Here is a 286541-nt window from a genome sequence, read left to right as displayed (position 1 = left end):
AGACTTTCTCTACTATTTTACCTGTAGCAGATCCTTTCTGACCTTCAGATTTTGCAATGGTAAGACCCAGACAATTTAAAGGCTTCTTACTGGAATTACAGTCTTCCAGCCAAACACAGCTGACAAAGATGTTGTGTGAAGAATCTAGCCTAGGCTTTTCTCTATCTAGTTTTTTCTGCAGTCATTCTCACTTCTTGTCCCAATGCCTGACACTTTAAATCCATCTACTCCTACAGATTTTACGAATGTAGGAAGGTGGCAGCTGTTTACCAGCAGCAGAATAATACAAGCAGAGCAAAAAAAAAAAAAAATTCTTACTTGTTCTGTTGATATGATACTTTACCCTCCTGAAGACAAAACTCATAAGTAAGTTGAACAAAGAGGAGGTAAGAAGACTATATCCAGCAATTATTTTCTAAAACCACTTTTTTTTTTTTTTTTTTGCCAAAAAATGAAAGCTAGAATTTCTCAGATTTACTTCCCTATCAATGGGAATTAGATAGAAGTAGGACAAATTTCTGACAGAGATTCAATGGAACAGGTTGCCCAGAGAGGTTGTGAACACCCCCACGCTGGAGGCCTTCAAGGCTAGTCTGGATAGGGCTTTGAGAAATCTGGTCTAGCAGAAGGTGTCCCCTACCTACACTAGAGGGATTGGAACTAGATGATTAGTGTCTCCTAAGTATCAATTCACACGTGGAGAAGTTACAAGATTTGGCAGACTAGATGGAAAATGGTCAGGTCTACACCAGTCATAAAAAGAACTTAGAAATAATATCTAAACTTTCTCATTCCTGGATCTGTTAAAAAAGAACATGTTTGATAAAGCACCCCACTGATTTCAGAGATTTGGAGAAATAGACCATTATACGCTATGAACTGAATAAACTCCTTTCTAACCTGGTCATGTTTTAGCAGGAAACCTGGGAGGAATCTGCAGCCTCAGAGAATAGCTGTCAGACTTGTAGCCAATATTTTCAACAGCTCCTGCATTGTTTACGTATTAAGAATGTTTTTAAGTCAAGTAATGTGTTTCATTTTTTCCTCTCTGTAATGTTTTAAACCTTTTCATTTTCTTTTATTCCCAAGGGTTTATGCCTGGAGCTGCCTTGAATTCAGGGAGGTAATTAAATCACAATTTAACCTCCTCTAAGCCAAACAGATCTGAGATGGAGAAATTCCTAGATTTTTTAGAGCATATATTCACCATACAATCTTATTGGGTACTACAATACAGTACAACCCAAGTATCAGATATCCTTGAGAATAATGCTTCGCAGCTCCATGACCCTACACACACACACTGGCCCTGGTCAGCACATTGGGGGTGCACACTCATGTGGCAGCACAGGTTGGATGAGACACTCTTGGGTGCCAGGGAAAAACAATAAAAAAAATGCATCATGTTGGCAGTTTTCTATAGCACTCACCTGCCTAACAATGGAATACTTGGCATTTAAAAACTAACTCTGGATTGGTGAACAAACCACACTGTGAAATAGCTAGCCCACAAAACTGTCTTTGCTTAGCTGTAAGCTAGTGCACCTGTGTGAGGGTAGGCAGTAGCAGCTTTAAACCCACAAAAGATAGCAGTCACAAACCAGTAATAAAGAAGGACCCTTTCTAACCCCTTTCTAATGATCAGGGCTCACCAAACACTCCAAAGGAGGTGATCTTCAAGCAGAGAGGTTTCCCTTGCAGCTACCAGCACTTAAATGAGGCTAGTGAGCAGTGGACCCTGGATCCACCCCTTCCAGTCCCTCAGGTGAATTGCTTGCACCTGTGCTCCCAAGGCTGGTTACACCCCTTCACCAGGTGCTCAATCACTGTTTCAGGCCATGATCTAACAATTCCCATACAATCTGCAAACTCATAATCCTGTTCATGGACATGCTTCTTAATAGGATTTCTCCATCTTTAAGAGACTAGAATACAGTCATATTGCTGCAGAAAGACAAAGTTGAGCTTGTTTTCCCAGGCTGAGGAAAGAGTGACCAAAACTTTTTTCCTCATCACATGGAAATTTTAATGTCACTTATCAAGATCCTTCTGATGCAATTTTTGAGATATCTTAAATATGTTTGCATTAGGAAGACAAACAGCTCTGCATACAAAAAACATTCAACTGTTTAAGGAATAGTTTTCTTCTAGTCATTTAATTTCACCACTGGTTTCAGGGAAATCAGTTAACTTTTCCAACCATACTTATATACAAGAATTTCTTCAAGTCTGGTTGTATCTTTGATATGCCCAATGTGTTCCCAGTGTGTTTTCCTGATATAGGATCTTTCTTCACCAAGGTGTCAATGTAAGGATTCTGTATGGCTTCTTCTTACATATTTGGAAAGCAGAATAGGAGAAGAATCATTATTTTATAGAATGGACACAGTATTAACTAGTTATCCTGGAGTCATACATCAATTTTTTGTGTAATAAGCAGTCATCAGGGAAAATCTATGCTCTGCATAGGACCTTAATTTCTGAATTCAGAGTGTTGACATCACACAATAGAAGTACTGTGATAGCTGGTGCACCCACATTTCAGCATTCACAATCTTAGACAAATAATGGAGTCTTTTGCCCTAAAATACCCTTTAAAGAAAAATCTCAACACAGTTATATCAGTCAATTCTTTGATTGACAAAACCCATTCTTTTTGAGAATAAATAATAAGCTGGAGTATTTTGATTTTGTGAATTTATGATACATAATAGCAATTCAATTACTAATCTAAAACTGCACATTCAGCTACTAAAAAACCTAAGTGATGCTATCCAGAAGTTCTGTAATAACAAATAATGTCTGCTGCTTCATCAAGAGCAATTTCAATCTAGTTGAGTATTGTAAGATTAAATCTAAAAAGATGGGTGCTATTGTCTCAATACTAAATAAATACACGTATGTTTCTTATGTAAATGTCACCCTTCCATCTGTAGTGATTCTAAAAATAAACATACAGTTTTAGATCCATCTATTTTCAGATGGATCACTTGTTACTACTTGTCCATTCATCAGAACCAAAAAATCTTGTTGTGGCAAAGTATAGAGACAAAATATCTAGTGTTTTTAAGACAAACAAATAAATCAACATGCATTTAAAGGAACATATTGACTAGCTAAACAACCATAGGTGTTTTTAAAGATTAAAAGCCACATCAAAAATATAATATGCCTCTTGGGAAAGGGCCTCTTTGCTTCAGGCTAAATTTTACTTTCGAGTCTAGTCTCTTCTTCCTTAGACATGGTTTGGGTAAGAATAGACTCAAGGCTTTTCTCTTACATTTACTGGCTTTGTTTCACAAATCTTCTCCTCTTTGATACTGTTTACAGCATTTTATATATATTATATCAAATACATTGGAATAATTAAATGATACGTATATTATTCTGCATTGTAGTGATGGATTAACCAATAAAGAGTGGGGAAAATACTTATCCTGGAATTTCAAAATCATGTTTTACAGATGATTTCATAGTATTAAGAGTAATTACCACAAATAAGTCCATTGGCTCAGAAGAGAGAGAGCACAATATTCTGTTGTGAAACAGCAGCATAACTTCTACCAAGGAAGGAAACTGAAATAACAGGAGAGAAGAAAAAAAGGAAAGAAAATAGATGTTCTGTTTTGTAGGGCATTTAAAGGTTTCAACATTTTGCTTTCTTTTTGGAAACAAACACGCAAATTCCAAAAAAGACATGAACTATTTACAAGTAGAATCACTTTAGTATTTCCACCTTTGAAATACAATCTGACATATAAAAATATACCTTGCTTTGGTACAGTACCGAAGGCTCTCTCCCCACTACTTCACCAGACTACAAGCTGATCAATAGCTGCAGTACAAACAGCTGAAACTCTGTACACCTATATTTGCCAGGAGCTTCAGGCAATGGATATGGCTGAATAAAGCTTTTCAGAATCAAGAGACAAGAGCAGGGACAGGAATCAGCAACAGCTTCCTTGGAATATGAATTTTCAGGAAAGCCTGGGAGAATATAGGAATGAGATCACAGTCCTATAGTGGTTTTGTTTGGTTTGGCTTTTTTCCCTTCAGGGTTTTTTTATTTGTTTGTTTTTGTTGTTGTTGGTTTTTTTTTGTTTTGTTTTGAGGTTCTTGTTGAGAGAAAACCCAGCAGTTTGTAGAAGAATGAGAACAGAACATCCGAGAGGCTTGATCAGGAACAAAAGCTACTTGGTAGGCCATGAGGACAGAGACTGCTTGGTCAGTGTTCCCATACAGACCAGAGTAACTAGTAACTGGTTGGTGCTAATCCAGCTTCTTTTTTTCCACTAGCACCTTTCTTTTTCAACAGCAGGTTTAAAAATTATGAGAACTGAGTGTTTTGTTAAGCCATTTAATAAAAACCCTAATTTATTAAACACCAGTCTTTTTTAAGTGTCAAACCTTGCTTTAAAGAAAAATAAGAACCAGCAAAGGCTGAATGAAGCCCTGGTAGCCTTCACTTGTTTAAAAAAATAAAATAACAATAAAAATTACAGTTCCGACAATTAAAAAGTAGTATTATTTTTTATTAAAAGTGATCACTTCTTAAAGAATAATTGAAAGACTTGAAAAGAAACTATTCATGAATTAGCTAATGGAAATGCCTTTTTTAAGTTACCCTCAAAACAGTTAAGCAGCTGGGAAATCAACCATTTTATATAGTTTTTAATAGCAAAGAGTTCTCTTTAAAATAACTTTTGCTTCTAAAACTAACAAATGGTTTTATTGTTTGAGAGGGAAAATATGAACAAAGAGATTTCAATCTGCTTTTATTAGAGAACTTCAAAACTTATGTGATATTGATAAGGATGCCTGAGCAATAAAGTGAAGGTGAGAAGCATACCAGAAAGTGCTCATTAGGGTAAGAGTTCTCTGAAGCAGAGGAAACCTGTTTTTGTATACCTAGGGCCTAAGTTCACATTCCTGCCAGGCTGAACATAAATGCTTAAAATATCACTTTTAAGATGTCATTCCAGCACCTCTGGAAAGCCTATCACAGAATGGCCAGGGTTAGAAGGGACCTCAAGGATCACGAATCTCCAACTCCCCTGCCACATGCAGGGCCACCAACCTCCCCATTTAATACTAGACCAGGCTGCCAGGGCCCCATCCAATCTGGCCTTGAACACCTCCAGGGACAGGGCATCCACAACCTCTCTGGGCAGCCTGTTCCAGCAATTAAACAGGAAATTAAACAGCAAATTTGTGTGTTTTTAGACAGCCTTTTTTCTGATCTGTTTTGTGTACATACATAAATCCAGAGGGATGAAGTAGAGTAAGATGCATGCTATGAATGCTACCAAATTTCAGAAATGATTAACATGCAACACAAGACATAATGACAGTAGTATCACAGCAGCTAAAGTAGGAAAGAGAAAAAAATTACATTTCTCAAAGATTCTTTAAGAGTCTGAGGCTTCATTTTCTTATTGACCATAGAATGGCGTAGGTTGGAAGAATCTTAAAGATAATCTAAACCCAATTCCCCTGCAGTAGGCTAGATGCCACCCATCAACCAGGCTGACCAAGGCCTTGGTTGGCCATTCAGCCTGGCCTTGAGTGCCTCCAGGGATGGGACACCCACAGCCCCTCTGGGCACCATGTCATTGGACTCACCACCCTGTGTATAATTTCCAGCTGAAAAGTCTGCTTCATTTCAAATACACATGAATAACCAAGTATAATGAAATGTAAAATAAAGCAAGGACACTTAAGTTTACATTAAACCATTAAAAAGAAGTAGAAGTACACTGTAGAAACTCATTTTAACAGGAATGCACAAGCCAAAGAGGAAATGAATCAGACTAATTTGAGTTAAAGCATATCTTGTGTCCAGGGATATCTTCTTTTCACTACCTATATTGTAACTGATGGCAGCTGCTCAGAAACCTTTGGTTTTCTGTGACCACTTCAAAAGGGAGGCTTGCTGTGTTTAAAAGTGGCACACCAGGGGTAGTTTTAGCCAGGACAGAGAGCAATGAGGCTGCAGTTCTGCCAATTTCAGAAATCCCAGTTGAGAGCATGCTCCCTCTCATGTGCCAGACTCAGCATCCATTTCCCCTCACCAACACATTCTCTGAAGGCACATGGTGGTCTCCACACCTCTCCTTTGGAGAGCAGCTACTAGAAAGGGATGTACAAAAAATGTATCAAGCTAGATAGCTTTAGAACCTTGGTAGACAGTATAATTAGAGAAAAAAACACAGCTTGTTAAATTTAGATTTAATTTGGAAAATAATAATGAGGTTCTGAAACAAATATGAGGTTTTTAGGTTCTGGTTTGCTCTCATAAGATGAGAGCTCTTAAAATTAATTCCATCACTAATGCCAGAACCAGACAAGCACTGGTTACAGAAAACCTCCACTGTTTTTGTAATACTGGCTTCCATTTAGTAAGAAATACTTGTTTTTTAATTAAATTTCCCATGAAAAACAGTGGTGTATATTGAGGGAAACCGTGCCTCACAAAATCTCAGTAACATTGTTGAAACCAAGAGCTTATTTAAGAAGACAGGGTTTTTCATAAAAATCCTAAACGCATTCATTTCTCCATTTCTGAAAGTACATAAATCAGTCATAAATCCTACACTAATTCTTCCTCAGGCTTACACACTTGGATTTTACAGAGTAAAGGATCAGGAAGAACAAACGATACTACACAGAGTTCCATGAATGCTTCCTGCACCTGTATACCCAGTGGCACTGAGGCAGTCCAGGGAGGCACATGTCATGGAATCATAGAGTGGTTTAGGTTGGAAGAAAACTTAAAGCCCACCCAGTCCCAAACCTTCTGCCACAGGCAGAGCTGCCACCCACTGGATCAGGCTACCCAGGGCACCATCCAGCCTGGCCTTTGAACACCTCCAGGGTTGGGGCATCTACAGCCTCTCTGGGTAGTCTGTGCCAGTGCCTCACTACTATCTGAGCAAAAAGTTTTTCATAAAATCTCACCTACATTTCCCCTGCTCTGCAGCAGGCCCTATAGCCCTGTTACTTCCAGGTGCCTCTCCCAGCACCCCAGCCCCCAGATCAGGGTGGGCCTGGCCTTACCTCCCTCCAACCGTTTCTGCCACAAACAGGCTGTACACTTTGCCATTTGCCCTGATAGAAGACCTGGGGAAGACCACCTGCAACACTCAAATCACCTAGCACAGGCTCTGGAGTACAGACTGCCCACAGCTGTTCAACACAAATACACTCAGTGAAGCTTCTGTCAGGAAAAAATAACCATGTCTACCACCAACTCAATCAGTTGTGGCAGTACAAGTCTCTGGGTTGCAGCATGCTTAACAGGTTTCATCACATACTTATGCATGATCAAGTTTAAACCTCCATAGCTACATGCTGGGTTAGGGTTTAGGCTTCAAAACAGCTCAAAGTCATGCCAGATCAACATTTACACAAAACAACCATGGGGACATGCAAGCCATTTGTTGACTCAAAATGCATGTGGCTTTCCACCATCACAGTCTGGAAGTCACGTGGATAACTTGGCAAGAGATTGAACAGACCCAGTAGGGCTAACTACCTCCTTCCTCAGGTTACCACATCTAATACAGCTCCACAGAATAATCCAGAATAATCATAGCCTAATTAATAAGCACAGGCTTTTTTTTTTTTCTCTCCAATGTTTTGGAGAAAATTGCTTTTAACCTTCACTTTTGTTGCATATGACAAGTACCTGTAGAGGGCTCAAAATACAAGCACTAAGTATGGAATGCTGTTAGTGCTATTTATGCAAAAAGGGAGAGAAATCTGTTTTCCAAGTTGCTTTCTTTTATTTATGTTGTTTTCTTTATGTTATGGTAACAGTTGCAGAATTCATATTTGGAAGAGGGTGGGAAATTAGTTTACTACTGCAGGAAAATTGTTTCATTATCCTCAAATCCAAGAGACAACAGCACAGCCAAAACTGTCAGCTCATGTTCCAGAATAGCAAATGGTAGATTAGATATGGAATGGATGAGGGTGGAAAGAAAATTGAATTGTTCAGTCCCTTATGGCTTTAATTGAATAACAATAACAAAAAAAAAAATCAAGTACAGTAGGAAAAAAATAATCTTGGCTTCCTCCTGCTACAGCCCTAGGTTTTGGACAGAAGCAATGTTATAACGTATAATTATATAACTTACTTGAACAGTTGCTTTCCATATGAGAAGTAACAGATTTGCCCAGCTGCATTTTGGCAAAGCTTGAATCTACCATTATTCAGAGCATAACAATTTTAGTGAAATTTGGAAGTCTTACAAATTTATCTATACATTTCAATGACAGACTGTGACATTGCTTCTCTTCCTAAGACAAATATACTGCTTCAATGCCTTACAAGAGGTCTTGAGCCATATTTATTGCACAGGATTGTCAGTATAATTAAGACTGCGTTCTTCCTGTGATGAAAGGACAAGAGCTTCAGGAAGCACAGAAAGGATGCTTCTGAAAGGCTCATTTAAACATTTTTATATTCTATAATTCTTTGAATAAACTGATTCAATTCAGCTGCTTCATGACCTCCATCCCAGGTTATCCTGCGCCTTCTGCATCAGTAACTAAAGTTAAAAAAACAATCTTCAGTTGCCTCAAAGCAGCAAAGAGTACTTGCCTTCATATAGTTGCTTATTTCATTAACTCTGCTATAATCATGAAGCTGACTACACTCAGGTTTTAAGGAATAATCTATTTCAATATTTGTGGGCTAGAAATGGTCAGGGCTGTGTGTTAAGAGTCTTCATTCAGTATAAGAATTCTAAATTATCTCACCAGAATCCCTGCTGCCATACCACTGTAAAGAACTGTGAGATTTTCAAAATACAAAAGAAGTAATTGGCATGGATATTTAGCATGGACATACAGGATATAAGCTGAATGCAAGACTGAACAGAGAAGCCACAAAAACTGCCACAATTTCAGAAGATTGACACTAGAGTGACCTCGTTACCAAGATGTCAAGTCCTCAAGTGTGAGTCAAGTGGGTATCGACTGGAATTTTTCCCACATTCAACCTTACAAACATTACACAGGCCATTAGTCTTCCAAGAATACTTTATTTTACTGAGTGTCAGAGATGAAAGAAAACACCAAAGACGACAATGCAGCGTGAACAGAGCACCAAGAAGTGGTTCCACAAATGTCATCACAGCCTCTTGGGGAAAGCTGCAGCCCCACAGCCCATAACATTTTCAGGATCCCAAAGGGAAATTACCTCAGATTTCCTGTGTTCTCATTTGTCTAACATATGTTTTTATTACATTTTCTATCTCTAAGTATTCCATAGTCCATGAAATCGCTCCAAAAAGCAATTTACCACATAATATTACTTTCTGCTATCTTTATGTATCATCAGAATTTTGAGAACTTAAACTACTGTGGTTTGGAGAATCCATGGAAGGCATCTGGCACAACTAGCAGAGTTCAATAAGAAACTGCATTTGTTGCCAGATAGTCTTCTGTATTTTCCACAAAATAGCCCTTGGATAAAACACAGGAACAGGACTAGGGCAGGGAAAGGAACAGAGGCATGAGTGAGAAGTCTGAATCCTCACATGCAGACAAAGGAACTGAACCAGGCTTCTCACATCCTGGCCATGTGCTTCAGGCACTGCAACAGCTCAGATGTCAACCCTGAAGACAGCAGTCCAGAATGAAGGTCTCAAATGGGCAGAGAAACCTCCTTGAAACTCACATTGAACCAAGCGATGGTCCAAATTTAAGATTCAACCTTTCTCTATCGTTTCCTCTTACTAGCAGCAGGCAGTTCTGTGCTTTACCACAGTGACTCTTTAGAATCTTATTTTGTGGTTCGGATACAATTTAGATGCCAGCTCTTAGGCTGGCTTTTATCTTTAATTTGAGGTGAATTGTGCATTTAAGTCTTCACTGTGACTCCTAGCTGCCAGTGAATACTGAGGAAAAAGCTGCATTTGAGAAGGTGGAATGATTATTTCCCAGTGGTAAAAACACAGCATTGCCCTATTAAATACGCTTCCCCATAATATATACAGATCAGCTGTGACAATAAGGAGAACAGCTCAGAACATTGGCTCCTCTATGAGTAAGGAGCAGAAAGTGAGGAAATACACCACAATTCATGCCTTAAGGGTTACCACCAAAGCAACTAAATCATAGAACACATTGTCTTATTGAGGCACAAAATACTTCCTCTACAGGGGGTCCCCCTGTACAATCGGTTTCTAAAGCACAGGATTTTGCTGACTTTACATTCCAGCCAATGATCTGGAGTAGCTTACAAATGTTGCCATATTTATGCAGAAGGAATTACTTCAAACTGCCAGTCTTCCACAGACCACAAAAACACTCCTCTCCCCAGCCCCCTTAAAGTCCCACAGTTCCTACTCAGTGTTTTTATGAACTTAAGGCACTGACAAACTTTTTTTAACCAGTTCCTCAATCCAGGAGTGCTCCTCTAACTTTCTGCTGCTGCCAGAAACAGCAATTGTGTGCTTTCAAAACTAGGTAAAGAAAGTTTGCTGTTATTTGGCTGTATACATTTACTGCCTGTGAAGATATAGGTGTGCATGCTCCTAATCACAAACTCCGAAAGAAAACAAATGAAAGAGCTTGGAGTATTCAAACCATACTCTGGCAAGGACGGGTTAATGAAGTGCTCTGGGCTCTGCCCCCCTACACTAGTAATAAGAATCAGGCTTGTTGGGAAGGATTTCTTGGGTACTAGCCAGGAAGAGAGCCTATAATCTGCAAAAGATGGGATTCAGGGCTGAGTCAGAAACTGCCTGAAAGTCTTCTGCATGTCAGATCCTCACTAAGAGAAGCTAAGCCTGCATGCAGCAACTGGAGATTTGTTACAGAGCCCTTTGTCATGTAGGCATCACTCTGCTTCAAGGGAGCAACAGACATAAAAATGTGTCATCTACTTCAACTACGCAAACTCTGTCAATAAGACTGTAGTGACCCCATTTCAGTCACTTCTTAAGTCACAAATTGGGAAGTTGCAAATTGGGAACATTCCTTTATCATTTAATCAACTCCAAGCAATCTACTGCCTTCACTTAAGTGACGGAGCAGTACTGAAATTGCAGAACAGTAGGGGGAAAAAGTCAAGTTTTATTACTGCAGAATCTGGTAAGGCTTAACTCATAGAAAGAAAAGACCAGAGCACTGTGAGAAGAATCTCTTAAGGCTCCATACCACCTCTGAAAATAGATGAAAAACTGGCTGAGATAAACTAACAAAGTCTAGAAAAGATTCATTACTACATTAACATTACAAAGAAAAAGAAAGCCGTGATCAGTGTTTAGCACGTGACTAATTCAGATAAAAAAGTCCTACGCAAAGAAGAACATAAGAACAATTTTTTTATTCATATCTGAGCTCTGTTATTATACTCATAAAAATGATAAATGGCTGAATATGGATAGAGGCAAATACAAGCACTCTTCCCTTTGCACTGACATGGGCTGCTTTTGAAGTGAGACAGTCGTGAGGGCTTACTGGAAGATACATTGAAATATCAAGAACAACAAAATTATTTGTATTTTACCTCGTACATTTACCAGGCTTACAATGTAAGGGAAAAATTCCAAAAATACTGAAAAAGTTCTTTACTTTCAAATCACCTTGAAGATCAAATTATGTTAGGAAAGATGCATGGTGCGCGTTTCCATTTTAAAAGTCAAGTCCCTAAAAGCAAATGCCGAAAAAGATGCAATCAAAGGGTCAGAGCACCCTCTGGTGGCAACATGTTGTTAGCACTCATTTTAGAACGTTCCTAATAAGTTTTCTCAGTTGCACTGTAAAGAAATCTTAAAACATTGAGGTAACAATCCTAAGAATATCTATTCATAAGAGAATCTTGAAGAGCTAGACAGTTAAGCACGTGGATTCAGACTGCCAGAGGCCACCCATGTATAAAGAAGTCCAGAAAAGTAAAGCCTATGCTTTCTCACCACCAACTCCAGACACCATAAAGCCATGAAATGCAAAACCATATCTGGGATAAACTTGTCAGTTGTTAAATTGATTTGATAACCTAAGCACCACATTGGCACAACAAGGGAATTTATTGAGGAGTGTAACTATATGGGAAAGGACAGCGAAGGGAAAGTCCCCAATTAAATCTGCAGTGGCCACAGAGAACTAACTACTCCTTCCATGAGCCTACCTCCAAAGTCATCACACATTTATCTCCAGGGACTCCCTCAAACAGGGAGGGCCTAAATTTCCATCCCACATCATTTCCACAGCTCCTTACGGGTCGACACTAGTTTTCACTCAAGGATGGCAGCTTCCCCTAGGATTGAAAGGACAGTTCAAAACAAGGAGATATTACTGCCCAGTTCACCCTGCAAACAATCAAAACCAGCTATTTTAACACCCTGCTCTAGTGAGATACCAGTCACATCACAGGCAGAATAGCAAAAAGCTCTGATAAGACTGTGCCTACATGCAGAGACACTGCTATTCAGTCACTAGTGGCACACAAATTATACAAGAAGGAAATCCAAGCTTGCACAACTGACAGAAAGATAAGCAGGCAATAACATCAATGTCAACTAATTTTATGCCCACTCCTAGAAACAGAGCAATAGAAATATTTATTGGAAATCAAATCTTTCCTCAAGATCTCAAATGTCTTATACTGAAGTGCCTTTAAATGTTGAACTCAGCTTTTCTAATATGCTTAAAAAGAACAAAACTAACACTGACATTCATTGCTAAGTGAGATTCAGTAAGGAACTAATTTTAAAACTAAGCATAACTAGAGTTGAGCATACACATTTTCTGAGTATCAGACCTTTCAGCTCCAGACTTACATCCTCAAAAAAAAAAAAAAAAAACCAATTATTTAATATATTATCTACTGCCAAGTTCCCCAAAGAAGGTAAAAATAGCCTTTCTGGGCAATCTGCATGCAAACTGAACAGTTTATTAAGGATTCCTTAATTGAAAGCATGTAAACAAGGGCTTTAGCCACATCGAAACAATCTCTTGAGGCAAACTTCATGGTCTTATTTCCCAGAAACACTCTGGAAAATTAGCAAAAGAGAATGGCTCTCCCCTGCTTTGCTTTAAGCCATGGAGAACAATGCTGACCACACCCAAAGGGTCAGCTTCAACAGGCAATACCACATCTGCAGCAAATAACACGGCTGGGAAGGGGGGGGAAAAAAAAAAATCAGGCAAAAATATCTACACAGCAGATAATCCAGACCATAATAAAGGAGAGAGGCATCAGTTCTATTTTCTATCCCAAAAGCCTCAAGGTGGTTTTCACATTCTTCATTGTTGTTGTTGAATATCAGCATCATAATTAACCAAAATTTCCTGTTCCTCAGCTGAAAATCATTATCTTAATGGTGACTGATTAGCACAGCTCAGCCAATACATCCAGCCACATGTGCCAACATCAACTGAAGCAAAAACATGTATTGCTAAATCAAATGAAGTATGGTTCCTCTCTAAAAAAATGATGCTGTAAAATACATAATTGTTTCTTGCTTAGTAGGAACCTCTTTGCTGCTGAAGTTGGATCTAATCACCTTACCAGCATATTTACTGTTTTTCTCCTCTCCCTTTACTAGAGTAGATCTGTAAACTGTATGTGGTAAGGTGCAGAGTAACAATGCTTCTGCAATTGCTAATTTCAAATATTCATTTAGGATTGTTGGGAGCATTAAATACCATATTCCATACCCCTTACACACATTGCCTTAATGAAAGGCTTTTCTGGTAGCACCACAGCATACCGCTTCTACTTAGCTAACCTTTGCTTTAGAAAGAAGAGGCAGAACACAACTTATTCAGAGTTAACTCCAAAATGTTTTCTAACTGGAATCCTTAAATTGGCAAACTCTGATTCTAGTTGTAGACATTAGGAGTTGCTCATTAAAAGGCACAGTGCAACAGCTCCACCTCTTCTCTCTGCCTTGGAAAAGTAGCTTGATTGCTAGTGGCCCAATGGAGCACTGAATGCAAGTATACTGACGTCCATAATGCAAAAAGGAGGCATCTGAAAAGCATCCCAATTTTGCTTGCTCTGACAGGACAGAGATTAAGATGACTGATTGATACAAAAAACACAGATTACACTCTCAGATTTAATTTTCCAGAAGGAAGTATTCAAATAGCAGAGAACTTGCATTTCTATAGCGTGGAAGGGATTAAAGGTCCATACTGTTGCTTCATAAAAGGACACCAAAATCCAAAGCGAAACCAACCAAAAAACAACAAAAATTAAAAGAATCATCCTTTTTCAGTTAGTTCAGCTTTACTCCAAAAAAAAAAAAAAAAAAAAATGTTACCTGCTAATTAGAAGAGGAAAAGCTCTTCAGATCTGAAGGATAGTTAGAGAAAGTGACAAATTTTTATAGATGGGTATTCTTGTACAAAAAGGTGCAAGATGAACTAGATGTTCACCTGTGACATGAAAATCCTTGAAGCAATCTAGAACTTTCACACATCAGAAATACTTGTGGCTTGTCACACACGTATACAGGAGAATAAAAGAAAAGGTGTGCGTCTTCGGGGAAGTCTCCAGTCATGGCAAAAAAAAAAAAAGTGTTAGTAGCAAAGTAGTAATTTCTTATGTTATGCTTACTCAAAACATTTTAATTTTGAGTAGTTCCACTTAAGTCACAAATATTGTGTACAGATTGGATATAAAATTTTAGTTATTATGAGAAATATGTTCAGAGGTAGGCTCCTGGTTAATTTTCTTCTCTGCAGAAGACAGGAAGATATCAATGCAATTAATTCCATTTGGAGAGCTACAGCAGGACAGATGTTTTTAAATCTGCTTTGGCAAACAACAAAAGATAATTCACAGAGTAATTAAGGACATAATTTCGTAGTTAGCTTAGTGCTTTCCAACCATCTAGTTTCTCTTTTCCTAAAGCAAGCTCAATTTTGAGCATTTTTAAAAGTTCAGACTAAATAAGAAATAAGACATCCACTAAGACATTCACTTGGACTAGGTACTGCTTACTCCATAAATCCAAAAACATACTTCCAAAACAAACCCAATCAACACCTAGGAGTTTAGCTGCTTTCATTTGCTTAGATTATCAGTTGCATCTCAAACTCTGAGAATTTCTTTACCTCTTTATAGAATCACAGAAAGGCACGGGTTAGAAAGGAACACAATGATTATCTAGTTTCAACCCTCCTGCTGTGGACAGGTCACCAACCACCAGACCAGGCTGCCCAGAGCCACATCCAGCCTGGCCCTGAACGCCTCCAGGGATGTAGCATCCACAACCTCCTTGGGCAACCTGTCCCAGTGCTTCACCACCCTTTGTGTGAAGATTCCTCCTGATATCTAACCTAAACCTCCCCGTCTCAGTTTAAAACTATTCCCCCCTGACCTATTACTGAGCACCCTTGTAAACAGCTGTTTTCCTCCTGTTTATGTGCTCCCTTCAAGTACTGGAAGGCCAAAATGAGGTCTCCCTGGAGCCTTCTCTTCTCCAAGCTAAATAATCCCAGTTCCCTCAACCTTTCTTCATAGGAGAGGTGCTCCAGCCCTCTGATCATCTTAGTGGCCCTCCTCTGGCCTAGAGACTTCAGATTATAGAAGGATAGTAAAGGGCTAGTCTTCAACTCACATCCTCAGTTCCTTTTCATAAGGGTGCTTCTAGGCTTGTTTGTCTCCTAGTACTTCAGTACTACTGAAGTGTATTACGTAGCCCACATGAGGAGTTTTAACTTCCTGGCAGCCTTACCAAGATATTTTCCACAATTTAGACCATAATCAGCATTGTGTACTTCAGAACTCTGAATGTTAAAGATTAGTAAGTCACTAACAATCAATTCTGGGCCAGCACTCCAAAGGTTGGGAGGGGGTTTTGCTTGAATCATATTTTACTGAAAAAAGTAAAAGCATTTGATGTACTACCTTTTTTCATGGGATATCTCTAAACATTTCTGAATCACTGGTAAACTTTCTCACATCAAGTTATTTCAACTACCTAAGCCTAGTAAAACGAACTAGAAAGTTGTGTAAAAGTGTGAGTTCAGGCTAAGCATATTGCAAAAGCAGCAAAAATACAGCAGCAGTGAAAAGGCAGCCCCATGCTGTGCTACTCTTGGGAGGCCCAAAGTGCAAAGAGTGCAGCTGGATACATGATTTTTGGTGTCAGACAGATGGAAATTCCTGAGTGCATGGCAAGGTCAGAAAAAACTACAGCAGGAGAGGCCCATTTTCCTCTAGCAGTTCTGAATCTAATCTCAAGGCTGAAGTTACTTGCAAAATAGCTTCAGGTAGAAAACTCAAACCTTTGCTTTTATGTTCCAAAGATCAGATATGGTTTACAAAACAAGCTTCAAAATTACTTCATATGTAGGATGTCCCAGTGCATTTTTGATTGGTTCAGAGAATTTCTAAATTATATACATTTCTTTGCATTACACACATTCAGTTTAAATTTATGGAGATGAACATCCTGTTTTGGCTGTGTATCACAGGATACTTAACCCCATTCATTTTTCCAGACTTCTAGAAACATGGTACAAGACTTTTAGGGAATGCTATCTCTTCTGAACACACTGAACATGAACAAGAATGCACAAATGTGTACATGTGGAAAAAAGGGTAATTACCCCTCCGATACAAGTAAAACAGCCTCAAAAACTCAGCATTCAGAAACCATTTCTCTGCTAGACAAGGCTCCTAAGGCTGCAGTAGTGGCTTCATGACTTTTACATTCTGCTGCTGAGTCAGGAGATCAGAACCATGTGGTGTCAGAACAGACACCTGATCCCTATCAGTTCTGTCTCAGAAATTCAGCCTCAGAAGGCAAATGAATCCTCAGCTGCCTGAAATTCAGGCAAACAAGAAGTGAATTTTTTATGTCAAGATCTTTACAGCCCAGCTATCATAAGTCATAGAAATTATTTAAGTAGTTTCACATTATAGATGCTGCACAACAATATTTTGCTATACCTATACCCTTCTGCCTTTAAAAGGCAAAAGCAATAAACCAGACACGCAATGGTGTAGCTTTCCTTTTAGTAATAACTTAAACTCAAACAGAAGAATTTTCCTTACAGAATAATAAAAATTGTATCAATTCAACTCCTGTTATTATGAGACATTGACTCTTCTTTCAGAACTTCAGCAATCTGTTTACGTAACAAGAAATGCATCTTTCTGTCTGCACTCCAGACAAGTGCTTTCCAGGCACTCTCTCACATCGCTCCTTTAGTCTGGCACACACCAACTGCCTGCACTTTCTGGTCTTCTGTTGAGCACAAATTAGAATGAGCTTTCTTATGAGGCACAGTCCAATTCCTTTAATTGCTCATCAACAGAATAGTACCTCTCAGAGTTTTCTGCAGGCATACCTTCATGCTTCTCCCCAGCTGCATTCCAACACAAAGTGAAACAGATGATCTTAAACCATGTGCTTTAATACAACATATCTAAGATGACTTCTTCCTGGAGGTGCTCAAGAAATGTTTAGATGTAGTACCGAGGGACATGGTTTAGTGGGCAATATTGGTGGTATATGGACAGTTGGTCTGGATGATCTTAGAGGTCTTTTTCAACCTGAATGATTCTAAGAAAGAACCAGGCATCGCTCTCCTACATTTGTCCAGCTCACAGTTACAGTGCACGTAGAATTGGTCTGGCTTTGCCAAGACTGCTGCTCTAACATGCCCCTTATGCGTTGATGCACAAAGCCAAGGAGTGTGCCTGAATGATACATGAATTGAAACTCAAGCTTGAGCCTATTACCACTGAATTCAAGAGAAGCATATTGGCCCTAGAGGACAAGAGTATTGGTAGTAATTCCATTGGTTTAGTCTTTATTCTAAAGATTTCCTTTTAAAGTGTTTCAAAGTAGCTGATGGACAAATTTCACTTTTTTTTTTTTAAAGTAGTTTTGAATTTATTCCACACTTAGTTTCTTCTACTTGCAGTACAAAGAGGAGGTGAGACATATCAAATTTAACAGGGCCACATTCTAGTTCTGGATAAGCACATGCAACTTCTATTTCTTAAAATAATCATTTAGCAAAATTAATTATTTTCATGAGTAAAAACTAAGGAATCAGTCCACAAAATAATTTTTGCATCTCAAAAACTTCATTTTTTGAGCTTTTGGTAAGTTCCTCAGGATTAAAAACTTAAAAGAATTTAAAATCCCTCAGGATGTCAGTATTTTCCTATTATAAAGACTTTTTCATCTGCTTTCTGAATAGGGTCAGATGAATGGGCTGGATCAGTGGTGTGCCCATATAGAGAAAAATAGCAGAGACTCTGCAATAGACAAGCTTCACCCACAGAAGCTCTGCAGAGCCGCAGTGAGGAAAACCCATATTTTTCCAGTCACAAAGTATGTAAGAGATACCATACTTACTGATACCAGTAAGTAAAAGAGTGAGCTAGCATGTGCAACCTACCCTTCAGTGAGACATGAAGCTTCTGTTCAAACAGCTCCATGTCATTACTAGTCCTTTTGAGTACGAGTAATTATGAGTGCTTTGTTTCAGGAAGTACACAGAAGTCTCTAGAAAATTTCACAGGTGCTTCTAAAACACTGGTGTCTTCCAGTAGAGATATCACCCTGGTTTCATCCTTCAGCTTCCTTTCCTTTCAAAAGAACAATGTAAATATGATGCTTTTCATGCTGATGATCAGGAAAAGTATCACAATGGTACAGAGACAACTTTTGTTGTCTTTGTCTGCAGTATCAGACTATAACTTCCTCACAAATACTTCTTAACTACAATCCAGCATACAACTGACCATTCTGAAACATTATAGCAAGTCTGTTGGTGCAGCAGCAGGTAGCAAAGATCATCATACAGTCCAGCCACCATCCCATCACCACCATGCCTGCTAATTAACGTCCCTCATTTGTCTGAGGTTAAAACACACCAAACTTACCTGTTGAGAATCTCCTTCTCAACTAAAAAAAAAAAAAAAAAAAAAAAAAAAAAAAAAAAAAAAAACACCTCAAGTCAAATTTCAGTGTTCTCATGCATGGCTTAAGATTGAGGATACTTTAACCATCCATTTTTTTTTCCCCCTGGTCAGTCAGTCATTATTGGAAATTGTATCTATGGAAGTTTCTTTTAGTGACTTGAGTGGGGGAAAAGGCACACCTTGAAAACATCCAGACACAGCACAAGCTTTTCATTGTCAGTGGCTCACAGGTGTGCTATTGTTGAGATTGTTGTTCTTACCTAACAGATGCTAAGAAAGAAAGCCTTAATAAATTAGTCGATATGACATAATTGAAGTGAAGAAATGAACTGGCAAAGCCTCTTACTGACATATGATTCTGAGCATAATGTAATTTATTTTTACTTTAACTATTCCAATGTATTCAATTTATGTTATGTGCCTCTGCTGTATATTTCTGAAGAGAAATATTTGCTTTTTTTTTTTTTTTAAAAAAAAGACATCTTTGAAATTAATTGCTTTGATTCCTAAGCCCTATTTCAATGCTGGTGATACAATATTTATGAATTTTTAGAAGTACAATGAATGCATAATGATATGCATTGCATGATATGAGCAAAAAGAAAAGAGGAATTTCTAAAGGTCAGATGCATGAAAGCTTGAGAGGAGATTAAAGTCATGCTGCTGGTATTTTGCTGGTTCTTGATCTGTATCCTCCACAAACATTTAATTAATAAAGCTTTCAACATGCTGAGAGGATGCTGCACATACATTCTGGGGGAAATGACTATTTAAAACAGGAGAGTTGAAATAAAAGAAATGTGGATACTCCCATTAGGGTTGTTTTCCTTGAAATTCAAGGCACTATTTTTAGTGTCTCAGAATGACTTGGGGAATATACTTTGATTTTCTTAGAATTCAACAGAAAGAGCTGTAGTATAAATGAATATTAATTCAATTAATGCCATTATAATCTAATAATAATGTTTAGATACTACTTGTACATTTACAGTAGCCTACCTAAAGCAAAATGACTGACATGGCTAAAGTTTCAGCTGAGCAGATCCTTAGAATCACAGCTACCTACTGTCTACTGAAATTCCCTGTAGAACTCTAAGCTGTGTAGACCTCAAGCAGTAACATTAGCAAACTGTGAACCTGTGGCATGAGAACATGTTAGGTATAGTGGAGGGCCACAGCTTTCTTTGCTAGACTATTGAGGAGCATGCCTTAAAGGAGCTCTCTCCTAGTTCTAAAGAACAAACTGAAAAATTATCTCCATGAATGGTAACTTGTATTGTTTTGGTGAACAGCCATCAAAATTTCACTGAGATATATCATCCCATAGCAGTAATTACTTCCATCACTTGGTCTTAGCTTAATGTTTTCTGTCGTGTTCATCCACATCCTTTAATATCCAAACATTTGCCTCTCAGGTGGTTACTGAAAATAGTCCCTCATCAAGACCAGACAGACAGATCTTGGACAAATTACTCTTTCATACACTTGATAAAAAGCACTCAGTTTTTTTTTGAAATTACATTACAGCATTTTTTAACATTTAATTTTCTGTTCTGTGTTCAGTAGAATGCATTATCAGGAAAGAGAGCCTGTGACATATATCTACAACTTCCAGAGTGTTCCAGAGACTTCAGATAGTTCTTAGAGTAGAGCTCTCATTTATTGCAGGTGTACCAGTGCCTGAACAGTAGCACTCATGGCTGGGTTCTTTTGCTCTTTGGGATATCTTTTCTGCTACAGACATTTCACAGTCCTCTATTTCATACAAAAATACAGTGAACATCTCTGTCAACAAGCAGTTCTGTTTAATACAAATAGAATAATGCAGACAGGGAGGAAAGAATGAGACTATAAATTTAGAGGCAATCTCAGAAAAGTACTTATAAATAAATGACATTCAGCCCAGTATGCGTGGTTATAGGCCTATACTTACAACTTCAATGTAAAACTGAATGCAAACATAGGTTCTCTGGTTGCACTTCCTAAACTTATTTACTTACACTCTCAGCTGCTTCATTTCTGTCTGAAGATGTCTTCCACAGAGACAGCTTAAGTAGCAAAAAAAAAAAAAAAAAAAAAAAAAAAAAAAGAGATGTGAACACTACTGTGTTGCATCATTTATCTGCACTGCCTATCCATTTTGTGCAATTTAGCTGGTCTGAAGTGCACAAAAAGCATCAAAAAAAAGACCTCTGATATAAAAGAATCTTCAAGAGAAAGATGGAGTTCCTACCTCTGGTTTCATACCAGTTAAAGCACATCACAGAAGGGGAATGGAAACTGTTGATATCTGGAAAAAAAATCACAACCACAGTTCAAGGACATAAAAGAAACAATTATAAATGACAACATTAAATAAAGAGGTTAAAAAAAGGTAAGAAGGAAACAATAAGTGTACAGAAATAACAGAATACACTGCTTTCCAGTGTCAGCCTAATTAAAAAACAATCCAACACACTATCACAACTCGCTAATGGTTCACAGGGCCTGGCATTTCTTTACTTCTCTCACAAAGTAGAGAAAAACAATAAGAAAAACAGAAGTACACATTGACATTTACATTTCCATTCAAAAATACTGTCTATTTTTCTATATGAATATAACCTACTTACTAATTCCCCCCTTACAAATACTGAAGCTTTAGAAGGCCAGATGTGCCACCATCAGTGCTCTTCCAGCAGGGGTCTGCCTCTCCCAGCAGTAACCTTTCCATTCCCCTTTCCTCATCCCAGGGTAGTAGAATTAACTGTGGCTCCCTGGCCTTCCCTCATCCTCACAGGCACGTGACACTTCATAGGAGATTCATAGTTAGGAAGAAGAAAGGAGTACCATAGAGTTTTGGAGAAGGACAGAATACTGGTATGGAACCCCCCAAAAAAGAGCATGGAGGCAAGGCTGCACACTTTCAGGTCAGATTACATGAAAGTAGGAGAGCATCTCCAGTAACACAGCTTTCCACAACACCTTGGAGCAGCCTCTGCTTCTTTGCTCTTTCTGTGAATTCTTCACCAGTCTGGATTCACTCTAGACACACATGGATCATTTCTTAGCCTTCCTGTTCACTTCCACTTACACCCTCCTCTTACACTCTCCTCTTGTTCTCCTACTTACATCAACCCCACCCAGATCCTTTCATCCAACTGCTTTCCACCACTCTTGTCAGAAACACAGCACCACAAAACTAAGCTTTGCCTGCACTACTGAGGAGTCCTGATCCAGCTCTCAGTTTCCCAAACTTGGAAGCATGTAGTTGGCCATCAGTGTTGCAAAGCCTAGACTAGAATCTCTCCACCCATGAAGTATAAATCCAGGCATTAGAATAGAAATTCACTCTAACAGGAAGCAGGTGATGTTGTAGATACCAGCTGGCTCTAACTCTTGCATTCCTTTCTTCTGTTTTTAAATTTTAACTTTGACCCCATTTCTTTCTCACACATACACGTCATTAGCCAAACAACTCTGTGTTTCACAATTAAATTTAAGAAATGATAATAAATTGCCTTTAGTCTAAACAAAATGCAGAAAGCTGACACAAGTTACCTTTCCTCAATAACAATTGAAGTTACGTGCTTTCCACTTTCCCCAGTGACAATAATGGAAACAATTTGCATTATTGTTTCAATGAATACACAACGTAGATAAGTAGACATTGATCATACCTAGTGCTGTACAACAGATGTTGCAAAGAATGAAAGCCAAAACACTGAAAATGTTGCATTCCTAATAAACAAGCTGTTCCTTTTTTATTGCCTTAGTTACGGTATACTGGTAGATTCAGATAGCTCTGATAAATGTAACAACACAGATCTGCTTAATAGTCAAACACTGTGCAGGTGCGCTTCATTAATGTCAGACATGGAAGGATTGTTCCCTAGAGACTACAGATTTATACAGTTGAATGCTTTACATACTCCACACACTGCAACAAGCTGGATGCCATGACTCTAGGCCAAAGCAGAGCCAAAGTTCGCAGCTAGACTCTGCAACATAACTACCAATCAACTACCTTGCAACGCAGAACAGAATTTTTCCTTTAAAACTACCATGGGACATAAGCTTATATTTAGTTTTAAGTTCTTTTGAAGCTCAAGTCAGAATCCTCTTTTTTCCTCAATCAAGTTTCTCACAGAAAAAGGTAATAATATTCTTGAAAAAGGAAAAAAAACTCTCAGAGACAGTCATGCTTGCTGCCCTGAGGTTCATCTGGACACCAGCTTGTTGGGTGAGGCCAATAGGAGCTTTCATCTCCCATCAGTGCTAACAGACATAGCCTGTGATGCCACATTATGTAGTAGTCAGAACTCCATGACCATATAATTTGCCACATCAGACATGAGGACTGTGGGCTTTGTGTATCTGTATTTGTCTCTTCTAGTTTCTACTTAAGTGGTAAAAGAAAGAGTTGTGGTTTTGAACCCATCCAACACAACCATTCCTCCCACTGTGAGCCTGAATTTGTTGGTCTTACTCCTGAACTTCTTCCTATGCTTCAGTAGGACAACTTGTGCATGAAGCAAATAGAACTGATAATGTTTTAACAAAAGCTTCCTTCATCAGCTCAATTTCAATAGCTTTCTCATATTAAATGCTCTTACCTTTCCCAAAAGGAAAAACTAGCCAGCTTTACCTTAAAAAAAAAAAAAAAAAAAAACTAACATTTCCAGAGATTATTTCAGCTACAGCAAATAATTAAATTTGATTCTTGTGTTAAAAATATTCCTGATTTATTTTTGCTTCAAGTTTTTCCCACTTTTTATTGAACTTCCACTTCTACTTCTGAACTGGCAGCCTAACTCCCTTTGGATTGAATGTTTTAGCAAGATCTAAGTCATGAAACTTTCACAGCCTGTCAGAGCACTGAAATATCAGCATACATCTATGTATTCTTCACTGAAGCATGTCAGCCACAAGCAGGTGCTGTGTAGCATTTAATATTATACTACTGCTAAGGAACCTGTGAGAAGGTGGGATTCATCTGCAGCTGCTGATGAATCACTTGTCTCATGCAAAGAAGAGAACAGAGGGTTATGAAGTACTTCTGTGTACTTCTCCCCTTCCCAGCCACAGGATGTGACTTTTGACATAATCTAGCAGTTAGTATGAACAGAATTAGTACTGCTTGTACTTTAACACAAGCATCTGTAAGTAGTCCTGTAAATATCAGAAACTTCACTGCACATATGCTCTAAATCCTCTTCAAGAAGGAAAAAGGGGAGGTTAGATTCCAAATATAGAAGGTGTTTGTCTTATAAATTCTTAACAGCAAAGGCTGCATTCAGGGTTTTCATCTGAATGCATATGCATCCAGTATGGCTTATTTCAAGACGCACAGCAACGTGAATCACATGTCCAACTTCAGAAGGGGACTACAGGAGTGAAATGCAATTGGTAATACACCATGGATCTTCCCCACTTAGAGAATGAAGCCCAGAAATTTTCTGTGTGTTTCCAAGAGGCAAATTCGCACTAAGTAAACCAACTTAGGAAAGATGCCAGAGCCACCTCTAAATAGGGGATAACTGGAGTCCTGTCCCAGCCGTTCCCCATCTGCTTTGCTGTGTCTGCGTGAGCTGCTAATACAAAAAAAAAAAATACCCTCTATGTTCACAATGACTCTAGAACTATCTGACAACTTAAATTTATAATTATTTTCTGAGAGCGTTTTTTAGAGCAGCCAATCCTCTTCACATTAAAAAAAAGAGGTTTGAAGTGAGAAGGAATGGGAAGCAGTTCAGTTCACAGAAAGAAACAACAGCAGAAGAAAGCAAAAGAGAAAGAGGGAACAAGGAAAAGCAAAGAGTAGGAGAAGTGACAGGCAAAAGGGAATGAGACAGATATGTTGTTCAGATCCCTCTGGCTTTGAGTCCTGCCAGTTATACCACAGAAGTATGAACAATAATGGACACAAACCCTCAATACTTACGCTATGACTTACCAGCAAATTATGTATTCACATGGTAGTAGCTTCATCTACACTGTCTTGCACCCATTTGCTTAACAGAATATCATTTTAGTGTCAAAAGCTTTATTAAGGTGTGTGTGACATTTGCTGCTAATCTATCTATCCATGGAATCCCACTAGAGACAAGCACAGGTTGAATTAGCATGTTTAAAATATTTGTTCTTTCTAGTCCCATAAAAGCAAACTTCAAATGAAAACACAAACTCATATGTGGGCTATACCTGCAATGCTGGGTTTGGGCACACAAGATATTTCTGTGCCACTTCACCAACCCAGGCCTCCTTATCACACAGAATATTTGTTACAGCAAGGGCTTGTGCCAGACAGCCTCCTTTTATTTTATATCTTTCTGTACTTTTTACTAGACAAAAAAATTTGCCTAAGCCTTGAAAAAAAAAAAAAAAAAACACCATGTTTTTTTCCTATCCCTTGGCTGGTGGATAGAATTCTGAAATTAAGAGTACCGCAATTTCAATTAAACAATAGTAACAGCTGTGACTGCCATTATTGCATAAGGTTATCTGCCACAATCTTTTGTGGGAACACAAAGGAGAGTAGGTAATATCTCTCAATGCAATAACTTTGATCAATAATCTAAAATTATTTTGTAATTGCAAAGTTCTGTGTATTTTATAACCTAATCTTGAATAAAGAAAGGGGATATGGACAATGAAGCTAAACATGCTACAGAATAACTTGTCATTCTCAAAATCCATGTGTGTGTGGAAAGCCCGAGTAAAATTGCATCTCCTAGCTAAAAGGCAGTCCATCAAAGGAATCTTATAAAGCATATTAGAAAAGACCACAGGAAATCAGAAGGACCCAGACTCTCATAGTGCAAGAATAACCAGATCTATTTTTTCCACACATTGAGAAACTGATGTGAAAACAAGGTGGAGACTGGGTGAATACCAGATTTTAAAAATGCCCCTCCTGGCAATTACTAAGAGCATATCAAAAAGATGAAATACGAAGTATTATACCAGTAGAATCATAGAATTATTCAAGTTGGAAAAGACCTCTAAGATTATCCAGCCCAACCATCCACCAACCATCAATATTGCCCACTACATCTTTAAGTACCACATCTTCACAATTCTTGAGCACCTCCAGGGACAGTGACTCCCCTACCTCCATGGGCAGCCTATGCCAGCGCCCAACAACCCTTTCTGAGAAGAAATTTCCCTAATACCCAATCAGCAGTTTCATATCAAACCACAGGGCACATTTCCAATATTATATGACCTAAGTCCATCACAAGAAGACACCATGATGACAAAGGCCTTGTCTTTTTTCCCAAGGAGGTATCTCATGCATTAATTACAGCTGCCTCCCAGAAGAACAAGCCTACAGACCAGCTATGAGGGTCTGTGTTAAAGAAAGGATACATGCCAAAGAAAGCATGAATGTTTCAAAAACACTTTTGGAGATGGCTTTTTTCCTAGATAAAAAGCAGAAAAAACCCTCTTTTAAAAAACAAAGGAGAGAACAGTTAAAAAAAATAGAGGCAGAAAGGCAAGAGGAAGTATTCAGATAATACTGCCAAAGAAATTGAAGTGGTTGCTGAAAGAAGCAATAGTAAGTCATTTTATCAGCTCAACAGAAATGCCAGATAGCCTGTTTACATTATCTGGAAAGGTTGTCAAGAATAAACAAAAAATACTTGAACACATAGGGGGAAAAAAAAACCCAACAAGAGAAGTATCACTTTTCAATGACAGACTCAAGTAGCACCCAGAGACATTTCCACAAAGAAATCACATTCCTAGAACTACGCATTAAACATATCACATTACAAAGTGAAGACTAGAAGACCCACAGAAAGTTGAAAATAGGAGAAGTGAATGCAGCAGAGGAACAATACGGGACCAAGAAATGCCTTTAAAATAACACCACATGAAGCAGAGGTAACAGTTGTCTTACTGAGTGTGACTCAGTGCAACCATCATTGAGGTGAGCAAAACTATAGACATAAGTCATCTGCAATGTTACTTTAATCATTTTTTTCTTTAGCTAAAGCAAGCAAGAATAAGCTGCATTTCATGTGTTAGCCAGATTTTCACCCAAAGTATAATCAAAGGAGCATCAGATACCATTTAGTCAGCACACTTCTTAGATTCTCCCAGCACATGGAGAGTTGCTATCACAAACCATTGCAAAGTGTCTTGAATTGTTATTATACCCTAACAAAACTAATTGCCATCATTACAATAGAGTTTACATGGTAAAAACATGGACTCAAAAAGTGGCTCATATAGATTGTTATTTAATAACAAAGTACTCTCCAAGCTATCTTGTTTGGCATTGCCATTAACTTTGGTATAAGAAAACACGACATAGAAGATATGCATTTCTTTCCACAGAAACAACATAATCTGAAGATCTAGGCCCTGTGAATGAGAAAGCTTTAAGTGCTAGCTCAACAAAAAGATAAAAACAAGAACAGTGTAATAGTATTAAAAAGATATGTTATGCAAAAAAAAATCTAAAAGTTCCATACTAGACTGTAAATCAATCAGTTCATTAGAAATTCAAAGTACAACACAAGTCGTTCTGCATGCACAAGCAGTGAATAAGAAAATCTTGAGGATTTTCAGTTAAATAGTTTATGAATGGGGAAGGAGGCAGGAGTATTTCCTTGTTTAGCTGAGACTTGATTATGAAAAAGCAATTCCCAGACCAAAAGACAATTCCAACCTGCAAACCCACAGCACACATCACACCTGATGGATCCAACAGTTAGAAAACAACCAGAGGTAAAGACTCGCACACCTCATCGTAAAGGTTATCAAAAAATTAACTAGAAATACTCAGGACATAAAAGATGGTCAATTAAATTTATCACAATTACTTCTTCAAACTTGTTGGAAGAAATACTGCCTGGGAACTAGGCCTCTCCTTACATTTTAAGATAAAATAGCAGAATTCTCTGATACCCTTACAAAACTGTGGTGTTATAAAAAACATTCAGACTTCAAATAATCTAAACCTGGTATGAAACAGCTTTATTTCAACAATAATTGTTAATATTACATGCTATTTTTAGTTCTTGCAGCAAAACAAAACAATAATAAAGTAGAACCAGATTTTTATTCTTATCATTAGTTCAGCTAACTCAGTTTGTACTATAAACGATAGTCCTTATCTGATATCCAATATGAAAGCTAAGTAAGTTTCAAAGAACAAGCTGAAAGGTACAAGTCTGAAGTTCACTCCATCATCACATTGTGATATCAATCCCTCTTAGCCAATTTAATGTAATTTTCATATGAAAAATATAGCCCTTACATACCAGCCTTCCTCCATGAGGTACAAAAACAGTATGGAATAAAATCAAGAGCGGGCATCAGTCACAAATGAGTAGTAACTGGGATGTTTACATATGGTATTTGTGGATGCTATTGCTACACAAAGAAAAGGGAGGCAAAATAACCATGCGGTATGATTACACAAGTTGGATGATGCTTTGTATTGCGCACTAGATTATCTTCAGTACCACGTGATTCAAGCTTTCTCTTCCTTAGGAGGACAGTAGCAAGAAAGCCACATAAAAAACAGCATCACTCAATTTTCTAATTACCTTAGTCTAAACTTCAGTTTTTAACTCCTAAATATGATGATCTGAGAGAGGAAAGTACATCAATTGTCCCCTTTATTATCATAAAATCCTCACTGGAAACCATGCCACAAACTAAGTGCAAGGAATATGGAGGATAAGGAAAGATACGAACAGTACTGAAAAATAAAAATTGTTGATAATAACTGTTTGTGCTCTGACTGCCTCTGAAATGGCCATACATTAGTTCTTCCAGCAGCTTGCTGGAGATGCTGCTGCTCTTGTCACACATATGTGAGAACAGTGTGGACTTGTGGATGCCACACAGCTGCCACACAAGCTGAATAAAACCAGCACCCCAGTGTCACTCCTGTGTTCTGTCAAACAGACTGAGATACAGGACCAACAAATGCTTTATTACAGGAGGTTAGACTAAAAAAAGGATGATGCTATATGACAGCAGACCCACAAAGAGACAGTCACATGTCACAGAACAATTCTTGAAAAGATGTAGCCTCCAAGACCATTTTTCTTTTTATCTTAATGACAAAAGATCAGCTTCCTCTCTCAGTTACACACATGCAGTCCCTCGCTTGTGTTAAAAAAAGGCAAGCCTTTGACTCAGTCAACTGAAATAGCAAGCATGACTGTTCAGAGAGCAAAGGAACAAGACTAAGGTGAGAAATGGGAAAGCAGAAATATTGAGCACTGGAATGTGCAGAGGGGGAGGCAGTGACAGAGGCAAACCAGCTGTGCTGTCACACTGAAAGAGAATATTACAACAGGCGCTCTGTGTCAGAGTCAGAGACACTCCAGACACACAGACAAGAGTGTTTTAAGATGCAGTATTAATGTATGATAACAATATGTGTGCTAATATGGCAACTTCTATTGAAAACATGGTAAATTTGCATTTTTATAATTATTTCCATAGCTGCATGAAGATTTCTCTTCGAAAAAAATATCAAGCAAGGGTTGCCACTTTCACACATAATTCAGATCAAACAGGCAGTTACTGACTTTCCTTTTTTTCTTTTCTTTTGTATAGAAGAGACTCACCTCTACCATTTTTTTTTTTTGTTATTAGAAGGTATTTCACCATCAACGCCATTAAAAAATATTTTTCACTGCTTCTACAATTCGATGAGTTATAAAACCTGGTAAAGACAATGCCTTTGCGCTTCTCAATTTGTCTCAATCTGAAACAGGATTGCTGATTTTTAAATAGTTGCTTTTCAGCTTCTTGTTCAGGATTCCTCATAGAACTGGTATCTCAGCTTGTCTCCTACTAACTAGCAGATTGCTGCATTTCCACAACAAACACATGAACAAAAAATACTCCAGATATAACCAATCTGATGTTTCTGAACTATGAAGGGAAATGCAATATTATTCACTGTACACAGGTCACTCCTATTTACTTCTATGGAAACTACAACTGCTAGAAAGAGCACAATAACACTACTTGATAAAGTTCTCAGCCACAACATGCTATTTTTCAGCAGTTAACACTGTTAGCTGATTGGCACAGACGAGGTGATCAAGATGCTCTTCATTTTGTAGTGTGACATCTGTGTGGCCATGTAGAACACAGCTTGCCTTTCACTCTCATCACTGTGAAAATACACCATCCACTGTATCACTGTGCCCCACATCCACTAATCGGTCTCTAGAAACATTCAGCAAGCATCAGTGGCGCCATTTCCTTCACATGGGGGAATCTGATGACACACCTCTGCTTCATACATACTTCCACATCAGAAACCACTTTGTCAGACTGTTTCTCTGCTGCCGTGTGTTGCACAGCAACAAAATGCAACGGGATGCTGGTGTGAAGGTTCAACCTCTACTGCCATAATACAAGCATCTGTCTCTGACATCATGGGCCAACATCATAAAAAAGGAAGCACTACTTCCGGAGCAGCCCTGTTTACAAAACAGAATTTTGAAGGAGCATTTGACAAAACAAGTCTGTGGCTGAAGTGATTTTACTTTTGTATGCAGATTTATCTATCGGTGAAGGGTGTATCTTAAGAAAGGGGAAATATGTAATATTGATTTTTTTCCCCTTTCCCAGTACTTGAGCTCTTGCCTATTAACCATTTTTAGTTTCATTTTCTTCTGAAAAGTAGCAAAAAAAAAAAAAAACCCTCAATTTACACACATTAATATGGATATAATTAACTTCTTTTTTCCTGCTCAAATTTTATGTGATATTTGATACGGCACTAATAATAGGGAAATTTGGAGGTCACAAAATTAGTGCTGTGTCTTCCTCTTCACTAGTAATTATAGACAGCTCAGTGACTATTCCTGTGAATATTCATCAAAAGAAAAGCTCTAGTCACCTTCAATTTACCTGTTGCCTGCCTCTGTGATAACTCACCTGTAAGCTCTTCACAGGTAGACTAACCAAATGAAGAAGGTTGTGAAGGCCCCTTAAACACAAGAGACCACAACAGAGTATTTTTTACCTTGCACTCTTTTCCAAACAATCACAACTTTTTCTTGACTCACATCCAAAATATTCTTTTTGAACTCTCTCAGTAACAGACCCTCCTCTGCACAGTTTTGTATTATGTGCTCAGTTTTTCTTGTTTTCTTTGACATTCAGCAATCAGCAGGCCTGGCATGTGATCAAATACATTTTAGAGCTGAGTACCCCCTAACATATGGAATGGCTGCTGACATCATAGGGTCAACTGCAGGATAGATTTTCCTGCAGTCTTTGGCATAGCACATAAAACAGACTGTTAATTGCTGCTGTTCTGGTAAGCTATATCCATTTTTTCTCCTCAGTAAGTTCTCAGAAGGCTGAGGAATCTTTGCAGTCTGAAATTGATGGATCTAATAAATGCATTATTAGGAACTGGATATGCAGTTCCTATATATGCAACTGGAAGAAGTTGCATTGCTGAAGATTTTAATTCACTCTTTATTTCTGGCTAGCTGGCAGTGCATTAAAACTAGTCACAGTACAGAGTCTTGACCCTCAACCCTCCACACTCACACAGTTTTATTCTTTATTTTGTAAATCTAATGTTCACATTTCCTCTGAAGACTATCTGAAGGACCAGAAAGTACAATCGCTTCTAATTAAGAATAACTTGCTTTTTAGAGTTATTTAATGTCTTATTACTATCTGTACACAATCAACAGTTCTCTGTGGTCAGCTTAGGAACATCCAGAAAGACATCCAACCCAAACAGAGAGAGCCTAAAAATTTGTGAGCCCCTTTATTTATAAGGAAATTAGGTTTATTTATATAATTTAAATTCAGGCCTGATCAGCCTTTCTGTATCCATGAAGAACAAGATCTGATACCCCAGCAGAGCCACGAGATTACATACACTTCTGAAAATAAATACACAACCTCTACATTTCCCTAGTACAATCATGGTAAGATCTTCCTTTTACATAGACAATAACTGTACTTTGCAGTATTCCTTTCTTGACAGTTGCACCAAAAAAAAAAAAAAAAAAAAAAAGCAGCCTGACAAAATGAGAACTAAGGATATTGTCATATAAGGGACATTACTGGCATTACTGGGAGAGATTTTTTAAAGGTATTAGGATTAGTGTTTATAGTCTGAACATATGTCTAGCCAACTATATTGGATATTGTAAGCATTGAAGAGGAATAGGAATAGTTTAGCTTAATACAATGTATTTCATTTCAGGGCAATGGGATTTAATTCTTTGTTTTAAGTAGCACCCACTACCCTGAACTATAGGAAGCTGAATTGCTCCATACTAACCAAACACAGCAGGTTCTTGCTCCCTTCAATCAGATTGGAAGATGAAGAGAAGACATAACAAGCAGGAATAGCATGTGGTGTGTTGTTAAAGGAAGGCTCATACAAATAGCACAGCAATATGCCTTGTTATTATCTATGATTCCAAATGACAGTTTGTGAAATAGGCCCTTTTGTTCACAAATATGGATATCCAAATCATAGAATCTTTTGATTTAGAAGGGATCCTTGAGGGCCATCTAATCCAGAACCCCAACAAGGAACAGGGACACCTACAGCTACATCAGGTAGCTCAGAGCCCCATCCTGTCTGACCTTGGATGCCCCCAAGGACAGGGCTTCCACCACCACTCTGGGCAACACATTCCAGTGCCTCACAACTCTTAGTGTAAAAAAGCTTCTTTCCTCATATCCAGCCTAAATCTTCTCACTTACACTTTGAAAACATTTCCCCTTGTCCAACAACAACAGGCCCTGCTGAAGAGTCTGTCCCCCAACCAACACCACTTCCTGCACCATAAAACATATATCAAATAATAGAAATATGAATGGGATATAGGAAATTCTTTCCAACTGAGAGTTGCATTAGATGATCAAATTTTCAAGCAAAGCCAAGATTTTTATTCCTCTAGTCACTTTAAAAGAAATTTGGTAAAATACAAAGTAGCAGACTGTGGAGAAGAACACATTTAATAGGACATGTTAATAGGCTGAATATTCCAAGAGTCCTCCTGATGTGCAAGAAAGGGGGGTTCTAATAAAAAAAAAAAAACAGATAAGAAATAGGAAAAGCAAATGCTGAGTTAAAGAGCAACACTGGGAAATGAGCATGTGCCAGTACAAAAAGGGAAGGGAGAGAGAAAAGCTGATAAAAACATGGCAAAAACAAAAAGTGAGGAAAAATATGGCATTAACAGCATGCCCAGAAGAATGCTCAAAAGGGAAAAAAAGAAAAATAGTTTACTTTTTTGTATGAATATTTGAAGTTTGAGGAGGAGGGAATAATCAAGAATAGAAAGCCATGAAGTTATGAGTTATAGCCTGGAATTTCCTCTGAAGTTCTGCGACTTGAGTTTCACTGTTAATAAATTATCTTCAGAGACCCACCCACTATTCTGATAGAAAAATGGCCCCTCAGAGTGTGCTGTACTGTTTATTCTAATTTAATGCTCCCCATAGGTGACAGAACACTTGAGACTGCCAACTGTCAACACATTTGACTGATATTTAGTATTAATGAGTCAATAAATATGCCCCTTTTGTTGTGTATAAAGAGGCAAGATGTTCTTTCCTCTTTGATTTCTCTTACTCATTAAAAATATACAGCCTTTCAAAGCATTCCCTGTCAAACAGAGATAATGGAGATTTCATTGGCCACAGACTTGCACATGCTGATCTATCTCCTAAACAAAAGTGTCAGCATGCTTACACAGGAGGAATCTGGCCAGCTGGAGGGCTTTATTGAATACTTAAATATAAAATTAAACCATTTGTAACTATTGCATTTACTGTAAAAATCAGCAGAAGGTAATGACTGAATGGGTAATTTAAAACAAAAGCACCAGCAGAGAAATATAACTGAAAGTCAGCCTTGGGAAATCCTGTTCCAGATCTCTGCAAAGCATAGTTGGAAAAGAGCTTGCATTTTTTTTTCCCCAATACAAAGCAATTACAGGCATTTCCAAATAATAAAAATCCATGAAGTGTTCAGGCATTCTAGTTTTTTTTCTGCACTAGGTCATGTTGATAAGTTCCAGGATCCCATTGCCTGTTGACAGCTCTCCACATTTGACAGAACACTACAAAGACAAATGCTTATGTAATCAAACACTGTATATTTGTTTTTAAATGTACCCACTATTTTTAGTATAGTATCATGAAAACGAATATAGGAACTCATTGAAATTGAGAATTTTATTTTCCCTTAAAGAATCAAACTCAGTGCCTGCAGTCTGAGTGCAACCAGTACAGGACATAAAATGTCACAATATAAAATGCGGCTTGTACTAAATCATCTAAATCAACTTCTGCAACCTACTGCTGATTATAACATCACCTACTGTGCCAGTTTCAGCAAATTTTGCATTCTGATGACAGTTTTAATATCCAGAAGCAAGCAGGATTCCCAGTTATTTTGAAAACCAGAGTGTCCCACTTCCAGACTCAAACTAAATAAAATCATAGAACTGGCTACTTCAAATTTTAAAGATTTTCTTGTAGTTGAAGTTCACCAAGAAGTGCTAAGATGTTCCTATATTGTTTTGTTACTAATGCAATGAAATTTCATATTCTCTTCAAATGAATACTCAGTGAAGTCAACATAAGCTTTTAATATTAAAATGCTCTGAGATGCCAATATTGACATCTATATACAGAAGAAAGTGTTCTCTGAAACATTCTCTCTTTAGAAAGATTCTCAAAATTCATCAGTAAGAACGAGCAACATTAACTCAAAACACCTGAAGATGCTCTACAGAACACTGACCTCACAGAAACTTGAGGTTAACATCTCTTTCATAATGATAATTTTGCATAAATATTTCAATACTGGAAACACTCTAGGAGACTGTAGGAGAACTACCACTCTGCCACTGAGGCAAGCAGTTCAACCGAAAAAAAAAAAAACAGACAAACTAAAAATTTATATCACAGAATCACAGAATTGTAGCAGTTGGAATGGACCTCTAGAGATCATTGAGACCAACCCCATCTGCCAAAGCAGTTCCCTACACCAGGTTGCACAGGTAGGCTTGAACATCTCCAGAGAAGGAGACTCCACAACCTCCCTGAGCAGCCTGTTCCAGTGCTCCATCACCCTCACCGTAAAGAAGTTCTTGCTCACATTCATTCGAGACTTCCTATGCTGCAGCTTGTGTCCGTTTCTTCTTGTCCTGTCTCCACGTACCACTGAAAAGAGACTGGCCTCACCACTATGGCCCCCATATCTCAGATATTCATAAACCTGGATTAGAAGCCCCTCTCAGTCATCTTTTCTCAAGGCTAAATAGACCCAGTTCACTCAGCCTTTCTTCATATCTGATTCAATTAAATAAAAAAAAAAAATCAAGTAATACGGAATAGTATAATAAAGCTCTCATTTTACATTTAGCCTCGTTTAAATCACATAATACATTTAACGGAAATCTGTTCAGATTTCTCAATTGTAACTAAAAAATGGTCCATTAAATATGAGTAAAGCACGTGTAAAACAGCTCAGAAATCAGTTTATTTATAGACAGCCACTAGAAATCATCATTCAGTACAGCTGCATCTACTAGGGTTTTTCTGGCATCAGTACTAAGTTTACCGGTATTCAACCCTATTAATCAACAATTAGAAAAGAAATATGAAATTACAGCTCTGTTCGGCAAGCTTGGATGTTAAAAATGTATTTTACCACAGCCAAACCCAGAATTATATCCAGGAATAGAAAATACAGGTATTATTTATAGATTGGACACCGCATCCTTCAGAGTAATTAAGGAAAAAGACAGAGTCAAAAAGGAGGAAACACTCACTCTCCTTCCACTGTCAGGCTATGGCTAACAGGTTGAATTTTATCTTTAGAGCTGTGAATGGGAGAGAACTGAATAGAAGAAAAAGAATGCTATTATTTAGTGTAACATTAATGAGATCAATCCTGCAATACTACACCCAACTCTCATGCCAGTTTTTTCATTACATCTACAGAGCTAGAAAAGGTACAGCAATAGGCATTAAAATGACACAAGAAAAGAAGAACACAGCTTAGAGCAAGATTTTAAGTAGGTTAATCTACCTAAAAAAGACTAAAAAGTTGATACCTTCAGCAAAAATAAGAGATACAAAATAAAAGCTGTATAACTAAAAGACAAGGCAAGGGCAATGGTTGAAGTCAAATGAAAACAAGTTTAAACAAGAAATAGAGCACAAACATTTAACTCTGATTAACTGCTTAAACTGATTATCTAGGGAAATGCAGAATTCACATGATGTCTAGAAGTGATACATTGCACAAACCACCTATGGGGCTTCACACAGCAGTTAAGAGGGAAATGGAAAGGCCAACACTTCATAGAACAAGCTAGACAATACAGAGATTCCTTCCAGAAATTAAAAAACAATTCTATTAACTTGTCCATACTACTGTGAATGACTAAACCAAAGAAACATCATTATCAGGATAGCACACTACGTCCAGAGCCACCATTACACGCCTCAGGCTGTCCCAGGTTCTTCAGGGTCTCAACAGGCATGGAGCCAAAGCTCAGGATGCACTCATTTCATCCCTAGAACACCTGTCATGAGACACCTTTGCTGAAAACTCTCAAAGCTTCTGGAATCCCTAACTGCCTAAACATAAGGGAACTGCTGCTCCAAGGGCAACATGCAATCAGACTACCATAGAGACTGCAGTGCCATATATAACTGTTTGAAGTGAACTTGGAGCATGGATACAACCACTTACCCCTCTCTGAAGATCAAAGCTTGCCAAGCACTCCACAGGACAGAATCTCCAAGTGCAAACCCTTCCCTGGTGCTGGCCAGCCCTTAAATGCAGTCAGGCTGGCCACGAGTGAATTGCTCACACCTGCGCTCCCAGAGCTGGCTCTGCCCCTTCACCAGGTGCTCAATCACTGGTTCAGGCCGAGCCTTAATGGTTCCCATAGAATTATATACAGGTGAATATGTACAATTTGCTTTTGTTGATCTGCCACCCATGGATCTAAGACCTCAGCTTGGTACAATGCTAGATTCAAGGAGTGGTGACAAGTCTCCCTCTTGATCTGTTTTTACTCTTTAGTAGCTATTGCCTAAATTTACCTCAAAGTAGCTGTTAAGGGAATAACACCTGTGCTAAAGTAACCCAACCAGGTGGGACAAGACACTTCTCTGTTCCTTTAGCTGTAGGAATCACATTAGATATGTGATATTCTTCTTCTCTTCGGTTGCTCCATGTCCTGCCATGGGAGGAGATGGCTTTGCTTGCTCGTCCTTAAAAACAAAACTATCTGACCATCTGCCTTTCATCAGTTCTACTTCAGGGGTTTCATTTGTAATGGCTTTGGTAGAAAGTGTGTAATTATCAGTCTTTACTGCCTATCTTTGATCGGAAAAATATCCATACCAGGAGAAGCAGAACTTTCACAATTCCCTAGAAAATAATTAGGGGAAAGGTTGGACTTTCCCCTTTAAAATACTTTTATACTTTCTCCTTTACTTTAAAATAGCCACAAAATCCTCTCTGCGGGGAGGAATCAAAACAAGCGGCATAAGAGATTGTCATTCTATCTCATTGCTGTCTTTTTAAATTTTGCTTCTTTTGCTGGCTAACAGTACTTTACATCTTAATTGCAATATTTTGATTCTAATGGTTAGAAGAAATATTTTAGTACAGTCATATGATACCAACTGACCTAAACATAAAGAATGTCTGGAATCAGATGCTATTCCTTGAATTACTTGCTACATGAGATGAAGTTGGCCTTTCAGCTGTAAAGCTTGTGAGATTTGTTCTGCCTCAGTCAGCTCATTAATTCAAAGAACTTGAATTCAACTCTTAATACATCTTAATCTTTTAGTGGCATAAAATGTCACGCTTTGTATTTCCTTTAGAGAAGGTAATACAGACTTTTTTTATATATGCACATGAGCGCCTATGCAATTATTTCATAGTTACTTGATAGTACCTCTGCAACTTTCCAGTTTAAGATAAGGTATGAATATTATTTCAGATACCTGAAAAGAGAAGTATGAAAACAAATTATCTTTAATGGAAGCACCATCACACAGATAAAATTCCCAAATTAACTGGAACTCAAAGCACCCTGATATCCAAAATACACCCTATATAATTACCACAATTTAAAAAAAAATGCATATTATATTCATTTTCTATATATGCTTCATAGTTTCAACAGCTACAGACCCATAAGTTAGAAAACACACTGAAATGTACTGAGTTTATTAATCATGTAAAGACAGTACAATAGAAGTATTATTAAATTTAACTTCTTAGTTCTGAAACTGCTTGTTTCGGAACACATTAAGAGGAGGTCAACACAGGCACTGCAGTCTGCAATTCATGTATTAGATCGCCAATTTCACGAGGCCGGGAACCGCACAGGCCCCGGCATCCGCTACCACAGCGCCCTCTCGCGGGCGCGGCGCAGCGCACACGGTCGCCTATCGCTGCAGGGCGGCGCGAGTGGGCGGTTCACACTCGGCCGTTGTTAAACGGGGCGGTGCACGTTCGGGTTCTGGCAGGCCGAACCAGCGAAGGGGATGGGGGACGACATGTTCCCCTTCCCCTCCCCCCAACCCCCCCAACCCCCCTCTCTCCCCTTCCCCCACCCCCTTGGGTTTTGCTGGGCTCAGGCATTCCCTGCCCTTGCCGAGCAGTATTTCACTATTCTGCTGGCACTTAAGAGAAACCATCCAACAGCAAAACTGTGTCGTGGGGCTGCTGTAGGAGCAGGAGGAACTCTTGTCCTGCTTGAGCATGTCTCATTCCAAAAGGACCGACTGCTTTTTCAGTAGAAAAAAGCTCAGTGGGGCCAGGCAAGGAGGCTCTCACTGCCCTTTAAGGCCACACGTGATATGGGATGGACTTTGCCCTTCCCTTGGGCTCAGGCACAGACAGTGTGTGGGCACCGGCTGCCAGCATGGGAAAGGATGAGGTGCTCAGGCAAGAGCTGGGCCACCTTCATGACATCCCACTCTACAAATCCTTTGTGGCAGGCTGGCCGCAGGTGGAGGCCTTCCAAGCCCAGCACGATGACCTGCTCATCGCTACCTACCCCAAGTCTGGTAAGTGGCTCTAGGGGAGATGGGGAGGAGAAAGATGGGGCACAGCTGGGTAGTTCACAGCTCCTACACTGCTGGCCCCTGTAATGCTTACCCATGGGCTGCAGGCACAACATGGCTGAGTGAGATCCTGGATGCAATCTACCATGATGGCAACTTGGAGAAATGTCGGCGGGATGCGATCTATAACAGGGTGCCCTTCCTGGAGATGAAGGTCCCTGGGATACTGAATGGTGAGCATCTGAGGGCTGTGCAGGGAAGGAGCAGTGCTGGAGCGGGTGTGGGGTCAGGGCACTGAGCCTCCATCCTGCAGGTGTTGAACAGCTGGAGAAAACCCCATCCCCACGGTTGGTGAAGACCCACCTGCCAGTTCACCTCCTCCCGGCCTCCTTCCAGGAGAAGGACTGCAAGGTAATGTATTGAAGCAGCTCCCAGTCTCTCTCCCTTTGGGGCACTAGTGAGGGGACACCACTGCTGCCCCCCCCAGTCACAGCCTTGGCTCCTTCCAGGTGATCTATATGGCTCGCAATGCCAAGGACGTCGTAGTCTCCTACTACTACTTCTACCAGATGGCCAAGATCCACCCTGATCCTGGCACACTGAGCGAGTTCCTGCAGGCATTCATGGATGGGAAAGGTAGGGGCTGAATTCCCAGACTCCCCTGATAAATGCCAGTGAGGAGGGCATCCTTTGCTGTGCCATTTTTCAGCTAACCCTACCCACATCCTGCAGTGGCCTATGGGTCCTGGTACAAGCATGTGAAGGGCTGGTGGGAGAAGAGGCACGAGAAGCGGCTTCTCTACCTCTTCTATGAGGATATGAAGAAGGTGAGGATAATCTGGAGGGAGGGTCTGGAGCCTACCCCTGCTGCCCCAAGCGATTTCTGAGGGAGTGCCAGCAGCAAGCATCCCCACTCCTGCTGCTCCTCAGGACCCATGGGGAGAGGTTCAGAAAATCCTGCAGTTCCTGGACAAGGAGGTGGCAGAGGAGATGGTGACAAGGATCCTCCATCACACCTCCTTCAAGGAGATGAAGAAGAACCCTACCGCCAACTATGAGACAATGCCCACTACACTGATGGACCACAGCCTCTCCCCATTCATGCGGAAAGGTGGGTTTTGGCTTGCGGTGCCTGGTGAGTGGAATCCCCAGGCCACACTGCAGCCCTCATCTGTGGACGCAGATATTTGGAGGGGCAGGTTTTGCCTCACATGCTTTCCTACCCCCTCAGGCATCTGCGGCGACTGGGCGAATCACTTCACTGTGGCTCAGAATGAGTGCTTTGACCGGCACTACCAGCAGCACATGGCAGGCTCGGATCTCTGCTTCCAGATGGAGGCATGAGGGCTGCACATCGTGGGGGCTCGGCACCCAGTGGGGAGCAGGCACTGGATTCCTGCTGCAGCAGTGCCAGACTGGGGCATGCTACCATTCGTTTTTATTCCTGTAATAAATTGCAATAAACAGAATATTGCCAAGAAGCTCAACAATTGCTCTGTGAGTGGAAAAACCCCAAAGCAGCCAGAAGGTACCCACTGCCCCACAGTACCTCTTTGCCTAGGCATGTTTATGCCTCTGAATTGCTGCAGATTGCTTTGCAGAGTGGGCAGTAGCAGGGCAGAAATATCCATTGCTATTGTACCAGCCCCAGGTTGGCAGGGCAAAGGCAAGAGGAAACACCTCATGCCCCATTCAACTCCAGCACCCATTCACTAGCATAGTGACATGGGATCATCCCTGCTAACCCACAGGTGCAATGCTTCTGCTTAGGCATCAGTGGGGTAACCTGCTCTCCATCCCTTTGGCATCAAGGATTTTGCTCTGGAGCCTCAAATCTCACACCTATGCCATTTCCAGCTTTGGTCTTTTGAGTTTCCAAAATAGTGAATTTCGGTACTGAGGAACATCTCCACGTGTCTCCAGCTGCTGGCTTTGCCAGATATGCAACCTCCCTCCCAGCACAGCGCGTCTCCCTTAAATTCTTTTCCCAGCAGTGCTCTGGCTGCTGCTGGCACTGCTCTTTTGCAATTGTGTAAACTTTAGACCCTCCTTCTGGGCACGAGCCTAAGTGCTGTGTCATAGCAGTGAGCCCCATGCAAGTGACACCCTTCCCCAGCTCCATTTAGGATTGGGTGCTGAGCTCGGCTCATCATAGGTGCTGGACTCACCCCTCAACCCGCCTTTGGCTCCAGACCCTGCACGCCCTTTCCCTCCCCCAATGACGTCCCCATTCCCAAGCACCTCCCCGTGCCTCCATCTTCTGTGTGGGGAAAGGAAAACAAAGCCCCCCGTGTCTGCTGGCAGAGAATCCCTACTCTTCGCGTCACACAGCAGCAGGTAATGAGCAGCCCCCAACCAGCCTCTGAAACACTAAACCTCAAGACCGGAGGGGCTCAGGAGGGGGGAATCTGATTTCCCTGCGAGCTGCAGAGTGTTGGCTAGCCACTCGCTGGTCGATCTCTGCAAAGCCAGCTTTGTAGGGTGGTGCAGGCCCTAAGAAATAGGTTTGGGAATCTCTACGATCACAAAAGGGGTCTAGAGACAGGTCCAGGTCTTTGGTTTGCCAGATGCATTGGTGTGTCATGTTGGTGTGTCATGCCATCCACACCAACACAAGGAAAAGGACAAGTTATCCTTCAGGACCTGCCCTTTGCCCAAGGGGCAGCACTCACTTTTCTCAAAACTCTTCTGCTGCTGCCCCAAAGGCTGATGCCAGGCAGGATAATGGGCTTTTTCCCCTCTTGGCACCCTCTTTTTTCCCACCTTTGGCACCAAAATTCAGGGGTTCCCAATATACCTCACAGGAGGCAGGCGCCACTTCCCAGGACACCAGCACACCAGACAGGGTTTCCTCCCATGGCCACTGAGCTCAGCAGGAATTTCAGGGCCTGAACAGGGATGAGGTGGCCCTGTGATGACCACACTGCTATCCTGTGTCCCTTGTCCCCATCAGAACAATGGATGCCTATCTGCGCCAGCCCTGGAGCACTGTGCATGCCATCCCCATGGTTACTGCCTTTGCTCAGAACTGGGAGAGAGTAGATAACTTCCAGAGCCGCCCTGATGACATCGTGGTGGCCACCTTCCCCAAGTCTGGTGAGCAGCCTCAGCATGGTAGAGGGGCCATGCATGGGAAGATTCAAGGTGCATTTGGGTGCCTGTGATGAGTTAGGCAGGAACAGCACCAGCCAGAACCTTGTCCCTTCCATCCCAGGCACCACATGGATCTGCGAGATCGTGGACATGATCCTTCAAGGTGGTGACCCCAAGAAGTGCAAGCGGGATGCCATTGTCAACCGGGTGCCCATGCTGGAGTTTGTTGCCCCCGGGCAGATGCCAGCAGGTAGTGGGCTTTGGGCAAAGGTTACCCCCAGGTTGGAGGGGCCACACTGGCTAAAAAGAGTGGGAGCAGGTTGTAGTTTTCAGGTGTATCCTGCTAGTAGTAGGAGTGCTTTTTGTAGGCACAGAGCAGCTGGAGGACATGCCATCCCCTCGTATCATCAAGACTCATATCCCAGCTGCCATATTACCCCAAACCTTCTGGGACAAAGGCTGCAAGGTAACAAAGTTGGAGAGGACATAACAGGAGGGACTCTGCAAACTAAGGGTATGACCAGCCCTACTAGCACCTTGCAAATCCCCATGTGCCACCAACACCAGCTCCTCTGCAGATGATCTATGTGGGCCGCAATGCCAAGGACGTGGCTGTCTCCTACTACTACTTTGACCTGATGAACCAGCTGCACCCTCACCCAGGGACATGGGACCAGTACCTGGAGGCTTTCATGGCCGGCAAAGGTGGAGGGGGACCCATGGGAGCATATGGGGATGCTGAGGGTGCTGCCATGTGGTGACGTCCATGGCCACTCTCCCCATACAGTGGCCTATGGTTCTTGGTTTGACCACGTGCGGGGCTACTGGGAGCGCCGGCAGGAGCACCCCATCCTCTACCTCTTCTATGAGGACATGCAGGAGGTGAGGGGCTGGGGCTGATGGTGGCTGGGGCTGATGGTGGCTGAGGCTTGGTGGTACTGGGGTTGAACACCAGCCCTTGCCTCAGGATCTCTGCCGGGAGATTGCCAAGGTGGCCCAGTTCCTGGGGCAGGAGCTGACGGAGGTGGCACTGGAGGCCATTGCCCGTCACACATCCTTTGAGGCCATGCGGGACAATCCCAGCACCAACTACAGCGCTGTGCCCTCCCGCATCATGGACCAGGGGGTCTCCCCCTTCATGCGCAAAGGTGAGCAGCCACAGAGGGCTCCCAGGCCCCTCATCTCCTCTGGCCCTGCTCACTCCCTTCTCACCCTCCCAGGCATCACCGGTGACTGGAAGAACCACTTCACCGTGGCCCAGAGTGCGCACTTTGACCAGTACTATGCGCAGAAGATGGCGGGCACCGACCTGTGCTTCCGCACACACATCTGAGATTCCTTCTCCTGTCTTAATTCCACAGCCCTGTACTGCCCACCCACGCCCACGGGACCACCTGAGCAACACCGTGTGTTCTTTCCTCTTTCTTGGTGCTGCTAGAGAGAAATAAAGTGTCCTTGCTGAGCCCACTCTGTGTGCTGGCTGCTGCATCCCTGTGCTTGCCTCATCCCTGTGCTTGCCTCATCCCTGACACACCTATCATCATTCCCCAGACTGGGGCCACCGAGTTCAGTACCCATGAACTCCGAACTTCCCCGGCACTTGCTCCTCCTTCCTTGTATGTAGACTGCTGACAAGCATTTCCTCCCACACACACTCCGTCCTCCTCACTTCTATTCCAGAGCTTCTGCTGGACCTGAGCCTCCCTGTCCTCTGCTGCTACCTTGCCTGTGCCACACTCCCGGTGTCACCATCCTGTTGCTCTCCTGCTGTCACCATCCTTGTGCAGAGCGCACACTGCCAGGTGAGGCCTCCTGCCTATACTCAGCCCCTTGGAACTGTAGGTGCCTCATGGGACCAAGTGGGCAGGGCTGCTCAAAGACTTGTGGGACCCAGCCCCTGGCATGACAAGGCATGGGGGTTGGGTTCTGCAAGGGTGCATACAGCACCCCAAAGCCTCCTCCATGGATGGGAGCTGCTGCAGGATGTCCTTGTCTCCATGCTTCCCTCCCTAGATAGCAGGAGAGGAGTGGTGCTCGGGGTGGTGCTTCTACTACCCAGGACAACTTTGGGGCTCCACTCACTGTTCTAGAGGCTGCAACTCTCCAGCTGTGCATGCAGACTGGTACCCACAGGCCAGGAGGACAAGGGGGTCCTAGGCTGCTCCCCCAAGCCTCCCATGAGTCCTCCATTGTCCCCATCAGGATGGCTACGGTGGACAGATACCTGCGCCAGCCCTGGAGCATGGTGCATGGCATCCCCATGGTCTGCGCCTTTGCCCCAAACTGGGAACGGGTGGACAACTTCCAGAGCCGCCCTGAAGACATTGTGGTGGCCACCTTCCCCAAGTCTGGTGAGCAGACCAAATCCCAGCAGTGTGGTGGTCCTGGGGTCAAACATGTGGCACGGCCAGGACCTGCTATCTTGGGAAGGCGCATGTGGACTTTCCTTTCATCCCACAGTACTCATTTGGAGTCTGGGGACTTTGGTGGTGCTAAGAGTCTCTTCAATACCTTCCCCAATGGGCCAATTTCCCCAGGCACCACCTGGGTCAGTGAGATTGTGGACATGATCCTGCAAGGTGGCGATCCTGAGAAGTGCAAACGGGATGCAATCACCAAACGGGTACCTATGTTGGAATTTGCTGCCCCTGGGGAGATGCCAGCAGGTAGGGGGGAAGGGCTCATCTGGGGGCACCCCACCAGGGGCTGTGCCCAGAGGCACACAGGAAAATCCTTTGTGGTCCCCAGGAACAGAGGTGCTAGCTACCATGCACTCACCCCGTGTGGTCAAGAGCCACCTGCCTGCACATATCCTGCCCAAATCCTTCTGGGACAATGGTTGCAAGGTAGCCCTCAACTTCGGTCTTCTCAGCACTGTATGTGGTGTTCAGAGCCTCACCACTGGAGAACCAGGTGCTGTCACCAGCCTCTTCCACAGATAATCTACATGGGTCGCAATGCCAAGGACGTGGCCGTCTCCTTCTACTACTTTGACCTGATGAACAAGTTGGACCAACACCCAGGAACATGGGACCAGTACCTGGAGGCGTTCATGGCCGGCAAAGGTGAGGGGAACCCATGGGACCACACGGGGACACTGAGGGTGCTGCCATGCACCCTCATGGTTGCATTCCCCACACAGTGGCCTATGGTTCTTGGTTCGACCACGTGCGGGGCTACTGGGAGCGCCGGCAGGAGCACCCCATCCTCTACCTCTTCTATGAGGACATGAAGGAGGTGAGGGGCTGGGGCTGATGGTGGGGCTGAGGCTTGGTGGTACTGGGGCTGAGCACCAGCCCTTGCCTCAGGATCTCTGCCGGGAGATTGCCAAGGTGGCCCAGTTCCTGGGGCGGGAGCTGACGGAGGTGGCACTGGAGGCCATTGCCCGTCACACATCCTTTGAGGCCATGCGGGACAATCCCAGCACCAACTACAGCACTGTGCCCTCCCACCTCATGGACCATAGCATCTCTCCCTTCATGCGCAAAGGTAAGCAACCTTAGTGGGTTCCCAGACTCCCTGGATCCTCTGGCCCCACTCATTCCCTTCTCATCCCCCCAGGCATCACCGGTGACTGGAAGAACCATTTCACCATGGCCCAGAATGCGCACTTTGACCAGTACTATGCACAGAAGATGGCGGGCACCGACCTGTGCTTCCGCACAGAAATCTGAGTCTCACACACCTTCAGATTTCTGTTTTTGCAAAAATAAAAGAGTTTTACTTCTGCCTTCCCACTGTCTCCCCAGCATCATTTCACGCTCATTTGATACCAGCTGCATCACTATGTTGAGCATCATCCACTAGGACACACATCTAGCTGTGCACACACACAGCTTTTTGGGGGGAGGAATAAATAAGTCAGAGATGTGCTTCCAACACATGGGAAACAAATATGTTTTCTGTCTCCTGTGCACATCTCTGCTGCCACCCTGCACACAGTGGTCCAGTGTCCACCATCTCCATCCTCATATATCCATCAGCAGGTGCTGATGACAAGCTCCCACTGAGGTCACACAGCAGCTGAGCCATGGGAAAGAAGCATGGTAAGTGGAATGGGGCCAAAAGCATCCTTGGCACTGCCGAGAGAGAGCTGTAGTCCTGTTTGCTGTCGGAGACCTGGAACATCCACTACTGCTGTCTCTGAAGGAATCTCTCTGAAGGTGTGATTTCTTTCCCAGATGCAGGTGAAGTGATCCAAGGCATTCAATAATGACATTCTGGTTTTGCTGGGTGTTGCTTGTTTTGTTCTTACACCCCTTATTTCTTGCACCAACACAACCACCAGTCTTTCATTCACATTCATCTCACCCCATTCTCTGGCATTCCATGGGTGTTCCTCAGGCCATCACCCCCTGGCCATGTATTTCTATGCTGAAGAAATCTGTATGAACGCTGGATTGCTCCTGGCAGTCCCTCTCGCAGCCCCTCAGCACCACAACATGACAACTAGCTGCAGGAATTTCCTTTCACTTCTGCTCCTGCTGCTTCCAGAAAGCACCACTGCTTTTGCCAGACTGCTCCAACACGCATGCAAATGACTTAGTTTTGATTTGTTCCAGGCACTTCCTGTCCTCTACAAAGCCTTTGCATGCCTGTGTTGATACAAAGCCAGGTCTTGCAACATTCTCTCCTCTTTCCTTCCTCTTGCTTCTCAAGTGGCACTGCACTCACATCAGCAAAAAAAAAAAAAAAATATTATCCCTTTTGTAATTCCCCCTATACAGAGGTGGGCTCTGCTCTGCCTCCAGATTGCTTTCTTAGACTACAAAGCCTGCAGGTGGATAAAGCATGGAATCAAAGATAGGTACAATTGGTGAATTCGGTCAAAATTTAGCAGAGATCTCATTTGTTTTTCATTCTCTGTGGAGCTACTAAAATATAAATGCATTATGAAATGTAAGTAAATTCCTGCATAGCTCAAAGCAATGGCTGCTGCACACTCGTTGCCAGAGCCCATGACAGCCTGGTCTTTTCCTGATAGCTCGGTGGGACAACACCCTGCTGAGTCCAAACTTCATGCACTAAAATCAATCACCTCTGAGCTGACCTTGCTCAGGGAAAACCCTGACACAGACAGGGCTGAAAAGGCACTGGATTGCTTCCACCATACCTACACTCTCCCATTTGCAGATCTGATGGTGCCCGTGGAGCATAACAGTCCTGCAGGAGGGCTGACATCAGTCTCTCCTGACAAGATGAAGCACTGACTGTACACAAAGCTTGGCCTGGATCCTTTCTCATTTTGTTGTGTTGGTTGTTTTTTTTTCCCTTGGAGAGTGGAAAGGCCCAAGCGTGAGCTATCCCACTGTCTGTATACTTACATGCAAAGGTGTCCATGCAGCATCCGAGCAGCAGTGGAGAGAATTAAAAATCTGAAACTGAACAAGGAAATACTGTAAGCAGAGGTACATTTTGTTCTCTTGCAATGCTGAGATAAAGTCACAAGCTGGCTGAGAAATGGCATTATGGCACAGGTCTCAGCTCATCACCTGTTGCTGGAGTTTCCCTCTTACACGTGGGGATTGCAAGGGCATCAGTTTTCTACTGTGGACAGCATGTGTTCCTCCATCTAACTTGCCATCTCAACCCACACTTGGGGATGAAACAACCTCCAAACAACCTCAGTCTTCTCCACCCACACATTGCCCTCCCTTTGAAATACTTGTCTTTTACCAATTCAAGACTTCCAAGCTTCTTTTTAGCTCCAAGACTGCTTTCTGGAAATAACACATAGGAAACATGATGTGATTCGGTGCTTCTCAGGACAAATGCCTCCCTTCTCAGCTCTGGTGCTGAATTTTTGAGGTGCCGGTGGTCATCGAGGCTTACTTGCTGTCACATTTGGGAAGATGTGTAAGATGTTTTTGTACCTGTGTGTGAAAAACATGAGGCTGGATGCCCTAACCTTTATGTCATTAAACTTGAGTAACCTACAGCTAGCCATCAGAGATCAGAAGTTGCATCAGTTTCTGCAGCCATTATGCTGAGTAATGCTAGATATGTAAAAGTGCAGGCACGTAACACCATTCATTTTCTTCAGCTTACTTTTCTTTTGTTTGCTGGATTTCATCCTCAAATCCTCTTAAGGCTTATCTTTTCTGCTTTAAGAGTAATGTGAGCACCATCTTTAAAACATGTCCTCTCAAATCCTACCCTTAAAGGAAGGCTTTAACCGTCTGGTTCCTCTGGCAATAGCTCTTGGCTCCTACAGAGGAATTTGTTACTGGGGGTTTAGAAGATGGTAAAGGTATAGAGTGCAAGACATATGAGGAGTGGATGAGGTCCCTGGGTTTGCTCAGCCCAGAGCAGAGGAAGCTGAGGGGAGACTTCATGGCAGCTACAGCTCCTCACAGGGAGTGGAGGGGCAGCGCTGAGCTCTGCTCTCTGTGACAGCGACAGGACCTGAGGGAACAGCATGGAGCTGTGTCAGGGGAGGGCCACGAGAGTGTTTAGGGAAAGGCTCTGCACCAGTGGACATGGAACAGGCTGCCCAGGGAGCGGGCACAGCCCCAGGCTGCTGGAGTTCAGGGAATATTTGGGCAACATTCTCAGACATAGGGTTTGGGTTTTGGGTGGTCCTGTGTGGAGCCAGGGGTTTGACTCAGCGAGCCTTGCAGACCACTTCCAACTCAGGATATTGTATGATTCTATGATTCTCAACTGAGTTTGCAACTCCAAGCATCAGTACAGATGAGGAATGAGTGGATTGAGAGCAGCCCTGTGTGCACTTGCAGCCTGGAAAACCAACCACATGCTGGGCTGCATCAGAAGAAGTATGGCCAGCAGAGCGAGGAAGGCTATTGTTATCTTCTGCTCCACTCACAAGATTCCACCTGCAAGGAGTAATGGTTTTAAACTAAAGGATGGTAGATAGAGATCAGATGTAAGGAAAAAACTCTTCACTGTGAGGGTGTTGAGGCACTGACACAGAGAGCCTGTGGATGTCCATCCCTGGGCCAGGCTGAATGGGGCCCTGGGCAGCCTGATCTGGTGGATAGCAACCAGCCCACAGCAGAGAGTTGGGACTGGATGGGCTTTAAGGTCCCTTCTGACCCAAGCCATTATCTGATTCTACAATTGCATAAAAACTGCTGGAGGTGAAGCCAATTACTGTCACAACATGCTGCATGCTGGTATAATTGCCCCAAACAGAGGGTTTAGAAAGTTTATGTATTACAGCCAAAATTTAAGATAAATATAGAGACGTATCTTCAGATTTGTATAGTTACCAGTTAGTAACATTTACCTCAACTTTTGGAACCAAATGCCACTCGCAGTACTTAACAGCAAGGCTAACATGCAACTCTTGAATAGCTTTGCAAACAAAGTACAAGGTACTCTTTGTTCCAGTTTGTAAGTGAGTCTATTATATAACAACCAATTTTTTTTTATAACAGCTAGGACCTTAATGGGAGCAAAAAATATTTTTAGCCTCAGAAACCGTATCTCTGAGCTACAGGATGCAAATCCTTCTGAGAATCTGGCTCTGTATCAACATCACAATATTCCCTAGCACAGAGAAGACCATCCAAACTATTAGATTACCAAAGCACAACAAAGCAATGAATAATCCTGGAAGACATGCCTCCTTATGATCATCCCATATTGTATTACTCCCTCCTATTGAAAATACATGTTCAGGGTGAAACTTATTTAAAGTCCTGCCCAGTGCCAAGCCTTGCCAGAGCTGCCCAGGCTCAGAGCAGGTGAGCTGCAACACACAGAAGCAAACCAGCACAGCACATTGCATCGTATGAACCAGAGCACAATGATGATTTTGCACCTTGGAAGGCTCTTCTAGGTAAGAGATTTGCTGCATGGCATTGCTTCTTTCAACTTGCTGAACCATGTTAGATTGAGCATACCATGTTCTGTCCCATTTTGTTTCCTAGTGATTAAAAGCTCTTTTCAAGACATAGTGCTTACATTTGCAAAAGAGAGACAGCCCAGAAGATGCTCAGGTTCCAACTCAAGAAGCACTTCTGGCAGCTAGGAGGTAGTCAGACCCATCGTTAGATATCCAAACCAAGCCTACAATATTACCAATGTCATAGTGCTGATGTGCCCCAGACAGCAGCAGTGGCTGTTCAGCACCAGAACTGCCATGATTTGTATTACTTAAACAGTGTAAAAGGGTTGAGATGGCTTACTGATGCCTGGAACATCACTTTTTTCCTGTTAGTCCCATCACAGGTGTCCATCTGGCTTGTGTAGCCCCGGGCTCTTGCCCCAGGTCTGGACACACCTTCATGCGCACAGTTCCTGCAGCACAGCTGGTGTTGGCTCAGCAGAACCCTGTGCATATTCTGAGAATAAAGAGTAAAAAAATATATTTTGCATACGTAATTTGTACCATAAAAGGTAGAAACATTAAAGTATGCAGGCATCATGGCTTTTGCAACTGAAAACAGGCCTCAAGTCAGATATGGCTGTGCATTCTTCAGCAAATTTCAATATTCCTTCAGTGTTTACAGAGATACCACTTATTTTGTCATAGTTACATATTTACCAGCAGATACTGACTAATATAGCACCTATATAGTGGAAGAAAATCCCTATTATTTGCTTTCATGTCCTCAGTAAGGATTTTATCTCTTTAGGGAGAAACTAAAAAAGTACAATAAACAAAGAATTAAATTATTGTGCAAATGGACAGGTCTGAGGGAAGCAGGGACTTCTGACAGCGCTGGGACTGCTGCCACCCCTATCTAGGGAAAGGAGTACCGTCAGGGGGAGGTTAATGGTAGAAAACAGAAACAGAAAAGCAAATCACCAAGCATCCTTTCCTGTCTTTGGTTCAGAGACCACATAGGTTTGAAAGGCCCTGTTCAAGAAGCAGCAGACTCTCACAGACAACGCAGAGGTGGAGTGCTCCCAGCTGGAAGAGAAAGCTGCCAGGCTATCTAGTCCTCAATTCTGTCATGGCCACAAAAGCCACCAGCTCCAAGAAATGCCTCCAGCTTCTTGCTTTCTATGTGGCTCTGGTAGCACCTGTCTTCTGTGGGAATGTGCTGGTCTGGCCAACGGAGGGCAGCCACTGGCTAAACGTGAAGATGGTTATTCGGGAGCTCATCCGCCGTGGGCACAGTGTCACCATCCTGGTGTCCAATGCTTCCCTCTTCATTCAGCCAAAGGCTGAAACCACTGAGAAATTTGAGGTTTTTAACGTGCCCTTCAAGAAAGACACCATTGCAAACCTGATTGAGGAGATTGTGGCACTGTGGCTGAACAACAGGCCAACAGCCTCGACCTTCTGGCAGTTTTACAGAGAGCTGGGGAAAGTGTCTAAAAGCTGGCACCGGGTCAACCGGCAGATGTGCGATGCAGTGCTGACTAACCGGGAGCTGATGGCTCATCTACAGGACTCTGACTATGACCTGCTACTGTCAGACCCAGTTACTCTCTGCGGGGACCTCGTAGCTCTCAAGCTGGCACTGCCCTTCGTGTACTCCCTGCGCTTCTCTCCAGCCTCAACTGTTGAGAGGCACTGTGGCAAAATCCCAGCCCCACCATCCTACACACCTGCGGCCCTGTCTGAACTCACTGACCACATGTCCTTTGGCGAGAGAATTAAAAATATCCTGTCTTATCACTTGCAAGACTACATTTTCCAGAGCTACTGGGGAGAATGGGACATCTACTACAGCAAGATCTTAGGTAAGCTGTTGCTACATAGCTTCTTATTACTCAGCTTCCCATACTGTGAGCTACAGAGCTGGGAGCATAGAGGGTGGCAAAGGGAAGGCCTGGAGGGGGAAGCAATCAACACACGGCCACCAACAAATTTTTCATTGTTGTCAATATGTGGAAAAGTGGGTAAGCCACCAGTGAAAAGAGTCAGGCAGTTGAGGTTCAGGTTGGATATTGGGAAAAATTTCTTATTAGAAAGAGTGGTGAGACATGGGCACAGGCTGCCCAGGGAGGTGGTACAGTCATTGATCCTGGAGGTATTCAAGAAACACAGAGATGTGGCACTGAGGGACATGGTTAGTGGGCATGGTGGGGGTGGGCTGGAGGTTGGACTGCATGATTTAGAAGTCTTTTGCAACCTTAATGATTCTGTGATTCTTTGACCTCTTATATACAGCATGTAATGGCCGTCTGAAACAGTAGGCCAGAGTAATTTCTGAGACCAAAATAATTAATATCATCTACAAAACAGAAGCCACATTTCTCTGAAGATCCTGCTTCAAACTATCCAGGCAATCCTTACAGTCTTAAGTCAACATTTGCCAAACTGACCAAGCCAAGTACGTTTGTATCAACTGCAGCCCCCCTTGTCAGGATGCTGTGCTGGCATGGTACTGTGTGAAGACAGGAATCTGCAGGCATTCCAACTGAGGGATTTGCCATAATTAATTCTAGTGTAGAGTCTTAAGAAATTTTCCCAGCACAGTGCACTGTCAGCATGGAGAGCTCAGCTCATACTTCTTCCCCTCCCACGCTCACACTGAAAGCACACAACAGAACTGCTTTCCTGGGGCAAAGCTTCACAACTAGGTGAGCTTCAAGCCTGCCTTGACCCTCAATAACGACTGAGGTGCACTGTGCTTTTGCAATAGACTTCACTTACATCACTGGTAAAGAAAACCAATCCTTTCTAAATACAGCTTGTTTTGTGCAAACGGACCTTCTACCTACAAGGGAACAGTAAAAATAACAAGCCTTCCTCAAAGGCTTTTGTTTTGAACTCTTCTGAGCAAATATATAGAAAAATGTGCTTGGGTAAGTATGCAGTCAACATGACATGTTTACTGAGCTCACACCAGCCCTGTGTAACAGGGCACCTCCAAGTCTCACAGGACGCAATATGCCTGTATGCTGCAGGACTCCACAAGCACAGAAAGCTCTTGTCATGTGTGCAGTAGACAGGAGCCTCAGCTCAGCTTCTCAGGGCCTGACCACCACTTTCACTTCCCCTGCATGCTGGAAAGGGTGCTCTTGACAGCACAGGATGCACAGAAAATGCTCTGCCCAATGACATGATTGGGAAAACAAAATTTGGTAGGACCACAATGATTATTTCTGGCACAGTGAAGAAGTCACACATCATTTCTTACCTGGAAATCAGAAGTACTGCTGTAAATAAAGCAGCTTAGCAGAGCTTCTGGTTCTACTTACAGCATAATACTGGGACCTGCTGGCAGACAGGACAGCCCCATGGCCATCAACTTGCAGCTCCAGTCTCCTTTCAGGACACCTGTGGAGGAGGAAAGTTCATGTGAGGACAGCCTTATTCTGACACAGAAGTTGCTTGCTTTACCACGTCATCTCATCTACATGGAGATCAGCTTGCCAGCTGCAACCCTGGATCACCATGCTAAGCGTACTGCAAACAGATGCTCAGTGGCTTCACAAGGCAAAAAGATGCACAAGTGGGTGAACATTTGTCTGAACATCATTTGCCACTGGAGCTGCCAGAGGAATGACAAAGTCACCTCTTGTACCAAAAATAACACAGATGATAGCTAGATAGGCATAAAAGCCAGGACAGCTCAGAAAGCCAACCCCCACAGGGCTGAGTTCGCAGTTCTCTGCATTGCTTCAGAGGAAACCTCTTCCAGCTTCATCAGGTCACTGGCCGCCAGATGGAGCCAACTGGTTCCAGTCATGTTTTCCCTGGGAAAACATGTTATTATCCACGACGGGATTTTGCACCAGCTACCTTGGCTCTTTGCCTTGCCCTGTCATGCAGGCCCAGCCCATTTCAGTGTGCTCTGCTGCTCCCGAGGAAGCAAGGCCACTGAGGCACTGAGAAGCACTGAGGCACTGTAAATCATGTCAGGAAAGAAGGCGGCTGTGCTGTGGCTGCTGGCTGTGCTGGGCTCCGTGTCTGGTGGGAAGGTGTTGGTCTGGCCAGTTGACAACAGCCACTGGCTCAACGTGGAATTTATCCTGCGTGAACTTGTAGTCCGGGGCCATGAGGTGACTGTGCTGCTGCCTTCGTGCTTCCTTATCCTCAATGGCACCGAGCCCTCACCTTTCCATTTTGAGATGGTCGAGGTGCCAATCAGCAAAAGTGAGATGGCTGCCACAATGGAGGAAGGTTTCTATTTTTGGTTCTACGAGGAGAGAAGGTTACCTTTCTGGCAAAGTGCTTACAGGATGATTGACGTGCTACGCAAGTTAGAGAATGTAACCAGAATCATTTGTGATGGAGTTGTGAAGAACAAGGTGCTTATGGAAAAGCTGAGGGCATCTGCCTTTGATGTCCTCCTGGCAGACCCACTGATGCCCAGCGGGGAGCTGTTTGCAGAGAAGCTGGGTATCCCTTTGATATACACCATCCGGTTCTCCATGGGCAACACACTGGAGCGGCTCTGCGGGCAGCTCCCATCTCCTCCTTCCTACGTGCCAGCCAGCCTAAGCTCCCTAACAGACAGGATGACCTACACACAGAGGATAAAAAACACGTTCTCCTATGCTCTGCAGGACCTCGCATACCATTACATTCTCTGGAGACACTGGAATCAATACTACAGTGATATTTTAGGTAAGGCTGCTCTTACTTGCAGAGATTACACATGCTTTACACATTGGTATGCAAACCCAGAGCCTTGGTGCCAAGGTACAAGTTAGGACCAAGGCAGTCCTGAATTTCTTTCCTCCAAAATATTTGTGTCACAGCAAACAAGCCAGGCAAGAACAAACATTACCTGTTTCTACCTACAGCTACAACCATACAGGTACTTTTAACATAGGCAAGCCTATCAAATGCTAATACCCCTTGAAACAGCCTGTCAGTCAAATGCAACAGACACAAAGAAGAGAAGAATACCACTGCATTTCTACCAAATGTTACTACTGAGCTAAAATTTCTTAAGAAGAAAGCTATACATTTTTTAGAAGGCTATCTACCAAAGTTACCTCATTTTCCTTTAGTAACACGCTCACTCCTTAGCTCTCCTCATAATGAAGATAAAACAGGCTCCCTAGGTCTTTATGGATTTGGAAGAGCAGCTGTCCCTGCAGTCTAAGAAGAGTGCAATGCACTGAGTCTCAATGGGCGGTGATACAATTCCCCCCGCAGCAAGGAAAAAAAGTATTCGGCTTTTTTGAAGGTATCGTAAAGAAGTATTTGGAGTTGCTTACTTGTTTATCTAATAACAACTGCAGAACTAATTTTTAAATTTTATTTTAAAGAGTTCTTGTCATGATTAGGATGAAACAGGATAATCTTCATTCATTAATTAAGAAATTTATTTATTTATTTTGTGGTGGGGGAGAAGGAATTAAAAGGTTGTTATTTCCATGTGAAGATTTAAGTGCCTTTATTTTTCAGATCTGTAGTAGTGTGTGGTTTTGTTGAGAGAGCAAAGTTGGCAGGAAGTCTTACTACTGGAGTACTAGCTACATATTTATTTGTGTTGCTTATCAAGTTTGGCAGCAGCTAGACAGCCTTGTGCTGGAAGCAATGCATTTTGCTGAACCTAGGCTGTGTCAGCTTCAGGCTGCCTTAAATGAGTGATGTATTGGGTTTTCTACTAGTCATAATACGTGTGCATTAGCACTTAAGGTTATACGTACAAACTCTATGTAAGCCTACTTCTCACTGACTGCAGTCTGCTGTATCTCCTGTCTGAGCTGTATCAGTCCAGTGAGGGTCCCATGTAGTGGTGCTGGGCTCCTGGAGGAGTACCCAGGCCCTACTTCAACTCAGCATAAGCCTCATCCTTCTGCTCAGGAAAGAGCAGATGCCTGTTCTCTTCCATTTACACATCAGTGGCACAAGGCATCTTTGATCTATCTGTGGGATTGCCTTCAGGAGGGGAAATTAGGATTCTTGTGTTGGACTGCCCTGAACAGCGAGGGGCAAAGAAGGTGGGCAAAACCCAAGCTCTCCCTTTCCTCCTCTTTCTTCCATGGAATGGCCTTGATGCTGTGATGACCTCTGCCAGGACTGTCCCCTTCCAGTAATGAGCCCACAGCATCTGGTAATGATGAATACAGGATGAGAGAACACTGCAGATTTGTTGTGAATCACAACATGATGTTGTGTCTGCACGTAGTAAATCAGGAGATTAAAACCGTAACCAGACATACAGGTAGTTTGGTTCTTAAAGGGCAAAGAAGCAAATGTGGGCTGTAATCAAGTGAAAAGACTGAGCTCCTTGGGCTCTCCTAGCCTGAACTGCTGTGCACAGGGATGTGTACCTTGAAGATCTGGCAGCAGGGTTAGGGCTTCTGGGCCTCGCATGCTGCAGGCTGCACTTTCTGGTGAGCAGAAACAGGATTTGCTTTCATTTTCAGAGGTTGGCTGCAAATTTGCAGGAGATTCCAGAACGGGATTTAGTGCTTGCCCAGCTCTCCTTCAGGTGGTGTTAACTGTACTGATGCAATCTCTTGACAAGGCTGGCACCAAGTGAATCTCATTTTTACTGGCTGTTTCCAAAGTTGATTGCACACTAAAGTAGTGTAACTGTTTCAAGCATGCTCAGACTGGAGTTGTGTGTGGACTGTTGAGATGATGAGGCAAAAATTCTCCTGGCTACTCTGGACATTTGCATGCTGCTGGAGTGTTGGCTTTTGTGGGAAGGTGGTGGTCTGGCCCACCGATGCCAGTCACTGGATCAACATGAAAGTGTTGTTGGAAGAGCTCATTCTCCGGGGTCATGAAGTAACTGTGCTGGTACCATCAGTAAATCTGCTCATTGACTACCAAGACACGTCATCTCCTTTCACCTTTGAGGTCCTGAAAGTGAACATCACCCAAGAGACCCTGGATACTCTCTTGGAGAACTTCCTCAATCTCTGGATAAATGACCTCCCTAATCTGTTCCCCTGGACAACTATGTGGAAGATGAAAGAAGCCATATACTCCTTTTCCAACTTGTCAAAGCACTCCTGTGATGCCTTGGTGTCAAATCCTGAGCTGATAGCAAGGCTGCATCAGGCCAAGTTTGATATTCTAATAGCTGACCCTCTAGTTGTATGTGGTGAGCTTGCAGCAGAACTCCTGGCAATCCCTTTTGTCTACAGTTTCCGTTTTTCTGAGGGGAATGTGGTAGAGCGGCTGTGTGGTGGACTCCCATCTCCACCTTCTTATGTGCCTGCTAGCACAACAGGGTTGACAGACCAGATGTCCTTTGTGGAGAGACTGCAGAATTTCTTCTTTTACTTTGCCATGGATTTATTTTTCTTAAAGTTTTGGCAAGATGAATGGGATGGATACTACAGTAATGTCTTGGGTAAGGCAGCTGTTGAATAGTCTCTCGTGCATAAATTGTGCTTTTTGAATGTTTGGAGAGCTTAGTGCTATAGTCACAGAATATTTCCTTAAAATGTCTCAGTGTTGTAGATGACCTCCCTGAAGATGTAGTCCTGTGTTAGAAGAGAGCACACTGAGCTCCTTCCATCAATGATAGACGGGAGGGAAAGCTCTCTGAAGGAGGCTGTAGATTACTACAGTAGTTGAAGACACTAGTCTCTGCTGTGTCACAGACACAACTCCATTCCGCTTCTATACTTTAGTTCTCTTTAACATCTGCTGCATTCATTTGATGTAGAAGTTTGCAGACGACACCAAGTTGGGAAGGAGTGTTGATCTCCCTGAGGGGAGAAGGGCTCTACAGAGGGACCTGGATAGACTGGATCGATGGGCCAAGTTTAACTGTATGGGTCCCAATATGGCCAAGTGTCAGGTCTTGCATTTTGTCACAACAACCCCAGGCAATCCTACAGGCTTGGGGAGGAGTGGCTGGAAAGCTGCATTACAGAAAGGGACCTTGGTGTACAGTCAAATGAATACGAGCCAGCAGTATGCCCAGGTGGCCAAGAAGGCCAATGGCATCCTGGCTTGTATCAGGAATGGTGTAAGCAGGAGTAGCAAAGTAATCCTGCCCCTGTACTCAGCATTGGTCAGGCCTCACCTCAAGTACTGTGTTCAGTTTTGGGTACCTCAGTACAGAAAGGACATTGCAGTAGACAATTGTAGTAGTTTCGATACACAGTAATGCACAATTTACCTTATTTCTTAGGAGAGCAGAGATGATAATTGTGTTAGTCTGACAGAGGTTGTGCTTTATCTTTTAAGGCTTGTATAGCTTAACAGATACCAGTGCAGTCCTGTTACATTTCCATTTAAGGATGTTTAGAGCATTTAGTTGCAATTTTTGTCAATAAAGGTACTGCTGGTCAGTTCTTCTTGTGAGCTGCATGCCTGTTGTAGTTCCTATAGAGGAATTCAGAGGATAACTGTTGTTTCTTAATTTTGAGGACAGGCACTTCTACAGCTAAGGTGGTAGTGGATAAAGACTGGAGGGTAAAATCATTGTTTCACTAAGTGCCAGCTTCTGGAAATGGCTCCATTAGTAACATGGAACCAAGATTGAAATTGAGCCAGTCTTGTTCTAACTAGGAACACTGGCTGTCATTGGATGAAAAGGGCAAAGTTGCATGCATTCATGTTGCATGCATCATCTGGAGGTGCTATCTGGCAGCCCTGATTGGGATGGATGCTAAATGTGGGTTCGTCTTCTCCAAGAAGACCTTTCTGTCATCATACAGAGTTTGAAATACAGTTTCCTTAATCTATATACTCAAAACTTCTGTTCTAGCCTATTACAGCACATGGCGTGACTCAAAGTCTATAAAAGAGACCTTTCAGTTAAATGGACATTGAACCTTGTCTAGAATATCCACGTTCAAACAGATAACAAATGAACAGCAGGCACAAGGGCATCTAGTCTATTGCCCTCCAATCTCTTTCTCTGTTTTCAGCGAACACCTCTACTTTTCAGACTAGCCCTTTTTCCATGAGCTGAACTTTTCTACCATTAAGACTTCACAGTTGCACAATACAACTTAGCGACACTTTTATATCACTCCAGTAGTAATGCAGGTGTCATTTTCATCCCTGTCATTTTATAGCTGGGTCACTGCCCTTTACTTTGGAAAAAAAATAATAGTAACATAGAAAAAAAAAACCACCACCACCATTTTATTTCTTTTTAATGCTGATCAAGTAGTTTAAGTTGCTCTATGGGCAACTTTCCTCCTACTGTTTATTTTGCTTGGATACTATTTGCATTAGATTGGCCTTGGAAGATCATTTAACACTTTTAACCCTTTTCCACTCTGTAGGGAAAATACCACAGAGAACTTGCAAGATGTGCCTAAGAATATGTATTTTCCAAATGGGAAGCTATAAAAGAGCTTCCCCCCCCCCTCTTTTTTTTTTCCCTGCAGATGAATTTCTAAAGACATTTTGCCTACATTTTGGGCCAATTTTTCTTTATACATTTCAGCAGTTTTCCCAGTCCCCAGCAGAACTCGGGCTAACTGTACCTGTTTTTTTCACTGTAGTCTGAGCAGCCACAGACTGAGACATCATTTGAAAAACACAAAAGAACTTGGTTAAAAACTTTCTTCTTCCCTGACTTCTGATCATCACTGAAATCACTTTGTGATTTAATGTCATGTGGCTGTAAGTTTTCTGTGACCATTTTCTTCCTCCAAATTTTTTTTTATTACAAGCATAGGTAATTACACTTTCCAGCAGTACAGAAAATGCACAGAAATTAAATGCTTCCCAACTTGTTCATATACTTTTATCCTGAAGGTTCAGAATGGTTTTAAAGATACTTTTGCTTTGTTTGCGGCAACTTCAGAAGACTGAAGAGGGACGGGACAAGGAATAGGTCTAGATTTGCCCAGGTTTTCTCTTCCTGCTCACTTTGTCAGAGTACACTGACTGGGAGTACCAAAATGCAAAGGTGGGGCTAGTATTTTGCAATCTACTGCAAACAAGATTATACTCACGATTGCTGTAAACGCTTTGTACCTTGCCCACAGGAAGGCCCACAACCCTGTGTGACACAATGGGGAAAGCAGAGATATGGCTAATCAGAACATACTGGGATTTTGAATTTCCTCGCCCTTTCCTGCCCAACTTTGAGTTCGTTGGAGGACTTCACTGCCAGCCTGCAAAGCCACTGCCAAAGGTATTCTGACTTTGTTCTGCCATTGGCTGGTTATCTACAAAATCCGTTTTCATCCCTGATAAGACATGTCATGAGAAAGCTCATTCTCAAAACAGATGTTCTGCTGCTGGTGGGAGCAGGAGGGAGCTAGTTAGCAATCTGCCCAGGCTTGTACAAACTAGGGCTGGGTTTACAGCTTGCTGTCAAAAGACAATAGGTGAGTCAGCAAGATGGTATTTGTTTTAGGAGAAGCAGGTGTTACTCAGAGCAGTGAAGTGTAAAATTTAATTCTAAGACACAGAAATAAAACTGGTGCAGCAGGACACTTTGACAAGAAACACTCTTTAGACAAAACGGAGCCAAGACTTGCAGAAAGAGATCAGTGTTGAACACTTTTTCTATTGGTGCTCATCTTAAGGCATCTTTAAGGGAGTAAAATACTCTGCATTTCCAGGCTGCTATGACTGGCAATTTTCAGGTGGAATTTGAAACTCCTGGATATTGATGATGATGAAGACATAACAAGCTCTGGTCTAGATTATTACCCCTGTGGAGCCTTTTAGGAGGCAGGATATTTTGCAGTATAAATTGCTTACTGAAAAGGAAGGAAAAAAAAAAAAAAAGTAAGTTTTCTTGATTCTTAACTGTTACAACTCTTAACTGCTACAAGGGTTGAGTTGAGAGAGAGGTATAGCCATTCCCCTTTGGATACTATTACTTCATTTCACATGACGCTAACTCAAAGAAGGAACAGGAAGATCATAGAATCATAGAATAGCAGAGGTTAAGTCTGGTTAGCAATACATGCTATACTACAGGAAATGCAGAACTGGCTATCAAAGTGACAGCAGTGACTTGACTACTCAGGATGCTGCAACAACCTGTCAGTTTTCAGCAATGTATCCCCCTGAAGGTCTGCATACCATGACAAACTATGCCAGGGAGGATGCCCGAGTATGCCTTCTTACTCCAGTGCCAGGATCCATTCCTGCTGGTTATGCTCTCAAAGAAACGTTTCCTGAAACTTCCTGACTTGCATTCAAAGAGATAAAGCTTCTTCTGCTTGCTTTGACGCTTGTCTTGCCCCTTCTTGGGGAGAAGTTGCCTGTTCTGCCGAGGGCAATGTATATCTTTGCAATAGCATTCTGTCAGCAGAGGTGCTTTTAACACCACGATCATCTTCTTAATAAACTAAATAAATTATACTCTCTCTTCACATAATCCATGTAATATGCATTGTGTGATTACTGTTCGTATGCCTTCTACCCCCTAGGAAATTGAAGAATTTGTTCAGAGTTCAGGGGAACATGGCGTTGTGATATTTTCTCTCGGGTCAATGGTCTACAACCTAACCAAGGAAAAAAGTGATGTGATTGCCAAAGCGCTCAGCCAGCTTCCACAAAAAGTGAGTTTACTTTCAAGTATAAAACAACCTGCCTTTTTTTTTTTTGTCACTAACACTTCCTTTAGCAAACCTACATTTGATTGGTCTGATTTTTATCTGCATCTCTGCTGGAAATCCCATGGCCAGAAGCTGGGCTTCGCAGAAACAGACTACTGAGTCATCTCAGGTAGAAATAAGGTATTCCTCCTCCTCATTCCCAACCCAAATGGTGCGGAGGTATGTCATGGGCCAAAATAACTAACCAAAGATCTAACTTAGAGCCAAAGCTGTTTGAATTACTGACAAACAATATGTGAGTCAATATGTTGAGATAATGCTCTGCTTTACACGTAGTAACACAGAAGATAATGCTGCAGTCATAGTGTTTATCTCAGTGTGCCTTTCTTCAAGGTTCTCTGGCGATACAAAGGTAAAAAACCAGACGCCCTGGGCTCCAACACCAAGATTTATGACTGGATACCCCAAAATGACCTGCTCGGTGAGACTGACTTTATCTGGGATGAATTACACCCTTGGAAAAGCTACTTCCTTTATTTTTCTGCTAAAATGGCTTATTTGGGTGAAAGAACCCCAACACTTGATGGCTACAGTTACTTCTGTACCTCAAGCAGCAGAGATTAGCTCTTGAAGCCATAATTTCATAGTTTGTTTTTGACTTTATGGTGAGTGGGCTATACAAGAACCATGGAAGATACAACCATACCCTAAAGGGGTAGGGATCAGTGGCTCAGGAAGGCAGCAATTTGAGCTTAGCTATACAGATGGATCTCTTAAGGAAAAGTCCTAGTCTTACAGAGCCTAGTGACATCAGTCTGCAAGGACTAAGAACCACATAAGAATAATATTTCAATAAGAAAGAAATAAGAAATTTCAATAAGAAAGGATGTGCTCTGGACTTCATCCCCTGCAGTTTATTTCCGGGGCACATTCTTCAAAATACATCAGGCATCTTAGGTCAACAAGAAGGCTGCAGAAGAGGCTATTATGAACCTGAGCCAGTGTGAAAACTATAACAGCATGACTACAGAAAGGCTGAGATATTACGATAGTCTAGAGGGATATACCAGTTCACATACTGCATTCAAACACAAATGTGCGAGTTAAGCTAAGAGAGCCTGCTCTGGTGCCCATCCGGAAGTCAGGGTGCATTTGCTCCTGTAGTTGATAGCTCTGATACTCCTGTGAATGTGGCCTGCTGCTGCTACACGTCTCACCTTCCCTGTTGCAGGCCATCCCTTGACAAAGGCCTTCATTACTCATGGTGGGACCAATGGAATCTATGAAGCTATTTACCATGGAATCCCAATGGTTGGGATTCCCATGTTTGCTGACCAGCATGACAACATTGCTCACATGAGGGCAAAAGGAGCTGCAGTTGAGCTGGATTTCGGCACACTGACAACGCAGGATCTAGTCGATGCAGTGAATACAGTCATTAACAATTCTACGTGAGTTTTATTCTTCCACCAGAGTAATGTTATTTAAACTTTGGGTTGCTGATGACGTGCTGAGACATGTTGGCTCTTCTGGGAACTCAGAATATTGTGTAGCTGGCACTTGGGTCTTAGAGAAAAAAACCAAACCTTTTCTAAGAATCAGCATCTTCTCAGAAAAGAGAGACCAGCAATTCTACTTTGTATTGAATTTTAAGATTCCGTTGAGAAAGATAGCTTCAGAGCAATCCTGAATCATCCTGAGATGATTCTCTGTTCACTGCTAGCATAAATTCTTTGGATACACTTCATGAAAATGCAAAGTTGTTCTACCTATTCTCTGTATGGAGCTGTAGCAGTTCTCTTATCTGAGTCTCCAGTATCCTTAGGTTATTGTAGCAACATACCTGAACAGATGTAATAAAGTTTACATTGCTTTTTTACAGAGTAACCGGAATCATTTGGCATAATTTTTCTTTGCAGAAGATTGACTTTCTCTATTAAAGTTTGTATCTCAAGTTCTGTGCAGATAGGAATAAACAGGGCTGGTTTCAAATATTTTTATATAATGTTGATGAAAGTAAAAGCAGAATTTCCTACCTTCCTCAAGACAACAGCCAGTGGTGGAACGGGGTTGTTTTCAGAAAACAGTGACAAATCTCCTGTCTGTTTTTTTCAGCTACAAGGAAAGTATTTTAAAGTTATCCAAGATACATCATGACCAGCCAATTAAGCCTCTGGAGAGAGCTGTCTTCTGGATTGAATTTGTCATGCGTCACAAAGGAGCAAAGCACTTGAGACCAGCTGCTCACCATCTTACCTGGTACCAGTACCACTGCCTGGATGTTCTGGCATTCTTGTTCACCTGTGCAGCCATTGCTGGCTTCATTCTTGTCAAGTGCTGCATGTTTTGCTGTAGAAAATGTAGTAGGGTCACCAAAAAAAAGAAAGAATAGATATGTTGATCCCATCAGCAGTCTTTCTTCTCATACACTGCTTCAGTAAAGCATTTCTGCATATTCCTTGGTAAATACAATTATTAAGATATGCTTTAAGTTACGCATATCATGAAGCACCTCATTCAACTGGGTTGTACTAAAAAAGCAGTTAGAGAGCTGCTTGCTAAGCCAGCAAATCACTTTTGGCCTCTATAACATTGAATTATAGCTGTCTAATCCCTTGGGAAGCTGTTAGCTGATCACACAGTACTCCTAAAATGATAATTGCTGCTCTAACTTCTCAAATTTAGTTTGGCAATCTTTTTAAATTCAGCCCTTCTGTGGTCCTGCAATTGGTTTTCTTAGCCTCTGTCCTCCCCCATAAAGACACCTATGCTTGGTGATTCAAAACCGAAACACCTCTCCTGCCTATATACCTTTCCAGATTGAACAGTGAAGCTCTTAAAAAAACACCCAACTGAAAGGCTAACATCATAAAAGACAGGGAGCTGCCAAAGTCTAAAGAAGATTATCTCATCCCTTTCTACAAATGCACTACTTAGTGTTATATGGGAGATCAGAGTTCATCTGAGTCCTGAAACCAGTAGAGAAACTGCTTCCTTTCCTCAGGGAACCACTCCTTTTTCCCATCCAGTAGGCTTGGATTCCTACTGCACACATCATCGTTCCAATTACACCACCACAAGTGTGTGAAAATAACCTATACGTAACATGCTTGTGTTAACCACAAATCCTCTGAGCCATAGTAACTGACAAATCAGAAAAACCTTGAGGTAGAACAAAGTAGTCATGTCACACATGGGAACAATGCAATAGTTACTTCTCTTGTCTGAAAATACTGGTGGGAAAATAATGCTGCCTATGGCTCAGACAGTGATGTTAAATCACTGTTGCACTACTGAAACTATTTAAGGATACCTTACTGATGAAAACTGATGCTATTCAGGCCTCCTGCTGAAGGCGAGGCTATTCGACTGTTATGCCAGCATACTTAGAATATGCCTTGATTTTAACTGATGTTTGTTGTATTCTGGATGTTGCAGATTTGTTTTCAATCAGACTAAGAAAAATTACCTTTGTTTACATAATAAAGTTCCCCTCAATATATTAACTTTTTAATCGTCTCCTTTGTTAGCAGCTTCAGTTCCACTGAAATATCTTCATACAAAAACCTCCACAAAACTGTAAGTGAATGGTTTCCAATCTAGAGTGATTAGAACAAGCTTACTAGTGTTTCACATGGTAACTAGGAATCCAACATGGTCATAACAGGATGTGCAGAAGCATGTTAACAGTGAACACACAACAATCGGGTCGTAGAGCAGAAAGGTTTCACAAAACCTCTTCGTACAGCTGACTCTTGAAGCTCAGCTTCACCATACTTCATCACCGAGTCCTCATCATCCAGCTTTGAAAGCAGAAAACTGGCTGAGAATACTAGTTCTGCTGATGATAAGGACAGTAAGATTTCTAACATATATTTGGTACATTTTGGCATTGGTCAGACAGAGCAAACAAAGGATACAGGAAATGATACAGGAAATACAGTGTTCTGCACTTTGAAGATTTGAGAAGGTACTTCAATTCACACAATCACAAGGGTTGGAAGGGACCTCAAGAGATTGAGTCCAACCCTCCTGCTAAAGCATGTTCCCTACAGTAAGTCACATAGGTACGCACCTAGATGTGTCTTGAATATCTTCATAGCAGGAGATTCTGCAACCGCTCTGGGCAACCTCTACAGGAAGCTGACAGAGCACAGGAAAAGTTCTTCTGCATGTTTGTATGGAACTCCCTACATTCAAGTTTTAAGCCATTGCTCCTTGTTCTATCGCTACACAACACTGAGAATAGCCTGACCTCATCAGTTTGCCTCTCCCCTCTTTTTAGATATTTATAAACATCAATCAGATCCCCCTTCAGTTTTCCCCAAGCTGAGCAGATGACTCAGCCTTTCCTCATATGGGAGATGCTCCAGACTCCTTATCTTTGCAGCCCTCTGCCAGACTCCTACTTACTCAGAGTAATTTGGCTTATCAAGCACTGAATTTAAGTCAAGCTTAAAAACAAACAAAAAAAACCAACAAAACCTGCAGCAGCCATTATTTCCAAATGAAGCAATGAAATATCTCAGAGAATGTAGGTGGTCTGTGGTGCTTATCTCAAACTGGCCACAATAAGCACACTCAATTTGACAGCCCAATCTAATTCTACTGCACATCTCTCAGTTCACAGTTTTGAGGGAGTTTAACATGTTAAACTTCTTGAGGCATTTAAAGAACATTTCTACATGGAGGTCACACTTTTTACTCATGTTTACTATACAAGCATAGACTGAAATACACAAAGCCTAAAACACTGTCAGTTCTAAAAAAGCATCTGTTTCCACAATCTCGACACTGGCAAATCCTATATTGCAGTTCTGTTAAAACAGCTCAAGTATACTGTGCTGCAGAGCTGGAGGACTACAAAGAGTGTGCTGTAACTTGACAATTAAATCAGAAGACAAAACATAAAGGTTATTAGTAAGTCCACAAAGGCAGTGCTACAGATGCAGGTTTTGAGAACTAGAAAACTGCTACAGAAACTGAGAAATGTCCTCTATAACTTTTACCTTTCTTCGCAGTTCTATACCGTTAGCATTTAGATTGAAATAGTTTCTATTTACAAGAAATAACAAGTGATGCAGTAATCTGTACAAGGAAGATACAGGAGAGATACGGTTGCGGCTGAGAACAGCCTGTTAATAGCACGGAGATCATTTTAAGTTAGAAGTGTCGGACCTTAACTTTGATTAGCTGCATGAGTTGCGTTAATCAACTACCTCATTGAGGAAACAGAAAACACAGTTACCTTTTTGCTTCATGTTTCTTGCTCAATTTCACTTAATGCATTTACCTTCAAACAATTTTCTCAATACTTTCCTGGAACAGCCACATTCTAGGAAAGCAGGCAAGCTTAGAAGATCAAGAAACTCAGTCTGGAGCATCAACCATTTCAACAGTTACCAATTTATTTTTATATAAAAAAAGAAATGGTAGCAATGTAGAGTACAGCAATATTTCCTGTTCCACACACGCAGGTTGTGAACATTCCAAGCAATGTGTACATTTTGGAAGGAGACTAGACAAGATAATTGACCAAAATGTTACTGAACACGGGCAGATTTTTTTTTTAAAAAAAGGTTAAAAATTAGATATCAATATTGTCTTTTTAATATTGCTTTCATTACTGAAGACTGAAAAAACACTTGACTTTACAGACAGTTAAAAACAAGAAAAGAAGAAAGCTGCTATGGCACCGCCAGTCAGTCAAAAATCATTCTTAATATTTGCATACTTGATAGCAGCATTCTCCCACAGAACCATGTGAAACTACAGGAAGAAAACATCAAAGCAAAAAAAAAATATATATATATATGGCAGTTTTCCATCAGTATTCAAAAACCTAGAATGAAGTTACTAAGTAGATGAACACTCACTGAGAATCAGTATGTACATTCTTGACTGTTTTCCATTCTGCTCCAATAGAATTGTCAAGTGTCAGCTTTGCGTATTTAGTTTTGGCCAAACTGAGTTTTTCCAGTTCACAGTTCACTGCATGCTTGGAATAAAGAGGGTCATTATAAATCTTTCTACACAATGAACTTTAAGTAGAGAGCTGAAAATAAAATGTACTACTTGTAAACACACAAAAAAATACAAGCTCTTTTTGTTTCAAGTGAGCACTGGTTCTAAACAGATTATCTTCGGTATCTACCTCTTTCTCCTCTGTCTCTGTCCCGGTCACAAATCCTCTCTCTCTCCCTTTCCCTATCACGGCCTCTGTCACGTTCTCTGTCTCTTCTATTATCTCTAGGCCGGTCCCGTTCCCGCTCTCGATCCCTCTCTCGAGGCCTGCTTCTCCGACCGCTGACAACTGCTTGTGTGCGGCGAAGAAAGTCGTCTACCCTCATGTCATAGTCGTGCTGTGATGAAAGGACAGCTGTTTATTTTCTTTGCCAGATGAAAATTCCCTCCCTGTCCTTATCCACAGGACTGGCTGTAACTCTTCGGAAAGCCCAATATGAAAGTAATAATTGAAAACAAAACAACCACCAAAAAAAAAAATCAACTGAAAACATGCATCCATCAGTACAAGTTTCTTCTGTCATCTTCAGGGCAGCACCATACGTCTGTGTTTCTAGTGTGCATGGAGTAAAATGAGGTTCAAATGTCAGATACCAGCAGGAGATCTGAAAGCTAAACAGCTTTTGAGGACAGCTCAACAATCAGAAGTTTTCAACAATCTACTCTAGTTTTTGATGTGCCTTTAAGAGTTATAGAACTCTCCATTAACAGAAAAGTTTCTTTTTGTGCATGACTGCATGCAATTATAGAAGGGTACATCCTTATTCAAACTGAGCTTCAACAAGGAGTTCACAACTCGACAACTGTATGCCAATTTTAAGCAGACATGTCAGTTTAATGCCACATTCTGGTAATGTTTCACTTCTACATGACCTGGAAGAGAAGCTTTTCAACAGTACTGAAAATAACTCATATAGTTTGACTAAGTATCTTTCAAAAGAAAACTGCATTTTTAAGATCTGTATTGTCCAAGTCAACATGTTTCAGGGTAGGCTACCTACATCTGTACCCCAAATTCCTCCCATTTCTAACCTAAACTGCAGACTTGCCTTCCCTTGTCTTTTTGGACACTTACTACTCGTTTGTCTCTATATCTTGCTTCATGTGGTACAGGATGATGTCCTGAGTATGGAGGGTGAGCTTGAGGTGGAGGTGCATGGTGCTGATAGTAAGGATGGTGTGGTGGCTGCTCCATACCTGGATACGGTGGCTACAAGAAAGTTAAAGGCAGTCTGTTTAATGTTCCAAAACAAAGGTATGTACACAAAATGTAGCACAGGGAATACACAGCAGAGGTTACTTTCATTCAGGAGGAAATACAAACATCCAAATACACAATTATTAGGCTGTGATCAGATGTAATAGGTTATTTCTCATGAAGCATGCGTGCTTTATCATTGCTCTACCACTGATTTTTCAGAAGTTCAGGGAACATCCTGCCCAGATCCAAAATATAACCTCTTCCCATATCTACCTTAAGATGATACTGTAAGTAAACTTTTGTTACTTAGTTCTGTTAACTATAATTTTTTTTTTTTTTTAATAACAATCCATAAATCTTTTGTCCAAACTAGTAAATTATTCTCAGATTCTTTTCAGTGCCATGGCTACACATACATACTGTTTTACATGAATAAGCTTACTCTGCAAGGCAAACTATTCAACAAAATGCTAGTTGATTATATTATTAATATTTAAAACAAGGCATCTATTTGCTGTTTTACTCCACTTCTTTAAGTGATCAAATCATTTCTTTCAGATATTACTGAAGCATCTTGGCTTGCACTCCTGTTCACAAAACAAATACGTGGAAGCACTGGCTTTCACAATATTTATGCAGCATGCTTAATGGAAAGGGAAAAATGACAGGAAAATCTGGAGGTTTAGCTGCGCTTGATAAACCACACCAAGTCTAACAACTTTGTTCATTTCTTTCAGTTGTAAGAAGTCAGAGCTGTGCCTCAGACGAGCAAAAATGAGAGGTATCTCCACATACCACAAATCCTTTTGCTTCCACAATATACACAAGAGCCAGAAGACTTGTTACAGCTACACAAAATCATGACCCTCACTCTAGGTCATAACAAAGTAACTAGTTAAAATGACTTTTTCCTCACTGGATGAAGAAACCAAAGCTGAATTTAAGTACTTAAGTAATTAATTTCAATGTACGTAACTGCAAGTACATGTATTCACATATATGCTCACCTGGACAGGGAAAGAAATGCATTTTAGTGCAGTATGTTTTATTTTCATCATGCTGTTCAGTGTGCTCAGCTATTTTTCCACATGCTTCACTGCCCTAACCGAAAGCAAGCCACTGTGTAACACCTCAACATGCCATGATCCTATGCAGCAAGTCCAGTTCTGAAACACCTACTGTCTGAAAGAAAACCCATTACTACAAATCTTTAGTTGAACATAAAATTTTGTTGCACCCTCTTGTGTGGGCTAAAAGAAGGGGCTGTTGTCTCCTCTGAGCTTAGAGCTCCCTGCAGGTTCAAGATTAGTCATGTTCTCACTGCTGTACTACTGACTAGAATGACAGACTACTAGTGAGAGTAAAGTAAAAATACAAATAGCTGATATAAATTACAGCATTTACAGCAGAGCTACATTTTAGAAAAAGGGAAGGGTTGAGCACAGATTGGATGCACTAGGCTTCTATAGCAGGGTACAGAAAAGCCATGCTTTGCAGAAAAAGGCAAAGTTGAATAAGACACAAACCATTCCTTGCCATGGTGGTGGTGGTCCCATGTTGTGGAATTCCCTCACGTAATCATTGTAGGACTAAAATGAAAGATAGGGATATTAATATTTGTGACAGGAGTTCTTCAGAACTGCCGAAAGCTGAATATAGGAACTTCCCCTGACATCAGCATGCACAAACTTACCCCATTTAAAAACACATCTCGTCGAACTCCTGAAAATCGTCTGTTGGGAATAAAAATTTGCAGAACTAAATTCACGTTATCCATTCGGACAAGTTACCAGGACATAAGAATAGCATGAACACACCTTACCTGTCTACTTCAGGATACCTGGGATCCTTTATATACCCTGTTCAAACATCAAGCAGTATTAATTTATTTCAAGACATTAATCTTTAAATACATAATTAGAATCTATTCTCCAGCTATCAAATTTTAAATTATAGAGTAACACCCATTGTATTCAGCTTCAACATAGCTATAGAAAACTTACAATTTCTTGTAGACAATACAAAGTAGCATAACATAGTAACAAAAATTGTATTTTACATATATAATATATATATACACGCATAGGAACTTGCACACAGTACAACCTATGCAAACAAAGACATGGAATTTTATTCAAATAAACTGGGAATGCCCACAAGCTTGAGGAGGACTGTGCCCAGACAATCACCACATGGCCACAGCTACTTAACAACTACGCAATCAGTAGAATCCTACTATTCCCAGCAATTTGTAAGACCAATCTCCTAATAGGTCTTGAACAAACAGTTCTACAGAAAATTAAAAAACAAACAAGGTAAAACCACCTGGAAAAGCCTCACAGAATAAAGAACAGTTTAGAATGGGGACTTTTTACAGCTACACAAAATAGTGCAAAACACCAGGCATGCTTATATTGCTAATTAAATAATGCCTTTGAGTTTCATTAGATTTTACATTTTTGTTCTGAACCCTAAATAATGGTGTTGAAAAGCCAGGAAGCAACAACACTTTTTTTTTTTTTTTTTCCTCCAAAGAATACTAAACTTGCAGTCAAACTGGACAGATAAAAGCAGATTCTCAGGAAAGATTTAGAGATCTACTACTGAAATAGTGGGATATATATTCCCAATAGCAGTGAAGCAAGATTATGCAATTACAACTGACCATTTTTTAATATTTGCTTTCAGAAAAATAAAAATCTGCAATATTACCATTGCATAATTATACTATTGTTCTACTACCATTGCAAACACTTTTCCGGAAAGTAACAAAATTGCTTTCCCACATTCATGATTTGACCCTCTCATAAAAGGCAGTAAAAGTTTATCTTCCCTTCCTCACGTCAAGCTCGTAAAAGAAAAAAAAAAAATTATCTGAAAATACAATTGAACATGTAATCTAATAAACCTGCTACTCAGGCAACCTCAGCTCACTTTTTCAGCTGGAAATTTCTGATAAACATTTTAATTTGACAATTACTGCATTGACAAGTAGCTTAAACTATTTCTAGTGATGGGTAGGCATTTCAACTAACCACATTTAAAAGAGAATCGTGCATAAAAATTTACACAGTTGTGAGATTCTTAAAAGGGCACAGTACAGAACAACTTATTTCTCACTCAAACCAGTAAAGTTAGTGCCACAGGAATTCTGCAAGAGGTGGGTTAAACCCAAAAGCAGCACTTAAGACAAATCCTTTGCTGTTTTTGGTTTTTTTTTTTTTTTTTTAATCCCAGCCACATTAGAAGGACACATTTAGAATTTATAAGGATGCACTAGAAACACTTGTGAACTGGCGCACAGAAATCTTCACAGTAAGATATTAACCTGGTCTTTGGTGAAACTCAGGGGGATAGTCAATCCTTGGTTTCTTCCTGCTGTTATGAATATCATAATCTTCTGGTCGACGCCTACATAAATTAGATATCAGAGATTAAACAAGGTTGTTTGGAGCATTCAGAACAGCAGAATACCTCAAAGGAATATCTTGAGCTGCCCAGAATCTCCGTTTAACCATTCTGAATTCCATTGATTCAAAACATTCCACAGCTTAAGTATGATCTCAAGTAATCAAGAACTACAATCAAATTAAATACCCCTTCCTATTTTACTTTCTGGCTACACGTGCTTCAGTAGTTAGGAAAGGAACTCTACCCACTGGTACCTCTGTAACAAACAAAAGGTAACAATTTCATCTGAAAACAGAACTTAGACTCGTGCTTGAACATACGTTCCATTCTATATTCTGAACTAGTCTGTTGGACAACAGAATTTACACTTCTAAGTCCAGTTAAAATAAATGGTAAAGCATATAATTACAGTCAAAAGGCACTAATATTACTATATTTGCCAGCTATGGTGTGAGAGGGCTTATTTTTGTACATTTTAAATAAAACCATACATTATTTGTGAAATGGCTTCCTTCACTGTAGCTTGTTTAGCTAGGCAGGCCAATAATATTTCTAATGACTTCTGATCTAACCAATTTACCAGTAATGCATCAATGCCATTGGAACAGGAAGCTCAAGAACACTTAAGCTCCCTAATTAAAATAATTAGGGCTCTCTTCTACACAAGCCACCTTTTCTGTAAGAGAACTGTTACCTGAGAATCTTATTCTCAGGGAGGAAGCTTCTTCATGAAACAGTTAGATCCCAGTCACTGTTTAATACAGAACCAAAAACTGGCTGCTAATGCTGTTTTGTCAAGGAACATAAACACTAATGGGAGACTCCAATGCTAACACAGAAGCGTTTCTATACAAATCAGCTACATACCCCTCTCTCCCCTCCCCCAATGAGCAATAAAATCACTTACAACAAAGACAGGAAATTGATAGTTTCTTGTAATGCTTAATTACTGTGCAACTTGCTCGCTGGGCAACAAGCTTCCTTTTTATGAAGAGCCATTTTTCCTCCCCCTTCCCAATTTCAGTTTTTAAAGCCCACTATACCCAGTTACTAAGCTTCTCCTCTACGAGCAAAAAGCCCAAAAACCAAAACAGTTGCATCTACAGTAAAATCAGATCAAGAAAAACAAAAGCTGGTGTAAAGAATAAACATACCGCTTTCTTGTAGTTTTGAGAGTGCATTTACGACCGGTATAAAATATGATAGAAACAGTTCATATAGTAGTCCAACTACTGACTTTTAGCTGTAAGCCACATACATAAATGGAGGCCCTGGCAGGCATGAGAAGGTGTGCTGCTGTTATATGTATAGTTTGCAGTCCATTGCAAAACCTTCACTTGTATATACTTTATTGCACTGGAAACCTCTTAGCTTAACTTCACAAGCCATCTTGGTGTTCAGTCCTTTAAAGCCAAAAATAAGGGGACGCTGCCAGGTTTCCTCCTACCTACTCGTTACAGTGTCCTTTTTTTTTTTTTTTATTTTTTAAGATCAAGGAAATGGGGACTCTTGTTAGGTATCTGTACCTACCACAGGATGTTTCCACAAGAGGAAACGTAACCAAAGGTTTCAGCCCAAATCATACATCAGTCTGTATGCAAAGTGGCTACACAGGGAAAAGGTGTTTGGCAGAAGGGCTAATATCAGTTCTTTGCAAAGACTTCTCCAATTCTGTAACAAGTTACACCCCCTTTTATCCTGGAAAATGATGTTAAGTTCATATAGCAGTGATCAATAACCATGTCGATCCTCTAAAAATACTTTAAGTCCACAGGTACTGCCAGCATCTGGAAAGGTTGTATATACAGACACAGCAACAGCCTGTTGGTTTGTTGCCGGGTCTCCAAGGGCCACTCGATCCCTTTTGGAAAGAACCTATTGTTTTCAGAAGCTCAGCAAGATGTGTGAATTCAGTGGTTACATGTTAGAGAATATCTGGCAATGGGGTTAACACAGCACGGTGACACAATTTGAAACAGTCCCAATAATGCTCCTCCTCTTGAATATCAAAATAAATTAAATATTTTATCCTCAAAATGAGGCGGCATCTTCTGAAAAATTATCAGTGATCCTTATAAAAGTCCCATAATTGATAAGGCTTATCCAGAGACACACCTGAAAGAAAAGGCTTTTACAAGATATTAACACATTTTTGGCATATAAATATATCCTTCTCTCCATCTACCCTCCTCATAATAATGCCAAGCTTACCTACAGCTAGTGTTACACATTGCATTATCTCAATAAATTATCTGGTCTAAACTAGACGGCACTTTAAGAGCTTTCTTTTTTTCTGCAAAAACAAAGATCCCCATTTTCCTCTTGAATAATGACAGACCGGGAAATCATGTGAAATCCTCAATGAAGCCACAAACTTGTCCATGCAGCTTGATTTGAGGATTTTCTCTCTTCTTTATCGCAGGGAAAGCTTTGACGAATCACATTCCTCCATCACGTTATTCTGATACATGTGCCTATTATCAGTCCAAAGAACGTTTCTAACCTTCCCACGTCCCGAACGGGGTCGCGACGAGATGGTCGTCCTCTTGACCGGGGCTGTGAGTGCATTCTTCTCTTGTGCCTCATTTTATGAATGAGTTGATACAAGTCAATACTTTCATCAGGAGGGAACAGAAGACAAAGCTGGGTTCCGCATTCCGGCTCAATTTCCTACAATTAGTTAGAAGTTCAGTAGCGATTTATAAACCAAGAAAAACTCTCCTCAATTACATAAACAATACATATTTAAAACAAAAATATCCCCTAAGAACAAAACAAGCTCAGACCTCAGCATCACCAAAGACAAAGCAACATTCACTTACATTACCTTCCACTCTTAAACTAAAAATTTTTATTAAAAAAGTCCAACTCCCAGGGCAACCTTATCTCCCCATTAGGCATTCAGGCCACACCACTGTTTTACTACAATATCAGAGGACTGTATTTCACCATAAAGAAAATGATCACCTATTACAGTCAGAAAAGCAACACATGTAGAAGGAGAAAAATCCATCCTAGCTTCACATAAAAATCCACGGCCTGATAGAATTGAGTATTACCACTCAAAAAAGAGTTAGTCAGTGATCGACAGATCCATGAAAAGTACTAGATCAACACCTGGCAGCAGTCAGAACAAGCAAATCACACGTCAGGATTATTAGGAAAAGAAGAGAGAATAAGAAAATCATTAAAATCATTATACCAGACTGAAAGTTCATGTTCCACCTACTCCTGGGGTGTAGTTCTGATCCCTTCATCTTTACAAAAAGAAAAATAAAGGCAGTGGTACAGGGACAGAAGAGCTGGAAAAACTTCAAAGAATGTGATGTGGATAACTGCAGAAGCAGAACAATCCTTATACTGAATGACTGAACAGGTTGTGACTGTTCAGACTAAGAAAAAAGGAGAAATCTTTGGGGTATGGAGGACAATAGCTACAAGAGGAGAGTGACACTGAGTTGCTTGGAGGAGAGGGACAGAAACTTGTTGACCACTTCTTCTGGTATAAAAACCTGGGGCTATTAAATGAAGATAGCAGGAAACAACTGCAAAACAATTGAAGAAAGCGTTTTCTTCAGCCTGGTGACTAGCAGGCCTGAGGAGCGTCCTGGGAAGTATGCTGTAGATATAAAAATCTCACATGAGTTCTAAGGGTAAGAGTACACATCCTCAGAATAGAGATCCACTGGGGGTTACACAAAACGTAGACGGATAAATGACAACAACTTCAAGAAATAACCCAAGTTGAAAAGCTAGAAAAGCAAACATCAGACATTTGTTCAGTACCTAACAGTACAGCAGTATTATGAAAAATTAAAAACTCACATCTAGATTGCAACTCTGTAGCAAAGTGCATAAAACATTAAACAGATACACGTATTTTACCTTGATCATTTAAGAAAAACGTTAATGGAAATATATATATTTTTTAAAACCCACTAAATTTGAACAAGACAGAAGATACTATTTTACTTCTACTACCTAACAAAGTAAATGCGTCTATGAGGAAAAAAACAAAAACAAAAAACCCAACAACACACGAAGTACACATTTTCCCACTCAGTATGGGTGAGTACACAACTCCCATCTTGCCTCTGGAAAGCAGAACTCATTATTTTAAAATCAAGGTTACTCAATTCCAGCAGCAACATGCCTGCACTCTATTATGTCTGACAAGACAAAAAACCCAACTCACTACCATTTACTAGCATATGCTTTACTACGCTAGAGACTATGCCCTAAGATAAACAGGAGAAAGGAAAAACACAATGAAGAATGCAGCTGGAAATATCAGAACTGGTTCTTAAAAAAACTGATGCTATACAGGTTTACACACCATACAATTCATGACATATTACATTTCAGTCTCAAAAATATCACTTCTGTAGCATCAAACATGTTTATCACAAAGAAGAACATCAGCATGCTTTGGACTTCTTCTTCCCTAACAGCATTAGAAATGACATGAATGCCTTTGTCACAGTACTCTAACGACGAGTAAGTGATCTAAAGAGATTCCAAATCTTCTATACGTACAAACTAAGCAAGCACTAGAAGAGGCAAATTATTAAACAAAAAACGAACCAAAACAAAAAACAGCATTAACAAACCTGTCCATCACGTCCAATCTTGACCGGCTTATGTTCGTTCCAAGGATTGGTCAGATGAGCAGACTTAGTGAACGGCAGTTCACGCCTAAATATGCAAGTGGTATTATTTACAGTTTTGCCCTCATATTTTTACTTTTAAATAATAACTCGTACAATAAAACATAGCATAATGAACAATTCTGTTAACCTTCATAGTGGCATGTCTCTGAATGAATGTATTAGTACCAGAAGAATTCAAGATTTCACATAGTATAGTCCATCCCATGACAGCCTATTTAATACTGGAATAAGTCCATTTCATTAAAGAAATGCTCGTCTTTATAAAATATTGAGATCGTGCAATAATAGACAAGTACAATCTGAATATGCTGACCAGTCTGTACGAGACACAGTATCTTCATATAACAATGTCACTGAAATAAAATCCAGGACGCCCCATCCCTGGAGGCATTCAAGGCCAGGCTGGGTGGTGGCTCTGGGCAGCCTGGTCTGGTGGTTGGCGACCCTGCACATAGCAGGGGGTTGAAATTAGGTGATCACTGTGGTCCTTTTCAATCCAGGCATTCTATGATTCTACAATCTTACTCTCAAGCTAAAATATCTTTGACATTAGAGTAGGTAACTTCCCAAGGTTCTTTCCAACCTTGATTTTCCCATAATTACAAGTGAAAATTCCTCCACGTTTTTTTCTTTCTGCCAGCACCAGAGCTCATGCAACTGTGCATTAAGACTTATGGGACCAATACAGCTTGTTTTCTTCAGACTTGTAACATTTTCTGTTTTACTCGATTATAGGAATGAACATATTGCTCACACCCTATATGTAATGCAAGCATCTCAACTTATTTTTGAACACTAGCATTTCCCTTCTTCAGCCAGATGACATACATGAGATGAACACAGGAAAAAGCATTCTGCAAGGATGGCTGTTTGTCACAGCTGTCTATCAAGCGATCAGTTGCTTCTCATCAAGAACTTCACAATATACTTTCCTAGTTCCAGGGCTAGAGTTTAGTAAAAGAAAATACTCAAGTATTAAAAATCTCTAAGCTAATTAATGGACAACAAAAAATATTTGTACATCAGGTACAGATCTGAGTACCACACTCAACAACATAGGGCATGGGTACATGAAGGATGGAAAATACATCTATTTATTATCATAAATAAATGATAATAACAGCATATTATTAATAAACAGAAACATAAATAAACAATTATTTACCTACAAATCCAGTCAATTTTAAAGACACCTCCCAACATTTTTGCATTCATTCCTGCAGGCAACACCCAGTGTATAGGTGATCCTCCATGATGGGATTCTGAAGACAGTCTTGCAAATCCTAGGGATTTCACATCAATTTTAATAACAGAAAAGCTACCACACAAAACATCACTTTCACTTACCTTACTAAAAGCTCATCTCCCTTACCTTGGAATTTGCCACTCTCTCTTACAGAAAATATCAAAATGACACTCCTCGCTGATCTAAATGCAGCATTAAGTTTCTTTTCATTCACTGGAAGGGTTGACCATACTCCCTAAAACAGAACAATCCCCAACCCACCACCAGAAGAGTTAATGTCAAGTGGTTCAGCTGACAGAAGATTTCAAGTACATAGCTTAGGTGAAGAAAACAAGACCAAGCTAGTGTTCAGAGATAAAAAAAAAATAATAAAAAAAAGAATAGTATTTTTAACATTACTTCTTTCAGAAAACACTTTTAGCCTGTCTCATGATAAAACCTTCGGAAAAAAGTTGCCTCATCTTTTTTGAACAATGTAGATGCATTGACCACTTATAAGGTTTCATTTGTAATTACAACAGTTGATGATTACGTCTGCCTTCAGGATTTTTAAGCTGTGTTTTAAAACTTTGGGAGTTCATGTTTTTTGCCTTTTTTTTTTTTCTCAAGGAAACATATACTAGGGGGAAAAAAGCAGCATCTATGAAGAATGCTTCAAAAGCAATGCCTCCTATCTTATGATACTGACCCACAACATCAGCGGTGGATGATGGTGTTACGGCAGTGAACATTCCCACCACATTTTGCTGCTGTGCAACATATGGCAGCAAAGGGACAGTCTGACAAAATAGTGTCTAACACAGAAGAGTATAGGAAGCTAAGGTTTGTTATAAATTTCTCCATGCACAAAAAATGATGCTCTTTGACATTCATCAATGCTTGCTGAACATTGATAGAGACCAAACAGTGGCCATGAGCACACTGAGGTGGTGGGGGATGCATTTCAGCAGTGGCAACAGCAGGTCACCTCTGCTGGCACAGACCTGGATGAGAACAGCATGCAGGCTCCTGTTCATTGGTGGTGAAAATGCATAGCTAATGGCTGTGACTGTGCTGAAAAAACAAGATTTTTCAGCTGAGCATTTGCTCTATCAAATAGCACTGCTGTGCTCAGAGGTTGTTTCCATGGAAATAAACGGGAGGCACTAGATTCAGAAAGACTTCTATAAACAAAAGGTGGACAGGCAGACTTGAATGACCCTGTTGGCATGATAGATTAGCAGAGATCTTGCAGGCTTTGAAGTTCCTTTAGCAAATGCACAGATATCAAAGACACCACACCAACACAACTCGAAATAGTTTGTTCAGCATCCAACATCTTCACTGGCTAATTCCTACCTTTTACCTTCCACCAGACATTTGTGCAGCCATGTGCAGAAAAGCCCTCAACCTGCTTTTAGGCAACTGAGCTTTAAAATAGCCATTTTGCTGCACTAATGTTCCGCAACATCAGCTCTCCATTTGATTTCTCAGAACAAGTTCAGAAGAGAAGCTTATGCTTGCTTAATATGCTCAAGCTTCAGCCTCAGAATATTTTCTGTAGATAAAGAAACTGGTCTTCAACAAAAAGAAAGGACAGAGTAACATGTTTTTATGTCCTACACTATGGTCAATTACTGCTCATCTCACTTTATGACAAGCCAATTCATTGGAATAGTCACCAGAAAACTATTGATTTTCTTACCCACTTTTAGTCAGATGCTCATTGTTTTAGGTTTGTTTGTGAAATCACACTGTGAGACAGAGCAATTTCTTACATTGGCTACACAAAAGTCAACTTAAAAATGCTGTGAATCACACAACATTAAATACTTACACATCCTTTCTGCTCTGCCTTTACAGCAGCTGATGGATACAGACAGAACAGCAGGTAATATCACATCGCCAAGATTTCATGGAGGAAACCCATAGAAACAAGGAGCCCTATGATCCAATAAGGAACACGTGTACAATTCCACTCAATGAACTTCCACCCTTAAGGAAGCAGCAGCCAGGGTGGCAGCTCACCCCTCCAAACTATTTCTATCAGCAACTTCTCAACAGTGCTGTGCCCAGACAAAAAAAAAAAAAATCTATCTGCACACTACAGATTCCAAAAGCTCAGCGTCACCAGAGATCCCACGTTCTCACAGACTATCCTGTACCATGTACAAAACTTATTTGATCACAGAGAAAGATCTAACACAAAGTGAAAACTGCAAAGTACCATAGCACTGAAAATGGAAAGCTCCCTCAAAATTAACAGAACCAGGAGACCCACAGAGCTGGATTTGTTCAAGAACCACTTGCCCTAAACCATATTCTGGTAACAATTACTACAATAGCTTTTTTCCTTTTTTCCTTTTTTTTTTTTTTTTTTTTTTTTTTTTTCCTTTTTTTAAATAAAAACAGCTTTTCAAAAAAGACAAAATCATTTTCCAGAACATATGAAACAAATTCAATGCACTAATTACGAGTATTCTAAGTTCTTTTCAATAGCTAGAACTTAATGTCTTGCATGGAAAAATGACAACACTGTATATATCCACTGTATTTCACAACTGGTCACAACTTAAAGCGATCGGATTTACAGAAGAATATTGTAGATTCACTCAGAAAATACCATAAGGCTAAAGTACCTCAGAGAAGCACCAAACAAAGGAGAAAAAGCTTTCAAAAATTTCCTGAACCAGCTATCCAGTGGTTGCTGATCCCTCAACATTTTCAGAATCAGATTAAACTCCAGCCTTCATTCACTCATGGCTTAAGGCCCCTTTTTAATTTTATCAAGAACAGTAACGGATGGCCTAAAAACTTCTCTGGGTTACAGTGGAAGCAGATTTGCTAACCCTGAAGAATCAGGGAGCATTAGCTTTCATCATCACCTCTACTAAGATCTGAGTAATGAAAAAAAGCATGCATGTACCAGTGTATAATCAAAGAATATTAGGATGGTATAATCACAAAATAAACAAGAGAGTTAGGCAAAGAAGACTATGATAACAAAAGAGAATAAATGGAAAGCTTACCCCTATCCTGGACTCACCCACAAAACACCAGCAGAGCAGATCTCTGGAAGAGATCCTTCCCCACTGGTAGCCAGCTCTTAAACAGGTCTAGGAGGGGTGCAGCCTGGCTCCACCCCTTCTGGCAGCACAGGTGAATTGCCTTCACCTGTGCTCCTCTGGCTGGCTCATGGCTTGCCTCAGGTGATCAATCGGAGGTTCAGGCCGTGACTCAGCAGTTCCCACACAACCAGTATGCTTTTTTACAGTAAGCTGTGTCTGAATATACTCAAAGTGATCAGTTTCAAGAAAAATTAACATACCTTAGCTTTAGCAAGTGAAACATTTTCATGGTTATTACTCTTGATGAGAAAAAATCTTGCATCTTGGAGAATGTATTTAAGTTTACTTGTTTGGTCTGAAAAAAAAAGTGTAAAGTAAGTTCAACTGTAACAATTCAGTTTTCAAAAATGTTGCTGTAAGTATAGATAGTTATTTGCCTCCTTCGAAATAGACTGTATCCCACCCAATTCCTACCTATGTATCAAAACAGTCAACCACCCAACTTCAAATTTGAAATCTAAGCTGTATAGTACAAAATGCCAAGGGAAATCAAACTAAAACTTAAGATATTCAAATAAAGAAAAAACTAAAATTAGCAGGATTCAGTGATGTTCCGATATATAGGACTTATTTCCTTCCTTGAGACTCCCTGAATGAATATCAGGAAACATACATAACAACATTAATCCTCCAACAGATATTACTGATACAGTCCTCTTCTTACATGGAAGCACTTTTTTCTGCTTTGATGCTTCTGTGAGGAGGAAAAAAGGCTGAAATTTTTGCATTACATTCTCAACACATGCAAAATTAGCTCAAGATTTACTCACTATGCTCACCGTTACGGGCTCAAAATGCTTTATATCGGAACATTACTCTTTACACATAATTTAATGAACAGAGACAATGGCTTGCTGTGGAGCATGCATTAAGAATTCAAATTTAAATGATACCTTTTTGGACAGCACGAACGGAAGATGATAATTTCTCATGCTTCTTTTCTGAACCTGTGTTTAGCCAAAGTACATTTTGTTCAGATTGAGCCTTAATAGAGATAATAAACAATTTCTACAGCCTTGTCACATACAATTTTCATTCATGACAAATTACGCTTTCTGGCGCGCACCCACACACACAAAAAGATACTGTTCCATGTGCACGAGTGTTTGTTTGTTTTAATTGTTTGGTTGGTTTTGGGTTGTTTGGTTTGGGTTTGTTTTTTAAAATAGTATTTGAACAGTTTCCTACTCAGAAAACTAGTCACTGAATCATCATCTTCCAAGTTTTAAAAAAAAGTGAAAATTCCACTTAAGCAACAGAATAGCATTAAAGTAACAAGAAAGCCCACATCCTCCCCCCACCTCCCCGAAAGGTACCCACACACAACATGCTAGAAGTCAATATTAAATTATACAAAGCTACATACCCCATAAATCTCTACAGCCAGTTACATTTATTTCAGACTACTCATTAAGACTTGATGCAAGTCAGGACAACAAGCAATAAAAGGAAAGAATACCTGCATAGGATTCGGATGCAGAACTTCCACTTCTATCAAAAACAATTGGAGAGATACCTCTAGCTCTCTTCCTTTCCTTCTTTTTCTCATCTAAAGAAAAAGATACCAAAGAATAGCAACATTTTAATCATTATGCAACAAGCAAAATTTAGATGCAAAGTATCAAAACAGGCAAATATTCATAATGGTGAAGTTAACACTTAGCTTACACATTAAAATCCTAGTTGCTGCTTCCAAAGCAGCATTTGCTTCTTTTGCATATGCAAAAGCTTTACATTCACAAAAAAAGACAAATGCCACAAACCCAGAAATTGCATGCAAAGTTGAAAGACAGAATTAATCTCCTAGGTGTTCTAGTAAGGGTTGTTTAGTTCTTCTCTTCAGCCTTCAGCAAAATTTACAGAGCACAAACTCTTGACAGTGACATGGACTTGCTTGCTCAAAGCTTAACAAAACGTCAGGAAGTATGAAAACAAAACACTGTAGCACACAGTTAGTTGCACTCTAAAAAAAGGGTATACTACAGACCTTTTCAGAGTAACTATTACATATTTACTTGTCTTTAGGTTATACTCCTCTGTTCGATAATTCCAAATAACAAAGCTGAATCAAAACACAGATGTTAAGCAGGACTGCCTATGAAGACTTTAGATCAAGAAGCTAAACAAGAGGAAATTCAACAATGCAGTAAGCTTCTTCTAAGAAAAATTTACACTGTACTGAAGTTTCTCCACTGTACAGCAATTACAATAGAGATGACCTTTCTCAAGGCTTACTTGATCCAAATCCTTTGTCTGCATATATAGAAACAACTAGGGGAGAATGTTCAGAGAATACTCAGAAAGCAGGTTTGTGTGAACCTGAAATCCTCCAAACAATGCAGTACTTATGTCGTTAACATTTCCTATCTGTAACTCAGCACCAGTTACACTAAACAACTGAGAAGCATTTGTTTCTAGTTTTTGCTCAAAACTTCTCTTATTCCAAGTTTGTCTTAATAGCTAATAATTTCAACTTACGCTCAAACTTGCTGTATAGAAGGCAGACATTGCTCAACTACCCAACATCATCTTTTCTCTGATGAAGACAGTGCTTTGACTGCACCAGTTTACCTGGTCACTCATCTACATGAATATATAATAGCTTATCTCCAGTAAGATGAATTGCATGGGAAATTAAGCCATGAGAAAATGTTAACTAAGAAACTACTAACTACGAAAAACACTAACATCTCAAAGCACTGAGCAACAAGGTCCAAGCAATCAAGAATATGAATCTTCAGCATAGAAGTCCTGGTACCTGCAAGTGCTAGTATAATGAGAAATCACTTCCCAGTAGGATTCTTCTTTCTCTACAATATTTCAATATTAATATCTTATTGACTCGTGTTGCTGAAGATTACACACGTTCATTAAACCGTATCCTACAGTTAGCTAAACTCTCAATGGCAAGGTGTTTCAGATCAGGATGTTAAATGCCACCTACCTGATTCATCTGAACCAGAAGCAGATCTGACTGACCCGTCTGTGAAAGAGGCAGATTCAGAATCAGAATCGCTGGCTTCACTTCGTGTGTCATAGTCATTTCCTTCCTTCTGATCTCTCTCATCCTGTTCATACTCTTCTTCATCCTCTTCCCCATCTTCTTCCACCTCTTCATCCTCCTCCCCTTCATCATCATCTTCTTCTTCCATTCCTTCCTCCTCATTTTCTGTATTGCCTTGTTCAGAAGAACCACTGCTACCAGTCTCGTGGTCTGAACAATATTCCTCAGAGTTAACCTCTTCTTTAGAAGAATGGCTGGATCTGCTTGGTCTTCTATCCACATCATGTCTCATTCTCTGATGTTTAAAGAAAAAGTGAATCAGTGGTCACATAACATTGTTAGGATGCACACACAGTCCTAAGAGAACGTGCCTTATAAAAGTCTCAGTCATTTTATTTATAAGGCAGCAAGAACATTTAATACCTCTGAACCATCTGGTGTGGAAGACTTTGCCCTTCTGTCAATATCCCTCTTCCTCAGACAAGTCTTTTCTGGTTGTCCTTTATAAGGATCCCTGGAACTGCTTGACACGCGTGTTTTTCGATCACCATCTGGGCGTCTGTTTCTATCAGACCTCTGGTACTCCTCATTCTTGTATTCTGATACTGGCTTTCCTTTTGTAGTCACTATTCTCTTGTTATTGCTAACTGATGAACTAGGAGGCTTTGGCATCATCTGCCTCGATGAATGCACAGAAGGCTTTTGTCTCTTGCTTTCAACGTTTTCCAACCTGTCACTTTTTCTTTTTGATCCTTAAATAAGAAGAGATATCAAGCTCAAAGTTATTTTGTATAGCAAACCTGAACCTCTACAGAGACTCCTGCTTTCTGTACTTTTGGTAAATGCCCTGTTGCACTCAGTTGTAAGTTCAGTAACAACATTTAGAAAGGCTTGTTTGGAACAGCTGATGCTGTAAAGTTTGCATAACACTTTAAAAGAGCAACTAATCCCTTAGGTTTCGATAGGTGTTTTCCAAACATCATACATAGGAACATTAAGCAAATGCTTATGATATTGGCCTAAAGCATATTAACTGAGCTAGAACAAGACTTGTGGACCCCCTGGCTCCATTTCACTTCATTAAAGCAAACAGTACAGACTTTTCCAACAGCAAATACACTCATGACAATGCAGCCTCCACAATTACTTCTAAGGCAAAAAGTAACCAAGTTAAAGCTTGTTTGGAAGGTCAGGTGAAAGAGTAGACCCCCTTGGAAGACATTTACTCCTTAATTCTTTGAATCAGGCTCTAAAACCTGTTACAAAGACTTAACCCTAGTAATACAGACAATTTTTTTTTTTTTCCTTTTTACACCTTTTTACGTAAGACATCCACTACACAAGTCACCTACCCTTTTTCTCACTTTTATCTTGCTCACTGTCCGGGTTATATAACTCATCATCTTGGTCAGGAGCATCAGTTAAAATGTCATCCAGAACATTTAGTTCACCATCTGAAAACAAAAAAGAACAATTATAGTCTGAAGACACAAACTACAGTAAAACTGCTATTTAGAAAACAGAACATTTCCTTTACAAATCTACCACACAGCATTTTGTTCTTTCCAAAATTTTGCTTAGATGCACGGATTGAGTAAAACCAATAGAAGAATTAAAACATGCCACGGGATGCATTTAAATCCCTGAATAAGGTCCAGCTTGGCTCCTCACACTATACTTTGCAGGAAAGTTGACCTATAAATGGAAGCTTAATAAATAAGCCAGTACAAACTTTGAAAAATTAAAAAAAAAAAAACAACAAAACAGCAAGAGACTGGGATATAGTCTGAGTGCCATCAGCGAAGTGGAGGGACCTTTCTGCTCCAAATTCTGAAGATCTTGCAGCTTAAATTATTCCCACACTTCTGTACTAATATTATTGTTCTCATTGCCATGTTAGGAAGGGAATTTTGTGATATACCTCTAAGGAAGAAGCCAAAAAAGGGCAAGATAAATCAACAGAAAGAACGTAAGCTAGGTCATCCCACTGAAGAAGTGGAAAGACAAATTTGCCGTAAAATTAATTCTGAGTTGCTCTAAAACAACTCTACAACTAATTCACTTTGATCAACAGGGAAAGAAAAAAAAAGAAAATCCATGCTAGAAGCAGTAAATGACCACACTTGTCACACAACTTTTAAAACTTGTCACTGCTTCCAGCTGTTTCACTTTGAGTGAAACCAGAGGGGATACGTGGTGATTCCGGTAAAAGGATTCCTGGGATGGGAGACAGCAAATCATTACTCTAATCACATTCAAAATAAGACTGGACTAAGCCCTAGCACATGTAAGGAAAATAACAGAGAAAGTATTAACTTTGCAGTCTCATATTACTTCTCCTACTTTCTAAAATTTTGAGCTCTTTAACTCTTCATTGCTGCCAGTGACTTTATTTTCTGCTTTAGAAAACAAAAGCGGACAGACAGCCAGGATTCTTGTGCAGGACTGAACTGGAATAAAGCAGTAAAGAAAGTCACTCCAAGTTGGACTTCTTTACACCAAAACCTGGAGCTGTAACACAAGATAAGTTTTACAGCTCAGTATTAGAAAAAAGATAACCCACATCAGAAAGGAAATTGAGCTCCTCTCTTCTATATACACCGGAATCACCATATGCTAGCTTCCCTCCTAGCACTTCTGTGACAAGGGAATGTAGAAGTGGTCACTGAACTGCACAGCTGCTGTTGATGATGCAAAGGAAGTGGTGCACAGAGAAGGTTAAGTTTTTCAGCATCAGCATGAAAAGGACATTCAAAGGTAATGCAAAGTTACATTATAATTCTCTCAGGAGCAGACCTTTATGCTTGCAGATAGTATACATCCACATACAATATTCTTGCCATTAATGATCAGAAATTTAAGGGACAGGCTGATAGCTGTGCAACTGCTAAACAAGGTTTGCAATTTCCTGGATTGCATCACATTCCCCACAGAAGACCAGGCAAGTTCACAACATATGATTTTATTACTGGAGACTAGTGAAAAATAGGTGTACTAGAATTAAATGTATCACCCATCGCAGATCACAAATACTGAAACTCAGCCTCATTTCTGTTTTAGGGAGGCAACAGCATACTTGTGTAAAAGATAATTAACCTAGCTACTGAAGTTGCATGCAGAAGTGTTAAAAAATTTGCCTATCAGCTGCTTCCAAAACAAGTGAAAAAATAATAAAAATGTAATGGAATAAGCAAGTCTGATGCAGACTCTCTGATAAGTGCTTTCAGGATTAGGTAGGCTTGATTTATAGTCAGAACCCTAAAGAAGTACCCCAAGGAGAGAAGGAAAGGTTTCCCCACCCTTTCTGTGATGCGTTTGACTCCTAAGAAATTTCCAGATGTATTTAGCAGCCTGCTGACGCAAAAAGGGCAGTGCGACCACACAGCTCCTACCCGTCACCTGCATCAGGTATACTGCCCAAATGCCTTTCATAACATGATTCCACTCACTCCACTGTCACTGTCAGCGTTCAATCAGATAGCTAAATTATCTCAGAGAGATCAAGATAAGCATCAGGAAAAGCACAAAAAAAGAAACAGAAAAACAATAGAGGGACAGATTTCTTACAGTTCATCTCTGCTGAAGGGGGAAGGTCCACATGGGTCCATTTCACTACAGACACTCCCAACTGGGCTCTCCTGCAACTCATCTTATGTTGACTCCGGGATGTGTTGGATCCCTCCATGAACAAATTTAACTCACCTGAAACAGCAGGAAAGTAACCTGGGGAGAGTGTTTTTCCTCTGCTGGCCAAAAGAGTTAGATCTATTCAAGGAAGGGTCCAAACAAGAATCTGAATTGGCAAACAGAGGGGATAAGACCAGGCAATTTAAAACTGAAAGGGTCAGTGATGTTTATTTTCACTTTCCCTAAGCAGTGAAATAGCATTTCTCTCTTGAAAAGAGTATAAAAATAATATCACATTTACAGCAGAAACAAATTCAGTTACAAACAAATGTGCATTAATATTTACTACTAAATTAGAATCAGTCCTTTCTGAGGGTAGAAAACTGAAAAGCAAATTAAAACACAAAACTAAAAAGCTTCTTGTCTGTTACTCATGATTTTATCACTATCACTGATTAAAAAAATAAAGAAAGAAAAAACATCCTAACAACAAAAAAGGGCAAGCCTAGCTGGAAAACATGGTTATAGAAGTTGAAATTTAGAAAGTCAATAGTAAATACTTCAATTTCACTGCTTTACTACAATGGCAGCTCAAGTCTGTTTCAAAACGGTCAATTATATCTAACCTCTCTAGTTTTAAAATAATAAAGGTAAGAATCAAACATCAGAAATACTTTTAGTTGTCAGCTCTAAGAAAATCTAGTAGGAATTTTGAACATGATCTGGTTTCACAGTAAGTGTTAAATGTAGCAAACTTTCACCATTCTGAGATATGGCCAAAGACATTTGACAGCCTGCAAGAAAGTTTATGGGAAATGTATATTCCACAGAAATACAAAATGATGCAAACCACCCCACACCCCGTGTGATCCTTTTTCAGAAAACTGCCTATAATCTGCGCTAGCCACCAGCCAGCAATCTCCTACATCTGAATTATGCTTTAACTTCTTTAAGGCCAATTTAGTGAGGAACGATGTAGGTAACAGATAATATTTCAGGCACCGTGCAGATCACTTAAGCTTCTGCACAGGAAGTTTTAAACGTTCAGAATATACATTGCCCTGGAAAAAAAACTGATTTCAAGTATATTTACCCACAGGGCCTAGTAACCTTCAGCAGCTCCATAAAGCAGTAAAACCATTGGAAAGTATCAAAGGAATGCAATTAAAAGCACCTAATGTCAGTTTCTGCTTACTGAAATGACCGCAGCCCTTGACAGAAAACCCCCCAGAAAAGAAATATGGCCGTGGTTCCCAGTATAACTGCAGCAAACCGGACGCCTCCGGAAGCGCCCACCCCAGTGAGCAAGGCTCAGCTCTCTGCCCTGTGCCCCACTCCCCCCCCAGTCACCTCGCCCCAGTTGGGCCCCGTCACCTCCAGCACCTCGCTGCCCCCTAAAGTGCCTGCCCACACAGAGGGCCCGTGCCACATCCTCGAGCCGGCCCCAGCGAGCACCTCCTGCCCCCCCTCTCTTCTCATGGACGCTCCCAGGGCGAAGGCCCAACGCCACCAACCGAGCAGGCCCCGCGAAGGGCGGATGGCTCAGGCAAAGGACAAGCTCCCGAACCGCTCCCCTAAACCCAGCGCCCAGCCGCCACCCGAAGCTCCGGGTACCTTTCTCTTCCCTGCTGTCCGCCGCCATCCCGCTGCCGCCGCCACCGCGACGCGCTCAGCGCTTAAGATGGAGGCACCTTCTCCCAGCGCGTAACAATTCCCGCCCCCCAGCATGCACCGCTTTGTTTACGCACTGAGCTGCGGCCGCCGCAGGTGGGCGGGAAGAAAGCGGCGCTCGGTTGCGCATGCGCTGTGGGAGAAAGGCAGTGTGCGCATGCGTAGTCCTGACGTTTTTAGGGGAGTTCGAGAGGATGGGTGCTTCTAGTTTGTTCTGCTTTAGTTGGGTTTGTGGATTTAGCGTTTTGTTTTTTTTTCTGTTAGCAAGCGAGCTGTAAAGAAGGAAAGAAGAGTAGAAGAGGGAAGAAACAGCCTTGCTTTCTTAGTTTTGGGGGAGGCCCGTGTCTGGTGTTTTTGCATTTCTGTGGTGGGTGCCTGAAGCGGTGGAGCTCTTGTGGCCCCTTAGTAGGATATAGCAGTTGTGGCTTTCTCTACTGCTGGGAATTGGGCTTCCCCAGATTTTTCTCAGACGTGTAAATGGCTTGTGGGTCTGAGGGAAGTCTGTTTGTGGCTTTGTATTTTATTTTTTTTTTTTCTCAAGCTGAGCTAGTTGTTTTCTGGCTGTTTTTTTTTCTTACAGCAGCATTCAGCTTGTTTTGTAATAACTCTGTTTATGATACTGAGCAGCGTAGTCAATACATTAGAAGGAAGGGAAAACATCCAGTGGGACCTGGACAGGCTGGAGAAGTAGGCCCATGAACAATCTAATGAGGCCCAATAAGGCCAAATGTGAGGCGTTGCACTTGAGTGGGGGCGATCCCAGGTATTTATACAAGCTGAGGGAAGATCTCCTTGAGAGCAGCCCTGCAGAGATGGCCTTGGGGGTCCTGGTGGATGGGAAGCTGGATGTGAGCCAGCAGTGTGTACTTGCAGCCCGGAAGACCAACTGTTCTGAGCTGCATTAAAAAAGGGGCTGGCCAGTAGGGAGAGAGAGGTGATTGTCCCCCTCTACTCAGCTTTTGTGAGGCCCTATCTGGAGTATAGCATCTGGGCCTGAGGCCCCCAGTATAGGGCTTAGAGCTCTTGGAGCAGGTCCAGAGGAGGGCCGTTAAGATGATCAGAGGGCTGGAGCACCTTTCCTATGAGGAAAGGTTGGGGGAACTGGGCTTGTTTAGGTTAGAGAAGAGACAGCTCCAGGGAGACCTCATAATCGTCTTTCAGTACTTGAAAGGAGCATATAAACAGAAGGGGGTGCGGCTGTTTACAAGAGTGGGTAGTTATAGGACAAGGGGGAATGGTTTTAAACTGAGACAGGGGAGGTTCTGGTTAGATATTAGGAGGAAGTTTTTCACACAGAAAGTGATGACACACTGGGACAGGTTGCCCAAGGAAGTTGTGGATACCCCATCCCTGGAGGCATTCAAGGCCAGGCTGGATGTGGCTCTGAGCCGTCTGGTCTGGTGGTTGGCAACCCTGCACATAGCAGGGATGTTGAAACCAGATTATCATTGTAGTCCTTTTCAACCCAGGCCATTCTGTGATTCTATGTATAGAATAAACATGTTTTATCAAGCCATGTTGTCTTTTAAAAAAACTTAGGATTGGTGTGTGTTTTCCTAACCAGTGAGTGAAAGCAGTTAGTGCCTGAATTTCACTTTCTTGGTAGCTTGTGAGGTGATGGAGGCACCTGAGTATTTTATTAGATTATGTATTTATTAGCTATCTTGTTCCTGTTACAGAAGTTCTACCAGACTATTCTGCTCCTTGGGAAAGGTGGTGCTATGTGGTGACAGCTGCTATAGACTGGCAATTCTTATTCTCAGACTGTAGGTTTTTGCTAGTGTCATCTGATGGACGCAGCAGTCTTCTTGCTGCCATGACTTCCTCCTACAAGAGCAGTGTAGTTTCAGGATGCCTTGCTTGGGATTTCTGATGTGTGTGCTTGCCCTTACAGAGTGGGGCTTTGGTAACAAACATCTGGTCAGCCCAACACCCTTTGGTTAGCTGACCTAGAATGTTGTGAGGGAGCATGTTTCCATTCTAGTGATGAAGGTTAGAGTACAAAATGTGCAGTGTTGTTGGTCAGTATCATCCTACTTGTTTCGAAGGTATCATAGCAAAGCCTAAAAGGAGGATAAAAACATCACTGTAAAGCTGTAATACTTTTCCAGTGAATTATTATAAACTAGAATGAGGTGAAGAAGGGGGGGGAAAAAAAACTCCTGCGATTCTTACAGGAGATAGGAAGGTAAATGCATTTTGACTTTGTAGTGGCTTTCTTATCTGAGTAAAGACTGTTGCTGCTTTGGTGATCTGTTTCGACATTTACTCATCTGTGAGTCTTTATCCTTTCTGTGAAATTATGCTTCCTGATATATTCAGGATTTTACCCTACCGAGTTTTTTTGACACTAAACTCCTCGGTTCTTCAATCATAGACTGAAAAGCAATTTTGGTAGGCATATGTTCTTGTCACTTCAGTTGGGTAAGCAGCTTATGGAGTGCCATTCAGCAGCTGGAATGCACACAACAGGTTTACTTAGCCTGTGTTATTCCTGAGCAATTCTTGCCTTTTTGTTTACCAGTGGCTACCTTGTGATATTGATTTATTGCCTCCTTTAGGTTAGATTTTTGGAAAGAAGTTTGAGAGAACCAACCAGAAAACCTGTCAAGCTGTGTGCCTTCCACTAGGTGATGCCATTGCTGTGAGTTAACGGGAAGGACACTTAGTCAGAAGGAGCTGCAGTTCATGGCAGTATACTTCTCTTTGAATCTTGCAGACACTTTAAGGCAACCTAGGAGAAGGCCATGCTTGACAGCCAGGTGTAGCCTCTTGCTGGGTTTCATCCCTATAGTGTGGCACAAAGTTGAATTACAGTTAGTGAGTATCTTCATGTAGTATGTTTGGAAAAAGTAAAAATCTACAGATGAGGACAGCAGCTGGAACCTTACTTGAGGTTGAAATCATTTCTTCTGAGTCTCACTTTCGCGTGGGAGGGCAAGATTAAACTATCTCCAGAAATCCCTTCCAGCCTTAGCCGTTTCGCAGTTCTGCTATTGATGGGCATTTGTGCAAGAATTGTATGGTAAGAGCTGCTCCTTGATGCAGTGAAACAGTTAGTAACCTATGTGGAAATCCACGGCTACAATATACCAAATCCAGAAGGAGATGGGAGGAAAAAAGGGCTTCTAAGCTTGGTAGTGGGATTCCTTTTAGTTCTCGCTCTGCCAGAGATTTGGTGCGCAGCCTTTTAGTTTAAGGGACAGTTAATTGCATTGCCTAAACCTGATCTAAAAGGAATGTAGAATTCCTGTAGTGTCTGCAGAGAGTGCTTCAGAACTGAATTGAGAGACTCTCTGACTGGAAGTTCTCCCTTTAAATGGCCTTCCTAAAACCTCTGTATTAGTCTGTTCTTGTCTTTTTGCAAGTAATGGTTGATGGGTATCTTTAAATTGTTCATTAAAGATGAGCTGTTTGTGAGGAGTGTCAGTGGTGACTGAGAATAATCTAAGTTCTAGCTCAGATGTGAGATCTGGGTGTGCTTTTGTGTGCAGGCCTTTTGCTGTCTGTGAGAGGCTTGAGCAGAGATTGTTGCTGACTGTACAAGAAGTAGATTTTGGAAAATGACTTGGTTGTAGGCTTGTTGTAGCTTGTGTAACTTGAAATATCTCCACTTATGTATGAAACAAGTGTGCTCTATCAAGCCACGTTGTCTTTTAAAGAAATTTAGGATTGGTCTATGCTTTCCTAGCATAATGTAGGTGAAAATAGTGCCTGTGCTTTGATTACCTTTCTGGGCAGCTTGTGAGGTGATCGGAGCACTGTACAGAACTGAGATGATGGAATACCACCTTTTTAAGGTAGGTTAATTGATCTGAGTTGGATTAAGATGAAAAATCCATTGATTCAGAATTTCTCTTCCAGATTGCCGGACAAGATTTAACGCTGTTCCTCTTCTCAAAAGGCACATTTGTACAGGTGTGATGCAGATCAGCAGAGAGCCATTCATGTAGCTGAATTATGGTTTTCGTGTATTATGCTGATCTGCCTGTGCATTTGGATAATGTCACCATGTCTGTAATTCTCATAAAGGCTCACAAACTTTCAGATTGTGTGACTGTTAATCCTTGTCCTTTACCTAGAATCCTGCAGAATAAGGGGTAGGTTATAACCACTTTTCTCTACCGTACTCTAATCTGGTTATGCCAAAAATCCTTTCTAGGTTTACTTTGTGATGCTTGACATAATTTTGGCTGTGTCAGCCCATGGAATATGTTTTCTATTGAAAGGAAGATGTGGATTTTCTGAAAGAAAACTTCAAAAAGTGCTGGAAAATACTTGTTGGCATGGGTAGTGAACTGTTGTTCGTATTTGGTTTGATTTCTGGTTTGAACCTTAAGTAGACTGCAGGAACTGCAGAAATGTAGTTTGTGTGCCTTTTGTTCCTCGACAGTAGCGTGCTTCCTGTTTATAATTGCTGTACTCTGGACTGAGTGTATGCCAAGTCCAAGCACTTCCAATAACTGACTTTATTGGTTGTGTTATTACAGTGTAAACAGGAAACTCCCTGAAAATATTATTCCAAAAATTTATTTAATTAGTAAGCTAATGATAAAAGATTGGGGGGGGGGGGGGGGGGGAGGGGGAGGGGGGTGACAGCATGGTACTGGATTTATAAAGAGTAGAGAAATTAAGAGTTCTTGGAAGTCAAGAAGTTGTTTTCCTATCTCCCAAGATATCTGGCTGCTTTTCCCAATTATTGTTGATATTTGTGTGTTTGCTGCTTGTTCTGTGTGTTTTCTTCACCTCCTCTTCCATTCTCTTCTTTCCCTTTTACATCTGCCCTCTGATAATGAAATTTTCAGGCCAGTCGTGGTGAAAGTGATTCTTGCACTGGATTTTAAAGGAGGGTTAACTTCTCTCTAAATAAATTCACCCAACAAATGCTTTTGGAAGTGCTTCGTTGCAAGACAGTACCACTAGAGAATTGAATAATTAGTTTCCATGACATGCAAGTCATAGGTGTAAGCTAATTGTGTTGGTAATTCTCCTCTGTGTTTTTGTTCTGTTGTTGATATTTGAAAAATCTCCATTTCATTGCCTTTGCTGCAGTTTTCCCTTGTTTGAGCACTTCCACTTGAAATATCAGACCTTGCATACAGCTGAGGACATTCAATGTTTTTCTGATGTGGAGAGACCCTTTCTTTTTATCTCTCCATTCCTTTTGTTGTGCTGTGCTGTCCTCGGTTCTTATGGAGTCTTTTCTGACCTGATACAAATCGCTGATCTGAAAGAAAACTATGTTTTTCAGGATGACTTTTCAAGGAGCCGAATAGACACGAAGAGGACTGTCCTGTTTCAGCAGCGCTGAGTGTCTCCTGCACTGAGTCCAGCTGTTACCTGGTATGTCTTTGCAAACTTTTAAGTCGATCTCCTACTGAGTCAGGAGGTGGCAGCATGTCAACGTTTGGTGCGCACTTTGATACAAGACCATTTTGAATTGTTTTATGGCATGGAATGTGATCCATAGTGATTATGCTCAGAGGAAAGAAAATCCAGGGCTCGCTCTAGATCACTAGTATGCAAGTGTTTCTCGACCTAGCTAGACCTGGAGATAGCAGGGTTTGTTGTGGGTGGTATTTTTAAGTGGTAAGTTAACGCTTCTTTTGCTGTTTCCCCAAGGAGCAGGAGGAAGATGTAAGACTGCATTTAAGGTCATCCCTGAGATGTCATAATCACATCTGAGAAGTACATTTGCATTGGCCTGAGTTCAGCAGGGTATTTACGGAGCTATTAGAGCTCTTGAACAAGTATTATGGAAGCCATGAATTCCTAACGAGTTACTTGAAATTAAACATGTCCTTTTGCTCCTTGCTGAATCATGTTACAGTTAGCTTTTTTTACTGCCTATAAGCTCTATAGTAGGAGCCCAGTGTGTATATACTGTGCTGCACCAAAGAGATGAGGAGTGTTTTTTGGTACTCCCTTCTTGCTCTCCTCAGTCTGCCATGGTTTATAATTGCTGAGAAATACAGACAGCTCTCTTCTCAATTGTTAACTTACTGTAAGAGTATGAACAATTATTTTGTGTGGTACAAACTGTCTAGCCCATTTAGACAAAGGATTAAAGAACAGGCTTGACAAGTCCAGATGTCTTCATGGTACTGTGATAACCCTATCATTAGTTAGATAGCCCTACCTTAACTTAGACTGAAATAGATAAATGGCATCCTTGTGGTAACCAAGGAATTTTTTTTGGTCGCAAAAATAGTATCCAAGTGCTCTACAAAAGTATTCACACCCATTGGCAGCAGTACAATTCAAAATTGTACATGACAGATATCTTTCAATAATATATAATGGGGAGAAGATATGTCAAGCTTAATTGTCTTGTGCCAGTTTATTTTCCACTCTTCTGCCCTGTCTAAGGAAAAAAAAATAGAGTTCTCCTTTCTGGACAGATTTTCAGACTAGATTTTAAAGGAAGATAGCACTGTGTGCTGATTAGGTGCAAGACTAAGTGTCACCTTCTCCAGAAAGCTGAGCGCTTGCTGTTGGAGCTGAATGCAGTGAGGGCTTCTGCATGCTGATGTTTCTGGCTCTGAAGAGCTGTTCAGGGTTGGAAGTCTGATTTAAGGCTTCATATATTCATTGTGATAAAGTTGCTGAGAAGTCGCATTTAGAGAATGAAGTTTGTGTGTGGCAAGGTTGTAGAGATTTTTTCTATTAAGTAGGTCTCTGGCAAGCCTAACCAAAATGAAACCCAGTTTCCCATCTGTTTAGTGGAACTTCAGGTGTTGAACAAGGTGTGTGCATAAAGGTCTTCCTTCTTCTCAACAGGGGCAGTAGCCTCTTTTCTTCCATGTCACCTCCTCTTCTGCCCTGGACTGCAAGAGACAATATCTGAGAGAAATTGAGAGGCAGGAAGTAAGGAGTTTTTGTGCATATATTTGGGCATAGAAGTTATAATGCATTCATTTTTTGACCACCATAACATGAGCCCCAGCAGAATGGAACGAAGTGCTGTGCTGTTGGTGAAAGAAGGGCACTACTTGAAAAGCTAATAGACAGCAATTACATAAACTTTTAGTATCTCATTCTGTGCATGTGGGTAACAGAAGTTAGTTGAGTTGAGATTTGAGATGTTCTACAGTGGCAGGAAATTCCTTTGTTGCCAATATTGTTCCTCCATACCTCTGCAGTCTCTGTGGTCCGGCTCTGGTGAGGAAAAAATGTGTCAGTTCAAATTATTTAAGCTGTTCTGATTTACACTGTCTTACTGTATTTGTTTGTGAATGGCTGTAGTGTGTGTCATCAGTAAATTAACTGGTAATGGCCATTTGTGGTGGGTTCTGTGATGGTTATAGTTTTTCCCATGATTTGTTCCAATGAAAACCACATTGCCCTGTTCTTAACCTTTCCTTCCAGCACAAGAGGAGTTGTTAAGGCTATGATGCCATGTATTCTCATTGCAGTGCAGGTTTTAGCTCGTCTCTTGCTTTTGTATTCCTTGTCTTCCAGGTGAATCACTGCTGTTATCTCATGTCACACCCTCTTTTTAAACCACAGTACTTTTCAGTTTTGAGGGCCAATTAAATATTGATGTTTAATTGGAAAACTTGCTCTGTGTCCTGTTTCAACTGATGTATCTTTTTCTTCTGTGCAAGTTTGCTTATCAAGCTCTTACCAGTGTAATCTTCAATGGATACTTAATATCTTGAGTTAGCAGTGAAGCTATGGGGTTTTGCAGATGAGTAGTAGAGCTGTACACACCAGGGCTGAAAGGATGGGTCATCTGATTAGTTCCCCACCACAGGTGTGATCAGCTATATTTGACTACTCCTGATTGTTTATTTATAGAAGCTGTAGAATATCAGCAATTAAAACTTGGAAGAACAGGCTGGACTATTTTAAGTGCTTAAATAACATGATGGTGTGTATTTCATTGCCTTCAAGTTTTAGAATGTTTAGAGTTGATATTTAGTGTTTTACCTTGCAATATCTGTTAAAGAAATAAAGCTGAACTTACCAGACAGTCATTCCACTTCAGTAGATGAAGTGGTAGAATGATGGTAGGAAGATGTTGATCTCTGGGATTGATACCAGAATTGAAGTATTTGGCAGATTTGTGTTTGAAATGTTGATGGAAACTCACTTCACATAGTGTTGGCAGAGGTGAAACTAAGAAATTGTTTATCATTCTTGGGAAACTGTCCATGAATTGGTATTAAGAAGGTCTCTCTTATTTGAGACAACACATCAACCATTAGATGTATTCCTCTAGAATATTAAAACTAATATTTTTAAATAACGTGTTGAACCAGAGTACCATGGTCATCATCTTCTCTCCTTATGCGGTGTGCAGCTGAGAGAGTCTGAACTGGACAGTGTGAGCTACCACTTAGTGGCTGAGTCCTGATGATGGAAATCATGGTGGGCAGTTGTGTGGCAAGGCTTCCTATGGGAAGACTTGCTGAAAAGCACTGATTTTCAGGGTGGGGGCACACCTGCCAGGGGGAAGAGCCTAATGGGACTACTTGGGCCCTAACAAGGCTCATACCAGAGAATGAGGTATTGTGGAGGTGGTACTGAAGTGCAGTAGGAAAGATATGAAATTGACGCAATGGAGATTCATTCCAAGAAAGTTCCAAAAATCTTTTCAGTAGCTTTCTTGGAGCACCCACCAGTCAAACATCTTTTTACAGCTCTCTATTGATGCAATTTAAAAAGTGCTGGTCTTTTTCTCTCAGCCTCACTTGTTGGACTAAGCTGGTTTGTCAACTCATTCCAGTTGTACTGTGAACTGTAATATGTCCCATTTGCTCTTCCGTTGCCACCTTGGCTTTGCAAGGCACTGACAAGCTCTGCAGCAAAGTAAATCAGTGAAATACAGCTCACCTTCTCTGACCTGGGTGTAGAAATTCTTGAATGCTGAGGTGTTTGGTTTTTTTTTTTTTTTTCAGGCACAGCTTGCTAGGCAATTATTTAGATGAGTCATACGTAGGTCTAATGTAATCTACAGTGTATTCTTTGAATTTGTTAGCACCGTTGGGATGCAAGCTCCATTAGTCTACTTGTTTCTGACAGGATTTAATGTTTCTTGTTTTAGAATATTTCTGTAGGTCTTGGGTACCTCAGTATGTGCTATGGGACCTGCATGAGTTTGGGGTTTTTTTTGTGGCACTTCGAGTTTTGGCTTCTTTCTTCAGGAGTACTTTGCATTTTTCTAGAAACAATTAATACAATTCTGAGGATCTTCTGTTCTTAATGTCATAAAGTCTGAACAGATGCAAAGATTTGTAAGCTTGCTGCACTGGGTTTATTTGCTTTATACTTGTCCTGGTAGCTTAGGAAGCTTTCAGCTAGCTGGATTTTGATGTAGTGGTAGAGCTAAGTGCTTTTTATGTTTTGTTTGAAATCCCTATTATAAGAAATTTTCAATTCACTGTAGTTATTCCTATACCATAAATACTCTTAAACTTATCTCTAAATTGACCTGTATGATCACCAGTACCTTGCTTTGTCAGGGGTAACATTTGTCTTGTGGAGGGAGTTGAATCTGTCCAGCAGCAAGCTCACACCAGGTGCTTGCTTGCTCCATCCACAGTGGGATGAGTGAGAGGATCGGAAGAGAAATGAGCAAAACTTGTGGGTTGTGATGAAACTCTCCCTGCAGCAGCAGAAGAGAATAACTGAGAGAGCAAAAGCAAGAAAAACTCATGGATTGAGACGGTATAAATGAAGGAAAGGAAAAAATGAGGGCAAACAATGCAAAAAAAAAAAACACCAAAAAACAATGCACTTTACTACCTTCTACAAGTAGGGGGATTCCTGGCCAGTCTCTGAGCAACAAACATTTCAATAAAGCCATAGCCTTTTATATAGAGCATATTGTGTGGCGTGCAGTGTCCCTTTGATCAGTTTGGGTCTGCTCTCCTGGCTGTGATTCCTCCCAACCTTTTGCCCACCCTTAGCCTACCTGCTGTTTTAGGGAGTGGAAGAGCAGAGTGAGACACAGAAGGCCTTGATGCTGTTCAAGTGCAGCTCAGCAATATCTAAAACATTGGTGTTATATCAATACTGTTGATATTGATGGGGTACTGTTTTGATAGCATAGCCAAAACATGGTGCTGTATGAAGAAAATAAATCTCATCCCGACCAAGCCAAGTATTCTTCTATGGTAATAGTACCACCAATGAGTTAAATTGTTTTAATTGCCTCATTTTATTTTATAGCCTACTAACTGCTGTTTTTGAGGTTCTCTTTGAACTTGCATCGTGTAACAACACGTTAGTTCTAGGTTCTTCCTCTTGAGTACTGAAGTTGATATATTAATTATGTGTATTTGATAATTATGGCCTCCTCGAATATTAAAGCTTCTTTGTATGTGGGTATATTAGATAAAATCTTGGCAGTGTATCTTAACAAAAACTGCAAAAATCAACTGGGAGAGAAAGGTATTTGCTTGAGAATGTTAGATTACTTCAATATTTAGGCTTCTTTACTTAAAAGATTTTTTTTGTCAAGCTCTTCTTAAAGGCAAAAGCATCACAAAAGAATTCATAAGTGCTCAAACTGCTCAGTTCAACTTCTGTCAGTTCCACTTGTTATGCTTCTAATGGTTGTATTTTTGAGATGTGCCCACAACAAGTTGTGTTCAGCTTAAGTAGCTGTATCATGGTCTTGAGTCGTACGAAGAGTGTGACATTGAGGTGGCCAAAAACGATCAGGGTTGCTTGCTGATCGGTGTTGTCACCTCATCTTGGAAGGCTGGGTGATGGCTGTCCCTCCCCAAGAGGTATTCCTAGCTTTTGGTGACTCCTTGGTTTTCAGCTGTCCTTTTGTGAGAGAGAGCATGGGCCTTATTCTATGTCTGAGCCACCTAGCATTGCTAATGGATTGTTTGTAAAAATTAGTGATTTCAGTTCCTCCATTACCAAGCAGATAATATCACAACTAGCTACATTAATTTGAGCAGTTAATTAAAGACTCCTAACTAGATGGCACTGAATTGTACATGTAAGGGTTGGATGCTATTGAGGTAACCTAGGAAACATTGAGTTTGGTTTCCCTAAAAGAGAGGGAAACAGTAGAAGATCATGAAACCTAATGCTTGGATCATACTCTCTACTTCCCTTACAAGTAGCAAAAGATTCCAGAGTCCTGAGAGCATGCCAGTGGAGAACAGAGGCTATGGAGTTGGGCAGCAGATGGCCAGACTGCTGATGACAGAAAGAGCAATGGAAAGTGTAACTTCCTTAGGAGGAGATTATAAAGGATTGCTGTAATCCAGAACCCCATTAGAATGACCTTAAAACCTGGAAGAGAGGTGATCTCACTTAGAAGAGACCAGTCAATAAATATGTTGTATTGATACATTGCTTTGCACAGACTTTTTTTTTTCCTGATGGAAAAAGTGAATTTAGATTTCATTAGAAACTGTCTTTGTTGTTATTTAAAAGCCTGGTCAGTTTCTGGAGAGCTCAGCATGTCTAGACAGATGTAGTTAGGGAAGCCATCTCTGGAAGTGGAGCCTGTCACTGATGGCAGCAGACAGCACACAAGCATGGTGCTTGGCTTCCTCAGTTAGCCTGGGATGCTGGCTAGACACTGGCTTCTTGAAAATCTGTTGGCAAGGAATGGTGTACTGTGATGGTCTTCTCTTCTGCTATTGTATGGGAGAGTCAGACTTGGCCTTCGTCCTGATTATAAACTAGGTGTTACTGGTAGATTAACAGGTTAAGGACTTTTTCTTGGAACAGAGGCTTTAGCAGCTGGTAAGGAATACCTCACCTACCATCCCTGTCTTAGGTCATGCTCTCTGTGTAGTCAGATAGATAGCACTGCTTACAGGCAGTCAAGGTTGGCATTTTTTTGCTGTTTTTGCATAATATCATCTGTGCACAATGAGACTCAGGCTCATTGAGTGTGTATTTTCATGTAGATGGCTTTTGGTTTGGGCTGTTGGACATGCTGTTGATGAACTCATGAGTGAGTATTCCCTGGTATCTAGAAGAGTTGAGTTCAAACTCCAGCCTTTTTGGAAGGATGTAAATGTCATCTCCCTTTCATTAATGTTTTGTGGTAGGCTCAACCTATTGAAGATACTTACAGAAAAAGCACGGTTGCCTAAGTCTCCTGCCCATAAAAAACTATTCTGTGATTTTATTTTTTTCACCATGCCATGTAGGATATTATGGTGCAGAGCAATAAACAGGTCTGCTACCTTGCTTCTAGTTCTAAACTGAAAGGGAAATACTAGAAATGTATGCTATTCAGTGATCAAGTCACTTCTGAAGTAGTGCTGTGGGAGAAACTATAAGGATATACTTGTTGCTTGTTTTTTCACTTCTCTGTAACTCATAATGGTTATTTGAGTGCAAGCTGGGCAGAATAGAATGGTTGTATGATCCAAATTTGTCTTGCATGGTAGCTTGTCTTTCAGTGACCTAATTCTGTTGTGTAGGGGACTGTGTCGTTCCTTGGGAGATTCTTTTTCATGTTTTGCTTGCTGATCCATTTGAAACATCTTGAATGAGAGTTTCTGCAGTGTCACTGCAGCCTGAAGCAAATTCTCTCCTGTTAGCCCAGGATGTCAGCCCAGAACTATCCTGTTATTTAAAGCTGGATAGTCAACTACCTTATTTCTTCAACACTAAAAAGTTGTTTGTTGTCTTCATATCCTATGGGGTGGAAGAAACTGTATAGTACAGTAAAGTCCACTGTAAACTCATTACTTCCAAATTCAATAAAATTAGCATGGGCATAATTCTATACCTTTTGAAATGCTGGAACTTAAACCACTTTGTAATTATTTATTATCTATATCATTCATGGATATAAAGGAGAGGTTTTTTTGTATTTTAAATAAAAGTATTTTACAATTTTGTGTTGTAAATGTCTACATTCAGTTGCTTGCTGTCTGGATTTTGTGACTGATTTTCTTGCGTGCTCTTTTATCTAAAAAGGAATATGTGTGAAGTAAGCTTATCCAAGCAATTCTGTCATTTAAAGCTAGAGAGAGCTGCAGTGTGACAGAAGCACTCTGTAATTGCCCTCTAGAAAAGATTAAAGTACGTAAACAGGAAATTTGGTTTCGCTTTTTCAACACAGCTAGTAAGTGTTACAGTGAGTTTTTTGTATTGTCTCTGTTCTTTTGGGGGCACAAATTGAAAATCCAAATGATGGGAATAATCCTTTAGTCATTACTGGCTCTTCTGAATGATGCTAGGAGTAGGATTTTTGACCACATTTAAAATTAGCACTTTTCTCAAGCTGACCATATTCTGACTGATGTCCGATGGGAATCCCAGCTCTACTCTGGACATAGATAGTATGTAGCTGCATGTGCTGCCATTGGCTAAACCAGCCTCATCAGTGGTCTTGGGGAAAGCCAGAAGCCATAGATTTGTCTAGATCCAACCTAGTAGAATGAGTATGGCTTTCCTCCCAAATTCTCCGCAGTGTGATAACTGCATGTATGTCAATCCATCTTAAGAAAATCTGAGAGAAGTTGCTTCTATTTTTTTTTTTTAAGATGGAAGAGTAAGGTCCAGCTTGTTCTGTGGATGCTTGACATATAATACAAACTGATTAAAACCATCACCCTCCACGGTCCCTGGTTTGTTTGGAGGCATGTTTGGTCACTTACTAAGTTGGTAGGTGGACTCATGAGGTTTCCAGGCCTTCAGTTTTTTCATCTCCTTCCTCTGTGAATTTAGCCAAGAACTCTGGCAGGAATTTTGATACTTGTCCCATTCCTGCTTCTGTGTTTATTACCATGTCTAATTGTCTCTGTTTGATTTACTGGCTATATGCTAGAAGTAGCTGAAGTTTTAATCTGGCAATTTTTCCTCCTAGCTGCCTTCTCAAGCTTCAGTCTTCAGGAGAGGAAGCTTGTGTTCTCTCCTCCCTGTTGATCCCCTTCTCTTTGTGTGTGAATGTTGTCTGACAGTAATGAATGTTTCAGAGTATGAAACCTCCTCCAAGCTGGCATGAAAAACTTCCTTAAGTTTTTGTTCTGATTGTATTTCCCGTTAATACTTCAGTAGACTTATTTGTAGATCCAGTTGGCTTTCTGTTCTGACATGCTGGTAGAAGGTGCATTATTTGTTTTGTCTTGATTATATATTTTATTTCTTTGGCACTTTACCTGAGCCTTTGTTTTTTCCATTTGATAGACCAGAGTTTGTTCTCTATCATCTGTACATGAATACATCTCTAACTTCTTGAAGGGTATTGTCTTAATAGCCTTCCTTCCCATGTTCTTTCTCCTTTATTTCTGAAGTCTGTTTTTTGTTAAGAATAAACTCATTCCAGCCCTCTAGCATGGGAACTTGAAACAAATTAGTGTTTTGTTCTAGATATTTAACTCATTTAACAGTTAAGACTGCTGGGAGATGCTAGGAATTTATCCAGTGTGCTCACTCTAATGTATCTCATAGAATCTGATGTGTGGAACACAACATGTATGTAGCATTAAATTTGCTAAGCTGCATCCTGAAGGATCTCTGACCAGCTTAAGCTTAGTAGAGGCTGTCAGAGCTGCCTGAGAGCTGGAGGAAATAAACTGAGCTATTAAGTGCTGCAAGTATTTATTTCTCTTAGGCAGCTTGAGCTGATGTAATGTGTTTTAGGCTTGCGTTTAGTTTAGACTGAAGTAACTGCTTAGAGGAAAGTTCAGCATGCCGTGAGTACATGGTGCATCTGTACAGTCACAGTCTGATGTTTGGTAAAGTGTCCATATGGATAATTTGGGGGCTGCTTCCAACACTGTTGTTGCTGCTTTTTTCTTTTTTTTTTTTTTTTCCAGAGGGAATCAAAGGTTGACTTGTGTTTCAAAACTGTCTGAAAGTCTCCTTGTTACAGGAGACCGGTGCTAAAGATGGTCATGGACATCCTCGGTTACTTCATAAGGGTGGGGCAGGAATTACTGGTGGTAACTCTTGAGTGAGACAAGGGTGGCTCTTGAAGGAAATAGGAAGACTGCGTGGCTGGTTAAGCACTAGAGAATTTGGACATTATCTAGTCCAACAATCAATCCATCCCCACCATGCCCACTAATTATGTCCCTCAGTGCCATATCTCCATGTTTCTTAAGCACTTTCAGGGACAGTGACTCCCCTGGGCGGCATGTTCCAATGAATGTGCCACCACTCTTTAGGAAAAACTTATTCTCCAAATATCCAACCTGAACTTCCCCTGGCACAACTTGAGGCCATTACCTCTTGTTACGTACCTGGAAGAAGTGATTGACTGTTAGATTGCTCTAGTTTCCTTTCAGGAGGATGTAGAGAGTGATAAGGTCTCCCCTGAGCCTCTTCCAGACTGAACAAGCCCAGTTCCCTCAGCTGCTCACCATATGTCTTGTGCTCCAGATTCTTAAAGGCTTTGTTGACCTTCTCTGGACACACTCCAGGGCCTCAATGTCTTTCTTGTAGTGAAGAGCCCAAAACTGAGCGTGGTCCTTGAGGTGTGGCCTCACCAGTGCTGAGTGCAGGGCTATGATCATTTCCTTTGTCAGGAAACAACAGTTGAAGACAAGGGTGGGTGTCTTTGAACTTCCTGATGAACTAAATCTCCAAGCTTTGTGAAAACAAAAAGCAAAAAAAGAAGTTCTCTACTGTAATAAAATGCAACGACACTTCTCTTGAAGTGCTATAAATGTCTTCATTCTGCGAACAAATGTTTTCCATGTTATTGGCAATTGTTACAGTTGGAGACCCCACCTGGAAGCCCCCAGCACAGGAAGGACATGGAGTTGTTGGAGCAGGTCTGGAGGAGGGCCTTGAAGATGATCAGAAGGCTGGAGCATGTCCCTTTTGAGGACAGGCTGAGGGATCTGTGTGTGACTCCACAGGTGGTGAAGTCACCGACCCTGGGGGTGTTCAAGGAAAGGCTGGATGTTGTGTTGAGGGACATGGTTTAGTGGGAGCTATTGGGAATAGGTGAACAGTTGGACTGGATGATCTTTTAGGTCTTTTCTAACCTTGGTGATTCTATGATTCTATGATCTGGGGCTCTTCAGCCTGGAGAAGAGAAGGCTCAAAGAAAACCTTATTCTAGGACTTGAAGGGGCCTACAAGAAAGTTGGGGAAGGACTTGTATAAGGTTATGTAGTGACAAGACAAATTGCTTTAAACTAGAAGAGTGTAGATTTTTGTCAGGCTTTGGTAGTTTGTGTGGGAGAATTCTACCCGTTGGTTTTTATCTCAAATCTTGTGGCTAGTGACAGATGGCCTCTTGCTGTTACAACAGCTGCTCCACCTCTTTCCAGCATCAATTATGAGAAGTTACATACAATTTAGGAAAACTAGTCCTGGGGCTATTGGTGAGGATGACCATTAAGATAAAGGCACTGGAGGGGAGCAGGGGTAGGAAAATGTGCATGGTTAACATATTTCCTAGGTTACTTTCTGATTTTTGTGTGCTTTTTTTTTCCCAACAGAAAGAAAGGGGATGAGAGTGAAATACTGATAATGCTACAAAGGTGCCACACCCTGGTGCTACAGCAAGAATTATTGAGTGTGCTGGGAAAAGAGATCACCTTTGGATCTTTTTTGCTCAATACAGTACAGTTCAACTGAGTCATGTTGAGCTGTGATGGGATAGAAGCAGGCATGCAGTCAAAGCAAAAATTATATTTGCTTAACATGTGATTACAAATCAACTGGAAGTAAGCTCAGATTATTCTGCAGTTGGCTAGCTAATACAGTGTAGTACATAACTGGTAGCTCACTAATGTGTGTTGACTACTTGCCATCCTTTCTTCCTAGCCTCAGTTTCTTTTAGGATCGCCTTGTGACACTTGTCAGTGTATGGGGTAAAGATAAGCAGCCTTTGAAAGATTAGCTGGCATGTTCAAACGTAGGACTTTCAAAGTTACTTGATACAGGGCTGGCTTGGCTGTTTCTTTCAAAGACCACTGGACTTGTTCATGCAGATAAATAGAAATGTGTACTTAAATGCTAGGCAAAAGGTTTTGAGTATACTTCTGATAATTTTACCATGATCATGTCAGTATTTTAAGAGTGGCTAACAAAGGGTTTTTGCCTCCCTTCCTGGCTACAGATGTTGGAAATTCCATTTTGCCTTTTCAAGAACATTAGGATTTGCACCGATCTTGCTGGTGTCAGATATGATTTGAGCTAAGACGTCTTTGAAGCCATACTTGTAATTAGTGGCTAATTTTATTTCAAGACTTTTTTTTTTCCCCACTATAAGCTACATCTTGCTGATTCCTGTAAAAATGTTGTGGATGGCTGAAAATCTTTAACATATTCTTAAATTCCAACGCAAAGGCTTAGGGTTGCCAAACCTTTCCCAAGGGTTTGTCCTGGGAAAGTTTTTGAACATATGGACTAAAACACTGACTACAGTGAATGAGGTCTGGTGCATGCCAAGCCAAATCCTTGTAAGAGGCAGTCAAGGTTGTTGCAAAGTGTTTCTGTGGACTGTGTCAGTTTGCATGTCCTATGGACTTCTTGCATAAAAAATCATGTGGATTTCTAGACTCTTGTACTCTGCAAGGGCTAACACCTGTTAGATGAACTTTGGATTGAATACTTTAAAGCTTTGACTGTCATTTAGTTTTTCTAAGAATCATCCAACGTGGAGGGAGAAATTTTTCATTTGTTAGCAAGTCGCAAATGCATATGGCTTGAACCTGTCTTGTAAAAATTGTTCTTACAACTTACCTCTTCTATAATGTGTTCAAAAATACTTTTGAAGGAACTGAGTACTGACCCTGGTAAATCCCTTGCATTGAGACTGTAGCGCTGTGTCTAAAATGTTCCTGTTGATCAGTTGACTGTGAGGTGGGGTGTGAGCCTGTGTTGCAGCCAAACTGACTTGTTCTGTGTGCCATCCTGCAGGGAAGCCAGCTGTCTGGAGAGAGGCACCCTATTAACAGAAGGTAAAAAAGCCATCCTTTGTGTCTGCTTTTGTCTCTGAGGATGTACTGGTTAGACTATCGAAGCTCAGAGACTATACTCTGTGGCCCAGCGATTAAAACTGCAGCATGAGTTGAGATGAGCTTGTGTGATGTGACTTTTTTTTGCCCTGTGTCTTCAAGCTACTAGCCATGTGCTGGAAGTTTGTGTATATATAATTAGAAGCTGACTGCATAAAGATGAGCTCTCATCCATGTGAATCAGTAAGAAGCTCTCTTCTTTCTAATACCCTCATACCAGTGTTTTTTTTTTTTTCCTGGCCATGGAAGACTTGCATCTTTCTGAATTCCACAAGTAAGTAAGTAATACCACACAAAAGAGGACTTAATGGTTACAGAAATAGGGGTTGTAGAGGGATTTTTGGAGATCATCTAGTTCAGCCCCTCGGCTACAGCAGGTATCCTGCAGTAGGTTGCACAAGAAAGTGTCCCAGTGGGTTTTGAATATCTCTAGAGAAGAAAACTTCACAGCATCTCTACTCCAGCAGGGTAGCCTGTTCCAATGCTCTGCAACCCTCAAAGCTATGATTTTTTTTTTTTTATCACATTCAGATGGAATTTCTCGTGTTCCCATTTATGCCTGATCTCCTTGTCCTGTCAGTGGGCACCACTGAAAAGAGCCTGGCCCCATCCATCTGCCTTTTAGGTATTTATAGGCCTTGATAAGATTTTCCCCATCCTTCTCCAAGCTGAACAGCCCCAGGTGTCTCAGCTTGTCTTTATTTATAAGAGTCATGCTCCAGGTCCCAGTCCTCTCTGTGGCCCTCCACTGACCTCTTTCTAGAAGTCCCCTATATTTCTTGAACTGGAAAGCCCAACACTGAACATGGTACTGAAGATGTGGTCTCACCAGGGCAAAGTAGAGAAGACTAATTACTTCCCTTGACCTGCTGGCCACCCTTTTTTTTTTTTTTTTTTTTTTTCTCCCCCCCCTCAATGCATCGCAGTACCTCATTGGCCTTCTTATGGCTGTTCCACTGCGTAGCTTAGACTTTTACAACACTGCAGGAGCTGCTAATTTTTGTCAAGCCTTGTAGCAGGAAAGCAGTTAAGGATTTTGATTCTCTTATCTGCATATGCTTTTAAAGTGGACTTCAATCTGTCCTGCCTTTTTTGTTGTTAATCTTCATCCTTCCTCTCATAAGAATAGCTTTCCGTTGCTTTAATTCTTTTGGCAGCCCTCTTTCTGATCTGGGTGTAATTCTGTAGTTCATCTGTGGCAGTAGAGTTTTGTGTTCCAGGTGAGTCCATTGCTGTGCATTATGTACCACTTTGACTTTCAGAGGATCATTTGTAGTATTTACTAGGTTTGCACTTTCCATTTTTTTTTTTTATGGTTGAATCACAGTTCTGGCTTCAAGCCATTTCTGAATTGTCTGTGAGATGGTTAAGCATTTCTCATTTTCCAGTGAATGAGCATTTGTTATGAGTTCTTGTTGAACCAACAAGTATTTGATCTTGCACTTCATTACATTGAAAACTATTGTATTTATTTGATTTTTTTAACAATTTGAATTTTGATTTATTTTTTTTTTTCAGTGTCCATGTTCTGTGCATACTGGTTTTGCTTACTGACCCATGAGAGAATGTAGATTAGTGACTGCAGCAGCAGACCCTGCAGCAGGCCTTTAACTGTTCTCTGGGTCTAGCTCTTCTCCCTTGGAGTGAGCAAGTGAGAGGTGATTTATGCCCACTTGGCTCAGAGCAGATGCCCCTGCATCCCTTGCAAATATCTGAGTACTGTTTCACTGAGGCCCCGAAACTTTCCTAGACACGCTCAAATGATCTTGCTGACTTATCTTTGCTTAAATGTGATACAAGAGTTGGTTTATCACTGCCAAGCTTCTCCTCTTGTAGTGCACTGACCAGAGTCATTAGGCTCATGCCACGTGGCAGTATCTGTGCTTAGTAGATCTGATTCAGAGAGATTGAGACTCTTTCCACCCAAGTCTTTTCTCCACAAATGAGGGAGGTACCCAAACTGTAGTTATGCAGACAGCCTGAGAAACTCAGCTGTCACCAGCAGTGTTTGATCCTGTCTCCCCACCCAAATGCGGTGTAAGCCTGGTTCCCTAAGCCAGCCTTTTTATGTTTTTAGCAACCCAAATCAGAGTCTGGCCTACCCAGTTTTAGCAAGCAGGAAGGGTGGAACATGCGGAGATCACTTGCCTGCTCAGCACAAAGAGATTTTCCATGCATTTACTGCAGCTCTGTTAAGCTAAGCATTCCACGTTTGTGTTTTATTTGTGTAAATATGTGAAAGTACTGGCACCAGGGTGTTACTGATCTTTCTATTTTATAAGAACTTCTTAAAATGCTGTTATGGCTAATAAAAATTCTGAAGCACAGTGACTCAAAGTTTGCATTAAAAACTGCTTTTTATAGGAAGATAGTTTGCCCTGTCATGGGGAGCAGTCTGTCTTACAGCGGTCAGTGTTACAAAGTACCCTAAGCATGATCTGTGCATTGCTCTGTTTCCTGCAGGGTATGAGACTCGGGCTTACCAGAAAAGTCTTTCATGACTTTCTTCACTGCTGGGACACGTTAGTCTTTAAGAATAAGTCCTCTCTGAATATATGAGCTGTGAGGTACCAGAGATGGAACTGAGTTGTGCATGCATTTATACGCAGTCCTGTGTTCTTACAAGTGGCAGTCTAGTGCAGGTCTCTGCAGGATGGAAAAGAGTGAGAAAATGACCCATGATCTCTTTGCTCTGTATTTCCTGAAACTGGTATCTAACTAGTGGCACTGTGACGTTCCCCTTGGTGTGGCAGGAAGGGTTCTGGATCCACGAGACTGCAGGGTCCGCTGGTCTTGTATTGCATGTCCAGCAGTTCAAGTAGTGATATACTTCTATTTGTTGCTCTGAGCCTCAAATTTACCTGGCATCCGCTGATGGACACTAAAACTGGGTGTGGGAATGACACCAATTTCTTATATTTTTCTCCAATTTTCTAAATTTAAATGCTTGCTATTCATGGCAAACATAATGAATAAATGTTCCAAGATCTGCTTTACCGTATTTCTAGATTCTCCTCTGCTCTATTCTCTACCATCGCCTTTACTTTCCTTTTTTAGAAACCTGAGCTGTGCTCCAGGTCATGACCCTTTCTATTTCTTTCAGTCTCTTTTTTCATACAGACTCACAGCAACACGTAGGTATTTTGTCATGACATGCACGTTCTTGATTTCATCCTTTCCAAATAGGAATAAGTTAATTACATTTGTCTTCTAGTAGAAGAATTATGTTAAACAGAAAACAATATCTTTTTAAGTCCTTTTTTATTCACTAGAGATGAACTTAAATCCAGAAACAAATTATAGGGAGTGATTATTATTTTATTTTTTTCTTAATCCCTCTGCTCTCCTTTTCTACACTTGTTACTTTGCCTTTAACAAACCTTGTGTTTTAGTCTTCCAAGCACGTGCACCACTTCACGTACCTCAGTTGCCCTCTTACAGTTATGGGCAGCAATCTTCAGCTAGTGGGCGTTAACAAAATGATGATGACTTGAATCAGCTGTAGACTGATGCCTGCATATCTGTTTCTAATTCTGCACTAATTTCTACCTGGACAACTCATTACAAGGATGATTGTTTTTGCTTTTCTGCTGTTAAAGATTTTCCCAAGGAGAGGCCAAGCACTATAGCAATAGGCATGTATATGTCTCAGTCTTATTCAAAGAAGAAAATGGGAACAATCATGGCAAACGCGATGGGGAAAAGCTTCAACAACCCTCGTGACAATTACAATGACACATTAGTATAGCAAGATCTTGTTAATGGCTTAGTGTTTAAGACAATTCTTCAACTTTCTGCAAGTCGGGGCAGTTCATGATAATGTGTGTTTCTCAATTAGGGAAGAGATTGACAAGGCAGAAGGAGTCTCCAACCAGAAAATTACTTCGTGATAATGCAGAGGAATTTTTTTTTAAATGCCTTAAGTGAGAGATTAAGTAAATGCAGCTTGACTCAGTCCTAGGTGAATCTATACAATTTGTTTTTAAAAGAGCAGGAAGTGAAACAAGATTTGGGTGGAAAAAAAATAAGTTGAGTCATCAGTCTTAAATAAATAAAAATTTATGTGCCCCTGTCTTTGGATCTCTCCCACATTTGCTTTTAATATTTGTGAGTTGAGTTTTGTTGGTAGCACAGCAGTTTACAGGTCTAACTGAGGATTTCTCAAAGCCCATTGGTTCAGTTTGCTTGTTCAGTATTCTCTGCTGTTAGCAATCTGCAGCTTGTACACAAGCTATTTAGACTGTTCACTGTTGAACAGGGCGTATCCAGTAGCTTGTGCTGGTACCACTGTAACAGAGTGGCCTAATCCTGCTGGTATTACTACTGACCAATCAAAAAAATGCTAAGAGGAGTTATATCTAATGAATACCTTTCCAAAGGTTGATACAGGATTTAGCTTTGGTCATGGCTTTCTTCTTGTCTCCTTTGTGCAAAGACTGAGATTAAAGTTGTGGGATGTTTCATCTTTTTGAAGTGATGCTAAGGATACCAGAGCACTTATGAAACAGGTGGAGTACTGAGACCCTTCTGGGAAATTCAGCTCTCTGTGAACCACGTAGGAAACTTTGGTGCTATGGAAGGTATCTCCACACGAGGGCTGAAGCTGTGAACCTGTTCTGGGTGTTGGCTCCTTCAAGAATTTTAATCCTCAATAGCAGAATTAGGTTTAAGTAATACATATGCTTTACTGTCATAGAGTCTCTGTTTGGAGATGTTTTAAGAAAAACTAAATCTAGCTTTGTGTAACGTTTCTTCCAGCTTCTGTTCCTGGAGTTACTGTAATTGAGTTACTCTTGTTCTTGTGTTCAGAATTTGCCTTCTTTAGAGACCTGACATGAGCAAGATGATCTGGTTTGAATGGTCTGTGGCTGTGGTGAAGCTAGAGAAGGCTGTAGTGTTGGACCTTGACTTCTTGAAGAGAGAACTGGGGTCCAAACAAAAGTAGTGGAATCTTTGTAAATGCAGGTATCTTCTCACAAGTTTTCTGCCCTAATATGAATTTAGGATTGTTGTGAATAAAGTAGTCTGTGTTTTCTTGGCAGGTGATTATTACTTATTTCTTTTTTCCATACTATTTATGAATACAATAAATAGAAGAGATTCCTGTGAAATGTGACCTGGCTTCACCAAAAATCATTATCGTTTTCCTCTCTTTCCTCTATTTTAACTTGTTTTTCTATCTGTAGCCTTTGTAGCTCATGGCAGCTTAGGTCTTTTAACAAGCCCTTTGTAAGATACTTTGAGTCAGATCTGTCTTATTCACTGGCTTGCTCAGGAATTGATGTATGTTTTCAAAGCAGAACTTGGCTTCACAAAATCTATTACGGTTTTACCCCATATAACATATTAGTGGGAATACTTGTAATTTTTATTATTTAGTTGCTTGTAATAATTTAGCTCTTTTCGTGGATCTTAACTACGCTGTCAAAAGTGTTTGGGTTTGTTTTTGTGGATCTTTTTTTCCAATTTTCCCCAGTCATCTGGCAGTAAAGTGGTAATGAGTGAGAGGCTGCATACCATCAGCAAGTCTAGTTTGTTTATCCTTTACCAGGTGGAATATTACCTGTTCTCAAAAGCTATCTTCTTGCTGTTAGCTTTTCACTGTGCTCTCTTCTACTGATAATTTGTTTCTAAGACAAATCATCTAGTTGTTTCTGACATGCCTCTACTACCTGGCTGTGTTTGTGCAATTTATGTGCCTAAATGTATAACTCTTTAATTTTTTCACCTGTTCTGGGATATGCTTTTTTGTTCCCTGGTGTTAGGTTTTTTTCCTTATGTATGCCTTCGAGATTTCTTTTCGAAGGCTTTTTTATTTGACAAGCAGGATGTGTTTATTCTAATGTGATGTCTTGAAATAGTCTGTATGTCTCCAGAGAACATGCAGTTCTTTTTAGGTTCTTCTTTTAGGTGCATTGGTTTTTCTGTATGTATATGGTTGCTGTCTTTAAAATTGAGCCTGGCAGTAGCTGGTCTTCTGGCTTTGGTCTCACTGTAGAAGTGTTGACTTAAACGCTGATACTGTTCAGGTACATGGTAGAAATATTATAAAGCAACTCTTGATTCAGACCTGACTGGTACATAAAATTGCTTCCCATCTTGTGACTTTCCTCACAGCGTGCAGAAATCTAATATTACCTGACTGCTCAGAGTAAGGATTTTAGATTTTATTTGAAAGTAACTGAAATGATTGTTCTCTGGCATTTTCCTTGTCCTCCTGCCACCACATTTCCTTTAGGCCACCTATGTATCTGTTTATGTCCTTGTTTAAGGTAAAGTATTCTGGGCCTGTGATACCACTATTTTCTCAGATAATTCTGTTAAACATGGGAAGCATTGCTTTGGCTTTCTGTCTCTGCATCCTGTTCTCAATGGACATTCTTTTTTAACTTCTCTTTACTTTTTTTTTGTCAACATGATGTATTCTGTACTTGAAGATGCAGTATGTACCATAGCGTTCAGAACAGTGTATCCTCTGTGCATCAAAATGCTTTCTGTTAGTCAAATTGTAATGCTTGTATGCTATTCCTGTTAGGATGTACAGGTGTTGTTTTCTTAATCATCCTTTGCTAGGCTCCGTCTACCCCCTAAGCTTCCCCAGTCCCTGATGATTCTGCACCTCTCTGTCCCAGTGCCTTACCATCCTTACTGTAAAAAAAAACAAAAAACAAAAAACAAAACAAAACAAACAAACAAACAAACAAAAACACACCTCCTTCTTTGTATCAAATCTAAATTTCCCCTCCTTTAGTTTGAAACTATTTCCCTTTGTCCTGCCATGGCAGACTCTGCCAAAGAATTTGTCTCCTTCCTACTTATAGCCTCCCTTTAGATACTAGAAGGCCATTATCAGATCTCCCCAGAACCTTCTCTTCTCCAGGCTGAACAGCCCCAGTGTTCTCTGCCTGTCCTCATAGGGTATGTGTTCTGTCTATTGAATCACTTTTGTGGCCTTCCTCTGGACATGCTGTAACAGGTTCACATCCCTCCTGTACTGAGGACTTCACAGGACTTTACTGTCCCTTTATTCTAGCTGGAGCTTCTGCTACAAAGAAGTATTGTCTGTAGAAGAGTGTATAGGAAATAGAGGACCATTAGTCAGGGTTGTTACATCCTTCACCAGTTTTGGTTCTTTTTTGACATTAAACTAGACCTGAAAAAAATCTTTTCCAGTGGGTTGTTTTGCCTGCAGGTTAGAGTGTTCAGAGATTGCTGTTACACCTCTGTGTCATGCATTGTTCCATCTGTGCCATAATAGCCATCAGAAAGAGCTCTGTCTCTTGAGTATTTGGGAGTGCCAGAAATATTCGCACCACCTGGGTCAGGTAATCATATGACATTTGATTCTTTACCCTCAAATTCTCACCCTCTAGCTAGTCTTTTGTCTACACTTCTCTTGGATACCTAGACTGACTCAATAAAAGTTTGCCATTATGGAATGGAAGTGCAGCTTGTAGTTAAAGTATTAAGAAACAATAACATGATGCATTATTAGTAACTGTACTTACTGAATTTCATAATAAATTATAAAGATACCCTGACTGAATCTAAATTATGAGAAGCTAAAACCTGTTGTTAGACTTTGGTTTGTACAAAAGAAGCTGACCTCCTTAAGAGGGCAGTACTCCAGTTATTTGTCTGTGGACTTGGTGTAAGGTAGAAGCAAAAGCTCCAGCCTCATAAGAAGTACTTGGAGCAGCATGTTTCCTAGCTGGTGATTTCTGAGCTACAGAGGAGTCAAATGAAGGCCATTCAGGAGCAGGGAAAGAATCCTTAGATGTTAGAAAATCTATTACAGCAAAGCAAAGAAAGTATCTGCCACATACACAGACCTCTTATTCTGATGTTCTGTCCTCTAAATTGGCTTCCTGGAACAAATCTGTGCATAAGGTTGTGTGGGCATATATGTTTTTGAGTGAATTTAGTAAAGTTAAAATTGAGTAAGATTGAGAAATGCTACCTTAGGTTAGTTTGTGCTTGTGGTAATTGACTTCCCAATTAACTTGCCATAACTAGCACAAGTAGAAATGCCTATGCAGACACAAATACCACATATAACCTAGAAGATTTTTTTTCCAGAATGTGGCTGGGAGGTCTCAATCAAAATCAACATCTAAGAAGCTATGAAAGACTTGTCCTCATAATAACAACTGCACTCAAGTTCTTATCTGGCCAAATAGTACATTTCAAGGCAGCTAGGGCAAATGCAACTGAGCCTTCATCAATACGCATCAGCTCTTTATCTGACCTCAGATTGAACACTGTCTCTCTAACACAAGCAACATTTTCATACTGGTCCTGACTATATTTTCTGTTTGTATGTTTGTTTTTCTTAATTATACCAAAGAAGGAAATGAGCTTTATATCCTCACAAAATTCTCATGTCTCTTCTGATTTGGGGTGTTGCAGGGCGTGTAGTTAATGCTCTGAAAAGGCTTTGGGATTCCTGGATGAAAGGTGTGATGAAAGAAGTGTACTGTTATTGTTTTAGGGGAGGAATCATGCTACTGGGTAAGCCTCTGTCACTGAGACTTGCTGGACTTGTTTGTTCTGACTTGCCTATGACTCCTTTCTTTCCTAATTCAAGCGATAAAGCCTCAAGTCTATGCTGAGATGCTGCGCAGTGTGTTGTGGAGTTCAGGACGGTACATCTCTCAGACAAAAGACCCTCTTCCTGACCTCACTGGTACTCAAAGGTGAGTGCTACAGCCATCTAACTTGCTACTTGGTAGTTTTGTGCAGCATGGCTATATAGCATATGGATTTTTTGGGCAATTTCTGGCTTTGACCAAGGTGGGGGTTGGAGAATGAATGGCTCTAGTTCTGAGCTAATTTCTGATTTGGGCTCCCTTCTATGCATCAGTAATCCTTATACTTCTCCCTTTCTCCTCACCCAAAACGCATTTGTTTTCCAAGAACTCCTTGGCTCCTCTATCAGTGGTAAGGCAAGGTGGTCCATGGCCACAGGGGGTTGTGGGGGGCAAGTGAGAGTTCTCTCACTGCGCTGTAACTCTGATCTACACTTCTTGCTGCTGCAGTTAACGTGTTGAAGTCCCAATTGCTGACAGCATGGTAAGTAGGTTGAAGTCGTAAAAGTAGCTTCTTGTGTTTCTGTTTACTTTAGTGGACTTTTTTGCAGTCAGTGAAGTGTTAATGTGTGCAGAATCCTCTTGGAAGTGAACCAAATCTTGTACCACACTGTTTCACCACCCTATCTTGGAATGAAAGTCAGGCAGAAAAAAACATGGATACTTTAACTACTTGTCTAGTATTTCACTACCGGAGTAATGTGAAAAGGGGAGGAATGGCAGACAGGGTTCTTTCCAGAAGCTGAAAATCAGAGACCTACTGCTATATTCTGAAACTGATGAACTAATAGAATAAGGTAGTAGCCTATGGCCAAAGTATAAAATGATGTAGAAGTTGCAGAACCATATTGTAAACTGATTGTGTTCAGTAGCCCAGTACTTAATTTCCCTTACACTATAGTGACCTCTCATACCTTCATGCAGGCTTTAAAGTCCTTTAGGATGTACCTTTTTAATTAGCCTAAAACTTGTTACAGAACAGGAGAATCTTTCCCAAGATGTTGGCTGTGACTGTCAATTACAGAAAAATGTGCTATTAATCAAGTTCATTTCAGTTGTTAGCCTTATGTCCCACATTTGTTTGTTGTACAAGTTATGTCCCACATACTTTGTTGTACAGGTATGGTAGGCAGCCTTTATCCAAATAATTATAGAACTTACAATCTCCTAAAAGCTATACACAAAATGGATGAGAGAAAGAAACAACAAAAATGTTTTGTGCTGATTGCAAAGTTGATTGAATAATCAGGGGAGACTGTATGAGCAGCATTATTTTTTTTATTGTCTTAGACTTTATGCCAGAGGCTAACTGCTGCTCTTGAATCTTGCTGAAAGACAAGCTGTTGTCTTTGCCTAGCTATAGAGAGTTCTTGAGAAGCAACAAGACCTTAGCAGAGTTGGGCAGTTAAGGGGAGAAGTAGAAGAAAAGCACTAGATTGATGTGATTGCTTATGGCAGAGGTGGGAGTTGCTACTGGTCTTCTGGGGTTAACCAGACATACTCTAGTTGCTGCCATTCCCAATCATCCTGCCAAAGAAGGTTGCTTCAGGGATATAGTTTAATGTTGCACTAACTGAGCCAGCAGGTAAGTTTGTTCAGTTGTCTTGTGAAACACCCCATTTCTATGAAGAGTAATTGGAGTGATTGTGGGACTGTGCCTGAATCCTAGAATGGAAAACTGGGCATGACTTAAGTATGAAGAGACCCTCATCTGCATGTTTGGAGACCATATTCTTTTCTGAGAGTACTGCAATATCATTGAGCAGGGATTGAACTAAACGTATTATAGGAAGACAATAGCAGATCAGATGGCAAAATGGAAGGGTTATAATCATATAACCCTATTCTATGCCAAACTTGGCAGAAAACTTTGAATAAATAGATGTTGCTTAAAAAAAAATCAAATATGTTAGATCCATTTGAAAGCAAATATAGGTAAGAAGTGCTATGAAGGCTTAGATGAAGAGATGAGAAAAAAATCAAGGGCAGATTCCTAAAACATAGTAGGGCAACCTTCCCTGCTTACCCAGTACCTAGACCCTTTTCTCAGGACATAGGTGGCAGTTTGACTTCCTTTCTTTGTCTGAACTGTTTTCCATTTAACATAGATCAGTTTTTTGGAATTGATGTTATTGAGGTAAAACACAGTAGTTCAACTAGAAGAGATGGCAACTTGAAATGCTATCCATTCTCTCATTGATTTTTGTAAGGAAGGTCAAAGTTGTACTCCAGTAAAATTTCAGTACAAATGTTTCATGATGTGTCAGTAACTATTAATATAGCTTTTTCTTGCTACATTTTACTTATTTTTAAAATATCTTAATCAGAGCTTATATATGTATAAACACACCTTTAATGTGTTTATACAGAACTAAGTTATTTCTAAAGTTCATTTGGATGGCTTTTTTCCATATGTGATAACTTTTTAGTCATCAAAATGCTTTCTTTGGTGCAGAACAAAGATGTGTAAAGTGTGAGAATAATAGTTCACGTTCCAGACCTAAATGAACTATGACAAGAGCTTGTCAGATGCTACAGTCACTGGATCATTGTGGTCTTCCTGGAAATGAAGTGTTTTTTAATGAGCACTGACTGCTAGAGGAGGTCTGGTATTAGTTCATAGTCCCTCTGAGAGTTTTGTTCTGAAACATTTTGCTGTATAGTACAGACCAAAAGCCTCCTGTTATAGACTGTGAGGAGGTAGTTTTCAGAGCAGGGAGAGGACTCAGCCTTCCAAGTGGAGATCTCTCAAGGATGACTTTTGAGGAAGTAAGGTTATTTTCATGCTCTCACTTAAGTGGCTGCTGTGCTGAAGGGTAAGTGTATTGGTGTTTCCTGAATTCTCTTGGAATTCTCTCCTGAGAATGAAATGGCAGGTTGCTGTAGTTTGGACAGTAAAATAATAATAAAAATATATATTGACGTATGTTATAAGGAAAAGATGCATCTGTTAAGTGAAGGTGATCAGATCATCTCTGCCTCTGCATTCTTTGGCACCACAGAGGAGTCACTGTTTCTTTAGCCAAGGGTGCGTAGTAGGGTGGAGCAGAGTTTTCTTGGTGACTGAAGCCTAGAGAAGATCATGCAGAATTTTGATTGCTGAACATAGGGGTCCACCTGCCACTGAACTATTTAACTACAGAGACAGCAGTCCAAGGCACAGGAATCCTTGCCAGATGCTTATTCTTGTAAAGCATGAGACTCCTGCACTTCATGATACAATAGCAAAAAGACTAGAGGAGTGAAGGAGCTAGTTGATGGTGTAATATTTGATTACTGACTGAATGTGCGGAGTGGATGTAATCTGAACAAGAGCTGGCTCTTCCTAACATCGTAGTCAGCCTTGTGCTGCTTCAGTGCAAGCAGTACGTGCTTAGTGCTGCCTGTACTCAAGTTTTACTTCAAAGATTATAACTGCTTTTGGGACAAATAAGGCCATCTTTTCTCTGCTGTCTGATTCCTGGAATGGATGACTAAAGATTATTTCTTTTAAAGCTCTAAACAGAGAGTTTCTCCTTCCCAATGCCTTTGCACAGCTGGTGACCTGCAGGTCTGCTGCTGAAGTGAACAGAGATGGTAGATGGTGCTTGCTTATCTAGGTCCTGCACTTGAGTAGCACAGCTGAAGGATGTATAGTGGAAGCTGTAAGCATGAGGAGGTGGTGGGATGTGGCATTTTAACTCCACAAGTGATTTTTCTTGTCCCAGTTCTTTCTTTAGCAAGGTGGTGATAAGAGCATCCTTCTAAAGAGAGGAAAATGGGATTTGAAGAGGTGTTTCTGCTTTAGTTTGTATGTCTATATACAAAGTAACAACCTGTGTGAATATAGAGATTTATTAAGTGCTTCCTTTAAACTATTTTCTTAAGACTGAATACTAGGTGCCACTGCAACTCGGAGATTCCATAGGAAGCAGTCTTGACTAGCTCAGACTTTGAGGCAGCTCTCACATGCTCTGCAATCTGCTTTGCACAGACCTTCCAACAAAAACTAAGCCTATCTAGTGGAAAGACAGGTAGATTTGCAGAAAACGTTTGCAACAAAACTTAGCAGTGAACAATACCTGTTTGAGAGCATAAAAATTTTCCTGCTTCCCTTCCTAAGAAACACTCTGGGATATGTACCAACATTCACTAGCTAAAACCAAGCTTTTGGGAGAGGAGATTACTGTGTGAGTTGTTTTCAACTACCCCTTCTTGCTGAACACCTCTGTGTGCAGACATCTCAGCTGCTTTTGTGGCTTTACCATTTATTTTTTTCTTTTCCTAATTTGTGTTTCCTGCCTTGCCTTCCTCATAGCTTTGCTCAACTTTCTCACCCTTAAGGTGGAGTGTAGAACTCCATTCATGCTCCCCTGACTTCACTATTCTTTGCTGTCATAGGTTTGTGCACTGTGCCTTTACCTTCACTCTGGTCTGTCCTCTGAGTGCACATCTTAAGCTACTGGCAGGTTTTGCTGTTATCCTGCTCTGCTGGCTCAGTTTTGCTTTCACTGTGCTGCCTTGTTACTCCATGGTGAGAAAACGTGAACCCTCCATCTATCTGTCTGCTCACTACTCCTCCTTTCATCTCAGGTGTTGTTCAGAAATGACTATGCCAAAGGCCTGAAGAGGGGAGTATAACATCAAGTGTGTCTGACCCACAATGCAAATGCAAACCTGGTTTAGTGGAGGCTAAGTGCCTCCTCCTCAGAGCTTGCTATTGCTGTGTTTCACCTCAGTCACTTTGAGGAATTATTCCACATGTTCTTCTAACAACTTATACTAATGCCAACCACAATGTAGAGACTCAGTGCATGGCTTGACAACGAGTACATAGCACACTGTAGAATTACTAGGGCTCTGAAATAATGGCAGTTAAGGCTTTGCATCATTATACAGCAACATGAGCAAAGATGCAGTTTTCCTAGTGTTCTCTTGCCTAAGGTGGCACAAGAGGAAATGGAAGGAAGAGGCTCATTCTTCCTTTATCCACATGTGAATCAGATTCCCAACCTTTTCTCAGGTCTGTTGTTGGCTTTTACTGTGTCACTAAGACTGGGTCTTGTTGCCATGTATTGACGTGTTAGTAGGTTTTTCTATTCTCTGTCAGATTGTCTGGCAGGAGCCACAACACTGTCTCTTGCAATGTATGCATGCTTTTGATGAGAAGAAACCTAAACCCGGTAGGAAACCAATACGTGTTACTACTCATAACAATGAAAAATAACTCAAAACTGTGTTTTATGGCATCTCTTATATCTCAGAGTGCAGAAGTTACCACATCAGCCAGGAATTATTACAGTCAAGTTCAGTTTAAGCACCTGTCTAGGCAGCCAACTGTACTTGAAATCTGTGTAATATTTCTTGATGGGAAATAGTCTCTACTAGAGATACCTGCACTATACTTCAGGCTTTTCTCAGAGATGGATTTGAGGTAATAAATAAAGGCAAGTTAGGACACAGGAAATTCTTACTAAATATAAGGAAAAAAGCTTTTGCCGTGAGGAGGGTGATCACAGACTGAACCAGGATCCTGAGAGGCTATGGGATCTCTGTCCTTGGAGATACTAAAAACCTGATGAAGCTTGTGGAAACCTGCTCTAATGGGAGCCTGTTTGAGAAGTTCAGACCCCTAGCATTCAGGGGCCTTTCCAACCTACCTGCTTCTGTGAGTCTGTGTCAGTGAGCTGAGTTAAGCTGGGCCAGGTACAGTTTTGCTCGGGATGTGCTATTGTGTTTTTAACAGAGTTGAATTTTTACATATTTTCTTTTCCAATGCAGATATTGACTCAGATGGACTCAGGAGGGAGGAATGTGAAGCCATGGAAGATAGCTGTCATCGTTGTGTCAGTGATAATTGGTCTGGCCCTCATCATTGGCTTGATTTCTTATTTTTTGTGCCATTGTAAGTGGATTATTTTGTTGTCTTGAGTATCTATTGTGTTTTGCTTGTTGTTGTAGTCCTGCCAGGTGATTTAATTATGAAATCCACTGAGGGTATAGAATCTGCATGGGAACTTATTAGATCCTGTTAAAGTCCTGTATTGACTGGAAATCCTTAAAGAATACTTAAAATATCACTTACTTGAATGGGGATTTAAAGTTTGTCCATTCTTCATTTTGTCTTGCCCTGCTACCTTCATGGTTATCCATGGTTAGGCAATAATTGTGTGTGTTGTGTGGAAGCTCAGAAGTATGTGTTAACACTCAGATGATGTATGTATAGTAATCTTGGTCTTGAACAAGATTTGCAGAAACAATCTGGTACACCACTACAAAAAGAGAGAGGCTTGAGTTTTCTGGAGTCCTGATTGCCAAGGACTCTGTTTTAGTAGTAATTGAGGGATGTCACTCTGTTCCCAGTCTACTGCAGGCAGGTGAGGGGTTTTAAAATTAAATCCTGCTGTGACAGAACTAGTTGTGTTGCTGTCTTTGCTCACCAAGATGCAGCAAGGCCATGGATAATCATAGGATGCTAGACAATGTAGTGGCAGAGCTGTAGCTTATTTTTGCAAATAGCTTTTTGCTAATTCACTATTGTAAGGGCCATCAGCCTTTACCCAAGAGACAGATTTTAAACGTAACCCCAGCTGCTGAGTGAATGTCAAACTGCTCTGCAAGGGCCACCTGCCTTTGAGGGGCAGGAATATGCCAGAAGGCATCTAGTCTGATGGTCCTCAAAGAAGATCCATAGTGGATGTAATTTAGAGCTGCTTTGGAAGGTTGTAAGGGTGGAGGTAAGTCCTTAGCTGTGTGGTGTGGCAAGATGTCCCGGATCCCCCTTGCCTCACTGTGCTGTCCAGAGTTTGGCCACAGCTGATAGTGATGCAACCAGAGTCTGGCAGTCTTGTGCCATGTCCTGCACAGAGCTATGCGTGTCTGATTCATACTGAAGGAATGAAGCAACTTGTCCTCTTCCTCTCTTATGCAGATGAGGATCGATATTACAATGCAACTTTCCTTATCACCAATGTCCCATATGACCTTCAGTATGGAAGGCAAACGACGGAGGAATTCAGATACCTGAGCCAAGAGATTGAAACCATGGTAAACTAAATTGTTTCTCTGTCTCTATCTGGCCTATGGTGAAGAGTCCTACAATTATGTGGTTAGAAATAAGTCAGGGGTGATTGTGCTTCATGCTCATGTACCTAGATTATGTAGACTATATCAGGCTATTCCAAGGGCAAAAGATGGAGAATTAAACATTGGAATAAGTGGAGTCTCTTCTCTGGCTCTGCCATTCACCTGTGTTTAGTGATTTAGACTATCCAGTCTGCTACTGCCAACAGAGAAACTGTCAATGACAATGTTAAATTTTAAACACTTGGGAAATAGGGGAGATTGCTGGGGTTGAAGAACTCTATTGGAAGTCTGTCGTGCATATGGCTCTCAATGTCATGGTGTCTGCATGCCTTGCAATTTTTCTATGGTACCTATCTTTCCAAATCTTATACAGGCAGCCTGGTGGTGGTTTTGCTGCTTAGAGTGGTTGGGAAAAACAGCACAGTGTGATCAAGGCTGAGCTCATCAGTATTAAATGTTTAGTTCTCTTAGAAATAATCAGGATTTAGATGCCTAACTACTATTACGAGCTTAGTGGTTTTGCCACAGTTGCACAGGACTTGCAAAGAGAGCAGTGAATGATCCTGTACACCCTTACACCAAATCAAGGAGGATTTGGAAGCAGTCGTGGATGTATCAGCGCAGGAATAGCATTCAACTGGTGAAGGATGTTCTTCACTGGTTGGTGACATGGATTCTGCCCTAGCAATTCCAGTGCTATTACTTATTGTACTTAGATCTGGGCACAAAAATTGCAGGTCAGCCCTATTAAATAAGGACTATACTGTGGAAATCAGTAACTAAAAGCTCAACTGCCCAGCAGAGGAACAGTTCAAACTCTGTGATGCAATGTTCCAGTTGGGTCTATATAGGGTATAAAACTAGAGCTGTAAGAGGTTGTTTGCCCTGCACATGCATACTGGCAGCCATACTGTTGCTTAGCATAGCTTTCTTTTCCTTTCAGCCAAGGCACTAGAAAACTAGGGTGGTACAGGAAAGAGACAAATTGCTTCTAAGGTGCACAAGGTACAGTAAGAAAGGCTTATATGGAAAAAATAGCAAAAGCAGTCTTGGTAACTTATTTAAAGCAGGAAGTTGGGACTGCATGTCTTTCTGGGAGCTGCTATGTGATTTGGCTCAGAACAAATTCACCCTAGATCATAAAATCAGACAGTTCATCCCCATTGTCTCTTGTCCTGTCACTGGACACCATTGAAAAGAATCTGACTCAGTCTTCTATTCAACCTTCTTAGTCATCTTCCAATCATCTTCATGTCCTCCCCAGTCATCTTCTGACTCTAGCTTTCAACAGGGAGTGTTAAATTCCTTGTTGCTGCCTCTGCACTCAGGAAGGAGGAATTATACAAGCAGTTCTTCTCTGCTCCACTGTAAACTTGTCAGCGCTGTCTTTTAAATATTACTGTAGTGGTAAAAAGACCTTGCTGTGCGCAAGCAGATAGTAAGCATGTGTGCTGTCTGTTCCAGCAACCCTGCAATTGGAAAGGTGCCTGGAGAGTATGACAGATTTGCTAACTCGACTGTTTATTTTAATTCTGCAATCTCCAATGGAAGTTCAGCAGTAGCTCTGATATAGAAATGGGGCTCCAAAGGCAGTTTTTGTATATTAGGGGTTCACAAGACTGTTCCAGTTTGAGAGGATGCATGTATTACAGGTGTATTTTGATATACTTTTTTCCTTTAACAGATGTCTAAAGTATTTAAGGGGTCCTTTCTGAGCAGCAAGTACATTAGATCCCATGTTGTCACTCTAAGGTAAGTAACGTGAAGGTCAGAAAAAAGCAGAAATGGGATTAATATAATTCCTTCCTACTCCTTGACCACATGGAATGTACATGGTTGCTTATGCTTGGATCACACTAGCTGGATACCTGAAGTCTTGGCTTGTTATCACTTCCCTTCAGAACTTTCAACATTTTTGAGGGCTTACACTACTTCGGAGATCAGCAAGGAAGAGAAAATTGGCCATATACTTCTACAGATTGATTACCTGAACACTAGTTCTTTGTGGCTGTGATGCAGTAAATGAATGAAAATGAGGTGATCCCAGCTTTTGCTGCTAGTTAAGTGCTTGAGTGATCCAGTCAGCTCTTTATTCCACATCATGTTTTCCGTAGAAACTCAAGCTGGTATTTACTGCCCTGCATGGTGTATGGCAGGAGGTGACTATTCTCCCCCATCTTAGCAAAGATGTGAAGGAATAAATTCCAGTGTGAGGTATCTGCAGAGAGAAAAAAGGAGGCAAGTCTGAGACATGAATACGGAGGTTCTGTGAGACTTTATAAGTCTCCCTTCTCCATGCATGTATTTCTGCCAGTGGTAAGAACTGTCACTTGATTTGGGTTTGGAGTAATTACATTTCTGTAAGGCACAAATCTGCTGTGGAATATTTTTCCCTGAACAGTGAAGAATGCCATGCTTCCTGCAAATGTGCTTTTCCACAGCACTTTGGGACTCTCTTACAATCATAGAAAGGCTTGGATTAGAAGGTACCTTAAAGACCATTCAGTCCAGACTCCCACATTTGCTGTCCATTGCCCTGTCCAACCTCGGATGGGGCCTTTGAACATCTCTGGGACATCCACAGCTTCACTGGGCAACAGCTCCACTGCCAACACCCTCTGTGTAAAGAATTTCCTCTTGTCGTCTATTCTAAGTCTCTCTTCATTTTTTTTCAAAAACTGTTCCTCCTTGTCCTATCGGCAGTGAATCACATAGAAAGTCTCTCTTGCTGTTGCCTGTGTCTATGTGGTTATTTCTTTAAGCTGCTTGACATTTTTTTTCCACTGCTGGTTTCTTCTGTAAACCTCCCATACTCCGTTGTATAGTCAATGAATACTAAGATGTTATAATTATGAAAAAAAACAAGAGTTTGGCAGAGCAGATTATAATAACAAAAAGAGGATAGAAAGCTTACCTACATTCTGGACTCGCTGCAAAACTCCAGAGGAGAGGGATCTTCAGAAGAAATCCTTTCCTACTGTTAGTCAGCTCTTAAATGGGTCTAGGAGAGGTGGAGCTGGGCTCTACCCCTTCTGGCAGCACAGGTGAATTGCCTTCACCTGTGCTACCATGGCTGACTCACTGCTCGCCTCAGGTGATCAATCAGAAGTTCAGGCTGTGATTCAGCAGTTCCCATACATTCGTATTAACTGAAATTATAGATTTTCAGTAGACTTCAAGCAACCTCTTTACTTTTTAGGCTGACTGAACAGTGCGCTGGCTATAAACTTTCACTGGAGACACCTTATTTCACGCAACTGAGCACTGAATCAGCTTACCTGCATCTCTGCTGTCTTTGCGTCTAGGTTTCTTTTGGTTTTCCTTTGAACTGTTTGTCTAAAATATTGGGCTTCATATTTTATACTGATATTAAGTGATCATGCCTTGTTCTGATAACATAAATCATTAAGATTTTTTTCTCTGGATCCAAAGGAACTTTCTCATAAACTGACAAGTAACTTAAAAGTAAAGGAGTATCAGAAGACCTTTTCAATTTCTGTAGGTCTAGACTAAGCTGCATAGACTCTAAAGGGAGTGATCCTTCCTCTCCTCCCAGAAGATTCTCTCTGATCACTGTTATAGTATAAACCAGGCCTTTTGCTGCCTGCTAACATACATCATCCTACCTTGCTTGTGTACAGCTATGATATTCATTCTGCACATCAGTGCAGACCAGACCTGTTCCCATATAAGGAAGGTAGACATCACAAAGAAGGTCACAGAGGCTTAGTGGGCAAAGAGATGACGCCACCTTGTTTATGTTGGTTTGCAGCCCAGATCCTGGTGGAGTGCTTGTATCTGTTGCTCTGGTATTTAAATTTGCCTCAGCTGACAGTGAGACAACAAGCTGGAGTCATGTCTACAGTGTGTTACGTAGAAGACTTGAAATAAGCTCAACGTTCTTGAATGTTGACCAGTCTACCATTAAACTCACAGGCAAGTGGCTTAGATTTTTGTTTATAGCTTGGAATTTGTTCTTCATACTTTCCTCATTCAGCGTGATGAGTTTCACTTAACTATGCAAATATATGTGATTTCTATTTCCTTTTCATTTTTCAGACTTGGGGTATGGGCAGGCCATATTGCCATACTGGCTAGCAGCCCAGGAGCCTGAAAGAAGTAGTAGCATTAAGAGAGCTAAGACACACTGATACCCAGTTTTATATATATAAAACTGTTCTGTGCATTAGAAGTTCTGTGTTCATTGAAAAAAGACCCAACTTTGTAACCCAGGTTCACAGATTACTTTGTTAAGGCAGACAGTGAATTGAAGAGAAATCTGTGTCACTAGGTTCTTAGATATGAAGTCCTCAAGCTGTTTAAAAAATGCAAGGCTGAGATGGTTCCTTTCTCCATCATCTGTCATTTCCTTTGCATATTTGCCAGATTGCTGTAGCAAGCATTAATAACCAAACATTCCTTGTACACTAATCTTCTCACAAAAGTCTGTCATTGTTTACCACCGGAATCTGTCAGTGGGTTGTTTTGTAGGGAAGAAATCAATAACATTACAGTTTAGCTCCAGTCAAGCCCAGTACTGAGGATCTATGACCACCTTGCCATAATGAATGTCAACATAGTCATACAGGCTTTAGTATCACATAGGTTCCAGTACATGCAGATGTTATTTGAGCCTGTTTGGTGAACTACTGCTTTTCTTTCTTAGCTTTAAACAAACAAAAAAAAAGTATCCTTTAGCCTTCCAGTTTGAGTGAGGAACCAGAAGCATAACAGAACTTATTTAGTAGAGCGAAGTACTCTTTTTACCGTACTATTATTGCAAGCAGCAGTACAAGTAATTTCATTTGCTTGCTGGATATAAGCAGTTTGTCTCAAATCTCATATGGATTTCACATAGCATTGTGAAATATCCTCAGTGTATTTTTTGTTTTTCATTTCAGAATTGAATAAGGAGAATGGAGATAACCTTATAAACAACTGTAAGTACAAATGTTTTATAGAAATCATCAAGGGACTTAGTGCCATCAGTACAGTGTTTATAAGATTTTTAAGCTTGAGATGCAAGTTGAAAAATAACTTTTTAAGCTACTAGAACAATAGCTAATTCATGAGCCAGAGAAGATTTTAGCTTTTTTTTTTTTTTCTTTTTGGAGTTTTGCTTGCTCTGCAGTGTTTACGCTTAGCCCACCACCATCAAGTTGGATTGCCTTTAGTTTTGGCTATGGTAAGAAGATGAGTTGCTCTCAGTGAGCTTTGCATGAGGACTGCAGCTGTTGTGAGCTGAAAATCTTTTTGGATGAGAGACTGTTACCCAATACAACTAGCAAGACTGAAAAAATCAGAGCATTAAAATGTTGTCCAAGTTGTGTCTTCCAAACATTCTGTACATGTAGCGCTAAGGAAAGTCCTAGCTTTCTCTGAAAATGGTCATGACAGATCTTTTTTTCTGCAAGACAATCTGTTGTCTGCAAAGCTCTTGTTTAGAACTTTTCTTTGTTGTATATGCATCCATTCCTGCCTCTGCCCTAAGCTGGTAAGCTGTTCTCTCTACAGGTATATAGCCTTCCATTGCCATGGAAGTTCACTGCTTTGTGTTTCTGACAGCTAGTAATATTTCTACCAATGTTCATTTACATCATATCTATCCTGAGACCCTTGTGACCACAGCACCTAATTTCTCTGCTCTTGAAGGCACTGCTTTAGGTGGAGGCTGTCTCTTGACAGCTCTTCCCTGTTGTGCCTGTGCCAGCAGCCATATGGGCCTCCCCAGTAGGCAGACCCTGGGTTTCCTCAATCAGCTAACACAGCTGCCTTTGTTTTGCTTTGGGGTTTTTTGGACAGTCTGTGGAGTACGAAAGGAGGGATTCTCCTTCACAGGAGTGGAAAGAATAACAGATGGACAACGTGCGCAGGAAGGAGAATGGCCATGGCAAGCTAGTATTCAGCTTGATGGGACACATTACTGTGGTGCCTCAGTGATCAGTAATACATGGCTAGTGACTGCAGCCCATTGCTTTAAAGCGTAAGTTATCAGCACCTTTCTGATCTTGTAAGCCCTACAACTTATGAGTGCTCTGATAAATCTACTCTGACTTTTCATGAACCGCTAATGTCTTTATCTGCTGGAAGACAATGAAGTTTGGCTCTTCTCTGTTCTGTAGACCAAGCTGACCATGTTGTATTTTTCTTAAACAGAAAGCTGTGTTTCTGTGGAAATCTTTTTTGTGTGTTTGTGACATAATTGCCAATGTTTTTCAGAGGAAGAGAACCTCGGAGATGGACTGCCAGTTTTGGAATTCTGTTGAGGCCTCCAAAACAGAGAAGATATGTCCGAAGAATTATCATTCATGAAAAATACAATAGCCTTGTCCCTGATCATGAGTATGATATAGCTCTTGTGGAACTTGCCTCCTCTATTGAGTTCACAAGTGATGTGCACAGTGTCTGTCTTCCTGAAGCATCTTACATATTAAAAGATAATACTTCCTGTTTTGTCACAGGTTGGGGAGCTTTGAGGAATGATGGTGAGTTTCTCTTCACTCCCTGTGGAGGCTTCCTTTCCCCTCAGACATGTCTAACAGGACTACTGTTGATTTTATGACTTTGATTCATTTTGCACTGGTGGACTTAGTTTCTTGGAGTTGTTTTGATCGATGGCTTGGAATTTAGGGGAAAAACTCCTGCAGCATATTTTTATAGGATTAAGAGCAGCTTTTTTGTTGGTGCATGCATCCAAGTGGTCAAACGCATTCTGTTCTCCATTCTCACTGGCCTAGTCCTCTGACCTGAGCTAAGACAAACCTTTCAGTTATGTCTGTCACAGATCTGTCATAAATTTTTGTCAGTTAATCTCTTTGATCCTAATTCAGGCTTCAGTTCATCAAATGGCTCAAATGAGCTTGATTCAAATTGGCCAATGTCACTGAGATTAGAGATGATGAGACTAATTGTGTTAGTAGGAGAGCAATTTGAGCTATAAGATGTAGTTCATGATAGACTCTTGAAATGTATAATAATGGTCTAACTTGCTTTGCAGTTAATCAAATGGGTATTTCTGTTGGCATCAAAGATACACAATAAAGCCAATCGCTGAATTGAACGTTGAAATGTACAAAAATCCCTTTGCCTGTTATGTTAAAGACCATCAATTGAGAGAGAAAGATGGGAAGAAGTTGTGTTTGGGATGAGTGGGTGAAAGACTTTGGGCAAAAATAACTTTATTTGGACATTCTTCAGACAATGGCAGGAAGGCTCTAGGAAAGCCTGACTACTCCTAATCCTTGCATATCTTAGAATGCCACTTTTTCTTCTAGGCCCTAGTGTTAATCAGCTTCGACAAGCAGAAGTAAAAATTATTAGCACTGCAGTTTGTAATAGACCACAAGTGTACGCTGGAATGATAACACCAGGGATGTTGTGTGCTGGATACTTAGAGGGACGGGTGGATGCTTGCCAGGTAAGTCTCATCTTAAGAAAGAAGAAATAGGTGGGATGGAAAGTGACTTTTCCTAGAAATAATAATAAGTAAGATTCTCCCATGGTGTCTTTTGTTTATGGGGTTCAGGATCTTCAGAGATGTAAATTAAGAGCTTCATTGCTTCTAGGTTGTGATCTGCACTTAGATGTTTATTGTTTTTTGTTGTTTTTTTTATAGCATGCTTTTGAGAGAATGCAGATGTAATGGTCTAGGATAGGAGAGACTGTAGTAGATACAGGCTGTCAGCCTCTGTCCTCTCAGTAAACTTATAGCTGTGATCTAGAGAAAAGTCTCAGTCTGTTGTAACATAACAATATGATGTTCCCTGCATTAGTGAAGTGAATGTTGTTTGCTTTTTGTTCCCGTCTGCTGACGTTTTTCTCCTTAGGGTGACTCTGGTGGGCCACTGGTGAAGGCAAACTCCAGAGGAATCTGGTATCTCGTGGGAATAGTGAGCTGGGGTGATGAATGTGGCAAGGCAGATAAACCAGGAGTGTACACACGAGTGACTTTTTATCGAGACTGGATTGCTTCCAAAACCGGCATCTGAAACCTGCAGTTAAGTTTTGTGGGCTGTGTGAAGGGCTATTCCTCTAACACGTTCTGCTCTGTGGTTACCCTCTAAACAGCTTCTGCCTTGGCACGTGATGATGTATCAAGTGCTGGCAAGCATGGAGTAGTCTAGGACTCGAAATTGGTTTGGCTTACAACCGGAAAAGAATGAACTCAATCATGTGACACAGCAGTTTGTTCGGGAAGTACTCTGTCAAAGGGGCAAAGACTTTGGTTTCTGTGCAGGATAGAGACCCTCTTCTCTGTGTCCAAATCTTATGGCTGCTACTTTGTGGGCCAAGCATGAGCCCACAAATCCATTTACCAGGATCTTAAAAACAGTTGCAACTAAAATGTGACCCATCCATTTTCTGTTTGCTTCTAAGGCCCTGCCTGTCTGTAGACCAGCTACCATTGAACCCATGACTTTAAGACTGCTGTGCTTTTTTCCTGCATTGTTCCATGGAGCATGTATATGCTAATAATGAACAGAAGATGGCTTAGAGAAATTTCATTTCCTAGTATCATGTCATACAGTTACCTAAGTGAACTCAGAAGTATTTTTTTCTGTGTTGTCCTGAAAAAGCGATCGCTGAGAAAAGCCAGCTTCTATGCACCGCCCTTGAATGTGTTCACTTCCTGCTTCTTATGAAGAGCCCCTACTACAGCATTTGCCATGAAAGTGATTTCTGGACTTGAGATCAAGTAGTACTTAGTGTTCACACTAGTCTATTGTTTTACATAAATATCTGACTGAATGAAATTCCATTTTAAAACTTTCCATGTTGTATTGTTTTTAATAAAGTCCTAAGCTCTTTTGTTCTTGGCAATGTTCATATGGTTGTTACAAACCTTCACAATCTCCAAAACATGCTTATTCTCATGAATGGTGTCCTCAAGTCTTATTAATATAGAAAAGTTCATGTGTATGTCTTCAGTTATGTTAAAAAAAAAAAAAAAAAAAAAAAAGTTGTGGTGGAAATATCTTATCTACATGTCTACTTCAGAACTAAGAATGAGCCATAAGTCAAAGTAAAGATCTTTTTCCTGTCAGGAATTAATGCCTGTGTGTTATTGATTAGACCATAGATAGCCTATCTGATCTCATGAATTTCACAGTCTCTCTACCTTCATTTTCAGGAGCTGATGTTTCTCAAACTTTCTATACCCTAGAAGTGGAATGTGCCTACTTTTGATGAAGATGCCTTCCTTAATGCATCTGCAGAGTATTTCTAATGTTTTATTCTGGTTGCTAGTATGAGCAACAGTGAGTGATCTTAATTGCTAGATACAGGAATTACTCTTTTGCTTCTGATGGTCAGCAGAGGAGAAGAACTCAGCAAAGGAAATAGTAGCCACATTGCCAACAACCAAAGCTGATCCAGTGTGGCAGACAAGCCAGGTCAGAAAAGATGAGCAAAGAAGCATCTTCATAGTTAAAAGTTTTTGGCATCTTCAAAGTTAAAAGATCTGGGGATAGGAGGCCCTCACTGATTATACTCTTAGAATTAAAGTGTTGTCCAAATTCAGTACAGGTCAGTTAACATCATCAGTGTTAATACTAGGAATCTTTGCAGCTTGCTTTAAGCCCTGCACAGCAGAGCTGCAACCCATCAAGTGTATGGAATTGTTTTATTACACATCCTGTGATTTAGGTGCCTGCAAGCACAGTGAACTATGGTTTGTCTTTACTGGAGGTGTGGGGTGTTTGGACTCTCAAAAAAGATTTGTATGAAGGAGAAGGTTCTGAGGCTGTTGTTCTGTGCTTGTGTATGTTGTGAAGACCCAGCATTTAAAATGTCCTTTTTAGGAAGCTTTCAGTATGGAATGCTGTGTGATCCAAAAATAAAAGTTGGGTGGCCTAAGTTTTAGGAGGGGAATAAGAAGTATCAAAGTGGTTCCATAGGTTTGAAGCAGAGAAATCTCATTTCAGTGCCTTAAGCAGAACTTGAATTTGAATTATATTGCCTTTATATTATGCATGACGAATGTAATAATTTTATTATTTTTTGGCTGGTAACTATACCTAGTCAGTGAGTTACCTTGAAGAAAAGCATTATTATAAGACTGCAGGACTTTTCAGTTCCCAAAGCACTTCAGATTTGGGTTTTTAAAGGACAAATTTCATTTTAATTCAGGAACATATTTTTAGACCTGCAAATCTCAGCTTTTTCACTGTTTTCCAAAAAACAGGTAAGTAGATGTCCAAAGGATTTCTTTTTAACTTTTGAACTTTCTAGTTGTGCTTGAATAAAATGAGAAAGTGTTAAGCATTTTTTTCTGTGCAGAGGGCTTCTATGAGTGTAATCCTTCCAAGTAGTGCACACAAAGCTGAAAAAGTGAACTCTGTGTTTGCTTTGATTTTCCAGGTTCTGAGAATCCAGCTGGAGAGATCTAGTACATGATTCACCTTAATGCTGAGCACCAATGCAGGGTTGCCAGGAGAGGGGCTATAGAGGAACAGACACCTACACAGTGTGTGTTCTGGGAGCCTTTTTTTGGATTCCAGTTTTCATCATAGCAGCTGGAACAAGTTTTCTGTCTGGTCTCTCAAAGCAGTGTGGTTTGCTTGCTCTTGACTATGCAAAGCAGTATAAATGAAAATGCAATAAAGTCACTTCAAAGAATGCCCATCATCCACAGGAATGCTGGTACAGATGGACCTGATGGATCCAAATCCCTTTTGTATGGCCAAATCACAATGATGTCAGCATTGTCGAGCTTTTCCTGAGAGCAACTGCAGAAACCTGAAATAATGTAGGCAGTAAAAACGTTGTTTGCTTTAGGTTGTCTAGCAGATTCATATTTTTTTCTAATTTGAAGTCTTAAATTTTTATGAAATCACAAGATTTATCTGTTTTCCACTATGTTTTTGTTTGGAATTATCATCAATGAGATGCATCTAACTATGTTATCAGACATGGCACACAGGAACATAATTTATGTATTAATTTAATAAAAACAGTTAAAAATGTCTTCTCTCCCATGTATTTGTTAATTTCCTATGTCATGGCAAACAACTGTGAGCTAGGGACTGATCTGTTTTACAGCACTGCAGTGATTCTGTACTGTACACTTATGTACTGGCTTTTATGTGGTCCTTGACCATCTGTCTTCATTGATGTGTATGAGAAGTGTTGCTGTGCTCATTTGTACAGGGCTTAACCCACCTGCCCTAAGGTTACCCAGTTTTGCATGCATTCAGGCAAAAGCAAGGTCATGTGTCAGCCACTAGAGGGTGAATCGTCTTGTCTAAGAGCCTTAATCTCTTAGCTACTCGTGTTGCTCTGTTTCAGCTCAGCGGAGGGAATCAGGAGTGCAGGGTACCATGTCAGTGCTGCCTTGATGATGCAGAGATGCTCCATGATTGTCTTGCACAGTTTGAGAAGACTACAGATGTTCAGCTTTTAGAGTAGGCATCTGCAGCACTGGTGAGTTTTGATCTCTTCCTTTCCCTTCCCTCCTACATGAGGAAGTTGGCATGAAGTGCTCCCCTTTACATATAAACATACAGCATGCTATGGATATGAGCAGATGGCCAAGTAGATTTCTCCTGCTTCTCTGCTGCACCAGAGCCAAACCACAGTGTTGTGGGAAAACCAACTGGAAATGCATAATATTGGGTAGCATTGGCATCTTGGGTCCGTTTTCTCAGTTTGTCAGCTTTCCTGCAAAGAGGATAACAAAGAGCAGCAGCACTTTTGAGTTTGGCATAAAGCAGCTGTTTACTTTGATTTCCCCTTTTTGACAACTGATGATTCTTGTGGATCAAAGATGTCAGTTTTATTCTTGTCCTTTTTCCATAAGGATGGGAAACTTGGTACATTCTCAACTAGAAAAGAAAGCTCTTGATGAGCAAAGCATGCTGGAGTTCATTTATCCTGGTATTTAATATCTAGCAGGCAAAGGGAAGTTCTTGGATATCAAGATCAAAAGTGAAAAGAGTACAGTTGCCTTTTGCCTTAGTGCAGTACTGCATGGGATGCAAGGCTGATATGGATGTGAGGCTGGCTGTTCATTTTGAAGAACAGTAGCCCTTCTGTCATGTGTCTCTGGGCCAAGTGCAATAAAGCAATAAAGGGAGTCTTAAACCAAAGACAAGCTTCTTAAAGGACACCTTTGTAACTAAGCTGTTTTGTGGTAGTGGTTGTTTTTTTGTTGGTTTTTTTTTTTTTAATGTTGGAATCACATAATTGTAGATGTTGGAGGGGACCTCTTGATATTGTGGAGTCCAACTTCCCTCTTAAAGTAACCTCCACTCTACAGTCAGATGCATGGGCAGATGCCTAGATGGGTCCTGAATATTTCCAAAGAAGGAGACTCCACAACTTATCTGGGCAGCCTGTTCCAGTGCTCCATCACTCTCTCACAGTAAAAAACTTCTTCCTTGTGTTAGTATGGAACTTCCCATGTTCCAGTTTCTGCCCATTGCCCCTTGTTTTATTGCTTCTCGTCACTGAAAAGAGTGCTTCCATTGACTTCCATGCTTTAGATATTTATAAACAGTTATAAGATCCCCTCTCAGGCACCTCCAGGCTGAACAGTCCCAGGTCTCTCAGCCTTTCCTCACAGGGGAAATGCTCCAGGTCCCTAATCATCGTGGCTTAAAGGAAAACTGCTTTTTGCTGTTTTCTGACAGAGTATGTGCTGTGTATGTGATGCTTTTTAAATCTAAGCATTTGGTAGATAGCAACAGTACTGTGATCCAAAGATGTGTTCAGCTAGTGTGGCCCTGTCTGGCACAGGGAACCGTGTGTGCAAGTTTCTGCTGAAGGAACAGAAATAAAGAACTGAATAGGGGAGCAAATCCTGCTGTTTTGTATGTGTGGTGGAACTAGGCTCTTTCTTTAAGATGCATCAGTCGGTATCAGTTTTCTTGGGCTCTTTGATACGTTACTGCTGTAAAGAAAACCTCTCAGAACTCATCTGGTTAGAAGAGTTAAGCAGGTATTACAAATGGCTCCTAATCTGCTTTACTTCAAAGTTTGCTTTTTAATTGAAAGCATTCTTAAATGAGACTTCCTTAGAAGAACGTTGTTTGCAAGCCTCTGTTCCTTGCTAGCGGTTTTTACTCAGATGCAAATTAGCAGTTTCTCTAAAGGCAGAAAAGAGACTTGTGAAACTTTCATTTGAAAGTATGATGAGTTTATTTTCTGTAAGCCTGGATAGGTCAAGAAATAATGGATTGTTTCTGATTTACTTGATTATTGGAAAAGTGAAGAAATTCAATACATAAATCTGAAAGGTTGTGCTATGCTGCTTGATGGTTATTCCCTCAGCTCTTGTGCTTTTAACCTTCTGGTTCTGGGAAGGATGTGCCATCAACTTGGTGTATCCAGAACTCTTTTGATCACAGATGGTTCTTTGTAATTCAAAAGCAATCAGCTGCCTGTGATTGTCACACATCTCTGACCTTCCCTAGACTCTCAGGATCACGTTCAGTCTGCAACCTTTAAGTGACCCAGACAGTCTGGCACTCCACACCAGCTGACCTGCATACCAAAGGTACCTGTTACTGATCTCATCCTTACCCAGTGGACAGACCATCACCCAAATGACAGGCTGGTACTAAGAAACCATCCATCCTGCACTAGAGGATGATAGAAAGATAAGAAATACTTCTTTTCAACACTATAACAGACGGCCAGAAGAAGTTATAGACTCCCCATCTTTGAAGACATTGATTAACACAGTTGGACATAATCCTGAGCAACCTGATCTGGCTTGATTTGAGCTAAGAGGCTTGGGTAGTACTGTCTCAGACAAGCTGTCTGCCCTGATGGTTCCAGTGACAGCTAAGTGCTCTAGTGCTCTAAGTGCACTAAACAACCTGTGGACAACTGACACCTGGCCATCTTCATGCTGATGGCCAGTACTTTCTTTGGATGTAGTACCCAGGGCTGTTGTCTTCAGCTTATCTGGCAGTATTACCACTAATACAGTAACCAATGAAAGTAGTAGAGCATGGAGAAGAAAACAAGCTATCCTGTGCCAAATAGGTAGAGAGAGGGTTACCCAAGTGTGAGCTCTCGCTTAAGGGCACCAAACCTACAGTACTCCAAACTGGGACCCAAATTTTGCTACAGAGCAGTCCTGCTCAAAAGCATGCGGAGTTTTTCTTCCTAGTTACTCAGCCTTTAAAGTCTGACTGGAAGGGGAGCCAGAATTGAAAAGGCCGTAAGATAGAGGTCTTGGGCTTGATACTCGTTATGTCCAGCATTAGTATGAGAAGCCTCAAAGACCATGTGGCTATTCACAAGAACCACACTTCAAGTCTTGCATGCTGCTGCAAAGTAAATTGGGACAGAAAATAACTGTGACAGAAGGAGTTTCAAAAAGGCAAGTTGCAGCTTGGCTTTCAGGAGGCAAATTAGCTGCTAAGAACTAATATGAAATCATATCATTATATCATGTCATAGAATGGCCTGGGTTGAAAAAGACCTCAAAGATCATCTAGTTTCAACTCCTCTGCTACAGACAGGGTCACCAACCACTAGACCAGGCTGCCCAGAGCTGCCTCCAGCCTGGCCTTGAATGCCTCCAGAGATGGGGCATCTACAACCTCTCTGAGCAACTTGTTCCAGTGTGTCACCACACTGTTTGGAAAAAAATCCTCCTAATATCTAAACTAAACCTCCCCTGTCTTATTTTAATCCCATCCCCTCTTGTCCTATTACTATCACCCATGTAAACAGTCATTCCCTCTCCTGTTTATGTACTTCTGTCAAGTACTGGAAAGCCATTACGAAGTCTCCCTGGAGCCTTCAGATCTAAGCTAGCCATTTTCTGGAAACATAGAGCCATAAGAAAGTCTTGTTTGGGGTGTTTTGTCTCCTGCAGAGAAGACATAAAATAAAATGGTTCAGCTAGAAAGGACCTTCCAAGATCTTCTAGTCCAACTGCTTGGCCACTTCAGGGTTAGCCAAAAGTTAAAGCATATTACTGAGGACATCATCCAAATGCTTCTTCAATATTGACAGGTATGGGCTATCAGGCTGTGTCAGTGGTCCCAGAAAGTCTTTCTGCTGTGTGAAATGATACTGTTCATTTAATTTGTGCAGTACCTGTAAGGTGATAGTGAATTTATTTTTATCTTAATGTACCTCATTTTATTTTTTTTTAGCCCTGATCCAACCATATAAAGACCTCACATTTCTTTGGAGATGCTCTGCATCTTGACTATGAGCAGAGGATTTGTGCAGTGACTAGACATTGTGGATTCTTAGCACGATTGCTAGGTAACCCTGGGAACAAAATGTGGGCTGGCCTGTTTCGTTGTACCAAGTAGCAGTTCTGGCTGAGCAGCTGCAGAAGACAGGTACATATGTGTTACCTTTTTGTCTTGAATGGGGTGACAGGCTATGAATTCTTTCTTAATGATAATGGAAGTGGGGGACTTCTGTTGTCTAAGGGCGTTGCCGGTATTCTGGGCTGGCCTTTCTGGCTGCAATGCAGACGGGTGTAGCAGTTTCTGTTGTATGGCACGGAAAGAGGGACTGTTTGGAAACCAACCAGGGCAGGATCTAGCATACCTGAGAGCTTGAGGCCATTGCTATAACATTCTTAGAGCTTCTGCACACTTAGTATCTCAAAGCTTTATGGGCACGTAATAAAATTTGGCCTCAAGTGACTTTTCATGGCTCAAGATAAAGTACTTGGCTTATCTCCCAGCCCTGACACTTGCTCTAGAGAATCATTCCATCCCTCTAATGGAAATTACATGTTTGTTTTTTCTGCTTATCAGTTACTAAAAGCCTTGGCTGGGAATTTCAGGTGCCAACAAAAGGATGGGACAATAAGTTGTTTTTATGTTTCAGAAGGGGAAAGGAATATAGCGTGTCTCTAGCTGAAGTTTAGAAGTATAAAGAGATTTTGAAAGCCAAATGCAAGATTCCTTTATATTTTCAGGAGGAGAGGGACCTGAAGCTACAACTGGGCTGTTAAGATGAGCTGATGGAAAATGAGTTGGTGTCTCCTAGGGAAGAATTTTAGTGAAGCAGGTCTATTTGTTCTTACCAGGTACTTACAAAAAATGTAGTAATTTAGGTTGGAAGAGACACTCAAAGGTAATTGTCTGCTTGAAGCAGGTCTAATTATTTCAAGTTGATCAGCGCCATGTGCTTTAACAGTGTTTCTGTCAGTTCTGTTAAATATTGCTGGCAGGAATATTCACTTCTCACTTTGAAAATAATGCCTGAATGCCTGTGATCTGAAATTCATGGCCCGGCTGAATAACTGGTAGACAATTATGTAAAATATCTTTGCTTATGAATTCCAAAGATGTTATTGCTTTGGGACTGGCCAATGGCCTTCTGTCAAGGCGTTTTCCATCTCAACAGTCATGCAGCCTATGTGAGCATGCAAACATAAACCAAGACAGCTTATTATTAGCATTCTTAGGCAAGCAGACTGTCTGACTGGCTGGGCTGACTTTGCAGGGTTAAATGGAAGGTATTGTTATTATATCTTTTTGCACTTTCATTCACCAAATCCTGTGCGCCCACATTGTCTCATTTCCACCCTATACTTTGTTAGCTAGTTTCTCTGTTACTTCCCTAGTATCAACCAAAAAGCTACTGCCAGTGTTTGCTGAATAACTCCCTAATACCAAGCACTTTGTAATTTGCTAATTTATTATGAAGAAATTTGTTCCTTAATGATTGTCTTTTCTTGGCCTGTGTCCTGTTGTTCTCGTGGGACAAGTATGTGTAAACAGCTTCTGTATGTTCTGACATAGGCAAGTGTATGTCTTTATTTTTCACTGTTCAAAAAAAAAAAAAAAAAAAGCCATCTATTTTAATGATTAGGCAGATCACAAAATATTCATTGATCCTAACGAAACCAAGTCACATTTCTGGAATATCTCTGTTCATGCTCTGGAGTAAAAACAGGAAAGTATGTCCTTTTGAGGAGAGCTTTAGAAATTAATAGATGTACATGTATTTGTTTTCCAAGTCCCTTGCTGTAGTTCTACCTCTTGAAACCCTTGTCAGCTTGGTGTTCTTCTAATGAATACTCTTTCTTCAGGAGATCTCACTGCAAAACCTAAGATCTCGAGTAATTTTTGCTTTCAGCTCTAGCTCTTTGCTAAAATAAAATTCTGCTGGGATTTTTTTTTTTTACCTGATCCAGGTGGGTAGAGTTGGCCTTTGCTCTTCTAGGAACATCAGGGAAATTTCTGTGCATTGTACGCTGTCAGTAGTTCAAGACTGTGCTTGGCCTAGGGTACACAGGGCCCATTATTGGTGGTCCTGAAATACTAATTATCCTGGTTGCAGCTGAAACAGAGGTGATTTTCTTCATAGCATCTGGTATGATGCTATGTTTTGGTTTAGGAGAATAACACACCGATATTTTAGTTGTTGCTGTAAGCTGTGCTGCACAGAGCCAAGGATGTTTTAGCTTCTTGTCCTGCCCTGCCAGCAAGGAGTCTTGGGGGGGGGGGGGGGAGGGGGGGCCACAAAGAGCTGGTAAGGGAAGAGAATCAGGACAACTGACCCAGACTGGCCAAAGGGATGTTCCACACCATATGACATCATGTGAAAAAACTATAATATCGTGGGGAGTTGGCCAGAGGAGCAGCCAGCTTGGGAACTGTCTGGGCATCAGCTAGTGTGCAATTGCATCGTGCATTACTTCTTTTGTAAATAAATACACACACATAAAAGTATAATTACTACTATTTCTCCCTTTCTTTTCCATCTTAATAAATAGTTTTTATCTGAAACTCTGAGTTCTACTTTTTTTTTTCTGGTTCTTCTCCCCATTCCAGTGGGAAAGGGGGGAGTAAGCAAAAGGCTGTGTGATGCTCGGTTGCCTGCTGAGTAAAACCACAACACTAATGAAGAAGTTAATGTTACTAACCCACTAACAGTGCTTCTTTTATCTCTGTGTGCGGACCTCTGTGCACAGCCTCAGCTTGACCGTTCTGGGAAGAAATAGCTACGTGCTTCTTTGGCTTATATCCCAAGCTTAATTAAGCCTTTTATATTTTACAAGGATGTGTTTTTTTGTAAGAATGAAATAATTTGTGATTGTAAGGTTAAAAAACATAAGCAAAAGGATTTAAACATACTTTGAATAATCTCTGGATTCAATTGGTTGGTAAGGATGGAATGCTGGAGTTCCTGTGGATGTGCATGTGTGTTCTGGGTGGAGCAAGAAGTTCCTTTAACCAACTTAAACTTAGTTTACTTTAACTTACTTTTCTTCGTAAGTTTTCTTTGGATTTTATTGCTCTTGAAGAAAATTATGGTATTGGGAGGGAAGTAAAAGGGAAGGTCAACAGGAGAATATTAGTATTTGAGACAGCTAATTGTGTATTTATTTGATCACTAAAGCTTTATGTAAGGTGGGTAACTGCAGCGGTATTTTTTCTACAGGGAGCCAAGAAGTCCAAAAAAAAAAAAAAAAAAGCAATTTTGATCCAAGCAATGGAAAGAGTCAGAAAAACAGGAGATACTGTGCAGCAGCAGTGTACAGCTTTTACCATTATCCTAGAGGTAGACTGTCTGAAGAACATGTTCTTCAAATTGCGTTGAAGTGCCTGTGAGTGGATGTTTTTGGGGAAAGAGGGGACTAGATAGAGCTAGGTGGAAATTTACTCCTACCGTTTTTTACCCCAATGTTACTCAGGTTTTTGTAAGTTAAGTGTTCCCACCAAAATGACTGAAATCTCGATAGGTTATTGGAAAGCCAAACACTTCAAACTTTATAGCAAAAACCCAAGTGCATCAGAGGCTGGAATCAAGGAGTTTGGTCTTTGATCGTTTTCCTCTTTAGTCTGGGTATTTATTCAGATGTGAGGGCAGAATCCCTCACCAGGGAACATCTACTTTTCTCCCTTCCAACTGGCTCTGAAGAGCCATGTTTGTGCTGGAAGAAGGGAATTCCAGGGAGATTGGTGGCCCTTTTCACAGAGTAAGCATTTTCCACAGGCGGGGTTATGCCAACCATTAAATGACTAATGTATAATTAGGAGGCTGGATACTTATAGTTGTCATGTCCCTGGTGCCAGGGGAGACCAGGACGACTGTGAAGGAGTGAGCATCAAGGGAGGTTAGGCTTGGTTGACCAAGCCATTTATGTCTGTATTTGTTTTTCTGTTCAGCTTTTGTGTTGGCAATCTCAAGAGGCAAGTAATTTAGCAGTGTAGACAGTGCGGTGGCTCTCCCTTATGGCTTTTACAGTGAGTGGATGGTAGAAGGTGCTGCCAGCCAGAAGGCCTGCTGTAAGGACACAAGTTGGACAGAAAGGGAGTGATAGGAAAGGGAAATTTAACACACTTCCTGTTCTGCTGTGGTGAAGAACAAGTCTTCTTGCCTGGGCCGGTTTATCTGCTCTGTCCATCTCTGCCTGGGGAATTCTTTGATGCTGAGCTGATCAGAAGGTTAGAGTCTCCTTATCGACTCCATGCTTACCTCTGTTTGTTTTTATTCCAAAGTTTGCTCTCTTATTTTGCAATAACCCACAGGGTGCTGGGTGTTGCGCCAGCTGTGCCTCAATGAAGGATCTTCATTCAACGCCTTTCCCTTCTCGTCACACCAGTCAATGCGACTCCTGCATTTTCCAGCAGCATTCACTACGCAGTCCAGACTTTAGTCAAGCCCTGGTTGGAGGACAGAAGGGCTACCAGACCTACCGGGATCTACCATGGGATCTTCAAAAGTAGGTGGTGTGTTTTAACTCAGTAGGTTTGATTTAGAGGTGCAGTGGAGGTAGAGGGATGTTGCTTATGAGAGATCTTAAGAAGTGAAGGACGTAAACAGATCTAAAAAAGACGTTGTTTGCTTTTTCTTGTCTGCTTTTAAACCTCCTTGGATCTCTGCCCCCCTTCATCCTTTTAGAGGTAGAGGGCATCATGGATCTATCCAACATGTACAACTTGAAAGGGTGTGATAGAGGAAGGCTAAACAATAAGTTGCAGACTGAAGGGAAGACTTTGGAGACTATTTTGCATGAAAAGAATAATGTATGGTTGGGGTGAGAAATGCAGAGGGGAATCCTTTCTTAGCATGGCCAGGAGCACAAAGATTTGCTTTCTGTTTAGAAGGGTGATGTGACAGCTTAGGTTGAAGCTTATCTTTCCCTCCCTATAATTGTCTTCTCCTGCCCCCATCGGGATATTATTGAAATGATGAAGAATTCAGTAAGCTCTTTTGTGTCAAAAGCAAATTTTAATAATATGATTTGGGATAACCATACCTTTCGATCAGGTCTAGTTGCAGTATTATTCTCCCGACCGTATAAAGGGTCCACGTTAAATCAGCAAAGGCAGCATAGCTACGTAAGGAGAGAATACCTTGTGGGTTTTCATTCTTCCAGGTTGTCCTTAGAGTTTTTAAGGAAAAAGCCATGATTTCTGGGGTATAGTGACCAGGTGTTTTGTATTTTAAAGGATTTTAAACAGAGATGTTGGATGTTCTTAGTCTTGTTTTACTGTAACTCAAAGACATTTCTGGAAAGTTCTGTGTACTTTAAAAAAAAAAAAAAAATTCCAGCTGTAATACTGTTTTCAATCAGATCGCATCCAATCATATATGTTCAGTAGGCCACCTGGCATTTGTTCTTTCTGCTTAATGCTCTGGCTCCTGGATTTAAGCGACAATAGGAGATACTCAGCTTCCCTTGAATTAGCCAGTCCTCCCAAAAAAAGTGTTGGGTTTTTTTTTCCAGCACCCTCATGATTTGGCTGGATGGCTGAATTTTTCTGTATGATTGCTTATGGCCACAATATTCTCACTGCCTTTATGTTGAGCGAAAGGCTGTGGACGATTGCAAGATACTTTTATTTTTCCAACCTCAGTATTAAAAAAACAAACACAAAACAAGACATAATTTCTGGATTTATTGAAATAGCAACATTATTTCTGGACTGACAAAAGTTATTCTTTTTGTCCATTTGTTTTGTTGTTTTTTTTTGTTTGGGTTTTTTTCCTATGAAGAACAATGTTTTGTTATAGTGTTGACTTTACTAGGAGGAGGCTGAGTTCAGCTTTTGACTCTGATCCTTAGTGGGACCCTGACCCAAAGACCTTGCATCTGGCTCAGCATCCATGCCTTTAAAGCTGTGCTGCCTGACAGTGAGGAAAGCAATCCCCATCAGTTGTGAATACCTGTTTGTGCATGTTACCTAAAGAGGGAAAAATAAGTGAGAATACTCTACCTAGCAGAAATGAAAAGTTGTTCCTTTTTCTAGTTAGATGGAAGTCTAGTTGCTATATCTTTTTTTGCATCAACAGTGGTGAAAATAATTTTAATAACAGTTTGTTGGAGAGTAGTTAAAGAAGATTTAAGTCCATTTTGGTTGCCTCTTAGTAAGAAAAGGATTTAGTTGTTTAAATAGTTCTTTAGATTATTGTAAAATCTTAAGTATATGGGGGAAATCTGTGGTGGATAACTATATATTTATGTATTTGGAGAAGGAATAAGACTGCCTGGTCTTAATCAGAGACCTAGTGTAGCCTGTTAAATGTCCAGATCTTTGTTGTCCAGGGATATAGATCTGTGTGTGCAACTGTGAAACTTGCTCTTTGAGTGCATCACGCTGTACCCTAGTCTCTAACAAGAGACTAACTTTAGCCAGTTCCAGGATGCCTCTTTTTACAGCAGTTTGAGCTAAACTGGGACGTGTGCTCTATAAGATCCTTCAGGAAGCAAAGCTACTAAGGAAACAGGATGGAGTGGACAGCCTTGTTGGTCTTGTCCCTCCTCTGCTTTGCTGTGCCCTGTGGTCTATGGAGCAGTGACCTACCTCAACTTCCTTGTGAAGATCTTGTGGACAGACAAGATGAGGTGCACAGTAGCTACTGTTGTATATGTTAGTCTAAAAGTGAATATGTAGGTGGAAATGCAGTGCCACTTGCACCAATTTGTCATTTAGTAGGTGGGCAAAGTAAGTATAAATTACAGACTGCTGAGGTGTAGCAGGAAATGAATACCAGCCCTGGTGCAAGGACAGTCATGGTGCATTGGCGTTAATGGGAGTTAAGCTTGATTACTGCAGGAGGCAGATATTTCTGCATGGTGTCAAACAGAAACTTCTTTATTTGTCTGCCCCAGTCTAGTTTCTGATTCCAGAAAATCATAGTGAAATTCTGATACGCACCACACCTGATTTGATACCAGGAGAATTATTAGTTTGTTTTTCCTTCTCACACACTCATTTTCTGAGCTTTTCAAATAGCAAAACAGAATGACAAAGCAGTTATTCCCGAGTCTTAAAATCTCATCATCTTCATTAACTGAGCAAGACTCAGTATAGTATCAATTGCATTTCTGGTCTCTGCTGTTCGTACTAGAGAGTGTTGCAAAAGTGCATCACTACTAACTTTTTCATAGCTCATGATAGTGCATTTTGGGTCAGCTGAAACCTTTAAATTAAGGCATTCTATTTCCATCACATACTCTGTCCATTTCTGTATTTCTGATTACAGAGATCTTTGTTCTGAATGAAGTCTTGTTATCACAAAGCTTGGGATGGTTTAGTTTGACATCTTTCTGATACCACAGTCTGACAACTTCATGTGGTCTGTGGACAGATTTGATGATAACAGGAAGAGATTTCATACAGAAATGAATGTAGGAGTTGCTGAATTCCTCTGTCATTGGAGGACTGCCCTTCACTCATTTGCACCCCGTGGCTATGAAACCTCTGATTTCAGCAGCATTTGTCCTGCAAAGAAACTTATCCATATGTTCACTGTTCAGTGAAAAAATTTTGTTAGATCATTACATCTTACTGTTTAACTACTCAGCCCGTCAATTGTTGATGAACTATAAAGTGGACAAATTTATTATTCAGCACAGAATTATTCAGCAAACCATAGGAAAATCTGAATGCTTTGGGCCAAACTCTCAGTGGATATAAGCTGTCACATGCACACAAACTGTAACAAAGGAGAAAGGCTGGTCTGTTATATCAGACTTGCGGAACTCTTCAGGAGCTGATGTATGTACAACTCTTCTACTGTGGTACACCCAGTAAACAGATAAAGATGCTGTCACTGTCCTATTATGTGTGCATTCATGTAGCACCATTATTGCTAGTGCTGATGAAATGCTTTTTATCAGTTTTTCTCATAGCACCTTAAATAAGAATGAAATACTGCCCATTTTAAAACCATAGGGATCGGCTTAAACTGTCATCTTTTATAGCATAAAAAACAAAGGACATGCGTTAACCCACAAGAAAACATCTCTCATAGGTAACAAGTTCTCCCAAAACTGCCTAACCTATATTAAGTGGTTATATTAAGATGTGTTTATCAAACATCTGCTTATCTGAGGAAATTCAGCTTAGAGGTTTCATGAATTAAGTGAAGTCGTGTGGATGAGGAAGATTACATATGTGAGTAACTGCTCCAGATGAGGATTTCTGTTTGCTAAATGGAACTTGGAACTTTGAAAGGAATAAATTAAGAATAAGGGTTTTAAAAAATCATATGCTATTTGCAAAAGAATTCTGAAAGTTTATAATACATTACATGGTGTTGTCTATATAACTGCATCCCAGCCAAGTTACTTCTGGTCTGATACCATTCTTTCTTTGATACAACAGGCAGTTACTCTTTACGCTCATCTGCGGAGTGAAGCTGGCATTCAGCCTTTTAAATGGGTTTCTCAAACCCAGCATTTTGGCTTGAGGATATGCCAGTATGATTATAGCTGAAAGACCTTCCGAGTGCTTTTCCTTCTGTTCAGCTTAAGGAGGAGAATTTCTTTTCAAAATGAAACTGTCTAAGATAAGATAATGAGTCTGAGCTGGTTGTGTCAAGTTAGTTGTGGGGTTGCGGGTAGGTTTGTCGTTGGGTTTTTTTCAACCTAGTCTCACTTCAGACATGGCAGAAACATTTGCAAAGCACGTTGTCGTAAATGCATAGGAAGAAATATGTTACTTTGGATTCCTTGTTGGAGCAACAGGGGAAAAATAAAACACGATAAATTAAAACTGAACTCACCACTGACTTAGTGATTCAACCTAAGAGCTGCTGCTAACTCTACTAGAGCTTTGAGACTTCTCATATAATACGCTGATAATAAGTCCTATTAGATACTGAATTAATGTGACCTATTCATAAAGGTTGCCTTGGCCGATGAATATGCCCTATGGAAATCAGACTCCAAGCACCATAGTGGTGAGCAAGCATTAGAAGCTTGGTTAAGTAACTTTGGCATTAAATTTTAAATAAACACAGGTAGTAAAAACAATAGTATTAGAGATGGGAAGATATGGGTCTTACATTTTTTAAAATCAATTTTCTGACCAAAATGCTTACAAACTCTCTTTTCAAACTATTTAAATGATCTCATTTCCTATTTACTTTCTAATAACCAAGATCATTGTCTGCTAGAAAGGAAAACCAGTTTATAAAGAAGTTAAGGGCAGTTTCCTATAATTTCTTGTATCTGAGTCTGAGCACTTGTGAGTTGATCTGTCCAGGAGTGTGTGGCTTAATAAAAAAGGTAACGTGAGACATGAGGAAAAAATGCAAAAGGAGACTGAGCAGCCAAAGCCTCAATGATTATCACAGAAAGTTAGTATATTGAAATATTTCTCGAATATTCTTGTTAATGAGCTGAAGTCCTGACCATTTATATGTACATGTTTCTCATTTCTGCGGTTGGTGTAAAAGCAGTTTCTTTTTGGTAGGCTCAGAAATAAAATTGGAGCTGCACCAAATTCTTAATACAGAACTTAATACTTATACTTAATAGAACTTAATTATTATTATTTATATTTATTTATTTATATTAAATTATTATTATTATACTTAATACTTAATAGATCTGTTTACTTTTGGTCTTTTTTTTTTTTTTCCTGCTGTGTATTCACAAATGCATTTTAAAGGAAACCAGTCAAAATGAGAGTTTAATTAATAAGCTGTCCTAGAGGTTAGGAGAAGTGAAGGGAATGCTAGACAGGAAAGCCAGGGAAGGTCAGAAGTGATATGAATGACAAATGAGAGCTTCCATTTTTCACTCAAGCAAATATCACATTTAGTCTGAATCAGATGTTTTCCAAGCAACATTAAAGTAGTCAGGGCTTTAAAAAGAAATGACAATGAAGTGCCAGAACCTACTTCTGATGTACAGTGCACAACATGCCTGCTGACTTCGTCAGGATGCCGCTGCAGCAGATCCTCACAATGATTTTCAATTTTAGTGCATTTAAACTTAAGGTTCATGGATGTTCCAGAGGCAAGCTGTATTTACTTGATTATGAATGTGAGAACTTCTGAAATACCCTCATGATTGAGTCCCCACAGCCTTGTTTCCCAGATGTACTCTGAGCTGAAGGTATGAACATTAGCACCTGAGGTGGCTGGTTCTGGTAGCAATGACTCTTAGCCAAAAACCCTTCCTTCCTGTTCTGTATTTTGTAATGGCTGATAACATCATTGAAAATATGGCTTAAGATGTCTCTGGGTTCATGGCTGTAGGCAAAATTTGCTCTGATAACCTTTTGGGGGCAGTTAGTTTAAGAGAGTCTAAATCTCATACTGACCTACTGACTATTGACTTGCTGTGTGTTAATTTGGATTAACACCTTTGTAATTAAGAGCACAGCAGAGAAAAGTACCTGGCAAGGCTTTTTACATGCGTTCTGTTGTCCACTCACTATCTCTGCCCTTCCCTGTCATTTCATCCATTCGGGTGAATGTACTTAGAACCGTGCTAGTCTTTGCTTATAGATTTAGCCTGAGTAAAAAGGAAGGACAAGCAATCTCTCCAAAATCTATTTCTATTTTTTCTGTTGTTACTGTTGTCCAGTCCTACTTTGCAGGAAAAAAAAAAGACTGAACACTTTGGATAATGCATATATACATACTGTACAAATAATGGGATGCTTTTTAATGAGTTTGTTGTACGAAGAACTTCTGGGAGCAAAGGTGTTGTAATAACCAGCTTGTTTAACTTATTGAAAGCTGCTTACATTGCTCCGCAAGCATTCACTTAGCTGAAAAATGAACATAGCAGTTTATTCTTAGTAATTTTCAGTCAGAAATCACATTAAAAAATTCTTACTGGGACTCATATGTAAATGAGCCCTTAAAAAAAGAAGAAGAAAAAGAAAAGTAAAAATCAAAGTCTACGCCAGGATTCTGTGACTGGCAAATCTCAGCATCTACTTCAAAATAGTCTTAAGTCATGGTTTCATTTTTAAAGATGTTGGATAAGAACTCAGTACTGCTGGGAAGAATCAACTGATGTTAAGGGAGAAAACTTTAGCATCTTTTTTTTTTTTTTTTTTTAATTAAAAAATACCTCTTAGAAATCTTTTTTTTTTTTTTTCTTTTTCTTTTTTTCTTTTTTCTTTTTTTTCCAGAATACATCAACCATCCATCAAAATAAGACATCTCGAACCGTGGAAAATTGCTCTAATTGTTATTGGAACAGCATTGGCAGCAGCCATCACCATTGGTCTCCTAGTTTATTTTCTGGCATATGGTAAGATTTACAGAACTTACCACTGTTCTATTCCTGTCTTTAGTGCATCTCCTTTGTGCTTGGGCACATAATGCTGAGATTTTGTTTTTCATCAGTCCACTGGATTGTCTGGAGCTCGTTCCATCCTCATTTAGCATCTTTGCAGATCTCTTCTCAGGAGCATTTCCTGCTATGCAGTGTGCTTAGGGCTGTGGTTTCTGTTGCCTTTCACTTGCTTTCACTCCTTTTACATCTTCCTCTTGATCTACTTCTGGATGAGGTCAACACATGAGTCTTCTTGCCTTTGTTAAGCAAGTGACAGCTGAACCTTCCACTCAATTCTATCTGTGCTGTTTCCCCATTCTCTTGCTCTGATCTCCAGTAACTGCATCCCAGTGTTCAGTGTTGTGTGGACGTGCTGGCCAGGAAGGAGCATAGCTGACCAGCAGGAAGCTACTTGTGATCTTGTGCGCATTGAGCCCAACATGCTGCTCGATGTCCACAAAAGTAACTGCTGGAGAAACTGGTTTTTCGTTTTTTGTCACTGCTTGGCATAGATTGCCCAGCAGAACTGAGTTCTTGTTCCTGGGTTCCTAGTTTTTAGAAGTTTTATTTGAATGGGTTGAGTACAAGTGAAGGATTATCCACTCTCCAGACATCTACTTAGTCACCCCCAGACTTTCTTCTAAGTTCATGGCTCTTGGTGCACTGTGAGTATTGCCTGTTCCTCTTCTCTTTACAGATCAGAAGCTCTTCTATTACAGTGGCAACATAAAAATCACCAACATCCAGTACAGTAATGAATTGTCCAGACAGACCTCAGGAAGGTTTAGAGACCTGAGCGAGAGAGTTGAGAGACTGGTAAGTTGGTACTGTCAAGCCTTTCCTTTATTAAGGACTGTGTGATGATAGAAAAGCCTTAATGTGAACAGCCATCATTTAGACCACAAGTTTCCAGTATGCCCTAAAACCCTGGGTAGCAGACATGAGCAATAAGTAGCATTAAATTTGTGGTCATACTAGGCAGACTAAACAATCCCCAAATAACTTGTTTTAGCAGCAGTGGTGAGGTAGGTATTGATAATATTCTCAGTGTCCTCTTACATCAATGATAATTTGTCCGTGCCTTCTCTTTCCCTGCCTTGAGCCTGAGTGCTGTATGCCCTTACACATATATGTACAGCACCAGGCACATAAGAGTCCAACCACTCATAACAAAGTTCACCAGGCACCAAATCGTTTCCCTTCTCCTTCCTCTTATAGCCAGGTACCTGGCACCGCTTTCTGGCTTTTCTGCTGCCCCACTGTCTTGAAGGGAAGCATGCTTTTACACCCTCTCCTTAATTGGGGGTGGGGAACTCTATCTGTCAGACTGCTACTGGTGTTGAGAAAACAGTACACATGCCTTTTTCCTGCTTCTTTGGTATGTTTTGTTGGGAAACCTTCCTACAAATAACAGAGGGTGCTCATATGGAAATAAATAGATTGCAATTTCCTTTCTTGTTTTCTCTTTGAGACACTTCCCTACAGATGATAATTACAGAGTTCAGCTCTTTACAGCAATAAACATGTGATTGTGCTTGTATCTTTTTGTATTTCATTCATTAGAGTCTGATACATATCTTTTACCCCTGTTTAGCAACCTTGCACAGATACTCAGTTAATAAGACAATCAATGTTTTGCTCCCCACTATCATTTAATGTAGGGACATATCATTTATTCACAACACATTGTGAACATTGTATTGGAGAAGTAGGATTTGACAGTGCTAGCATTTCTTCCTAGCTCTTGGAGATCTTAGTCAAGTTGTCCTCTTTTTTTTGTACTTATTTCCTTTCTGTCCCCTTTTACTACCAGTTACTCTGTTGTATTTCACAAGATCTGCTTCTGGTGCATGTCTGTATGCACAGTCTTACATAAGCTGCGTTTATGCTGCCACTTGACAGCTATTACCTAATAATTGCAGGCTTCTAACCTTCTGATAGGACCATGGAGAGGGAATGTTCTCCCTGAGCGAGGAGACATTGTGCCTTGCTGAGTTAGGAGGGAGGAAGGGGCTGAGAAGTCTTTGAGGAACAACACTTGAGTAAAGTTGAATCCCTTTCTCCTGCTTCATTGTCACCTTTTTTTCCCCTTTTTTTTAATGTGACTCCTGCAGCAAAGAATCACCAATTTTAGCTAAGAAGCTCTTTCAGACAGTGTCCAGTACAGTCAGAATGTCCACTGAACCTGGCTATTAATTCAAGTACTTGAAAGAAGGTCAGTGCTTTAGAAACTGTCTCCTGTGTGTGCGCTGGGAACTTCTGACGGTAGTGACGATAAATACCAGTGCTGGTTGAGCAGTAAGAAACATGATTTCAGAGTACATTAATTCCAACAGATAAGCAAAACTATAACTATCATACAGGAGACAGTTGCCTTTCATTAGTTCCTGTGACTTTTTTTTTTTTTTTTTACAAGTTGACTGTAATTCGGGCTTCAAGTTTTACCTTGCTCTCTCAAAGTTGGTGAGTTCTTTGCTTGATGAGACTGAGAATTGTCCATAAGGTTTGCTGTTTTTGTTGTTTTTTGTTTTTTTTTTTTTAGTGACTCCACACACTAATCAATAACAGTATGGTCCCCATGACTCTGTTTCTGTCAAAGCAAAACTCAGTGGTGATAAAAATCAAAGCAGTCTTCCTAGAGACAGAAATATCTTCTTGATTTCTTAGCAGACAGCTGCCTCAGAACACGTATGTTTTCATCATCATTGTTTCCACACCATCTTTCTAATAGAATGTAGATAGTTGAGTTTGAATTTACCAAAACCCTCTGTAGTCCTACCCCAACTAAGTTCAGAGTTTTAGGTGCCCAATCCTTCCAGTCATCGTTAGTAGGAACAATACTTTAAGCCCATGTTGTGAAATAATGAGTCAATGCAGATAAATGTAGCATCTTTCACAATACTTCGTGTGCAGAGTGAACAGAAGTGAATCATCTCTGATAATCAAAAGCATTCAAATTACCTGGGTTAGTGCAACTCCCTGCTAGTGTTCCCTTCTCTGTTCCCTCCCTTATGAAGCCTCCTTTGTTCCCAGAATAACCCTGAAAGGAACTCTTCTGAGTGTTGAAGTTTCTCCATGAAATAGGTTTTTCATCCCATTGATAGGTCATCCCATGCCTTCCTCGGTACCTGCAGAAAACATCCTGGTGTTTGCTTTGATTTCCACAGCTGAATAGTAACACCCATTGTGTGACATTCCCAACTCTTATCTCATTGAAGGCGGGAGGGAGTGCAGGGAGATCATGCCAGAGAGCTGATGAAGCCAGTGTACCAGTCAACATCTCAGGGCTGACTGGAAAGTCTGGAAAATGGATTGTGGGGTGGAGCTGGGGGGACTGAGGAACAGATGATGAAAGCTGTCTGCTTCTTGCTTGGCTTCGTTTGAGTGGTTGTAAGGGTTCCCTTTGTGCTCTCTTTCAAGAGAAACGTGACTGAATGCTGCTGTGGAAAGAGACATTCCAGTCTGCCAATCTCCTTGTTTTTCTGGCTGGACCAGTCATTCTTCCCTTCCTAGCCTAAAATGCACTGTGCCAGACCCTTTGCTCTTGAACTGAATACAAAGGGAACGTTTGCAGCCACTGTTTATTGCTTGAATAATTTGTGCACATATTAGATGCTACCATTTTCCTGCACTGTTGTACCCTCTGGTTTTCTCTAGTTCCTTTACCAGCTTGCTTTTTTTTTTTCTTCTCCCACAAAATCTATTCATTCTCTTTTAGATTTCCCAAGTGTTCCATGGAGGTCCTAACCACTATATTAGTAACACCATCCCAAGGGAGATATCCAAAGCCCTGCTCTAAGCTTTGTTTCTTTAATTAAGGATCCCCTGGTGCCCCAAATTGCAGCCAGAGCTGAGACAGCCAGCTCTGTATGGATCCAAGTGACTGGGATGATCTTGGACAGCAGTGCCAACTGCCTTGTGTGCAGGGAGAAAGACGGAGGTTCCTTGTCTTTGCCCAGTGTGGAAAGCTGTCTTTGACACTAATGGAAGGAGTTGTGTGTTGAAGAGAAGTTGAAATGAACACTTCATCAAGACCTTCTTGAAGACAATTGCTTCAGACAAAGGCAGGCGAATGTTTAACTGTGAGAGACTAATGGATACTAAGCAAGTATGGCTTGTGTCCCCTTCAGTACATGGCTGGTTGCTCAACAGAGTAAATACCAGCCTTTACTCTACTCACCAATGACTTGCAAATGTACCTATCTGCCCTTCTCATCACAACAATAACTTTCTGATTCTTTTTCCTAGATGTTGTAGGAAAAAGAGAGATGTCTATTTGTCTTTCACACAGACTTTCCCCTCTTTGAGCACAGTTTACACCTTTTTCCTTTCCTGGGCACCTAGTATCCCTCTACTGCCTGCTTTTCTGGCCAACCTTACTGTCTGGCTGCTTCTCCCTCCTCTAATCCATATGTCTGACTCCCTTTGTGGACTCTTGCATTAGGCACTGTACTCTCCCTTGCTTTTGAAGATCTGCCCTGACCACTGTCCCATATTCTCTCCTGCTCTTTTGTAAGCCAGGCTGTGGGCTGGGTGGCTAGATACTCCTCAGGTAGGAGTGTAGCATGGCTCCCTCCTTGACTAATTGGACTGCTGGGGGAGAGGCAAGTTGTTTTTCCTCCATGAGTACCTCAAGCCACAGAGTGAACTAACATGAGCTTCCCTGCCATCTTACCCTCCACAAGGTACCTGGGCTCTCCTTCTTCCCACCACCATCTAAAACCAACGTAAAACTTACTGTCTGGATCTGGGCAGAGGGATTGGAGCTGACTAGTCCTTTGCATCCTCAGTGGCACAGTACAGATTCTCAGCTGTTTTGGCACAAAATCACAGAATTGTAGGGGTTGGAAGGGACCTCCAGAGATCATAGAGTCCTACCCTTCTGCAAAGCAGGCTTCCTACAGCAGTCTGCACAGTAGGTATCCAGACAGATCTTGAATACCCCTGAAGAAAGAGAATCCACAACCTCCCTGGACAGCCTGTTCCAGGGCTCTGTCACCTTTACTGTGAAAAAGTTCCTTCACGTATTGGTGCAGAACTTCCTGTGTTTGGCACATTTCAATTATGACCGAAGTACACCTCAGTTTTCCAGTCCATAGATGCCAATGTCTGTGCTGTACAAATGGGAAACTGAGCTGGAGAGTTGAAAGGCCAAATCCATATAAAGCTACTTCAAAACCCAGAGAGAGGTCCCTTAGAGACAGAAAATTTTTTGAGAGTTTACAGATGATCAGGAAATGACCCACCTGGTCCCTTTCTCCCACTGAGGTTTCATGTGTGAGTTTGTGTGGCCTTCTCTCTCAACTGTCATGTAAATACTTAACACCTCTGTGCTTTAACACCCAATAGCTTTATTTGGCAATTAGATCAGCTTTCAATGGGACAGTTCTCCTAACCGAAGGACTAGCTGTCTGCTTTATATTCAATTATAAACTTGATATAGTTCTTATTTGTGTTGTAAATAGCTTACTTTCATAGAATCATAGAATCACCAAGGTTGGAAAAGACCTTCAAGATCATCCAGTCCAACCGTTCACCTATTCCCAGTAGCTCCCACTAAACCACGTCCCTCAACACAACATCCAGCCTTTATTTCACATCTGCATAGCCAAAGCTAGACATACTGACTATGCTTTTCATCTGAGAGAAATTCAGATAGAGCCTAACTTAGAAGTGTGACGGGGGAGTGGGTATATGAGACTCCTCTTGTACAAGACTTGGCTTTTTTTTTACGGGTCAGACATGAGACAGGTCTTTCTAGAGAGTGAAACAGTATATCTGCAAGATAGAGAAATGTGAAACAGGTGCTTCAGAGCGAAGAACTATCTGCAGAGTTGGTTGGAACTGTATACAAGATGTTTCTGTCACATCTTCCACGCAGTGTTAAGGTACACATAGATACAAGACTCTACAGACGTGCACCAGAAGCAAGTGCTTTGCTTGATCAGTGCCTTATGTTCCTTGGGTCTAGAGGTCAACTTGCTAAGAACAGAAATCTAAGCCAGCAGGTTTTTGAAACAGTCCTTTAAGACTGCATTTGCTCTGGGAGGCCAGGCTGTGAAGGCTGTAATGTCTAACACGCTGAACATGCCCTGAGAAATAGTGTGCTCAAGTTCAAGGGAGCCTAACTGGACTTCTCTTTTTAACAGCGAATTAAAGCAGTGGTCACTAAAGGTACCATGTAGCTCCATTTCCTTCTCATATTGTTTCCCTGCTTACTCCCTCTGTTTTTGTAAATCATACATTTTTCCCTCTCAGCCACTGAAACACAGAAGGAAAATGAAGACAGATTGGTTAGATCACAGAATAAGAAATTACGCTAGCTTCAGCAGCCAAATCTTTCCAAAGACTTTTCAGAGGAAGTGTCCTGCAGCACCAAAGTGAATTAAGTAAGAATGTTGCTGTTTGTAATAAGTTTCAAAAGAGATTTCGTAGTCTTTTTAAATATAACCCCAATGTCTTTATTTAAAATACAGCATTCCTAGGTACAGTGAGAATATGCTCACTGAAGTATCTGCTTAGTACTGATAGAAGGTGCAAAGGTCAGAATTTCAACTGAAAGTTTTCCTAGTTATTTAAAAGTTTGGCTGTTGTAGTAAAGACAGAAAAATGAAGCTTTCTAATGATTAATATTAGAGATTTTCTTATAATACTCTCTTTTTCTCCAAAATAGCGTATGTTGAAAAAAGAAAATCATCCTTTTTTCTTCATATGAAATATCTTTAAGGAGTACTGAGAGGAGCAGTCCTAAAATAAATGTAGAATATTTCATAACTTCTGTTTGAAAAGCTCATTTTAAGGGACTGCTTCCTACAGAAACAAAGTATTGTCCTTGGTCTGGCAGGATACAATAAGGGTGCCCTCTATGGGTGAGGGCTTTGTTTCCAAGGTTGAAAACAAAGCAGAAAGCAGCTTTCCTCATTAATTCTGCCAAGTGGGAAACATGGCAGCGTGCCAGTAGGCAAGGTGACAGTTTGACAGCTTGTTTGTTTAGCTCTGGAATTAGAGGATGAGGCTGAGCGCTGCAGGTGTGGTCTTAAAGACATAGGTGGAATGCTGTTGTGCTGAGAGAGGAAACAAACCTTCTCTTTTGGAATTCCCATTGAAATCAAAAGAAGACAACGACTGCCAGTAGAAGCATACACTATGTTGCTTTTGAAACTGAGAAGCTTTCTTTTTGTTAACTTGATTCCAGTTCTTGTTTTCACAGGAAAAGGGAGAAAAAGGAAAATATGATGTTCTTGAGATGTTAGTGGGAGCTGATGCAGTGTAGTATGTGAAGCTGCAGCTGAATGGTCTTCATCATTTCTGTCAGTTTGAAATCTGTCTACCTCAGTAGCATGAATTTGCAAGATGAAGTGGTTACACTCATCAACGAACTGCCTAATATTTCTTTAAATTTAATACAGGGATACTTTAACTTCTTCATGCAGTGTGATTTTTCTTAAGTTATACACATACAAACTAATTTTTCTTTGTTTTGCCCCCTCTCCCCCACCTTGGTTAATCGAGACAGAAGATCTAATAAGCATATACTGAGTTGCAAAATCATTACACTCTCCACTCTCCCCAAAAAAATAACTCAAATTCAGATCCAGTATGTAGCAAGAAAAAAGGTATAAAATGAGCACAAGGAAAATGAATGTGAATGTGAGCTGGAAAAAGGAATTCAAAATGAAATAAAGGGCAGTTATTGATAGTGTGTGTGACTAAGGGTAGAATCTTATCTTAATTATAGACCTGTGATCCAGAATTACTGCATTGTTAGCTGATAATTAAATCAATGAAGTGATTAAAGATGTGAGCTGATATCACTGAGATCAAAATCTGACTGGTCAAGAAAGAGGTTGTTTAAAACATGGTGTTATCAAGAGGGAGAATTCAATTTCAGTACTTGTGTGATCAGCATCATTTGGGCAGTTGTAACCTGACTGCATGGCTATTGAGATATTCCAGATTTTCTAGAAGTAATCTTATCCTAAGATCTGTTTGCTCGTATATTTCTACTTCTAACATATTACTGTGGCTTAAAAAACGAACAGAGTAATTTTTGTGGGAAAAGGCTACCTTTTGAGGGGCTGAAAAAAAAAGCCCTTCTCTGTATTTATGCCTAGGTGGATTTTTGTCCAAATTTGTTTTTCTTCTGGAAAATCTCTTGTCCTAGTGGACAAAATTTCTGTTGCAGTGTGAAAGTTTTGGGAAGATAATTATGGACAATTGAAAGGTGTGAGTGCAGATGGGAATACTTACATGACCTTAATTCCAGTTGTTGCTATTATATGGCTGTAATGAAACTACTGCCATGGCATTCCTTTTAAATTGGTTACACTAGAGATGAGTATGATCCTTCAAATCCTGATGTTATACCAGGTATTAGCTCTCTTAATTTCTTCCATCCCAGTTATTTCTCTGGCACCTATTGCCTTTAAGAACAGTTCAGCTGAGCTCATTTAAGTGCAAAGTCAGTGCTTACTTCTTAGCTTTTAGCAGCTGGCTAATTTAAACTCTGTGAAGAGTTTATGATGATGTTTGCAGGTGCATGGGATCACACTGTTCTTGCCTGCCATGCTGGGTATGACACACACTGTCTTTGTATGTGTGGTTTCTGATAGGAAAGTTTCAGATCTTCTGGTTTGCCAGAGGCCTGCGGATTAGTACACTCACTCTCCTTCTGGTCTGTTTTCTTCACCTTAGGCAAGCAGTGTGGCTGTAGGGTTGCCACTGCTGTGAGTAATAGGTATCTCTGTTTCTAAAGGGATTGTAATGTCTACGTCTTGGTTGAGGACAGTGCTGGGTTCACCTTCTCTTGTAATCCCTTTTCATCCATCTTTTTCCTGCACTCTCTTCCTCTCATCTCTGGTTGGGCTCTCCACTAACCACTCAGCTGAAACCTGTGTAGGAGATACGTCAGGCTTCCAAGCAAGCCGCTGCTGCTTGATGGCCAGATGGCTGCTTGGACTCTTGGCAGGCTGAGCTGCACATTGGATGCAAATTGGCCAGTGAGTTAGATGCTAGGTACAGAATTAACACAACTGGTAAGTTTAATTTGTATGGTATCATTACTGTCAAATACTGAAGAGAGTCACCAAACTAGGCAGCACATTCTAGTTTGAAAAACTGTTGAATCACTGGTAATAATTTTTACATCCTGAAGAGCTAGCAAGACAGAGGGAAAAATGTAGTCTGAAGATAAGTGAAGAAGGACTAAACTGGCAGCACACAGAAGAATGGTAATATAGAACAGCAAGAAGATTAGCTCCCAAACCTAATGAATGCCTTTGAACATACAATTCAGTGGGTTCAGTAAATATATCAGAAGAAAGTTCTGTCAAACTGATTTTAAGTTGACATTTTTTATGAATTCTTTTGTCCTGTGTGAGGTAACAGAGCATTGTGTAGTGGAAGAAAACAAGGCTGCTGCACCAATCTTGCGGGTCTATTGTAGACCCAGCTACACATCTGGACAATCACAGCCCAAGTCAGCCTCATCTCATAATGAACAATCTGATTGCTGTCACACGTGACCTACTTCCAGAGCTTGCTTTTCTTTCGGGTCCCAGGGAGGCAGGGTGTATCTGCTGACTCTGACATCACAGACAACTCTCTGGGTTCAGAGGGTTGGCCCTGCTGACATGGTGTGACATGGGAAGAAGAGGATGATGAGATACAGAGTTACTCAAGGTGGAATAGAAAAACAAGTCTTGTTCATCAAGGTGTAAAACAACTTCTGGCTGTACAGAACAAAGAAGATACTCCTCTGTGGCTGGATTTGTGGAAAAGTGGGAATGTTTTCCCCTTTTCTTCTGTTTTTGTTACTACTACTGTAGTAGCATGGAAAGGTCAAGGTTCGAGAGTGAAGTCCAGTTTGAGAAAATTTTACTGCATAGAGAAAAGTTTTGATTTAAAAAAAAAAAAAAGAAAAGAGGATTTGAAATTGAATTAGCAAAACACTAGGTTACATTACATTAAACTAATCGTCAAACATCTTGTTTGGACAAATGCTAAAATAAAATGTGTCACAAAAATGCTGTTCACTTGAAAGAAGCGATACTTTGCACTTTAAGAATAATTATAGACTTTGTCTGCAACAGTGGCTGTCACCATTCACCAGCTGCTAGATGAGGGCCAGGAAAACAGGCAAGATGCACTTAATCAGTGGTGAAATTAAGGGATCTGAATATAACAGCATCTCCTTTGAATGGCTGCAATGAAAACAAAATGCTTAAAATGACTGTAGATGCTTCACCCGTTCAGGCCCGGGTCCCACCTAGTTACTGAACAAAGTTCTAGTTGCTTTTGCTTCCAGAGCTATTAGTCAGACTGAAAAGTAAGCTGTAACCACACTGCAGAAAAATGTTTATTGTTGGATATGGGTGTGAAAGGTTTTACCAGGAGATTTATGGTAGAAATATGAGGTAGGCAATTTTCTTTGTGAGTTATTATTGGCACATATGTTTCTAATTTTTTTCCTCTTATATAAGTTCTACGTGAATATAAAGATAACTGCTAATGATTCAGGTTTCCAAAATTGTTGTTGAAGGACGGAGTGTGTCTGGAATAGATTCATATTTGTCAGAAATCAGTTCGTCAGCAGAGTGAGAGTTAGGAGCCACAGCACAGAGATTTGGCAAGCACGCCTGTCCTGATTAGATATAGCAGCTTATAAAAGTGAAAAAAATACCAGATTAGGTTTGAAGATGTTAAAGACTCTGTGAGAATCACTAGAAAAGAAAAAAATTAATTAAAAAAAAATTGGTGCTTATATTCTGTTGGTGATGTAGTACTAAGGCAAATCTGAAGATGGGGAAAATTAATGACAGTTTCCTGCTAACACAATAATCAGGGAAGGGTTTATATTTGTGACATGAAATATAAGTAAAAATAATCAGTGTTTTGTCTGAGGGCAAATACTTCCAGTAACCAAAGGCCATGGATGGGGGAAACAGGCTTTAGAATTGAAGGAAACAAAATACTTTATTCTTTATTTTAAAATATATCTCTCATGAAGGGCATTGATAGCAATGAATAATCAGCACATTGGCAGTATAAATTCCATTTTACATATACAGTAGCTTGTTGCAGTTGATATCTATCCACTGTGTTTTTTTCTATGTAACTGTTCTTTCAAATGCTGAAGTAATTTCAGATAACTGTCAGTAACAGCAAGATTTCAACTCAGTGTATGACTATGAAGTACTTCTATTTTTTTCTGTCTGCTGTATCCTTTTCAACTTAGTATCACTCTAAAATAGGCAGTTTTAATATTGAAATTATTGTGTATGTATCAATGTCTGACTTCAGCTTAGAACGACCAGTGCTGGAAAGAGGGGCTTATGTTCTCTGGAAGGAATCATTCCTAGATTTCTGATTTATTTGCTGTTTTTAGTATTGAGACTTCATCAGAACTTTGAGAACTCTGAAGACTTGGTTCTGAATCAAACTGCCTGAATGGGCTCAAGCCTACAAAAAATCAAACTTGCATGATTTTGTTAAGCATTATTAAGTTTTTTGTTTTTTGGTTTTTTTTTCTGTAACACATTTGACACTTCTAGGGTGTATATGTTTGATTTGCTGGGTCTTCCTGCTACAAGGAACTGCATAACTCAGTTGTGACTTTGTTGTTTCTCAATGCTTCAGTGATCCTGAAGTATTCCTGGCAGAATTTCATGCTCTGTTATATCACACTGCATTGTCTCACAGCGATCATGCAATCTTGAGACAACATTCAACCTTAAGCAGGATGTGGTTAAGCTGGTACCAGCAAAGATGTCATTTGGGGATTGATTCCATATGTGCATGTGTGTTATAAAAACAAGTTCTAAACTTCCTCTTTCTGATGGTAAATCACAACCGTGATTGGAAGTGTGTAGAATTTGACATCACTGGTATCCTTGGTCCTGTAGAAATCTATAGCAAAACTAAACATTCTATCAAAAAAGATGCCTTTCATTTGGAAAGATTGTTGTAGTGTGTTTCCAGAATGCTTATAAATATCCCATTGTGCCTAGGAGTGAATGGAACAGTAATCTAGTGGCATAATGATGTAGTGTGCCTTAGGTTAAATGGGGAACAGCTGAAGGAAGTTTGGTATTGTATTATTAAGATGTTGGGCTAGATTGTGTTTCTGTGGCTCTGCAATCTGTGATTTTGTAACTGAATGTTTTTTTCTGAATGCTCCTTCCAGCAAACCATTCCCTGTTGTGTTTGTTTTTTTTTTTATTAACTTACGTTTATTTTTTTTCAACAGATGGACAAGACATTTCACAATTCCATTTTAAGAAAAAAGTACATCCGCTCACGCTTAGTCAGAGTGAGGTATGTAAGATTCTACAGAACACATATAGATGAGATGTAACAAGATGCTCACCAGGTGCAGCTAGAGAGCTGTTGATATGATTCAGTGTGGGAGTGTTATGTATGTCCAGAGCACAATCTGTAACTGATCATAATCTTAACATTTGGATCTTGGTGCAGAAGATATATTTTGGTCAGTCCAAACTCTGTATTAGGTTGTGCTTGAATCTTCAGTAAGCATTAGCTAATAAAACAGATATAACTTGAGCTATCTGAAAGTTAAATTAAAAAAAAAAAAAGGCATTTTCAAAACTTTCTTTCACAATAATGCAGATGTCATGATGTCATTTTACTTTTACAATTGCTACTCTGGTAATGTTGTCAAGTAAAACATCAATACTGCTCTGCTGGTTAGGAAGGGACCCTCTTGTCTACTGTTGGATCTCTTAGAGCAAGCATAAGCAGGTGCTTAGGGAGCAGCACCAGCACAAGTTAACTATTTCAGAGGTTTCTGCTCCTCTGTATGATCTCTATCTCCAGCTGTTTACCACTTGGGATCTCCTGATGTGGTTGTGGTTTATCTGCTTGACAATCTGCAGTAGAGGTCTTTTCTGAGGACTTGTCCAATCCCAAACTCCTTGTACCTCCATCTTTTAATAAGGAGTTTCTTGTGAAAGAACCACCTCCTTTGGATCATTTGATGGCTTATAATTCTTATGCTGAAGGAAGTGGTGAAAGTCAACTTCCATCCCTCCTCTCTGAGCAACAAGTGGTATCAGGCACTTCCCTTTTTGCTTCTGAATTCCACGAGTTCTGCTCTTTTTTGAAAACTTCAATATGCTCAGCAGTGCCTTGCAGGAGCTGTTTCTTCTTGCCTTGCTCTAAATCTCTGCTCTGCCACTTTTTGCGGTGAAGAGATCAGGGATTATGGTGGTGAAATGATGTTCTTGTTTTGCTTTATTCTCTTTTCATTTGCCACTAATACCCAGTGTTTGATCTCTCCTTGTAGTTCTTTTGTCTGTGAAATCCTAGCTTCCGCTTTATCTTAGCTTAACTCCCAGCTAAGCGTACCACACGAGTCATTATTTGAATATTTCAGCATAGCTTTGGGAATGTTTTCAGATACTGGCTACAGTGTTGTAAATGGAGACAGCATGGTTTAAGGATCTGAGAGGCCAATATGCAAGGAGAAGTAATACCGTTCGCTACTCTTTGTTCCCAAAGACAGGCTGACGTGCTTGCTGTGAAGTTTGTAATGCTGAGTGCATGACCTGTGCACACCAAAGCTTATTTGCTTCTTCAGATATATCACTTGGTCTAATAAAACTATTTCTTTCTGCAGACTTCATACCTCTCTAAGTGCTTAGACTGCAAGCTCTCCTAATAGAGTAATCTTGTGAACTTGTCTGGAAAGCATTATTTTTGGTTCAGAAGAACCAATGCATTAGTAAGAATATCCACCATTTACCAATGTAGACAGTATGTGTCTTCGGCTCTGGATCTTTGCTATATTGAGAGTGATTCAAGGCAGGCTGTACTTACCTGAAGGTTTCAAGAGGTGTGGTGCACTTGCAAGAATTGATACAGTAATTCCAGTGTGGCACAGTACAGGAAGAGGAGTGGGGGGGGAGAGGTTAAGGAACACCTTAGAAATGCAAAGCAACACCCACATTTGGATCAGATAATATCTGGAGAATAAACAGAGTAGCAGTCATGCTAAAATTGGCAGTAAGGGAAGAAAACGCCTGTTGGAAAGTTCACGTATAGCTAGCTACTGGGTCTCAGTTACAAGATCCTTGAGGCAAGGTGTGTGCTGTCTGCTCAGTTATGAAGCACTCAGTGTACCATGGTGGGCTAATAATACCTCGTCTTTTCATTACCTTTCACTGGCAATAGCAGAACTATCTGTTTTGTTTTGGTGCTTGTTCTTTTCTACTTTTGTATGTTGATTACATGACTTGTGCAAAAGCTGCTCTCTTTCTGTTAATTTTATTTTTCCTTTATATAATGACAACTGCTTCAAACAGTGAGATATAACTGGAGGACCTTCTCTTTCACTTCCCTGTCTTTACCCAGGAATGTCCAAGCAGATACTCTGACTTTGAGGCTGCAGTGATGAAAATTAGGTTGACTACTCTCTTCTTTTCTTAGCTACCTTTTGATGGCAGTTGGAGATTTTTTTCTGTGTACATACAGGGCGCTGGAAAGGTCTATCTAGATACTGATAATTGTCTTTCTGATGTTTCAGAAGTACTGTGTATCCAGCTTTTCATTGCAAGCAAATCAGTTCCATTCCCTCCTGTTCTTGCATCGCAAATGTGTGGTCAGTGACTGTTTTTTAGACCCCAGGGCTGTAACACTGGTCTGGCCATTTATTCACAGAAAGCATCATGCCTTGTATTAGTCTAAGATGCATTGGACAATTTGGAACTTCTTGGATTTCTTTTAATAATCAGTTCTCTAAATTGTACAAAACATTCAAGCATGTATTTAATCCTCTGTTTCATTGCTGTTGCTAAGATGAAAACTAAGAAATGTAAAAATGAGCTGAAGGTAACCAGACTGTGCTTTGTTGGTTTGTAGTCCAGATGCTGATGGTGTTGTGACAGAAGCTTTGCTCACATTCTGGTTCTCTGCCACGGATTGCAAAGAAGCACTGCGCAAAAGAGTTGAAAGGATCTTATGGAGGGGCCTGAGAAAATACACTGGGCCCCTGCGAATAGATGTCAGATCTTCTACTGTCTCAAGTAAGGACATTACTTCTCTCTTAGATCTAGTTACTGTTCTGTTCTGATTGATTTAACTTGATTTTGCCTTCTGATGATGTTTACCCATCAACGTAAAGAGTGAAAGCCTCACCACAGTGTTTTGGTACATAGCAGTGCAAACAAACATGCCCCTTAGATCTTTACAGCCCCAGGGAGCCTGAAAGTGCAAAAATGATGCCTGGATGTTAGTCCTTGTGGGGAAACAGCACACGCTTTGGAAAAATTCTTTTTTACTGTGAGGATCAAAATTCCTTTCAGACTCCTAGGTTAAAGAAAAAGAAAGGAAGAGTGTTCTTATCAGTGTGACCTCTCAGGTGAGGATCTGGACGTTTCTTTACTTATGAAATTGGCATCTGACTGATGTGAAGAGTAACAGCACTATTAGTGATTGATTTAGTGATTTGCTGAACAGATGAGTTTTCTCCTTCGTGCTTCTACAATTCTGATCTGTTAGAGAGTTTTTCTGTAGGCTTAGACTCTTGTCTCTGCGCAAGGCTGCTTTGTTTATTAGTTAGCATTTTTTTTGTGAGTCAGACTTTTCAAGAATGAGTTGCTGGTCAAAAGGAAGGGACAGATACTTGCTTCACTCGTTTTTGCAGTTCTTCTGTTTACTCCTGACACAACAGTGACAGTACAGTACATGGATACGTATACTTCCTGATTGCTTGTTCGTGCTAGACAACTTAAGCCAGCGAAGGTGCAAGGAGGTGAGACAGCTTTGTTGAATGAATCTTGGGCTAAATCCCGTGCTGGATGGATCCAGGCTTCCTCCCACTCAAAAATGATTGAGAGCAACTATTTGTTCTGTCTATTGGTGCTTGAGGTGGGTAGATGCATTGCAACAATGTAGGGAAATTCAAATATGAGTGTCATATGGCCATTGTTTCTTGATGAGCCAATCATTCCTCATCATTGGGATGGCTCATGATGGTAAATGTCATCCCTGTGAACAAGGAAGCACCACATATCTTATTCGTTTCATGTAGAAACAGCATGTAGCCGTAAACCAAAGACAGTGAAAGAGTGCTGTTGTTGTTTTTTTGGTTTTTTTTTAAAGGTGTTTGGATCATGACTTACTAAATCTTAAAACTCTGGTTTAGTTTGACTTACTTAAGGAATAAAATTGGAAAGAGTGTAAAGGTGATTGTTAGAAAATAAACATGATCTCATCAAGTTACTAGCTATTCATGTTTAATCTGGTAAATGAGAGAAGTGGTTCAAAACTCTGTTTTGTTGACCTTGAACTGCACCAGCGCTACCACAGTAATACATTAGTTGCTAGTTAAAAAAAATTAGCTGGTACAATTGAATCACAGTGTTTTCATTAAATACTTGGTTTCAGATAAAGATGGCATCTCAATGTTGCTTTGATAAAATTGTATGATAAACCTCCTGTTGCTTTAATTGGCTGTCCCATCTAAACCATAAAACACTGACTACATAGGTCTGTTACTCAGAACAGGACAAGCATTGTGCAACTGTTAAACATGATATAAAAGGTTCATAAACAATACCCTGCCATTTCTAGAAGACAACAATAAAATTTGAATCTTTCTTTGCTAAGGGTATTTCAACTGTATTATGAGTCTTAAGCAAGCTACATTTGGCAGTGCCATTTAGAAAATCAGGTTGACTCAGGTGGAGAATACAGGAGCTCTCCTGTACTTTCTGAGGAAATGAATGTCTGAAATACCAAGTTTGTCTCCTTCCTCAGTCCTGGAAGAAATGACACTTTACAACAGATCCCAGAAGTCCAGAGGACTTTTGCATTTTAGATTTCTCTTTGTCCAACTCTAGTATTTGAATCAAGGACAGTTGAGAAGCCCCATAAGGGTCCATGCTCTGTATTACTTTTCTAACTTTTGCTTCACTGTAGCTTTGATGTTTTTGCCAGCTGGAATCCTTGCTTATCTTGAGGCAGTTCTAGAACTTTTTCGTAACAGTTTCTAAAAAAAAAATCATTAGACCTTTCAGTGTAATCATTTTATGAAAATATTTTAATTTGAGGGTCATGATATAGCATAGCTTAGGTAAGCATAGCTAACTAGTTGAAGAAATCCAGGTCAGGCACTTATTTAAATGGCATGCTAGGAGGGTCTGATAAGGAGAATGAGTAAGTCTTCCTCCCAGCATCTGATCTAATCTTGTTATTCAACACTGTCTCAACTTGCACTTCACTCAAAAGTGTTTGCTTTTTGGGGATTAGATCCAGCAAACTGCTTGCAGACTGGGTGCAGGCTTCCAATCTTCAGCTGCAGTCCGGGGCAAAAGCACAGAATTAGTCTGCCAGCCAAGGATCTTGCTTTCCCTCTTTATTTCAGAGGTTGGGGAATAAATAGCTTTGAGGAGATAAAATCTAAACTGATGATGTTTAGAGGGTTTTTTGTTGGTTTTGTTTTGTTTTTGAAAAACACAGAAGGTGGATAGCATTGATGTGAAAATACAGCAAGTATGTAAAACAAGAAAAAAAGGCAAAATAATATTATTTCTATTTTGTATCATCACTAAATAGTTAATGGTCTTTATATAGGGATGGAAAAAAACCAAAAAGTTCTTGGGATGTCTTCACATGTATTATTACTGGAGTCCCTGTTCTTTTTTCTTGTCCAGCTTACAGTTCCTAGACTCCTAGCCAACTATGGTGGTATTTCCAGATATCAGCTATAGGTCTAAGAGGAAATGGGAGGTGATAGAGATTTATGCACTTGCATCCAATGGAGTTTCACTGTCTAAATATTTTCAGTGAAGAATCAAATGAAGTCCTAACTTCTCATTCTGCTGTCTTTCCACTCTTCAGAGATGTCAGGTCATGACTGATATAGGAAAAACCCAAATTAGGACTTACTCTTCCACTGGCACTGAAAGAAGGTGTTACAGTTTGTCCTCTATATAGTTCTGGCACCAAAGAGATAAGGCTGTTTTGTTTTTTTTTCCCCAGGATTTCCTGGTTAGAAGTAGAGTCACCTCACAGCCTGCATTCCTGTTAGGCAAAGTATAGAGCAGCTTGCCAGCCTATTTCCCTTTGCCAGGTAGGTTGGAAGTCTCTCAAAAAGTGTTTTTGGAATATACTCTTGACGTCAGAAAGAAACCGGTTGCAAGACCAGTGGCACTGTTCAAAGTGAGTAGGAAGTATTCCCATCTATCACTCAGCCAAGGGTTTTGACCATGAACTATGAGTCATGCATTGGTTTTGATCAACAAGTCAACTGTTATTATTTCTATTTATCTGGCATCAGATACTTACTAAAGCTCCTTGCAAAGTACAGAGCCTAAGAAATAGATTCTTTCTTCTTTATCAAGTCTTATTTGGGAGACATGCAGATGAGTGTCTGACCTGAATTACTGAATAATATTTAATCAAGTTGTAGCTCAAAGAATATATCTGGCAATCTTTGCTTTTCTTGTACTTGATATCTGTACAACCCAACAGCATCCTGGGGTAGTGGAACAGGATGTGTATCAACACATTGACAAATACAACAGAGATTCAACATTCCCCCACTTTGACGATGTTACCTTGGCACAAGGTGGTATATTTCAGTGTTTGCAGCAGTTTACAGAGCCTGACTGAAATGGGAGACACTGAAATGTATCTTAAAATGAGTATTTTTGCAGAAACTGAGCCATGCATTAAAAAGACTTAGGGAATAAAACAGTTCTCAACTTCATGAATGGTGGGTTCTCCTGTATGCCTAAGGGAAGGAGACAGTACTTGAGGCAGAGCAGGTAAGTCAGCAGCAGCTGTTAGCCCCTGCTGGATAGTGGCAGTTTAGCTCGCAGTCTTGCTCCAGTAATGTGACTTTGCATCCTCTGTTCATGCCAGGCTTACATCTCACCCTTCACAGTGACAGGACTACAAAGCCATTGCTGAAACCAGAATTTGAATTTAAAGTAGAATTTTAAACACTGTGATACTCCTTTCTTTTAACTGGAACTAAAGTTCCTGTGGCTTCATGGCTCAATGTAGCTAACTGAAAAACATACAAAAAATGTATTTTCCTTGATAGCGATGATGTTGTTACTTTAGTTTGGATCGGATGAAAGTGAATATATGCTGTACTGGAGATGCCATAGGGCATGACTTGTAAATGAGGATTCCAGCATATGTTATTGGCTAATGAATCCTCTGGTCCAAAAGCACGTACTTGTGTATTGTCATGCATGTGGCTTCAGTGAATTTCTGATAACACATGGCATGTTATTTTCACACAGGGGAATGTTTATGAACTAAGGAATTATTCAACCTTTGTAAGGAGAAGATTATTACCAATTTTGGACCTATAAATTTCAGTGAAAGATGGGCTATTCTCTTTATCAGAAAATGGAGAATAATTAAGATGGAGTTGAAGGCAGCGATGAGGGGAAGTCACAGATATTAAGACGGGCCTTGTGGACAGGAGCAGGGAAGGAAGGGAAGGGTGACAGGGACAATTAGAGGTACACAGCCTTTGTCTTGTCCCTACCAGGTTAACTCTCCCCTGCTGAAGGAATGAGAATTGCATCACTTGTCTCTAAGTTATGCTTGCTACTTCCACAAGGGTGCTTAACTCTAAGGAAATTACTCCCTGGTGTCTCAACAGGAATTATAGCAATGCTAGTAGGAGTGTGTTTTAGGTTGTGTGCAATATGCATCCACAGAATAGCAAGTTATTACTGATAAGCCCAGAGCACTCGTGTTTTGCTATATGTCAGGAAACTGCTGCATTTCCTTTCATTTATGGTTTTTAGAACATGGTTGAGTCTGTCACTGTGAAGGACTGATCTAATTCCTCTCTCATTCCAGTACCTGGGGCCTTCATGGTCTTTGAAATAATTGAAGAACATTAGGGTAGGGATATTAGAATCATAGAATCATCAAGGTTGGAAAAGACCTCCAAGTTCAACCAGTCCAGTCCAGCCACCCACCTACCACCAATATTTCCCCACTAAATCATGACTTTTAATACAATATCTAAACATTTTTTGAACACCTCCAGTGACTCCCCCACCTGCCTGGGCAGCCCATTTCCTGTGCCTGACTGCTCTTTCAGAGAAGAAATTTTTCCTAACATCCATTGTGAATTTTCCTTGGTGCAACTTTTGAAACTAGTGGTTACATTATGGTACATAGAAAACTGCAGTTGGAAATCTTTAAATTAATTCTTGTGGAAAGTAGCATTTGGGAAAATTAAGTAATTGTCCTGGTATCGGATTCTTGAAACAGCTTTCTTATCTCTAATTTTGCAGGTCTCTCAGACATTTCCACACTGAAAACTCATGATGTCCTTTAGTAATGCATTTGCTTTCCTTGTTTAAACCTCTTCAATGTAATGTCTCCTCCATTGTTTCACTCATGGTTCTGGTTGTTATTTCCTCTTTGATGTAAATGCTGGTCTCCATGACTAAATTAAGTGAGGTAGTGGACACAAGATGTACTTTTCTAATGCTGTAATGCTAATGTTGTTTGAAACATAACAAAGAAAGCACATCTTATTTTCTGTAGGAATCTCTGAATCTCTTTGAGTAGTCACATTCACTCTGCAGGTAATTATGAACCTGTGAACATTTAGATGGCTTGGAAATAGGTCCACAGGCTTTGGACACTGAACTCCTTTAGAAATCCTTGCCTAAAGTGGCTGTTGTTTATAGGCAATTACCAAAATCAAGCTGCTTTCCAACTTTTGCTTACTCCTCTTTCCCTTCCATGCTTGCTTAAATGTGTATTCAGGAGTAAAAATAGGATATTAACTGATAATAATCTTAAATAATAACTGTACCAGGTCACTTTTCTCATTCATATGGAACTGAGACCAATAACGTCCATGTGTTCAAAGATTGAGTTAACTGTATATGCAGAATAACTGTATTTTCTGATCATCCAGTTGGAGAACAGGGCCCTCTTTTGAAAGATGGTTTCTCTAAGCCATATTTCAGTAGATAGCTGTGATTTTAATTGAAACATGAGTTTTCTCTTATAAGTTGAGCAAGCTTTAATTTTATAGCGAGTTCCACTTGGCAGGTAGGCAGTGCATATTCAAGTTGAACTTGTTCTTGTTTACAGTGAAAACCTGAACACTGTTTTCCTAAATGCAGTACAAATAACTATTTTTCCATCTGTATGTGGCTGGGATGAGATATGAGGTTTTAATTGTTACTAATTGATGCTTTTTCTTGGTAGTACAAACAACTAGGGACAACTAGTAAATTAGCGGGGCTGAGAAAATCACCTCATGCCTCACAAGGCATGGCTTGCAACGTGCTGGCTGGCACAGTCTGAAATGGTGTGCTGTTGTGCTGTTGGCTAAGCTTGACAAAAATGTCAAGTAACAAATGAAGGCAAGCCCCACCATGAGGTGAGACAGCAAGCAATGTGTTTTTTTCAGAAGTATCACGCAACTCAACGTGTTTCTGCTTTTGATGGTACCTACTGTGGGTTCAGCTTATCTGAAAATTGTGTCACATCAGGTTTTCCAAAGGTGTTACATGTGCTCTGAGCTTGGGATCATGGTTTGAGTCCAGAGTCTCTGAGTCCTTAGATTAATCTCTGTGATTCCCAGATTTTGTTGCTACCCGCTTTTGCCTCTTAAGGACTGCCTTTATTTTGTGGAAGTTTTTTGCTTTGTTTTTGTTTGCTTTGTTTTTATTTTCTGTGGTGTTTTCTTTGGTACCTCTTTTCCAGCCCCCGGTGTGAGATAGGCAGTCAGGACACTGTATCTGACAAAGCAAAGCATTGGCCCTGCCCTGACAAACACAACATTAAATTTATGGGCAGATGTCAGTGCACTTTAGCAGTGGGTGGAAAAGAGAGTACATGAAGTGTGTAGTCTTGATAAACTATGCTAAAATTCAGAGCTGTACAGGCATTCTGTTTTAACATTCACAGTATGTGGAAACGTATTTGGAGAAACAACGTCTGGGATAGTCTGGAAGCAATGGATAGGTCTCAGAGCAGAATTTTGCCCACGTGAGGTTTGTAGATTTTTTCAGGTGCCTCATAAAAAAAAGCAAATAGAGATGTAGACAGATGCCTTGCCGAACAGCTGTGTGACTCATAGCAAAACTCAGTGTAGTGAGAACATGCCAACTGAATTGCTTTTGGCACTGTGCTTGAACAAGCTCATTGCTTCTTTTGTTCTCTTGATTAGCTTTGCAACATAATATAAGTATTAATAATTGACTTCAGGCTTCATAATCAGGCATTATGAGTTAAATGTCTCTCCACCCAGAGAGGAGTTAGAAAAATAATAATAATTAAAAAAAATCAATATTGCACTTGAAGGTGAAAGATGTGCTTTCACTGTTTATTACACTTGTTGGTTTATTTCCATTTTCCAGCTTTACAATATTAGAATGACCCAAATGCTGAATAGTACTGAAAACAGTATGAGTTTCCAGGAAAATACTGGATGCTTATCAGAGTTGAAATAAATTAATAGGGCCAGATTTTTTGGAAGAACTTCTTGCCAGTATCACCACGTAGATAAATCAGCCAGATCTTTAAGTGTGGCTCTCCACCCACTTCTTCCTCACTTTTTAGCTTATTAAAATTTGCAACACTGCTAGAGCTCTCTGCTGAGGTAACTTTTATTATCTGGTACTATTACAGATTTAAGGAATCTTGGCAACAAACAACAATATTATTCAAGGAAATCAATGGACTATAGTGAGCATTTCCAAAGCCCAGAAGTACCTGTACTTGAGTGTTGTCTCCTTTCTCTGTCACAGCAGTTAAGTGCAAGTAAGCACTTGTACTGACAGGGGACCTCACAAGTTGTTGCTTGCTTGCCGGTAAACCTTATCTGGCTTTATTACGTGAATGGTGAATAAAACTGTGTCTCTATACAAACTTTCAATTATAACTCAGTTCCATTTTTATAAAATAAAGCAGTGGTTGTGCACATGTGTTTGCCTTGCCACTGGCTTTGTTCTGTAATGTTCCCTGCAATCAAGCTGTATGCTCACTTGCAGTCCTTTGGTTTCCTTTTTATATCATAATCTGCTTAATGTTATATAAAGATTGAGTACTTACTTAGTAGTAGTGGACTGCAAACATGCATACCAGAAAGACTGTCAAATGCACAAGCAAAATGTGGTAAGAGCACAGTAGCCAACAGGCAGAGAGCCCTTTGCATTAAAAAAAAATTATTTGCCCTGGTTGGCATGGTTTGGGATCAAAGCTAGGATATTATGCAAAAAGAAAATAAAAAAGAAGGAAGTGGATAAGGTCAGAGATCTGCTGAGACTATCTGCAGACTGTGAATTTGTGGATACTGTACAAGAACCTCTAGGCAATTTAACGATAGTTTTAAAAGTGTGATTATCTTCTAGATTGCCGGCACGTGGAATGGTAGCTCTCATGAAAAAGAGAGCATTGTGTAAGCAGGTGGGGAGACTGATACCTTGAGCCAGTGCTCATCAGTGAAAGAAAAAGTGTATTGTATTGTCACATACTCAGAGCAGCTCTTTGGTCTGGACCTCTGAGGATATTGACTGCCTGGAGTACAGCAAACTGCACTGCAGAGCAGGGGTGTGACAACCAGTGCAAGGACATAACCACATATGACCTTTCCTGGCTTCTATTGCAGCCTACCTCTGCCTCTTGGGCCATGCAGCACTCAAGTAGCCACAGGAACTGGATGACCATGGAGATGATAAGCCTTGTCTATGCTTTCTTGGCTCTACTCTGACTTTCCTTTTTTTTTTTTTTATTTTTTTTTTTCAGCTGTGGAGAGGAGAAGAGCAGAAGCAATCTTCAATGACAGTAAGTGGGGGCTTTTTAAGCTTGAGAAACTTCTGATTATTGTAATGAGCTTTAAGAGTCTCCAAGCACTTTTCCTTGCTCTTCAAAGCCTTTTTTCTTCCCTTTTGTCAAACAAATGTATCCTTGTGCTTCACATGTATGAGAAACTCCTGCTTAGATAAGAAGTCTTAGTCATAGAGAAGCCTTTTGTTAGTGCTTTCTGGGATACTTAGGAAAGCTCTAACTACTAACAAAAACAATCAGTATAAATTGGGTGAAACTTCTTTCTAGGAAAAGTCCCCACCCATCTCTGAGTCCCATCAGTTTTTCTGTAGTGAGATGATCCTCCTGTTAATATAACAGCAGTTGAGAGAGAGCTGTTTAGAAATCCCCAGGTTTGTGCAGAGAGAAGACATGCAGGTCCTGCTGCATCACTCTATGGATGACAGATGGCCATAGCACAATCCTGTCTTCAGCAGCATCAGTGTGGTAGGTGGAGGGTGCACCTTAAATGTAAAACCTGGTATCTAGGAAATCGATGACTTAGTAAACAAGGGCTGAGCACTGTGGTTTCAGGACACTTGCTTATTTTGTGTCATTGGACATGCAGACAATAAGCCGTATTTTTGTGAAGGCTAAAAAATTTGGATAATTCTAGGTTTACAAAATTTAGGTAACTCCTAGGTGTAGGCAGTGAAAAAAACAAGTGAACAGTGAAGACTTCCAATAAAGAAAAACTTAATTGCTTGGTCTAACTGACTACTTTAACATCAAGCACAGCAGCTATCTGAAAGGTTAATGAGAGTGTGATGAAGGTAAGAGAGTCCTTATCAGGGATTTGAGCAGGTTACACTTAAAAGCAATCTATTAAAAGTGGATTAAAATGTGTACTTAGTCACATCTATAATCCTGTGTGCATAGGGCTGACACCCAGTCCTCTCTTCTTCTTGGAGAGACTGCAGACTCTGTTTCACATATGCTTGTCTTTGATGCCGTAGCATAACAATTCATCTCCTATTGGTTTTTTTCCATACATGCACTAAGTGATGAGGCTTACACCTGACACTTTAAGGATAGCAACCAAGCAGAGGCCTATAGTACACCCTGTGAATGTAAGGTGGCACAAAATCCAGTAGGAATGGGCACATGCAGAGGAGTTTGAAATAGTGGCTTTCAATGTGCTCTTAGAAGTGGAAGATTGGAATTTTCTTTTGTGTGTATTGGAAGTAAGGAAGGACAATGGTAAAATGTACAAAAGTTATGTCAGTCTCTGATTATAATGAAAATATTATGGCTTTGGAATGGCTGGTAGCTCAAAAATTGCCATGTAAATGTTAGACAGTGTGATCAGTCTTCTAAAGATACACTTGTAGGGGTCGAGTTGAGGTAGTCTGTTTTAAAGATGTTTGAGCTTTCAGGGACAAAGTTTATTTAGTGATTGAAAAGTTGTAAAAAACCCATCTTCAAATGGGTTTCAAGTAATGGAAGATGAAATAACATTTCTTTTGGGGTTCATTTTAAATTCTGGTGTTCCTGGGTTCCTGAGGGAACTGTGAGTTTTCCCTTGTTTTGAATGCAACAGGTAGTTCATAGCATTGTGCAGATCTAGGTCCAGTAATTGAAGATTACCAATAGTTTTCAGAAGGAAAAACATGCTATTACAGACAATCTCATCAGCTATTGTATACCTTCCCATTTTCCTTTCACATGGGAAGTTTTGTACAAGTAGCTGTATCTTTACATGCCACTGATTTCCTTCATCGCAATTTTAAATTTCATCACAGTGCAGACACTACACTGACCCTATGATTTTCTAGATATTGTGTGATAGTTTCCAAATTTATGAACAGCTTTCAATCTGCTGAGTTATCACTGCTGCTTTTGACTATGAGGTACTGTTAACATCACCTTGTGCAGATCCTAGCAGGAAGGGGCAGAGGTTACGCTCTGCGTGGCTCCAATGTTTGCCTTCTGAGGACTTCAAGGGTCTGGTGCTGGCAGCTCTTCAGTGAGGTATTGCGGATTTCCATGTTGTCCCCCCTCTGGGTCACTGTCTGAGGGAGACAGACAGTGCAATAGTTCGTTTGATATTGTCACTATGCAAATAATTCTTAGCTCTGTCTGTTTTTCAAACAATCGGGATAGTTCTGTATCTCTACTTTCCTAATGTCTAGCTGAAATCTAGGCCTGGATGAAAGCTAGTGAGTCTTGGTCCAGGTAAGATGAATTTGACGCTGACCGAATGGGAGAAAAAAGCTGAAACAGCTCCCTCATTTGAGGAAGTTTCTAAAGCTACTGGGGAGCTTCATCTGTTCCTGAATGTCTGTTTTATGGTTGAAGCCATAGATATTTTTATTTCTCTTCAAGTTGGGAAAATAATACTTCATGGATGCACACCATGCTGGAGGTATCCATGTTTATTTTTTGATCTCTGGCTTGGATTGGCATGTTGTTCTTTGCCTGAAGCAACTCTCAAGGTTCGTTTGCAAATGGCCATTTGTGCAGTGTATGATTGCATGGTTCCAAGCAGCAACTTACTTATGTAGTCTGCATGCGTGCTTAGTAAAAACCCATGGCTTGGACCACTGCCATCATTCATGTTTTATCCTTTTGGCAAATCACCTGAAATGTTTGAGTTGGCAATCCCTAGACTTGGAAATTGTCCTGTTTGTGTGGTGAAGGGTTTTGATTCTTGATTTGGGCTGTTGGTGTGCCTCAGCCTGAATCGTTGACCATCATGGTTTACCACGATAGTCAGTTGTTCATTCAGGCTTCTAACAGAATGGGTTATGCATGAGGATCTCTGTTCTGGGAACTGGTGGAAGGTATGTTTTCATATTGATGGATACTGTTGGAGAACCTAGTGCTGTGTGATTTTTGACATCTATTTTCCACAGTACCTACAGCCATTGGCAGGCATGCTTACTAAACAGACGAGTAACTAATATATATTTTTTTCCTTTCTGACAGTCTGCGGGTTACGACAGAATAGATCAGTCAAGTCAATAGCAAAAGCAACATCCTTGAGAATAGTTGGAGGATTGTCTTCTGCAGAGACTGGAGACTGGCCGTGGCAAGCTAGTTTGCAGTACAATAATGTCCATCGCTGTGGTGCAACGCTTATCAGCAATACTTGGCTTGTATCTGCTGCTCACTGCTTCAGAGAGTAAGTTCCCAGCTTAGAGAGAATCTGCAGCAGAATGTGCTCTGTTTGGATCAAGCTGTGGGGCTTTCCAGATTTACAACACACCCCTAACTCTTTCCAGGAGAACAGTTTTCTGCCTTGGAGGAAGAAAAAAAAAACAAACAAACAGGTTTGGGGTGAGCTTGTTTCTAAAGGTGTTCTTTCACACTGCAATTAGGTTGCTGCTGCTGCGGGCTGCTACCAGAAGTTCTAAGCCCAGATTTGTATCTTTCCATTTAACCATGCACTCTCAGAACTTTTTGTTTCAAGTGCAGCCATTGTGAAACTTCGGGACATGTAAGATGGAACAGCTGTTTGAGTGAATAATTAACATCCAGAAAAAGAAAAGATGATTTTTCTAGCAGAAGAGCTTTTTGGGCTGATTACACACACCCTGTGGCTAAACAGTGGCTAGATCAGGAATGAGAAGTTGAAGGGAGTAGGAAACCATGGTTGAGAAGAGAGTGCAAGATTGCCCTCTTCTAGTAGCAACCCACAATTACATGGGGGCACAGTGTTATGAGAATTGATGGATGCCTTAAGAACTTAGTAGGGAACTGGCTTGAAGGGGTTGTAAGATAAAGATTCTTGAGAATTTTAAACACCTGAGTACGTGTATTCACAGTCAAATATTTACAGCACTCTTACCTTTTTCAGAATGAGTCACCCTCACAAGTGGACTGCTACTTTTGGAGCTCTTTTGAAGCCACCAACCTTGAAACGATCAGTCAAGACTATTATTATTCACGAAATGTACCGCTACCCAGAACATGATTATGACATTGCACTTGTGAAGCTCTCTAAACAAGTTGAGTTTACGAGTAACATACACCGTGTTTGTCTGCCTGAGCCATCTCAGACTTTTCCATATAATATTTATGCTGTCATCACAGGCTGGGGAGCACTTACCAATGACGGTGAGTCCCAAGTCTGCCAGGCAACCCATGTATTGCATGAACCAGAGCACTGATTTACTACTGAATAGGTATCACTTGTGTAGCTGTATGTTATATGGCAGCAAGCCTGATTTTTTTGTCTACAAGCAATAGATTTGTTCAACAGTGAGCAGCAGTTTCTTGCTCTAAAATTAGACTTGACAAAGAAAGAGGTACTATCCACTTAAGCAGAAAATAGCATAAATGTCCTCTTTTTTTTTTCCAGCCTTTCCATATTATATTGTAGATACTTGAGACAGGTGGCCAAGCCATGCATGTGTTAATGGAGAGCCTAAAAAAATATTCTCTTAGCTCAAGCCAGAAGCCTACAGAAAGCCGTGCAGGCTTTCAAGAAAATTTCCACAGTGAGCTAGATATGATCACTTGTACAGACTTGCATATATCAGGCCAAGCTGTGAGTACATGTAGCAATAGAACCAAGATGCTTTGATGCCATATCATGTGCCCAAATGGATAGGTAATTTGTGTTCCATGGTATCAGATGGAACTTTGTACAATACAGTGTTACACTTGGGGCACTGTGTATCATGCAATCATTAGTTCTGTCTTAATATTACAGTTTCTAAGTGAAACTATGAGTATGTATTTTTTTCTTAAGGGCCCAGCCTAGAGAGAGTAAGAAGTAAAACCTCCATATTGTATCAAATTAATCTGGTGCTTGGTAAGACATTAAATGCAATTCTGTTAATGCCTGTACTACTCTTTCCCTCAGGTCCCACTCCTAACGCTCTTCAGGAAGCAACAGTGAAACTTATCGACTCGGACACTTGCAACAAAAAAGAAGTGTATGATGGGGACATAACACCCAGGATGTTGTGTGCTGGGTACTTAGAAGGAGGAGTAGATGCTTGTCAGGTAACAATAACTGAAAATTAAAAAGGAAAACTCTTTTAATGCTGATTTCAGTATTTGGCTAACCGAATATTCACTAACGGTATAATAGTCCTTTAAATAGGCTCTGTTCAAACAGGAATTAAGATGTGAAGTGAAGTAGCACTTCTTAAAATTATTTAGCAAGTAAAATCCATACTGAAGGAGCTAAATTAGCATAACACTCAGAACTTAAACCTTTCATGGCATGAGATGAAATTTTCATTTTGTAACTCAAAATAGCTGCTATAAGCCCAATTGCTTCTCATCATATCTTCTATGAAATCTGTTTTTCAAAAATGTATCCTGTACATTGATGCTTTATTCCTCCTTTGCTGTTGCTATTCCACACCAGACCCTTATTTGCTGGACAGCAATCACTAGCAGGTGCTTATATTTTTGCAGGTGTTTGAACAAAAATATTACCACCTGCAAAAATATTACTACAGGGATAACTTTTAAAAAGGCAACTGCTATTAATGTTACTTACAAAAAAAAAAATAAATACATGTAAGTAGTGATTCAAAACAGACCCTTTCCAAAATCCCAGTCCTATGGATTTAAACAAAAGCTGTTTGCAGGTAAGTACTGGAGACCTAATTCCTCTGTTCCTGTCTCACTCAGAATGAAGAGACCTGAACAGAAGGGTGCAGCTGCTGTGTATTTCAGTAATGCATCTTGCTGGATGATGGTGTATTTGTTCTGTTGTGTGACAATTGCCTTTAAGCCTGCAAGATTTCCACTGAACTGTTATTACCATGTCATGCTATTAACAGTATCTGAATTCAGCCTTTGAAAATGACTAATGTCTTAAGAGATATTATCTAATTAGAAGACCAATTTTCTGATGAAATCCTTTCTGAAATGTTATTGCTGCAAGTGTCTAAAAGAGTTTGCTGAAAGGATAGTGGTTTCTGTAAAAACAAATAAAAAAATGACTTTGAGGAGAAGACAAAGCAGTATGAGGAATGCTTCACAAAATGAGAAGGGTCACAAAATGAGAAGGGAATTTTTTGTTTGCTTGATTTTTAATGGAAGGATACTGTACAATCACAGGCCAGTCAAGAGACTTCATGGCAAATAGGAAATAGCCACTGACTGCAGACTCAAATTTCACATATACCCTGGATTCTGCACAAGTGGCAGCTCTTGAAACACTGCTTGCTTTTCTGTCTTACTGGATGCACCAGACCCTCTTGTCTAATGATAAGACTTAGATTTTCCCTTCTGAACAAATAAATCTTTTTTTTTCCCCCTCCTCTTTCTCCAGGGAGACTCTGGGGGACCACTGGTTACTCCAGATTCTAGACTGATGTGGTACCTCGTGGGAATAGTGAGCTGGGGAGATGAATGTGCCAAGCCAAACAAACCTGGAGTTTATACACGAGTGACTTATTTCCGTGACTGGATTACCTCAAAAACTGGCATCTAATTCCAAAATCAAAAATGGATATAATTACATAGGTTACATGTAACTCATAATTGTCTGTACTTGTGAAAGGTTATTTTTTTTTTTAATATGTGTATTCCTATTAGTTATGGTCAGAGCAAGTTTTGCCTGCAGCAAGCACTATCTTTGCTGTCAGAGATCCTAAGCTCTTGTGAATTTATACTAAACATATGAGATTGCCTTCCTCATCTTCCAGCTTTGAAGAGTTCTCATTTTTATCAGAAAATATAAACAGGTGTTATTCAACTAACATTTAAAAGCTAGCAATTTACCTCCTTAAAAACACAAACATTTTTTCAGGAAATAAGAAATTTTTTTCAGCTATGGCTGAGGTCTGAAGATGTCCACACTCTAAGCATAGAGGAAGCTGAACCTTCTTCTTCCAGTGAAGCAAATATTGTCACAGCTGTGTTTCTAGGAAAGTGAACCCTTGATTATTATTCTTGTTAGAGATCATCATCTGCACAGACTGCATCTGAGATCCTGCATACTCACCCTGCTCAGTGGTCTTCATAGCTAATAGCGGGTCCGCCAGGACTGAGGGTAGGTCCAAACTAAGGAAGAGGAGGATTTCTGTGCTTGCAGTTAGTTCAATGGGACAAGACAGAAGCTTGATGTTCTTGTTATAAAGCACGTTTTTAAACAGATTTTTTGGTAGATTATATGAAGTTCAAGTTACTCAAAAACGCTATTGTAGAAGTGCTTTGTCGTGATGCTGTGCTGCTACTTCTGGAGCAATGCCCTTCTCTACAGACTGTTCAACTCACATCATGCTAATGATGCAGAAACACAAGCTCTACCAAACTTTATTTGTCATGTGTGAGCCCACAAACAAGCTCACTGGAATGCAACCCAGCATTTAAATTTATGCCAAAGGAAAAAGAAGTACTTGCCACAAATAATCTGGGAACTGCCTTTTTACTTCAAGTCAAGAAATGGTGTGCTTTCCAAGGGCATGCCAACCAACAGAAGTCATCTCACTGCAAAGAAAATAAATAGTGATAAACCATCTTGTTTCACTGATGGATTAATTTCTGCCATGGATAAATGTGATCCTGTTTTATGAGTCTGAAGAGCAATTTCATATTGAAGAACAGTCCAGATGGAAACGTCAGAGTAAATGCTATCTTTATATGCAGATTAAGCACTTTTCCTACCTCTGTGCATGACATCTACTAGATTTTTGTTGGAAAGGAGTCCAGTGACATGACTATTGCTGTTCCCTACAGCCCAGGCCTTCAATATACGGAACCAAAATGTCAATCCAGTACTGTCTCCTTCTGCTGTCTTTGAATGGCCACAGGACTGCTTTTAGGCTGTGAATACAGGACTCAAGGAGTCTGTACGAGACGTGAAAGAAGCTGCAAACCCCGCAGCTAAACTTAAAACAACTGAAAATCTCTCCAGAGCATCTCACCTCCTCTTCTGCTCAGGATTGGGTCTCTCCTCAGCCTTTCTTCTGTGCAAGCTCTGTAATAATCAGAATCCATGGGAACAGGATGCTTACCATTTCCTGAAAAGTCAAACCCTGAATGAAAATGTACACATGGATGGAAAAACCTATGTTGAAGCCTTAAAGGGGTGGGGGAGAGATCGTCTTATTTTTCAGATCCTTCCAGTCTTTTTTCCATATCTTTTGAATTTTAGTTTAAAAAAAAAACAAAAACAACAAAACAAGCAACCATCAAAAATGAAGATGCCTTGTCTCAGAAAGAATTGAAGGTTTTAGTTTAGCTTTGCTTTTGAAATAATAGTATCTTTCTTCTGATTTTCCATATTCATTTAAAAATGAAAAGGATCTTGGGACAGTTAGGAGGATAGTTGGATGCAGCAAATCTGTTTCCTTAATTTATTGATGAAGTTTGTAATTTATGCACTTTTGAGTTGCTGCTATTTTTAAACTAAGAATTTACTCTGGGCTGAATGCAAACTGTAGAGTTTGGGATTAAGGTCACTTGGGAACACTGTTTTCTTCTAGTGTTCAGGTCCCACTAATGTAGGAGAATGAGGAAAAGAAATTACACCTAGTTTTTTGTGCCTCTTATTGTTTTGTAGCTGAATGCCCTTCCTTATAATCAGCGGATTAATTGCAATTGAAAGTAAACTGTAGTTCACTTTCAGAGGAACGTAAGGCTTTGTTTTTCACTTAAATCCATCATTTTGTCTACCAAATGGAGGGGCAGCAATAAGGGGTCAAGGCCCAGGTTATCTATAATCCGTATAAACTGGTTCCTACCTCACAATGAAAGTAACATGTATTTAATACCTTTAAAATGAGAAAGGCAGCCTTTATTTCAGATTTTATTGTGAGAGGCCAAACAGCCAAGAGGTGTGTAGGAGAATGTCTACCTTACTCAGGGAGTCCTGAGCCAGCCAGATGCACTTTTCTTCACAAACTTTTAACAAACTGTCTGGCCTGGGTTTGTCTTATACTCCATGTCAGTGTTTTATTTATGAAGATTCTGTTTTCTGCGGTAGAATTAAAAAAAGAGAGAGAGACTATTGTGTGATTAAGGAAAAAGATTTTTAAAAACCTTTTATTATTGTTAAGATTTAGTAAGGATTTGAATGATATAAAGGTAATATATTTCGTAACATTAAATGTATTTAAAAACGCTCCTTTTTTGTCCTTTCTTCTTTAATAGTAACTGTTGAAATGTGTGATTGACTCAGAATAAACTAGTCTTTAGTTTGTTGTGAGACTATTCTGAAACTTCAGTTCTTTCTGTTCATTCCTGATCCTAGGAATTTTCCTTTAACAGTGGCTGGAGCTTTACAGACATTTCTGCAGCAACAGAAGTGAGACATTAATTTTTTTAAAACACTAAAATACTATAATGGGAATTTCAATACATTTAGTGCTATGTAAATTTGAGAGTAAATCTGAACCTTCATCCAGGAAACAACCACCATGCTTCTTGCCTTGTGAAATCCTATCCTTGTAAAATGACCTTCCTGGCTCTTGGCAGTAGGGACTTCTATGCAGCTGACATACCAATTCTCCTGAGATTACCCAGGCAGATTTACAGCTTCCAGAAGCATGTTCCAAACTTCTGGTTATCCAAACCAAGTTGGTTGAGGCTTGCCCAATGCTAACTTGCAACCTGAAGCACAAATAGGAAGGAAATAAGAGCCTGATTGCACAAGGCCTAATCGCCTGAGGAGGTCTGGTTGAGTGACATCAAGCAGTCATTGGGATACCTTATGTAAGTAAAGCTTGTGGAAACTCCAATTCCACGTCTGCTGTTCCTGTTAACAAATTAGAAGAGCTGAGAGCCAAAAGATATTATGTACCCCAATTAATACTTATCTGGCAACTTGCAGTTTGTGTTAGAGATACACATGCATGGAAAAGCTGGCTTTTGCTTTTGGAAATGCTTTCAAGCATGTTAGCTTGGATTCACCTGGGGTAATTGGTACCTTTTGTTTATCTGCATCAGGATTTTAAGAACGTTGTTAATGTGGTTTCTAGGAAGGTGTCACACTATTTAGAGCAGCTGTAAGTGAGAAGATTCTTTAGCCCATCACACTGTGAAGGTGGGGGCCTTTAAAATGTGCCAGCAAAGCACTTCCACATCACATGTCCTGACAGCACCTCATTGTTTTAAGAGCCCGTGGTCAGCCATAGCTTATGGCAAGATGTTTGGAAATCTACTGAAATAATGCTTCTGATGTGGATTTATGGGTATTTCTGCACAGGCCTGTGTGCTAAAGAGAATTGTGTAACACATTTCTAGTGAGAAAATGATACGGAGATTTGTGGCTAATTTATTAACTGATCAAGTCAGAAAAGCAAAGGCATCCTCCCAATCTCCCCTGGAGAGTTCTTATCAAGAATTAGAAATTGCACCTGAAATTCAGAAAATTAACACTTAAAAATTGTTAGCGGCTGAGATTTTCATAGCAGATGGAAGGGAGCTTTACAGCTATCTGCTGTAGGTCCTTTTGCAAACGTTGGCTTTAAAGAGACATTCAATACCTGTGTACAGATTGAATCTACGATAATGCACTGGCCTAAGCACAGAAAGATTGTTCTGATAGCAAAGTACCAATGATTGGCCTCAGAATGCCAGAAAACTGAAAGCCTTATGCTGATACCTTTTGCCAATCTCAAAAACTATAGCTTACTTTAATATGGTACAAATACAGAGGATTATTTTGTTTTCTGATTAATTATTATTTTTTATAACTAAGGTCTTAGGTGTGTATATATATATATATATATATATATATATATATATATATATATATATATATAAAAGATGAGGTTGTGCGTGAAAAGAAAGAAGTGGCTCCAGTTGTTTCAACTTTTGCAATCTTGGAAAATAAGCACTAAACCTGTATGTTTTTTATTTGGTACTGTCAAAAAAGAGAGCTCCTGAGTATACCTGCTGCCAATTGATGTGTCTGGGAACCTGTTTCTTTGGCTGCTATGGTAAACAGAACCTGTTGGTTTTATTTGGCAGTTGGGCTTAGAATGCCTGTATTTATAGTTTCATTGGCAATGAGTCTTTGTTTTATTCCTGCTGAACTGATGGGCAAGAATTAACTGGTTGTTGCTGTTTCTTCATTTAGGCAAAAGGGCTTTTCAGTGTTACTACACAAAATCTGGTTTGTGTGGAATGACTGCATATTGAGGTGATGTGCATCTCAAGAGTGCAATAACCAGGACAGAAACAGGGTATGTAGCAGATCTTTTTTTAAAAAAAAAATTTCATGACACATTTGGTTGATACATTCTTAAAAACAATAAGTGTTAGTTTAATACATATAGAGAGAAGCATGCTCACTTGTAAGGAAAGAAACCACAAATTAAAGGTAAAAATCACTGAGAAAAAATATCAAAGTGGCAAAACTAGAGCTGATATTTTTTTTTGCATCTTCAAACTTCTTTTTTTTTGTTGTTTTTTTTTTACTCCTTAGAGCTGGAACTCCATATAATTCATTTCATGAGGTCTGTGCGTGGCTCTTGAAGTCTTTTGAAATAATGTAACTGATTTTGTATACATTTGCATACTCTGATTTCGGGTCTTTTGCAAAAAAGATGAAAAGCAAATACCAGCCTTAAATATCAATTGCCTTACTAGTATGAATTGCATTCTTCCTGCTTTGCTTTTTCGGTTTATCCTGTCTTGCAGTCCACCATTTTAGGCTTCTAGTGGCCTCTAGTGGTCTAGGAAGTTTGTCTGTATCTTCTCTGTGTGTTGTAAGAAACCCATGTCTAGTGGGCAAGTACTTTCAGTGCGATCCTGCTACAGCAAGGCCTGTGTTTGAATGATGAGTGTTGTCCAGCCACTCTTAGTCATATTTAATAATTCAACACAAAAGCTGTCCCATAACTGGGGAAGACTTGGAAGGATCAAGTCAGTCATATACCGGTCAGTCATGTACCAGTTACATGAGGTAGAAATTCTAATATAATTGAAAATAATGTAGCAGATGTGAAAGCAAAAAGAGGATCAAAACAAGCAAAAAAAAAAAAAAAAAAAATTTGAAGGAAGGGGGACTTGAAGGGAGATGTCACCAGCCTGGTAGGAGGGCTCTTAGTATTGGGATCTTAACCAAACCCAGGAAATGGGAAGAGGAGAGGTGGCAGAGAAAGTGGTACGAATGGAAGGTGATGTGGAGTTAGTGGTACCAGAGCTCTGTAGAGACTGCAATAGTTACCACAGCTTGCTTTAGTTGATCTGCGCTGGCTGAATACCAATATCGTCTCCCTGTACTCAGCTCTGGTCAGGCTGCGCCTTGACTACTGTGTTCAGTTTTGGGTCCCTTGCTACAAAAAAGATATTGAGGCCCTAGAGTGTGTCCAGAGAAGGGCAGCAAAACTATGAGGGGTTTGGAGCACAAGTCTTATGGGGAGCAGCTGAGGGAGCTGGGGTTTTTCAGTCTGGAGAAGATGAGGCTCAAGGAAGATCTCATGGTTCTACACAACTGCCTGAAAGGTTGTAGCAAGATGAGGTCAGCCTCTTCTTGCAAATAACAGCGACAGGATGAGAGGGAATGGTCTAGGGAAAGTTCAGGTTGAGTAAAGAAAGAGCAGCAAGGCAGTGGCACAGGCTGCCCAGGGGGGTGGTGAGGTCACTGTGAGGTGTTGGAGCAGTGGGTAGATGTGGTACAGAGGGACGTGGTCAGTGGGCATGGTGAGGATGGGTTGATGGTTGAACTGATGATCATAGAAGTCTTTTCCAACCTTAATGACTGTGATTCTATGAAGAACAAAACACCAACCTACAGAGGTTTCCATGAGCACTTGTTTTGGCTTGGACTGTTGTTTGTTTGTTGTGTGATTGCTCTGTGCCTAATTTGTACCTTTAGATGCCCATGCAACATACACTAGGGATGCCAAATTTCTCTCACCAACCCTCCACTTCAATAAATCTGGTCTACATTTGAGATAGGCCACATCTTGCTGGCTTATCCTCCATCGCGTGGAGACAGCCTCAGGAGAGTGGGGCTCAGAAATAACCTGTCACGTAAACCGGTAACTCTCGAACATGATGTTTGTTTGTAACTAAGTTTTATTTATTTATTAACAGCACGGTGCTTGCAGAATATTAAAAAAATAAAAAAAATTTTAAAAAAAGCAATTTAAAAAAAAAAAAAAAAAAAAAAAAAAAAAAAAAAGCTTTCACTTGCAAATCACCGCGTGAGAGCAGAAGCCGGAGGAAAACCACAGCACCCCCATCTCGCGGCCGCCATGTCGCGGCGGGGCGGACCAGGAGGCGGGCCGACCGGCGTGGCCATAGCCCGGCCCCTCATGTCGGCGCAGGCGGAGCGGCCCCGGCTTCCTGCCTTTCCTCCTCGGCGCGCCGGCAGCACGCAGGCCTGCTCGCAGTGCCAGGCCGCCGCGGTGAGGGCGGGCTGCGGGTCGGGGCGTGTGGGGCCCCGGGGCGGGAAGGCGGGCGGGCGGGCGGCCTGAGCCGAGGGAATGTCCCGGCACCCGGGAGCAACCCCTCGTGGAGAGGGGCGGCCGCGGGGATGCCCGCAGAGCGGCGGGCCGCGGGGTGGGACGGGTTTGTTTGAATGCCTTTTGGCTTTGTGTCGATACCCTTCAGCGGCGGCGTTGGCCCGCGGGGTTGGTAGGAGCGGGTGTGAGCGTTCCCTCTTTCCGCTGACCAAACAGGGAGTCTGCCTCGACCGGGATCTGCCTCCGGAAGCCCTGGTTAGGTGGGATGCGGTCAGGCCTCCCTGCTGTCCCGGCCTGCTGAGCAGCAAGTAGTTAGCTGAGCCTGTGGTAACTTCGAGGTAAGAAGCACCGTGAAACCAAACCGAATCCACGACTCGTGAGCTTTTGCCCTTTCTCAGAGCATCTCCTCCTTTCCCAGATGTCGCTTCTTAGTTTGTCTCTGATCTGTGTTCTGCAAGCAGCTGAGAGTGAGAAGAAATGGAAGTGTATGTATTAAGTGTTGAGCACTTGGTGAGGACCCCTAAGCAGGTCCTTCTTTGAGAGAGGTTCAAATGGGCTGAGATAAAATGAGAAATACAGCTTGGATGCTGAAATACATGAGCAGAATTTCGTCCTAGAGCTGCTTGACCAAAATACTGTTAAGTTCTCTTTTGGAATAACTAAGTCTGTTTTGCCAAACGCAGTTGGCATGCAGGTAGCAGCTCTGTGCTGTAACAAAGAATGCGGGAAGAGAACTGATAGTAGATAAATATGTGTTGGAAATGCCTTTCTCAGATGTGTTTTTGTAATTCAAATGGCAAACTTTGTGTGTTCATTGCACATCCTCATTATTTACAAGTAGCTATTGGGGAGGAGAGCACGTGTGATGGCTGTCAGCAAGCATGCTGCTGCAGCAGAACCAGCTGGAGGGCAGTAAGGGAGGAAGATTGGGTGTGTTGTACCTCAGGGTGCATCAGCTTCCCCACCTTTGTACCAAAACCATTTTGTTTTGGGCAGTCCCAAAGTGAACGTGCAGTGGAGGAGCTGAGCAGCTCCGAGATGGTTGTGTTGGGCCATTATGAGGTGGTGTTGGTGTAACCTGAGGAGACTTTCAGTCTGGATTTCCAGTCAGAGAGGAAAAGTTAAGGCTTTTAGCTGAGCAGAGACTCAAGTACTGGACTCTCAGATGTGGTCTGATACTTTCTGTATTGAGAGCTGTTTTCTAAGATAATCTATTAACATTGATATTTCTTATATTCAGTGCTTGCTGTGTAAGTGCATAGGAGCACTGCAGAAGTGGCTGATGATGGAAGGTGCTGCATGCTAATTGCCTTCTGTGTTGGCTAGTGTGTTAGATCTAGTATCCACACTGTGGAGCAACTTAACTGGTCAGGTTTGTGGCCTACTCTCCAACATACTGCTGTCTCCTCTCTTCGGAGAAGGGATTATCTATGTCTATGTCTAAATTGTTTTCTGGGGCTGTTTGTGGGGATCTTACATACGTTCTTTTTTAGCTGTGATAGATGCTGATGCTCTGGGTCAAACTTTGAGGCTGTTTTACTTCTCCTGTGTTTAGTGGCAATTCCTGCCAGATCCAGAAGGGACAAATTGCTAGCGTGTGTAACAAAAGAATCATAGAATGGCTTGGGTTGGAAGGGACCTCAAAGAACCCATGGGCAGGGTCGCCAGCTGCTAAGTGAGAAACTAGATCAGATTGCACAGGGCACTGTCCAACCTCATCGTAAAAAAGTAAAATAAAAAATAAAAAGAATGCTTCATGAATTTGCACGTCAACCTATCCAGTGGCAGCGCTTCTTCGTAATCTTGGTGCTTACTGATAACTTTAAAATGAGAAGGTCCTAATAGCGTGCGTACTCTGTTCTTAACTCTTTGAACTGTTTAATTTGATTTCTTAGTTAAATGCATTCACGTCTTAATGTGACTTTTTTGCTCAGTTTTTCAGCAGGATAAATGGAAGTGTCAGGGAAGCTGAAATCTGTTTTAACTATATTCTTTATTTTGTAACCAGTTTAGTGCAAATCAGTCGCACTGCGTCATGGCAGCAGACTCTATGGAAATCGACGATGCTTTATATAGGTGAGAGTATCTGATTTCTAAGTGTCGTTCTTGATGTTTCAGCAGCTCTTAGATCTACACACGTTAATTTGAAAGACAGGGCTTGAAAGCAGTACCTACTGCCTGTTGGGTCAAGGTATGCCTACTTATGCTGCTTCCTCCTTTGGTTTGAAAGTGGAAGGAAAAAACATCCAGCTTATCAAAATGAATCCACTTCCTGCCAAGCTTCTTAACCAGTTCTTACACAAACTATAGTTTGAAGATGTAAACCATTTTCCTGTGAAACTGTTCATTTTTCCAGTGTCATAACATCTGTTTTCTGTCCAGATGTGAAGTTGTTGAGTTAGGCCTGGATTTTAGGTTTGGCTTTCTTTTCTTTGTTTCTGTTTATTTTTATTTTTTAATTTGTTAGCTGGGAGTAACTTGATCATTTGGTGTGACAAAAGTTTACAGTATTTGGAACAAACAGTATCTCTAGAAAAACATGGTGGAATGAGAAGCTTCTTTAAAAAGAAACAAACAAACAACAAAATCAATCAAGTAAACAAACAAAGACAAGAATCTTATCTTTTGATCTTTTGTGTGCTGAATAAATGTGACACCAGCCAAGCTGCTTGCCTTTGACGAGTTTCACAAAAATCATTTCCCATTAGGAGATGGTGCTTAAAATAGTTGTAATTTAGTTGTGCAGCTGGAAACAACCAGTGTTTCAGAGTTCTGGGTTCGATCACAAAAGCTGCTGCAGTCCCTGATGTGAAGATTTCTGATAGTGAAGGAATTCTGTAGTTTGCTTGTCTCTTCAAGAATTAGATCTGAAGTAATTTTATACTGTCCTTAAAAAAAAAAATTGCACTGATTTATAACAAAAAAAAATATTTTTTTTCTCTAAAACATGGAATTGAAAAGCACTCTGCTATATGCATTTTGCTATTTGTATTGGTAATGCTCTCGGTAAGCATTTACTTCCTAAACCAGTGTACAGTTCAGACTATGCATGTTGCATTCTTAGTTCTTGTTGATTGGAAAACTGGTAAATATAGCTGTGCACCTGTCACTGCTGATGCATGTTCATCTGCAGAAGGTAGTACTGCAGATTAAAAGCTGATTGGGACACTAGGAGGAAAGAAATAGCCATGGAAACTAAAAGCATTTTAGCTTGCTCTTGATTTTGTTTGTGTCTTGTTTTAATTTGAATTTATCTTTGATGTAGTCGGCAGAGGTATGTTCTTGGAGACACAGCAATGCAGAAGATGGCTCAGTCCCATGTGTTCCTGAGTGGTGTAGGTGGTCTTGGTGTGGAGATTGGTAAGTTTGGTTATCATTTGTGTACGCAGACACAAGCATACATAAACACACTGTCCCAGCTTGCTTCTAAAGCTTATTTTAGATGTAATAAGAATGTGTGAGGTATCTGAGTGAATATATGTTCAGCATGTGTAAGTAGCATAGATGACAGAAAGATTGAGGGCTTCTGTCTAAAAAGCTTTCCAGTAGAACAAAGTTTTAAATTTTACTTGAAAATATGCTTGTAGTGCAGGTAGCTTTACCCAAAATCTCATGTGTGGGTGGAAATTGAGAGTGTGTAATCTGAATTATTCCTTCAGGTTTCATTATCAATAAACCTAATATAGGAACAACTATAGACTGAATTATCGCTTTACAGAAAATGGGGATGTGAGGGGAAGGGGAACAGATGCAATTTGGTTAAAACTGGTATAATTGTCCCAGTGCAAGAGGGCCCAAAAACCATTCATTTACTCTTTAAAAAACAGCCATGACAAGTCTTGTCCGTACCTAGATTATTACCCTTTAAGTTGCCTTCAGTAGAACTCTTCACCGAATGCCAGAATGTGTACGTGGGGTTTTGCTGTTTATTTTCATTAGCATCTCTGTAATCACATTTGTGGGATGAACAGCTGATGAATGACAAATGTAGAGGAGTCTTTCTAACTTTGCTCTTGTTCTGATTTCAGTGTTGGTAGAGTGCTTAAACTAAACATGAAAGAAAACAAACCCTTAAGCTGTGAAGTTCTTAGGAATGGCATACTGCTACTGTCCACCCACGTAGCTTTTCGCTTAGAGCTTTGTGAGAAATCTGTAACAGCCTCTTTTTTTATTTTTATTTTTTTATTATTTTTTAGCCAAAAATATAATTCTGGCTGGCGTAAAGGTATGTAAAATAGTTCTGTTCTTCGGTGAGCGGGAGGGAAAGGGGCAGCACCACAAAACTAGCTAATCCTAAGTTTCTGAAACTGCCTTTCTGTGGGAAGATTGCAAAACTTATGAGGATCTGGCTACAAAAACTTCAGAATGTCGTAGTGGTATGGTGTGAGTCTTGCATTACTGTGAAATCTGAGTTTTCATACCTTCTTAGATCCTCAGTAGAAGCATTCTGAAGTAGTTCACATGAAATATTTCAGACAACTGCTGATCAGGTATTGAATGCTTTTTTTTTTTTTTCAAAGCCATCTCTCATAAATGGCGAGTAGTATAAATGCAAAAGCCAATCTCTTCAAAATGTTGCCCTATTCTGTCACCTGTCAGAATCCATTTATACAGAATCTGAAACAGTTGCATGTTTTAATCTGACAACTGCTTTTTTTGTTGCTGGGATTAATGTTATTAGAGAAGCCTTTTAACATTGTTTCTTCCAATCACTAAAAAACCATAATAAGTTTGGGAGCTTGTTCAATTACAGATTGCAGTTTTGCATTTTAATTGCGGTGTGGCAGAAATCATCCTCAGTATTTAAATGTTCTCACCTCTGCAAGCTGGGAGGAAAATGTTTAATGAAATTTGTCTTCCAGATCCATTCCTCTCTCTCAAATAGGAAGAGGTCTTTTGGCAAAGAGATTGGAGGAGCTCATTCCTCTATACATTACAACCAGACCTTCTGTGATGCTAGTCTTTACAGCAATTTATACGAGGCTTAATCCATTCTTCTGTGTGCTAACGCAGTAGGTGTGGGTTATTTTATTCTTTCTTAGGCTCTTACAGTCCATGACACCAAGCAATGCACAAAGTGGGATTTAGGGACCAACTTCTTCATCCACGAAGATGACATAATCAGTCAGAGGAACAGGTTGGTCAAGTCTCTGGGGTGAATGTAAGTTGACTATCTCACTTCTTAAATTTAGTAGTGAGGGTCAGGGTGCGTTTCTTCCTTAGACTTTCTCATCCATCTTTGCAAGACCAGAAGATGGCCATGATGTCAGAACATCAGCATGTACTACTGTCCATTGGATACAGCTTTTTTCCTCCGACCTGCTAGGAATTTAAATGTGAAGAAATAAGATTGTCGCTAGGAGCTCTTGTAGGGCATGTGTAATATGAAGTCCAGTTTAGAAAATTCATTTTGTTAAATGCATTAAAAAAAACTATTTTTGTTCTTTCAGGGCTGAGGCCACTCTTCATCACATTGCAGAACTTAATCCATATGTGCATGTAGCAGCATCAACTGTGCCACTAGATGAAAGCATAGATCTGTCTTTCCTAAAGCAATATCAGGTATGTCACTCTTCAACAAAGCAAACAACTTGATCTTTTTTATGTAAGTAAATGAAATTGAAACAAATTTTCAAGTATATTCTGAGATGATTGAAGGAAAGATGTGTTTGGACTAATTAAATGATCCTGCTTGTTTTTTCAAGACTGGAACTGTTTCTGTTCCTAGCAGTTCACATCAATTATGGAATTTTCTGTGACAATAAGTAGTTCCTTGAGATTTGAGATAGAATGTTTTTCTTATTTGCAAAATAAAACTGTGACTTTTTTTTCAGTTATATTGCAGTATGTTCTACCATTGTTTTGTGCATTGTATTTTGTGCAGCAGAAACGCTTTCTGTTCAATTAGGGTACTTATATATGTATGTACCTAATTAGCAGAATGTGAGCTACTCTAGTGGAATGAGGATTTTTTCAGTTGTTCAGCCAGCTGTCTGCTGCCTGTGTGCTTGAGTCAGGATGAGTTGGAATCTCATACTTTTTGGCTGTTGATAATACCCAAGCTAAGCAAATTTCTGAGTGTCTCAGCTGTGCGAAGGAGTGGCTTCTTGGTATGCACTGGTTAGTGTTAGAATATATCAGTACTATTATTTGCTAATTCTAATCTTATAAATCAAGAGATACGTTTTTTTTTTTTTTCAGAAATGACGTATAATTTTCTAAAGTACTGTAATTAGGTTTTGTTTCACAGCTGCAGTAAAAAAGTGAGAATTTGCTGTTCCTGGCCCTGTTCCTCTTATTTCCCCAGCTATTGGAGTGGTAACCCACCTGTTCTAATGAGAAAACTTGACGTGAGACCTCTTTGTGTGTTAAGCAAGGGGAGGAGGAAAGGAGTCTTAGAGGTTCAGAATTCCTAACTTACTAGTTACTAACTTACTAGTACTTTTTCCATCCTTGAAGCATTGATTGTTTTTTGGTGTTTTAGCTTTATTTGTATTCTTTCTCGCAGTGTGTCATATTGACTGAAGTAAGCCTGTCGCTGCAGAAGAAGATTAATGACTTCTGTCATGCTCAGCAGCCACCCATTAAGGTAATAGAAAAATTAAACGGGTCATTAATCCATACAGTGATCATTCTGCAACATGCTCTTTCCAGAAATGGAGAAAGCATGTTGTGAGGTATATAGTTTTCTGCAGATACCGTGTTGATGGAGCAGTGTGATTTTGTGGGGAGTTTGCTGCTACTGTTCTGTGCATATGTTTGATGTTATTTGGGTAACCATAGGTTTGTTCTTTAGAAATAAGTTAGAAAAAAAAAAAAAAAAAATAGTAAAGAAATAGTTGTAACCATTAGCACATAATTCTTGTTCAAAGAGAACAGGGTGAGACTGAATCTGACTGTCGTAGAAATGGCAGTATTTCACTTGTTATTGCTGTGACTCCTGGTTTTTTTGCAGAGGTTCTGAAATGCTAATGAGGTATTCCAAGTCTGTCTTCAATACTGTGCTGTGTAGTCAATGACCCGGGTGTTTGTGACAGATTTTCACCAGATTTTCAGAGCAGAAGTCCCCTCTGCTAGCTTAGGACAAAGTTGGTTGTAAGAATTCATTCCTTTGGCATAAGCTGTTTCTGAGATGCTCACAATTTTTGCTGTTTTGTAGTTCATCAGTGCAGATGTATATGGCATATGTTCACGTCTGTTTTGTGACTTTGGTGATGAATTTGAGGTGTTGGATACAACAGGAGAGGAGCCAAAGGAGATCTTCATTTCAAATATTACGCAAGTAAGGGATAGATGTAATTGTGCTACCATAACCTTGCTTTATTATAAGTCATTAGTGGCTTCATGGCCAACAGTGTGTTCCAGTGTGTTTATTAGCCTGCTAAGGAATTGAAAACTGCATAGCAGAGGCAGAGCAAGCTCCATGTTTGTAATATCTCTCAAAAACAGTCAGTGATAAGTGCTAATACCACAGAGCATACTGATGCCTCCTGGATGTTACTTAAAATGCAGCATCATAATGTTCAGGCTTTTTTAGAGAAAGAAGGAGATAAAATGTGGAGAGAAGAGGATGTAGCCTTGGTGTGGGAATAGGTTAAGTCTTCAAAAGAAGCCCTGAAATACTCCTGAAATTAGCCACTTCTTAGTGAGAAACTGCAGCACATGTAGAGGAGGACTACTGGGATGATAAAAGGGATTGAGAGCCCATGTTGAGAAGATGTGTGTTTGGTCGTTTTAGCTTCTGAAAGCTAAAGTGATGAAGAGATGTTACTGCTAACACTTCCACTGGAAAATATTAGAGAGGCTATCCAGTTGATCTTGTATTTTATAGTGTAAAATTCGCTCCTCTCAATTATGTTGGAAAGTCCAGACTAGAACATTGTTCATCCATTTGCAAGTCTTCTGTCCGGTCCAGATGTAACAGTATCAAACTAGAAGGGGCTGTATAACAAATCATATTTGATCTGAAGTTCATGACATAATGATTTGGTAGCCAGTTCTTTGACTGACTTGATTATTCTCATTAATTACATAAGCCATAGAGAGTTACATGTCATGGCTTGTCCAGGTTGCATGCCACAGTGAGCTTAGTTGCGCCCTATTTCCACTCTCTGCATTGGAAAAAATTGTCATAGATGGCTCCTTTGGTATGGCAGAACTGCGGTGCTGGAAGTATTAGTAACTGCAGTTTCACTAGTCAGAAAAACGTTTTGATAATGTGTGACGTCTTTTCTCTTTGCTAACTTTGCTGCTTTTGCTTTCAGTCAAATCCTGGTATCGTCACTTGCCTTGAAAATCATCCACACAGGCTTGAAACAGGACAGTTCTTAACCTTTCGGGAAGTAAATGGGATGTCGTGTTTAAATGGCACCACGCACCAGATAACAGGTAGAGCGTTGCTGGTTGCAGTGTATGTCTTGGGCTTTTTGTGAGCTCACTATGCTGTTACAGCCAGAAGAGTGCTGGATTGTGCAGAATCTACAGTAAGCTCACAAGAAAAATTGTCTTCTGATATGGAGGTCTTCCTTGTGTAGTCTTAATTTCTTTTCTGTTTAGTAAAGCTTTTCTAAACTTGTCTTGCTGTTTAAGGAGCAGTAGAAACTCCCAGCTAGTGGAAGGTAGCTGGCAGCTTCTGAGGTTACTGTCACCAGTTCGATGACACAACTGTTTGTTTGTTTGTTTTGGGAATTGTGTAAAGCCTGTGCTTCTGTCACTGTTCTGGACTACATCAATGCTGCTGTGTATGTCACTGATTGCCTGGTAGTTCCGTGTGTTACAGTTGAAGCGTAGAGGGATACATCGCTATCGCTCTGTTTCTGAGCATGCTTTTGAAGCAATTCTCATGAATTTCAGTTTACCCTGCTTTTGTTTCTGTCGTGGAGGTCTCTAGGTCTGGTACTCAGTTCCCTTTGCATGCTGGGGAGCCATCTACTTGAGGGGAGTGGGGAGAAGAAGGGAGAGCAGACATAGGAGACTTTCAGTTGTTTTTAATTACTTTGTGGTCTGAGATGAAAGCTGTCCCTTTGAGGGGTGCTTGAGTCTGGTTTTCTCCGGACTTATTTGTTTAGCCAATTCTGGTGCTATGTTCAGTTCTTTCCTGTTAATTATGACCCAGTTTTTGATTTCAGTCTTCATGTCCCACGAATTACCAAAATGTTTTGGTCAGCTTCCTTTATCTGAATAATGCTCCAGGTGGTCTGAGAGGAAAGATTTCATTTGCTTTACTTGGCAGCTGGAGCTTGTTTCTTTATTATTTTTGTTCTAGTCTTCTCTAAAATCTTACTCTGAGTAGTACACTGGATGCTGCTGTGCACAGTCCAAATAGAAGTGAGAGTGATTTCTTTTTGTTACAGAGCTGTGGTCATCAGAATTGTTATTAAAACTACTCTAAAAGGTTTATTTCATAATAGATCATGTGAGACTAATATTTTGGCAGGGAGGGACAATCCCATTAGTTAAGGAGAGTCAGCTGTGTTCATGATTTCAAAGCAAGGCTACCTACTAAAAGATTAGAACATAAAAAGCTTTGGAGGTGTAGAAAGCCTGTTTTGTCCTGTGTAGAATTGTAGCACGTGTTGTCTGTCACTGCCACAGCGTTCTTTCCTCTTTTCAGTGGTGTCACCATACTCCTTCAGCATCGGAAATACATCAGACATGGAGCCTTATTTGCATGGTGGCATAGCTGTCCAAGTGAAGACACCCAAGATGTTTTACTTTGTAAGTGTGTTTGTCAAAGCCAGGTTCTTCAGTGTTAGCAGTGTAAGCATTGAAAGCAGAGTTTAGGAGGTGATTTGGTTACACTTGATTCGTGTTTACATTTAACTTGGGGAGGATGGTGACAATAAATCACAGAGAGTAAGAAATACTTTAAACTCAAAGTTAACTAGTATAGGAAAAATAATATATGGGCAGCCCATTCTTATATGGTAGGGAGCCCATAAAAGCCCACAAATATATGGTTTCTTGGCAGCCTTCTGAGAAAAATTGATGAGTATGTGTGAAAAGGATTGGAAGCTATATGGTGCTGTGTGCCACTTTGGGCCCACAGAAAGTTGAAGCTAATTGCACTTAAATATCCTGCAAGGAAGCTGGAAGTGAGGACCAGCTGCAGCTGATATGAGAATGAGCAGCTCAGGGGATGTATCCTGTCTCTGCAAAGCAGTGGCTTTCAGGTTTTGGTGAGTTGCAAAGATGTACATGCACACAACCAGTTGCTTATAAAATATCCAATAAGTGACCTCAGAGCAGTTGGAGAAATGGGTTTTGCTACTGTGATGTGAAACATCCATTGCACTTTTGACTGACAAAACTTTCAGTTTTGTTTTATGCATCTTTTCTAGTTGTATTTATGAAGGGAGTAAGTATAAATGCTATGAAGAAAAGATAATCACTTCTTAGTCTCTTCAGGGAGAGCATTGGTTTTCTCAAGAAGCAGTAACTGTTGTGTAAAGTGACTGTGTTGCTTTAATGAATTCTGTTTTTCCAGGAACGGTTGGAGAAGCAGCTAACAAATCCAATGTGCCTAATTGCAGATTTTATCAAGCCTGAGGTAATTAATGTATGGAAATTTGAGTGTCAGTGTTGTAACCTTGAAACTACATAGAATATAATCTGCAGCTTTTTATGTGTAATAGTAACCATTTCTAACTTCTACAGTTGTTAAATGTGAGTTTAGAAGATGAAATGGGAGTAGGACATCAGATTATGTGCTCAAACAGAGCATGCATTGTGAGTTAGGTTTCTGGAGGAACTTATTCACTAATTGCACAAATTATATTATAAATTTATAGCTCAACCATCTCTCTGTAAATCTGCTGTGTAAAATATCAGTTTTTGGTAACTCTCTAATGGATGATGGTATAAATGCTTAAAAGAAAGTGTTTTTTCTTTAATGAGCTTTGTTTGATTAAAAAAATAAAATGAGTTCAAAGCCAGGGCAGTATAGAAAAAAAATTAACTGCAGATAAGTGTGAGAACAATTTCTTTTTCCTCTGTAAAATGATTCAGAGGTATTTAAAATCCAAGAGGAAGCTACCTGTTTCTGCCTCCAACACAGTTTAATTGAAATAATATTTTAAAAGTCAGCCATGTACTCATTAAGATGAGTAACTAAAAAAACGTTGATCTAGTGATTTCTTTGATAATGTAAGATCTAACTTGTCTGCTCAGATTTTCTGATGTTGGCCATTAATGCTGGGCTTTGGTACTGAGACTTGGCATAATGCAGTGCATTCTAATGTCTAATTAAGTGAAGATTACTGTTTTTGATGATTTCAGCACTAAATTCTTTTTGAGGACTCTAGTTGGATGTGGGTGACGTGGGTATTCAACAAATACAAGGGGTATTGCAGTACTCCTGAGCAGTATTTCATAAACCGAAACCCATTTTGTAAAACCACTAGCAGAAGATGTTTCAAGTTGGCTTCTTAATGCTACTTTAACATTTTTGGAGCTGAATCGTTTGTATAAACTGTTGGTTTTATCTCCTTCAATTTCAGTATGTGATACATCAACAGCTGTTGTTGTCTTAACAGGCACCTTTGCAAATCCACGTTGCCATGCTCGCATTGAACCACTTTGAGGAGAACTTTGGTCGCATGCCAAACATTGGGTAATGCAGCAGTGTTGTGTTTGCTAAGCCTTGAAACAGGGAGATCTCTACTGCGGCTTGATGTGCAGAGGGGTTCCTTGTCTATCTGGTACTTAGATGACATAGAAATTAAAAGCTGAAATGTAGGTGAAAAATGTTACCAATGTTATCAATGTTAGCTTCTTTAATGCTCAATATTGAAGCCAATGCAAATCTCCAAAATCTTTCTCCTGTATCCAGTGATTCTTTCTCAGTTGATGACATTTTTACATTCCCTCTAAATGTAAAACTGAAGAATACTTGAGTGACCACTCTTGTTTTCACTCTTGTGTCCAGATGCAATCAAGATGCTGAGGAAATGCTGAAAATAGCCATGTCAGTAAGTGAAACCCTGGAAAACAAAGTGAGTAGCAAATGAGTATCATGAGTAATTTCTAATATACTCAGTTGTCTGAAGGTTGTGCCTTAGTTCTTGGCCCTTGTTCTGATCTCTGTATGCATCTTTAGATCAATTTGGTGATTTTCTGAAGGCCGTGCAAGAAGTTATTATGGTATATCAGCACTAGTCCAGCCACGGTTGCCTAAAATATTAGTATTGCACTAGTCCAGCTAGTCCAGCCACGGTTGCCTAAAATGAAAGATGAATTCATGTGGCTGTATTTAGTTTTTAGGTAGCTGCTTGTTGTAAGATCAGGATGTGTAGTGAGTCTGCCTTTGCTGGAAACCATAGTCAGAGTGAGGTAATTTCTTTGTTTTGCTATAGACCAATAGTTTTGACACTGAAGTGGTGACTTGATCAGTTGAATGGATACATACACATTATTGTTTTGTTCTATTTTTAAGCCTCAGGTAAATGGAGATATAGTGAAGTGGCTGTCCAGAACTGCTCGGGGATTTTTAGCTCCTCTGGCGGCAGCAGTGGGTGGTGTGGCTAGCCAGGAGGTCCTGAAAGCAGTAACAGGAAAATTTTCTCCATTGCAGCAATGGGTAAGGCCTTTTTCCTGCAGTACCTTTATTTTAACAGTGATGTGACAAACATGGGGTTGTGTTGCGAGTGTTGAACAACTTCTTTAATGGGGGGTAAAAAGACTTGAGGCTGAACTTAGGAAAAATATGGTGGTTTTGTGCATAGTATAGATGAGCAGGCAGTTTTAACTAAAACTTTTCTATTTAGGATTCAGACGTCGTACTCAGTGTGGCATTCCCAAATGCCACTACTATATACGAGAGCAGTGCTTTCAGGACTCATAGGGCAAACGTCAGAATAAAGTTAAAAGCATCACGGTCCCATTCAGAGGATCACACAATCCTATGCTTACAGACATCACAGTCCAAGTAAAAAGGCTGTGGTTCGGATTTCAGTGACTTCCAGGCATTCCTGTCTGCGAAAATTGTGTGGTAAACTATAATGAGCTATAACAAAATTTCTAGGCTTGGCTGTACACTGAAATGCTTACTTCTTAACAAACTGAAGTTTTTCACAATTCTTTTTGTTTTTACAGTTATATATAGATATGTTAGACATTGTTACTCCTCTAGAAAAGATGGGCTCTGAAGAATTTCTTCCACGGTAAATATAAATACAGTCTGCTTTTTTTTGTGTACTGTTCTCAAGTAAACACAGATGTCTTCTAAAGTTAGTTTAGTGTTGCTTTATGGAGGGAGAGAAGTTTGGGCTTAAAAGTGTGTGTCCTATTTGAGAATGGGAGGAATGGGGATTATAGGGGACTCCGTCTCTTTATTTGCATCAAAACAGAATTTCATAATGACGATACTCCCGTGGAAAAAAATAACTTCCTACTCTTCTGTTTTTGTTTCCTGCCTCTCTTTAGGGGAGATAGGTATGATGCCTTGAGGGCCTGTATTGGAGAATCTCTATGCCAGAAGCTGCATGATTTGAATGTTTTCTTGGTGAGTACAACTGACGCTTAAGGCTTTTGCTAATACTCCACTAGCACAACTGACATCACCTGTCTTGGAGGTAAGAGGTCAGACTTCATTATGTACGTTAAAACAGAGTAAGTGGTCTAAAATTGTCATAAACATTCATGCAATAGACAAGTCCTAAGCTGCATGGCACATAGTGTTCTATGTAATGCTTGACTTCTAGAGCTAGCCTCATAGCTGAGAATGCAGTTGAGTCTTGAAAATCTTAAGTACAAAGGTTGTCCATCTCATCTCTGGACAAGCAGTTTCAATGCCTATTTAATCTTACAAAGGAAAGTATTTATGCCGGGTTAGAACTTTGTCTTCTCAATTTTTGTCCATTATCTATCATTCTACTACTGTACACTTCTAAAAAGAAACTGGCTTTGCCTTGGCAGGAACCTTTTCCTAGAAATCAGCCACTAGTATGTCCCTCTCAAACTTTCTCTTTTCCAGCTAATGGACGTGTAGATCCTTATCTTCTTTTTAGGGCAGGTGTTCCAGCCCCCAGGTTGGACATACCTAATCTTTTTTTTTACTTTTTGTGTTGAAGGGCACAGAACTGAATCCTCTATTCTAGATATAGTCTAGTGACTGCTGAGGAAAGGAAACTAATCACTTCCTCAATCCAGTGGCTGTACTCTTTTTTTTAATATTATTCAGTATGAAGTTTGACTTAATTACTGATTGGTTATACTATTGTCTCGTGTTTAGTTTACTGTTCATCAAGAGCCCATCTCAACAGCAATACTTCCTCCACAGGCACTGCTGTACTTACACGTGCTCCAACTGAGGAGTCTGTGCTTATGTGTGTTGAATTTCATGGAGTTCAAGTCATTCATAATACTCTCCAGAAGATTTCTGAATTGTCTGTGTTACTTTAATTTACTGATCTCACTTGCAAAGACTTCTCTGAAAATTTCATTCTCTTCAGGTTGGCTGCGGAGCAATAGGCTGTGAAATGCTGAAAAACTTTGCACTTCTTGGTGTTGGTACTGGGCAAGATAAAGGGTTGGTAAGTCACATGCATCAGTTAATTTCACACTGCTTATGTATAAGTACTGTAACAAGGAAGAATTAAATACTTAGGCTACTTAAAAAGTGTTAAGTCAAAGCCTTGTTTCAGGTCAGTGTCTGGGCGCAGAGACAAATGGCCTCAGTGTGGAGTAAAATTATGCAATTAGTGGCAGAACACAGTTGGAGTGGCTTTGCTGTATTTTGATTTTAAGAGAAAATGTATGAGAATGGACATTATGAGTATGGACAGAGCTATGGGCCATAGTAAATAATGAGAGGAGTGTTTTGTTTTGACTTCTGTACAGTTTGCTTCAAGAGTATCTCTTAGTGCTACACTTAAATAAACTTCAGCTATTGCTTTTGCCCCTTCTGACTTAGGTTACAATTACAGATCCAGACTTGATAGAAAAATCCAACCTGAACAGACAGTTTCTTTTTCGACCTCATCACATACAGGTAGGCTTTTTTGTTCAATAAACTTCTCGGACTGTTGTTTTGTTTCATTGTTCTGTGTCACCACCGGGAGCTCGACTTCTGAATGTGTGTATCTGTGTCCAGAGACCAGCTGTAATGGAGTCCAGTATATTTTTAAATGATGGCTATGCTGTGTTGGCATTATCACTGGTATCAGTTGAGTAAACCTAACTCATCTGACCTTGATTTGTATTGGTGTCTTTGACTGATGAAATCTCTCAACTGTTCAGAGAAAGAATCAGATTGCAAGTGCTGTGGTGCATCAGAAAGTACCAGGAATTAATATGCCTATTATACCATTGAAATTCAGGGAGAATAAACTAAATAGACAGCAGTAGTAGAAGTTTTCTTGAGCTACTACTACTAACAATACAATTTGACTTAAGTGTTAGCTAGATGCTATGTTTTGTCTTAATTTAGTCTTTATCAAGCAAGTAAATAGCTTGGAAAAAAATACATATGTTCAGTATCAGGCGTGAATGTTTTTTACACCTTAAAAGCAGAGAGAATATCCCTTTATTTGCAAACATGGCACAGCATTAAAAAAGATGGTCCAACCTTGACAGCAGTAGGGAAAAACGATTCCTCTGCCCAAAATCGAGTGGATGGATTTTTTACCTCCTGTCTGTTGGGCAAATCTGGGAATGAATTATGTTTTGGATGGTTAGTTAAATGGAAAGTGAACTCTGCAAGCTTTCAGAAGCCACGCTGTCCTGAGTTCTGGTGGTGGTCTTTAGTGGTGATCTGTAGATAATTGAATACAGTATTTTGAAGTCATAGAAGCGTCAGGTAGGTTGAGAATTCCATTTCAGTTTGGCTTTTGAAACTGGTTTTGTGTGGGACACATAGCTGTAGTGAGATTGTTCATATATATTTGATATCTGTGCTGCACAGTCAAAGTAGCAGTAACAATCTTACCCACTGAAAGTCATGAATTGCACTTAAAAGCATCTTAAAATGCTTTGAGAGTAAGAAAGGCAGCATCTGTTTCAGTTACTGGATACGTTTGTGCTGTGCCATTTATGCACTACTTTAAATAAAACAGAAGACGAAGCCTAAGAGAAATACATGTGAAGGAGCTATGTAAGTAAATAATTTCTTTTATTGTATATTTTGCATTCTAGCATTTTTATTCAAGTGAATTGTCTGATTAGCAAATGAAAGCGATGTTTTTGTGACCAGGTGTGATATTATTGATATCAGAATATTAATAATATATATGCATGTATGTGTATATATTTCAGAAACCTAAAAGCTATACTGCAGCAGAAGCAACTCTGAACATCAATCCTTGCTTAAAAATTGATTCATACATTAATAAAGTTTGTCCAGCCACTGAAAACACTTACAGTGATGAATTCTACACCAAGCAAGATGTGATTGTGACTGCTTTGGACAATGTGGAAGCAAGGAGATACATTGATAGGTAGGTGAACCTCTGTTTTTATGTTTTTAATCACGCTGGATTGCAACTACTTAAAAGATTTGATAGTGTTTCACTCAGATTTACTCTGCTCCTTTGACAAGATTGCTGGCTGGGAGGAGGAAGGGATTTATATTCAGGATGTAAACAACAGGCACCGAACAACCTGATCTACCTGTAGATGTCCCTGTTCATTGCAAGTGTAGCTGTCTTCAGATTGAATTACTTATGCATGGGAATATGTACTTACATTTCAATGTAAAAATCCCTACTTATAAAATGAATTGTAGATTGGCACTGGTTTATGGTGACGTGACGTAACTTGAAGTAGCTCATCTTATTTAACCTGTTCTTTTCTTGAGTTTTAAGCTTTCTGCTGATCTGAAAGGTCCCTAGTGACTGTTTGGGTTGTGCTCTGGTGATGCCTGCAAAGCAGGTGTAGAGATAACTCTGTATCCTGATTATCTGTCTTTTCATATCAGTCGTTGTGTAGCAAACCTGCGTCCTCTGATAGACTCTGGAACCATGGGAACAAAAGGACACACAGAAGTTGTTGTGCCTCATCTGACAGAGTCATATAATAGTCACGTAAGTTGTTTATGACTACCAACTTTTGCTGTAGCTAGTCCAGTGGTACAGTATGATTCTTTAATTGTTTATGTATCTGTCTAAAATAAGTGGCTTATTTGACTTGTTCAGATTCAGTCCTATTAGGAAGTAATTATTTCCTTGGATTCTGAAGAAAAGCTCCATGAGAAATAAAATTTGAGCAGACTGGTGGTACTGTGCCCTCTACCTACCTGGTGATTACATCTAGGCCAATAATTAAAAGCTCTGTGAATGATGAAAGAAATCTTATCCCCTCTTTTGAAAGGGGAGGGAGAAAATTTTGTAATGTAACTCACAGTCTTGAAGTGATGCCTTGGACAAATTTGAGTTCATTTGAATAAGGTCTGAATACCGCATCAGGCCAAAGAAGGACTTCCTTCTTGCATGACTTAAGTGCTTGACAAGAAGTTGACTGTATTTTTTCCCCCAAAGATCCCTTCAAAGTAAGAACGCAAGCTGTTTTTTTGCTTGTGGTTTTCTTTCTTTGAGCTATTTTCTGCCTGTTTGTTCTGTTCTTGGTGATACTATCTCTAAAGGCAGGCAGGAGAAACACAAGTCTCAGTAGTAGACATTAGTCTGCATGTTTGTATGAAGATGCATATCAGTTCTTTGTAAATGGAGGGGAAGGAAGTTACCCCCAAACCCTTGCGGTTTTCCACAACTTAAGTTCCTATGAAAGTGCTACACTTGCCATGCAGCACTGATGTTGATAATTCTTACAGCTTTACTGTAGTCCATGGAAAAAAAATGTTTCAGGCTTTGTGAGACAGGGTGGTTTTACCTTGCAAGTGTATGTGAATGTGAGCTGCACACCTGGGATAAACTGGCTGGTAATTACTTCTGCTCTTTGTGTGTTAGGATTGAGTTTTACTTCCTGTGTTGTTCAGATGCTTCTTCATAAAACAAAATTTGTTTTATCCTTCTTTGTTTAGGCATAAATGAGCTACCTTGTATTTTATAATAGTGGTGTTGGAAACTTGTGTAGCCTTGAAGTTCCTGGTCCTATCATTGGTAATAAACTTTATTAAGCCTTCCCTTACAAACAATTCCCCTTAAATATAGCGGGATCCACCAGAAGAGGAAATACCTTTTTGCACCTTGAAGTCTTTTCCAGCTGCCATTGAACATACAATACAGTGGGCAAGAGATAAGGTAAGGAAATAAGTTCCCAGGCTTTTGAAATGACTGTGTATTTGAGAAGGTGAGGTATTTGAGGTACTTGGTGTTAAATGCCATGTTGTTCTTTTTTATTTTCTAGTTTGAAAGTTTGTTTTCTCACAAGCCTTCATTGTTTAACAAGTTTTGGCAGACCTATCCATCTGCAGAGGAAGTTTTACAGGTAGGAGAATGTTGCCTGGGTAAAATCTGGAGTTTGAACTAATGCTTTAAACATTTTGTTTCCATTTATATTAAGTACGATTTGTTTTCTGACTTTGTTCGTATTTTCTGAAAACTTATTTGGCCAAGGCGTTTGGTGATGTTTCATAGGATTTTTCTGCTGTCACTAAGAGCTAGTCTTGTATGTGGCCCGTACATGATACAGGAATTAAAAACAGAGGGGTTGTTAGCAAGAACAGTAAGTATCATAAGTGCAGTCAGCTGGGAAAAAATGAAGGGAAGATGTACTTCTGAGTGAACTTGATTACCTAATAGATCAGACTTGCACACTTATCTGTTTGTGTCTATAATGGCTAATGGTCATTTGGACAAGGAAGTTGGAAGTAAAACAAGCGGACAGCAGTTCTGTGGAGAACCCATAGGGAAGAGATCACATGAAGGTTAATGTTCACAAAGCGACCTTCCCTTTCCTTTTACCCACAACTCAATAAGGTCATACTTGCTGTTTCACTTTTGTGACTAATCTTTTTAAATATTTGTTTATTTTTCTGTATCTGTTTATCTGTTTTCTGTATCTAGAGAATGAAATCAGGGGAGAGTTTAGAAGGCTGTTTTCATGTTATTAAAACACTCAGCAGAAGACCCCGAAATTGGACTCAGTGTGTGGAACTTGCAAGAGTAAAGTTTGAGAAGTATTTTAGCCACAAGGTAGGTAACTAGGGTGTGGAAATGGGGCACCTGTGGACTGACAGGGACATGGTACCCTTGAATAAATAGTTTTCCAAGTCTTTGCATGTGTTTCCTTCTCTTCTTCATTAATAACAAGCTTTGCTTGAAATCTAAAACTATTGCATCCCTACCTCTTTTTTACTGTAGAGATTTTTGGGAGGATTATTTTTTTTTTTTTTTTTTTGACTATTCTATTAACTATTTCCTAATAGCTCTATCTAGGATTCTCCATTCAGTTCTGTTGGCATTTTTCCCAACTGACTAGGTATCTTTTATTAAAGTACAGTACCTTTCATTATCTCCCACTACACTTTGTGTTACTCAACTCTTTGTATACTTGATTTTTCTTAAAGCTATCAAAGAAAGGTTGGCTGAAATATGGGCCACTTATTCTTCAAGTGTGATCCACAATTTTGCTTCAAGTGTGTTTGGGGGAGGATGGGGGGAATTCTGTAGTAAAGAAGTGTATATTAATAAAAGTACCACATCTGTGTTGTGATGACAGTTGTTAGATTTTGAAAATGTTGCTTTCCCAGTTGTGAATTTGTATGCCAGAATCCTGTAGGTGTGATAAGGTTGGGGAAACACTCTGCTTACTGTATTATTTTGCTTGGACCTGGGACTGGTGAGGTGAGAGGTGGGGTCTTAGATTTTCTTAACTCTTTAAGACTTGTGGTACATATTGGAGAGCCTTAAAAGATGTGTAAAGATTTCATGTTATTACTAAAAAGGAGATTTTGATTTTGTGATGTTGCGTCAGCCTGACAAACTGCTAAAGCCACTGTCTTTCCTTCTAGGCTCTTCAGCTTCTTCATTCATTTCCCCTTGATACACGGTTAAAAGATGGAAGTAAGTGCAAACACCTCCGTGTGCCTCCTGTGAATTCATGGCACGTGTCATGTGTTGCTGTTGTAGGACTTCATCTTAACTCTGTCTTCTAACCAGGTTTGTTCTGGCAGTCACCAAAGAGGCCGCCTTTCCCAGTGAAGTTTGATTTTAATGATCCTGTGTAAGTATTGCTCTGCATTTTAAAATACCCTGTGAAGCTGACCCCATAGTAGAGCAGTGGCATTATGGCACTGCAAGTTGGGCTGATAATTTGATGTGTACTAGTGCAGAGTTTTATATAGTTGCAGACTGAGTGAACCATCTTGAACTTTTACTACAGGTAATTTAACTCTGACATGAGATCAGAGGGTGCTAGGAGAAGTTCTGACAATATCTACCTAGCATGAAAAGGCTTAGAACAACAGATTTTGTTTACTGTGTGACTAAAGAAACACTCCTCATTCTCTGTGTGGGTGAAAATTGAGATCATTCTTAAGTATCAGAGAATTTTTGAGGTGAAGGTTTTTATCCACGCATTAATGTTGTGTAAGATTTTGTAGTTGCTCTCTTGACTGCAGGGGTTACGAAAATACAGTTAATCCTAGCATTAAATAACTTCACACTCATAAAATGTCACTTAATCTTGGGGAAGACTTCTGAGGACCTCAAAATCTTTATTTTAGACAATGTGCTCTGAAGGTTAGAAATTCTTTTTCTCTGTGTATATTTGCAAGATCTCTGTGAATATAATTGCAAATGTGCATGTGGGTAATTGAAACTTAAAAAAATTAAAAATTATCTTCCACTGTAGGCACTATGATTTCATTGTGAGTGCAGCAAAACTCTTCGCTACAGTGTACTGTGTTCCTTTCACAGAACAGGTAATCAATACTGCAGTAGTGTTCTTATCTCATAACCTGGGTATATACTCATACAATTTTGATCCAGCATCCGGTTGCCTGTCCTTTGCAAAACTAAAATGATTCTTAATCTGCCCATCAGCATGGGTTATTCAGCAGCTGTTTATACATATTTGTCTTCATTTGAATTACAAACCAGAAAAATGCATGAGTAGTTCAGGTTAGGTATTTTCAGTAAGCTCTTAAGTCGTAAATCCTTATTTTGACAGACTTTTTCCTATGTAATATAATAACTGCATTGAAAGATCTTTTTCAGGCATTTTTAAAGCATATTAGGAATCTTGCTGAGGAGTTATTATTTTAGTTATTTTTGCTACTTACAGCCGCTTTGTTGCTTGCTTATCCTTTTTCATGCTAGCCTTTGTCTTGTCTAACTGGATCTTCTTGCAAGTCACACGTTTACATTTTGCTTCTTATGTCCTTAACTACTTCAAGTATTGTGCACGAGTAAGGTTCCCTTATGTGCAATTAGGAGACCCTGGACAGAGCTGTGCCATCCAGGTGCTGTGCAGTAAGGCTGATGCCAGGCCAGTCAGACTTGCTGTGCATTGCAGAGCAAAATTCCCAGGAAAACTGTCCTGCCATTTGTGCTGCAAACAGCAAAAATCAAAATATAACAAGTGTTTATGCTGTCTTGGAGTGTCCCAGTTGTTTTCAGTACTCTGTGAACAAACACATACCATTTTAACATCATATAAAATGTATTGTGTTTTTTTAATGCTTGGACTTAATTTTTTTTATACCTATTTTTACATGCATCTCTATCAGTGCAGCTATCATGCTGTATTTCATACATATCTGACATTTTGTACAAATAAATTTTTGCCTCTACATATTGATATGGCTACAGGAGTAATCTGATTTCCCAGAGGTATAAGTTTGGCTCAGTTTGCTAAGTGCTAGGCACTTCATTCCTCTGCAGGTCTTGTGCACTGTAAACCTCATCTGAAGTTTCAGTGATGATGTTTCAGTGAAACACCACCGTCTGCTTCTGGGATTATTTTCGTATTTGGTATTCTTTTAAATGGTCCTGCAAACAAAGTCTCTTTGCAGAGGGTTTTTTCAGTTGATATAAATTGAAATCATTTTTTGTTTGTTTGTTTGTTTTCAAAACAATAATAGGATTTGTCAGAAGAAACTATTCTGAAGATAACTTCGTCTGTGGAGGTACCAGAGTTCAGACCTTCAAACAAAGTAAGTATGATTTTAAGTTCCCAGAAAACATAATCCACACAGTGTTGCTTATCTCCACTACTCTGTGCTTTAATGCTGGTCTGAAATAAACATGAATGAAAATGAATTTTGGGGAAACAAGTATGGGACATGTAGGACTGCTTCAGCTTGATCGATCTAGGGTGTCTGTGCACCAGATGCTAACTGCAAAGTGGATTTTTTGGGGGGGGATTGTGCAAATGACTTGTAGCTTTTTCAGTGCACGTGTGATGCTGAGTCAGTAAGGTTTTTAAGTTTATACAAGGTTGTATTTATGTAATAAAAGTAGAAAAATGTGCTTCATGAGCAACTCTAAAGCCATCCTTGGTTAGAGAAAACTTGTAATTTCTCTCTAGGTAGTTTTATGGAAGTATCTTTACTTTTATGTTTGTTTTTTAAGTGTTAACTTCAAAATAGCTGAAGTGTTATTGTGCGGTGGTTAGCATTTGTTACCACTCAAAAGTCATAGATAACGTTTCCCAAGGTAGTTTCATGTTTTCTTGCCCAGTGTTAATACTTGCCTTGTGAATGCCTGCATCATGAAACAAAAAACTGTTTTGACATAGAACCACAAAATGGCTGATGTATGTAAAGATCTCTGGCAGCTGTCTATTCCAATGCAAACATTGTTTCCCATGGAATTTTGAGTGCTTCAGTTTGTTCCTTTATCCCCATGTCCTGTCACTGGGCACCAATTAAGAGTCTGGCTCTGTACTTCCTTGCTACCAAATATTTATATACTTTGATCCTGCTGAGCCTTCTCTTCTCTAGGCTGAACAGCACCAGTTCTCTCAACCTTTCCTGATATGAGAGATGCTCCACTGCCCTAATGATCTTTATGCCTCTTGGCTGGACTTGCTCTAGTAAGTCCATGTCTCTCATACCTGGGTGGGGAAGACTGCAGGGAACATAGAAAATTTAGTAGACTTACTTTGTACAAAGTGCGTGTATTTTATTCCTTTAAACACTACGCACTTGCAGGTCGTACAGACTGATGAAACTGCAAGAAAACCCGATCATATTCCAGTCAGCAGTGAGGATGAAAGAAATGCTGTTTTCCAGCTGGAGAAGTCTATACTGTCCAATGAAGCTCTGCAAAGTGAGTAGTGCATACTAGTTTTCTAGCTTAGTGACATCTTGCAATTGCACTGCATTCAGGTCTTTGGATAAAGCAGTTGTTTAATTCTGTAAGAAGTAGGTAGCTGATTGCTAAGCTTTCTGAAGTACTGTGCAGGTAATTGTCCTAATTGCTTGACCTGAAAACTTGCAGGCATCTTGTAATTCAGTGTTATATGATTCTCTGCTATGTTACCATGTAAGGACAGCTGTGCTAACTGTGAGCAGGTACTGGCACATTAAACTTGAAGGAAGAGAAAGATCCTGAGTAGATTACAGCTGGATATTTTAGTTCAGCATGAGAAGGCTGAGAGTTACTTCTTGCAGGAATCAATCTGAAATTGTCCTAAATTGTGAAGGCTGATAATCTTCATCAGTATCTTTTAGTTATGTTAAAATGTGCATTTTTGAATCTTGTTGCATTTGGTAACATTAAGAGGTCATTGTGCAAGAACTGCATTTGTGCATCTGTAGGCCATGAGGGCTAAAACCTCCGCAGTGGAGAGATTATTTTAGCTCTGGCCCATCCCATGGAGAGCCCTAATCTCTGTCTACCATGCTTCTGAGTTCATACCAATATAGTTGCATATAAACAAAGCTCATAGAGGGAATTCTTATAGGAGAAGAGCTATATGAGTAGAGTTTAATAAGAAACATCCACAGGACCATCCAAAATTAATTCATGGTGTTGAAAGGAAAACAGTATTCTGGACCTCTTGATAATTCATGTGTTGCTCACATCTAACAATAACCATGGCAGGTGCTGGTATGGGAATTTCCCCTTCTAGCATGGAAAGGCAAGTACAATTATAAGTTGAGTACCAAGCTCCAGAACATGAAAAATATCTGTTGAAGTTCTAATTGCCTGTAACTTAAGCTTAGGATCCTTTTGTTTTTCTAATAATCATTTTTGTTTTTCGTCCACGTACAGATGACTTAGAAATGAAGCCCATTGCCTTTGAAAAAGATGATGATAGTAACGGACATGTAGATTTCATAACAGCAGCATCAAACTTGCGAGCCAAGATGTACAACATTGAACCAGCTGATAGATTCAAAACAAAGCGCATTGCTGGCAAGATTATTCCTGCAATTGCAACAGCTACTGCTGCAGTTTCAGGGCTGGTGAGTATGCTTCTAAAAATAGTGAATGTAGTATTTCTTTCAGTTACTGTTCTTTGCCTAAAACCACTGCTATCTGGATATTCGTTAATGCTATGCTGACAGAACCTCTTTTAAGAAGCAGGCTTAAAAATCAGTATGAATACATCATTGTGATCTCTACTATAATGGTAGTTATTAGTCTGATAGGTAATAAATACTTTTATCTCAAACGTGGATTTCGTTGTGATTTAACCTGGCAGAGCAGGCAGCTGAGCATCACACACCCATTTTGCATATTCCCCTGCAGTGGGTTGGCTGAGTGATTTAGGGGAAAAAAGGTAAAACTCTTGGGTTGTGGTAAGGGTTGAATAAGAAGGGTTGTACATCACTTCCCTTTTTCTCCCTGCACTCCTAATTACCACCTGCCAACCAGTGCTCAGCCAGTCTCTGAACGACTCTCCCCAGTATTATTGTTCAGCATGGCACCATACAGTATGAAATATCCCTTTGGCCAGTTTGGGTTGGCTGTCCTGGTTCTGTTCCCACCCATCTCCTTGTGCACCCCCTGCTCCTCACTGGCACGATGGTACAAGAGGCTGAAATGTCCTTGACTTAGTGTAAGTACTGCTCGGCAACAACTCAAACTTCAGTGTAGTATCTGCACGATTTTCCTCCTAAATTTAAATCACAGCACTACATCTGCTACTACCGTGGTCAAAACTGGGACATATTCTTCAATTTTTCTTGTGTAGCAGTACAGAAGGTCCGTCTGGTTTTAGCTGTAGTCAACCCTCGGTGCTTTTGTTTCTGATCCTTTCCTGATCATTCCTTTCTCATTGTCCAGAAAGAGGAATAATAGAGTTTTGGTTTGTTTTCTGCACTTAACAGCTTCCATCAGAGTGCTAGTGTCAAGAGTAGTAAGGATCTGTTCCACAGTAGTTCACATCCATGCACCTCAACAGAACTACATGCTTTGTTGGGAGTGTCTAGAATTGTAAAAGTTTGCAGGAGTTCCTGCAGAAGGAGTATTTCTGAACAGTTTAAGTAATTGCAGCAGAGTTGGTTTCTGTGGCGTATTTGGTTTGCATCTTCATATGCGATTGAATCTGTGGGTTGTACAAAGGCTCATCTCAACAACGCATATTGCTTATTGTTGTGTGGTCTGTTAACTAAATTAGTGTTGATGATACAACACCTGTTTTTGGTCTTAGGAAACACGTGATTGTTATTTATTGCAGGTTGCACTGGAACTCATCAAAGTTGTGGGTGGTTACCCAGCTGATGCATACAAGAACTGTTTTCTGAACCTAGCCATTCCCATAATGGTCTTCACAGAAACAGCTAAAGTAAGAAGAACTGAAATCAGGTAGGAAGGATGATGGTAGAAGGGTAATATTCTGGAAGCATGCTATTTGTCACTTAAAACAAGTGCAAGACATGTACAGTTATTAAGTTCAGAATCAGATCAGTGCTGTATGTGTGCGTGTAGCAGAAATGCGGTGGAATCAAAGTTCGCATTCAAATTCTGGTCTAATGTTACGGATATTTGAGGTTGAAGATTGGTCACTTAGTGCTTGCTATCAAGCTCCATTAGCCATTTACTACTAACAATGTAACTGAAATTCTCAGTACTGCCAAGGATGTCCAATAATGCATCTCTTGAGAACTCCTTGTTTGGAAATGCAGCTGATAAACACTTCTGTCCTAATTTTAAAACTAGTGGTTTTAAGGGTTTATTTTGCTTTTCAGTGGAAGCTGTTGGTAGCTAGGCTCTAAAAATCTAGATGAGATAAATGTGTCACCTGCTTATTAATAAACATCCTGTATGCTCAGACTGTAACGTGTGGTCAGTACAAAACCTGTTTTTCAACAGGCCTGAAAACAGAAAGTTCATTACCCAATACTGTGTTCACTTGGAGTCAGGTTTTGTCTTGTGCTTAGGCAGGTGAAAGAGCTGGAGAAGTGGCATCAGGGAGGGAAGAGATTAAGATAAAACTGCAAATCATGGGAAGAGGTAGCAATTTTTTGATATATAGTTAAAGGAAATGCCTGAGTTCACATTCTAAAGTAACAAAGAATCATTCTTTCTTTAAAACAGAAATGGGATATCATTTACCATCTGGGACAGGTGGACAGTTTATGGAAAGGAGGATTTTACACTGTTGGACTTCATAAACGCTGTCAGAGTAAGATACCTATTGCACTGGGTTAATGCAAGATGAGAAGATAGAACCTTCTTGTTTGGGGTTATTGGCTTTTTTGCATTTGTCAAATTATTATTTAAACCAGAATAATTCTAGAAAAAATTGATGTCAATGGGAGGTTGAGTCTAAGTAAAATACATCCCAAGTTCTTTGTTAATCCACTCGTTCAATTGTATATTAATAACACATCAGTGTCCATGCATTAGCATATTTTCTGCCTGAGATCTATAGTTTTCAGTCATTAGATGTAGTATGAACATCGGTTGTACCTGCTGGTCTGTGCAGTCAGCGCAGTCCTTTAATGTGCTTTGTGAATTCCAGGAGAAATACGGAATTGAACCAACTATGGTTGTACAGGGAGTCAAAATGCTGTATGTTCCTGTGATGCCAGGTCACATTAAAAGATTAAAGCTGACGTAAGTATAACTGGAAAATGGATCTAGATACGTGAGTGCACCTACAAATCATGTTGACTGGTATAACACAAGATTGTGGGTCTGACAGCAGTGTTTTCTCCCCAAGCATTTGCTAGTTACTTATATTTGGGAATTGAATATTTGGGGGCTGGAGGAGAAGGTAAGTTAACTTAGTGTTGAGGAAGAAGATTTAAAAATGCTGCTCTAACTGATGGACGCTGGCATGAGAAGCCAAAGAAGTCTGACAATTTTGGGGAGAAATAATATGCTTTGGTTTTAACAGAATAAGACAAACTGATCCTTTTTAATCAGGCTTAGAACTCATGGTGATATTTATCAGCTTAGTCCAGAAAGCAGAAGACATTCAGGAAGGAATGAACGTGTTGGTTGCAGATTGAGATTTATGGTACTCTGTTAAAGTTTGTGGTAATTCCTTCAGGTTGTAGCTCACTTCAGCCCTTTTAAAACTGAAAAGTTTGCAAGGGTTTGCAGTGATGTGTCCTGATAGGAAATCAGGGCACATCGAGTTGGAAGGTATGAGGGCAGAGCATTATTTTTTTATTGCTAGGCCTTTGCAAAAGGGTAGCTAGATGTGATTCATATATATGTTGATTGAACTTTGCTAGCTCAAAATTTGTCAATCATAGCTCTTCTGGAGCGTATGCTGGTCAGTGCTCACTGACATTGCTGAGTAAATAGTTGCATTGATCAGTTGTCTGCTTGAGACAAAAGATCTACTTGAGAGAAAGTAGTATACATGTGAGCAAAGGGATGACTTTGATGTGGAGAAGAGTCCAAAATTGATGCTACCTTTAGGGTGCCTGGCATATAGCCTACCTCAGAATAAATTGCTTATGTTCCTTCTTACATGGCTGTAATTTTGACTGACTGGAGTGTATAACAAAATCAAAGGCATGGTTTGAAGCTGCCTTTTGTAATAATATTCAGAATTTCTGTTAAGCCCCAGACATTATTCAAGCTTTCTGTGTAGTTACCACTCTTTTGGGATGCTGTTACAAGCAGTCCCAAAAGCATTGTAAGATGTATACAGCAAACTCTGGTCTTATTTGTGTGTTGTTTTTTTTTGTTGTTGTTGTTTTTGAGGTGCTTAAAATCTTTCTTCTTGGGTGGCTTATCCCTTGACATAAATTTGAGGTCAGGTTGGGTGGGGCTTAGAGCAACTTGATCTAGTGAAATATGTTCTTGCCATGTGAGGAGTGGTTGACTTTGATGGTCTTTGAAGGACCCTTTCAACAAAAATGATCCTCTGATTCTGTAATATGACAGCAAGCATTACTAGACCATCTCATTTCAGAATTTCAGCTTCCACTGGTAGAATACGCCTCAGAAACAGGTTTTAGAGACGTGGTTATCACCTTGCTCTGTAACTTGAAATTTCCTCATGCAAATATATGTGACATCAATACCTCTGCTGAAAAGAGGCTAACTTTGTGTTCTTGCAAGAGAACAAGTACTTCAGGGATAGCAGCTTTCTGTCCTGCATCCTAAACTATAGCAAGAAGTAAATGCTTCTCTCGTGTCCTACAGGGAATCAGAATGAATGTGTTCTTCAAGCCTGCTGCCATTTGAGCTGGCCTTGTGAACTAGTTTTCCAAAGTAGCGAGAAAGTAGTTCTGAGACATCTAAAGATAGGTAATGAAAGTGAGCTTGAAGTATTTATTGTGCAACTTCACAGTGCTAGCAGTATCTTTTGAGGCTTCTGTTGCAGTAATAAAAGTACAGAGAGCTAAAAGGGGAAGCAGCGCTGAAACGTCTCATGCTCACGTTTAATGACCTCACTTTGTGGTCATTAAAGATGATGCTTTTCCCCCCTCCTAGCTATTCACGTTCAGAATTCAGGGACTTGAAAAGTCTTAATTTCAACAGAATCACTTTCCTGCACATCTGATATTTGCACTGGAGTGGGTCTCCCTAATAAAGTACTAAAAGCTGCCACTGTGGATGGGCCGAGAGTTTGATCCTACTTCCCAACCAGAATTCTGGGCAGAAAACTAATTTTGTGTTGTATCTCAGTAGGATGTCAATGAGAAATCATGTGCATGAGGAATCCCATCTGAAACTGCCCATTTCCTGTTGTTTGTACTGAGCACTAGTGAGCAGTGTAGCTCACTAGCAGGCTGAAAAGTTTGTCAGAGGTAGCAGAATGCTATTTGCTGTAGCTGAAAGGGAGGAACAACTTTTGTGTCGACATTAAAAGAAGCCTCGTGCTCTGTTGTTGTGGTTTCTGGTAATGAAATTAGTCCTTATTTGGCTCTGAATTCACACTGCAATTCCTTCTTTTATCTTAAACTGTTATTCATTTCCTTGTAGGATGCAAAAGCTTGTGAAGCCATCAGCTGACAAAAAGTATGTGGACTTGACAGTATCGTTTGCTCCAGAGACTGATGGAGATGAAGACTTGCCAGGGCCACCAGTGAGATACTACTTTGTTCAGGAAGACAATTGATGGTAGAGATACAGAAGTCACTCCAGGACCATTTGTTTTGAAAGGAGTGTGCTAATTTTCAGTTATTAAAGATGGTACTATCCTTTTTTTTTTTTTTTTTTTTTTTTTTTTTTTTGGTGAAGCCTTAATTAAAACAAATGATGAAAGTTGGTGGCTTTGAGCTGAAGACAAACTGGATTTGTTTCATCTGTTCCCATTATCTTCAAACTAGTTTGCTCAAAGGAGGATTGGTCACTCTACAAGATGGAATGTCCAGTACAGTCCTTACCTTAAAAACAAGATTTATGTTCATTAGTGGGGAGCTGAAGAAAGCAAGAAGAGTGGTGAACGGAATGAATTGTCCTTTGTGTATAAGTTGAGCTGCTCAGAGAAGAGTACAAAAACTGGGGAAATGGCTATCTTATGATACTCCTGGTGTTCTAAGAACATGTCAAATCCATTTCACGTGTTACTTCATTCTCAAATGAGAATTCAGACTTGGCATCCACATGAGAGATAATCCATTCAAAATGTTTAAACATCCACTTAAAAGCAAATGCATTTTTCTATTTTGTTGGTGGTGCTCTCTTCTGAACTGTAAGTGATGCCGCATGTCAGAGTGGCTGTTCTGTCAGTCTTTATATGGCAACGTAGGGAGCCAGGTCTTGAATAGGTGTAAATTGTCATAACTTCCCTGAAATCAAGACAGCTGGAGTTGTTCACTGTATGCACTAAGACTGTTCCTCGGGGAAAACTGCAATATGGGGAAAGTGGAACCCTATCGGAGAGCTGAGTTAACACTTCAGACAATAAAACTTTGTCTTCAAGAAAGAGAAAATAGTCGGTGTGGTTGAGCCTTTCTGCCCTTACCTAATTAAGAGCACTGAGGCAAGAAATTACTTCAAAAGAGGTAAAGGCAAATGGCCCTGGATGATTGTCACAGCAAATGATGTTCCCTTGGCTGCTCCTTCTGGTACCATTTCTTTATAGTGAATGGTTATGCTGCACACCTGTCCACAGTGTGAGTCTGAGTTGCAGTGCACTGAATTGGCATCATCTCAATCTGTTAGTAGGATATCTGGTATAAAGAATATGCTTAAATAATTAAAAACTAATTTTACATTGCAGGAGGCAGAGGTGTGTTACAGAAGCACCATAACACCACATTATCTTTTAAACATGAGATAATGAAGCTGATAGTTTGGGTGGGGTTGAGGGTAGCTTTATTTTATTATTCCCTAGTGATGAGAGTGAAGTGGGGTTAGGATAAAAACAGATCCTACAAACTAGAAAAAACCTTGCGATGTTTTTAAGCTTCAGAAATGGAGAATGCTCATCTCTGAATCCTCCAGATGTTGCAAAAGGGTGATGACTACTTAGGCATTTATCCTTGAGCATCTCTTATTAAGATTTAGGGATATTTTCACATTTAATGAACATTATTGCTTGGGAATTTTACCTGTTTTTCCTTTCTCAGACAGTTGTAGCCAGAAACAGTGGATATTAAGCTGGTCACTTGAACAACGAGATATATGGAACTGAATATCTGGAATCAACATAATTATTTGGGATTTAGTCTTACATGTGGAATATATTTGTGAAGGTATATATAGTTTTACAGTCAGTAGAGTTCATAGATCTCATTTTCTAGATGAGTAATAGTACATTTTAAAGTAGCCTATTTCTTTAAATAAAAACTTAATATTTTTTGAAACTGGACAAAAGATTACATTTGGAGCGCAAAGGCGGCACAAGCAGACAGTAAGTTTGCACTTTAAATAACAACTGCAATATGTTTGCCTGTGACAACGTTAGAGCCTAAACTAAAATTGCTGATTATTACTAAGGATCACTTACTTAAATGGTCAGGTTAAAACAAAGCACTGTCACCTCTCACAGCTATGAGCTGGGGAAAGAAATGAATTTCTGAGTGGGTGCACACACTGGTGTGCTCCTGCTTTTGAGGTATGCAGCAGAGCAAACTAGTATTAGTCTCGCTATTTTGCTTGAAGGCTACCTGAAGGACCTCAGGTAAAGTTAACAGAATGACTCTTGCAGATAACAGTGCATACGGCTTTGTGAGACCCTTGCTAAAAATTCCACGTGCAGGCTGGAGCAGAACTGACTGGTACTGCTCTTATTGAGTGTATGTAGGATTTGTGTCCATTCCACAGATGGATTCTTCTCAATTTGAGACAGAAAAACTGAGAAAGCACATCTCCAGATACTTCTAGCGGACTTAAAATCTTCTGAAAGTAAGTTAACTTCTTAACAAGATATTACCTAAGGGAACTTCATATCGAAGTGGACACGTCAAGTGGCTCTTAAAACGTTTTTTCACATTTTGAAATGAATAGCTTTCTGAGTAGCTGATAGCTGTGATGTAAATGCATTCACTCACATGAAGTTAGGTGATTCAGTGAGGATTTGTTTGCAGCCCATTTCTCAGTCAAATACTGCTTTCTTCCAGCATTTCCAGCAAGTGTTCAGTGGGCTCACTCAAACTGGGCAAGCGAGCTGTGGGCTGGGAGTTTTTCTTTCCAGATCTGCACTGTTGTCAGTACTGGTGTAGTGCTGCCAGTGCAGAGATGTGTTACACCACCTGGATCTCACAACTGCTTTTTGTCTTTGTAGTGAAAGCTTGTGAGTGTCTAGGACTGATGCTGCGTTCTTGTGCAGCAGCTGGAACAAGGCATCTCCCTGTAACAGTGAGGAAGCAGCTACCTTTGTGCTCAAGTACATTGAGCAATCCTTCAAAATATTCTTTGCAAGAGCAGATGATTTACAAAGATTAAATTTTAAATTAGCATTAAAGTTCTTTCTCATTTAAATGCCTTTTACACTGGTTTCCCCATAATAAAGAGCACTGGTTTTCCCCGTAAATAGCATGTTTTCATTCTCCCTTTTCCAAATACATGCAGTGAATTTGTGAACATGCCACAGTTCTAGCAAATACAGAGGCACCTGTGACACCATGTCACAATCTCACATCCTGAAATAATACAGGGTTTGTATGTAAATCTAAATTGTAACAAATAGAAGCAAGGGTCTTGGGTAAACTGACGTTCATAATCTTCCTTCTGCCTTTAGAAATGTTTTGTCTGTATAGTAGTCATTTGAAGAAAAGAACTGTATTTCAACCAAATGCAACGGGCTTAATTCTACCTGAAAGGTCTGTCCATCCCTGTTAATTGTCACATGTTCTATAATTACAGAAAATAGGCTTTGCTGCAGTACAGGACAGCAATCTGAACGTCCATCTAAAGGGTGATTTGTTTTGACCAGATAGCTTTTGGAGGTTTATTTTAATAAATGTGTCATCTGATGCAATAGCTAGAGCAGGTGTTTATCTGTTGTGTGCAATTCTTATTTAGGTTCAGCATTAAACCTGTCATGAGTTACAGCAGTGATAACTGCACCAGCAAAACTGTCTTCTAAATAAGTGAATCATCTTGCATGGCAAAAGTCAGATACAGTGCGTGGCATGCTTTAGAGGCTTAAAATACTAAATTTTGGTCCTGCTGCTGACCACTTCGGGTATTTGTTTTGAAGGCTGAATCTCCAGTTTCCCAGAGGATGGATAGTGCCTCCTTTTTGTACCTCTGTTTCATCAGGACTTTTCTTGTGTTTTACTTTCAGAATTCTAGTCCATTTGCAGAGCCTCGTTGCATGTCTGCATGATGAAAGGCTTCAGGTTCCCATGAGTTTGGACCACAAAGTAACTGATGACATCCTCAAGGCTTTTAACTGTCACCTGTTTCACAAATAATAGCAACAAAATAAACACCACCAAACAAAACATACTACATGTGTTTTAGTGAGAATGCATTTTTGAAAGCATGCTGGCAGCCTGAGGTGCCTAGCAGTGTTTTACAAACAACTAACGCTGGATTTACATGTAGCATTTAGATGCTGTGAGGTTTAGGACAGCTCTCCACAACCAATGGTAACAACTTGAGCTTTGAATGCCCAACTCTTTCCATCAAATGAGTAAACAAAGAGGTTTAGGTCTATGTGCCCTTGTGCCATCAGCAGGTAGTTTAATTGTAGTTGCTTTTTCAAAACATTTGGATGTTTCTGAGGACGTTGGCAAAACAAAGTCTCAGGGAAAGCGATGGGGGAAAAAAACACTTTCATAAACCATACAGTGGGGACCAGGCACCCTTGACTACACTTCAGCTAAGTTAGTTTCATCTTTCAGAAAGTTTCAAGAAGTCAGCCATTACAGGAAAGCCGTGCTTTGCCCTGCACAGAGAGAAAGTTGCACTTTGATTCTGTGTGATGCTTTCTGGATCCTGGCATTTTGAACTTCCTCTAGCTGAGAAAATGTGAAGCAATCTTGTTTTGTGGGTGGTGGTGGTTTGATTTTATTGTTGGTAGTAGGAGGAAGAGGTATAACGTGGGTGGTTTTTTTCTTACTATCCTAGTTCTTATGCTTATTCTTAATGATTAGGTTAGTTACACTAACGAGAGGCAAAATATCTATATACTTCTTTTTTTTCAAATTATAGTTAGGAGTTGACTCTCGCTTTTTTAATGTTTTGTGAAGAAGCAATTTTTACACCTGCTTAAGAATCTCCAACAAGGAAATAGTTCATTTACCTGTCTTTCCAATTCAATAATGTAACTTCTTTCTCTGGACGTCACTCTGTAGTGCTTTATGCATGGAGCACTGAAAGGAAATGAAATATAAGTTAACAGGCAGCTAGAAATGAAATAATGTTGTCATTATGAATTCTTCTGCAGGAGCAGTGGATGTGTGCTTTGCAATATCCCCAGAGTCTATTGAAGTGTGTGTGTGGCAGGGTGAGGCTTTTGCTCTCCTAGGAGAGGAAACTAGGAACACTGGGATTTGCAAATGTCATTCCTGGTGTTTCTGAAGACTTGTTCTGAAGCTCTGCAAAGCTGGAATGTGGCAATCCAGTTAAAATAAGGTGATTTTAGATCAAGTTACTGTTAGAAAATATTTGTCTCTCATTTTCTTTTGTTCATTTCAGAAAGAGATACGGCCCGTTCAGTTTTATTCTCCATGAAGATTTCTTAAATTGGGCAGCATTTCAAGGGTAGGCAGCAGGTGGGAAGACTGTTCTCCTAAGGCAATAGACTTTTGGTGGCTGATCTTCAGTGCTTCTTTTTTAAATCAAGCTGACTTTGGAGGAGCAGAGGATGAATAGATTGGTCTCAGGCCCATCCCTGCTCGCCCACTTTTCTCAAAGTAGTCTGAAGGAGAGGCACATATTTCACATGTGTTTGGTGGGTATTGTAAGTTCAGCTTTCAATACAGTGCATGCTACTTAAGAATAGGGTAACGCGTTACGGAAGCAACCTACTCCAGCACGTGTCGGACAGTGATTGCATAGCTCTTGCTGTCGCTGCCAGGGCGCAGGATCAAATTCCCACACAGTGGGTTATTTTCTAACATCTCTATTGCTTCTTTCCGAGATACTGCATAGAAGCACCTGCATAGAATGGAGAGGAGAAATAGCATGGATGCAAGTTACACCAGCAAGGCCACGTTATTCTCAGCTGTGCAAAGAAATGTTGTCTACCAGGTTAGCGCAGTGTCAGGCTTATCCGAGGTAATTAGCTATGGCAGCCAAGGGGCATGACATCTGGAGGATTTGTGGTGATTAATCTATTACAGGAGAGCAGTGCTTCACCCTTCTCAAAGAGAAAGTGGCACTTGGGTTCAGTGTGATGCTTTCTGGGCCCTTGCAAAGAGTGTGGAGACCAACCTGGATCTACCTGGAATTTCTCAATGGTAATCAGTATATTTTCAGAAGGTCCAGCATGTGGCTTTCTAAAAGGTTTATCAAGTGTAGCAATATTCTACATGCAGCCTTCTCAAAACTAAAGGCATTGTAGAAAAGCTGTAGAAGTAAAATTTCTGTTATGAAATCTCTGTAAAGGCCTTAAGGTAAATTTTGTTCATCGAATATTTTAAACCTTTGTACAATAGTTGAATTTTGAACCTGTTTATGAAAACAATACTTGGAAAGAAGAAAGGAAGGCTCTCTAGTTGGACTGAGGTTTGCATATTTCAGTCAGAACTTACGCTGGCATAGCAGTTGCTGTGCAACTGTTGTCCTTGCTGGGAAGGCTTTCTTTATTCTGGGATGTGCAGGAACAGTCATTAAGCATAATCCTTCTTTTCTTTTCTTTATCTAGCACTTCATGTATTTTTGTAAGTTGTCCAGGTGATAACGACTCATCCAGTGGAACTGACAACTGAAAATGAGCAGCATAGTTGAAAATTAAAGACTGGACAAATGTGAGCAACTGTTTTCTGCGTGCAGAACAGCAACCTCCAGAGTGCAGCTGCCATGTGGTAGTCTTTTGTACCTGCTTGGTTAAAGCAGATATGGTAATTTGGAAGGTTTGTGTATACTTATGTTTTGAGTAAGATGCTGTGCATCTGTTTTTGTTAGAATAGCAGAATACATACACATCTGTACCTTCATTTACCAGAGATACCCACTAACAAAAGTGGGAACAATTATGTTTTGCTGTTGCTACACTATGAAATTTAACTTGTTTCACTTAACCTCAGCTTTTTAAGTGATTCAGCTACACCAGTGTAAACTCACCTGTGAACAAACTTTTCTCCTGAACGTTATTAGAGAAAGTCTTGCTATTTTTCAAGTGCATTCAGCATTTAAGGATGGGTTTACGTGAAATGATTGTAATACAGTTATTTTACAGTAAGTACTGATGACCTTTTTCAAAGCATGGAGATGACCCCCTGGACTCTCAAGCACTGAGAAAGGGGAGAAAAGTAGTTCATCAGTCTAAAGAGACTGAGGGGAAATAAATAAAGCCAGAGCTAGAATAATCTAAGTTCCTTCCTTCCATTTTTAAACTATTTCCGCTGACAAAACTGCTGCAGGTGTTGACTGCTAGACTAGTAGAAGGTGCCCCAAAGGAAGGACAGTGCTAGCTATTCAGAATAGGGAATCACTGGTTCCATCTCTTCCTAAGTGCCCGCTGGATGCTGATAGGAAATGAAGACTCTTGTTGTTTTTCCTGGTAGAGCATAAGGTAGGTCTCAGTGGGTTCTCTCAGATGTGCAGTTTAGCCATTTCTTTGTTTATTTCTTCATCCCTTGCTAAGTATTTATAGATGCTGTTTCTCTCAGCACAGGCTCCTTTTCTCACAGATGCAAGGAGGTGGACTTGTGCGGATGTCTCTCCTTGCTAATAGTGGACTGGGAGCTGTTTGGATACCATGGCAGATGAGCTGAGGTGAAAAAAACTGAATTCTGCTGTCTTTGCAGGGAGGGGTGGGCATGTTTGTTTATGCAAGCACATTGGAAACAAGGCTTTAAGCCAACTTGTTGCATATTTGAAGACAAAAAAGTCCTCATACGTGCTTTCAGTACTGAGTGAGACACAAAACTGTTCCCTACCTTTGTTACGGTGAGAATAAAACCCTTCCATTCTTTCCCATATTCACAGTTATCAGCCTAAGAGAACAGAAATTGAATGTAAGAACGACTATAGCAAAAAGAAGAACAAGTATTATTTTCATGTAAAAGCTCAGATAACTTTCACACATTTAGAAGTGCCTTGCCTGCAAATAAGCCTCCTGTCAAACTAAATCACACCCTCTGCACTTCCACTACTCCATATTCAATTATTGAGAGAGGATGGAGGTGGGAAGATGAAAACTCATGGGCTTTTTGGAGTAAATGGAGCAGGTTGTGTTGATCCAATAGGAAGGCCAAGCTAAGGAGATAGGTGACCTATCCTAAACCTTGCAGGTAGTCCCTATCAGTCTACAAGTAGTCCCTACAGTCTCTAAGCTTTTGAATGGGGGTGAGGCACTGGTCAGATATATTATTACCCTTTTTATATTACAGGAGACCTGAGTCTGTCAGTGGGATACTTCCTGCTCTTTTTTTCTTGCATATTTTTTTGTTCAATTCTTTGCTCTATTTAGGTTCCCAGATGCTCCAGAGAAAACTGTCTAATGCCTGAAGGAGGATTTTTGCTGGTGTTAGGTTCCTTAGTGCTGTCTCCTTCATTGACTGCCCTTTTGGCTACAGGCTGCCAAGAAGAAAGCTTTACTCCCACCTGGAGCTCTGAATATCTAAAGGTAGACGAGGTAGAGCACTAAGGGGTTATAAATTGTAGGTTTTCTCTTTTTACCTTCACTTCCAGTTTTTCATTCAGCAACATCAGGATGAACTGTGCAGAGTCGTTTTCATTTGGATAAACATTGCTTACTGAGGTCAAAGCTGATATATCTAGTTTGTGTGAGTACTAAGGAAACAAAGAAAAGGAATGGCACAAGTTGAAAAATTCACCAAAACGTAGCTGTTCTTCAAATAAATTTGTTTAGAAGAAAATACTGGGAAACTTTATTTTTTTGGCAGATGTTGGGTTAAGTTTCATTGAGAGACATTTCAAAGTCCTTTGTTTCTGCTTACAGAAACTTACCATCCACAACATGCTTTCTGGATTTTTTCCTTTCTTCTTAATTGCACATTAAAGACAAGAGACCTCCCCACGTACTTGCTTTCTCACTTCAGCAAAACCCATAGCCACAATCTTCCAGTGGTTATACCAAGAACATTTTTCTCTGCTGCACAGAGGAAGGTCATACTACGCATCAAGATACTGTTTTTACCCTTGTGCACAACTGAGGAAGGAGTGTGCAATAATGTTATGGAGCAGCATGGATACATTTTTAGCTCAGGTAACAAAAAAAATCTTCCTTTTTGCTTTGATGAAACAGATTAACACTATTGTTTGCTTCACTCTGGCTTAAAAAAAAAAAAAGAAAAAAGAGCCTTCCTGTTGCTATGTTGAGTACTGGACTGTGTGGGTGAGGAAGGAAGGGCTGCAGAGAGCTATCTAGAGTACATGAGGACTGATTAATGAAAATAACTGAAGTACGTAATTCAATCTGCTGTTACAAAGACAGCATGCCACTCACCTTTGGTGCCTTCTTATCATTGTAAAAGAAGAGCATGGTTCCTCTCAGTTCTGTCCAAAACAGTCTAAATTCCTGTTACAGAGGAGGACATGTCAGTTCATCAAGACAATCTTTTTCATTTCCATAAAATGCTGAAAGAACTGCTATGAAAAAATGGCATTGTGTGCTTTTAAATCAGTTTTAAAGATCATTAAAGAACGAGTAGTTATTTGTTTTCTATGCAGCTTATGCAAAATGAAAAAAAAGTTTACTAGTTTTTTTGCAAGTTAGAAAGATACATATACTCTATGCTTTGTTGTTTAGTATCCTAGACAACAAACACTGTTGTCTAAAACAATGGCATCAAACTAGAAAACTTTAATTGTAATGAATTTAAGTATTTTTAATATTAATCAATTTAAAGGGGGTAAGAAAAATATATTCAGTCAAAGTATCTATTTGCACATAACTTTGATCTCACCAGTTTACTTGCTGGACAAGTAAAGACAAGATAGGGGACAAGATCACGGAGCTTGTGAGTAGTCTGACCTACTAACTACGCTTCCTGTATATGAAGTGATATTTTGCGTGCTTTGTCTTCAAATTATGTGCAGTAGCATTCACTGCACATTGTGAATCAACACCGTGACCAGGTAAATAAAATTGTCCCACTCTTCTTATAGGTTCCAAAATATGTTCATACTCAAGTGAAGAAAGATTTCTCATTTTTCTCAATTTTTTTGTGCCCAGTACCCCAAGAAAAGTAGCTCTTAGAGGACTGAAAACACGAAAGCGTAACACAATTCTGAATGCTGTTCTAGTGTTCAGTTTCCTTACTTGTTGCTTGTTTCTTTATTTGAGGGATGTTGTTTGGGGATTTTCTTTGGCACAAAGTTGGAGATAGTCACAAAAACTGAGAAATAAATAACTTGTGAAATCTGCTAAGTCGTAGGAATTACAGTAAACAAATTTCTCCTGGAATATTTTGCAGGAAGTCCTTGCTCTCTGTCCTGCAACCCCTAACTAGTCTTTCTGCTCACACTACTAATGTAAGGTTCTCTACAGCACTCTGCCTTTGGACCCAAACCTCTGAGCACTGCAATGTGCTGCAACGGTGTAGATGTCCTCATCAAATCATCTGTCTCAAGCAAGTTAATGAAGTCAGTGAATGCTGTGTGCTGGGGCTGGATGTCATGGCAAGCTTTTGGATTGTGCCTTATAGACTTTGTGCTCTATGGATATGCAGTAGCAGTTGCCCAAGAACATTTCCAATTGTTTCAAAAATGTATTCACACTTTTGTTTTCCTTGGATGTCTGGTTTCTCATAAATGATAATACACCTTGCTCATCTCACGTGAGTCTCCTCTACAGACTAGTCTGTATTATTGCTATGTCCTGTTACTTTTTGCTATTTCATTATGGTAGTTAACCATATTTCAGAAGGAGGAATTTTTCAGGGAACAAAGAGGTTTTACATAGAAGGATATAAATACAGGACTGTAACAAGGAGTTTTATTTAAATATGAGGGTACTTCCATGCTACACTAAGGCAAGGCATTGAATAATTTTTAGTGCTGCAGAAAAATGATCGGCTTATTAATTGTCTCCTTTTGGTTTCTTGGAGTTTCTGTTTTCTCTGCTACTAGCTTGTTCCTGTATTTGTGAGCCACAGTGTTATTTCAGTTTCTTGACTATATCTCCTTTTTGCAGTGCATAACTAATTTTCTCTACTTTGTGCATCTGCTTCCATGGAGGTGTGAGTGTAGGTACAGTCCCTAAATGTTGGGATTGTCATTATCAAGTGCTAAAAAAGGGCAATCAGCTTGATTGAGTCCATGCTCTGAGCATGGTAGCACTGATTAAAAGGATGTGGGCATTTACCAGTTCGGGTTGTAAATAATTATCCTGGCTCAACAAATCACCATTACGCTTTGAAGGTAGTCCACCTGTGTGGAATCAGCAGTTCACTGCAACAAGAAAAAGGAGGCACAGCAGAGCTAATACATATGATGGTGTGATGCTGAAGATTTCAGGATGGATACTCTTCTCCAGAAAACAGATGATACATTGAAGCAATATAAACATCCAAACTGTCTTGGTATTTAAAATACTGCATTAGATTTCGCTGTGGTGGTAGCTATGAAATTGGTCGAGAGCAATCCTTGTTTCAGTAAGTATGTGATCATTGTAATATTATAATTCAGTAGGTAAATTATAAATGGGATCCAGGAGAATACTGATGGTTACCTTGTGTAACTTATTTTAATTTTTTGTTTGTTTCCTCAAGTAATTTGAGATGAGATGAAAGCGCAAACTAAGCTAGTTATAATTATTTCAGCACAACTATTTGCCTCGGCCAGCACCGAGCAGCATTTCCCACCACTATCAGCAGAGGATTAGCGCCTAGCAGGAATCTGAGGAAATGCCAAACATGTCAGCTTTGTGGGCTGGTGCAGCTTACCTGGCACGGTGAGCACCGCACTGACAGGTAACCTTGGAAGTACAACGGCAGACCTGTGAGCTTCTGTCTCTCCTGGGAGATTCGTCTGGGTGCTGCCTGAGGGGCTTCTGCAGGCTGCTCCATGCTGCTCCTCAGTAGCCTCTAGATATCAGTTCTGCTGTTTGGTTGTTGGTTTCTTCTGCCCGTTGTTTGCTTTTAATTTTTAATTTTTTATTTTTTAAACCTCCTCCTTCCACTCCTGTGCTTGTTTGCTCTGTGTCAGCCTCAGCCAGAGAGCTCATCCTGGTGAGGGGAGGGGGGAAAAAGCAACACCTCAAAGAGGAAGTCTCAGTGCTTTGCTTTTAGGTCAGCAGACATTTCACTCAGTGCATAACCCTCAGGGGAACCAGACCAAGTGGATTGAAAGGATCTTTTCTTGGGATTTTGTTGCTTGGGTATGCTCAAAGGTAAGCATTCAGATGATACCGCATAATAGCACAAGACTGCATTGCTTCTGTGAGCAGTGTCAGCTGGAGGTGGTGGCAGAGCAGCCCTGCAGGCAGGGAGACTGGTTTATAAGTGGCTTTTCAAAGATTTGAAAGACTGGATGTCGTGTTGAAAAGACTGGATGTTGTGTTGAGGGACATGGTTTAGTGGCAGCTATTGGTAATAGGTGAACGGTTGGACTGGATGATCTTTTAGGTCTTTTCCAACCTTGGTGATTCTATGATTCTATGATTTCCTTGGTGAATGTGTTATGAAGTTGAAGATATCAGAGTTGGAATTTCTATAGGGTATGGTATGCTAACAGTAGTACTGGTATGAAGCTTACAGTTGTGTATGACTGCCCAGGATAAATCAACTTTGCAACTTGCATGTGGGAAAAATATTTATTTCTGAAAGAGGTGATTAATCAAAGCCTTAAGAAAAAAAAAAAGTGCAAAGAGAGGGTTAGGAGAGAAATGTTGGCCTTGCTGAACTGAGGGGTGACATTTCCATTATTTTCCTGCAACATTTATATGTTTCAATTTGTTTCTGACCTTCCCTATAGCATTTAGGAAGGATAGGGATGACTGCACTTGGCACTTCCTGCTTGTTGCTGCTAAAAACAAAGCTTTCATCCAGCCAAAAGGTCATGTGCTGAGTAGGTCAGGTCCCTCATTTGGTTTAAAAAAAAATTACAAAAAATCTGCTTTAAAGTTTTTAATTATCTCGTCAACCTGTTCTCAACTCCAGCAGGTTTGGTATACCTCCTCACAGCCTGTGGAATGCTGACGCTGCTGTGAGGTTTCAGATGTTCTGCTATAGAGGAAAAACAACCTTCTCTGGGCAGAACCTCAGCTGGCTGAAGACTGAATTAATTGCCAGGGATCAAGTGGGGCAGATCTGTGTCTCAGGTTTTGGCTACATGTCAGTGAGCACATTGCTGTACTTGTGGTTTTGTTTAAATGGCAGAATGTCACTTCGCCACCGAACGATGCAGGACAGATAAAGGCGTGCATCCGCACGTTCCAATTCTCATTGACCATGACGGAAATCTTGCGCTCCGCCCCATTCCCTCCCCACAGAAAGGCGGTAGGGAGTGCAGGAAGGCCGCCCTGTGGCTTCTGCGCAGGCGCAGCAACGGCCCTCAGGACTTAGGAGCCGCGCGCGCTCGAAGCAACCGCCCCGGTTGGCGCGAGGCGGACGCCGGCCAATGGGGCGAGGCGGCGGGGCGGGGCGGCGGGCGCCGGCCAATCGAGCGAGGCGGCGGGGCCGCCGAGGTTTGAAAGCGGTGAAGTTGAGGGGAGGGGCCGGGGGCGGATGGGTGCCGGGAGCGTTTCGGCGGCGGCGGCGGCCCGGGATGGCGGAGCGCTTGGTGAGAGGGCGGGGGGAGCGCGGCCCGCGCGGCTGGCGGCCTCCGGGCGCGTTGGTAGGGGGTAGGGAAGAGCAGCGGGGCCGTCTCTCGGGGCTGGGACGCACTTTTCTCCTCAGCGCGCTGTCAGGGGCGGGTGGGCCCTTCCGCCCGCCCCGCGCTTTGCGGCCGTGGGAGCGCAGTGCCACTCCTCAGTGGCAGCGGCCCCGCTCCTCTCGGGCTGCGCGGCGGGGCCCGCGCTCGGCGCCGAAGCCTTCTGTGGGTGGGCTAGGGTTAGCTGGAGGCGCCGGGCGTGCCGCAGCTGTTCCTCGTCTTGCGGCCCTGTCAGAGGAGCGCGGGGGTTACGTTTGATGAGTTTGATGTGAGCGGGCTGCGAGGAACTCAGTTTTGTGACTGAACAGGAAAGAAGGCGGTTTTGCACTAAGCGTCTCCAAACTGACAGCATCTCGTCGGTTACCTGAGAGACACAGTGGTTCTGCGTGCTGTGTTAACTGTACGCTGAACGGTGACAGTAGGATGTTTCTTACTTTATTAATATTACTTTGGTTGCTTCTTTGGTTTTTGATTACCATAAGTAACATCTAAAGCTGCTTAGAAATGTGACTGGGGTTTGTTTGTTGCTTTTAAGACTTGCTGGTACTGACTTTGGGTAAACCAGGAATCTTTGAGACTTGTTTACACATCAACCAGGAGGCTGTTGTCATTTGTCAGCGGCATGCTTAGTAACAACTGATTCTTATTTCTTAACAGGATCACTTAAAACAATACTACCGAGCGAGATTCTGTGGGCAAGGAGGGTAATTTCCCTTTATGATTTTAATCGTAGATACATTTGGTTGGAAAAGTTGGTATCTTTAAGTGTAATGGCAAAACTAATGGTGTGTCTTAAAGACATGGTTTGCAGGAGTGGAGCTGATGGGTGGTTGGACTGAATAAGCTTAGAGGTCTTTTCCAACCTTAATAATCTGAACTGATTTAATGATGTTTCCCAGCCTTCTTGCATTTCTTAGTGGAGGGAGAGGCAAATTGTTCTGCACTCCAAAGTGCAAAGGATTTCCTTAGCGTTTCTCTGTGGCAGTGGTGGGCTATGGAGTATATAAATGTTAAGATACCCCAACTGAGCTACCAGAGTGCAGCTGCAGCCATCTGCAAGTGCTCTGACTTTCAGGAGGGAGAGAAAGTGAGGCCACATGGAATTCCAGCTTAAGGTATTTGGTCCTCACTGGTAAATGTGGAACATGAGTTTGGGTATTTGCAGTGCTGCAAAGAGCTTTTGAGACATTTCTGAAGTCATCAAGCTTTTTGTTACTGGAATCTATTTCTGGATGTGTGTTTCATGAGCTTACCAGATCTGCCAAATTACTTGTTTTTATGGATGTTTAATAATTATGAATATTTATGGAAAATAGCATGTGGTGTTTTTCTTCTTATTTTAGTTTTGATCTCCGTGGGCCAGCTGTTAGATTACTTCTGCTATTTTTATTTGTCCGAGGGGAGGGGGGGGATTTGAATCCAAGCATCAAAGTTGTTCTCTAGCTTGCAGTTTGATGCCCTAAGTCAGTTCCTGCTTTCAGAGCTTTTACAGAGGTGTAGAGTAACTGCAGGTAAATGTAGGAGGAGAAGCAAAGGATCCCTTGTCTGAAGGGATAGACTGCAGACTACACATCTTATTTCTGGGTCTGCTGAGGCTGGATCACCATGCAGGCAGAATTACATCAGGACCGATTATTTTTTTTTAATTATTTATTTTAAAACAGAGTCTCTATTCATAGAATCATTAAGTTTGGAAAAGACCTCTCAGCTCACCCAGTCCAACTGTCAGCCCATCCCCACCATGCACTTCCCAGAGCTCTTTTACTTGAAGACTATTGCAATAATTGTATGTTTTATTCTTTGGGGGTTATTTCCTCATTCCCAATATGTTTCATGACAGAGCTTTTTGTCTTCTGAAATCACAGTGTAAAGTATTAACTGGTAATAAACTGCTTGCTGGAATAGGTGTATTTAGTATTCTTATTTTTAAAATGTGTCTTTTTTCATCTTTCTAGAAAGAAGATCAATATACAGCCTGGTGAAAATGTTCTGAAATACATACAGGATTGTTTTGAATGTGAGCTTTTATTTGGTGTTGTGCTTAATCTGCTGGTTAGAGCATTGTTTCTTTCTTGTACTGTATGTAGTAATAAATAAATAGACATTAAAAATAAATAAATAAAGTTGATAATATTTCTCCTAGTCTTCAACAGTTCCCCCTTTGCAGTCCCTTGAAACCGGGTCTAAGCTGTATGATTCCAAGTATCCCTTATCACTTTTTCTTTGTAGGTGATGATACTGATGTCATTGTAAGCTCTCCAGAAGCAACCTGTTTCTCAACTCCTCTTGTCAGAAACCAGGAGAGGACTTCAACACAGAGCCCTAAGGTAAGTTGGACCTACCTTTTATGTGATCTGATAGTGACAGGACAAGGGGGAACGGCTTTAAACTAAAAGAGGGGAGATTTAACTTAGTTGTTAGGAAGGAATTTTTGATTCATATGGTGGTGAGGCACTGGAACAGGCTGCCCAGAGAGGTGCTCGACCAAGGGAAGGTTGGATAGCAACCCAAGCAGCCTGATGTAGTGGCTGGCAACCCTGCCCATGTTGGCAGGGGAAGTTGGAACTGCACAATCTTTAAGATCCCCTTCCACCTAAGCCATTCTGATTGATTGCGGTGCTATCACAGCGTAGTGCTGGGTGCAGCTTCACTTGGGTGCACATTTGGATCTGTAGGATTGATTTCTGTATGAACGTTGAGTGAATAAGTTCTGTATGTCAAAAATATCAATGTATAGGCTATAATGTTCTGTAATATTTGCTGGTAATGATTTTCCTTAGTTTGTTGTACTGAGATAGTAAATAATCTCTTACAAGATTTATTTAATGGCCTTTTTTTCAGATTTTACTACATTTTTTTCCGACTTTCTGTCTGAGATAGTTACATTTCTTGTGCTCTCATAGTGAAGCACGCTATCTTATAATTGATGGTGGGTATGGCTGTCATGGACTCCTTTGGGGTTGGTTTCAGGCACTTTACCAGATGTATGGACACAGCTCCTAGCTGTCAGGTGGAGAGGGTAACATTGAGAGACAATTCTCCTATGAAAGGGACTTGTTAGCTCTTGACAAGCAGTCAGTATCTGAAAAATAGTAGCTTGGAGAAGTGGACAGACTTGTTGGTTTATTGTCTAAAAGAATGATGGGAATCTAGTTTTCTATCTAGTTTTGATGCTTTGATCTAGTGTTTATCCAGTAGGATATTCTGTTAATAGCATCAAAATGGGCAACATTTATATTGGCATTTGTTTATTTCAGTCTGATGTTAGAATACTGAATAATCTCAAGTTTTTCTTGCAAAACTTCAGCCTACATAATTGTGGGTGAATTAGTTGGTTTAAATTAATTTGTTTTAATGAAAAGAATGTATTGCCTGTGGAATAGCAGTCTGTTTATTCGAAACTGCAGATTGATGTTCATGTATGCAGTACTTTTACCTGTTTGAAATATACAGTTAGTTTTAGAAAGTCTTAATAGAAAACTGAAGTGTTCTGTTGAAATTGAACCGAGCTTTAAATTTGTAAGGATTAAAGTAAGGAAACGATATTGTTTTCTGTAGTAGTTCTTATTCCTGTCAAAATACCATGGCTTTGTGAAACATCTTTTTTTGATGTCTCATTCTTCGTTGAATGTCAGCCAGTTGCAGGGCTAACTAACGCGGCAACAAATAGAGCCTGTCATTCCACAGTGTCCTTACCTGCAACGCCAGCGGAGACAGTCAGGAGCAAAGGTTGGTAGTGTTATTTTTGAGTTAAGGTTTTCTGGGTAACTCTTCTTTGGGGTTTTAGGAGCTTTTGAGTACAACCAAACCTATTTAATCTGTGTGGCAGGGGAGCCATGTGTGTTCTACGCAGAGCCTGGAAGAAACAGTCGCATGGCTGGTTCTGTCAAAACAGACAGTCCTGTGCCAAGAGAAGAAACACAGGTGTTAACATTCAAAGATGTTGAAGTACTATGTGAAAGTCCTGCCAAGTTATCAGATCCTGAGGATGATCACGGAGTTGTGGGATCACCTCTTCTTGTGGAGGAAGCAAAGACTTCTCCTGTACAAACGTAAGTAGGGGTGAATGTTGTTTTTGACTAAGGGTTAAATCATTACAACGGTTTCAGTTGATGAGTTTGTGTTCTGAACAAAAATAATTCCAGATTGGATGAAAAAAAGGTCTGTCTTTATTCAGAAGGGAGGCATCATTGTTTTTTATTAAATGTTCTGGCGATGAGGGTTAAGTCCCAGAAGTGCAGTACTTAAGACTTCCAAAATGAATTTAAACTCCTTTTTTACGGGAAAGTTTCTAAGATGGATAATCTGGGCTTTTTCAGTGAATGCTATTGAAAGCACTGATCTTAACATAACAAAAGCTTTGTTAAAGCAGTGGTAGGCAGTCATCCTTGCCCTCGCTCTGAATACATCAATATTTTATATAAAGTAGGGTAGTTTCAGTTGCGGTCACAATCTCCTTTTCAGAAAATTTCAATTCCAGTTGCAATAGTGGCTGACTGTCCCAGCCATGATGCTGCTTTCTAAGCAGGTTGAGCCTCTACTGGAGGTCATGGAAGGGAGGAAATGACAGCAGTCCCAGTGACACATGATGAAGTGAGACTGGGAAGAGAATGCACTAATGATCTAGGAAATCTGACATGTTGTGAAGCACATTCTCCTAAAATTAGGAATTTGCCTTGTTGAGCTGTACTTTGATCAGGAGTCATGGTCTCACCCCATGTTGCATTATTGGTTTGGATTATTTGGCTTTCTACTACACTGGGAAGCAGTACTGCTTACCCACGTTCCATTAAATTAACAAATAAAAGTTTATTTGTAAAAACTGAGATGCTGTCAGCAGGAGAAAATGAGAGCATCTGTCCATCCACAAAATGAAATTGACTGCACGTTAAGTATACCATCATGCTTAAATGCTATTTCTCAAATCTAGTTTAGATTTTGGTAACCAAAATGTAAAGAGCCACATGGAGTATGAAAATTTGAAAGGACCTCAAATTGTGAAAGAAAATCAGGATGTTATACGAAGTACAGAACGTGTTGCTCTGTCTCCTGGGTGGAGGGAGAAGATGTCCATCTCTTCAATCTTTTTAGCATCCGTAACGACAGGAACACTCGAAAAGAGATTTCTTTTGAGGCTTAGCATGGAACAATCTGCTTGTAAAATAATAATCCAATCCTGGGATTCTTTTGAGAAAGGGTTTAACTAGTTAGAATGTTCTGTGAAGGTAGGATTTAACAATGATTTAGTTTTTAACCTCGTTTGCATTTGTCTGCAGGTTGAGTTGTATGGAGGCTAAGGAGACATGCTTCAGATTGATCTTGAGATGTTTAGATTGGAAGATTCAGGAAAAGTTTTTATGGTTCTGAAGCATGGCAGTGATCGAAGGAGACTTTGAGAAGGAGTTGGTGTGAATTAGTGTGGTTTGATAGGAAGCTGACTACTCAGCACCTGAAAAACAATAAGGCACACCTTTGGGACCAAAGCAAGAAAACAACAGGGGTGTGATCATTTTGGAGAATTAAGAGCAATGGATGATGGGCTGTAGAATCATTTGTCTGGGAATGTCCTGTAGAATGTTTATGTGCTTTATCAGCTGATTTTTCAAGATTGACACTCGTGTTGTTCTCCCAAATAATGCGAGTGCTTTGTCCCTCCTTTCTTTAGGCATACGGACTCAATCGCACCATCATCACCTCCTCCTGTCAAAGATCGACACGTAGAAATAGAAAGCGATTGTGAGTTTTTAATTGATGAATCAGATTGTCTGTCTTTTAAGTCTTGGTTTTCAATACCCCACAAGAACAGAAAGTCAAAAAAAGATGGCTTTGTGACTCCTGTTTTGAAATCTCAGTCCTCTGAAAAGGAAAAGACAGCAGATAAGAAATGCAAGAACACGAAGGTACAGGCTGAAGTACATAGTGAACAGAAAATGAAGAGTGTCGGAGGGCAACGTGACTTAAAAAGAACGTCAGAATCCCATCCGGTCTCTTCTGACAGTGGGGGAGAGGTCCTTAAATCTCAAATGAGAAGCAGTACTCGTGTGGGTAAGTCAGCTAACTCATCTTCAGACTTGCCTTTCCTTGTCATGTTACTGGGTATTTTTATGGGGGCTGTTTGGAAGCTGGAGATTAAGGAAATGAAAGAGATTAATGGAGTCCTAACTGATGTTTCAACTGGGACTCCAGCATACAGTTACATTTGGGTGTATGTAGGCAGCAAGCCTGTATTTTTTTACTTGTGGATTATGTAATGTGAAAGTGCCAGTTCTTCTGTTTAAGTTTTACCAATCTTGAGAAAAGTCTGTGGAAGCAAGTTGATATTCACCAGTTCGATAAAGAACTACTGATGTTATCAGGGTGGCTGGCTGATAGTGTCTGCCAAGTCTTTGTTACTGGTGATGGCTAGCCAGCAAGATGTCCATGTGACTCCCTGAGTACTGTGGCCTTATATATAAAGGTAGGGTAAAACATGGAGTATCAGGATTAGTGAAGTCATGCACTGAAAGCAAGGATACTTAGTTACAGCTGCAAAGCAGTTTCTCACAAACAAGTTTGTTGCAGCTACTTAAAGAAGGTGGAGGTAGTTGACTTGTTCCCACGCTAACACCAGTCCTTTCTCACGGGCTAGTTGCCTGTTCAGGCCATGGTCTGTATTTTTCCACACAGATTCACCTCTGCCCCCAACTCTATCTTCTCCTGTTAGGAGTCCAAAATATTAAGTTAGATGTTCTGTCTTTTCCTACAAGCTGACAAATAGGTAGAAGTACCCACAAGCTTTTGCTCTTGTATTGCTAGAAAGGATATTAAGATATGTACTATAAATGAAGAGGTCAGTTTTTATGAATTATTTGGGAAGAATTTTCTAGCAGGTAGCACTGAAAACTGGAAGCACATACAACATAATATTTCTGCTCTTTTACTGCTAGGAGATATGAATTAGAGCTTTCTTTCAAATGTTAGGGGGAAATAAGTTCTTGTGATATTTAATGTTTGCGTGATTTTTTTAAATTTATTTTTGTGTTTAGGTGTAAACTTATTTCTTTGGGTTTTTATGGGGGAAAAAGTATTCATTTCCATGTGTTTTTTGTATTCCTAGGAAAATCGAAACTAGATGAACTTAAGGGTTCTTCCAAGCATAGAAAGAAGATGTCCTATCAATCAAAAGCTGAACAGCTGATGCTATCTGGGTTGGACTCAGACGCATCTGATGAAGAACAAAAGATAAGAAGGGTGATGGCAAGGGAAGATTTGCCAGTGCCCTCAGCTGAGCATCAGCAAGAGCAGATGCTATCGCCAAAAAGGAGTCTCATTCCTTGCAAGTACCAGCAGTCTGCTTTAAAAGCTTATCAGCGTTCAGTTCACAGGAAACAAACTAAGCAAAAACTTGCAAATGAGAAGGTGTTGAAGAGCCAAAGGAAGAAGCTGAAAAAATCTGAAAAGAGAAATGGTAATAAAAATCCTGAGCCACAGAGATGGAAGAGTTCAGACAGTGAACCTGGTGAAGAAGGACTTGAAAGAAAGCCCTTAGAATCAAATGAAATGTTTACCTCACCTCCGCATCAGGAATTACAGGCTTCTGTGCTTCAGAAGTTGGCTAAGTCTGAAAAAGCTGAGAAAGTATTGCACTCTTTGGAAACAGTTACTGATGTAAATAACAAAACTCCTTTAAAAGCTGCAGAGTTACTGCAGCATCTCGTAGACAGTAAGAAGAATTCTGAAAAGAAAAGATCATCAGCTACGTCTTCAGGGAAGATGCTCAAAAAGATTCATCACAGAGCCCATAAAAGAGCTTGCTCAATCATGGGGGACACTGAGCCTCAAAATACAACAGATTCTGACAGCTCTTCTGCACAGGAGGTAGCAAGAAAAAAACACAAGCAATCAGCTGTGAAAACAAGAGAAAAAAGAAAAATTAACAGGCATGGGAAACTGCAGTAAGCTATTCATTCAATTTTCAATTCCTTAGAAAATCTAGCATATATTGGTATATATTTGGTATATTCAGTTAAATTTTGAGCATTAATTACAGTGTTGAAATAAGTGACTGTTTCAGGTGGTTAAATAGCTAATAGAGAAACCAAGTGGTGTAATCACCATTCTGTTATCAGTGATGGGTGCCAAGGGTAATGTCTGTAAGCGTCTAAGGAAACTTGGAGTTTTTGAAGTGTGATTTGGAGATTGAGTAGCAGATCCAGTGTTTGGTGGTTTGGATGTTTGTTTTTGCATTGCTTTATTTTATTTATTTTTTTTTTACTCTCTTAAATGGTTCCCTGCAGTAAGTAAAATTGTTGACTTACAGTAAGCACAGTAATTGTTTCTTTTCTAGACATTCCACTGCAGCTGAGAAAGCTATGGGTCCTGAAAGGTAATTTCCTGTGTTGTCTGTAAAACTTGTATTTAACCTCATTCCTTCAGTACTGAGACAGCACAGCTCTTTGGTGCAAGTTACTGTGCTCTGTGGTGTTCCAGTATAGCAGCCAGTATAAATGGATCATAACTGATGCCTGAGGCATGTAGCTATCATGCTAACATAGTAAGCTGTTCTAAAAGGTGTTGCACTTGGGTTGAGCCAATCCCAGATATGTGTACCAGCTAAGAAGGACCCGGAGGCCTTTGTTGGATGAAAAGCAGACAAGAAGTGTGTTCTTGCAGCCCGCAAGGTATCCTGGGCTGCCTCAAATGAGGGGAGGCCAGCAGGGCAAGGGAGGTGATTGTCCCCCTCTACTTTAGCCATGTAAGGCCTTACCTGGAGTACTGTGTCCAGGTCTGGGGCCACCAGTAGAGGAGGGATGCAGAGCTGTTGGAGTGAGTCCAAAGGAGGGGCATGGAAATGATCAGCAGGCTGCAGCACTTCTCCTACAAAGAAAGATTGAGAGAGCTGGGCTTGTTCAGCTTGGAGAAGAGAAGGCTGCAGGAAGACCTCATTGCTGCCTTCCAGTACCAGAAGATACCAGAAGAGAGCTTTAGAAATGGGACGGGAACCAACTTTTTACATGGTCTGATGGTGACAGGACAAGGGAGAATGGCTTTAAACTGAAAGAGTGGAGGTCTTGGTTAGATGTTAGGAAGAAATTTTTTATTTAGAGGGTGGTGAAGTGCTGGAGCAGGTTGTGCAGAAAGGTTGTGGATGTTCCCATCTCTGGAGGCATTCAGGGCCAGGTTGCATGGGATCATTGTGGGCAGCCTGATGTAGTGGCTGGCAACCCTGTCCATGGCAGTGGGGATCGGAACTGGACAGTCTTTAATGTCCTCTTCATTCTAAGTCATTCTATGATTCTAAATTGTACTTTCTGTCCTAAGTAAGGAGCCACCAGTAATGTCACACCTGCTGAGTAAGGTGTCCTGCATTATCTGCACTCCAAACCCTTGTTTGTGTTTGTAGACATGCAGATTCCTCTTCTTTCATGCAATGGGCTCTTTAATGAAATAGAAGAGGCAAATTGTGAATGTAACATTCTTTTACTAAAACTCTACTGAAAACTGTAACGCTTCAGTTGAAGTGAGTTTAGAGCAGACTTCAGTTGGACAAACTGATGCAGCAAAATGTAAGCATGAATATCTAGTATTGAAACGCATCTTTTGGGGATTAGATGGGGCACAGCTGTATTCTTCCCCTGTTGAATTTTATTGGCATGGTAGTGGCAGTGGGATGCAGTCATGATTACAGAAGGAGGCAAGGTTGGGTCTATAAAGAACATACTAGGTCTATAAAGAACAATCTTGTTCTGAGTAATGCTTGGAGAATCTTTCTGGTGGAGGTGCATAAGGATGATAATTATTGTTATATCAGGGGATCGTTTTATGACAGGATTCATACAGCTGAAATTCTAAACTTTGTTACTGTCCTTTTGCTTACGGCATATAGAACATTTCTCTAAACTACTTCTGTAGTGCTGCAGAGGAGAGGAGAACGTCTGTTTCTTCTGGAAGGCAGGAGAAAATGTCATCAGAATTTTACGAGGCCTGGTTAGAGAGATGTGAGCACAGCTTGTCTGCCTCATAACTCAGTAGAGGAGCAACTGATGAAAAGACCTGTGATTTTCTAACAGTGGTCATTTGCTTCAGTGTTGAATCAAGTGCAGACAGGTGTTTGGATGGAAAAAAAGCCTACATGTTCTCAAAGAAACTTGATTTTGCTGTTTTTGCTGTTGCTGTAACATTTCTTTGATATGGAACACATTGAAACAGGTGTATCTTTATTCTTTTCTTTTGAAGCGGGCTTGTTCTAGAACATTCTGAGAAATATACTTCGCCAAGTAAGCATTGTGAAGAGAATAATGAATCTTCAGGTACTATTTGAAGTTGGTATTTTCATGCATTGTGTGTATGAGCTACTTAGGCTGTGATTGCACAGTAATTTCTCTTGTATCCTCAGCTCTTGTTCTTCAGAATAAGAAGTGCAGGTTGAATTGGCTGTAATTGCAGTTCTGCCCAAGTACGTGGTACAATACCAACCAGCTTCATGCTGTTTTAGCTGTGTAAGGACAAGCACTGTGTGGTCTGGCATCAAGCCTTTCAGGATACAGTTGTCCTTGCACAATACTCGGAGCAAATTTTGTAGGCTCAGGTTTGTAAGGGAACTATTAGGTCACAGCTTGAACTGGTGAGTGAGCACCTGGTGAAAGGATGTGGCTGGCCTAGGGGGCACAGGCACACTGTTTGCACCTGTGCTCCCCAGGTGACCAGAAGGGGTGGACCCAGGCTGGAGCCACACTGGGCTCATGCAAGGGCCAGCTGCTGAAGGGAGAGCATCTCTTGCACCTAGGCTGCTTCCTCAGAAGGAGTGCTGCATAGCCAGAGAGCCCCTTCAACTCTTCTCTCTGTGTATGACTGCTGGCCTACCTGTGGATGCTTTGCCTGGTATTGCCAAGAACCTCTCAGAAGCAATTTTGCTTCTTTGTGAGCAGAACAAGTCTGAACCAATTCCATGCATTGTCATGTAGAGATACTGTATTTAATCACTTCAGGCCACTGTAGAGCTAAGTTTCCCACTGTATGGCCTGTTCACCTAAAAAAATCTTGGTTTTCTATGTTAAGTTGCTCTACACAAGTTAAATGTGCTGCTGTAATGAGTGTGAACCCTGGAGGTAGAAAGTCTTTTCCTTCCTTTTAAACCAGTTAAGAGTGTTGTTTAGTTCATGTCGTGTTTTTTTTTTTCAGACCTAGTTTTATAGCTTTTCTAATAGGTTTATTTTGAAGCTATACTGGGGGGCATAAAGCTGAATGATCTCACACTTCAGTCAGTAAAATTGTACATGTAGTTACAATACTTTTTAGAGAGATTTTTTTAGAGAGAGATGTCTGAGGAATATTTACTTGAATGCATAGTTTTCCTGTACATTTTAAGCTTATGCTTTTTAATGAGTACATAAATTACATATGGACTTTATTTACATTGGGTTTCATGAATCTTTAAAGAAAAAATGTCAGAGGGAACATTAACGTTGGGAGTTGTGGGTCTTGGCGTTGGATTGAATAAAAGTCACGAGTAGTAAATAAATGCCTATTGTGATGGTTATTTAAATGTATTTTCAGATAATTCTGAAGACCTGCATTGTCAAATAAAAAATCTACTGTCAGACGAGATAGGCAGGCAAAAAATAGGTAAGATTATTTTAAAATACCTTAACATAAGTGCAGAAATATAAAGACACTTCCAAATTGATGTAAATTTTTGCTGAAGGAAACACAGGAGAACTCCTAGAAATCTATGATTCACTAATCACAAATGAGTGAATTTGTTAATTCACTAAGCATCTTTAACACTTCATGCAAATGTAGAGTACTCAAAATCATAATTTTAAGTTGAATGAGATCTGGAAAGCAATCTGGAAAATGCATGGGACATGTTTATAGACAGGACTTGTTACTTCCTCTTTGGAGTACTACATAGATCTACTCTATGTTTTTTTTTTTTAACTTCTAAAAACTTTTTTTTCTATGTTCAACAGTCACCATTTTAATTGTCCCATTTTCAACTTTTGGAGTTAGCACATTGTTTACAGTTCAGTGAGAGGATTTGAATTAATCTTGCACAGTGTAACTGAGGGTGCAGATAAGCTGCCTTCTGTGATATCTGAATTGGTCCTGTGGGAGAGGATGGCACAATGGGCACGTGGTGGATTGTAATCCCATGCTAATCTGTTTTTGTTATTTCCTCCATTTTAGTTTTTGAAGGTACACAACTATATTGTTGTGCACAAAACAATATAGGCAAAGCCTGTTGTTGTTTTTAATTTACCATTTTTATTTTTAGCATTTAAATATTCTTGACTAATTTGTTCTCAACTCTTAAAGGAGCCTTTATTTTTTTCTTACAAAATGTAAAATTGTATTCATACGTTGCAGCTTAGAAAAATTGAAGTTGAGATTCTATTAAGTCAGAAGATAAATATCTGAGGAGTCTTGGAAATGCATGGGATTTTCTGTTGGCAAGAGCACTGTTCTTTTTCCAGACCTTGGAGATGGAACTTAAGAATTTGGGAGAGAAGAGAGGCAGCTCAGGCACCCTCTGTTACTCTTCTCTTGCCATAAGAAAGGTGAAACCTTTTCACTTTTGCTGATGAAGTCCTTCAAATTTGAGGAAGATTCTTAGTCATTTTTGAGGAGTTTGTCTTCACAATTAAAGTATGTTTGCTTCTCTGTATTCCTGAGCTCCTAATGTCTGTATATCAGAGGTTGACTAAGGTATGTAGAAAGAAATCCAATGTCAAGCTAGCATGGTGACTGTTCAACAAAAAGCAGAGTGAAGTAATAATGAATGCAAAAGGAGGCTACTGGCAATACCTTATTCCCTTTTTATGTCGTGAAAGCAAAGTGGTATAAATATCAGCTGGGAAGCGCCAATGCCTTGAGATGGAATAACAGCAGATTGCTTAATGCGTTCTAAATGTTATTTCTAATTAAATAAGTTCACTGTAAGTATGAAAATTACTTAGAAATTATTTCATCCTTTAAATTAGTGCTGCCTTCCAACACGCCTAATGTTCGTCGGACAAAAAGGATACGACTTAAACCTCTGGAATATTGGCGAGGAGAGCGAGTGACCTATACATTGAAGCCTTCAGGTACAAGTTTCCAAAATACCCATCTTCTTGCTCCTGATAGGGCAGTAAAGGGAGATCTGTGGTTTGATCCTGTGCTATCAAAGCCCTGAGATGCTTACTATTTGTGAACTTTAAAGAAGTCACTTCAGAGGTCTTCAGCTGATTAGTCTTTCTCCCAACATTCTTGTTTAAGCTGGAAGTAATTTAAGCAGAAGATGTTAAATAAACTTACGTTAACAATTTAGCAAATTTCAAAAAAAGATTTGCACTAGTGTGTTTGTTAGACGTTCTGTGACAGCAGGAGCTGCTTATTGGATCATTTTTGGGAGCATTTTTAATTGCGTGGGCACTGCTTTCTAGAGCAGATACTATAACATTTTATCTAATCTCAGCATTAAATACCTTGGTGATGGAATACATCTTGTACTCAGACTAATTTGGTCTTTTGCTGATTCATCAGTCCGCTTGGAAATAGTATTTCCTTTTGTCCCTGAAGTCAACACTTTGTCTTAAAACTTAACTCTCATGTTCTGGCTTTCTGAAATGTTCCTTGAACATATTACCATCATGCCCTTTTCTTTAAAATCTCAAAAGCGTGTTGCACTCTCAGGTACTTGATGTTCTGAAGCTTTTTGATTTTGTTCTGGCTTTCTAAAGCTATGTAAAAAGTTGAGCATCAAGGAAATATATACCAAACTAAAATGATCATAGAGTGTGCAAATCTTTGTTCTTGTAAAATAATTAAAATAATGAGTATGTGTCACTGAGTTTCACTCAACTTTCTTTTCTTTCAGGAAGGCTTTTAATTAGTGGAATAGCAGGTGCAGAAGCAGAACCTCAAATGAAGAATAAGCGGAAGAGTCATCATAAGCAGAAAAGAGCTAGAACAAGTATAAATGCAGACTTTATCCCTCTTCTTTTGACACTTCAGAAAAACCCTTCTGTAATGAATTTTCTTTTGCTCCAAGTTTTTTCTCCTGTGACAGCTCCAGATTCTCTAACTGAAGATCTTTTTGTAATGGAATATGTTAGTGATCTGATGCAAAAAAATGCATTCCTCTTACTGTAGTGCACCAGTGCTGTCTGAAACTTCACTGGGTTGGGAAGGAAGAGAGAAATCACTGCTCCTGAGGTGTTGTGGTGCCCTTAAAGCTGAGATGAAAGAAAATAAGCTGTACTTCCTTTATGATGCTCATGTGTTCCATTTTATAATGCATAATTAAGGTGTAAAAACTTCTGGTTGTTTTGTTGCTACCAACTGTAATATCACATCTGAATGTGAGTTAAATTCAAGCACATGATCTAGGTGAATAGAGATTTACAAACAATCCACAAAATAGATAAAAGTAGGCAATAAATCGATGCTTAAATGCCCAGGAATGGGAAGCTTTGCTGGACTGTTTGCAGTGCACAGGTAGTGCTCAGAAGGGAGGCAGGATCAGAGTCCAGAAACCTAATTAATTTTTTCTGTGCACGCTCTCTCTCTGGAAGAAATTTTGATGCAAAAGAGCCTTTCTGTATGGGGGCACACTGGAGCTTTTGTTTGTTACTGCTGTGTTTCTGTGTGAAATTGTAGAGGAAATAAATGCTAACAAGGATGGAGAGAGAGAACACTGTGGTCGTCCTGACACAGTTCCAAAACAAAACATGGATGAACAGATCACTGGAGAAAGAATAGGGGAGATAACAGAGAATATTGGTGCGAATTTCTGCTGCGTGTTTCTGCTGCACTTGTTTCTTTACCACATAAAGAAAGCTGTAGGGCTAAAGGAGGTTCAGAAAAAGCTTTCTGAAGACGTGGAAGGATTTATGTACCAGAAGCAGCTACATAAGTGAAGGCTCCTTGGCCCTGGAAACACTGCAGTGGTGTGAGATAAACCTATAAAACCACAAGTGGCATGGAAAAGGGAAATAAACATTTTTTCTTTTATCACAAGAGCTAAAAAGTGTAAAGGGAAGATAGCACCACCTGAGATTTTCACAGAAAATAAGCTTTTTTCACTGCCTGTTGTGTATTCCTTTACACAGAATACTGTGGAGAGAAATATTTTTGTACGTTCAGTGCAAGAACAGGATAAATTCATAGAAGACTTAACTGTTAGTAGCTCTTCAATAAAACAAACTACACATAGAAGTGGAAGATATTCTGTGGAAGCTATTGCTCCATTACAGTATTCTGGGAGGTAAAAGGTGTGCCTGCTTTTGGCCACTGGAGGAGACAAGATTCTAACTTATCTGAACCTTTGATCTGAGTGCAGCTTTTAAGTTTATTTGCAAGTTTGTGGAAACTTGAGCTGGTAGTGACTGTTCATACTGTATGTTACAAAAAATATTGGCTGCTTTATGTTTCTTTGAGCTGTCTCTAGAAGTGATGTGTTATCTGATTACCAGACATTATTCCTGAGATACTTAAAATTCAAGGGTGTTCACAAAAGAGTAACATGTACGAGACCCATTAGCTGAATTGAATTTCTAGAATAAATTCCTGAATTTTAATGATACAATAAAAATTCTGTGGTTAGGGCTATAGAGTTGCACCTATTGCTGTCTCCTTTTATAGAAGTGTTATTCTGAACAAAACTTTTTCAATCTCTTAGCCCTGATTGTCTCTGCATAGTGCTTGAGCAGACATGAGTGCCTATAAAGTGCTATAGCTTGCCTTTGACATCCTTTTTCTGACTACATTTAGAGGGATTTCCTGTGCACTGTGGAATTAAATTCGCCTACTTACAAGAGTTATCTCTCCAAGAGACCTTTGGGATATTTGTTTCGTCTTAAAAATTCTCCAGAGTCTCTTTTCCCTTTGAAAAGTATATGATTGTCATAAACTCTTAGGCTATTGTCTTCTCTGGAAAAATGCATTATATGATAGAAATTATTCCCTGATTTACAACTTAGGATGAGATTCCTGTAAATAGTGTCTCTTGAGACAAGGAAAAGTGAACATGTAGTTGTTCTTTTTGAGCACTTTCTCTCTTTTAAGTCTCTTGATGCCCATCAGCAGTTGTAAAAGAAAAAGACTTGCTTTTCTACGTTAGCATGTATTTTATATCCGTTCTTAATATTCTGTTTCTAAAAGAGTTCTTCTCCTAAAATGCAGCTACTTTTGAATAAATGCTACTGTTAATAGCACAAGCAATATCATTGGCATTGCTCTGAGAATTTCTTTTTGATTTAGAGTCCCTTTACCAATCACAGATGGAAATAATTCTGATGAAAATTATATCTTCAAAGAACTGTTATGTATTTTTTATCAGAAGAAAGCGGGCTTTAATCTGTTTAGTCACTTAATACAGCAAATTCAATAACTTGTCTGAAATCCAAAATTGTGATTAAATAAGTATTTCAGTTTTGGAGTGATTACTCTCCTGTACTTTTTTTTTTTTTTTTTTGTCTCCTTAGGAAGTGAGGTAGCGAAATGTTTGGATATTCACCTGGCTGATGCCTCTAAGCCAACCAGCATAGTGGATCCAGTAACAAATCAAGAAGTTCTTCTAGGTAAGATAAAGGGATATAACCAAGGACCTTTCTATATTATGTAGTAAGTTTTTAGGTATGGACTGCTGTAGGAAGAAGACTGCTCATTCATTTTGAGGCATAAAAAGGTGAGCTGTTGAAATAGTCATTGCTTTTCCAGATAACATTTTGAGAGACAGAAAAAGAGGAAGTCAAATGTCCTGATTTTTTTTTTTTCCAGCTGATGATTAAGTGTGACTGGTGGGGTTGCTGCACTGAAACAATACATAGGATATGTAGTTTAAAAAGGGGCAGAACTAAGAACATGACTGTGTTAATAATAGCATTTAATCTTATGGCTTTCCTTGCAGAGTGTGTTAACTCTGGAAGCAGTCACTCATGTTTCTTCGAAGATGAATCAATAAAAGTATATAAAAGTTTGAATACATCTGATTTTGCTGCTGGTAAATTGATCTTGAAACCTCTTAAAGAAAAGGGACACCAGTTTGTCCACATGGATACAATAGTAAGTACACTTTTTCCATGCTTCTTTAATGGCTTATAGGTAAACAGAAAATCACAGGATCATAGGATGACTTGGAAGGGACCTCAAAGATCACATTGTTCCAACCTCCTCCTGCCAAGGGCAGATTATCAACCACTGAATCAGGCACTGGATTATGAGGTACTCAGGATCTCATCCAACCTGACCTTGAGCACCTCCAGGGGTAGAGCGTTCACAGCCTCTCTGGGCATCCTATGCTAAGGCTTCACCATTCTGACATCTACTCTAAATCCTTCCTTTTTTAGTAAAAAACCATTCCCCCTTGTCCTATCTCTACATCTGCAAAAAGTTGATTTCCATCCTGCTTAAAAGCTCCCTTTTAAATACTGGATGGCCACTATCAAGTCTCCATGAAGCCTTCTCTGGGCTGAACAAACCTAGTTCCATCAGCCTGTCTTTGCAGGAGATGTGCTCCAGCCCTCTGATTATCTTTGTGACCAAAGTATTAGAATAGTTAGAATTAGTATGTGGAGTTAATGGGTTTTTCATATTTTTTCCCCTAAAATGTGGAGATATATATATGGATATATGGATATATATTTTATATTGTGTAAATATATATATATATATATATATACATATATATATACACAATATATATATATACATAGGAAATACAAACTGTAATAGTTGTGAAATCAAACAGTTAAAACTAAAGGAAATTTCTAGAGGTAATTTTACATGCATAGTATTCTTCTTTCTTTCACATTTATCATGCATGTCCATTTCTGCTTACTGAATGGATTGCAAGCAAGATAGAAGTATTAAATCAAAATTGTCCCCCTGCCACCTTTCAAGTTGTGCATCTTAATTTTCAGTGGGGAGGAGGAAAGGAGTTGCAGCTCAGTTTATTGTTCTACTTCATTACAAATTATGAACAAAGCATTACTTTTTCTTGGATAACTTAAATTTTTGTAAAGGAGATGTTGCTAATCTTAGAATCTTTTGGCTTTCTATTAAGGCTTTCTATGTTATCCGTGGCCAGATTATTATCACCTTGCATAAGACGTCATATTACCTGACTTCAGGGGATTATTTCTATGTTCCAGCAGGTAAGTGCATGTCTTCAAAAATCAATTTGTTGGGAACGGATTAGACTAAATTACCGTATTAGGAAGGAATACTGAGGAGAATGGTTGGGAGAGTTAAGTTTGAGTAGAGAATGGGGAAGTACCCATGAGGAAGAAGGGAATGTGACCCTACAATGGGCACGGTTGATGAACTGATCTAGATGTTGTGTTACAAACACTGCTTGTTTACCTGAATTGGCTTCAGGGCTCATTTAACAGACAGCTTTAAAACTGGTAAAATACACAAAATAAAAATACAGTTGTTGAAGTCGGGACAGGACTTCAAAAATTACTGTTGGCTTCTAAAGAAAACCTTTTCTGTTTTTATTTGTAGGAAATGGATATAATGTACGTAATCTTCTGAATGAGGAAAGTGTTCTTCATTTCACACAACTCAAAAATGACAGGTGAAGAACTTTCTTCCAAGAAGTTGCTTGAAATACTTTTTAAGCTCTTGCATTTTTTTGAAATTTTTTTTTGGCATACAAAGTATGGTTCATTGCACCCACCTTAACTTTACAAACTAAGGCAGAACTGATGAAATCAACATAGAGCTACAAAACCAACTCAGACGTTTACTCTCGAACTTCAGTGAAGCAGTGAAGGGCCTCGCTTTGTTACGGGCACTTTTCTCATCCAAAGACAGTAAGATATACTTGAAAACTGGTGGGAAAAACATATTTTTCCAAAGTGCACTTTTCTACCTAATCTCCCAAAAATGCTTAGCACTTGATTTTGACAATGTCAGATAACTCAGCTAACATCTGTTGGGCTTATTGTCTGCTTGATACAAATCTCAGAATAATCCCTCTTTGCACATAAAGCCATACTGTTTGTACTTCAGTAATTGTTGTCTAGGAGATGGACTAATGGAATGCTTGTGTGCTAGAGTCCAGCATTCTTCTAATATGTTCATGGCAGCAGTTTTTTCCTTGTCTAGCAGGGGTATGTTTAGTACCTAAAATTTGTATTAGTTCTATTTTTTATATTAAAGCCCTGGATGTTGTGGATAGCTTTATTTTGTGTGATAGTGATAGGTCATTGCCAAATATGTTATTTTAATATCTTCTTTTGTTTTGATTAACAAATTATAATGATGACCTTTGGGAAAACTGTAATTAAACTGCATACTCCAGAAGCCAGGTCTAGACAGCAGATGGTACACATAACATTTGTCTCCTATGTTCTTCAAGGTTCCTTCTGGCTGAACATAAGAATAAGCTGCAGCTACTCTGGTAGAGTGTTTTCTAAGTGTGGTCAATGCAATTCTAGAAGAGAAAGAGAGAAAATTGAATTGGAAACTGTTCAGGGGCTGAATACTTGAGGATTGAGGACTGACCTAGTAAGCAGCCGTGACCATGATCTTACATTAAATCTAGAGTACCAATTAAAGCAGGAAAGATGAACTGGCTTTAGTGCTTGCCATGAAGAAACAAACAAAAACCTTACAGGTGAGAAGTAAACCGTGTGTCTGAAAAGGCTAAGACACTGAGGCTACAATTTCTGTGTGAGAGATGTTTTAGATGGGTGAATTTTATGCATACACTTCTTTCATTCTCTTTCAAGCGTTCTTTCTGGTAGTGTATAGAAAGGCTGACTTTGTACATACTTAGAAGTTAGATAGCATCTTTGCATTTGGTGTCTAGGTCTCACTGGACTCCTGAGTAGATGAAACAGGAGTATGGCAATTACCATTTAGCTCATCTTCTTGCTAAAAACTATTTGCAGTCAAGGTTAAGTTTGCAGGGAAGCAACTTATTTTCTGCTCAGCCTCAAATTTTATAAGTGGTTTAAAATAAGGTGGTTTTTTTTCCTTTTAAAGTCAGTCGTAGCTGATAACTTGATTTTGGCAGCACTTCTAACTTATGGGCTTCACTGGCCTCTTCAAGGTTAGTGAGATTAAAATGTCCCTTCTGCTTTGGAGCCATGCCAGCTCCCAAATGGTCACACGCTGTCTCCACTGCTTGAGGGAATTCCATCCATGAAGCCTTCTGTCTTTAAGGCTTTAAACTCTTTAGGGAGGCCCACAGAGATCTGGAAGTTTTCCACTTGGAAAAGAGTAGAAGGCTAGCACTAGACCTAAAGAACCTCTGCTCCTATCCAAAGCGTGTCTCCCAGCTGTCAGGGCATAAGTAGAAAAATGGAAAGTAGAAACTTTATTGTGTTGAAGGCCACCAGGGTGTTCAGACAGAAGAGAATGCAGAACAAACTTTCCAGAACATCTGCTTGCTAAGATTGGATAGCAGAAGAATGTCCTATGAAGGTGTTGGTGAATGTGTATGGACTGTGGAGCTGGTGGCCTTAAAGGAAAATGTGGGTGTGTATTGTCACAGAACTCAAGGCAGCTTGCCACTTTGCAGGAGTGTGTTTTAGTTTGGTAGGTTCCGATGGAGGTAAAGCATTGCCTGGCTGTTGTCTTTTCTCTACTTGGCAGCAAGGTTTTGAGTGGATTTTCTTTGGTTCTCGCGTAAGTGATGAGGAATCCATCCTGAATATTTTAAGCAGAAGTGGATGCAGGTGGGTTCTTGCCACAGACTGGAAAGTGGCAGATGTTTAAGTGCAGGTTCAGCATCAGATTGCCACAAGTGCTAGTTTGTTCTTTTTAACTGTGACTGAGTGTCAACAGAGTACTGTGGGTTTGGAAAAGTAAGTAACTTTTTAGACTAAGTGGTTTGGTTGCTTCGTAGCTAGTTCATTTCTTGTGTGAAATGTTCAACACAGTATGCAGAAAACATTTCCGCTGTTGAGCAGCATCTCAGTGTTTTTTGTTTGAGTAGTAAAATCAGTTATGTCAAGGATGTTGCTTGCAGTTTGCACAGTTTTGAAAAAGTACTTGCTCAAATCCATTATTCATCAGTTCTTTTTCTTCACAGTGTTAGTTTAAACTAAAGAAATAGTGACACAACATGTATTTTGCTGCAAGTTGACTAAGAAGTAGTATCTCTAGGTCTGCAGTGAAAACAGCATGATTTTGTAAAGTAGTTTAAGTGGCTCCAATGTTCTATCATTATAGAAAAAATATCTTATTTTGGGAAGGAAAAGATGGAAATTCACTTTTTTACAAAGTACAACAAAGTTCTTGCCTTTTGTATCTAAAGGAACAATTCCACTATTTGCCACTAGATGGTGCTTCAAGCACAGCTGTTTGTCCTTGACTAGCATCCATACTCAGTAGGGTTTGGCTTTTGTGAATTCTTTTGGGAAGAAGAGTGTGTTACAAATGCAGGTAAAGTCAATTGAATTCTGTTGTCAGTTTCCATTAACATTAGAATTTGACACTGAACCTTGCAGAGTTCATTCTGCTAGCATGCAAGTTGAACTAGTTGCAGACACACACAGTTGTGTGTTTTTTTTTAAAAACAGTAGTGCACAGCAGGAGCTGAGTTGTGCTACATTGTTTCCCCATTGTCTAGACTGCATTTTTTGTTTTAACTTGACACTTGCTGTCTTGTAGTACATGGAAATGGAAATGCAGGAGAATCTACAGCTTGAGTTGCAAAGTTCTGTTTGCATTCCAGGGCTCCTGTGGGTGCTGAGTTGTGCAGTGTGGCAAATGAGAACTGGTCATTGGAAGGAAAAAGTTGATGTTTCACCTCTGCTTGGTCTTGCTGTGGCTCCTGCTTCCTACATTGCTGTGTATGTCAGACTACTGGTAACCTTTGGCAGTTCCTGTTTTTCCTTTGATGGAAGAGATATTGCAAAGAAATTAATATGAAAAAGCCCTCTGAAATCTGAGAACTTAGCATTTTTCTTCCTGCCAATAAGTGATTCTTTTAATTGGTGTATTTTCTACTTTGTTTAGTAATCTAGTTTCCACAGACTACTATGATGGTTTCAAACAGATATGTGGTGAAGTTTGGACTGGGTAAAATGCTAAGGAAATAGCCCATGCAGAACATGTTTGGGCTGTAGCTTAAATATATATTTTTAGGGTCTCTCTAATGCTTTTTCCACATTGCAGCTTTTAAAACAGTGCTTAAATTATTTCCTAGACTTCAGTGGTTCATATATTCAGTTCAGATAGCACAACGTTTTGTTTATAGTAGAATACAGAAAATATCTCTAACAGTAATAGGGATCTGAGCCAGGTTTGTAATTGCTTTGTTATGCTCAAATTGTTAGCTGACATTATGTGCTGTGAACTCAAGTCGGGATGCTCTGCTGCTACTTGGGTACATAGACTGTTCTTTGAGGAACTCTGGTTTAAGATGTTAACTCATTACTTTCTGTCAGCTGTAGTTGAGAGAGCTGAAAATTAATGTTAGATGGTAAATGTGTCCTGTGGTGAGTGTTTTGATAGCAACCTAGAAACACACGTTAAGGGAGCTTAACTGGCAATGACTCTCCACAATGGAAAAGTTAGATTTTTCAAGGCTGTGGCTTCCTTTGAGAAAAAGGACTTGGTGTTTATTAGGTTCTTTAGAAAAATCTAATGTTTTCAGGGTTTCATTTTGTTATAAAATTGTTTGTCTTAGTGAAGAAAGCTTTTCTGTGTAATTTAAAGGAGGATGTAGGAGAATGGTTGCAAAGCCATCAGATGTGTGTGCATCCATATTTATATTACTTGGTAAACACAACGTAGGAGAATGTGAGCTGAGTGATTACAGAGAAATAAACAGCAGTGATAAAACAGACTTTTGCAGTGCATATACAATTCCTTCTATTTTTTCGAGTATGCACCTGAATTAGTTATCTGTAATTAAATTAACATCTGAGGAATACAGTATAAACTAACGAGCATTTTCCTCATTTTTGTAATAGCTAAAAATGCATTTCAGCATGAAGAAATGTTTCTTGCCTTTCTCGTGATACGCTCTACTGCATGATGTGTATTGTAATACAGGATTTAAGCAGTGATTGACTCCATCAATACATCCGTCTGCAGTGTGTGGAACGTGGCTCTCATGGCGTTGACGGCTGCAAGTGAACACCTTAATATCCTATTGCTTTATGTGGGTGCTCACGGGCTGAGTCAGAAGAGCTCTCGCTGATGCATTTCTCTAGTCATATAGGAAAACCTTCCTTTAGAATTCACAACTAAACTGATTTCTATGGTCCAGTTTGAAAATGAAAACAAATAGTTGGCACCAGTCAAAACAGTTGGCTGCTTAGCATTACGGAATGAACATGTTATAGGAGTTGCTCAGTATTCTTGAGCCCAACAATAAGCCTGTGCTCTTTTTTTCCTTCATTTGAGCTGCTGTACCCAAGCAAAGATACACAAAAGACTGTAAAACTCCATGTGCTTTGCATTTCTGTAGTCTTTTCTTGTTTAGGGCACAAGACAAGTAATAAATGAAATGAGCTGAAGGAAGCCAAGTGTATATTTTCTCAGTCTGTTGAATTGAGATGTAAATCTAAGTGTTCACAGAAAAAGATAAGTAAGATTTTACGCTTCTCTTTGCAGCTTGATAGGTAAGGACTTCTAAATTTGGAAACTGAAGAACTGCAGTGCTCTTGATAGCTGTGTGGGAAGTTTATAAAATGAGTAGGTGCAGTGGGTTGACCTTGGCCAGCAGCCAGCCACGGTCTCTCACTCCTCTCCCTCAGCAGGGCAGAAGGAGAAAGAAAGATGAAAAAGCTCCCGACTTGACGTAAAGACAGGGGGATTACTCACCAATTACCATCATAGCCCAAACAGACTTAACTTGGGAAGGTTAAATTACTGCAAGTCAAAAATAAGAGTAGGACAGTGAAAATTAAAACTAAAAACACCTTTTCCCTTCTCCCCAGAAAGGTGAGCTTTGCTCACAATTCCTTCTTCGCTCTTACCTGAGCTGAGCAGTAGGGTCCATACTACTTAGTTTCTCCTGTTCCGTTCTCCTTGCCCCCCCCCGCCCCCCCCCCTCCTTACTCTAGTGGGGAACAATACCACAGGGTGCAGTCCTTCAGGAATGGACTGCTCCAGCAGGGATCCCCAAGGACCAAAGATCCTGATGGATCATCTGTTTCATCTTGGGCTCCTCTTCATGGACTGCAGCTCCAGCCCGAGGCCTGCACCTGCAGGAACTCTCCATGGGCTGTGGCCTCCTTCAGGATTTGCCTGCTGCTCCTGCACTGATTGCAGATCTGTTTGTCTCACAGCTTTCTCATTCCTTTCTCAGAGGCCGCTCCTGCAGCACCCTTTCTTTTGTTCCCCCAAACACTTTAAATTGCCAAAACTTTAAATAAATAATAAACTCATTACAGTAGGATTGCTGATGATGCACATCACTTATCTCATAATGTTTTTACATGCTTGTGTGGAAGTTGCCTTTTCCTGCATCACTAGCTGAAGTAAGAATGGATTAAGATATCAGAGATAAGGTATCACCATGTGGGTGTCTTCTGGTATCAACATGGTGTAAAGAGGGAGAGGAATGGTATGAGAGATGTGAACATAATGAAGAGCTACACTGCTTCTCAAATAAGTGTTCTGGTGTCCAAAGTTGTTGCAGACTGGCTTGCCTAGGGTTGCACTAAGGGTTTTCCATGAAATTCAGTAGCAGAACATGACTTTTCTGAAGGGGAGGGAAACCTTTCTGGTGTTGGTGCCATCAGAATGCAGGTGTCTTGCTGGCAGCTTACTCTCTTGGCTTGGGATTGGGTTAGTGCTGTAATGAGTTGCATTTAGCTTGACTAGAGTTAGAAGATTGAACTAGTAAACATGAAATAGAATCCTCTGGACAAGAGACATGAATGTATTAAATCTTGGCCTTTCTTTATCACCACTTTTGTGTTGTATTACGGAGGGGTTACAATGAAGGAAACTAATTACGAAAAAGTTCTTCCACAATCTGAACTGGAAATTTTAATGCTGACAAAGCAGGGGCTCCCATAGGGTACAGTAGGCTATAAGCTGAAGAAACTAAGCACTTCTGTATTTCAGTAAGCGCCAAGTCAGCTCTGAGGCTAATTAATCAAAACAAATTTACAATTAAGTCAAGGAAGGAAGACTAATTAAGTAGCCGGTTAAGAAGAAGTGCTGAAGGAGGGATCAACCTTAAGGGGAAAGTATGAGACTCCCAGTATTGGCCCATGAAGGACAATTAAGTGATAATTGCAGAGGCCTTTCTGCATCCAGCAAATGCTTTCTGACTTTATTATGGCTGATTTTCTTCATATTAGAACACGTTTGCTTCTTAAGCAACTCAGCTTTACTGTGCAATCTTAGTGTAACTTAATGCAGAAGCTGGTGCGGGAATCTGAACACGGCTGCCTGACTTGAGCAGAATTCTAGCTAGCAAAAAAAGTCTCAATATGTTTTGAAGAAAAAGCAGCACTAAATGTTTGATATTTTTTTTTCTTTTTGCCTCTTTGTTCAGTAGTGTACCATCTTAGCATCCTATTTAACCTTTCCAAACAAATTACTTTGAGTGGATTATCTCATCAGAATTTATAACAGCTTCATTTTGTTTGGTTGCTAAGAGCACTTAAGTTCACAGAAGTCATTACCTTGTCATGAAATGGCTTCTGTTGCTTACATCTAACACCCACGCTGCCGCATTGCATGACATACTTGTGTTTCCCGATGAGGGGAAAAAAAGAGAAGGAAGAGGGGCTTACTGCTTACAGTAATACTGTTTTTACTGAAAATAATTTAGCTATTCTTCTGAAGGGTTTTTGAAGCTTGCATTTGTTTTGCTGCAAAGCTCCACTCTCTGGCAAGATGCTAAGGGCTGCAAATGAGGTGCATGCCCCAGTCTTCCACCTCTCCTTGGCCATTTCCATATGACTATGTGTGCAGATGAAGTACAAATACATTTTTTTAATGTATTGAATGTATGCATGGTTTAAGAACTCGCTTAGGTGTCCAGGTTTTTCTCTTGATTTTTCTTGAACTCAAATTATTCCTGAAACTGTAATACTAAAAAGTATTATGTATATTACAAAAATGTTGATCACAATTTCCTTTTCTTTGTGGGAATCTATACACACATGCTACCAGTGTGATGCGCTGTATTCTGCTATGCAAGCTGGCAGTTGTTACCTTGCCTTATCTGTTCAAGGTGTGTCTTTGTGTCTCTCCTTTTGCTCCTTGTAGTGGCTGTGTAAGGAGGCATTCATTTGCCACCATCTCAATTCTCTCACATCCTGTATCAAGTTAGAATATTCTCTTCCTGCATTTTTTGTTTTGCAGCCTGAAGTAATTTGGGGGAGGGGGAGTATTCCAGTGCCCTCTTCAAAGGTCTCTTTTTTTTTTTTGGTTAGTGCTGTTTGCAGTGACTATTACTTTTCTAATTCAGTTCCAGGTATTTGAATTATTTCAGAGGTGATCCTCTGGCTCCTCTCCTTTGAGCTTTGTACAAGGCCTGGCAACGCTCCCAGTTCTCGTGCTGAGTGAAGTGATGCAATGCTTCCTTTGGCCTCTATCCTCTTAAGGACTTCATAGTTTTAATCCCAAGAAGGTTGGCTTAGGACATCACTGGCAAGGTGTTTATCATTGTCATCTGCCTTTTTTCAGACTGCAGAAGCGGAACTGACACCTCTCCAGGCACACATGGTTGTCCTTGAACCACATCCCTCAAGCATGAGGCTGGCTCTGCATTGCTAAAAGAATCCTTTTCAATGCCATTTCACCTGGCCAAACATAACACAGAGCATCAACGTGTGCGTTCTGCACCTCTCGTAGCACTAATTCAGCATGCTGGTGATATCTTTTGCCTTGGCACAATTTTTCTGTGGCTCTGCCATCGCTTAGGCACCACGCCATGTCCTGATTTTATGTTGGCAGCCTAGAGCAGGCATTCACCTGCTCTTACATCTTCATTCCTGTTGCCTGTGGGAATGCTTTTGGCACAGAGGTCTAGCATGGAAGCATGTGCCCGCTGTTGCGGATTTGCATGAGCACAAATATCATGGAATCATAGAATTGTTTGAGTTGGAAGGGACCTTTAAAGGTCATCTAGCCCAATTCCCCTGCAATGAACAGGGGTGCCTACGTCTACATCCAGTGCTTGGAGCCCTGTCCAGCCTGACCTTGAATGTCTTCAGAGATGGGGCATCCACCACCTCTGGGCATCTTGTCCCAATGCTTCACTACCCTTACTTTAAAAAACTTCTGAAATCCAGTCTAACTATTCCCTCTTACAGTTTGAAGCAATTTGCCCTTGTCTTGTTATAGCAGACCCTGCTAAAGAATCTGTCCCCTTCTTTTTTTATAGCCCCATTTTAGGTATTGAAAGGCTGCTATCAGGTCACCTCAAAGCCTTCTCCAGGCTGAACAGGCACTCTCTCAGCCTGTCTTTTTAGGAGAGGTGTTTCATCCCTTGGATCATTTTTGTGGTCCTCCTCTGGAAGTGCTTCAACAGGTCCATGTATTGAGGATTCCACATCTGGGTACAGCACTCCAGGTGAGGTCTCACCAGTGCAGAGCAGAGGGGCAAGATCACCTCCCTTGACGTGCAGGCCATGCTTCTTTTGATGTAGCCCTGGGTACAGTTGGCTCTCTGGGCTGAGAGGGCACACTAGTGGCTTGTGTTCACCTTCCAGTGCACCAGTACCACCAGGTTATTTTTCAGTAGGACTGTGCTGTATCCTTACAAGCCCCAGTTTGTACTGATAGTGTGGGGTTGCCACACTCAAGTGCAAGACCTTGCACATGGTTTGTTGAAACTCTTAAGGTTCACCTGGGCCCACTGTTCAAACTGTCTAGGTCACTCTGGATGGCATCCTGTCCCTTTGGGCATGTCAACCTCACTTCACAGGTTGGTGTCATCCACAGACTTTGAGGATGCGCTCAACTCCACTGTCAGTGTCACTGATGAAGGTATGCAAATACTGACCCCTGAGGAACACCACTCATCACTGATCTTCATCTAGATGTTGAGCCACTGACTTTCACTCTCTGTACAATCTTGCAACAAGTTCCTCATTCACTGAACAGAGAAAAATGGTAAGAGGGACCATGTCAAAGGTCCTACTGAAGTCCAAATAGATGACATCGGTGGCTCTTGTCCACTGATGCAGTTAAGCCATTATAAAAAGCGACAAAGTTGGTTAGGCAGAACCTGCCCTTGGGTGAAGCCATGCTGGTTCTCCCATATCACTTCTCTCTTTTTCATGTGCCTTAGCATAGCTTCCAGGAGGATCTGCATCGTGATCTTCCCCAGCACAGAAGTGAGGCTGACAGGTTGGTAGTTCCCTGGTCATCCTTTCCATCCTGTTCTTAAAAATGTGGGCTATATAATCTTTTTTCCAGTCATCAGGGACTTCACCTGACTGCCATGACTTTTCAAATATCATTGAGAGTGGCTTGGCAACTATATCAACCAGTTCCCTCAGAACTCTGGGATGCATCTCGTCGGGACCTGTAGACTTACAGATGTTCAGGTTCCTTAGGTGGTTGTGAACCCGATCACCACTTGCAGCAGGAGGGGCATTGCTGCCTCAGTTTCTGCTTTCTGAACTATCTGCTTGAGGGCTGTGTATAGAGCTAGTGAAGACTAAGGCAAAAATATTGGTACCTCAGCCTTCTCCTTTTCTGTTGTTACCAGCCTAATTATGTTGCTCAGTAAGGGGTGATATGCTGTCTTGGGCTTTCCTTTTCTGGTTGATGTACCTATTGAAGCCTTTCTTACCCTTCTTTCCTTGCCAAGTCTGGTTCCAGTTGGGCCTTGACTTTCCTGACCCCATCCCTACACAGCCTAGCAGATTCCTTATACTCTTCCTGCGGTACCTGTCGCTGCTTCTACTGCCTGTGCATTTTCTTATTGCTCTGCAGTTTGACAAGCGGGTCCTGGTTCAGCCATGCTGGCCTTCTGCTTTCCTGACTTCCTTCACTTGGGGATAAAGAGCTAGTGTGCCCAAAGGAAAGCTTTCTTAAAGCTCTGCTGTGCTCCCTTGTCCTCAAGGACTGATTCCTAAGGGGTTTTGTTGACTGACTCCGTGAAGAGCTGAAATTTGACTTTCCTAAAATTAAGCTTCCTGATTTTACTCTTTATCTGTCTTATATTCCTCAAGAACATGAACTCCACAATTGTATGGTCAGTATGGCTCTGCAGCCTCCTATCCTTGTGTTATCAATCAGTTCATTCAAACTAAGTGCAAAAGGTCCAGCACTGTTTTCTCCCTTGGTGGGACTGCTACTTATCTCATGAAGTTATCCTCAGTACAGTCCAGGATCCCCCTGAATCACCTTTAGCTCACCGTGCTACTTTTCCAGCAGATATCTGGGTGGTTGAAGTCCCCCAACAAGGTGAGAGCCTGTGCATGTGAACCCTCCTGTAGCTGGAGAAAGGTTTAATCAAGAGGCTCCACTTGATCAGGTGGCCTGTAGTAGACCCAACCACAAGGCTCCCTTTATTGCCACAGTCTCTAACTCTGACTTGTAGGCTTTGGACTTGCTTATAGCCATTTTTTAGGGTCAAGCTGTTCATATTTTGTTCTTTCCTTGATGCAGAGGCTGATGCCACCTCCTCTTCTTCCTTGCCTGTCCCTTCTGAACAGCTTGTAACCATCAACAGCCACATTCTGGTCATGGGAATCATGCCACCGGATTTCTGTGATAGCAACTGCATTATGGTTTTCCAGTAGCACAGTGGCTTCCAACTCCAGTTTGTTTCCCAATCTGTGGATGTTGGTGTAGAGGCACTTCAGCTGGGCAGCTGTTCTTGTTACCTTCTTGGAGGATAACTCCTTAATTCGTTTGTAGTATTTACCTTCAGTCTCTCTGTTCCCTTCATCATCAAACCACCTTGTCCTTTTAACTTACCTACGGTATCCTGCGTCATGGGCAGGCTCACTATCATCCCTTTTCTCCTTCAAACCTATTTTAAAGCCCTGTCAATGAGCTCTGACAGCTTCTGGGCCAGAATTCTTTTCTCCCTTTTACCCAAGCAGACCTCCTCAGCAGCCATCAGGCTGGCACAGAGTAAGCCGCCCCATGATCGATGAAGCCAAAATTCCTGTGGTGGCATCTGCTTCTTAACCAGGTATTTATCACAAGGGTTTTTCTGCTCCTCTCATTATCCCTCGCTGCCACATGAAGGGATAGTTGAAAGCACCACCTGCACTCCTGCACTGTCCATTAACTGCTCCAGACCCATGAGGTCCTTTTTGATAGCCCTCAGGCTTCTTTCAGTGATTTAATTTCTGCCAGCCTGAACTGTCAGTAAAGGATAATGATCAGAGAGGCAAACCAGACCAGAGAGTCTCTTAGTAATATCCTTGACCTGGGCCCCAGGGAGGCAGCACGCTTCACTACCGTGGTATCTGGCTGACATGGGGTCATATGCCCTTTCACACCTTGTTGCTGCTTGACTTTTCTGATCAAGAATTCTTCTGTTGTGATTTCTCTGGTGTCTGAAGAAGAACCTGGACTGAGTAGGCTGTGAGCTGTGTGTGGCCCTTCAGGATCGCTGGCTGTATGCCATTACTCACACTGCCAGTGTGTTTTTCTCAATTCCTCTGGCAGCAGAGTGCAAGCCACAGTTAGCTTTCACTTGGAGGAGCATCCAGTACACCTGGAATCAACTACCCCAGAGGAGGAAACAGCCCTGCCATTTACTATGGGCTGATCATGTGGGGCAGCGTAGCAGCGGAAGTTTTTGAGGAAGGGAAGAAAATAATCCAAATCCTTCTGGAAGCCAACTTTGCCATAAAACAAAGGAAAGTCAAGGGAACTGTGTGGGAGGGTGATCCAGTTCTTAGGAATAAAATGGCAGAATAGATATCATCAGGTCCTTATGGATATGACCAACAAAATAACTGTTCTATCCACAGGTACTAGCAAAAAATTTGTGGACTTTCAGAGAATTTGTATTCTGGATTACGGTCTGATTGTAAACTCTCTATATCAGGTGACCTTTGGCTTTGAAAAGTCTTGTGGTGACATGGCACCCCAGGTAGAATTGAGTCAGATAATGGGACTGATTTCTGAAACAGCCTTGTAGACACCTGGGCCAAGGAGCACAGTACTGAGTGGTATATCATGTCCCTTATCATGCACCAGCTTCTGGAAAACTATAGAATGAACTGTTAAAGATTACACTGAGAGCAATGGGTGCTGGGATGCTCACAATTAGCAAAACCCACCTGTTAAATCAACACTCATGGGTCTGCAAGTCAAAGCTTATACATAATGTAGAAGTAGATAGCATCCCCATAGTGCATGTGAAAATCATCCTGGTCATGGAAAAAGTGTTCCAGCCACATGTAGCTTTGATAGCTCCAAACTTCATGCAGAGGAACCAGTTTGTTAGAGAGTGTGTTTAATTGAATTAGACTAATGTGCTTTTTTTCAAGTCATAATTATTATTTGACACTAATATTCTTATTGATTTGCCACTGGAATATGTGGATGCTCTAAAATCTTTGCTGCTGTGAATAGAATAGGAAGTTGTTACTGGCAGTAACTAACGCTATGGCACAGAGGTGTTTCACTATTGTTTTTTAACTGAAGATTGTCTTAATTTGGATGAGCTTATTTCTATTCTTTTTGTTTTTTAGACCAATTGCAGGAAGCGTGTTGTCGGAGCCCTCTTCCCCCTAGGTTCACCTTCAGACTGAAGATCATCTGATGGGAGGGAGTTCTAAAGAACACTGTTAAATACCATCCAGGTAGAAATATATCCCAGTACTGGAGCGTGTAGTTTCATTGGTCTTAAGAGTATTTTCCTCCTCTGTAAATTGTAAATATGTGGTTTGTTACAAATTAGTTTTTCCTTCTTGTCAATAAATGTTAAATAATACAAACCCATTTTGATTTCTTTGCCTTTCTAAATCATTTAAAAGTGAATTTTCTGGTAGTTGATGAAAGGTTGAAATTGCAAGTAATTGCGTGAAAATGAGGAGCTTGACTTGTAAATAATGTATGATGTATAACATTGAGTGGTTACAAGAGCATCAACAGTGAATCTGTTAACTGTTTCAGTGGAGTTGCTCAAATTTCTAAAAGAAGTTTGGAAGTTAAATTAAATGTGCCAATTTGCCAGATTGTCTTTGAAAAACAGTGTTCCTGACTGTGTGGCATTGGTTCCGGTGTTGCTGCCATAGGTATACAGGAGCTCCAGCTTATAATGTTGTAGGATCTTTTAGTTCAGAGGTAAATCATGAACAGAACTGAACTTCTGCGTTGTCATAATCTTTCAGTGCTCTTGAGATCTGATGTTTGACAACTTGTCCACTAGTTTTATATTTGCTAGGAGTGTCAGCTTTTAGTTTGTTTGTTTGTTTGTTTTTTAATCTCTTGGGAATTTCAATCTGCATAGATCTACTATTAATTCTACAGCAACTCACACATTTTCTCAAAAATATTAATGTCAGTAGCAAAAGTAGGTCTCTCTAGGAAAAGATTTAAAATCCAGTTTGGGCTCAAGTATATAGTGCATAGCATTGGCAGTTAGTGTGGGTTTTTGTGTTTGTTTGTTTATAATGCACCTTTGCCACAGCTCAACTTGCTGTTCTTATTGTAAACTAAGTGTTGTAGGCTTGTCTGACATTTAAAACTTTGGAGTTTGGAACAGTATTAAAACCATTCTGACATTATAGAAAAAAATTTTGAGGGTGGGAGAGTGAGAATAAATGTTCTCCTGAGCAACAGTGACCTATGCTAAAAATGATAGTGTACTGAGGTATTTAAATGCTATGGGAAGAAAGAAGAAAAGAGCAAGAGGAATTTTCCACTCTCGGAATGTTCTGTTAACTCCCAACTATGCCCTTACAACATTGGTTAGCATTTTGCCAGGAAGGGCCTCGTTGAAGACCAGACTTTGTACCTGCAGTTCTTAAAGCCCTGTTTCAATTCCAGGTAATATTTACAATTAAAGTGATGGAGAATCAGGCTTTGGGTTAAGACCTCAGCCTACATAAAACTCATTCTGTATTCTGCCGCTTTTGCCTGTCTGGGAAGTGTGTGCATGTACCCACCAGTGTGGGATGTGGGAAGGGGATGCTGTGTTTGCACAAAGAGCCTAAAACTGATTCAAGTGCTGTTTTGTTCTTTCGAGCTGCTGATTAGGTTGCTTTGTGGAGTCCCTTGAGCAGGAAATGAATCTCAGGACTCTTCCCTTCCCTCGGATATTCAGTCAGGGTCATGCTCTCCTGTGCTTGTGGTCTAACACGAGGAATCATTACTGCTTTTCTTTTCCACAGTGTTGTAAGTAGGAGCGGAGATGCCTTCATCTGGAACAATCCATAACATTGAGTTTCTTTTAATTGGGTCAAATCAATGCATCGGGCAGAAACAAAGCAGTAACCACGTATATAACATACTGCATTTTGCTAAGCGGGAAGTAATGCACCTTTTTCTTTGACTTACCTTAAACTTGATGAGTCAGTCAGAACATGTCCTTCCTGTACCTGTTAGACTCAATCATAACTACGTAGAAGTTCTAGTGAAATCTGTAAATTGACTCAGCTTTAATTTTTAGGTAGCAACAAGTCTTTGTCTTGTATCTTTGTACTGATTATCTTTTTGGGGGAGGGAAGGATTGTGGGGTGTCTTTTCAGTTTTTCCAGTGACCAGAAATGAGGTCCATGTCAGTGGAAGGTCCAAAATGTTTCATAAGTTTTAAGGTGCGATTAACAGGTAAAGTGGACAATTTGTAGGGCATGAAAGAAGGTGAAGGGTATATTTCTTTTGCATGTAGTAAAATTCAACTTTTTATCTTAGTGCATGGAAACCAAAGTACAAGCTACTTGGAATGCATTTATGGACATAAAGGGAAATCGTTCTTCAAGCAGTAACGCATCTTCTTAAGCAACAGTGTACCGGTCTAAGGTAACAGTTTTGCTGCTGCTAAATACTAAGACCAGTTTGTGCCTCAGACAGAGGAGTGACCAACTGTCTCAATTGTGTATCCTAAACCCTTTTCATCTCCCAGGCTGTAGCACGTGTGGCAGGTAAATACTAGACTATATAGACTAATACTAGTGAGAATATTAGGAATTTGGGAATATCCAGAACTTAGAGTCCCCTGTCACAGCAGAAGTGACCTGAGATTGCACAAGAGCTCAGGGTCACAGTGGCGGTACCAGTGTCCAAAATGATCCCAATCTGCTGGTTTGTGCTGCCACACAGAGGAAGGAGACAGGTTATGCAGTGGTCTAGAGTGGTTACACGGTAGCTCAGTTCCAGGTACAGTATATAACTTATTGGCACCAAATGCACCACAAGCTATAGAACTGTTGCCCTGTTATTATCTAATTCTGAACATTTGTGCCTTGAGATGTGGCGGATATAAAAGCAAATGCTTATATCCAGAGCTCGAGAGTTGCCTCAGAAGTTCTGCATTGTCTGGTGGTGGTAGAAGAGGTTATTATAAGTCACACTTATTGCATGTTTTTGGCAGCTCAGGATTGGTTTTGTCATGTTAGTCTTTTGGTGCTTTCAGTAACTGCAGGTACAAAGATCCTTCTCTCCTGTGGGAAGCAAATTGGTTATGCTGGTATGTGGTCTGCTGGTGTAGAACTAACTGCTTTCTCATGTTATTCTGCTGTTACTAAAATAAAACTTTCTCCTCTGCAGATAAGCAGTTTAAACTCATCTGTTAAGGCTTGTGCTTTTTTTTTTTTTTTTTTTCCCTTTTCTGTTCCAAGTTGGATATTATCCACACACATATGCTTCAAGATATACATCAGACCAGGGCCAAATGATTTGCAGCCTAAGAAATTATCTGCAGATTGAGTTACATTGTGCAAAGAAAGTCAAAGGACAAGGTATGGAAAGCTGTCTACCTGCCTCTCTGGACACCAGGGAAAAACCTTTCCTATGCTGCAGTAACTTTGCTTCTGGTGCTACCTCATCCTCGTGAACCTCCATCACCCACTGGTCCTGCTGACAGTGTACCTGTTTTGTGGTGCTCTGAGATCCCATTCTGTGTAGCAGGTGGAGAGCAACTCTTTCTTTATAGCTCAGATTAAATGCATTTCTTCTGACTTTTTCCCCCTCATAAAAGAAACAAAACATAATTTATAGAGAGTTCATACAGCTCGGAGGATTCCGAGGCTTGAAGTCCCGTGTTTGACTATTTTAAACTTGCAACGTAACATTTAGGCTGCTTTAGGTTGCTCTCTACTAAATCTGGGGAGAATAGGCACTTGGGTCCTCAGTACAGAGCTGAGGGAACTTGAGCAAGATGCAGCCTGGTACTGCTTTGACTTTCCCTGCTGCTGGTTACATTTCAGTTTCTCCCTCACATTCATACAAGGTGAGTGGTGGAACTGGCAAAAATATTAACAGGGTAGTGGTTGGTATCCATTCCCTTCTCTCTTTGAAGGTAAATGGGGAATGCAAATGATTTGACCAGAATAAACAAGTCAGATGTTTCTTTGGATTTGTTCAGTAGCCAGTGACAGATCCTATTCTGGGAGCACACCTCTCTGCACTGCACTGGGCTCCAGAAGACAGACAGGCACCAGAGGGAAACACCACGCCAAGCTGTTGGCAGCATGCACACAGGTTTGTACTCTACCAAAGGAGGCCAGCATGTACCAGCAACCTGCCTTCCTTTCCCATGCAGGAGGTATCTGTTCATTTTTTGTTTGTGCAGTTCTGCTGGGGGCAGTGTTGGCTTTATAGCTGGTTCTGGTTTTGGAAGCTCTCTGCTCAGTCCAACAGATCATTTGCTCTTTTACATAATTCAGATCTTTGTACTGAGCCTTCTGCTTTCCACTGACTTGCTTGTTCAGAGGTTTGTTCCTGTGATCGTGCTTAGTGCTTTCTTTTGATTATTATTTGTGTTTTGAATGGATTGAGGAGACTTGTCGTCTTGTTTATATCCATAGAAACTGGAGCAAAGGGATTTTAGTCACTAAATTTACACCTAGGCAGTGCTGCTTATCACAGTTGCTGTCTTTCATACAGGCATATATTGTGAGCCTGTGTTTGCCAATGATAGCGACTAAACTCCTCATTTTAGACTACATTATAGCCAAGCTGCTGTGCTCGGAGTGCTAAAAGGGTTATGTTTCAGTGGAGCACATTCAATGGCTCCAGAACAAATATTGCAAAAGGTAGTGCCTCTGCAAGTGAGATTGTATTTGAATGTATTATGGCAGACAGTTAAAAGGTACGCCTAAATGGAAACAGTCACATATGTAGAAAAGAACTAACATTTAACTCAGCATCCTTCCTGAATATTAGCAATATCAATCTTGTGTATGTAGCTAAGTCATCCCTTCTTGTTGCTTGCATTGCTTCCTTAATCAAGCATAAATATGAACTCTGTGTGTGGAGTGGTATTTTTTTCCCCTGTGCTCTGTAAATGAAGTTCTGTGATCTCAGGACATAGCTTCTGTTTTCCACTAGAGGCCAATAAAGTGTAAGACAAGACAGCTGCAAGGCTTTAAGCAGGAAACTCCATTTTTTTCCCTTCCAGACCTGTTGCTCAGCTTTTGTATTTATCTTAATAATTTCTTCTTTCAAAAATGGTTTGCCCTCTAATAAAGAGGAATTCAATTGCTAATTCTTCCTTCCAGTTTTTTGTTCCCAAAACCTTCATGGAGTTAAGAGTTGTCCTCTTGACTGGTGTTCTCCTTCACGTTTTCAGTTCACAGTTAACCCTGGAACAGCCTCCACAGGATAAGTTGGTCATGAAAAAGGCTCTGGAAACAGAATGCCAACGTCAGTGCTTTGGTCTTTTAAGAGTTGCAGGAAATGTTATGGCTTTAGCTACTCCATTTTTCTGGGGGTAATCCCAGACAAACTGCATCCAAACCAGCAGCATCCCATTGCAGCTGAAGGGCAGGGGCCCATCCGTGCTTTGAAATCAGTCAATCTGGGTGCTGCAGCCTCCTGGCTCCTTGGTCTTCTCTCATTCCCTGGTAACAGAACAACTCTGCTGTTAGGAGGTTTCAGGACAGCCAGAAGTCTTCAGATACAAAGAAAGTTGTGCCAGCTCTGATGCAGACAAGAAGCGGTCTGGGACAGCTCTTGTTGGCCCAAGAACTATCCCATGTTTTCTAAATGGAATAACTGCCTAACACCAGAAATGTTTACAGCGTGACAAAAGCACTTATTTGCCCAAAGAAGCCAGGTTGAAAGGCCTCAGGTAGCCTGATTTAGTGGGTGACAACCCTGCCGCAGCAGGGGTTTTGGAATTAGGTAATCCTTATTGTTCCTTCCAACCTAAGACGCTGACATGGGCTGCCCAAGGAGGTGGTGGAATCACTGTCCCTGGAGGTGTTCAAAAAACATTTAGGTGTTGTACTGGGGGACATGGCTTAGTGGGGAAATATTAGTGGTAGGTGGACAGCTGAACTGGATCTTGGAGATCTTTACCAACTTTGGTGATTCTGTGATTCTTGATACTGAAATGTTTAGGATTTGGTTGCTGCTTAGCAAGGGTCTCATGTATGTATAACCCCTGTTGCCTTGCTTCTGGGCCTGGTCATAGTACTGTGATTTGGTTGCATCTCCTAAATCTGTGAAATTGCTCTGAAAATCCTGGTGAGTTTGCCTTTGTAGCTAGACTTCTCCCCTTTTTTTTCCTTTTTTTTTTTTTTTTTTCTGTATATGCTGCCATGGTATGACTGCAGCTCAAAAGAACATTACCCTGCCAACTTTAATCTGAGTGTGAACTGCAGGCCACGTGTGGTGGCTTGGCTTAACACACTGCTTTTAGCCAGAGCACCCATGAACCCTGGCACACAGCAGGATGGGTGCTGCGAGGTGCATACCTCATACTTGTTCTTCAAGAATATGGAGTTTGCAGTGTTGCAGCATTTGCCAGGTAAATGCCTCTGCAAACCTACCCTGTGCTGCCAGTGGCTGTAGTGAATGTTGAATACCTTACCATAAGCTGAGAAAAGTGGATACGTTATTATTGTTTACTCTTCACTAACACTGGTGTAGCATAGCAGGGAGTCTCAAGCAGCAGCAGCAGCTTCCTGGCCATTATCTGCTGTTGCCAGTAACTGTTTGTGCAGTGTGATGGTGTTACACTCATGAAGGACCTGCTATCAGAGAATGGTACCAGCTGGTAAAAACAGTGAGAAAAATGAAGCAGAGAAAATCTGGCTCAGCTTTATTTATCTCCTCACGTGAGCAGCGTCAAAAACACTCCTGTGGTAAATAGCAGAAAATGAAGAAGTAAGAAGTGTGACTGACATCAGCTTTTAATCGAGGAGTATATAGCTATTTTTGCAAAATGAGCAATTTTGTCTATTGCTGGTCACATATGCTGTTTAATTTCTCTCGCTTTCCTGCTGTACATCTTTTTCTTTTGTATGTGGAAATCAAATGAAGTGTCATCAGGAGCCAATTTTTAACATTAAATGTTCCCCTGTATATGTGTGCGTTCAGATTTGCCTGAAAGATTAGGACCTTTTGGTACAAGATGCTGTAGAAGCAAAATGAAATAATATCTGCTCTACAGTGATAATGTTCTAATTGACAAAGGGAAGGTGCTTGTGTGTAGTTTTTCTGGTGTTTCTATGATGCTTCAAACAGTGGGGCCAGGGCTTGAAGTGCTGTTACAACTCAAGTCACTATTTATAATTCTCAGTTTTCTGGAAGAAGGGTGTTGCAGAGTGACTTTCTTGCTGTAATTTGAGCAGGCTGAAGCAGGCTTGTGGCCTGAAATGTGAGCTCCAAGTTTCTTGGCAGAGTTTCAAGACGAGCACATCTCTCTCTGTGGAGGTTTGCCACATCGGAAAGGCTCAAATGAGAGAAGGGACTTGGGGTCTTCTCGCTTTAACCCCAGGGGGCTGTTTCACTTGGCAAGTGACAGTCCCTTCCTGCACAGCTGCTTTGCCCACCTGTTTTCTCAGGGCAGGCATTAATTCTGGAAGTTGATTAGGTCTGGAGAGAATGTCGCCGGTCCTGGTGGTGAGGTGTTGGAGCAGAGCTGGCAGCCCTGTGGCTGTGCTCTGGTTATGGCTCTGCATTGGGCCCTTGGCTGCCACTCTTCTGTGAACCATTGCATCAGGGCTCATTGCGAGCTGCTCTGCCCAGGGGAAACCTATTCAGCTGGCATCTGTAGTGTTCTGTGCTGAGCCTTTCATGCCATCCCGGTAGTGCAAGTCAGTGGGATGCTCACAAATGAGCAGGAATGTTTGATCTGGTCCTGTAATTTTGTTAACTGTTTCTCCTTATATTAATTTACATTTGGATGATTCAGTAAGAAATTACAGCAGAATTTAATAACACTAATATTAAAAAATCAATATCAGGTCTGCATAGTTCCATCTGATTAGCAGTTTTTCCTCTTGATTAAATTATGCATTTTTAATACAAGCCCGTCGTTTGTCTGTGATAATGTGGCACTGTAGCCCTCTGTGCAAAGTGAGCATATTTCAGTGCCCCCTTTGCTGCTGCCAGATGCAAATCTCCTTGCTTCTCAGGATTTTTTTTCTGTACCCATCACACTGCTTGCATAGAATAAAAGGTCATTGTAAATCTTGATTATTCTTGGAAATAAGTCAAACTCACGCTTATTTCCTAGGCTTGATATGTTTCATCCTTGAGTGCATCAAAAGTAGATATGATCAAAAATGAAAATTTGTCTGGGAGAAATTGTTGGTAGTTCTTTCCAGTACTTTTTTCCATATAAAGTGGTTGTTTTTTTGTTGTTGTTTTGTTTTTTTTGAGAAACACACAAACTGAATTTAAACCATTTTTCATTTTGGGTTTGAGAGCTGAATGGAATAAAGTTATTTTAGGACTTTTTGTGATAATTTTTACCAGGGTGAGAATTGAGAAGTCATTCACCCAACTATAAGTAAACCATTCTTCAAGACTGCTAGCAGCAAAGCGTGGTCAAAATGATGGTAGCAAGATTCAGGATCTCACTGAAGTGCATAGTGAGATGTGTGTTGAGTTCAGCGTTTCCCCATCCCTGGAGGTGCCCAGGGTAAGATTGGTTGGGGGCCCTGGGCAGCCCGATCTGATGGAGCAACCTGCCCATGCCAGCGTCCTATGGGGCTTGGTGGGCTTTAAGATACCTTCCAACCCAAGCCATTCTGTGGTTCTGTGATTCCATGACTGTATGCCAGGACATTGTGTAGATAGGGTTAATGACTTAGCAAGTCTTTCTGAAACCCCCCAAATTTTAATTTGGAGTACATTTTGTGTGAGGTTGATTACAGATCCATCATTTTCTGTGCGAATGGCCAGGACACGTTCACACAGTTCACCTCATTGCACTTTCTCACCAAAGCATTATGTTAGGCTGGAGAGCTGTGAAAAATGGTGAGACTTCTATTGGGTGGGGGTCCTTGCCCAGCATCGCTGCCAGCGAGTATGCACAGATGTGCCTTACTACAGAGTTCAGAGTGAGACCTGGCCTGGTCAAATGAGGCCTGTTTTGAAGCCATAAATCCTCCATGGGCAGATACTGTATTTGTGTGATTTTAGAGGAAGAGTTTATTTTGAACATTTTTAATGAAGGAGTTAGTTGAAGATGGAAATAATTCTCTGGTCATGATTCTGAGCACATGCAAACATTTCTATTGAAGTCCCTTACGACACTGGTATTATACTAAGGCAAACTGAAATGATGATAGTGGAGGTGGGCTGACATTGCTGCCTTAGTGCTTCTCTCCTTTTGGGGAGTGATATGTAATGTGAACACTGGGCACTGTTCTCATATGGGCTATCCTTGCTGATGTGTTTCAGAATCCACCTGTTCAGGATGTCTGATTAATTAGCCAATATTATTTACTTTCTTGTCAGACAGAGCTGTGTTTTATTCTTAACTAATGGTGATCTCTGCTTTTTAACTGTGATGGAGCAGCTACAAGGGGAATGAAGTTTAGTTTTGAGAAAGGAAGTGGAGTGGCAGTTAATTTTTGGAAGATGATTCAAAAGCAGAATTCCTGCTATTTAGAACAAGAGTGCTGAGTGCCTCCCCGTGAACAATGCCATGCATTGAGCACATTGCCCTTCCCATTTCCCTTTCAGTGCTGTGCACAAAGAAGCAGGTGTTGCACAATTGCTTGCTGGGATTTTGCAAAAACACACACAGGACATGGTGTCCCAAACCTGAAAAAGAATACCCGTGTAGAAAAATTTCCCGAGAGTTTGGATTTGGGTATTTGTTCCCTAAAAGCCATTTTACTTGCATGCTTGATGCTGATCCCTCCCATGTCAGAGTCAGAGGCATGAGGACACACCAGCTAAACACAGACATAACTGAGGTGAGGTGCTCTTGGCACGTGTTCAGGGGCTGGAAGTGCACAACAGGACATATGCAGCTCCAAACTGGTGCTGGAAAAGGATTTTGCATCTTGCTGCATCTGCCTTTGTCCTCAAGTAGGCATCACATGGGAAATGCTGGTGTTTTTCTCCAAAGCATCAGCCTTTTTCATCCCAGAACCGTGTAGCTCTGAAGCCACATGGCACTTACAGTGTTTCTTTGGTACTCAACCCTGGTAGAATGGTGGAGAAAAGATAGGAAAGCATAACATCCTGAGGAGTTCAGGTGAGATAGTATGGCTCTCAGTCGCCAAACTCCCATCGCTTCTCTCAGCACATGCTGTGTCTGTGTAATATAAGCTTGAAAAATTCTTTAACTTAAAAAAAAAAAAAAAAAATCCTTATATGACAAGATTGAAAAGAAGGTATGAAAGCAATGTTCTGGGGCAGAAATAAACAAGATATCTGTGAAACAAATCTTAAGTGCTTTGAAAGGAAGGGTTGATCTCCAGTGGTAAATGTGATCCTGCCCAAAGAGACAGTGCTCGAGGACTCACCTGGGACTCGTACAAAAGTCCTCTGATCACCAGCACCCTTTGTGACAGCAGGCATGAATTGGAGCCATGCAGTAATCAAGAGCTTAGATAAAGAGCATGTTTCTCCACTAGGGAATCTGTGTTGTATAAATCTGTACTTTAACGGGTTCAAGTCTCAGGGGCTGGCATGCTCCCATTGAAATGCTTTTCCTAGGGGTAGATAAAAGCCTCTCATAAATAAAGCTTTGAAATCTTCCAGGAGAGGTTAGCAATACAAATATGGGTGCACAAAGCTCAGTGCAAGCAATAATTCCACAGATTTTTATTAGAAAGTAGATATATGGGAGCAGCTATGCATGATAAATCAACTTATCTGCCTCTTTACTGGGTTTTTATGATAGGCATTAGCAGTAGTGACTGTCACAAAGATCGTAACTGCTTTATTTCAACTGTCTTTATAAGGCATAGTCAAATACAAGCAGTTGTTGTTATTTTTAAGTATAAACTCTTTTTCCCTACGTTGAATGGATTACATAGTGTTCCTGGTAAACTTCACACTTGCAGGGCCAAGGGAGGGAAGGAAGAAATTCTCATTCTTATATTTTAATTGTTTGCTTGAAGGTGGTTCCAAGCAACACATCTCTGCCAATGGGGCAGTTTGGGGAATCTACGGGGAGCATGGGGGTGACCCCACCTCTCCTTCAGGGCACTGGAGCGAGTTTTGCTATTGCACTGCTGATGCCAATGGCAAAATGCAATGTTTAATCATTCTCAAATGTCTCCTTGAACAAATCAGCTTATACGTAATCTGATTATACATATAATATAGACATATAAATTAAGTAGATAATCTGTAAATAATAGCATTGCCAACAAAATTGTTTTAATAAAGGGCTAGTGAGGCAGTTCTGCATTAAAAAAAATGTTTCTGTTGCTCAAGAGTAGGGCTTTCAAAGACATTTAAAGGAGTTTTGTGCCCAATTAGACATGTAAATGTCCATACCTGCTGCTGACTTAAATATCTATGGGGAGGTTGGTACTCAGCCAATTCTCTGGAGATCCTGATAAGCCTTGGGAAGAGGAAGCTTTTATGTTGGTATTGAAGAAATATGTCCATGCATTTTTCTTAAATTCTCACTCAATGCATCCTGTATGGTGCACAACTTGGTGAGATCTGTACCAAGTAGATGTGAATGAAATATGTTGCTTTGGAGTGGCTCTTTGTGGATTCCTCTTGTGCACAAGTTGACAAACAGTATCACGTAAGACAGTAGTAGTATAGAAGATGGCATCATTAGGGTTGGAAAGGACCTCTAAGATCATCTAGTCCAAGCACTAACCCATGCCTACTAACCACGCACAACTCTGTGCCACATCTCTTCTTGAGATCTTCTTGATCTTCTTGATCTCTTCCTGGGCAGCCTGTGCCACTGCTTTACCACTTTTTGTGAGAAGATTTTCCTAATCCCAACCTGAACCTCTTCCGGTGCGATGTGAGACCAGTCCCTCTCGTCCTATCACTGTTATTTGGGAGAAGAGGCCGACTCCATCTCACCATAGCATCCTCTTGGTTGCAGAGAGCTACAAGGTCTCCCCTGAGTCTCCTCCTCTCCAGACTGAACAATCCTGGTTCCCTCAGCCACTCTCAATAAGACTTGTGCTCCACACCCTTGACAGATTCATTGCCCTTCTCTGGACATACTCAAGGGCCTCAGTATCCTTTTCGTAGTGAGGGGCCCAAAACTCAGTACTCAGGGTGCAGCCTTACCAGCATTGAGTAGAGAGGAACAATCACCTCCTGCGCCTGCTGGCTGCACAATTTCTGGTACAGGCCAGGATGCCATTGGCCTTCTTGGCCACCTGGGCACACTGCTGGCTCATGTTCAGCCAGATGTTGACTAAAATTCCCGGATCCTTTTCCTATGTGGCTTTCCTGCCCCTCTGCTCCCAGCCTGCGGCATTGCTGTAGATATGAGGTAGGCTTATCCAGCTGTTTTGTCTTTGGCTGGTCATCCTTCTTGGCCACATTTGTGGCAAATCCACTCCTTTCAGACTCTTCTGTCTTCAATAAAATGACTCATAGCCTCCCTGGAGAATAATCAGGGACGTAATTGCAACCTTCCTCCTCTCTGGTTAGTCCTGCAAAATAGTGCTTAGTCCATATGGTGCTGCTGACACTATAGAAATGATGCTATGGATTAATTACTGCTGGGGACATTATGAGGGGGGAGCTTTGTGTGCGTTGTTCTCCCATGAGCTGCACAGTTGCGAAGCAACCTGACACGTCTGCCAGGGCTGTCTAAGAAACTATTAGCCAGTTGCTACCTCCTGTGCTCAAGAGCTGCAGGCAATTTCACAGTAATAGTTTCTCGGTTTCTTTCACGCAGGCAACCGTGGTGCTGAGATACTGACTTAAATATGTATTGCAGAATGGCATCCTTAATAGAGGCTTTACAGGAACAAAATGTATAGGGGTAATCCACAAAGGCTGGTTGCAGCTGACAGCTTCGTTATTGCTCTGAAGATGCGTGTCGGGCACTGCAGACCCAGAGCAGGGCAAAGCCATAGGAACGGACAGCTTTGATTCAGGTCCCAGGGATGATTCCTCATCCCACCTGCATGGGCTCAGGGATAGAACCAGAAGCCACTACCCAGGGAGTCCCAAAAAATGTAGTGTCGTTGGCACTGTAGAGAAGAGCAGGTGAGTCACTGTTAGTCTGGAATGCTCCCCAGCTTGCAGATAGGCCCACAAGCTGACTTCCTTGTCACAGAATCATTTCAATTTGAAGGGATCTTTAAAGGCTATCTGGTCCAACTTCTTTGCAAGGAACAGGGACACATACAGCCACTTCAGGTGTTCAGAGCCCTGTCAAGCCTGATCTTCAGTGCCTCCAGTGATGGTGCATCCACCACCTCTCTTGGCTTCACACACTTACTGTAAAAAGCCTTTTCCTTATATCCAATCTAAGAAAAATATATATATATCTGCCAATCCAAAGAGAAGGAAGGCTTTTAATGCAACTGGCCTGAGAGTAGAAGTCACCTAGTGTGGTCTGACATCTAAATGAGTAATTTGCCTTTTCCTTTTTTTAGTAAGAGTGAAGCTGAATTTGAAAGCAAAAGCAGTTTGGGCATGTGTGTGTGTAGAAGTAGATTTAAAACTCAAGGTGGGTGAATAAGGTAGGAGATCACTGTGGTAACTGGATTGATAGCATCATTTAACTCCTTTAGAAAACTACCCAAATCTGCAGAGCTAGGGCAAGGTCTCAGTTTTGCCAGTGTCATCAGGTTGAGCACATAGTGCCCAGAGACATCTCCTGCTTCACCACTTCCCTTAGCAGTATTCCCTGCACAAATGGAGAAAAAAATCCACTAAAGGGCTCGGCCCTGGAGGGACGCATTAGCTGGCATCATTTTCTCAGTCGTCAAGTTTCAGCAATTCAGAACAAGTAGTGATGTTTCTCCGTATGGCTTTAATGACTTTTGCTGTCAGAGACATGAGCTACTGGAAAGGACGGGGCTGTAACTTCATTTTAAGCTGGGTAGGCTGTAGCTAAATCTCCTGAATCCCTTTCAGCTTTGGAAAATGGCTTTCCCCTATCTCTGCCTTCTACCTGGTGCTTTCACATTGTGCTGAAAGGGGAATGGTAATTTTAATCTCAAAAATGCCTTTAGGGCTTTGGAGTGGATCATTTTAAAGTTAACAGCGTTTAAAGCACATTAATGAGAGTATTCACCATAAAACAGTTTTATTTCTGTGCGTAACTGATAAACACGAATGTGAGAGAACACAAGGGAAAATAGGTGGGGAAACAGTCGTGCTTGGAAAAGCAAACAAATTGTGAATCTGCAGTGAAAAAAGGGTAACCTATTTATTTTAACACTAAAACCAGCTGTGAATTTTTCAGTGAAACTTTTTTTTTCTTTGGGAAAATGCTTGTTTGTCTTGAGTGAAACCAGGTGTTTCCATTATAATTACATTCTGCTGGAAAACAGGTGAGCATTTTGCTGGAGAGGACTGAGGGAACACGAGTTTCTACCAGGAGCTTTGTAGTAACCATTTAGTGGTGAACAACATGTGCTTTCCCCCACCCCAGTATATTTGCCTATCAATTTTAGGTGCTAGTTTCAAACTCAGCATGTTGCCTGGTGTTTGGAAAATGAGGAACAGCCAAACTGCACGAGGAGAATAGCGCTAGCTTACTGGATAAGCTCTTAGAACTAAAATGGGAGCTGATGCTCATTCTGATTTATACTTGTGCAGACACAAGGTAATGCAAAATGGGTGAAGGTAGAAGCAAATGGGACTCTTGCCCGCCATCAGGTAGGAAAAAATAAATAAATAGAAAATGAAACAATTTAAAAACTAAGAAAGAAGGAGATGAGGTGGATTCTCAGGCACTGTCCCCTTTGCTTTGCCATCTGCCTCTATCAGAGCCGAAGACTGAAAGCCGAAACGTGGACTGCATATGTGTTAATGGTTGATAGCACTTGTTAAAATTAACTGGGGAAAAAAATCAAGCCAATCATTCAAATCAGGCACTTGTTCAGCTCTTGAGGATGTACAATGTGATGATAAAACAAATTAATAAACTCTCAGACTCTCTGAATATTGTCACATGTAGTTAGGTTGCATGGACGGAGCTAAGCTCACCTCCCTGCCCCAACAAGCCCTATGTATCCTGTGTGGAGCCAGCTGGGTGAGTTTAGCTCAAAAATTTAGGTTGTTGTTACACTGCTGTCCCCCACAGGATGCTTATTAAGAGAAAAAGGGGCTAGAGTTCTAATAGCAATGCAACTACAGTGGTACTCTTCTTTTAACATGAGGGGAAATCAGCTTGTAAAAGCTGTTAGGACCCAAAGGAAAATATTAGCTTTACTAGATACCCCAGTGGTTCTGGGGCTCGTGTAAATGGCATTTCCTAAAGGCATGCTGCAGGAGGGGCCATGCTGACTTTATGCAGGTGCTCATCATTCTCACACAGATACCGAGGTTTTGAAGGCAGTGTAGAGAGTTGCATGACCTGCTGAAAATCAGTCTTCTCGTACATCTGGCATTTCTCATCCAAATTGCCATTGCCCAGGTCTCCTGTCGTTATTCAGACTTGTGCAAGGCCAAACAGGACAGGTTTTAGGGAGGAGATCTCCTCCTCGCCCTGTCCCACTGTGCTACAGCGCTGAGGGGCTTAAACAGATTGAAATGCAAAGCAGAAAATAATAATAAAAAAGTCATGTAATAATGCATTTACATTACCACTGTGTTCTGGGCTCCACAACAATTTTAACTTAGTTCCCAAGAGGCCATAGAGTAGTTTTTATTGTGGACGTGTTTACTTTAATATTGTAACAGCTGTGTGTAAAGTAATTGATTTGTAGTCACCATGGCAACTACAACCTTGTATTTTCTAATGCCAGGGCTCAAAATGTTAACCTGTGTTTATTGTGGGTTTGGCTGTTGTTTGTTTGTTTGTTTTTTGCCACAAAATTCACATTCCATTTCCTTCATTTCTGGTAGGTGTTGTTTGTTTTCTTTTGCAATGTTTTTAAGTTAAGAAGTTTTAAAACAACTAGTGCTTCCTGCTATAATGCTGTGTTCCCCAGCAGTGGTGGCAGGTTAAATGCATTTCTAATCGCAGTAAACCATAAGAAATGTTAAATTACAAACAGAGCCAATATCATTTTTGCCTGATTCTTTAGCCTAATCTGCTACAATTTCAATGTTGGAAAATAGTATCCAAAACAGAAGTAGCTTGCTTAAGAACCCCACCCAGTTCATGTCAGCTTGTTAGCACTAATTTCAGAGGGGCTGGAGCCAGCCTCTAAATCCAGCAGCTTTGGTCTTGGAAGGGTTTGGTATCCAGCAGCCTTGCTGATAGTAATGGCAGGAGTTGGCTTTTGCTGTTAATTACTTGCTCTGTGGGTAGTCCTGCCAGGTAAGCCCCTAAGAGGTGTGTAATTGTACCTTTTAAAAAAGGGGATTCTTGTTCTCTATCCTCTTTATGATGTTAATCCTCCCTTTCTGCTCCTGCTGGACAATAGAATTATTATTTGTTCTTTGCATTTCTTTTGGGGGCTTTCTGAAATTGCCTCTTTGTTCTTTGCCCTGTGTTCTCTTCATCTTTTTCCTCTTTTGTGGACCTGGTATTGAACTGAGAGGTACAACCCACTTCACAGCTTCATGAAATCATTGAAAAAAATATGATGTTTACTAGGAAACTTTTGAAAACAGAGAACAGATCCCTGCCCTCCCCAGCCCTTCCATAGAGTGAAGATTTTGAACCAATTTTCATGTTCTGAGTATGGAAGCTTTGCTCCCTTTTCTTCCTACTAAATACTTTGTTACCAATTTACTCTAACTCCGACAATAGGGATCTTCAAAACTATTAAGAAGTGTAAGAAGTAGCTGAGTGCTCAACAACGGCAATGAAGCAAATGAGGCTTGAGGTGGTTAAATGTTTTAATGTGAAGAAAGCAGAATCTTCCTCAGTCCTGTAGCAAAGTTGCTTGTGGTGTGGGTTAATGATTGGACTAAATGATCTTAGTGGTCTTCTTCAACCTTAATGGTTTTTTGATTAGCCATGTGAGTAGCAAAGGTGATATGTTTGTTTGCTGCAAAAGTGAGCTTTGGGCTTGTGGTTTATTTGCAAATGTGTGTCTGAACCTTGGAAGCAGTTTAATGTATTTAAGCAATTGAATAGTTCTGGTAAAGTTTAGGCATTTTAGATGTTTAGCCTGTGGCTGATGAGAGCCCAAAAGCTTTCACTGAGGCATTTGCTGAAGCCCAGGTTAGTGTGTTAAGCCAGGCGCTAGGAGTTTGTGATCTGTACTGCTGCATCTCTGTGTCACAATGCCTGGCATACAGCAGGATCAGCAGCATGAATATTTTCACATGGATAGTTGATAAGCTGATGTTCTGTCAGTCTGATGTAAGACCATTCTGCCTTTATGTCTGTATCTGCCACTGATATGGTTGGTATGTTCGTTCAGATAGCCCAGAGCACTTTTTGCTGATGTTCATAGAATCACAGAATGATTTTGGTTGGGAGATCACCTAGTTCCAGCCTTCCTCTAGACCAGGCTGCTTGAGGCACCATCCAGCCTGGCCTTGAATGCTTCCAGGGAGGGGCACTCACAAACTTCACTGGGCAACCTGTTCCAGTGTCTCACCACCTCACAGTAAAGAATTTCTTCCTGGTATGTAGTCTAAGTTCCAGTTTAAAGTCATTTCCCCTCTTACTTTTGCTATCTGCCCTTATAAAAAGCCCCTCCGCGGCTTTCCTGTGGGCTCCCTTCACATTCTGAAAGGCTGCTATTTTAAGGTTCCCCTGGAGTCTTCTCTTTTCCAAGGCTGAAGAGCCCCAGCTCTCTCAGTCTGTCCCTATAGCAGAGGTAATCTTCTGCATTACCTTCCCTATGGAGACAATGGCTGAGCTATTATGGTCCTATCAGCGTTAAGGATACCAGGTTCATGGCACAAATAAATCCCTGTTTGTACAGCCTTCCCAGGGGGCTGCAGGTGAGCTGGAAATGCCTGGAAGAAAAGATCCAAGTAACAGAGAGATCAAGGAACAAAATAAATAAGTAGGAAATGTTGCTAAGAGTATTTTGTAGGAAGAAGTGTATGTGAGTCCTGGGGTGTTGGTAAAATGAATGAGGAAAGATTTTTTACTTTTATTTTGCTAATTCTTGTCCTTTGCATGATGGCGCTGCGGCCAAAATGCAGCTGAGCAGTTCTTCACATGCTGGAGATGAGAAGGCTGCTTCCATGGGTCTAATGGGACCACAGAAAAGCCTTTAGATGCCTTGGCTGAGATGGTATTTAATTTAAAGGGAAAGTCATTCTGGTCAGAAGGGATACATTCCTTCCTTTGGGTCAGAGTTCAGTGATGGTATCAGGTGCTGTTTAAGAGGTGTGGATGTAAAAGCCATCTGTAGTCCCAGATACATGACCCAGTGGTTAAGTAGTGGAATAACATGCCAACACAGCCGGCTGCTCCCTAAATGTGTAGCCAGTAAGTGTTTGATTCCATTTTCAAATTGCTTTGCGGGTGCTAAGTGGAGCTATTGCATTACTGGCAATTAAGGCGCTTCTCTCCCAGAGGCTGCTCGGGTGCTGCTTGGCCCCAGCACGTCAAGTGATGCAGGCTCATGTAGCGGCTGGGCTGCCCTGTTACAGAGGATGAAGATAATGGGAAGGTATTCTTTCCCTGCTGAAAAATGAGCCTTTTCAGACCATGTTGCCATAGTGTCTCTGCACTCTGGGAGCCAGACCCTTTGCAGGCAGCTTTACACAGAGGGTGAGAAGGTGGCCATCTCAGTTTGCCACCCTGACTGGCTTCATCTCAGCTTCAGCTACAAGTAGACTTAATTCTGCCAGCTCATAGTAGCTTTAACTCTAATTTTAATGACATTTATCATTCTCTTTTTACGGCACTGCCTTTACTCTGGGTGGAGATGGAGATAGGAAAAATAACTTGGGACTCCTGGACCTACATATAATGAATTTGATACTTCATATGTGCTCTGGAGAGATTGGGGGGAGGGGAGGGGGAGGCAGGGGGCTGAGTTGAGAAACCTGGGTGTAAGCAGCTTCTAATAAGGCATATTCATGTGCCAAAGTGAATCATTCTGGTTCATTGGGTAAATATGTATTAAAGTAATTTTCAAAATACTTCCATGCAGCCAATGAGCTGGAAAGGGTCAGTCCAACCATGCATTATTTTTTAATGCATACACTTATTTATTGAAGAGAAGGAGGAACACAAGATCTTTCCAGTTATTTGCCCAGCCAAAGGCATCTTTAATTTCTTCTGGCTCTGCGTCAGTGTGGAAGGAGAGTCAGAACTGCTCACGCCTGGCCTTGGGAGCGCCCAGTGAAGGGGTCCAGATCCATCACAAGAGGACAAGGACTATAACTGCATCTTGCCCTCTCACCACCTTTTGCCTGAAATCCTGTGAGACAGAAGGCCTTGGAACAAGCCCATGAAAAATGGATAAGACACCCTGCTGCTTTGAAGAATTTTTGAGAATGTTTCTAGCATTAAGCATGAGCAGAAACCCAGTGGCTTGGTCTAGATTTTTTTTTTACAGTGTGCAGAGCAGGACTAGAGCACCTGGAAACTTTCTAACACTGTAGTGTGGCACCTGATGAACTCTGATGAGCTGCAGCTAGGCAGCAGCTGTGAGATGGTTTTTCAGGCTCATGGTAGAACGTCCTTGTTTAAATTCCGGCCAGTTATATCTTTAGGAGCCTACATTTAGTTTTGGATGAGAATATAACATGGATGGAAACCTTATTTTTGAAGGTTCACTGCAGGAATATGATTAAAGTTTTTGAAGGTTCAGTAGCAGAAATATGATTAAAGTTGGATTCATTCATGTGTTTTTAGGTCAGCTTTTTTTTTTTTTTCAGTAAATCATAAAAAACAGTCTGTGACAGTTTGACTGAGGCATGCAGCTGGCTGCTAGTTCTGCTCTTATGTAGCCTGGGGACCAATGGGGGGCAGAACTTTGTGCCAAGCCCCTGACCATTCACGGGACATTTTATGAGTGGTCTTAGCACCTAAGAGTAAAGGCACAACAGCAGAAATGTCCATTTCACACACCTAAACAACAGAAGCAATTAGTAATTAGCTTCCTTTGTAGGAAAAGAGCATTTTAAAAACAAGCAGGAATTTGCATGTGCCGCGTTCCATCACAAATACATCTGCAGCTATAGTATTTCTTCAGCATACACAGACGATTCATGTTCCTGATTAGAGTTTGCAATATGCTGGTTTGTGTTTTTAAATAAAACTTCAAATAAGTTAAATAAAGAAAATGTCAGAGCTCTTTAACCATGGAAAAAAGGTCTAGTGCAAAGGCACAGCTGCAGGACATCACGGGAGCAGAATAAAACAGGAGGCTTTTTAAACCACTATTTTTGCCTTAATAAAGAAACGCCTCTGTGCTTGATGGCCAGAGGGGCTGGGAGCAGTGGAATACATCATAACAGCTTCCTCCAGTGTATGCTGGAAGAAAAACAGCAGGCAGAAACTCACAGAGAGTTGGGACCATGGTGCTGTGGTTTGTAGAGCAGAGATCTCTATCCTGACGAATCTGCTGATGGTTATTATATCCAGGGATATGTGTGTATTCACATATACATAGGAACAATATACTCATCTCCTACATTGTTAATGGTTATAACATATATAAACAATATACATTGTTAATGGTTATAACAATTATGCACCATCTTCTTATCTGCATTTTTCCCCATTTATTGCAGTGATAGCCCAGCCTGTTACTCTTTTTATACCCACAGCTACAAGGGATTCTTCTGTTTCAGTCATCTTTGAAGCAAAATATTAGGGAATTAGATGTTTAAGATTAAGGGGTAAAAACAGCTGAAATGAAGCAATATTTTCAAGTGAATGGAACTTTTTGTATTATGGATGTTAATATTTTTATTAGTATTGGTCTCTTCATAGTGCTGCTATCCGTTTGCCTATAGGTACAGCAGATGGAATAACATGGGTGCCCTAAGCATGCCAGCAAGTCCTTGCTTACTCTATCACCAAAACACTCCAGCAGCCTTTACCAATTCTTGTTTTTCTCAGCACCAGTAAAAACAGTGCAAACTAATCCTTGACTGTGGAAAATTGCTGCAAGCAAGCACCTGAGAAGATTTTTTTTTTTAGTGTTGATGTGCTAGCTTTGTTTCCCCCTTCTTCCCCCCACCCCACTGATATAACGTTCCTTCTTTTCTTCCCTATCTTCAACATTTTTTTTCTCTTTTACACATACTGAGAAAGATACAGTGATAACAATTCAATTTTTTTGCTGTGTGTTAATCTCTTTCTTGTGACTGTGTGAGCTTCCCTGAATTTGCAGGATGCAAGGAGCAGAGCTGGGGCACAACTGGCATTTGGTGGAGATGGGAGAATGCCTAGCTTCTTGCTTTTAGCATGATTATTCATCAAGAAGAATACACTGCTTTGTAAATATGACAGCCTTTCTAAAGAGGGAGGGCCGGGAGGATAAACTCTGTATCAAGCCCCATGAAGCTGCCCCTGGAATAACATCTTACGTTTTCTCTTATTGCCCTTCAAAATGAAAGATGTGGAAGCTGCCCAGAAGCTCTGCCTGTTTAGCTTGATAAAGAGCAAACTGAAAAGTGATTTGATCAAAGACTGAACATACCCATGTTTTCTTTAGCTAAAGAGCTCTTCAGCTGAGCACACGAGGATGCAACAAGATTTGAAGGCAGAAAGCTACAAAACAAAGGGCAGATTTTAACAAGGGAATTAACTGTTGAAACAGTTCACCAGGAGTTGTGGTGCATCTCTTTTTGCCTCAAGTCTTTACAACAAAACTCTGTGCCTCTCTTGAAAATGTGTTATGAGTCAGACTCAAAGCTTCTAGCCCAGCTGCAGGATAGCTGGGTAGTAAATTCACCACTCACTGCTTATAGCCTTCTGACCCTTGAATGTTTTCTAGCTGAGCTTTAGTTTGGGATAAATATGAGGAGAAAACGCAAAATGTCCTTTTTGAACAGGTACCACAAAATAGCTTCAGAAGTCCTTTGAAATCTGCTGCTATTTATTCTAGTGTTGTTTCTGGTGGCTTCTCAAAGATCTGAGCAGTCTGGTGCCCCTTTTTTTTAGGGAACACCAGAGCTGAAACTCAGATATGCTAGAGTAAGAAACTCCTATTCTGTCTTTGAATTTGCTTCTCTTTAATCTTCTTAATTGTCAGTTGAAAGCAGATACTCGAAATATTCTTGTTCTATACATATTAGAACATACATAAATTAACCCTCCAGTTTTTTAACCACGCTCATCAAACATACTTAAAATCTAAGTTCAAATTCATTTTTGATGTTGAAAATGCTGAGCAATAATTTTCACGTCACTTAGGTTTTCTTAGTCATTAATAATCTTGTATTTCATGACTCTCAAATATAATTGCTGATTAATTTAAGTAAGCTTTTAAATTATTTGGAGGCTTGAGAGTAGAAATGCTGTGGGACAGCAGACACAGTCCTGTGAGGAATAGCAGCCGTGGTGAAACTAACAATGGAGCCCTTGGTGGGGAGAAGAGAGGACCGACTGAGTCTTTGTGATGATGCTCAGGAAGGGAGTGAACAACAAAATGATCTTCCTTCTATCTGCGACTGTATGACCACTGAGGTGGAAGCACCAAAATGAGAGGGAACTGTGTGTGAAGTGCAATTAAAGTAGCAGAACAGTTGACTGCATATGGATAAGATGAAACTGCAAGGCACAGCATATGTCACATTATTAAAAGATGTATTTGAGTGCTTTCTTGGATGCCTACAGCACCTTCAAGGGCCTACTTACTTTTATAACCTTTTAGAGCCAACATGATTGAAGAACAAAACCGCAGGAATTATGCTTGGCTTCTTGCAAAGGACAGGAGGGCTGAAATTTCTGCTAAAGCAACAAAGGAGGTATTGCAGGCCACCCTTGACAAAACCAGCACCAACAGTTGCTTCTGAGCAATATGAGCGAAGAGGTGAGCCTGAGGGATCATAGTTTTGTGAGAAAGTTATTTGTAACTGTGATATATAACACTACTTGCCACAGAGGTCATAATGATGTCTCCTCTCACTCAGCACTGGACTTGCAAGTCAGGGGTATCACCCAGGGAGATGCTGGTGATTGGCAAAAGATTTAATGCTTCTGTTTGATAGAAAGAGAGATTAAAATCTCGTGCTGCTGCAAGCTGACATACAAGTCCAGAAAACATGTCTCTTCTTTCTATGCTTTTGGCTGCCCAGCAATAAATCTGTTGGCCTGAGATGCCCATCCAATAACAAAAATATATTCTTTGTCATCCAAACTATTCATTGCATTTATAGATCATAGAGCTGGGTAGCGTCACGTTTGATTGAGCAATTCTCCATCTCCCCTGATTGCCTGGGACTTGCAGACTAAACAAGGTCACTGACCTGACCCCAATTACAGTGGATCAAAATAAAAAGAGGGGGCGAGTGCTGTCTCTTCTTCCTCAGCCACTGCTCCTCTCAGGTTGGAGGAGAAACAACTCCTGAGCTGCTGAGAGGAATAATGATTTATATGGTGACTCCTATCTACAATCATGCAGTGGGACGCTGAGCTGCCAGCTGATGTAAATCACAGGGAGCCCTTTGGGAGCCATTGAACTTCTGGAGCTACTTCCAGTTTGTGCCAGTGGAGGCACTGGTATCACACATTTCCTTCTTCCAAGGGAGCTTACTCCATGGAAGAGATAAAATGTGGTCCTAGCAGAAGTTGAGCTTGTCCTCCACGCTCCCCACTTTCAGCTCGCTCCAGTGCGGCCCTGTGTGCAGCCATAGCATGAGGTGCAGTGTGAGGCGGCGGCTGGCTGCAGAGGACACCCAGCGTTTGCTGATCTCTCACTGAAGTCGGATGCCAGGCCGTAAGTTATTCTAGTTTATTTCTTTCATTAAAAATGCCAAAATCAAACCAAAAGGATCCCAGCCATTGGTTTATTTGAAAATAACTACTTCTTCCTGTGCTTAAATCGATGATTTATAAAAAAGCAATATAAAACAAAATGGCGCCCAGCGCCCAATCCCTGAGGGCAGCCTGGGACTTCTGAAGGCCTGTTGTGCTGGTGTTACCTGTCTCTACAGCTCTGCTTACTCATTTTATTCAGCAACCCCCTACAAAAAGTATCTCCAGAATGCAGTTAGATTTTAGTTTTTTTTTTTTATCTCTAGTAAGTTGGAATTTTTTTCACATGGAAGAATTCAGTGCCACCCCTTTGCTGCACGTGCACTTCCACATCAGACGCCATTGCGTCAAGTGCCTCTCTGCTGCCATCTGTCACACAGCAACAGCGTGAAGTGGAAGACTGGTGGGAACGTTCAATCTCTGCTGCCATACAGTTTCTCCTCATGCCAGGAACGCCATGTTCTGTCTCTTTTTTTTTTTTGCCTCTGGACACTTCTTGCCAGATGTAACTTCAGGCTTTCCTTTCCGTGTGCCTATGTTTTACCCGTATTTCTATGAAGTCTGGGAATAATCTTTCTAGACAAAGGGGAGTGATTCTACCCTGTAAAACTATTTGCTCAATTAGAGGTTTTAAATAATAGCCCTACTGTTATGCGTGGCAAAAGGAAGGGAAGCTGCCTTGCGGGCACACTGAATGGGCCATCATAGCAGAGGCGTGCTCCCTGATGTCAGAATAGCCATCTGAATAACAACCAAACACAGTAATTGTCTGGCCCTGCCTCTCTTTATCCAGTCAACGAGCAGCAGCCACTGGAACAAATACTCAATAAAAGCGCAGAGGGTGACTCATTTTTCTGATCCACATTGCAAGGGGTCCGGGAATTGAGAGTTTTCGGATTTCCACTGAATAAAAGCAAGTTGCAGAGAAAGTAGGGCGGGGAAGAGCGCGTTGTTGTTTTGTTTTGCCACCTGGTGAACACTGCCTGTTTATAGGAAGTTGCTGTTCACAATCCACCTAAGCTTTTGCGTGTCTAACATTTATCGCGGGTTTGTGCATATGCGTTGAAAACCTTCCCCAGGCGCGCCTGGTTTGCATAGTAGCAATATGGCTTTGATTTCTCCCAGGAATCCCCATCTCTCATTTGTCTGTGCTTTTACATTTCATAGTAAGCATTTGTGCTGTGGCTTTACAGTAAGTTAAGTCCATATGTCTACGTTCTGTGCCTGTGTGGCATCCAGTGTGACAACACTGTGTGTAAGTCATCAATTTAAAAATTTTCGTTCGTAGTTTTGTGGGTTTTGGTGAAGACTTTCAGCACCAAGAATCTCCAAACTTTATCTTAATTTTTGAACAAAATTCTTGCTGAAATCTGGGTGGTTATTTAAGTACCTGAGTATAAAGTCAGCTTTAAGTACTGAGATGTGCCAGTACTTGCTCTCATGCACAGTGCATTAAGCTGCACCCACTGCTAATTGGGTAATAAATCAGTGCAAATTGGAGTGTGCAATGCTTCGAATTGGCCTTAGCAAACCATTGTCCTCTGCTTGGAAAGCAGCAGCTGCCCTGTGTGAACCCACCGTTCTGCTGCTCCTGGGTGCCTCAGCTCAAGTCAGTTACAAGCAGATACAAAGAAACAGAGCGTATGCGCTGTTGGATTGACGAATCAAGGATCCCTGGGATTTAAGAGCACTCATTCTCTTGATTCCCATAGCAAGGAAGCATTTTAGTTGCTTAAATAATCTTTAAAACATCCCCCTAAAGAAAAAGCTTGTTTCACCCCTTATGGGTGAAAACCCACAGGTTTGCTGTCTCCCTTCATATAGAAGGGTTGCTTTGAAAGTAGTGCCTCCTATTTTATGATGTGGGCTAATGGTGTCAGAAGTGGATGGTGGTGGTATGGCAGGAAAGGTTGAACCTTCTCATCAGTATTCTATTATGTTTTGTTGCTGTGTAGCAGGGGGCAGTATGACAGAATGGTGTCTGATGTGGAAGTGCATACTGAGCAAAGATGCATGATTGAATTCCTCCATGCAGTAATAGTGACAACCATCAACATTAATGGGGACCAACTAGTGGATGTGAGCACAGGCGAGGCACTGGATGGGGCATTTCAGCAGTACTGACAACTACATGTTAAATGAGGCATATTCTAGATGGCACTTGT

The 286541-nt window shown here is 40.6% G+C and overlaps 10 protein-coding genes across 20 annotated transcripts; 8 read left to right on the top strand and 2 right to left on the bottom strand.

The window, feature by feature from the left end:
• The first annotated feature begins 38691 nt into the window (after positions 1 to 38691).
• LOC125691870 (sulfotransferase 1 family member D1-like) lies at positions 38692 to 40449 on the top strand. The gene is made up of 7 exons (XM_048941785.1): positions 38692 to 38971; positions 39076 to 39201; positions 39282 to 39379; positions 39478 to 39604; positions 39701 to 39795; positions 39899 to 40079; positions 40200 to 40449. Exons 1-7 carry the CDS (start codon positions 38767 to 38769, stop codon positions 40310 to 40312), a joined length of 945 nt encoding a protein of 314 aa, XP_048797742.1. The 5' UTR covers positions 38692 to 38766; the 3' UTR covers positions 40313 to 40449.
• A 722-nt stretch (positions 40450 to 41171) lies between these two features.
• LOC125692422 (sulfotransferase 1B1) lies at positions 41172 to 43525 on the top strand. The gene is made up of 8 exons (XM_048942916.1): positions 41172 to 41305; positions 41922 to 42064; positions 42183 to 42311; positions 42430 to 42527; positions 42640 to 42766; positions 42849 to 42943; positions 43029 to 43209; positions 43282 to 43525. Exons 1-8 carry the CDS (start codon positions 41187 to 41189, stop codon positions 43392 to 43394), a joined length of 1005 nt encoding a protein of 334 aa, XP_048798873.1. The 5' UTR covers positions 41172 to 41186; the 3' UTR covers positions 43395 to 43525.
• A 116-nt stretch (positions 43526 to 43641) lies between these two features.
• LOC125692423 (sulfotransferase 1B1-like) lies at positions 43642 to 45785 on the top strand. Of its 2 annotated transcripts, XM_048942917.1 has the most exons (8): positions 43642 to 43863; positions 44264 to 44412; positions 44599 to 44727; positions 44810 to 44907; positions 45000 to 45126; positions 45204 to 45298; positions 45370 to 45550; positions 45623 to 45785. In XM_048942917.1, the coding sequence occupies exons 2-8, from the start codon at positions 44265 to 44267 to the stop codon at positions 45733 to 45735; spliced, it is 891 nt and encodes a 296-aa protein (XP_048798874.1). In that variant the 5' UTR covers positions 43642 to 43863; position 44264; the 3' UTR covers positions 45736 to 45785. The 2 variants fall into 2 exon arrangements, with proteins under 2 accessions (XP_048798874.1, XP_048798875.1); XM_048942918.1 differs by lacking the exon at positions 43642 to 43863 and having other exon boundaries at positions 44299 to 44412; positions 44522 to 44727.
• An 8005-nt stretch (positions 45786 to 53790) lies between these two features.
• On the top strand, positions 53791 to 64893 carry LOC125692339 (UDP-glucuronosyltransferase 2C1-like). 2 transcript variants are annotated; one of them, XM_048942722.1, is made up of 6 exons: positions 53791 to 54557; positions 59858 to 60006; positions 61259 to 61390; positions 61781 to 61868; positions 62619 to 62838; positions 63503 to 64893. In XM_048942722.1, exons 1-6 carry the CDS (start codon positions 53843 to 53845, stop codon positions 63777 to 63779), a joined length of 1581 nt encoding a protein of 526 aa, XP_048798679.1. In that variant the 5' UTR covers positions 53791 to 53842; the 3' UTR covers positions 63780 to 64893. The 2 variants fall into 2 exon arrangements, with proteins under 2 accessions (XP_048798679.1, XP_048798678.1); XM_048942721.1 differs by lacking the exon at positions 53791 to 54557 and adding an exon at positions 56459 to 57252.
• A 1854-nt stretch (positions 64894 to 66747) lies between these two features.
• YTHDC1 (YTH domain containing 1) lies at positions 66748 to 89429 on the bottom strand. 5 transcript variants are annotated; one of them, XM_048942715.1, is made up of 18 exons: positions 89292 to 89428; positions 87618 to 87752; positions 85403 to 85504; positions 84474 to 84802; positions 83991 to 84345; positions 82506 to 82595; positions 81940 to 81993; positions 81247 to 81341; positions 78066 to 78174; positions 77859 to 77976; positions 76634 to 76718; positions 74527 to 74693; positions 71941 to 72023; positions 70435 to 70471; positions 70306 to 70345; positions 70139 to 70201; positions 68487 to 68621; positions 66750 to 67749 (listed from the first exon to the last, which is right to left on the bottom strand). In XM_048942715.1, exons 1-18 carry the CDS (start codon positions 89317 to 89319, stop codon positions 67525 to 67527), a joined length of 2250 nt encoding a protein of 749 aa, XP_048798672.1. In that variant the 5' UTR covers positions 89320 to 89428; the 3' UTR covers positions 66750 to 67524. The 5 variants fall into 5 exon arrangements, with proteins under 5 accessions (XP_048798676.1, XP_048798674.1, XP_048798675.1 ...); XM_048942717.1 differs by lacking the exon at positions 87618 to 87752 and having other exon boundaries at positions 66749 to 67749; XM_048942716.1 differs by lacking the exon at positions 81940 to 81993.
• An 84-nt stretch (positions 89430 to 89513) lies between these two features.
• On the top strand, positions 89514 to 131803 carry LOC125692341 (transmembrane protease serine 11E-like). Its single transcript, XM_048942725.1, is given in 14 exon segments — positions 89514 to 90111; positions 93090 to 93148; positions 94600 to 94691; positions 115848 to 115939; positions 115941 to 115956; positions 121609 to 121732; positions 122759 to 122874; positions 124598 to 124665; positions 126686 to 126849; positions 127815 to 127853; positions 128716 to 128896; positions 129133 to 129398; positions 130188 to 130330; positions 130740 to 131803. Coding segments are annotated over 11 exon segments (1353 nt in total). The 5' UTR covers positions 89514 to 90111; positions 93090 to 93148; positions 94600 to 94691; positions 115848 to 115865; the 3' UTR covers positions 130902 to 131803.
• Positions 131804 to 142406: 10603 nt separating this feature from the next.
• LOC125692351 (transmembrane protease serine 11E-like) lies at positions 142407 to 182100 on the top strand. Its single transcript, XM_048942743.1, has 10 exons — positions 142407 to 142570; positions 149232 to 149353; positions 150075 to 150193; positions 161625 to 161692; positions 164255 to 164418; positions 173141 to 173179; positions 176129 to 176324; positions 177000 to 177259; positions 178011 to 178153; positions 179439 to 182100. The coding sequence occupies exons 1-10, from the start codon at positions 142407 to 142409 to the stop codon at positions 179598 to 179600; spliced, it is 1437 nt and encodes a 478-aa protein (XP_048798700.1). The 3' UTR covers positions 179601 to 182100.
• A 4257-nt stretch (positions 182101 to 186357) lies between these two features.
• UBA6 (ubiquitin like modifier activating enzyme 6) lies at positions 186358 to 216016 on the top strand. Of its 2 annotated transcripts, XM_048942697.1 has the most exons (34): positions 186358 to 186471; positions 186745 to 186866; positions 188537 to 188604; positions 189794 to 189888; positions 190725 to 190753; positions 191571 to 191665; positions 191979 to 192090; positions 193037 to 193117; positions 193688 to 193810; positions 194793 to 194916; positions 196142 to 196245; positions 197015 to 197077; positions 198063 to 198139; positions 198455 to 198521; positions 198962 to 199105; positions 199621 to 199688; positions 199951 to 200029; positions 200979 to 201059; positions 201440 to 201517; positions 202780 to 202961; positions 203441 to 203546; positions 204630 to 204719; positions 204826 to 204906; positions 205485 to 205613; positions 206432 to 206483; positions 206580 to 206643; positions 207274 to 207343; positions 208505 to 208576; positions 209576 to 209693; positions 210642 to 210835; positions 212053 to 212180; positions 212913 to 213000; positions 213340 to 213434; positions 215766 to 216016. In XM_048942697.1, the coding sequence occupies exons 3-34, from the start codon at positions 188564 to 188566 to the stop codon at positions 215899 to 215901; spliced, it is 3066 nt and encodes a 1021-aa protein (XP_048798654.1). In that variant the 5' UTR covers positions 186358 to 186471; positions 186745 to 186866; positions 188537 to 188563; the 3' UTR covers positions 215902 to 216016. The 2 variants fall into 2 exon arrangements, with proteins under 2 accessions (XP_048798654.1, XP_048798655.1); XM_048942698.1 differs by lacking the exon at positions 193688 to 193810.
• A 3507-nt stretch (positions 216017 to 219523) lies between these two features.
• Positions 219524 to 227651, bottom strand: STAP1 (signal transducing adaptor family member 1). The gene is made up of 8 exons (XM_048942738.1): positions 227258 to 227651; positions 224818 to 224889; positions 224028 to 224141; positions 223286 to 223342; positions 221936 to 222108; positions 221211 to 221339; positions 220483 to 220552; positions 219524 to 219634 (listed from the first exon to the last, which is right to left on the bottom strand). The coding sequence occupies exons 1-8, from the start codon at positions 227378 to 227380 to the stop codon at positions 219524 to 219526; spliced, it is 849 nt and encodes a 282-aa protein (XP_048798695.1). The 5' UTR covers positions 227381 to 227651.
• A 1374-nt stretch (positions 227652 to 229025) lies between these two features.
• CENPC (centromere protein C) lies at positions 229026 to 263720 on the top strand. 4 transcript variants are annotated; one of them, XR_007376594.1, is made up of 19 exons: positions 229026 to 229094; positions 229842 to 229888; positions 231140 to 231201; positions 231414 to 231511; positions 232820 to 232913; positions 233014 to 233236; positions 234850 to 235229; positions 236281 to 237118; positions 237511 to 237549; positions 239400 to 239473; positions 240720 to 240788; positions 242147 to 242251; positions 243025 to 243120; positions 245633 to 245728; positions 246058 to 246212; positions 247213 to 247303; positions 247656 to 247728; positions 250840 to 250957; positions 260750 to 263720. XR_007376594.1 is itself a non-coding variant. In XM_048942713.1 (18 exons), exons 1-18 carry the CDS (start codon positions 229080 to 229082, stop codon positions 260790 to 260792), a joined length of 2598 nt encoding a protein of 865 aa, XP_048798670.1. In that variant the 5' UTR covers positions 229026 to 229079; the 3' UTR covers positions 260793 to 263719. The 4 variants fall into 4 exon arrangements, 2 of the variants coding, with proteins under 2 accessions (XP_048798670.1, XP_048798669.1); XR_007376595.1 differs by lacking the exon at positions 260750 to 263720 and adding an exon at positions 248515 to 248772 and having other exon boundaries at positions 250840 to 250935; XM_048942713.1 differs by lacking the exon at positions 250840 to 250957 and having other exon boundaries at positions 260750 to 263719.
• Positions 263721 to 286541: the final 22821 nt, after the last annotated feature.

This window comes from Lagopus muta, chromosome 4, assembly GCF_023343835.1.
Source record: "Lagopus muta isolate bLagMut1 chromosome 4, bLagMut1 primary, whole genome shotgun sequence".
NCBI lineage: Eukaryota > Metazoa > Chordata > Aves > Galliformes > Phasianidae > Lagopus > Lagopus muta.
Note: the sequence above shows the minus strand (reverse complement) of the source record. Positions and strands in the feature narration are given on the sequence as shown.

Bases quoted from the DNA above. Each gene is read 5' to 3' on its own strand.
- LOC125691870 (XM_048941785.1), top strand. From the start codon at position 38,767: ATGGACTTTGCCCTTCCCTTGGGCTCAGGCACAGACAGTGTGTGGGCA. The intron at 39,202-39,281 runs GTGAGCATCTGA...TCCATCCTGCAG, and splicing joins GGTCCCTGGGATACTGAATG to GTGTTGAACAGCTGGAGAAA. The intron at 39,796-39,898 runs GTGAGGATAATC...GCTGCTCCTCAG, and splicing joins TCTATGAGGATATGAAGAAG to GACCCATGGGGAGAGGTTCA.
- LOC125692422 (XM_048942916.1), top strand. From the start codon at position 41,187: ATGACGTCCCCATTCCCAAGCACCTCCCCGTGCCTCCATCTTCTGTGT. The intron at 41,306-41,921 runs GTAATGAGCAGC...TGTCCCCATCAG, and splicing joins TTCGCGTCACACAGCAGCAG to AACAATGGATGCCTATCTGC. The intron at 42,065-42,182 runs GTGAGCAGCCTC...CTTCCATCCCAG, and splicing joins GGCCACCTTCCCCAAGTCTG to GCACCACATGGATCTGCGAG.
- LOC125692423 (XM_048942917.1), top strand. From the start codon at position 44,265: ATGGCTACGGTGGACAGATACCTGCGCCAGCCCTGGAGCATGGTGCAT. The intron at 44,908-44,999 runs GTAGCCCTCAAC...CCTCTTCCACAG, and splicing joins TCTGGGACAATGGTTGCAAG to ATAATCTACATGGGTCGCAA. The intron at 45,551-45,622 runs GTAAGCAACCTT...TCATCCCCCCAG, and splicing joins CTCTCCCTTCATGCGCAAAG to GCATCACCGGTGACTGGAAG.
- LOC125692339 (XM_048942721.1), top strand. From the start codon at position 56,529: ATGATGAGGCAAAAATTCTCCTGGCTACTCTGGACATTTGCATGCTGC. The intron at 57,253-59,857 runs GTAAGGCAGCTG...CCTTGCCCACAG, and splicing joins ATACTACAGTAATGTCTTGG to GAAGGCCCACAACCCTGTGT. The intron at 62,839-63,502 runs GTGAGTTTTATT...TGTTTTTTTCAG, and splicing joins ACAGTCATTAACAATTCTAC to CTACAAGGAAAGTATTTTAA.
- YTHDC1 (XM_048942715.1), bottom strand. From the start codon at position 89,319: ATGGCGGCGGACAGCAGGGAAGAGAAAG. The intron at 84,803-85,402 runs GTAGGTGACTTG...TTCTTATTTAAG, and splicing joins AGATAAAAGTGAGAAAAAGG to GATCAAAAAGAAAAAGTGAC. The intron at 70,472-71,940 runs GTTAATATCTTA...ATGTTTGAACAG, and splicing joins TGAGTTTCACCAAAGACCAG to GGTATATAAAGGATCCCAGG.
- LOC125692351 (XM_048942743.1), top strand. From the start codon at position 142,407: ATGAAGGATCTTCATTCAACGCCTTTCCCTTCTCGTCACACCAGTCAA. The intron at 142,571-149,231 runs GTAGGTGGTGTG...TTTTTTTTCCAG, and splicing joins CTACCATGGGATCTTCAAAA to AATACATCAACCATCCATCA. The intron at 164,419-173,140 runs GTAAGGACATTA...TTTTTTTTTCAG, and splicing joins CAGATCTTCTACTGTCTCAA to CTGTGGAGAGGAGAAGAGCA.
- UBA6 (XM_048942697.1), top strand. From the start codon at position 188,564: ATGGCAGCAGACTCTATGGAAATCGACGATGCTTTATATAG. The intron at 206,644-207,273 runs GTAAGTATTGCT...CTTCCACTGTAG, and splicing joins TTTGATTTTAATGATCCTGT to GCACTATGATTTCATTGTGA. The intron at 213,435-215,765 runs GTAAGTATAACT...ATTTCCTTGTAG, and splicing joins ATTAAAAGATTAAAGCTGAC to GATGCAAAAGCTTGTGAAGC.
- STAP1 (XM_048942738.1), bottom strand. From the start codon at position 227,380: ATGGAGCAGCCTGCAGAAGCCCCTCAGGCAGCACCCAGACGAATCTCC. The intron at 223,343-224,027 runs GTAAAAAGAGAA...CTGTTCTCTTAG, and splicing joins ATGAAAAACTGGAAGTGAAG to GCTGATAACTGTGAATATGG. The intron at 221,340-221,935 runs GTAAGTTCTGAC...CATTCTATGCAG, and splicing joins ACAGCAACTGCTATGCCAGC to GTGCTTCTATGCAGTATCTC.
- CENPC (XM_048942712.1), top strand. The intron at 231,512-232,819 runs GTAAGTTGGACC...GTTGAATGTCAG, and splicing joins CTTCAACACAGAGCCCTAAG to CCAGTTGCAGGGCTAACTAA. The intron at 242,252-243,024 runs GTACAAGTTTCC...CTTTTCTTTCAG, and splicing joins CTATACATTGAAGCCTTCAG to GAAGGCTTTTAATTAGTGGA.